This window comes from Arvicanthis niloticus, chromosome 5 (assembly GCF_011762505.2).
Source record: "Arvicanthis niloticus isolate mArvNil1 chromosome 5, mArvNil1.pat.X, whole genome shotgun sequence".
Classification (NCBI taxonomy): Eukaryota; Metazoa; Chordata; class Mammalia; order Rodentia; family Muridae; genus Arvicanthis; species Arvicanthis niloticus.
In genome coordinates, this window is record NC_047662.1 from 86,865,299 (window position 1) to 87,153,656 (window position 288,358).

The 288,358-nt window shown below is 42.2% G+C and overlaps 4 protein-coding genes, 1 long non-coding RNA gene and 1 other non-coding gene across 8 annotated transcripts in view; 4 read left to right on the forward strand and 2 right to left on the reverse strand.

Annotated features, from left to right (window-relative positions):
• Positions 1-6,933: 6,933 nt before the first annotated feature.
• On the forward strand, positions 6,934-184,116 carry Svep1 (sushi, von Willebrand factor type A, EGF and pentraxin domain containing 1). The gene is given in 49 exon segments (XM_034502072.2): positions 6,934-7,902; positions 32,818-33,073; positions 36,448-36,624; positions 67,002-67,160; positions 68,268-68,305; positions 68,307-68,448; positions 74,235-74,414; positions 77,952-78,146; positions 80,114-80,232; positions 85,036-85,165; positions 89,793-89,900; positions 90,601-90,732; positions 91,851-92,045; positions 93,913-94,034; positions 96,235-96,343; positions 97,843-98,007; positions 98,598-98,831; positions 100,970-101,131; positions 103,081-103,242; positions 106,522-106,683; positions 107,305-107,396; positions 108,530-108,626; positions 110,362-110,475; positions 117,741-117,854; positions 118,446-118,647; positions 122,121-122,278; positions 124,603-124,804; positions 126,733-126,908; positions 129,526-129,650; positions 130,768-130,891; positions 131,973-132,143; positions 133,117-133,290; positions 133,712-133,831; positions 136,258-136,434; positions 136,651-136,735; positions 138,036-138,227; positions 139,368-139,535; positions 148,863-149,535; positions 151,047-153,832; positions 155,559-155,784; positions 157,891-158,046; positions 164,578-164,641; positions 168,767-168,940; positions 170,070-170,246; positions 176,334-176,504; positions 177,614-177,709; positions 179,068-179,163; positions 181,712-181,805; positions 183,747-184,116. Coding segments are annotated over 49 exon segments (10,707 nt in total). The 5' UTR covers positions 6,934-7,368; the 3' UTR covers positions 183,769-184,116.
• On the reverse strand, positions 68,443-74,924 carry LOC143442441 (uncharacterized). 2 transcript variants are annotated; one of them, XR_013110663.1, is made up of 5 exons: positions 74,832-74,924; positions 73,606-74,325; positions 71,915-72,032; positions 70,323-70,440; positions 68,443-69,692 (listed from the first exon to the last, which is right to left on the reverse strand). It is a non-coding gene; the product is annotated as an uncharacterized LOC143442441 (long non-coding RNA). The 2 variants fall into 2 exon arrangements; XR_013110662.1 differs by having other exon boundaries at positions 71,753-72,032.
• Positions 116,960-117,066, reverse strand: LOC117709768 (U6 spliceosomal RNA). The gene has a single exon (XR_004606987.1). It is a non-coding gene; the product is annotated as a U6 spliceosomal RNA (small nuclear RNA).
• A 20,017-nt stretch (positions 184,117-204,133) lies between the features above and the next one.
• LOC117709525 (thioredoxin domain-containing protein 8-like) lies at positions 204,134-231,417 on the forward strand. The gene is made up of 6 exons (XM_076935188.1): positions 204,134-204,295; positions 211,402-211,506; positions 215,941-216,000; positions 216,523-216,588; positions 229,822-229,887; positions 231,245-231,417. Exons 1-6 carry the CDS (start codon positions 204,134-204,136, stop codon positions 231,305-231,307), a joined length of 522 nt encoding a protein of 173 aa, XP_076791303.1. The 3' UTR covers positions 231,308-231,417.
• Positions 231,418-252,798: 21,381 nt separating this feature from the next.
• Txn (thioredoxin) lies at positions 252,799-264,739 on the forward strand. Of its 2 annotated transcripts, XM_034501563.2 has the most exons (5): positions 252,807-252,996; positions 256,220-256,324; positions 257,205-257,264; positions 263,194-263,259; positions 264,528-264,739. In XM_034501563.2, the coding sequence occupies exons 1-5, from the start codon at positions 252,973-252,975 to the stop codon at positions 264,588-264,590; spliced, it is 318 nt and encodes a 105-aa protein (XP_034357454.1). In that variant the 5' UTR covers positions 252,807-252,972; the 3' UTR covers positions 264,591-264,739. The 2 variants fall into 2 exon arrangements, with proteins under 2 accessions (XP_076791030.1, XP_034357454.1); XM_076934915.1 differs by lacking the exon at positions 257,205-257,264 and having other exon boundaries at positions 252,799-252,996.
• Positions 264,740-287,348: 22,609 nt separating this feature from the next.
• Positions 287,349-288,358, forward strand: part of C5H9orf152 (chromosome 5 C9orf152 homolog) — a 7,471-nt gene continuing 6,461 nt past the window's right edge. Inside the window, exon 1 of the mRNA XM_034501834.2 lies at positions 287,349-288,358. This exon is cut by the window's right edge and continues 69 nt beyond it. Coding sequence (XP_034357725.1) covers positions 288,229-288,358 — 130 coding nt within the window. The 5' untranslated portion in view covers positions 287,349-288,228.

Here is a 288,358-nt window from a genome sequence, read left to right on the forward strand (position 1 = left end):
AAAATGAAAACAAACTAACACTTCAATAATTTTTGGATCAAAGAGAAAAATAAAACTCTAATTATAGATTGTTTAGAGAATAATAATGATGCCACAGGCAATATACAGCTAATGTTATCCTCTGTGCTCAGCTTGATCTGGAAGAGTCCAACTTAAGGAAAGTGGTAGGAGACAGAGGAGAGGGATCAGCGGTTAAAAGCACACACTGCTTTTTCCGAGGACCTGAGTTAGGTTCCCAGCACCCACATCGGGCAGCACAAGTGCCTGTAACTCCAGCTGTACAGGATCTAGTGTCCTCTTCTGCCCACAGAGAGCACTGCCTTCACAAACCCACAGATAAATGCATGAATAGAACTTCAAAATATATTACTTAAAAATGAAGTTTGTAGAATGTCTGTCTAACATGCTAGAAGCCCTGGGTTGATCCCTAGCATCGCGTTACTCAAATATGATGGTATATATTTGTGGTGAATCGAACAGGTACAGCCTCATAGACTAATGTGTTTGAAAGGTTGGCTATAAGGAGTGGCATTATTAGGAGGTGTGGCCTCATTGGAGGAAGTGTGTCACTGTGGAGGTCTTGAGGTCATACATGCTCAAGCAACAGCCATTGTGGCACATAGTCTCCTGCTATCTGCGGAATCAAGATGTAGAACTCTCAGCCTCGTCTCCAGCACCGTGTCTGCCTGCATCCTCCATGCTTCTAGCCATGATGATAATGGACTGAACCTGTGAAACTGCTTATGTTTTCTCTTATAAGAGTTTCAATGGTCATAGTGTCTCTTTACAGCAAAGGAAACCCTAAGGTAACACCTGTAATCCAAGACTATGAAAGAAAGGAAAGTGGAGGCAGGAGCATCAGAGGTTTACTGTTATCCTCAGTTAGTAGTAAGTTTAAGTCCAACCTGGAATACATGACAAACCTGTGTCAGAAACAAAATTAAAAAAACAACATGCACACACACACACACACACACACTCACCCACACACACACATTCACAAACACACTCAGTACAATTAACAAAAAATACATGAGAAAAAAATTTCAAGTCAAGGAACTATAGAATAAATTGTTTAGGACAAAGACATAAATAAATGTATTAAAGAAGCACCCAGGTGTTAGGTCTCTTAAAAACATAATAAAATAGTCAGCTTTTCACAAATGTAACTAAGAGAGAGAAAAAAAAAAACTAGTGTAGGATATACTGGTTTTTTATAGGTTAAAAGCTGATGAAACATGGAGCTTCTTCTGAGACCTGTCAGAGAATCTAGAGAGACCTTTCAATACACAACATTCTGGAAGAGATGCTGTTTCCCACATTACCTTTGGGAAATCCAAGGAGACGGGTAATGTTTTTCCGTGGTTTGTTTCTGAGAAGGTGAATGAGAAGGTCATTGTGAACCTGAAGCCAGCTCAAAGCACTGTGCGGAGATTCTGAAGGTAGTCACCCTTCACCTGTCCCAGATGCAAGTTTTTCGATGTTTGGCTTAAGATAACCTCTACTGTTGTTTCAAAATCTCACCGGGGGCTCAAATCTTCTGGATATTAGGACACCTGGTTTCCTGCTGATAGGGTTTAAAAACACAACTTGCTTTTTACCTAAAAAGGAAACAGATAAATAGTCCCAGGAACACTGGGTCAATAGACCACCAATTGGAGGCATCAGCCACTCATTTGCAAGGCCAAAGGATGATGGATGGATGTGTCATACAGAAAATGTAACTTTTTTTTTTTAATAGTGTGTCTCATTTTGATTACATGTATTTTTCCATACAAGGAGTCCAATTAATGCCTATGTATTACAGGCTATGAGAAAGACTTCCCGAGTGGTCCCAAGAGCTAGCACTACACCTGCTGAGCTAGCACAATGAGGCAAAGACTAGGTGATGCTTTTCCAAAGTGGGGTTGGCTGGTGTGCCTGTGTGGTGATGGCTGCGTGCTGCTCAGGTGGGAAGTCTCTTGATTCCTTTCTGTGCAGTTTGTCAAGGCTCGGTTTAGTTCAGTGCTAGCAGAGAGCTCGTTATCTGAAGTAGTGGAGTTATCTGAGGTGGCGAAGCAAAGTTACAAACACAGGGAGTGACAAAGAATGTTGTGATAGCGCTAATCCTTCCCTGACAGCTCACAGAGCTGGCAAAAAGCAGCGTAATAAGATGCAGCTCAGGACTATAACCCAGTATTTAGAAGGTTGGAGCAGAAGGGTGTCTGTGAGTTCCAGGCCAGCCTCAGATGCACAGTGATCTCCAGGTAATCCTAAGTTGTTGAGTGACATTTTGTCTCAAAAAAAAAAATAGAAGCAACGCCTTGCCACTGGTCATGTATTGAAATGACACATGAAAATCCATTTATGTTCTCACACATGTGTATTGCCTTATATAGCCTTATTTCTTTCCCTTCAAAGCAGAGATAACTAGAATATAAAAAGAGGTAAATGTTAAATTCATTTTATTTGGTAAGATAAAATAAAATAAAGTGATAGTCATTCTCAAATGTTTCCTCTACACCAAATCTTTCTCTCTTTCTTTCTTTCTCTCTCTCTCTCTCTCTCTTTCTCTCTTTCTCTCTTTCTTTCTTTCTCTCTTTCTTTCTTTCATTGTTCCCAACATCTCTCTACGGTAAACTCCATCTTGAGGTAATTACATAAAGCATAGTGTGGTGTGTTTTCCTATCCTCTGTATGACAAGAGATGTCTGTTAAACTCACAACACTGAGATATTTTTATCAGATGTAGTCACAAGGGGGCATGTTCCTCCAGTCAGCTCTGCCTGCTGCTACCATTCACTAGTAATGCTGCAGATTTCAGCATTTCCAGCAGGAATGGGGACTGAATTTTGTCCCACCTTTGCTCCCATGTCTAGACTCAATTGTTGATGTCCCAGGAGGGTCTTTCCCAGAACCACCCTCGGCTGTCTCCAACCTCACTTCTGCCATTCCCCATACACACACATATCTTGCTTTGATTTAACACTGACAGTGACAGATGGCAAAGGTATTGTCCTCACCTCAGGAACTGGTCCCAGTGTGTACACAACTGATACTCTCTGCTGACTTTGAATCAGGATACAGGAGTGGTGAGCACGCACCCTTTGTCTCCTTCCCACTAACACAATTGGTTTCTCTTCCTAAGGTATTTATTTCACACGATGAAGCCACAGAAGTTTCCCTCAGGTCAGGTCCACATTGCCAATTCCTTTAGGTTCTTCTCCTTCGTAATGGCAGTATTTTATCATTTCCTGTGCCTATTGGTAGACTATTGTTCAGGTCAGGGGTTCTTTCTGCCTTGGCACTATACATGTGGTGGGATTCATTGTGAAGGCTATTCATGACACTCAATTGTTTAGGTGCATCCCAGTTTTATATGCTATACGTCAGTAGCACACCCCTCCAAAACACACACACACACACACACACACATGCATGCACTCACTCACGCATGCGCAGAGGCATGCACTACATGTCTCTGGATACCATCCCATGCTTTCAAGGTAAAGTGTAGTATCAGACCACTACCTTGTTCTGAATCACTGCTTTAGAGCAGAGTGCTGCATCGACCTCTGTTGTCATCTTTGTGCCCAATGCTTTACAGAAACAGCTTAAGAGAGTTTAGTCTGGGGTGGCTTAGCCCCCAGAACCCCACAGATGTGGGAGCGTATGGAATACAAGGTAGTTAGTTCACTTCTTAGGACCAGACGCAGAGCGGGCAGATCCAGTCCCTTCAGAACACTCCCCATGGCATGCTCCTTTGGCTCTGTATGTTCTACACAGAAAACTGTGGCAAATTTTGAAGGAGAGAGTCAACAAATAAGGTATCTGCTGCCGCCGGGCAGGCAGTGGTGGTGCACACCTTTAATCCCAGCACTTGGGAGGCAGGGGCAGGTGGTTCTCCTTGAGTTCAAGGCCAGCTGGGTCTACAGAGTGAGTTCTAGGACAGCCAGGGCTTCACAGAGGAACTCTGTCTTGGGAAGAAGAGAAAAAGAGAGAGGGAGGAAGGGAGGGAGGGAGAGAGGGAGAGAGAGAGAGAGAGACAGAGAGAGACAGAGAGAGACAGAGAGAGACAGAGAGAGACAGAGAGAGAGAGAAGGAGAGAGAAAAAGATAGCTGTTATCTTTTAAAAAGAGTATTTCTGGAAGTTGCCACATGAAACCAACTTAGAACCTAGTTGTGACGTCATATCCGGCGGCAGCAGATATGGGAAAATGCAGCTTTTACTCTTGATGTCTTTATGCTCATCTAAAACTCAGGGACTCCATTGCTTTTAAAGGGGAAGGCCTAGATGCATGAGACTAGACCAACTGTTAGCTAGAGTGAGTGCATGAGCTAAGTGGGGATGACTGTGCCAGTCCTTGCTCTCAGAAAGCTGCATTAAAATAATTCCATTCTGTTCTTTTTTTTTTTCTTTTTTCTTTTTTTAGGTGGTGGTGGTGGTAGGGTTTTGCTAAACTGGAGCTCATAGGCAAGAATCTCATCTGGGAAACAAAAAAACCTAAATGTAGCATGCAAATAGAGAGGCATGAGTGATTGTGAGTGTCTCTCTCTCTCTCTCTCTCTCTCTCTCTCTCTCTCTCTCTGTGTGTGTGTGTGTGTGTGTGTGTGTGTGTGTGTGTGCACGCACACGCGCATGTGTGTCTGAGTATGGAGGCCAGAGTCTGATGTCCGGTGTCTTAATTGCTCACCACCATATTCTGCAAGAGAGGGTCTCTACTGAACCTTGAGCTCATCAATTCAGCTGGACTGCCTGGCCAAGGAGATCTGAGGAGCTGCCTGCCTCTGATGGAGAATACACATCACTGGGCTCCACTATTTACATAGATGCTGCAACTCTGAACTCAGTGTCTCCTGCTCACCTGGCAGGAACTTTACATACTGAGCCATTTCCCTCCAGCCCTCTGCCACACACACACACACACACACACACCCACACACACACACACACACACCCCCACACACACAAACACACACACACTTTTCTCTTTTTGAGACAGGATCTTACGATGGTCTGGAACTCTCAACCCTCCTGCCTCAGCCTCTCAAACCTGGGACTATAGATTCAGGCAGGCTCCACTCTCCCTTCAATTTCCAAGCCTGACTTCACCACCCAGGCCTTTCCCCAGTTTATTTGCTTGAGCCAATAAATCCTTTCTTTGTTTAAACAAGGAGAAGCTGGATACTCATTGCTTACAGCTAGAAGGTCTCAAAGCAACTATCTACTTCTCTGGGGTTTTGTAGTGGGGACAGGGGAGGGACACACAAGATAGTGTATACAGCAGTTGCCACGGTCTTTGAATGCTAGCTCTTAATGATGTGTTTAAAATAACATAGGGTAGATGACATTTGTAAACTCTTCCTAAAAGAGTTTCAAGTAGAATGAGAGCTCCTTCTCAGAAGATCCAGATCTTTCTTCTCCCTGCTCCTTGTCCCTCTTCCACATAGACAACAACTCTGGAACCCTGTTCAAATCTACATTTCCTTCAGATGTAGCCTGACCTGGAGGATGGGGATGGGGTTCTACCTCACTTTTCAGTTTTTAGTATTTTGCATTGGACTAAGTACATTCTTGGTGATCGGTAAGAGCTGCTGGAAACGGGAGTTGGATAGCATTCATGGATAAAGGAAGTGATACGAATGGCCAGCGTTTATTGAGCACATGCTGTGTTCTGAACACATTCCTAAGAGTTTTACTATTCTATGATTTAATCCTTAATATGTTATTATTACTCCATTATCCAAATGAGCAAACTGACACAACCAATAAATAACACAGCCAGGGTTTCATGTCAGGGAAATTGATCCAAGAGCCTTACCACTTCAGCCTACACGCTTTGACACCTCTCATGTTGAAAGTAGTTCACGAAATAGAGTTGGTGTTAAACCACTCACTGCTGGAGACCAGGGAAACTCTGGGGTCACTTGATTGCAAAGCAAAATAAAAGTAGACACTGGACCAAAGCCCAGAGGTGATGGGGGCTTATATAACTACACAGGGTTCCTGGTTCCTAGCTGGAATCTTTTAGCCAACGGCCCTACCTTTCATGTAACAAGTATGTGCTTTGTACATGTACAGTTTAGAGGTCTTACTTGGAAAAACCACCCCAAGTAGCAGCTGGTATTCCAAAGGGTATATATGCCAGGGAGATCTAATCTGTTGAATCAAATAAAACAAACAAACAAACAAACAAACAAAATCGAGGGTGTTAAGACCACAGGGTCTCTACTCATAGTTCAAAATTTAATATAAACTTCGACCCTCATAGAAGGCTTGCCCGGCCTTGACTAAAAGGTCAAGTTTGCCTTCGAAAGCTCTTCTGTTTAACCAAGGTCAGTTGTAATTATGTGCATATACTTATAAATCTATGTGTGCACACATAAACATACATAATCATACATATACGTTTCGTGTGTGAATGTCAAATTGATGGTGGCATCACTTTTACCAGCTATACATTCCTAGGGGACAGATCCACATCAGCTTTTCCTTGCTCATCCTCTTGTTACCTATAGAGCATCACAAGCTGCTACGTGGAGGAAAGAATGAACAAATTCAGGAATAAGTAACGCAGGAAGGGAGTAATTCTGCATATGTGATGCGCAGGGGTGGGCCCCACTTCAATAGTCTGATTTGAACAGGTTCTCAGCAGTCCGCACCACTAATCAGACAGGCCCTTCAGGAAAGTTATGCAAATATCCACTTTGGGAGCCTTAGACACGCACCCCCACTCCGCCCCCCAAGAGTGGAATGAACCCCAAAAGGTGAGCAAGCAATTTTCAAAGCGTGCTTTCAACTCTGCCAGCCCCGCGTGTGTTTTCCTCTACAGTGTTTCCAATTACTGTGGCACTCTCGGTATCCAGATCCATCTCCAGCAAATTCCTCCGCAGCTCCTTGCCAGACATATGGGATCAATCAGTGCGCTTGTGAGGGAATGTTGACAGCATGACAGGCGAAGGGTTCTGGTGTCATGGAATCTCCAAGAGTCTTTAGCTGGATCCCAGGCAAGAGAGAGGGGGAGGAGAGAGATAGAAGAGAGATAGGGAGAGGAGAGGGAAAAGGAAGGAGAGGACAGACAGAGGAGGGAAGCGACTCTGGCTTCACTGCCCCCTTCCTTCAAACATTTTATAGGCTTCGGGAGAGAGAAGGAGGAGGAGAGAAACCAAATAGCAGAGAGCCAGAGGAGCAGATCCCTCCAGTCCCTCCCGAGTCCCCAAGCTGCCAGAGGAGTCTGGATCCTGTCCCCAGTGTCACATGCAAGGGCGTTGAGGTTCGCGGTTGCTACCCCGGGTACCCTCTGCTCAGTCCGAGAACCTTGGCGCCTCTCTGTGCGCTCCGGGACTGTCGTCTTGCACTCTCCGGGGCCACCTCTCGGTCCCCAGCGGGATGTGGTCGCGACTTGCCTTTTGTTGCTGGGCTCTGGCACTGGTGTCGGGCTGGACCAACTTCCAGCCCATGGCCCCGTCGCGCAACTTCAGCTTCCGCCTGTTCCCCGAGGCCTCGCCGGGGGCTCTGGGCAGACTGGCGGAGTCTCCCGCGTCCGGTGAAGAGGAGGCGGCGGGAAGCAAAGTGGAGCGTCTGGGCCGCGCGTTCCGGAGCCGCGTGCGGCGCCTGCGGGAGCTCAGCGGCCGCCTGGAGCTCGTCTTCCTGGTGGACGAGTCGTCCAGCGTGGGCCAAACCAACTTCCTCAACGAGCTCAAGTTCGTGCGCAAGCTGCTGTCCGACTTCCCCGTGGTGCCCACGGCCACGCGTGTAGCCATCGTCACCTTCTCGTCCAAGAACAACGTGGTGGCGCGCGTGGATTACATCTCCACCAGCCGCGCGCACCAGCACAAGTGCGCGCTGCTCAGCCGCGAGATCCCGGCCATCACCTACCGCGGTGGTGGCACCTACACCAAGGGCGCCTTCCAGCAAGCCGCGGTAAGACCCCCCTTACCCCCAGGCCAGAGCCCCGGGCCTCCCGCCCACCACTGCTAGCCCCTTTTCTAACCCAGTTCAGCTCCAGCAAGGCTTAAGGTGCCTAAAGGAGCATCCTCAGACGCACAAACACAAAGATTCTCCTGCTGTCCTAGAGAAGGTCCAGACCGAAAAGGGTTTTAAATGCTTAGTGAGGTGTCACGTTTCTTAAAGGGTCCCTGTGAGAGACCCTAGTAGGAAGTGACCTTAAGCTCGCTTACGCTTGTGAGGAAACTGTATACAAGCTGGAACAGGTATGGTTCACAAACATTTGTGAAGATGGGCCATGCAGTGAGCTGAGGACAGTCCTGATTCTTTTCCAAGTCATAGACTTCGTAACTTTGCTTCCAGACTTTAATTGTTTACTTGTTTGTGATAGGCTTTCTCGTTTTTTTCCCAGACTGGTCTCCAACTTACAACGTAGCAAAGGGTGTCCCTGAGTTATGATCCTCCTGCCTCCACCTCCCAAGCGCTGGGATGACAGCCATTGACCACCAAAGGACTTTATGCTCCAGGTCTTCCTAAATAAGTGCTTAGCATCTGACAGAAGTCACATAGTAGACTTTTATAAAAAATGTGCATTTTCCTAACTGCAAAGTAATACATAGTTGATCATAGTTTGGGGCACTGAGAAATATTTAAGGCAATCCATCAAGTCAATGTTTGCAGAATAAAGGAAACAAAAGAGAGTGGGGAACCCGAATAATCTCTTTATCCTTAAAATTCCAGCGGATAGACAGTTGAATGTTGTCCAGTATGTTACTCATATATTATTTCAACAAACTTGCTAACCTACGGTTTTGCAGCCTGCATTCTTCAGCTGTTGTATATGATTCAAATGTACATTAATTCATAGTATCCTGTGGTGTGACAGCATTGGATCCCTGGAACTGCAGTTACAAGCAGTTGTGAGCTGCCATGTGGGGGTTGGCAGTGGAATTCAGGCACTCTGCCTGAGAAGCCAGTGTTCTTAACCACTGAGCCATATCTCCAGTCTTACAACAACTGAGTGTTGTGAACTGCTGTGTGGGGAGCACACAGTCAGATCTTTAAATAAGGAATTTAGAAAGCCCTCCTAAAGAAGCAATCAAAGAGAGTTTCTAAACTTCTTGGTCCACATTGCCACCTCCTCCACTGGAGAGTTGTATAAATTTACATTCTCCTGTGATGTGCATGTGAACATATGATTTTTTTTTTTAAAAAAGCATTATTGCTAACTTGATAGCTAACTAGAAAAATTGTTCTAGCAAGTTCAATTTTTATAAGCTTATATATAATATTAGCTGTTTTATTAACTGGGTATTTGCCTCTTTTTCTTTCCAACCTGATCATGGTTTTTGCCTTTTTGCCATTATGAGCATATGTGTTTATTCCTAGTGATTTGCATGTGCTTTTTATGTAGCAAGGCCAGTGACCCTTTTTGCACATGCAGCAAATATATTTTCCAGGTTTTTGTGTTTTAATTGTTTGTTACAGTGTCGTTGAATGACTAGTTTAAACTTTCATTTGCTCAAGTCTGGCAAATTTTGCTCTTAAGATCAGATTTGGATGGCTGTGGAGAGACGGCTCAGCAGGAAGGACTTGCTGCTCTAGCAGAGGACCTAGTTTCCTGGCTCAGCACCCACTTGGTGGCTCCCAGCCATTCTAACTCGGGTTTCAGAGGATCCAACACCCTCTTCTGACCTCCCTGGGCATCAAGCACATGATGCCTATATAGACATGCAGACAAAGCACTCACACACATAAAATAAATCTTTAAGAAAAAAATTAAAGTTTTTATATTTGCTTATTTTGTTAGAATGGCTGTCTTGCTGCCCAAATGTTTTTCACTTAATGGCTGCTTAATCTGGAACTTGCTTAGGCTCTCATACAAAGATGTCTCCGTTTTTAAAATGATAGTTGTCCCAGCTCAGCAATTTGCTCAATGGTCATTAATTCTTTCTCAATATAGTTGAATGTTTCTTTAACCATGTGAATATGAATGGGTACTTGGCCCCCTCTGGTCTTCTATTTTATCCTATCTTAATTTTAAAGTTCACAAAGATGGCTTAGTTATTGTAACTTTACAACATATTTAAGTGTGAGATAGTGAACAAGAATCTCCTCCTTTTTTGTTTGTCTTGTCTTTCCTAGGCATTATGTAATGTGACTTTTTAAATTTACTTTCATACAGTTCCAATAAAACTAATAGGGGTTTTGATTTCAATATAGAAAACATTGAAGTAATTGGGAGCTATTACATTTTTATAATAGTGCTCTGCTCATTTATACTTCTTATATTAATCAATAGTCATAGTTTTTCAAATGTTCTGTAAATTCTTTTTAAAATTTAGACCTAATTATTTACCACATTTTTATCTATGAATCTATCTTTTGTGGCACTAAGGATTAAACCAAGGCTCACAGAAGCTGGGTAAGTGCTTTATCACTGAGCTGGAGCCCCAGGTCTCTCTCTCTTTTAACCTTTTTATTGTTCCTTTGAACTTTTCACTATTATGAGGCAAGGTCTCATTAGGTTACCCAGGCTAATCCTGCCTTATGATCCTCTCACCTCAGCTTCCTGAGTAGCTGGTGCTGCAGGCCTGAACCAAGAGGTCCAATTAATCTTTTAAATTTTATTTTAAACATTTCTTCTTGAAGTATCAAAGCATTATTTTCTTAATCTGTATTTCTTCTTCATGTATGTAGATGATGTATCTTGGTTCCGTCTTCCCTCATCTCTTCCTCAGCCCTAACCCTGAACCTCCATCAATCTCCCATCCCCCACCTCACCTCGTGTCTTTATTCTTTATAATCCACAAAGTTCCATTAGTGCTGCCACCTGGACATGTGTGTAGGACAGAATCTTACAATGCTGACCAGGTCATCCTTGAACCCCTGGGAACTGATGTTCCCATCCCACCTTCCCATGTAGCTGGGACTATAGGCAAGTGCCCCCACACTTAGTAATCAGATTCTTATTGGATCTTATGAGTCTCTTAGACTCATTTTTTTCCTCTTCATAAATTTTGCTTTCCTAATAATGTATAGGAAATGAAACAATTATAAAAGTTCCATGTAAACATACTGTGGTATGTGGATACATAATATATGCATATACATGTCTACGTATAATGCATAAATAGTGTGTACCTAAAAGTGAAGGAACTGTTTCACTCTATATAGGTTTCTGTATCACTTATGTTTTTCATCCCACTATTTATAATGGGAAATTCACTTATACCTTATCAAGTTTTTTTTTTTTTTTTACAGTCACATAATTTCCCATTATAGATTGTACCCTTATTTCATCTTGTGATTAATGCTTATTGTATATGGCAGGCTGTTACAAATGGCATATTACATGTGTGTTCCTATCTCTGACCATTTAAGTGTAAACTTTTGAAGGACATCATTGCATTTGAGTATGTGTGTGCCAATTTACTGTGCAGAAAACAGCACCAGATTACACTCCCATTATGGTGTCCACGTAGGTACGAAGATACAGACTGGACAAGCCACACCAGTAATTAGATACTACCTGAATTTGTGTGTGAGGGAATGTATTCCTTTAGCAAGGCTGAACATGTCCCCATGCACACTGTCCAGTTCTATAGCTGTTCCTTTTTGAATACACATTTGAACATTTGGGGACTATTCTCTATTCTTTGGGTTTTTTTGTTTGTTTGTTTGTTTGTTTTTTAATTGGGGTATGGTTCTTTTTCTTCCTGGATGGCAACATTCTTTCAATCTTAATCCAACCTCTCAGCTGCCAATTAGATGGCACCTATCATTTTATCAATCTATCGAATCTAATTTTCTTTTCCTTTTATTGTGAATTGTATGAAACTTTAAAGGCTTGCCCCCTCTTAAGGGATGAAGTAGAGATAGAAGGATGCCCTCTGCTTATTGAAATAGTTGTACCAGGCAGAATTCACTTTTGAGCATGCTCTGGCCTGGCTTCCATGCTCAGTACTCATCAGACCATCAGAACTGGGCTTCTTCTTAATGTCACTCGTTGCCCTCTTTGCCAAAGGAGAAACCAGCTGCACTGGGAAATCATGCCTGATCCAGCTCTTACGTTTGGCTTGGCCAGGCTTGCCCTGAGTTTCTGAGAATGCTGATCCCTAGATGTGAAGTGGGGGATGAGTCAAGGGCACAGTGCTCTCCTCAAGACCTGCTCTGTCGTCAGCTTCCCCCTTCCAAATACTGTGTGTTGTCTTGGAAAGCAGAGTTGCCAAAGGAAGGCTCCTGGTGTATTTATTCTTTTGGGAGCCATCTGTGACTAGCAAGCAGAGGTTGCTCAAATGTTTCTTTTAACTGAACTTTGCCTTGACTTTATTTTTCTTTCCTCATTTTGGTTGAGTTATGAGAAGGGACAGAGGTCAGCTGGACCCAGTCCTTGTCCAGACAGAAACCAACATGTTTTTCTTATAGCTATCTCAAGGCTCTGATGGGCATAGTTAGGTATAAAATATAATATTCAGTTAAAAGTGATGGAAGAGAACTGACACTCGGATGTGGTGCTACTGAGGCTCTGACCCTGTTTTTGCATATAGATCAGACACGGGCATTTCACTGCCAACTTTGTGTGCAAACGCTAAGCCATGGAGTTTGGATTCAGATATGAAGCTAATACTATTAGTTGGAAATGAAATAATTCATCAGCTTCTCATGTGTTTGCAGAATGATGGTGCTAGAACTGTTTGTGGCTTGGCCTTCATATGAAATACACAGATATACAAATAAACACAGATAAACACTTGTACCTCTTTCACATTAGATACTTTGTTTCTCCTTCTAAAATATTTCTTTTCAATCATCTGTATGTGTTTATATGGGTATGTGTATATGGTGGCAGTCCAGAAGAGGGTGTTGGATCCATTAGTACTGGAATTCTAAGTGTTTGTGAGCTGCCAACACGGGTGCTGGAAACTGAACTCAGGTCCTCTGTGAAAGCATGTGCTTCCTTAACCATTGGGCCATCTCTCCAGCCCCACCTGATACAAAGCCTTACTATGAAGAAATTCCATTACTAACATAAACATTTCTGTCACCACTCAGTACATTTTTTTTTATAGCTTAGTCAAGAAGGATCATAGCTGCATGCTTACACGATTTAGAACTGTTCAGCCTTCTTGGGAACACGTGTGAGGATACCTGTGATCACCACACTTGATTGGAAAGGATGGACTTCAATGTAGGCACACTCTTCAGCTACCACCCCTGGCATGCACTAAAAAGTGTAGGGCTGGAGTAATGAACCCTGAAGGCAACAGGAGCCCTGAGGTGTGGACACCCTCCTGACTAGCCATCACTTGTACACATTTCTATCCATATGTCTTTAATATATTGCACTTTGTAGATATCCCCCCTTCCCCTCCCTCCTCCGCCTTCCCCCTTCTTCCCATCTCCCCCCTTTGTCCTCTCCTTTTCCTTCTTCTCCTTTGCATGTTTCTACTATCAGGAAGTCACTCCAAGACCTCAGTCAGAAGAAAAAGGTGAAGACAGTCACACTCCATTTAAGAGGACTCTCGTCAGAGTGCACATATTCTTTTCCTGTATGTGTCATTGAGAGAGACTTAAGCTTATGCCCGCCCTTAGTTTCAGGGAGCTTTGTTAATGAGAAGGAAGAGCAAACTAGGTGCTAATATATCTGATGTCTATCAGAGTCAGGAAAATCATACATTAAAAACTGTCAGGGCACTGCCCTAAATTGAGTAAAACTCTGAGTATGTGTGTGGTATCAAAAACTCCCTATCTTATAACCACAATTTCATTGGCAGTTATGTTTGTAATTATCTGGGTGTCATGGCATATATCTCTAATACTAGCAGTTGGGAAGTGAAGCCAGGAAGATGAGGAGTTCAAGTTCAGCCTTGGCTTAGGAGCAAGTTTGAGACCAGCCTGGGCTACATGAGAGACTCTGCCTCAAGCAGTGTATGTATGTATGTACGTGTATATATATATATATATATATATATATATATATATATATATATATATTTATACGTATGCAGATATATGCTGAAAACACGCAGAATATGAATGGAGGGGACTTACACACATATATACATATACATACATATATATATACATACATATTACATATATATATATATTCTAGTATGACTGCTCTCAATCATAAAATACTTTTAATTTTGTTAGGATTTATTTGGTTTTTTTTTTGTGTAAATGTTTTTGCCTGCATGTGTGTATATGCCTATGTGTATATGTGGGTATAGGGAAGAAAACCCAGGGGCCCCTCAAGAGCAACAAGTGTTCCAAACTGCTGAGCCATCTCTCCAGCCACTAAAACTCTTTTTAAATATCACCTTCCCCCTCCCTAATCTTCATAAGAACATACCCCACAATACAAATATACTTCAAAATCAAGAGGACATCGAAGTTTATTGACTGGAAGTTGAAATGATAGAATTTCAATTTTGTTTTGTCATGTGCCTGGGGCTCTAGCATTGAGTTTTTCAGTGTTTGCAGGAACCCTGTGCTGGAGGCAGGAGTCACCCTCAGTACCCTCCTGCTTGGTCCAGCTGTTTTATACTCCCTCCAAATTCACACCAGATCTTGAGACCACAGGCACACATAAGAACCTGAAGATCAGTGGCAGTGGCTCTTTTGGTGCCAGGACAGCTCCCGTAACAGTAGAGCCAATAACCAAAATGTGACACCAAGCAAGAGTTCAGGCTGTAGACGGTAGACATAATCAACTCCGTTCCCTTGCCGAGAGGCTGGGAGACAGTGGTCTTCTGTGGTTTGTCATACATGGACAGGGCAGCGACTGATGTTCTGTCTTGTTTTCTCATTCTTGCTAATAATGAGCATCGGAGAACATTTGCAGAGATGGGAGATGACGTCTAACGTTTAATGCTGTCCCATGTAGAAAGCAGTTGCGTCAAAGGATCCGTTGTCTTGGTTGATTCGCCTTCCCTAGTTCCCAAGCTTAACTTCTCTTCTGGTCAACAAAAGGCAGGCTCTTGGCTTCTTGCTGTCAGCCGAGATGCATGTTGCTTTCTTGGCGCGTCTCTGTTCCTCTTGGCTCACTTATTTTGGCTTATTCCAGTGCCATCCTATTTGCAGAAGAAAAGTGTCCGCATTCGTCCTATTGTGTGGCCTCACCTTTCTGGTGGAACTTGAAATAAACCTTGAGAAAAAACAAAACATTTAATTTTCTTATTTCTACTCCCCCCCCCCCCCCCCCCCCCCCAGCACCATTTCTAGCCAGGCTCTGTCTTTTTAGCCACATTTCCCCTCAAAATATGCACACTTGGCTTTTGAGTGTTACTTCAAAAGTGATAGTTTCGGGAAGTTGCTGTTGGAATTTTCTGGCCTTGAAGATACCGAGTTAAGGCTGTTTGTACACAGCCCAATCTAATTAGTCAAACCTCACATTGCAAGTAAGCTGCAAAGGACATTACATGAGTTTTTTTTTTTTTTTTTTTTTTTTTTTTTTTTTTTTGCCGCCCTAGATTCTGTGCCAAGACCCATGGCTCGAAGTAAGGAGCATTGTGCATTCCACATGTTAATGAGAAGCACTAACAGTTGAGAAGAATATGTTCCTCAGAGTTCATGAGTCCTGTGCAGACCCACCCCTACAAAGTCAATCACACCCCTCCCTCTCCAGAGGCACCATCCTCTGGCCAAGATTAAAGCAGGAGAAACAGAGCTCGAATAGAGGTCTTAGATTTGGGTGAAAAGTAGTGTTCTTATAGAATAACAGACCTCTCCTCTCTTGTGTGTTTTGTGTTCCCCTTGTTCCAACTGGGCAGAGGAAGGACTCATTCTATGCGCCAGTTGCTAAATCAGTTGGACAGAGGCATTGAATTGACTCTTAGCCTATGCACTGAAGAAGTGACTAGAAATACAGCCAGTGTCTTGGCTTAGATTTGGACAGAAGTATAAGCCAGGAAGAGCATCTGAATGTAAGAGGTAGCTGATCTGGGAGGAGATCCAAGCAACTATGGGAGGGAGAGGAAGGAACGGAGACAAGGAGAGGATGGATGCCAAAGACAACATGAGTGGTAGTTGGTGTTTAATTCCAGTGGAACACTGAGAGCTAGTGTCCATTCAAGCCTCAACTTGTCCAGTATTACAACTGGACAGTAGGGGATCTCAGGTCTTTTAAAACCTTCTCATGTCAGGCATAGTTAAGGGTTGCTACCATGGTCTGTCACCCACACATCCTCTGTATGCAAGCAAAGTGGTCTCCAGGCAATCAAGAAAGCCTCAAGCAAAGAGATGGTGGTATGAGAAGTCTGAGAGGGGGCAAGAGGTACAGAGAGGAAGGCGACTAGGTGGAAGTAGGCTAGGGATATCTCTCAGTTCTACAGCAGATGCCTTACAGATATGAGGCCTGAGGTTTAGTCCACAGCACTACAAAGCAAAGATGTGTGGCTTTGTATGGGAGAAGAGCCTTGGAAAACAGCTGTATCCAAGTGATGCTCTGCATCTAAGCAAAACAACCCCAGTGCCTAACATTATATGTGTTACTGATGTGGAAGGTGAGAAAAGGATGGAAAGCAATTCAGAGAGCTCACCATGGGCTAGCCTCTGACACCATACAAGCACAGAAAGAGTCACTGTCCACCCTCCCCCCCCCCGGTCTCCTTTCACTTTTTCTATTTAAAACTCCCCTTTCTCTTACAGCTTGGAAGTCAATGACCCCAAGTCAGTATTCATCCAACAAAAGTGGCCTTCATACCAGCAATATATTTCTTTTCAGGAATTTTTAAAAGTACTTCATTTGACATTCTCCCCAAATGTGGGAGAAATAATGTGTCAGCTACTTTTCCTGTTGCTGTGATAAAATAGCCTGACAAAAACTGCTTAGAACAAGTTTTAAGCTGGCTCACAGCCAAAGGGCATAGGCCGTTGAGATGGGGGAGGTAGCAGATGTAGGAACATGAGGCAGCTGTCACACTGCATTTGCAGTCAGGAAGCAGGGGGCTAACGGTGTTGGTACTTAGCTATCTTTACCCTTCACACTCAGTCTAAGACCCAAGCTTGGGCAATGGTACTGCTCACATTTTCATAGGTCCTCCCATGTCAGCTAACCTGATCGAGATAATCTTTCACAAGTGTCTTACTTTTCTATTGCTGTGATAAAGCACAATGACCAGAGCAACTTATTAAGAAAGTGCCTAATTTGGCTTCCAGTGTCAGAGGGTCAGAGTTCATGATGACAGAGCTGAGAGCTCACATCTTAATCCACAACCACAAGGAAGAGGGAGAGAAGAATTCCGTAATTCTTTTGAAACCTTAAAGCCTGCACCCAATGACACATCTCCAACAAGACCACACCTCCTAAATCCTACCTAAACCATTCTACCAACTGGGGACCAAGTATTCAAATAGGAGTCATTCTTATTCAGACCATCACAGTAGGCTTGTCTCCTGGATGACTCTAGAGCTTGTCAAGTTGATAATCACTGTCAATAATCGCAAATGACACAGGGAACCCAAGGACTCAAGAATCTAGAGTAGTTAATTCATGACTCATCCGTAGCACTCACTGGCTGACTTTATATCTCCACAGGACCTGGAGATAGTACTCACTATAGTCTCAGAGACCTCAAGCAGTCACAATTTCAATGCAAGTAATGTCAGTGCAGTAAAAGGTAGCTTGGTGCTCTCCACAGTTGGGATTCTCAGGGAATGGTCAGTGAATGCTCCTCTATTTAAATGATCAACGAATTAGATCCAGTTCACCCTTCAGACTATTTTCCTCTTCCTGAAGCAAGAGGAAGCATTGAGAATAATGGCACACAGACATGGATCCCTGTAACTTTCCTCCTGAAATCTGGTTAGGGAATCCTATCTCAGCTCCTCCAGAGAGAAGGTAGTGTGGTGAGTTCAGAGGGAATCTGCATGTTCTAGGCTTTGGGTCACATGTCACCATCAATACCACTTTTATGCACCTCTAGAGCCCTCATCAGTATAGGGTCCAGGAGCTTTTTATTTTATTTTTTTTTCATTCCATGACAAGAGCAATATCAAATCCTGTGTGGAAATGGGCAGCTATTTGTCAGAATCACACTTTTTCAGAATCTCTGGAGCTACCCTGTCAGCTTCCAGAAGCATTCATAGTTCCGTAACAAAAATGTTGGTTTTATAGTAACTGACTTATGTAGTTGACATGACTGTTCTAGCAACATAGTAGAATTAAATCATTGCAAACAATGCTAAGTGACAGGTAGTTACCAGGCAACCCTGACAGCACTTTTCCTATATGAAGTCATGAAAGTCCACAAGAGCAAACCTCAGTTAGGTTATATTATTGCCATCATCCCCAAAGCCCAGGGAACACAGATGAAGTGGGTAAGAGCAAGGTCATCTCGTGGGTGCATGGCAAACTGAGAATTAGATCCAGGTAGTGGGAGCCAAAGTCTTAACTTTCAGCACTGTGCAAAGCTACCACTGTTGTCTACACCGTATGGTCAGGTCTAGGACATACAAGATGTACCCATGTGTACTTGATGGTAATGTTGGTTGTAAAGTCTTTCTGGAGAGGGCAGCTGGGAGAGAAACCTGGGAAGAAGGATGATACTGGTACAATAGAATAAACACACTACCAAGGCCAGTGAACACTTGGGGGCTACCATTTTAATTAATGCCATCTAAGGGTCCTGATAAGCCCCGTCAGTCCTCATTGTCCTTACTGATTTCCCCCCCTTCGGTCCAGACAACAGTTTCTTATATGCATTTTCATGTGCTGTAGCTATGCCAGCACCCATCTCCCACATCCCAGGCCAATCACTGCAGAGGCCATGCCCTGAAGATGTGGGATCATATCAAGTAACAACATATGTGCTCATGTCACCCTTATTTGTCTAGATTTATGAATTCTTAGGTATATCTAATGCAAGATCAGCCTCAAGTCATATTCTTTATTAAAATAAAAATGTGATTCAAGCAAAAGAAGTCAACATTTTTAGTACTAGACAGCATAAGTGTAACTGTCAATCATACAGTTCAACCTTAAGTGTAACTGTCAGTCAATCATGCAGCTCAAAATTCAGCCTATGAATTTTATTGGTCTTTCAACTAAATTCCATTTATCCTGATTTGAGATCTTCAAAGTTTACCTTCACCCCTACCACCCAAATATTTTTTTAAAGTACTATATGTATCAGACTAGGGCTGTTTATAAATCTTACTCGTTAAAAAAAAAAAGGTATGTGTGTGTGTGCATGTGTATTCGCATGTGTGTGTTTGCACTAGTATGTGTGTGCATGCTGGTTTGTCTGTGTATGTTTGCAGTAGTATGTGTACACATGCTTGTATGTGTGTTTGCAGTAGTATGTATGTGCATGCTGAAGTGTGTGTGCACGTGCATTTGCATGTGTGTGTATATTTGCACTAATATGTGTGTACATGCTGGTTTGTGTGTGTGTGTGTTTGCAGTGGTATGTATGTTCGTGCTGGTGTGTGTATTTGCACTAGTGCATATGTGCATGCTAGTGTGGGGGGGGTATGTGTATACACACTAGTTTGTGTGTGTGTGTGTTTGCAGTAGTATGTATGTTCATGCTGGTGTGTCTGTATTTGCACTAGTGCGTATATGCATGCTAGTGTGTGTGTGGGGGGAGTATGTGTGTACATGCCTGTGTCCACGCATGAGCTACAGTATGCTTGCAGAGGTCAGAGGACAACTTTAGACGTTGGTTCTTCCCTTCCCTTCCCTTCCCTTCCACTTTGTTTGAAATGGAGTCTCATCTCCATCCAGCTTCAGGAGAGTGTCATGTCTCTACCTCCTGTCCCACAGGAGCTCTGGGATTCCAGGCAGATGGGCTACTGAGCCCAATATGTTTGGGGCTCTGAATTCTGGCTCTGATTCATACCCACTAAGCGATCTTCCCAAGCCTATAAAGCATTTTTTTAAAGAGCACTCAGTTTTCTAAAGGCATGCACACAAGTAAACTGTACAGATGATTTAATCCCCTAGAGATAACACTAAACTCGAAGTAATTTAAAAGTCCACACCTCGGAATGATGATGGGTATAAATATCACTGCAGTCCCTGACTGGCAATTTAAATACAGGCACCATTTGAGTAGGACCAGAAGTATTTGGGACTTCAGAATTTATTCTTAATTTTGGAACATTTGCATATTTATAATGCAACGTCTTGGATATGGGACTTAATTCTAAGCATGAAACTTATCAACATTTCATAAACACATAACCTATAGGTCATTTTGTAGGATAGTGTTATAATTTTTCTTGTGGGCAGAAATTTCATTGCTGGAATATTGCACTCATGCCATCAGAATGGAGCTAAAACGTCCCTACTTTGTAGCATTTGGGATGTCAGATTCTCAGATTAAGGTTCTGCACTTGTGATACAGCATCTAATCTGTGAATAAAATTCAACTCTAAATCATTTGGGGCTTAGCTTGTGCTTTTAATGATATAAACAGTGTACTTTCTTCCTTGTTTAATTAATGTGATTGTTTGTACAAACAAGAATGAAAAGAAAAATACAGCAAACTTCCAAATATTGGAATGCTAATAAATGTCACAAATTAAATGTGTTTTTAAAAATAAATTTACACAACTATAACAAATACATCATAAGTTCATGAACTTAAAAGTCTCCTTTCAGCCCTCACCCCATGAGTCTTCCATTTCTTAATAGATTTGACGTGAAATGTCTCTAGCTTTCTGAAGTGTTGCAGATCAATGCTGTGGAAACCCAGATATTTTCAATTGACAATTAGATTTCTTGCATCTTTTTCATACCCTAAACGCATGCTGATGGTTTTTTCCTGGTTGTTAAAATATATCATAAAAATGCATCATTTTTTCCTAATGACTTTGGAAAGCATCAAAATAAATAATATTTTAATACTTTCTAAAAAAAAATATTTTTACACTTGAGTTTGCCCAACTTTCCCACCACGTTGCCCAGTCTCTGGCATTCGTTTGGAAAGACAGTTGACCTGATTAAATTTCTGTATCATTTTCTGTACTGGAAACGTCTAAATACGCCATTAAGTTATTTCTTCTCTTTGTGGACTTCTATTCTCAGCATATGTCAGTCAACAACACCTTTCGCTGAGAATCACTCGCCCACCTCCTGTCTTGACCACCCACAGAGGTTGCCTTTCTCTGGCTTTGACAGTCTCTCAGAGGTTGAGATGGCTCCTTATGGTTTTCTTCCTAGCAATTTGGGCTGAGGTATAAAGAGCCCAGAGAGAATAAATTTGTGTTTGCTTTAGTTTGGTTTTTACCAGTAATTAGGTAACAGAGTAGGTACACAGGACATAGGAATTCCACCAATGTAAGGAAAGTGACCATGGATGCCAGGAGAGCTAGAGACCACATGCTGTGTTGTCCTAGAAGTAGAAAATGGGTGAAAGATTGAAGGGAGGGAGTAGCCACTTCAGTTCCTAGAGACCTCATGTTTCTTCTCCCAGTCTTTGTTGGGGTCCGGCTTTTCTCCCTGGCCTTGGGTTGGGAAAGCTGTACAGGCTCCCAGTAAACCTCCAGCTTTGTTTAAAGCAACTAAGGAGATATCCAACCTTTATGGACCACCAAGTATTATTAAGGCATCCTTTGAAACTGTTTAATCTTAGAAGTGAGGATGATCAGATTGTACTATACTCACGAATGACACTGCCAGGAAGTAAGTGTAATAATAAAAAAGAAAATGACCTAAGAAGATTTTTAAGTGAAAATACCTTTAATTCACTGATAACCACAAAGTTTTAATTAACTCCCACTTCTGTCTAACTTTCTTATGAAAATAATATAGCCATTAGTACTTTTAGATGAAGCAAGAAAATACAACTGTCATACTTTTTGACTCTTATTTTATATGTGTGAATTCATCAACATGTACACGTAATACACAGGAAAATACTCCCTACTTTTTATTCCTGAGGTTGAATAACGAACATTTCCCTTCTACAAGATGATCCTCTCCTAAATACCATGTTTCTAGTATATATTATCATGTAGACATAACCATGACTGAACTTTTTAAAGAGTGTCTTTTGTGTGTCTGTGGTGCCAGGGGTGGAACCCGGGAGCAGGTACATGGTCAAGCAGTGTTGTACTGTTGAGCTATAGGTCAGCAGTGAGCTGCATCCCCAGCCCTGAGCTGCATCCCCAGCCCTGAGTGCATCCCAGCCCTGAGCTGCATCCTAGCCCTGAGCTGCATCCCCAGCCCTGAGTTGCATCCCAGCCCTGAACTGCATCCCCAGCCCTGAGCTGCATCTCCAGCCCTGAGCTGCATCCCCAGCCCTGAGTTGCATCCCAGCCCTGAACTGCATCCCCAGCCCTGAGCTGCATCTCCAGCCCTGAGCTGCATCCCCAGCCCTGAGCTGCATCCCCAGCCCTGAGCTGCATCCCAGCCCTGAGCTGTATCCTAGCCCTGAGCTGCATCCCCAGCCCTGAGTTGCATTCCAGCCCTGAACTGCATCCCCAGCCCTGAGCTGCATCCCCAGCCCTGAGCTGTATCCCCAGCCCTGAACTGCATCCCCAGCCCTGAGCTGCATCCCAGCCCTGAACTGCATCCCCAGCCCTGAGCTGCATCCCCAGCCCTGAGCTGCATCTCCAGCCCTGAGCTGCATCTCCAGCCCTGAGCTGCATCCCCAGCCCTGAGCTGCATCCCCAGCCCTGAGCTGCATCCCCAGCCCTGAGCTGCATCCCCAGCCCTGAGCTGCATCCCCAGCCCTGAGCTGCATCCCCAGCCCTGAGCTGCATCCCCAGCCCTGAGCTGCATCCCCAGCCCTGAGCTGCATCCCCAGCCCTGAGCTGCATCTCCAGCCTTGAGCTGCATCCCCAGCCCTGAGCTGCGTCTCCAGCCCACAATGGAATTTCTACATTTACTCATTGTCATTTGTTACTATGACATTTTATAATTAAAATACTTATGTATACATTTTCTCAACTTCTCTCACTATTTCTTTATCATCTTGATTTCCTTTCTTCTGAAATATAATTTTTTATTGCTAGACTTACCACCGCATTCTATTAGCTATCATTCTCATTATTGGAAAATAATGGGGACTTTTTGTCTCATTCTTGAACACAATGAGGGTGCTTCAAGTATTATTTCTGCCGTTAGTTTTATGATAATTCTGTTTGTCACATTAAGTAATTCTTCTCCTCTTTGCTTAATTCACTTGCAAAATTATGAATGGATTGCCAGTTGCCAATGATATTTGTAACTTGAGATTGTCTTTGTCCTTTGAGCTTTTGGTGTAAAGCACACGAATGAATTCTTTATATATGGTTTTGAGCACTAAATGCTACTTGGTAATATTATGTAGACATTTAGTATATCAATTATAATTACTTTTATGTTTTATTGAGTGTGTATTCAGGTGTGTGTGTCATCTGGAAGTCAAAAGACAACTTTTGGGAATAAGTTCTTTCCTTCCACCATGTGAAGCCTGTTGGACTCAGGTTGTCCGGCTTGTTAGTAAGAACCTTTAGTCACTGAGCCATCTTGCCAGCTGGGCTGTAATTGTTTTATAAAAATTTCCACAGCATTAATGGAGTTTAATTTGATACTTATCTACAGTTAACGGAGCATTTCTGCTCGCATGTGGTAGCATGGTTGGCATTCTAGTGAGCCCATTTTTACCGTTCAGATTTTCCAGACCTCTGTGTGGAAAGAATGGATGCTGGAGTAGGAAATTGCTTGGTCCTTGCAGATCCATTCTGTTTTTTTATAGTCTGGACTATGTCTGCTACTCATCAACTCCTGTGCCCACCATTTTCTAATGTGTTGTACTGTCCCCATGGGTCCATTTCAAACTAGTCTGTGTCCTTGTTTAATAACTAAGGCATGTGTGTGGGTGGATAAACTCTGGACCCATAAATCTGAAATTGAGTTTGCCTCCGACCCTCTGGTTCCTCTGTGATTTGGCTAGACATTACAAACAGCCTAAAGACTCCCTGAGCCAACATTTTTTTCCCTTTCTAGAATTTCAGTCTATGAAGGTTGAGTAAATACTTCAAATACATGAGACATGCTAAATATGATTCATTTGAAATCCCAACATTAACACGAAAGCTCTGTTCATGAAAACTACTCTGCTTGTGCTTCTGACATTTTTGTCAGTTGGTTGGTGTTACCCCTCTCTCACCAGATAGCACAGTTAGGAAAATCTCAACCTGTGTATTGTAGAGGCTCAAGATGGATCTGTTGTATTTGTCAGTCTCAGTTCAGAGGGGCACAAGACTCACTCTGAAAGGTTTTGGTCTCAGATTTATTATTTTGTCCTACACATTGGAATATAGCAAGAAAAAACTATAGCACATATTTATTTGTTCATTTGCAGCTTTTCATGTTAGTCTGGAGACAGGGTTTCATTCAACCCAGGCTGGTTTTGAACTCTTGGTAGTTCTGCCTCCACTCTGGATTACAGGCATGTGTCACCACGCCTGGCTCCTACTCACCAACAGAATAAGAATATAAGATTAACTTTTCACATAAAACCTTGCAGTTATAGCCAGACATGCAAGCATTAGCTTTACTTTAATGGAGTTAGAATCATGAAAGAGGAACAAGGGTCACCAAGATGAACTTATTTTATGGCAGGAGAAGTGGTAGAAGTTTCTATGAGATGAACTTGGACCTAAACTCAGGAAGAACAGTAAAATATGGGGGGCTAGTTGGAAAAATGAAAATGAGTTATGAAGAATTTTCAGGCCCTACAAACAATAAGAAAGTATTGTTCATTCCAAAAGCCCCAGCTTGGGTGGAATAGCTAAACAAGAGGAGTGGCATGGTGAACTAAAGAGGAGACAGGGAAGTGGCTGGAACGATTGATTAGGACTAGATAGAAAAAGAACCTGGAAAAAAGGTTAAGTTTCACTTTATAGACAGATTGGCAATATTTAAAGTTCAGAGAAATGATTGCATTGGAATTTCAGAAAAATAACTTTAATGGCAGGCCAGAAAATAGATGTAAAAGAATCTTCTCCTCAAGAGATGCCTAAACGAGCACCTGGAGCAAGGCTGGGAGGATGGGACTAAGGACAGGGTGAAATGCCTCGGGTTGGGTGGCCACTGATAGTGATAGACATTCTAGGACAAAGGCATTCTAGATAATTCCAGGATGTTAATCTTGGAAAGTAGGCATATGGAAGTATTGTTGGAGGTATTGAAAACAGGTGGTGAAAGCCTTACTTGTGCATGAACTGAAGATAGAGGGTTGGGAAGATGGTGTAGTACATATATGTGTGTGCGTGCGTGTGTGTGTGTGTGTGTGTGTGTGTGTGTGTGTGCATGTGTGTATGTGTGTGTGTATATGTGTGTGTATTTGTGTGTGTGTATATATGTGTGTGTATATATGTGTATGTGTGTGTATGTATGTGTGTGTCTGTGAGTATGTGTGAGTGTGTGTATTAGTGTGTGTGTATGTTGGGGAGGAGGAGAGGTAAAGCAAAGCAGCACATTTCAATGATGTGTCTTAGTATGTTGACTAGACTTTTCAAAAGAATCTTAAATAATGGTGAAAACTTGAACCACTGATTCATTCCTTATTACCTGGGATCTTCTGAGTTTCTACAGTCAGCCATTGTTTCCACTTTTGTCTCAAGGTAAAGAACGTAGGGCTGGTGAGAAGGCTCAGTGAGTAAAGGCGCTTGCTGCCACACCGGGTGACGTGAGTCCAAGCTCCAAGTTCCACGTGTAGGCTCCAAAACAGATTATAGAGGAGAAAAATGGATGACAACAGACTAAAATTAAGACAAAACTGGCTGGAAACTGAAAGAAATAAACAGAGAACTGAGTAAAATAAAGAAATACTATAACTAGAAAGTTAAATACAAGGTTAATCTCAATTCTTTTATGATTTTTAAAAACTTATTCTTTTAAACATTTCATATGTATATGCAATATATGAGTATATACATTTGTATGTATCTTTTTGTTGTTATTTGTTTAATGGTACCATTTTCTTTCTTTCAACCTCTATTTAAGAGTTTTGTGTGTTTGTATGTGTGTGTATGCAAAACTCTTAATAGATATATATGTATATATCATATAATATATATTAAATAAAGGTAGAAGGGAAGAAAACAATACCATTAAACAAACAACAGAAAAGATATGCAAGAAAAGGCTCCTGCTTGATCCAGTAGGCATTAGAATGAGATCAACCTAGTGAGGTAGGGAGACTGGAATGAGTGACATCCAGGGGAAGGTGAACCAACAGAGAAACTTCTTTTCCTATCAATTGCAAGATATACATAAAGAAAAACTTCCCTGAGCCAAAGAATATCAGAGAGCATAAAATGAAAATAGTAACTAAATAACAGCTGAAACTTGGAGAAAGTTGGGGTGTGAACGTGAGGAATGTCTACCCTGTAGCTTCCAGTGCTTCATTTGTGCAATGTTTCCCAACAAGAAATTCCCAACAAATCACCTCATGTCATTCTAAACAGATGAATGGGCTTTTCCTCAGAAATAGTACTGAATAATATGTGCTCGTATAGGTGTTTCAGCCCATTCCAATTATTGTTTGTGCTTGTAACCTCCCCCCTTTATTGTATATATACTTCAGTTTCTCACTGTGTAGAAATCAAGTTGAAACTGACTTATTTTACTAATTTTCTGCTCCATGACAAAGCAGTACTCGGACACAGTCACAGGGTAGATTTGTCCACTGTATGAAATTCATTAAAGGGTGACTAATGGCCTTTGCTAGTTGGCATGCTCAGGGTGGGCTGGTTGTACTGGGTAGTTGTGGTTTGGTCCTTGCAGTGGTTCGTATTATGTTCTCCTGTGGCTTAGAGTTCAGGGTTCAGGAGAGAGTGTTGGCCCCTCGGCTTCAACTGTCACTTCCGTTGTCTCCAGTGCTTTTGCAACAGCTCTTTGAAGGAAAAAAAAAGATGCTTTGGGTCAGGGTGGGAGTTGGGGGGTGCAGTCTTGTGTAATGGTGATGGATCTCCCTTGTTAAATTTGAGTTGCACAATCCTGCATTTTTATCATTCTGATGACTATTGCTGGACTCAAAGCCTATTTTCCTTCCAGCTATTTATACAATCAAATCAGAGGCTTGATACAATGCAGATGGAGATAACCTTTTGCCATACAGAGTCCATCTCCAGTTTTTCTTTGGCAGCAAATCCTTTGTCTCATTCAGTATTCTGGAGAAAAATATCTGTAGCAGATGATGTAAACTATTTCAGAAAGACAGGAGGAAAACGCCAGCCTTCTACCACATTCCATGACTATCAAGTCCTGGCACGAAACAATGTTTCAGTGAATTGTGACTTTACTCAAACATGATGAGGCACAAAGATGGGAAGAGCTGTAGATTGTTCTCAGCCGTGCGTCCTCCCTGATCCATCTTTAAGCACATTCCAAACCCAGATCTTGTGTAACTCTTTGCCTGGATTGCTAGGGCTGTCATTATTCTCGATATCTTCAGCTTCATGCACTGATGTGCCAACAGAGCTCATGGAAAACTCATCAGTGTCTCTACACAAAGAGAACAAACAGAACCACGGCTTAGAGTTTCTTTTATTTATTTATTTATTTACTTTTCTTTGTGTGTACAAGTGTTTGACCTGCATGTGTGCCTGGTGCCCATGGAGGTAAGAAGTGGGCATCAGATTCCCTGGTATGGATGGTTTTGAGCCACCGTATGCGTGCTGAGAACTAAACCTGGATCCTATGCAATAGTAACAGGTGCACTGAGCTGTGCCTTTGCCTCCCACACAGCATAAACCTCATTGTGTGAGATGATCACTAACTGGAGGAAGGAGATGCTGAGTCCGTGCCAAGGTGGAGGAAAGGCACTGGACTGAACTCCAGGAAATGATTTCTTTATTCTAGAAAGCACACAAATAAAACTAAATGTTATTTCATATTAAAGAGTGTTTTTTATTCTTTGAAAGATTCATCCATTTGTATACATTTATTGATCCCATCTTCCCTCTATACCTCTCTCCAACTCCTCCTAGAATATTTTTGTATAAATAGTACACGTTTACACACACATTCCTACCACTTACTCAAGACCAACTCACTCCAGTATCCTAGAGTTTACCTACGCCATTCATTGAACAAACATTTATGAGCATATATTTTACCCCATGTGCTAGCAAGAGTACCATAGTGAAAAAGAAAATTTCCTTTTCTCTCTTTCCTTTTCCATCATTATTCTTATGTTCTCAATGCCTTGCTTACAGTTAGCTGCCATGACCTTGTCAATTAGCCATTCAAAATGGCCTTGAGCATAATGGAATGTCTGAAGATTCGATTTCTGAGTGGAACTAGACTCACTCACTCACAGTGAAGAGGAAGGATTGTGCAGACACAACCCATTGCATCCTGGAGGGCTGGAATGAAGGCTGTTCTTCTGAACATGGATAAATAGAATTTGACAAATTATCTCATCCTATTCTAAACAAAGAATTCAGCTCTTCGCATACTGAGTAATACATGTGTTCATATGGTGTTACAGATCACTCCAATTTCTGTTTATGCTTTTAGAACTCCCCCTCCCTTTAGTGTATCTATACCACAAATGTAAACACACACACACATATACACACAGACACAAGCTAAACTTGAAACACTTAAATGCACTCAGTTTCTCATCTTTGTCATTACACACACCTCCAGGTTTTTGGCCTGCCGAAGGGGCTTTCCAGCTGCTCTTGCTTTCCTCAGCTTGTCTTTGCTAGTCCTGAAGCCTTCTAGATTTCTGTCATGAGATGCCCAGGCCTGCATTGTACATTTCCTGACCTTGGACTGAAATTTAACATTTTCCTCACAAATTTCTGGCTTCTTCTAGTGGGTAACAGTATTTAGAGATTGCACCCAGTTTGTTTCTACTTGGGCTGATCGTTAATAGTGTGTGTGTGTCTGTCTGTCTCAGTGGGTGTGTCTGTGTGTCCTTGGGATGGATTTCTAGAAGTGAATTTACTGGGTCAAAAAGAAATAATCTACAGAAGAATTTCATGAGGTGACCCTCAAGCTTAGTTGGCAAAGGAAACATTTAGGTCTAACCACAAATACTTTTAAAAAGAGAGGAAAAGACTGCTAAAATTTCCTTACAATTATAAAAAAAGAAGAAGAACATGAAGCAACAGCACCCCAAACTGTAGGGAAAATACTGAAGGGCCCGCACAGGCAAGTGAGTTCTGTGTTGCATTGAGTTGTGTTGTTCCTGTGTGTCTGCCACTGCTCAGTCGGCTGGAACTGCAGCTCAGCATGGCAGAAAACACGCCAGGTCTTTGACTAGTCCCCTTCCACGCAGCACCAGGCAGGCACTGGGCTATGAGAAGCCACTGGGGTGCCCGAGAGTGGAGAGTGAACTCAGCCTGAGGCTCCACAGGGGGCAGGGTTCTCAAGTGGGCCCGGAGGCCAGTGGCTGCCATTGGGGGGGGCTCTCAGATGTCGCTGGAAGGCCACCTCGATGAGGGGAGTGCGAGGTGTGCATGCCAAAAGAAACGAGGGGAGAGGGGGGGAAGCCCCAACCACCCTGTAGGAAGAGACTCAATTACTGTACTCGATTAGTGGCCTGCGGCTACAGCTGCTCATTAAAGGCCTTCTCCGCAGATCCTCACGGTGCAGCCCCAATGACACAAGAAAGCCTGGGTTCCAAGAGCTTTATTGACATGGCAGATGATAGATGGTCTGGATGTGCACCCCCTCCCTTAAGCCAGGGAGGGCCTGACTTAAATTGGGAGGGAGATGGGGAGGAGGGTCACTTAATTAGCTACGCCCTCTGGCCTTTAGGTAACTCATTAATATGGAAATCTCTTGAGGCTGAAGCCTGTAGTCACGCCCTTTACCTGTGGAGGGTGAAGTAAATCTCTCTGGGAGGGGCTGCAATGTCCTATGTGACTGGAAGGCATGGGTTAAAATGTGGGGGAGGCCTTGTGTCAGGAGCCTAGAGTCTGGGGGTGTGGCCGAACACCTGCTTTGCCCCATTGGGGTTGAGGTTTGAGACCTGTGCCCAGCCAGGAACCAAGCTATCCTTACAAGGCCCCTCACCAAAACATGTGGTATTAACCAAGAGCAAAGAGACAGGAGAGTACTACAGAAGAAAGAGGACAAATTAGCAAATGAAACGCGGGAAACGTTTATCCAGTTGAATAAAAATGAAGGTGTTCTAATACTGTGCACCAAAGTAAAGACAAAATCCAACGTGGAATTTGGAATTTTAAAAATAAAAATATTGGTGTAACACACAGGAGAATATTTGAGTGGGTTTGGGGTGGAGAAGAGGCAGAAGTGTCTGCAGCTGTCTGCTGAGCAAAAGAAGAGCTGTTCTGTACTGGCAGGTATGGACTGAGTATGTTCTCTAGACTCAGAATATTGAGGAATTCAAATAGCTCAACTTCAGTGACTCACACTGGAAGAAGACCACTCTTCTGATTGGAACCCTCCTGTCCTTTGAAATGCAGGGCCTGTCACTCTGAATACCTTTGAGCTGCATTGCTAAGTCATCTTTTTCTCTCATCCTACACTTCATCTCTTGTCTCTTGGGCAGACAGACAGGCACAGGCACAGGCACAGGCACAGGCACAGGCACAGGCACAGGCACAGGCACAGGCACAGGCACAGGCACAGGCACATACACATATCCAAATGATATTCTCTACTTAGCACCTACTTAGAACCTATCCTGAGGTTCTGTTGGAATGAGATACTGTGTGCTAAGACAGAACATCATCTTACAGCCTGGTGATGGATTTTAAAACTCTATCTCACTAATGCTCAGTGGAGTGAGTATTCTGTGGGCATTTCTTCAGTATTGTATTGGGGATGGAGCTTAGGTGTGGGTCATGCTAAGCATGTGTTTTATCCCCAGCCCAGAACATTTTCTTTGAGACGCCTTTTCTCCGTATGAGGACACAAGGCCAGCCATCTATGTGCAGCCAGCAAAACTCAACGCTAGAAGTTTCTAATACTTCCATTTCAAACTCTGAGTCATGCTTAGAATTCTTCCTCTTCTCTCCTTCTGCAAAGCTGCATGGGGAACGCTCACCCCTTGGCGCTCTGCACTTCTATTTTCTGAGTTACACAATGGCCTCATTCATGATCATGCCACCATCCTGAACATCCAAATGCAGAAGAACCTATGACCTTCAGGACTCGGGAGATGTCTGTCTGTCATCTCCTCTGTGACTCAATTGGGTATGTAGAGACTTCAGAGTCTCACACAAGCTAATAACATCTCCTGTTCTCCTGTCTTTTCCCTCCCCTTATTCCCAGGGGCTCTTGCTTGGGGGGTTAGAAAAGTCTCACACTTGTCACGCATTCATCCCAGACCCCTTGTCCTTCATCAAGTGGACAGCCTTTTAAATTGTGAGAACGAAAACCTTGAAGACTGACTGAGGCCATGCTGTGTATTTGAGGAATGACTCTGTTATTGTGCATGGTATTCTGTCACTCACACACAGACACTGAAACACACACAGCACACACAGAGATACACATAGACACATGTATACACACATAAACACTCACACAGACACACATATACACACAGACACACACACATAGACACACACACAAATGCATATAGATACACACACACACACACACACACACACACACACACACACACACACACCCTCTGTACCTGATTTTCTAGGCTCCCATTGGATCTAGCTTGCTTCATTGCATTTGATTCTTGAGGACTGCTGTGACACTCTTAAACACCTCTTCTCAAACTGCTGGCCCTCTAGATGGTTTCTGGAGTCCTTTTCAGTTTGATTTTCTTTAAGTTCATGTTCGGCAGCTTTAGAGGTAACTCACAATAGCCAAGTTTAGGTAAGAATAATTTGATTATAAGCAGCATCTGTAAGAAGACAGTGACAGACTTTCTTTTATACAGATACCGATCTTAGTATCTGAAATAAATAGGCCTGTGAATCTAGTCCCTAAAGTAAATGGAACTGAACGCATCTTTCAAATCATATCTTATTTTAATTTTAACAAAATGTAGGGTATAATTCTTGCTATCCTGGTCTGCCTCCTGAAAACATGTTATTATTATTACTTGTTTAATCTCTCATTATTGCTTAATAACCATGCTACCTTCAAAGAACTTGTAGAAAATGTATCCAGGCTCTTCCTTGCCTTCTTAAGCAATTCTAATGAAAAGTCCCAATAAAAATCAGCTGGCAATGCCAGATCACACCTGGAATTCCTGTGCCTTTGGGTCTGATATTGTAAAGCATCCCTGGCAATGAGGTGTTAAAAGCCTTGTCTGCTTCTGTCCACTGGGTGAGAGAATTACACACATTGTAAAACAGACCCCTGTCCTAAAACAACAAAGCTCAAATAAAGCTCAAATGTCAGACTTAGTGAACCCGTGTTTTCTCATGCAGATAGGATGCTGCCAAAACCTGCTGATTTTATGTGAATCCTGGGTGGTCCAAAAAGATGGAGCATTGGATCAATTCTACATTTTTGAAGGAGTCGTGGGAAAACAAATATAGGAAGGAGGTCAGCCACCATAAGACCTGGAAAAGACATATTCTGAAAAAAAATGTATTCTGGGGGTCTAATGGTGGTTTAGATAGAAAGACAGAGAGAGGTGAAATATAGATTTCTAAAACTCAAGATTGGTTCGTGTTTCCAGGTCTGGAGAATGGATAGATTAGCTTCACAGTAAGTGGCAATTAGTGTCTCAAAGTCATTCTGTAAACATTTGTTCTTCATTGCCAAGCTCAGTGGAGACAAGGATGACAGTGACTTGGTTGCAAGGATGATGATGACACATTTTAAATGGCTTTGAGACTCATTGTGCATCTATCAAGCCATTGCAGATCCCGATCTGTGCCTGTTTCTGCTTTCCTCTCGCTGACTGGTGTTTCTCGGGTACTACCTTAGCCAGGAAAGGAAGCAGAGAGAATGACGCCACTCATCCTCGGATCTTCTCTGTGTCTTTACAGCAAATCCTTCGTCACTCTAGAGAAAACTCCACCAAAGTCATATTTCTCATCACCGATGGCTATTCCAACGGCGGAGATCCCAGACCTATTGCAGCATCGCTGCGGGACTTCGGAGTGGAGATCTTCACGTTCGGGATTTGGCAGGGGAATATCAGGGAACTGAATGACATGGCTTCCACCCCAAAGGAAGAACACTGCTACCTGCTCCACAGTTTTGAAGAATTTGAGGCTTTAGCTCGCAGGGCATTGCATGAAGGTAATAGAAACTAATAGAGATACAGGTACCTTGAAATCTCTCTCTCTCTCTCTCTCTCTCTCTCTCTCGCTCTCGCTCTCGCTCTCGCTCTCGCTCTCGCTCTCTCGCTCTCTCGCTCTCTCGCTCTCTGTCTCTGTCTGTCTCTATCTGTCTCTCTCCTTGCATGAAGCTCATTGAAGAGTGACTTCAAAGCCTTACGCTGCTCTTGGAGGAGCAGGAGGCTGTGCGTGCTTTGGGTGTCATGAGCTACTCTGAACTGCCCAGTGCTGGCATGCTGATCTGGCAGCAACCTTGTTTTGTTTCCGTTCTTAACAGCTGCGATACATTCCCTAGAACATCCATATGTTCCCACCTAGATCCGTGGATGAATTGAGGTGTGTTTGGAGGCCACACACAGAGCAGGAAGCCGTGACTGAGATCACATTCACAGCTATCTGGACAGATGAAGTAAACATTCTGAGACAGGAGCACTGAATCTCCCCAGAATGTTTCCAGAAATACACAGGAAGATAGGATGCTGAATACTTAACACGCGCACTTCTTGCCCTGGCAACTTGGAGATAAATGGCTTTTGTCCTAAGAGTGTCAGCCCTAACGGGAGAAAAATTAGCAAATGAATTCATCGGTGGTCTTGACGAACCGCTTATAAGGATGTTTAACTGTACCGTTCTCAGTTAGATGAACTTGCCTGCTGTAATATGAACCCAGACAAAAGAATCCAGGCAGATTGTGAGGCGTCGACAGGAGATTTAGCCATGTGCCAAATTGAGCCTTGATCTTGGCAGGTACTCAAGTAAAAAAAAAAAAAAAATTCAACGTAAGGCAGGAATCATAACTATATATTCAAAGAACCTGTGAGGCTCAAAAAAGCCAGGTTATCCCTGATGGAATTCCAAGAGAAGAGTTTCAAGTGGGTTACTGCTATGGCTCTGCTGAAAAGAATTGGCCTCTCTGCGGGTGGGGTTACTTGCTAACCTTAGAAAAGGCACGTAGAAAAATGGGGCAGATGGAGGAGTGGGTTTGGAAAGGAAATCAGGCTTAGATTTGAATCCTAGATTCAACTGGTTTAATTTCTAAAAGATAGAAATTTAAAAATTAAATTTAAAAATTAAAAATTCTTAATTTTCATCAAAGTTCAGAATTCTTGGATTTGGATCCTGGTTTCACCGTCTATTAAGTGAATGATCTGGAGGCAAATTATCTCTCTTTTAATGCTTCTTAGGATTCTAGCCAATGGGACAGAGAACGAGAGTAGTACTCATTTCGCAGGCTTGTTTTGGGAGTCAAGTAGGCTAAGGCGTAAAAATCAATTATGGGACCTGAAAAATAACTGGGTAAAAAGTGCTTGCTGCAAGGACCTACAGCCTGAACTGGATCCCCAGGACTTCTATGATGAAAAGTGAGCTTCAGTGTATGTGCCCACATGCACTGACTAAATAAATACGACAAAAAGTAAATCACTGATGGCATTTATAAAGGCCCAATGACTATTTTTGTTGCACTTAATTACTTATTGAATATAAACGGTAACGGGTTGTTATTAATTGCTTCAGGCAATCAAGTAGGGGTTGCGATCTTTTCTCCTCATTCAAAGTAGGATTTACATAATAATGTGTACCACAGATTTCTGAAGAGGAAGAGACCTTCACATCTCACCGAGGCTTCATTTTTCCAGCACAGGGTTGGAAGTGACCAGCACCTCCTGTGTTTTGTCTTCTTTCTTAAAGGGAACTGAATGCTATCTGGGGGAGTGGGAGACTACAGCTGGGGGTAGTGGTGTTACTCGTTGCGAGTATGAAGTTATGGGTGTTGTGGCTTATAGATGCACTGTATCAAATGAATTACTAGTCCAATTGTTCCCCTGTCTTTTGGGACAATTGCCTCTGCCCTAAACTGAGTTGGTGCAGAAATAAGAGCAGGCAGAGCTTTCGAGGGAAAGTTGTTTTGCTAGCATGCACTGGGGCTTAATGGAAGGTGCCACCTTTATTACACTAAACTCGCATCTAGAACATGCCCGACTTCGGTTGACTCTCCAGGGTTGGTAACAAGAAGCCCCACTTTTAGTAAAAAGATAAAACCACATGAGGGGTGAGCCCGATGGCCTCTCCCCCATGCTCTTCTACTTGGATGGACCCACTCTGGGCCTCCAGATGTTCATGTTTCTGATACTCTCAGTAGCCCCAGGCTGCAGAACAGATTGCCACTAACTTATCCCTCCACTTACTCCTCTCCTGGGCCCAAACCCTACTGTATCAGCGTTGGTAGCCAGGCATTGCTTGCTTTCTAGGGTCCTCTGCTGCCAACAAACCTCTGGTCCAGTTTTTCAGAACTAATTCCCAGGCACCCCTGTGCAAACTTTTCACCCCAGCACTGTCGCTGGGCTGGAGGCGCCAGGTTTGCTGATCTCTCCTTGAGGCTCAGTCTCCCCTGACTTCAGTCCTTAGCTGCTGAGCAGACGTTCCCCGTCTGAGGCCACCTCTCATCTCCTTCCCAGATCTTCCTCTGCAGACTGTTTGCTCCACCAACAGTCACCCACTTGCATTCTTACTAGGGGCCCATCCCTGTATCTGGACATTAGCAGCCTGACCCGAGCACTGGAATTCAGTCTAAGATTTTCTAACTCCTTCAGCTGGAGATAGAGACTAATCACTTGCTCCATTCCAGGTCATCCATCCAGGCTCAGCCTTAACCCAGCCTTAAGCCAGGGTCTGAATGGCTGAACGCAAGGATTCCTGGCATGCTTTCTTCCAGCTGCTGCTTCAAACACTCAGAATGGTCTCTTTCTACATAACATGTGTTTCCGAACTTAAAACTAAGAAGCAGACTGGATTATGGTTTGTGTTCTTAAATGTATGTGTTGATATTCTTGTATCAAACAACTACAGGCGTGATGCTATTTATTCTAGTCAGTAGCCCACAGTCAGCACTCTTCTCTACACAGTGGTCAGGACTGTGGTTTTATTTCTAACTCGAACAGGATTTGGAAAGTCTGGCTACTGCTGCCTGACCTCACACGGAGGTCAGGGAATGCTGCTGTTGGAAGCTAGAGGAGTGATCTGAAGCACCAAGTGTGTTAATTACCTGCTGCATCTGGAGATTCCAGTCTACATTGCTTCATTTTTGCCTGACCCCGAGTGGCCTGAAGCACTTAGGATGAAGTCCCAGACTGAAATAACTGAATTGGCCAAAACTAACCCCCAGAGTATGTTCCTGCAAACAGTACACATTCGGATGTGGGTGGAGGTAGGGAACAGTGGGAAACAGATTAGAAGAGCTGTTTTCCTCTGTCTTTCTCTTGATTTTTAATGACTAGAAAAACGCAACAATCAACTGTTCATTTTTTAAAATTGCCTTATGTCTTTGGTTCTCGGTAGATCTACCTTCTGGGAGTTTTATCCAAGAGGACATGACCCACTGCTCTTATCTCTGTGAGGCTGGAAAAGATTGCTGTGACAGAATGGCCAGCTGCAAATGTGGGACACACACAGGTCAATTTGAATGCATCTGTGAGAAGGGCTATTACGGGAAAGGTCTGCAGCATGAGTGCACAGGTGAGTCTCTGGTGCAAGCACACTCTATCAGTGATCCGTTGCTGTGAAACAAATGAGCCTGGAGCTTTGTGGCTTCAAAAGTGTTTATGACTGTTCAGGAGTCTTCCAAGCAACTCCTTTGGTCTGAACGATCCTGACATTCTTAGGATCTTAAGTGGGTTCTCAGATGTTTCGGACTTAGCTGAAAGTAGACTTGTCTAAAATGATGTCTTATGAAAGAAGGGAGTCTGTCTGATATGGGGCTTCTCATAATCTGTCAGGCCAGCCTACACTTGTTGAGGGAGTGGTGGTGGAGGCACACTGACAGGATAAAAAACAAACAAAAAAAGAAAGAAAGAGAGAGAGAGAGAGAGAGAGAGAGAGAGAGAGAGAGAGGGAGGGAGGGAGGGAGGGAGGGAGGAAGGAAGGAAGGAAGGAAGGAAGGAAGGAAGGAAGGAAGGAAGGAAGAAAAACCAAAGAGCTTTCAAGGCCTCAAAACTTGGAGGAGAAGATATGAAGTGTTTTAATTTGTAGTTACCTTGACTTCTTGGTGCCTAAAACTAAAATATGCTTCAGTCTCCATGACATTAAAGCCAATGGATGCTGATCCCTGGTCTACAAATACTTGTCAGATGATCACAAAACCAGCAACATAATCCAGGTGACCATTTATCTTGTCACAAAGCTCTGCAAAAGGAGATGGAAAGGTTCTAAAAATGGCGCCACTGAAAAATAGAACTCACTCCCATTTCCCCACGACTTCTATGTCCTTGCTTATACTGAGTTTTAACCTAAAACAGTAGCTTCCAGGTTTCTATGACACACTCTTTGGAAAACTGTACCCACAGAACTTGTTTCCCACTGAGACCACACAGGAACAAGGGTCTGATTTCCTCTGGACTACAAGGGCACTCCCTTTCATTATTTCATGGAATATGATTTTGCTCTGGCATTTTGTTGGGACACATGGGTCTCCCCTGTAGCTGCGATTTGTCTTTGGTCATTCCTTCTTCTCTCCTCTATGTCATTGTGTAACTCTCTCTTGTTTGTATTGTTCTTCCTCTTACCTCCTTTCATATCTCCTGCCTCCCCAGGCTCCAATAGCAGATGGCAGACACACCCTTGCCAGGTCTGACCATCCCTGTTCACCTAGCAGAACTGCTACTCTCTTGGCCCCATTCCCACCCCACCCAGCAGGCTTCTCCACTTAAGCAGAAAGGGAAGAAAGATCATCGGCCTCCTGGCTGGCACAGAGCCTCCTCTTGATTTTCCCTTCTCTCAAATCTTCCCACACTCTCATCAACAGCCCAGCTTGGCACTCTTCACAACACCCCCTCCCTTAGCCCTCCCATCCTAACCTACCAAACACAGGCAGAAAATCTCATTTTCGTTGCTTGATGCTGTGTGGTCAGCGTGTCTGCCTTTCGTGTGGTCCTGGACTGAACTATTCCCTGCCACCAAACTGCTGTCATCACCGTGGCTGCCTGGTAGCATCAGTCACTATGGGCCACAGTCCCCATTTGCTTCAAGGCACTAGAATCTTGCATCCCACAGGATAAGCTGCAAGTGGAAAGAGGTGGCAGTTCACAACCCTGTGTCCCCACTGGCAACTAAAGGCTGAAAGGAACAGCAGTCTACAACATGTAGTTGTCATTGCAGCATCAACAAAAGGGACTGGAGGCCTTCTGCTGTTCTTTCCCTCCAAGGACATTCACAGAAGTATCAGTTTTTAATTCATTCTCCTGAGTTAGTAAGCCTCTGTTTGATGCCTTCTGACAATCAAGACCAAAATCAGATATAGCTAAATATGCATTTTTTTCATCTTCAGCTACTAATTTTAAGTGATAAAGGCAAGTGAGATTCGAACTCTGCAATACACACTGTGACTTTGCATAGTTGGCTAGGAACACTGGTGGGTGGCTGCTCTGGCCCAAGAGAAAATGAGCTGAGGGAAAATTAACAGCGTAGGACAGACCTACCTTTTCAAAAGGCAAAGAGAAGTATTAGGTCTGTAGTAACAAGTACTGAAAACTTGAGAGGATGGAGGGCCTTTTAGAATCTGTTATGAAGCAGCCTGTTAAACAGGAACCCCAAAAGCATGCTCATTGCGTTGGGCGTACACCCTAACCACAGGGATCAAATTGTAATTACAAACTGTAATCGATACCATCAAATACAAATGCCTATGGTATGAAGCTCAGGCACTGAGGAAAGCTACGAGTGCGCCTCTAAGGTTTGAAGACTGCCTAGGCTAGCACTCTGCTCAATGGAGAGGATGCCAGCATCCATTCTAGCCACCAGAATGTGTGCTGAGTACGTGCCTCACAGGAATGTTACCTTTCAGAAGCCAGCCATTCCTTTTTAAAGCCAGAGGCAACCTTAGAGATGATCTGTTTTAAACCTCTCATTCTTGCAAGAGGAAATTGAGGCCTTGGAGAGGTGAGCATTGCTCAGGGCAACATGTCTAGCCATTAGCAGGACACAAAGCAAGCCAAGGCACTGTTCTTCAGGTACTGTGTCACTTCTAAGCTATCGTGATGTGCATTTTTCCAGTTTTTGAAAATAACTAGTTGCTTATATGTATTGCTTCTCCAAGACCAGAGATATGGGACTATGCTCAAAATACTTAAAAAACATTGAAATATAGACTTAAATTTCTGCTAAGTGCTATCAGGCCCTGAGAGAACTCCATTTCTCCAAATTCCAGTGATTAAACAACAGTCAGAGTTCCTCAGAAACGTGTAAAGTCAGTTCCCCTCTACCAAAGGATGTGACATTGGAAGTCAATCTCTTTTGACTCTTAGTTTCTATTGTAAAATGGACTTAATTATGGGCACACACATGTTTATGTTTAGGTATACAGATTTATATTGATATAATATATAGATATGTGTGTGGACACACTTGTAGATGTGCATGTAGACAAATGTGAATAGACTGTGGCTTTAGTTGAGAAAATAAAAAAGCACATTGCTTCTATTTCTAACTCAATTACTAGTCTCACGGTCTTTGTCCCTAGCCCTCCATAGACACTTGGATTGTAATGATGATGATGGCAATGTTGATATTGAGGTGGCAACTTAATAACTCATAGCAACATTAAGTAACAGGCACTAGATGTGAAATACCTTTTTGAACATTAGAATATATCAACTCATTTAACTCCCAAGTATTGGTTCATTTCAGAGAAGAAGAACTGAAAACTTGAGAGGTCAAATAATTTTGCCACAGAAACATAGCTAATAGAAATGAGATGTGTGAACCCGAGTGTCTGGCTCTAGCATCTCTTGTCCTAATAATAGACATTTAACAAATACATTTAAATTGAAAACATAGAGTCAAGGTGACATAATGTCACATGCTTTCATCAAAGCCAGACTAGACTATATAGCAAGATTGCTGCCATATATTGTTTTACTATTAAATTTTAAGTTAATTTATTCCCAATGGGATTATCATTATTTGATGATTTTCAGCTTACAAAATAGCAGCATCCTATGGTTCAACCATGTTTGAGAAAGAAGAGGATGAGTTATATAAGATCCAAGCCTGGTCACCACACATCCCTGCCAAGCAGTAGTAAACTATGGTCCCTTCATTGGATAAGCTAAAATCCCACAGCATAATTTAAAGGATTTGCATGATCTGATGCTTTCTTTATCTTTGATCTTAAAGTCAGAGCTCTTACACTCTCCTCTGAATTCCATGCTATCTCATTCCCAGCCCTAGCCTCAGGCTTCTGGCTTCTTTTCCGAGCACAAGAGCACAAATAACTATTGTCATTTTGTCTACGTCATCACACTGACGCGCAGTAACTCCCTGCCCTGTGTGTCCAACTGCTTCCCTTCAGGCCCCATAATAAATAGACAATGACACAGAGTGCTCAGACCCCATAATAAATGTTCAAGAGACAGCGACATGGAGTGCTCACATAGTGCAGTTGTTACTTCACACTATTCCGTGATAAAACAGATAGACATAGCATGACACAAAACCAACCAAACAGAAGGATGGGTTAGCTCACCTTCCTGTTTCAGTAGATTCATTCCCTCAGGACACGGAAGGCACGACAGCAGAAACTTAAGGTCACAGAATGTCAAAGTCAGGAAGCAGAGAGTGACAGATGCTGGTGTCCAGCTCATTGTCACCTGTTTGTTCAGCCCAAGACTCAGCCCAAGAAATGGTGCACTCTGCACTTAGGGTGGGTCTCTCACCCTCAATTTACCTAGCCCAGAAACTTCATCACAAGACATGCCCAGAGGTTTGCTTCCATGGCAATTATAAAATCCATCAAATCAAACCTCAAGACCAACCATCACATCTAATGTGTACAAAGCCTCACTAGGTTCAATCTCTGGCTTTATAAAAGTCTCAAAAAAGAGAAATTAGTAAAAACAAACAAACAAAAAAAAACCCAGAAAACTTACTTTGATATCAGATTCTGGACAAAACTCACAACTGAGACCTCAGACATCTGTATTTTTTTTTCTGTGCCTGCCTCACCACCACCAAATCCCCTGGCCAAAAACATGCGAGCATGCAGCATGACACATTTATTTTTTACAATGTGGTTGGTATATTTGAAACAAAAACATTTATATTTGGTTGGCCCTTGTCAACAATAAATTAAATGCAACATACAACAGATTTGCTAGAAGAGCCATGTTAAGATGGATAGATCATCAAATCAGTTTCCAACAGCCAGGGAACGCTTGTAAATCCAAGTGGTTGCAGCTGTTCTGGATTCCCCAGGAGAGGATGAGAAGCCTGAGTACAGGCCAATAGGCATCTTGAGGACACTGCTTCTTTCCAGAGACTGACTGTTTCAGTGAATGTGGAGTGAACCAACTGACATTGTACATCCATTTGGGCCAAGGACAAGGCCCCTATGTAACTTGAACTAAGTTTTAGCTATATTATATTTCCTCAAAGAGGGATGCATATAACTCCCCACTCCCACCCTGCACACACACACACACACACACACACACACACACACACACACACACTTTCCTTCTGTATAAATATTATGCCATTCCTTTGGAAAGAAGGGACAAAGAATTCTAGAAATTCTTGTGTAAAAACAAAAACATTTGGAAATCTTGTCCTCTGAACAGAGCTTAGCTGTTCCCTCCTCCTACCCCCCAAAAGGATCCCCAGTGGTACTTAGTGATGGATTTATAAGGTGTAAGGAATGAGTGCTACGAATTCCTCTCTGCTTTTTATGAGGGAACACAGCTAGTGTGTAGGCACAGCTTTCTGTCAGCTCAAGTAGAACATTTGTACCTGCTGCCTGGAGCAGGCTGGTTTGCTCTGGTTTCCACTCAGTGGGCTGGGTGATCAGCCCTGAGGGTCTTTCCAGGCAATCACAATGATGAAGTGATACAGCACATATAATCAGACCATGAATATATATTGGTATGTATTAGTTCACTTTCTGTTGTTGTGATAAAATACCATGACCAAAACCATCTTACAGAGAAATAATTTACTTTGGCTTAGGATTCCAGAGAGACTGAGTCCACAGTGTGGGCTTGGAGCTGGAGGTGGGGGAAATGACAGTCAGTGCAGAAGTGGGAGATCCCATCTTTATTCATATACAGGAAATAGGGGTGGGAGTCTGGCAGGAAATGGGACAAGGTGAGGCCATAAAATCTCAAAGTCTGCCCCTCAATGGCAAACTTCTATTAGACTAATAGACTGTACCTTCCAGAAGAATCTATAGCTGCTGCAGACAGCACCACTGACTGGCATCTAAGTGTAACACGTGAGTCTATGAAGATACTCTTCATTCAAACCACCACACATGGGACAATCATAAAAAACGCTAATGACAGTGTACTTTACTCTGTAGAAATATGCATAGCAACTTACCCAGCAGCCTAAAGCTTTCAAGAAAAGAATCACAACCAGTAATTCTGCTTTCCATTGTAAAACAAAACTTCTCCCCAGCCCCATTGCAAGTGGTTCTTACCATTTACAACACAAGGAGACAAAGGAAAGCATTTAAAATCTGCTAAGCCATGCTGTCAAGCATTTTGGATCACATGCCAAAATATTGAAAAATCTGTGTATCCCTGATTGATTTTCAAGTAGTTGGCTAAAATTTCTCAACAGGACTAAAGGAGCAGAATTAAAAATGGGAAGCAGAAACAGGAAGAGGGACAAGGACGTCCGGCAAATCCTACAAGGCACTCCTGCTGATGTGAGGTCAAAGTTTAAACAAGGATGTGCACATTCAAGCAGCCATAGCCAAGGCATGGTCCTGCCTACTCTTGACCCATCACTGCCCCCACCATTACCAGGGCTTCATGCTGTAAGGTGGTCTAACAAGTTGTTAAAATTATGTGTCTTTTGTGAGGAGACAAGTTTCCCTCTGGCTGACATCTTCTCTTCCAGCATGACTCCTAGGCAAATTCCCATTTCTCTGGCATCTATTAATTTAATAGTCTGATAATGCAATTGAGATCCAAGCGTCTCTGTAGAATATCTTCATTTCTGCCAGGCCTGTTGCAAGCTGTGTTATGCTGCTGGGTTTGAATTCTTGGAGTTCCTTCTAACTTACATGCCAAAGATGACATCAGTTATCTGTCATCAAAAAAATGCTATTAATGGCTTATCAGCTAATAATTCCTTTGGGCCCCTTCTCAACTTCATTGAAATGGAGGAACTGGAAAACATTTAAGTTACGAAATGAGCTGGTACTGTGTGAATATTGGCATTGCGCTCTCAGTTTTTGAGAAGGCTCCAATGGGGTTTTTCTCAATGTACTAACAGGCTGCCTCTTTGGGTCACTCTTGCCAGGTTAAGTCCTGGAGTTCTGCTGTGCAGCATAGTTCCTGATGTGAGGTGGGGCTTCCAGGGCCTTGTTTATTGAGTTAAAAAGGGGATTGCACACAGTGGCCATTCACTGTAATAACAAGGAAGGGAATGGCAAACAGTGAGTCAATTCTCCCTCTAGGTCAGTTTTGTAAAGGTGATTTAATGAATCTATTTTGAGAGAGCAATGAACAAGACATCCAAACACACTATAGTCTGAAGGGGTGGGACCACAAGAGGTCTCCATTGGAGAGAAACGTCTTGATGATTAGGGTCCGTTTCTTATGAGCATTTCACGGATAACTTCAGTTGTCAACTTGATGTACCCGGAGAGAGGGAATTTCAAGTCAGGAATTGCTTGCAGCTGATTGGCCTGTAATCATGTCTGTGGAAGTCTTTTCCTCATTGCTTATCGATGTAGGAGAGATGAGCCCACTGTGGGCAGTGCCATCCCCTAGGCAGGTGAGCCTGGGCTATACAAAGGAAGGTAGATGAATGGGAGCCTAGAAACAAGCCAGTAAGCAGCGTTTCTCCCAGGTAGTCTCTGCTTCAGTTCCTGACTCCGGGTTCCTGCCTTGAGCTCAAACTCTTAACTCAAGCTTCTGAATATGATGAACTGTAACCTGTAAGCTAAAACAAACCCTTGTATCCCTCAGGTTGGTTTTAGTCAGTGTTTTATCAGATTAGCAAAAAGCAAACTGGATCACACAGTTTACTCACATGGAATGAATGCTTTGAGGATAGCCCAGATTGGCTTGCTGTGCTGCTGTAGGTTAGTGTGAGCCACTGAGTGATGGTCACTTAGTATTAAGGTGGTGCAGTGTAGGCTATGCAAGCAAGGGCAGTCCTCCATGAACAATGTTCTGTCTTGGTCCAAAAGTGGAGTCAATAGGCTCTGGGCTGCAGCTCTGTCATGTTATGTTACAAAATTCCATGGTGAATAGTTGGTGATTCCTGGACCATGCTTGCGAAGATTCCTGGAAACTAGCTCCGTTTCCTGGCATCTTATTAATGGTCCTACCTCCACAGGAAGGATGAGTTTCTTTTGAAAAAATGGAAGACAGACTGAAAGGTCTTAGATGGGGGTTCAACTGGAAACCGGGATAGATTATTGGGGCCATGGGGCTTATTAGAAGAAGTATTAGTGCCATAGACAGAGAGACAACAGTATGGTGGGGACTTTAAAGACAGTGCAGACCCCAACACCAGTGTCAAGAAGGAGGGGACTTGGAAGAGAAGAAATTGGAGCCCATTGGCAGAACCAGGGGAAGTTTTATAGCACATGACTATCTCTAGGCTCTGATTCCCAGGCAGGAGTCAGGGGGTCCAAATCCACCAGGACCCATTTGATGTAAGTCAGCATCTAGAGAGTCTGTTAGCTAAAGATTGAGAAGTAATGTCTTAGTAGGTTGCCTGTGGGTATCTATGAGTTGGAAAGGGCAGGTGCTGTGGTACTGTGGCCTCAGCAGCTGCTGGATTCTAACGCTAAGTTCTTACATTTCAGTCTTTGTTTATATTTAGAAAGAAATAGAGGAATGATATTACAGGCTAATGATGGGGAAGGGGAGACACAAATGATAGTGGGTGTTGATTCCGTCTGACTTCTAAACTGGACGGAGATGAATATGAGGGTGGGCATCCTCTTCTCCACAGGTAGTCTGGTCTCACTCAGCCTCTTGGACAAAGGCACTTTTGGCATCAAAAGAATGTTGAGTCCAAGTAGTCTGCTAAGGATGACTGGTTATTTTTAGAATTTTGAAAACAACTTTTGTGAGTAAAATTACATTAAGACAAAAAACTCAGGAAGACAGTTCTGAAACACCACATGTACAGTCTTAGATTAAACACGAATATTTATGACCTTAGGAGTAACCATAGGTTTTACTACGCAAGTTAAACTTTTAAAATATGTTAATTTACATATTTTAATACAAAAAGATGTTGGATGTTTTATGACAGTGCTGGCCAGCACACACAGAACAAAAGACAAGTTATTTATATGGTAGCAACCTCATCAATAACATGTAGTTATTTTGAATCCTTGACACAAACATTTTTTGAGGGGCAGGGACTTAGTTGAAAGCTGTTAAATTGAGAAAAAGCAGTGTACAGGTCAGAAGATAAAGACTTGGAAGGCAGAGTTTTACCAGTGAGTTTCAGTCCCTGGAAAAAGCTAAAGTTATATTTAACCATTGAGAGGTCAAAGCCTTGGTATACTCCAGGTGGCTAGCTTAAATCCCTCCTCCCCTTATTTAAAAAGTGACTCAAGGGGACAGGAAATGGCTCCTTGGAATGTGACTATGGTGCTGATGGCATTCCATCCTTGACTTTTGTATCAGTTACTTTCCTGCTGTGAGAAAATACTAAGACCAAAAGCAAGGTTGGGGATAGTTAAGTTCAGATGGGAGGATAGAGTTCATAATGCAGAGGAGATTTTGACATGATGGCAGGAGCGGGAGGCTGGGTCATCACCTCATCATGCACACTTAGGAATGAGAGAGAGAGAGAGAGAGAGAGAGAGAGAGAGAGACACAGAGAGACCCACCGAGACAGAGAGAGACAACCCTTTGTTCTATAACCTTCCCAAACAGCACATCAACTGGTGACTGAGTATACATGAACCCATGGAGAATGTCTCTCACTTAAACCGCCACACCACTGATAATTCTGATAAACTCCACACCACCAACAGCCGGCCTCAGCGTCCTTTTGAGAGGTCTTCAGACAGCTGTGGGAAGCTGCTTGCAAGTAGTTTCTCAGGGCAAGTGAATGTTGATACTCTAGAAGTGTCTGTGCCTCAACAACATGACGCTCGCCATGACTTTGCCTACTCATTTTCCTTATTTGTCAATAAACTATCGACATTCCACTGCAGGAGGTGTGGATCACACTCAGTGCACAGGGACCAGCAAGAAGGAAGACGCTCTCACAGAGAAGGCAGTGGGCAGAGAAATCTTTGTGTGGGAAAACATTCTCCACGGTGAGAATGGAACTTGTGTAGAAAGGCCACTGCAGAGGAAAATACTTTCATGAAATAGGAATGGACAGTAGACAGAGCAACTTTTGTGCTGACCTACATGTTTAGACAGGCTTATCAATATTTCCTAAAGTTTCTGGAACAGACAACTTCCCTGGGAAGGTGTTTTCCTATGCAGACGATTGATTGACAGGCCTATTCTGATTAATTCTTTGTTCATTACCAGAAAGCCTCCTGCTGCCTAAAGCACTGAGAATCTTTTAGCAGTAAAGATAATTTCTGCACCAAGGGCCAGAGATATGACTCAGATCCCATTCATCTGACCAAAAATTATGTAATAGAGTAGATTAGATAGAATTAAAGAAAAACAAATAGATCTATAAAACAAAATAATGCATGCTTTACCAGAAGTACACAGAATTCCTTTAAAGATCCCCAACAAAGCTTCTACCTCCCTGCCTCTGTGATCTGTCACTATCCTTTCCTGTAATGCTTCACATTCTAAGGAGAATCAATTTTACCTTCTTCTTTTCATACATTAATGGTATTCCAAATACTAAGGAGATTAAATTGTAATATAGTTCCTCTTCGTTAAATTACTATGTTGCCAGGTATATTAGAGTTGGAGTCCTAAGCTGCTTGTGAGAGGGGCTCCATCCTTGACTTCGTGCTCGCTGATTTCTACCTAGCTACCTAACACCGTTTGTCTTCCATCCACGCATAGTTTGTATGATCACTGACCGTCAAAAAAGATCATCACTGTGTGCTTAGGTCTATAAACTTTCTGCCTTGGTTTCTTTGCATGCCAAAGAACAAAGGAAACAGAAATTGGTAAAGGAAAATGGGTTTATTCACAGTTTGTCCAAAACAGGGGAAGAAGAAAACTAATTTTCTCTCTTGATGCCTATGGCCATCTTACAATTTGTAGGAAGCTTTTAGACAAGGCCTAGAGATGTGTAAAATTAATGGTGCCATGTTAGTCAGTCCTTTCCTCAGAGCAAACAACCTGGGCCCCAGGTTGCCTCTGTTGTTTCTGCTTTTGCTTGCTATGTGGTTTTATAATTCAGGTCAGAGTGAAGGAAAACGAGGTCTTAAAGATCCTCCATTCTTGAAAGTGAAGTGTCTCAAGGGTCTTGCGGAATGTAAGATCTCCTCAGTCCAGGTCTGACAGAGCTCTTTGGCTCTAAGTTCATCCTTTTGATAAGTGCATAATAAACATAATTGGGAAATTTCTATTGGATGTTGGCTCGAGCCCCTATTGCATACCTGTTAAATACACTGGAGTTGGTAGTGTTGAATGACAACTTTACAGAATTCAAAATCATTTAGGGGTAGACATCTGAGCATGCTTACAGGGAATTATCTTGACTATTAATTAAAGTGAAAAGACCTGCCTACTGTGAGTACCATCCATTAGTTGGGATCCTGAACTGCATAGTTGAGAAAGGGAGCTGAGTGACATTCATTTGTTGCTCCATGCTTCTTGATGATGGATACAGTGTGACCAGCCCCCTTAAACTCCTGTGGCTGTGGCTTCCCGGTGACGGTGGACTGAAATCTAGAATGGTGAACCAAAATGGACTCTTTCTCACTTAAGTTATTTTAGCCCAGCAAGATGAAAAGAAACTAAGTTACACTCTCACAAGATACTGTCAAAAGCATAGATGAACGCATCTGTCTTTTCATGAACACGTTGTGTCTTTTCTCAGTCAGGATTCATGAAGGTCAAATTTGCAAGGCTCAATTGTCTTATTGGTGGCAATTTTGTCAGATATTCCCACTTAATTGATATCCTTTGCCAAGGCAAATGCAAGTTAGCTTATTCCAGTTTTTTTTTTTTTTTGTTTGTTTGTTTGTTTTGTTTTTCAAGACTGGGTTTCTCTGTGTAGCCCTGACTGTCCTGGAACTCACTCTGTAGACCAGGCTGGCCTAGAACTCAGAAATCCACCTGCCTCTGTCTCCCAAGTGCTAGGATTAAAGGCATGTGACACCACCGCCCGGCAGCTTATTCCAGTTTTAATTACCAATATTAACTGCCAGTTCACATACTTTATTTCACATAGTAAATCTCTCTCCTTCCCCATCCCCATTGTCCCTCCCTGTGTCCAGGGGAGAATTACAGAATAAAGATTTAGAGACAAAAAAATTCCAGAGGCCCAAAAAGCCAAATCTGGGTAACTGATATAAATGAAAAGCAACCTGTAAAGGTGACACAAAGAACCTGGGGGTCTCTGGAAAAGTACAGCTACTATTTTAGAGTCAAATGCAGAGTCAGAGTTGAGCTGTAGTGTTGAATCCAGCTACAAAGGAGACAAGGAATGACCAGGACCAGATGAAAGAATGGGTAGATGGACAGACAGGAGGACCAGATGGGGCAACAGGATAGGCATATATCCATAATGGGGTTCATTTAGATCCAACATAACTCAAACACCAAATCAATGCAGATGACAAAAATTTATTGTAATCAAGCCACTACTGATCGATCAGGGCACAGAATGGATCGGGAGCTGAACTGCAACACTGAAGGGAAGTTGTACAGCATATTTAAAAAATGAAACTATAAAGTGAGGGGGAATGGGGTGGGGTGCCGCGTTGTCCGATTATATTTTTGACATAAGGGGTTGAGCAAGCGAGTTTCCACCAATTAGGATAGGAGCTGGTTCCTGGGCCTCCGAACATGAACTTAGTTTGACCCTGCCAACAAGATAGACAAGTTGTCCTTGAGATAGCTGGACTCAGACAACTGTCTCCTTACAACAGAAGATGTTCAGCTATTGGGAAGTTCCCAGGTTCCCTTAGGGTCTGGAACCTTGGACTTAGTTTTCTCCCTATAGTAATTATGATTATGACTCTAGTCTGAGAATAAAACATCAGTACACATCAAATGAGTATGCCAGGTCGACAGCAGGGACTGAATTGAGCTGAAGCCCCTAGGACAGTCAGAAGTCCTCTGCTTGTTGGTCCTGTGACACAGGTCAGAGGAAACTGGTATCATCTTAGAGTCAGATGTCCAACTCTCTGTGGGGTCCAAGTGGAGGAGTTCTACTGTTTACTCAGTCTGGTGTGTCCAGTAAGTTCTTGGTTGTGGTTTTCCTGACATTTTAATATGTTCATGTGTCCCTATTCACTCCCAGTAAATTTTACAGTGCTTACAGTACTTTTATTTTCACTCCTGGAACTGGGCCATGTATTATCTGTGCCACAAAGGAGGTGCCAGACAGATGCCTTGCATGTGTCTACCCAGGTGCAGAGTCATCTTCTGTCCTCCAAAGGGAATGAAAAACGGTTTATCAATGCAGTGTTAGCAACCTGAAAACAATAGTTCAAATTAGAAAAAAACAGGCTATGTTTGTTCACAGTTCCTTTTCCTAAACTCAATGAAATCAAGATATGTTTTGTAGTAGCTCATCTTTTTTCCTGAGCAAAATATTCTTTTATCTTTATGGATCTTGGTTTAACAGTGTTTTAAGATGTGGCCAATGATAACAGATTGCCCTAAAAATGAGATACAGTCCTTATAAACATAGCCTCCAGAGAAGCTAGGTAAGCTCAGGAAGTAAACTACTCTAAGGCTTCAGGAAGTCCCTGAAGCTGATTAGATACAATCTATCCCTTTCTGCCAAAACTCCCTTAGGCAGTAAAGACTTCTGAGAGACTCACAGACTAACCAAGCCACCTAAAAGCAGGACCATCTGAGATGCCTAGAAGAGGCTCAAACTTGTTGAGCTTTTGAAGAGGCTCAGACCAACTGAGCTGCCTTAAAAAGAAACTTTCCATCCTTTTGAACTGCCTTAAAGTCATGCAGTGAGCTTCAGGGTTCCATCCTTTGTTAGTAACCATTTCTGCTCCTAAAAGTAACCCCAAGAATACTTATTGGCTCACCAAATTGGACTTTGGTGGTGTCCTTACTTTGATCTGTTGTTGGTTCCCCATCTGGGATAAGTTGGCATTTCTTCACATCTTCCCAGGAATAGTGTCACACAACACAAACCTACTAGGATCTACTCAATAACAGGGTGGTGGCCAGGGAAGTTACATGGCATCTATAAAACCCAACTTTCAGTACCAGTAGTACAGACAGAAAACAAACAAACAAATAAACAAAACCACTACAATATTGACCAATTAAATGTATGCATTAAAGTGAGATTTGCAAATACTGCTATGTCTACTTTCAAAGAGTTTAAGAAGACGTACCCCAGACATGTGGTTACAGGAAGGTTGGATGCTTGCTTGAGTCACAGTGCAGCCATTTGCACGGGAGTTTTCACAGATTTATAATTGTGCTTATGACTGTGAGGTTCCTACTTGTGCCTTTTGGCGTCCTGTGCCTAAAATTTTCGATGTCTTGTTTGACCTTGTCATCTAATCTTACATGTCTGTTCAGCTCCTCCAAAGCTCACAGCAAATACTTCTCCAACACAATACTGACTTTGAACTCTTTCTCCAAAAGCTCATGGCTGACACAGGTCTAGGTATTTGGGGAAGCATTATTAGGCATGTCTTCCTTCTTCTGTATTTTTTGAGTCACTTCAGGGTGTGGTTATACTATTTTTAACTCATTATTGTTACCATGTTTCATGGCACGTGAACTTGGAGTAGACGTCAGGTTTTTCATGAATGAATAAACGAGTAAATAAAAAGATGAGTTGGATGTTTAGATACTAGAGCTCGGCATATGGGAACTCTGCTTGCTTCTCAGTTTCCTGGGAAATTTCCATTCCTCTTATGGAGAATTGGAGGTGAACAAATCTACTGACCCTGAGCAGGCCTGGCTCAGACTCAAAGGGAACCATCTGGAAGGCTGAGTTCAACAATAGGAAGTGGCTAATCACACATTTATCTCTTTCAAGTTATCTGGGTGCTGAGATTGCTTCTAAATTTGTTACTAATTCTCTCTTTCTCTCTCAGTCTCTCTCTCTCTCTCTCTCTCTCTCTCTCTCTCTCTCTCTGTGTGTGTGTGTGTGTGTGTGTGTGTGTGTGTGCATTACTTGCCTACTTTGAAAGCCTGCAATAATGTTTTAATTCAATTAAATGAGGCATAGAATTTTAAAATATCATACACTTTCATCATTTAAGCAATTATTTAACAAATGCACAACTCGAAAAATGATTACTGTATGCAGCATGATGTTAACAGTTGGTAGTTTCTTCTTTAGATGAAGTTTACAAATCTTGTCAAAATACAGGGAAGCTATATGAAAATAAATCGTGAGTGTAGAACAAATTTTGAGGGGAAAAATGTGTGCTTTATGTGAAATATTTATGGCAAAAGGATAAAATTTTATAAAATAAAAAGAACCATCTTATTATTTGCATGTTTTGCTGTTTCCCCCTGGACAATCCAAAGGAATCAACTGGAAACCCTTCGTGGTACCAGGATAGGTTTCTAAGGCAGTCAGAGAAATAGTTTGAAATCAGTAATTTTCTCAGGAAGGAATAGTAAGCTTAAAAGTGATAAGATTCCATTAGTAATAATAAGAAATGTATATGCCTCTAAAAAAGAATCCGAAAGAGCTTTGCACGCCCATCCCAAGCTGTTGTGGACTGAGCCGATGTGAGCATGAATATCATCTGCAATCTGCCCTGTCTAGTCAGAAAGGCTTTGCTGTTGTTGTTGTTTCAAATTCTGGTCCATATCTGGAGATGTCTATAAAGCAGAGAGAGAGCTAACCAGGGATGTCCAGTCTTTTGCAATCTCAAAGCTTGCCCCCAGTTACACACCTCCTCCAACAAGATCTATCCTTCCCAAACAGTTTCACCAACTGGCAACTAAGTGTTCAAGCAGGGAGCCCATGGGGGTCATTGGTTCTCAAATCTTGTCAGATAGTGACTTTGATGCCACCATTTGGCTGCCACAATGATCACCCAGTTGCTCTAATAAAGTACTAACAACTTCCCCTAACTCCTAGCACCCCTGTAGCCCCCTTACCTCTATTGTTTAAGTATATGTTATTTCAAGAATGTTATACAAATGGAATCATGTAGCATTTTGAGACTGGTGCTGTTCATCCAGCATAGCTCTCTGGAGGATCTCCCTGGTTTTTACATGTTTAACAGTTTGTACCTTTGTGAGGGTAAGTAACAGTAACGGAAATATTCCACAGTCTAACCACCTGTCTTTTGAAAAACATCTGAATAATTTTCAGTTTAAAGATATTTTAGTTTCATCTTTGTTGCTATCATAAAACACCGGACTAAAAAGTAACTTGGGGCTAAGGGTTTGTCTGGCTTACATTTCCAGGTCAGTCCAGCATTTCGATGGAAGTTAGGGCAGGAACTCAAGGCAAGAAGCTTGAGGAAATGCTGCTTGCCGCTTTACTGTCTAGCTGGTCTCTGGCACATGCTTAGCTAGCTTTCTCACACAGTCCAAGACTTCCTGCCTAGGGATGATATAACACACACTGGCTGGACTCCTTCTGCATCAGTTAAAAATCAAAATAGCCCCCAACAGGCATGCCACAGGCCAGTCTGATCTGGAAAATTCCTCAATTGAGGCCTTCCTCTCAGATGGCTGTAGACTGTGTCAGGCTGACAACTGATGCTCTTAACAAGGATGGATGGGAGTGGAGGGTTGGAAAGGAAATAGGGTGATGGGAGTGGGTGGTCATGGGGTGTGTTATGGCTAAGGCTGCTATAAACATCTGTGTACACATTTTTGTGTGAATATAGGTATTTATGGACCAGTGGTTACTTGGCATGGTAACATAGTAGCTATGTGCTTACTTTAAGAAGCAAGCAGACAAACAAACAAAAATCCAACACACTGCTTTGCATTCCAGCCAGATACATATACGTGGACTCAACATGATAGCATCTACGTATATTTCTAGCATTCAGAAGACTGACACAGGAAGATTGTATGCTTGAGGCCAGCCTGGGCTACATAGCATGTCAATCTTTAAAATGAGAAAAAAGCAAGAGAGAGGAGGGAGGAGAGGGGAGGGGAGAAAGAGGGACTTGTGATCCATCTTCTCTATCATCTTTGGCATTTCTTGTTATTGATTCTAGTCATTCTGATGAGAATGCTTGGCATCTCATTTCCATTCACATGCTCCGGTGAAGTTGGACATGCTTCTACATGCTTATTTGCTATGGACCCCTTCTTCCACAAACGGTCACTGCCTGCTGTTTGTCCTTATTCTAATTGGTTTCTTTGACTTATTTTCACAGGGTGAGAAATCTTTGTATTTTATACATACTAGGTCTGTACCAGCTGTGTAATTTACAAATAGCATGCCCTATTCTGTGGCACTTATTTTTCATTTTCTCCATTGTCCCTGGGCATAATTGTTAAATTTTAATTTTTATTAATCAACCTTGGGGAGATGTGCAACGTGACGGCTCTGTTGTATTTGCACGCATTTATACCGTTATGTTTACCTCACCCCTGGCTGTCCTCCCACGTCCTCCTTCTGCCCTCTGGCTGCTCCTCCTCTCATCCTAAACATTCCTCCTGCCTTCCTGTCACCTATGCTCCTTTACCCTCTCATTTCCCTCCTTTAGACCTCTCTCTCCCTCCCTCCCTCTCTCCCTCTCTCCCTCTCCCTCTCTCTCTCTCTCACACACACACACACACACATTATATTTAAGTCGACTCTTCCTGGGTCTGACTTATTTCAGTTACCACAATGATCTTCAGTTCCATTCACTTTCCTGTGATGCCATAATCTCAGTCTTCTTCATAACTAACTAGGAATCCGCTAGACATATTTATTAAATTTTCCTTATCTGATTATACCTTGGCGTTTGGGAATAGAGGAATGATCAGTATGGAGCTGCAAATATCTCTGTGGTTTGCTGACATGGCAATAGTCAGTAATGGCACAGCTGGGTGGTGGCTCTATCTTTAGCTTTTTGAGAACCCTCCCTATTGATTATACCAGTTTAAATTCCCACCAGCAGTGTGTAAGAGTTCCTTTTCCCTCACACCCATGACAGCATTCGCTGTTGTCTTGATGATAGCTGTTCTGTGGATTTAATTAACATTTTCCTGGTTGCTAAGGAAGTTGAACTATTTTTCAATTATTTATGGTCCATTTGTATTCTTCTTTCTATTCAACTAATTAGTCCTTTTGTTGGTTGGATGGTATTGAGGTGTTTAATTTGGGAGGTTGCTTATGGAACCTAGATATTAATTACCCCACCTCTGTACATCTGTCAGTGATCCTTCTCCTGCTCTGTTGGCTCTCTGTTCATGCTATTGATTTCTCCTTTGCTGTGAAGAAGCTTTGAAATCTATGCATTTGTCAGCCCTGGGAGATGCTGCTGCTGCTGCTGCTCCTCCAGTCCTTCTTCTGAAGCCCTTGCTTATAATTGTCTCTGAAAGAGTTTTCCCCTGGCTGTTTCAGAGTCTCATGTCTTACATGAATGCGCCTGATCTGTTTTAAATTGGTTTTGTGTAGGGTGAGAGATACGGCTCTAGTGTCACTCTCTCAGGTGGGGACTCTATTTGCCTTGGCACTGTTGCTAATGCTGGGGAACTCCAAGGAGTCCATTCAGCAACATTTCCATCTGTACTTCATGCTTTTGCCTTCTATGGCCTGTACCTTAGCCTTGCATTTATACTGACACACGTGCCACACTTTATACTTATGGTGTGAGATTTACGGCTGATTGATTAGTTCACCTGGGTATATCCAGTTCCTCCACACTATTTCCTGTAAAGGTGAGGCTTCCCTCATTGAACTCATTCTATACTTGCTGGATGCCTTGGTGTCTCTTTCTCCAATGCTTTCTGTGCCACCAGATACACTGTGTCAGTCCCTTAGCTGTGCGAGAATTCTGGCTGAGCTCATTCTGCTTTATCAAAACCAAATCAAAGCCTAGCTTCTTCTTTCCACGTAAAATTTAGAATATTATCCTCACAGGCAAAGAACCCTGCTCTAATTTTCATAGGCCCTGCACTATATCTGCGTATCACTTGGTGAAAATTTGACGCTTTTGATATGTTACAATTTCACATTTATAAACACAAAGTTTGCTCAGATCTTTTGTTCAGCACTAATATTTCATATGTAAGTTCTGAGTCTCTTTTGTATGATTGACACCTATATGTTTTGCTTTTGAACCTCAGTAAGTAATTATTAGTGCATTTTCTATTTCATCTATGTGATCACTGCTAATCTATGAAAATGCAATGGAGTTTTGTTTGATCTCCTTGTATGCTACCTTTAAGCCAACTCAGTTCCAAGAGGGATTCTGGTTTTGATAGATACTTAGAACCTCCTACAAAAAGAATCAGGATATTAACAAACAGAATGTCTTCTTTAGCCTGTAATGGTTTCCAATATTAAGTCAACTTCACATCCCTGAAATAAGTATTACTGGTTCATGGTATAAAATTTATCTTATGTATTACTAATATTTTATTGAGATGTTAATGTGTGCATTTCTGAGATATAGTCATGTATAGAGATTTTTACTCTTTATTTGTATTTTATTGGGTTCCCCCCCCCTTTTCATTGTTTGGGGGGTGGAAGTGTTTAAAAGTATGAATTCAGTTCTGCTAACAATAGAGCTGTATAAATTACTTACCACTGTGTGCATCGTGGTGGTTTGTAGTTTGTGAGGAACTTACCTGCTTCTTCTGAGTTGCTAAACGTATAGAGACCCACTCTGAGTAGCATGATCTTACCCATGTCTACAGGGTCTGTTTCATTCCTGAGAGGAACAATTTGTATCATATCTTCTTTGTTGCAGTTGGTTAAAGCTTTGCCACTTTTATTTGATTTTTCAAAACTCTTCTATGATACTCACTGAAGCATCTCAGCAGAGCCTGACATGAGAATTAATCAGTTTTCCATCACTGACAAAATAGCTGAAAAAAATCAGCTTCCAGCAGAGCAGGTTTATTTTGACCACTGGTCCCACAGGTTCTTATTCACATTACCTGACTCTTGTTCGAAGCCTGTGGTACTAACAGAGCATGTTGTGAATCAAAGCCTTGGGGTACGTGGAGGCAAAGACAGAGCAAAGACTGCTGTTTATCCTCCTAGGACACACCTCCAGAAAACCTACTTTCTCCAGCCAGGTTCCTTCCAGCAAACTTCGTCACATGAGGCTTTGGGGAAACATCTCCCATCTAAAAGCATAACAACCCCAACTTGGCTTCTGCTGATGTGACAAGGTTGAAACACAGGGCTATGTCTGTTTTTTGTTTGTTTGTTTGTTTATTTATTTAAGCATTTGGTAGAAAAAGTAGAGTACTGTTATCTAAAACCTCCTAGCCTGCTGGGCCACCCCCTTCCCTATTCGAACACTTTTCATTGTCTGTTTTGTTTGCGTGTTTGTAGAATATGAGTTAAGACTTCTGTCTGGGCATGAGCCCCCTTCACCTTTGACATCGTGCTGATCACGGCCTCAACCACGCCCCTGCTTTTGAGTTCTGGACCATGTTCTCTTTTGTTGTCATCTTTTCATTTATTTCTTTTAAATAATTTTTAAAAATAAGTTCACTTTCATTAATGCACAAATGTCACACAGCTGGTATGAGGAAGCCACTCAAACACTTGCCCAGTCTCAAACTCCGTACATCTCACAGAGCTTGTATGCAGTTGGAGTGGACACTCTGAAGCTGTCAGGTTTTACACTTCCACCACATATTTATATTCTCTTACCTACTCTAAAGAAGAACTATGATCAAATTTAAATCAGAAAAGCAAAATAGACGTATAACTTCTGTCATGCCTTTAGTGTCCTGCATGGGTTCTGCCCTTCATCAGCACTAACGTCACCCTCTCTTGCTCTCCTTTCTAAACGTGATGCCCTCCTTTACAGCTGTTTGCACATATACATTACAGATATGATGTGCACATGAAAGAAAATACACGGTGTTTTTTTGTCTTTAACCTACTTAATAAACTTTCTAAATCTGGCCACTTTCCTACAAATTTTACTATTCTTTGCCAGTGAATACTATTCTTTTTTAAGTATATACCACATTTTTGTTGTCCATTCATCTGTTCACAGGCATCTAGGGTGGTTCTATATTTTTGCCATAGTAGATATAACAGTAATAATTACATATGTGAAAATATCTCTGTAGTAGGATACAGACTTCCTTTGTGCACATGCCCAGATGTGGAATAGTTGCATCATATGGAGCTTCCAAACTCTTTTTCATACAGTGTGTTAATTTGCTTTGCAACCTGCAGTAAATAAGTGTTTCTCTTTGCTCACGTTCTTTCCAACATTTGTGATCAGATTTCTTGATGCTGACCATTCTGAAAAGGGTGAGGTGGTATCTCTAAGTATTTTAATTTGCTTTACCCTCATGTCTAGGCTTGTTGAGCACGTTAAAGAGTAGTCACTGGCCATTTCTCTTTCTTCCTTTGACATTTTCTGCCTATTTCCTTAGCCACTGGGATAGTTTTATTTCTTTGGTGTTTAATTTCTTCACTCTGTAAATTCTGGACATTAGTACTCTGTCTGAAGCATAGCTGGTAAAGATTTTCTATTCCAGATGCACAGAAGCACAGATGGAGTGCAAGCTTATTCTTTGCTTTATTCCTGATATCCTTTTCACCCCTTTTGAGGGGCTCAGAACTTTAGTTTACAACTTTGCTTGCCCATGCAGGAGTGATGGGGGAAAAACCAGCTTTCTAATTAGTTACATAACTTAGGACCAGTTGCAAAGCCATTAGTAATTTGGGGAATTCTTTCTTCCACACCCTATCTTAATGGGTGAAATGGAAGAAAGATGACAATATAGAGAAATCTCATGTGTTGAAAGTATTGCAGTTTTATCTACATGAATACCATTCAGAAGTCACTTCAGATGTTTTAGTATGAGAGTTTAAAGGAAAAAAAAAAACATTACATGATACTTACTTCAAAAGTGGCAGACCAGACCACACAGGCAGGTCCATTCATTTCAAAACAGTTCTTATGGAAACCACAGAAGAAAATCATTTAAAATTCCTTCAACAGTTTGATTGACTATTTTTAGGTACTCCAGAAGATAAGATTGTTGCATAGTACTTGCCTTAAAATAGCTTACTATGAAATGAATATGTAATTACTAGAAACAAGTCAGAAGAGGTGTCACGACCAAGAATTATGAGTCACACATTTCTATGTGCACATCTGCATGCACACTATGTTCACACATGTACAAGTTCACCTGAGTGAGTGTGGACATACATGTGTTCCAGTGCACATGAGGAGATCAGTAAACAATCACAGGTCTTGTTCCTTCCCTTCCACCTCGCTTACAAGGATGTTTGTTGTCCAACCCTGGTCTAAGTTTATCCACAAGGTCTTCTTTCTCTGCCTCCCATCTCACAGTCACAATGAACTACTGATAATTTTAAAACTGTTGCCACCTAGGGAAATGGTTCAGCCAGTAATGAGCTGGCCTTGCAGGTATAAGGCCCTGGATTCAATCCCCAGAACTGAATCCCCCCAGCCCCCAAAATGGCAGGCATGTTGGTACACACTTATAAACCAACACTGGGGAAGAAGAGACAGGAAGATCCCTGGGGCTCACTGGAAAACTGTTCTGGCTTCACTAGTGAACTCTATGCTAGTGAGAAACCCTATTGCCACCTTGGCTTGAAGAGGGGTTCCTGAAAGAAGGGGTGTTTGAGTGGCAAAAATCATGGGTACAAGCAACTCATTGAGATAGTTCAGCTCTTGTAGACCAAAGCCCAGTCTTTTATTTGCATGTCAATTCAGTCATTTACTTCAGGTTCCCTTTTGATTTTCCAATGAATCATTGTTCTATGATCCTAACCCCTTGAGTCTTAAAAAGAGACATCAAGCATATTTTTTTAAAACATTGCAAATGAATTCAGAGATCTGTCTGCCTTTGTAAGAACAGACAATAAGTTTAGCTAGGTGGGATCCTGTCCTGAAATTGCCATTCCCACCACGCCTGGGCCTGAGCCTAACCTACCTCTGTCCCAGGCTGACCTTGAACTCAGGAATCTGCATGCCTTTGTATATTTCTGACAAGCTGGCTCATGCTGCTTATACAATTCATTTTGCATCCTTACACGTTACATAGTTGAGAAATTATATGTTTTTGAACTCTTGTTTTCAGAGTTTGTTCCCACAGCCTTAAGAGCTGTCCTGAAGGTCACAGCAGTCTACCATTTTGCTGAGATATTAGCCATACCCTTTCCTTCCAGGACTTGTGCTGTCTCTGATTAGCATGGAGTCATTAACCTTGGCAGAGACGACATTCCCCAATAACCTTGGTAGGAAGAATATTTCCCAAAGTAGGAACATGAAGTAAAAATATACATATTTTTATACAAACAAGCATCACACCAGCAACTGTCAACACTCATGGAGGTCAATGCTCTGCTGGTTCTGTTCCAGGGGCAGGAAGCTATATCATGTCGACTCTCCCACATGGCCATGTAGGACTCAGCAGCCTATCTCAAATGAGATTGATGGAAATTTTCAAGATGACACCTAAAGTTGTTCACACACACACACACACACACACACACACACACAATTAAAAAAACACTATTGCTAGGTGTGGTGGTGCATCCTTTAATCCCAACATTTAGGAAGCAGAGGCTGGCAGGTCTCTGTGAATTTGAGTCTAGCCTGCCCTATGTAGTTAGTTGCAGGCCACCCAAGGCTATATTATAAGACCCCAATCTGAAAAAAATCAAGTAATAAAAACCTGCTAATATCCAGCGAATGGGGGTATAGGAAGCCATGTACTTGTAACCTTGATGATGGGGTATATAATAGTTTAACTTTAATGGCTCATAAGTTTTAAAAAATTCTGCAAGGATGGCTCAGCTGTTAAGAGTGCTTGTTCCTGCAGAAGACCTGGATTTGAGTCTAAGTACTCACATGGTGGTTTACGACCATCCATAATTCCAGTAACAGGAGATGCAACACCCTCTTCTGGTCTCCACAGGGTCTGTACATACATGGTGCACAGATATACGTGAAAGCAAACCACTCATACACATAAAAGAAACAAGTTAATATTTTGCTGGAGAAATTTTATAGTAAATCAGAGACTAGGAAAAGTATGATACTTTATATAAGGGTTATATAAAATTACAAAATCGGTTAGCATCAATGGAAATTTTCAAGATGACACCTAAAGTTCACACACACACACAATTTAAAAAACACTATTGCTAGGTATGGTGGTGCATCCTTTAATCCCAACATTTGGGAGTGTCTCATGTTAAAAGGAGCTAATAGATTATTCGTTTTCTTCTCTTTTTATGTGAATCTGAGTCACCAGCTGTTCTAGAAAGGAAAAATGAAGTTAAAGATAGCTCCAAAACTCTCCAAAGAGCTTCTCCTAAAAGTGTATGCCCACAAAAGCTTAATTATAAAAATAAAGGTGAGCTCCTGTCTTCAGACCATGAGCATTGTAACACAATTAAGAGAGTTGTTTCCAACAAAAGGGGTAATCTCTTAACATTTCATAGTCAGGTTATACACTCCACCTTCCATGTGTGTGTTTAAATTCTTAATACATGACAATTTCTTCACCAAGGCATCCTTTGAGGGCTTGAAGATTTTGGTTTTTTGACAGTTTAGGTAATACATCACTCTCCTGAGAAGTCTGAACAGGCGCTTTCTATCACAAGCTGGGTATCCTGCGGTTAAGGTGCCATGTGCTAGCAAGGCACCCCACAGGGTTCAAATTCACAATTTTGTTTAAATAGTCTGCACTCTAGCCAAATGAGCTGACCAATTCCAGAGAGAGTGGCAGGGTGCTTATACATTCCACACAAGCACTGATGTGTAAGACTTCAGGGTCACCTCATTCACTGACAAAATCATAATGGATCAGAGTTGCCTAATGAAAGTAAAGTCCCTTATATGTACAACTACATCTCGTTTTTTTGTGAAAATGTTGGCTCAACATTGGAGAAGACAGCAAGGAAGTTTTGTACTCAAAATCCTAGCACAACTACCTGAGTACAGAACAGATTCTGTACTCAGATCAAATGTATAAAGCTAGAAAGAAATGTGATGTTGGAATATCGTGTTCTGTGCCCTACCTAGGTAGGGCAGAAATGAAGGCTTCAGGATGGTTCAACTCCACAGGCTGCCATTACACTCTACATGAATGAGCACCCTGGCACCCTGTATACCACCAGATGCATCTTATGCAATCTTTCTGAAACCACACTCCTTAAAATTATTCACTGACTTAAAAGATGAGTAGTGCAAGAACTAAGGCTTTTGATTTCCAATATGATTTCAAAAGTTAATCTTAGAGCATGTGTAAGGAAGAGTTTGATAAAATGCTATTCCCTGTATGTTGTATGTTACACAGACACATAATACACACTGTATAGTGTATGTTGATATTTAATGACCCAGACAGATTAGAGAGTGTAGTGGCCTCTCTTTTTACAGATTCCAAAATGGTTGATGTTCATTGTCAGTTGAAGGAAGACCTGGTGTTTTTACATGACAAATTTAAGATTCATATTTCCAAGAATAGTAGCTAATAACGACCAACATGTTTCTGAAAAAGGAAAGTGTTTATTTTAACAACAACAAAGAAAGAAGTTAAATATTTGATTTACTAATTTTAAACAGAAAAACAAAAACCAGCCAAACAACAGCCCCCTACACATCTAACAAACCTTGAGGAACTTGTTCAAACCACAGATTTATTTCATCTCTTCAACTTCTGCTGCGTTTGGAATGAGAACATGGTTCACCCTTGAAAGTCCAGGAAATTGATTATACCTCTCCCCTAGGATTGTGTAATGCCTCTAAACTGTTCTCCTGGAGTCTGTTTCCCATCATCACTGTGAATTTCACAATGTGTTTCCAAATGTGCTTTCAGATATTTTTATCCCAAACAGTATTCTCCAATGTTGTAAGCCCTTGACTATTCAAGGGGGCTTGGAAAATATATTGTAGGGCTCGTTTGTTCTCTGGTTCTACTATTTTTCAACATAAATCACCAAATCTACATCTACAGCCTGACTGCCCTTGGGGAACTCTCCCCAGGTTGCATATTTCTATTCTTTTTACGGAATTTTCACGTGTTACCTTTGGAAACACCTTAGACATCATTAGCTGCAACTTCCTAATGTGATAGATATAGAAAAGAAAAGTCATGTTCCAGCACCCTGAGCTCATGAATGGAAGAGCTGAGGCCATCATTCAATTGTCTTGACTTCCCTGACCAACATCTCTTTTCATCCCATTATTACTTCTTCACGATATTAGTATGACCTCCACCTAGGCTGGTCCTCCACCCTCCAGCAAGTGCTGTTTCCCCTTGCCCTCCTCTGATTGGATGACTGCTGACCCCAGTGAGACAGACAGCTGTGGAATCCAATGAATTGGAAAATTCTATGAATTTACCACAGTGTGTTGCCTACTTGGAGAAAGACAGAGACAGTGAATTATTACACACACTGGAACAACAGCACAGGGGTGGGGGATGTTGTAGGATTCAGAAAAGAAGGCAGCACAATTATCAAAAGAGGTTAGGGAAACTTTGAAGAGTAAATGGATGCTGGAAATTCTCCTAGAAGAAGGGAAACATAAGCAAAGGCAGAATTTAAGTGGAAGACAGGAAAGGAAAAGAAATGAAGGACAGCATTTACCAAGTGCCAGAACATTCATTACAACAGACCTACCAGAGGAATACTCCTCCTCTGCATGGTTGGGAAATGATGGGCCGGGGCATTATTCAAAAGTTACTGAAGGGGGGATAGAGAGATGCCTCAGCAGTAAAGAGTCCTGGCTGCTCTTCCAGAGGACTCAGGTTTAATCCCCAGAACCTAAATGTCAGCTCACAGCTATCTGTAACTCCAATTTCAGGGTATCCAATGCTCTCTTTTGGACTCCAAGAGCATCAGACATATGCAAACAAAACACTACCATATGAAAATAATAAAATAATTTTTAAGAAGTTTGAAAACCATTACTGAATATTAGACTCCTTTATTTGAAAGGGGGCAGGAACAGTATGTGAGGACATAGTCTGTGTATGTGAGTGTTTATGTAGTGCCAATGGAGACCAGAGGTTACTCTCTGCTCCTTCCTCTATTGCTTGCCCTGGACCTGTTTTGTTTTGTTTTGTTTTGTTTTGTTTTGTTTTGTTTTGTTTTGTTTTGTTTTGTTTTGTTTGAGATAGAGTCTCTTTGAACTTGTACCTCACTGATTTACCTAGCCTGGCTGACCCCAAACTCCAGTGACCTGCCTGTTTCCATTCACCTTGGCACAGGGATTACGGGTGTGTACTATATGTTTTTGTTTGTTTCTTTGTTTTTTGTTTTTTACATGATGCTTGGTGCCTTGAACTGTGGTCTTCATGCTCACACAGGAAACACTTAACTAACTGAGCCAGCTTCCCAGCTCAGGGATTATATTTCTATAGCCACTGTCTAATTGGTTGGATGTGTCTTAGGAACTTAAGAAAGCCTTTCTCTGTGAACCTTTGCGCCACCACCAATGCTGTACAATAATAAATAATTTCTAGTGAACATTCTTGGTTATATTTGGTTGGGACACCTTTAGAACCAAAACTCACTAACAAGGACGTGCTCTGTGAGACTCTTGGTGAATTCCCTCAGGTTACCCTATAGAAATATCACATGCCCTTCTCAGCTCGGGTGTTAATATCCTTTAAGATGCTGCCAAATTGAAAGGCAGCCGTTCATTTTCACTTCCTTCTGAGCAGTAAACTGTCTGCCCTGGGATTGTCCGCCATGAACATTTATTTCTTCCTTAAGAAAATTTTTTTCTCTGTCACTTTGTCTCTTAGCCTCTTGTATGTGTCTTGTGTTATTAGAAGTCCCACCCCATTCTTCCTCTCTTCTCCTCCCTTCTGCCCCTCTCCACAGGGACTTGTTATGTAGCACAGGGTAGCCTCAAACTCACAGTTGTTCTATTTCAGTGTCCTGAGTGTTAGAAATTTGTCACCATACCGGACTGTCCTTTACATATTTTTTTTTTAAATTTCTCCTTAAGATGGTAATCTGTTTCAGTCACCAGGATATTCTGAAGGTTTTTACTTATCTTTTAACAGTGTTCTGTTTTCACACTGTAAGTCTGACACATTTCAGGTTTCTATCTTATCAGCAGATCAAATAGATTGGTGGTAAGTTAGACATGTGGCTTTTCCCTGCCACCTTAATTTATGTCCTTGTGCATCTATATTGTTCAGATTTTCTTTGTATTTTTCTCTCTGCTTGCTTGGAAGTCACAGGTTCTTTCTCTTGTTCTTGGTTACACTGTATTTATGTACACATTAGAACCCGCCTCTTCTCTCCACTTTCGTCACATGGCTACATATGAAATGGATGCCTCTTATTTCCACTTACCTGCCTGTTTCTCTCACATCTTAAATCTTTCTTCTTTATATTATGTAAACATTGTTTCCTCTGATCATCTACTTTCTTGAGAAGAGGAAGCATTACTTGATATTTCAGTTTTCACAATTATTTTAGTATAATATTAGAGAGTCACTACATGTTCCCTAAGTTTCTCAGACTCTGGAAGTTTATTAAACACTATTTCTCTCATTTTTGTGTTATTAAATTTGATTTCCTTCTTATCCAATGAACTATGACTTATTTACTAAAGTTGTGCACATCAACCAGTGTCTTCCTTCATTGAGACTCTTGCCCAGAGCTCTGACTATTTAGACTCACAATGTCCTTTTACACGGCTGTCTACCTTGATCCATGCTTTCCCCCTGCCATTTGTTCTTGCTCTGGAAAAATGGAGTATCTGAGTGTCGTGAGTCTCTTACTTATTTTTCTCGTAAATATGTGGTGTGTTGCCTTAATGTAATGCACAGGAAGCATAGTGGTGATTGCTGCCATGCTTACTCAGCTCAGTCATCCTGCAGTTCTATTGCTCCTGTAACGTATGCCCATTGGCAAAGTTCACTTTGCAGTGGTACTTTCTTCTTATATATGACTGTCTTTATCTTAATCACTTTCTCCTGCAAACGCTCACTTCTGTTTAAAGGAGACCTTGCTTTGCACTTGACTGGGGAACCTGTTGCTCGGTGTTGGGATGAAGAAGTGTCTGATATAAGGTGTAATTCAACAGCACCTCCCCGTTCACTAACAAAAGGCTCTGAAGTAACAGTCCCTTCCCTTATGCCCTTAGGAACAGTTCCATAATGAACTGTTTTCATGGACCAGCAGCACTATTGGTATTTTTAAATGTCTCTCTCATTTTGAAAGTTTTACATGGATTCAGACTTAGAATTTTTTTTAGCATGTGCCATGGGAGTTTGATATATTTTGTAGCGCAATGAAAAATTTTAGACCCATGGTCATTTCCCTGATAAATACATTAGATTATGAATCTTCTGATCTGATTGCTTCATGCTTCTGGATGAACATACACTACACACTCGTTAGTTGTGGCTTCTCTGCTCCATAATCAAACCCACCTTATGGCTGTGCTTCGTTTAATTGGTTAGCTGCGTGTTGCCAAGTCCCCTTTATTACTAAATACCTTACTTTTGAGCTTACTTTTTACAGTGGGCAACCCCAAAGGGCTGAAGCTACAAATTCAATGTCAGACTGTGTCAGTGCAGGAGGATGATGGAAACAAGATCAATGAGAGTCTGCTTTTAATCTGTTCTTGCTATGAGCCTGGGAGAAGCAGGATCTTTTCTTCCTTTTTCTTCAAAAGACCTTCTCCCATCAACTAAGTTTTTCCCTCTAGCCCTCCAGCTTCTCTTTGTCTCCTGTTAAAAGCTTCCAACAAAAATGATGGAGAACTGACTTCTGGATTTGGAGGGAGCAAAGGCATTCCAGGGCAGAGACAGTGGCTGCACAGAATGAGAGTACTGACGTATGGAAGATTTCTGATCTGCTATGATTTGCTTAGTCTATGGAGGGTCATTGACTACTTTGAGCCCTGTGACATACACTGACTGCTATGTTGAGTTTTCTCATACATCAGCCCAGACATGTTATATTTTATGACAGAAACTAACTGTGGGCCAAAGAGACTTTTACACTCAGCACATAACAAACTATATCAGTCTTTGGTCAGGGTTAGCTGCTTTGTGAGCTGGAGAGACGGTTCAGTGGTTCAGAGCATTGGCTGCTCTTCCAGGGGACCTGTGTTTGATTCTCAGCACCCACATGGCAACAAACAACTCTCTGTAACTCCAGTTTCAGAGTATCTGATGCCCTCTTCTGGCCTCTGTGGATACTGTATGCACATGGTATACACATGTGTATGCCAGCAAAACACATACATACAATAATTCTTTTTTATTATTATTTTATTTTTTACGGTCTAGTCATTATCCCCTCTTAGTCTGCCCTCCTACAGTTCCACATCCTATTCCTCCTCCTGTGCCCCCACCCACACCACTGTCTCCAAGAGGATGTTCCCACCCATCCACCCACCAACAACCAACACTCCCTCACCCACACACCAGGCCTTCCCACTCCCTGGTGCCTCAAGTCTCTTGAGGGTTAGGCAAGTCTTCTCTCACTGAGTTCAAATAATTCTATTTTTAAAGTTGCTTATTTGCTTGAATTATATAAAGATTATCTCTATGTAGAATGAATATCTCCCACGGCATTATTTTAAACATTTTTCTAACTTTCTATGAACATATCATGTAAATGGATTTCTCTGGCCAATTGTCTGCCCACAGCTTGCCCATCAGGGACATATAAGCCTGAAGCTTCTCCAGGAGGAATTAGCACATGCATCCCATGTCCTGATGAAAACCACACCTCTCCACCTGGAAGCACATCCCCTGAAGACTGCGTGTGCCGAGAGGGATACCAGAGATCTGGCCAGACCTGTGAGGGTAAGCTCCCTGCTGCTAACCAATGGGAACTGGAAAGCCAATCTTGATCTCTATGGTGCAGAGTGATGGTAGTATCAGTTCACTGGGTTTATTTTTAACATCCCTAACTTCTCAGGAGTGGAGATCGTTTGCTTCTATTACATAGCATTTGTTAGCACTAAACACATAAGCATCATGGTTCAGAGACAGGATCTGAGGCCATAGGAGTAATGTGGTTGCAGAAAGCATAAGTGTACTTAGAAATGAGGAATGTTACAACTTCAGCAATGAATTTGAATAACAAGAAGGCATGACTTGACTCTGGTGGTGCTTAAATTCATTTAATTTTTTTCATAGATATTTTCCATCATGTTGAAAGTAGAAAATATTTACATAGTATACATACAGCACATGGTAGAAACTGTATTTTATGGTCTCTATCAATTAGACTGTTTTTTCTACTTTATTTTGTTTTGTTGTGTTTTTTGTTGTTTTGGGGGTTCCCCCCCCCCCAATTTTGGGAAATGTTTTATCTGCATAGCCTTGGCTGTCCTGGAACTCACTCTGTATGTAGGCCAGGCTGACCTCAAATGAAAAAAATCTTCCTACTTCTGCCTCCAGAGTGCTAGAATTAAAGTTGTGTGTCCCCACTCCAGGCTGCATGTTTCTTCATTATTTCATTATACCTTAATAAGAGAGAAAATATTTAATGATCTAGGAAAGTCAAGAACTAAGGACTAGGGTTATAGCTTGGTGGTAGAGCATGTGCTTAGCATACATGAGGTCCTGGAGTCCAGCATCAAGGCTGGGGGCAGGGAAGCCTAGGAAATCTTACATTTATCTATGCCAGTATCAAAATAAAGCTCTTTGAAGCTTAAAAAGTAGTGTTCAGCCTATATTACATTTTAATTGTTAGTAAATATCTACCAGGAGCCATATGTAAGGGTTCTTCCTCCCAACACTCTTAGAAAATCAAATCGAAAAGCTATGGGGAATTAAGATATATAAATATAGATGTATATACGTAGACAGACAGACAGACAGCATGCTTTGCTAAATAAACTGAAGCATTGCACTTCCATAGACAAACATCTGACTTTGCTTTTTGATTTTATCTCTGAATAATAGTTGTCCACTGTCCTGCACTGAAGCCTCCTGAAAATGGTTTTTTTTATACAAAACACTTGCAAAAACCACTTCAATGCCGCCTGTGGGGTCCGATGTCGCCCTGGATTTGACCTCGTGGGAAGCAGCATCCATTTGTGTCAACCCAATGGTTTGTGGTCTGGGACAGAAAGCTTCTGCAGAGGTATGGAGTCTGGCTTGTTTATGTTGTTTCTTGGTAGTCTTGCTTCACATTCACAATTTAAAGTTTAATAGGCTAGTCACTCATTTGTTGGTTTTTCCAATCTCAGAGATCATACTCCTAAGAAAGTGAAAACTGTAGAAGGTTGAGAACTGCTAAGTTTTACTGACTTCAGCATTACAAACTATGTCGTTCATATTCTTTTGATGATGTCTGTCTAGAGCATCAATTCTAATCCTCAGCCTATGGGTTATGACTGCTTTAGGGATCAAATATCTGATATCCTGGGTATCAGACATTTACACTACGAGTCATAACGGTAGCAAAATTGCAGTTATGAAGTAGCAACAGAAATAATTTTATACTTGGAGTCACCACAATATGAGTAACTGTATTAAAGGGTCAAAGCATTAGGAAGGTTGAGAGGTAAATGGACAGGTTACTCAAATTACAATACAGATAACAGCAACGTTAGAAGAGGTGACAAGTTCTAGGATAGTCAGATTCCTACCATGAGACAGGGCTTGAGTCATGCCAGAGTTCTGTGATGTAAGCACTTCAACTCAGATGCCCCCAGCTGTAGAAAGTGGAGAATTTATTATGGTGAGAACCCAAGAAGCCAAGACAAGCCAGCAAGAGAAAGGGTGGGAACAGCAGTTGAAGTTGTGGCTTCCACATCATGTCTTAGATCACTCCTACTTAGCCATCTCCATTATCTGAGTTCCTAGTACTTACAACTACACAGCCCAACCTCCAAAGGCTTCACAAGGCAGGAAGGAAAAGGCTTTCCAAGGGAAGGTAAGAGCAAGCCAAGGACTTGAGGACCTCCCTCCAGCAGGTCAGCCCCTAAGGCTGCTCTGTAGAATGTACTAGATTTGTGACATTGGTATATGTAAAAATTAATAATTGATGTCTTTAAAGTTCAAATTTAGTTGAACATCTTGGTGAATTGATTTGTTGTTCATTACTAAACATGGAAGACATACTCTGTCCGTGGTCGACAGTCTTTGCTGAGGAGTCACATTCTCGAAAACTCCACAATTCACCCAGATCTCTAGGTAAAGGATGCTGTCTCCTGGGAACTTCTGTGCTTCTCTATCCATAGGGGAAGCTCACTGACTCTCCATTTCACATTTGAAAAAGCATTCCAAAGTTCCACAGACACACATTGTCTGTGTTTATTGGCCACTGAAATTGAAGCCAGTAATAAACAGGAAACTGTGCAAGTCAGATCTCTGATGTGTATCCTGCAAAAAGTCAAGGGGAAACCATAGTTAGCGGGTTGAACAAAATGGCTGGCAGGGAAGCTCGGAATGAGCTTTGAGGATGAGCCTCAAAGGCAAATGCATTGATAAAGTAAGAGTGGCATTCCAAAGGCTTGAGGGGAGTCTAGGAGTCATGAGATTCCTTAGGTGGTGCAGGGTGGGGGGTCCAAATTATTCACACAATGAAAACACAGTTGAAAGCCAAATTAATAAACTGAAAAAATGTAACCTGAGAAATTCTCCTGAAAGTAGAGGATAATTTCAAAGATAAATTCTGAAGAAGAGAGAGAGAGAGAGAGGAAAAGAGAGAGAGAGAATGGTGTGACAGAGAAATAGCCATTAGAAATATTCCTCTCTTATTAGAAATTCAGAGAGTGAGCAGAGCCGAGGACTAGCAGTGACAGAAGATCAAAGACTATCACCCCAAGGTGAAATCTTGAAAATAAATATGCACAACCAAAACCTTTAGATCCGCTTTAAAATCAGTTAGCGGGTGCCAGAAAAAAAAATATTAAAAACAGACCTATGTCTGGAAATAATCTTAGCGACATATCTGAATGCTCCCAGAAAAACACAAAATAGCATTGACTTCCTAGTAACAAATAACATTACCTCCAAGAGGCTCCGGTTAGCCCGAGGCTGTTTACTGGACATACGAAATGTCTGAAGGATATATTTCTAGGATTCCGAGAGAAAAGACTTGGAATATTGATTTGTAGTCTCACAGTCACTGTGGAAGGGTGAGGTTAAAGGAAGGTCATTTTCTATCAAGCGGTAAAAGCCACACATCCTTCCTGAAGCAATTGTTTGGACCACATCTGAACGTTTTCCTTGGAGTCACCAGTTACTGGCAGCTGCCAGCACCATGTAAAGTGTTTACCCCTTCCTACAAATAATGGACAGGGAAGAAGATGACATTTTTAACTTTATACCTATAACTTTACAAAACAGAAAAGTGGAGTGGTCAGTCCACTGTCCCTTCAGAGATGATGCCTCCCTGCTTTCTATAATCTAAACCCAAGCCTTCTGCTCTCCATTAACAGCCATAAAAGGCCATAGTATCTCTCTGAAAGCTGTTTGTTTGTGAGTCTTGTCTCAGGCCTTTGATCTTCATCAGCATAAGCCCTCATCTCTTGCCAGCCTCTTCAGTCTGAGAGGTGTGGCCCGGAGTGTTCACTACCATCCTCCATCATTCTAGCCCTGGGCTGTGTCAGGCTCACTCAGGGAAGCAAGTGAGAGGTCAAACCTCATACAATTTAAGAAGCAAATTGAACTAGAAAGCCCAGAGAGAAGTTGGAGCATCAGAATCCCTCAAGACTCCATCTGAGATCCCAGGTCTGTCAAGCTGTAGAGGTGAAAGCCACCAGACAAACTCAAAACACTCCAGGGAGTCTAAGAAAGCCCTGTCCTGTGTGTAGCCATGCCCCCGTGGCTCTGTAGCCAGAAGTGGACATGGGCCGCCATTAGTCACCAGGATTATCTGTGAGGATGAAGGCAAGTAGAGACAAGTTGGAAGGCACTGGGCCTCCATATATTTGTCTGTCACTGAATCTAACTATAGAGACTACCGGAACACTTCTGTCTCCTAAAGCAAGTGTAGGCTTCTCTTCTGAGTAAACCTGACTTGGGACCACAATAAGAGTTCTGACCAACATATTTCTAGCTTGACCATCCTCTTACAATAGCAGCTACCACAGCCATCTGCACTGTTGATTAACTGTTAGATATACCACTGTTAATAGAGACCTAATATAGAATGTATTTTTCCCTCCCCTCTATCCCAAGTTATAACTCCAGCAAATGACAATTTCAACTTGTCAAAGATGCATACTGATAAACATACATTGTACAACAATAAGCATATATTCAGAGGCCTGAATGAATCACTTATTAAAATAAAAAGCATGTTTGCTCTCTTTGCTGTAACTTCAATCGCTATTCTAATATAGACATTTTAATCTCAATAGGGAGGATTTGACAAGACTATGGATTTTAGGACTAAATTTCTGGCAGCTTCACTCCCAAGCCGCTACTGAGCTCACCTTTAAGTAGACTTGTCCTGATGAAGACTTGGGTCCTTCCTTTACCATATGACCAATGCCTTCTGGATTGACTTGACATCTAGTACAACAAAACCTATGCTATATTTCACTAAACCCAAAATGTATATTTCTTATTTTTGTGTCTGTAGAGTTGGAATGCACCTTGAAATCAGCAGCAGTGAGGAGGTTCACGGACACAACTGTGGCCTTAGCCATGGCTCGTAAACAATGGTGTGTCTGGGCCTCAGATGTTTCGGTTGGGCAAGGCTGGCTTCTGTTTCTGAGGGGAGATATGGCAAAATAGTATTTTATAGGTATGATACAAGGGACAGAGAGTAATTTTAATAAAAATCTAAGACAGGGTCAGGAAAGAGTCATTAGGGAAGATTGGATCCTAGCTCCTTGTCCTTCATACTACACTGTCAGTATTGTGTAATGGAGGGTGATGATTGACAGTCTTCGTTCTTGCTCCTCTGAGTGGAGCACTTATCCCTCTTCATAAAGCACTCACACTCATTTTTAATTTTCTTTGAATTATGTGTCTCATTCTAAACCACGAAGGGAGTCTTTGGTGATGCCTCAATAACAACTAGCTAAAAACCCAACGGCAGGGTAAATTAAATCCTGGGATACTAGGTGTTTGCTGAGGAGAAGTTTCAACAGTGAGATGCCTGCACTTAATACCAGAAGTTCTCTGTTTCCAGAAATAAACAAAATTCACAATTTGGAGAGTCACAGGAAACGTATATCTGGGGAAAAAATGAATTTACCTTTAAGATGAAGCCAACAGTATATCTGTAGGTTGGTTGTTGTCTATATTATATAATAGAGTGTTCTCTTACAGTACAAAACTGGGTTCCTGTGTCTATCTTCCAGTTTTAGTCATTCAAAATTATTAATTGTTGTATAACCTGTTCGTAATAACTGTGTCTTACAAGTAGGGGGAGTCAACACATGTATAAAATGATCGTTAATTAGGGTAGGCTGCGGTTGTCTGAATTAACCACAGGAATTTCTTTGAAAAAATGTGAATTGAGAAACAAAAAAACTGTGAGCTGAATCTAGTAATTAAATGTGTACCTACGAAAAAGAATTGCAATAAATACTCACTCTTGAATGAAGAGTATGAAAACGTTTAAGAAATAAATAGAAATGACCGTGACTGTGTCTGACTTGTTTTCCCTAATGAGCAATAGAAGCTTATTAAAAACCGATATTTGAGAAGTAATATATCTTGTATCTGTGACACCAACTCTAATTTGCCCCGAGTACCCATGAGAGATGTTACCAATCCAATTCATCTTAGCTTTGGAAAGCTGTGGTTTGGTTTTTTTTTTTTTTTAACTGAAGCTAAAAGCAGTTGCCTGGTGTGATTTTCCATTTTATACATCTCAATCATAGAAATTTATCTTGTTCGTTTTGTAAACCAACCCAGCACTAAACACGCCACTCTGCGAGATGGTCACATTCAGTAACAGTCCTGTGTGGCAGGAGAGTACTTTGATAAGTATCTTATTACTAATTGCCTTCAGCACAAATTGTCCCAGAGATAGCACAGGACAGGGTTTCATATTTATCCTCTTACTTAATTCTTAATTTCCTCGATGGAGTAATAAATCTGAAACTTAGATTTAATTCATTTAATATCTATGCTCTGCCAGTTGATGTGATTTGGACGAGTTCCCATGAAATAAATTCTGCCTGTAACCAGTCAATAAATGTACGCGCTCGAATATTTTTCGTGAGCTTTCTTTTCTATTCTTTTAAAGGTTTCAAAATAAACGAATACAAATTCTTGCTATTCAAATAAAAATAAACAAATACACATTCATGCTATTCAGATATGTGCTCACGCATAAAAGCACAGCGAGAGTCCTCCTGAGATGCTTGATTTCCAAATGCCATGTTGAGGATCCTTTGCGGTCTGCTCTTCAGTCTTCTGCCTTGTGGTGCAGAAGAACAGTACTGTCTGCAGTCCAGCTGAACTTAGCTCCTTTGTCGGACCTTTTGTTTGTCCTTTGTTCAGTATCTTTCCCTAAAGAACTGATGAGGGAAATGAATGGGTGCTGCATCGAAAGAATTCAACTTGTGAGCAGTTCCTGGTATCAATGTTCCAAATACCAATACCTCAAGACTCCAGGGTTTTCTCTCATCTAAAAGGAAGATGGCGTAAATAACCCAAAGCTGAGGGAAGAAGCCTATCGTCACCAGAGACGAAGGTTTCTTTAGTGCTTCTATACCGTCATCTTAACGCATGGTACTTTTCCTACAGTGCTGGTTTACACCATTTAAATTCCCCACCATTGCTCTGGAATCTGCATATCATAGTAAGTAAGATGCAGGTTGGTAAGAACCCCACAACTTTAACAATGAGGGCGTGTTATGTATCTCTTGACACTTAAGAACAGAAAATTGTCTTGTTTATAACAGTTTCCACTTCTGTCCGTATTTAGTAAAATGTAATTGTTGACATTCTCTGCAGTGAGAACATGCCCGCGTCTCCGACAGCCCAAACACGGCCACATCAGCTGCTCTACTGCGGAAATGTCCTACAACACCCTGTGTTTGGTTACCTGCAATGAAGGATACAGATTAGAAGGAAACACTAAGCTTACCTGTCAAGGAAATGCCCAGTGGGATGGCACAGAGCCGCGGTGTGTGGGTAAGTGGCCAGAAGGTGTGAAGTCTGAACAGTTCATTTGTCCTTTGCTGAGGGAGATATTTAAATCGGCTGCACCCGATCTGTCTTGTACAGAGCCGCCATGTTCCGGACTAGCCCAGGCCAGAGGCCACGAGCTGCAGCAGCATGTTCTTGCTGCCGCCCCAGGGCAGGTTGCCCACTCAGGCGGCCAGTTTCACCCGCCCTGCCACCCACAAGACACCAGCATGGGAGATGGCTCTAGCTATCTCCTACGCAATCTCCACAAGGTTGGGCTGAGCCCAGACCATCCTGCCATCCATGTGGTACCCGGCATAAAATGAGACTCTAATGCTTAATGATTAACCAAAGGCTTTACATGTTTGGTAATGCTCAATAACAAGATGCCCACACAATTGGAAGTGTTAACCAATTAACTACCTAGATATAAGTTGTTACCCAGGACTGCTCTCGGTCCAAGCGTGGTTCTCCATCCTCCTTCATCTCTGCCTCTCCCTCGATCCTCCTCTTCTTCCTTCTCCTCTTCCTCTCCTTACTCCTCCTCTTCCTCTTCTTACTCCTCCCACCTTAGCTCCTCCCAACTTTCCGGGGAAAATTTCCCACTACAGTCCTTGATTCTGCAAAGACCTGAATCTGAACACACGTTCTTGATATACATGGGTAAACACTTGCATATGCACACACATGGTTCTGGAGATGAATAGGTGTGGATAATCATGTACACACACATAGGCATGGTGCTGTAGATGCATTGGCAAATACACTTGATACATGTAGATAAACTTACATATGCACACACTCAGTGTTATAGATGGATACATATGGATAAATATGTTCATATGCACACGCAGTGCTGTAGATGAATACATGTGGATAAACGTGTTATGTATGCACACACACACACATAGTGCTGTAGATGCATGAGGAAATACACTGTAGCCACTCTAAGCCTTGGAGCCTTTTTTCTCCTTTCTTCCCACATGACACTGCAAAACTTCAAATGCCCTCACTGTAGCCGCTCTTTGAGGCATAGCTCTGCACAATGTGCCCAGCTGAAAGCCTCAGCTCCACTACACTCCACACGGAGAGAATACTTTCTCCGTTGTTAAGAAGACTCCGACCTTGAATTCCATTTTCTAGCTCACTGAACTTTACAGCTCCAACAGGCAAGATACACGCGCATGTAGTCACGCGCGCGCGCGCGCGCGCGCACACACACACACACACACACACACACACACACACACACACACACGACAGCTTGAATGGATTTTCTAGAAAAGAAAACACTTAACAATCCCTTTATTTGTTGGATATGATTTCTCCTTGCCTTTTTGAAACGACATAACTGTGAATCAGCAAAATGTAAAGTCTTTTTAGGGAAAATAAAATAAAATCCTGAGTGTTTAATTCCAAAGTAAAGAAAAGTTGCATATAAAATTTACAATGACATAATTGTTGAAATAAGAGAACATGAACTATAAAAGGAGGGGGGATGTGGTAGAAGGGTAATGAGAAAAAGATTTTAAATGAAGTAATAAAATAGAATTTAAAGTGTAAGAAGACTACAAGACAGTAGAATGAGCCTAAGAAGTCAGAACAAAGAACACGGGAGGGGGAGAAGCCATAAGTGAGGTACCGTATGAGCCTCTGCATAGAAATAGAAAACTGCTCACATGGCCCGTGGTTTTTAGGGAAATGCAAATCCTGGAGTGATTTAAAAAGAAATCAGAAATGCAGGCAAAAACTACTGATAAAAATTGGGGAAATAATTTCATAGTATTAATCACCTCTCTAAAACTGCCTGAAGGATCAATGAAGAGAGACTTTTTCAAACTAGGAAAGAATTAAACTTTAGAATGTATGTGAGCACACACACACATACACACACACACACACACACACACACACACACATGCTTGTGCTCATTCACAGCCATGCCATGGCACACATATGGAAGTTAGAGGATATATTTCAAGTGTTAGTTCTCTCCTTCCCCTTGTGGGTCCCGGGAACTGAACTCATGTTATCAGGCTTGGTGGCAAGTACCTTTATCTGATGAGCCATCTCACTGACATCCTTCAAACTTTGGGGAAAAAAAACCCAGTAATTCTCATGCCATGCAATTTGGTATAGAAAACTATCTAATTCATATTATCAATTTATTATTATTTTGCTCCCCACCTGGTAACTACTAACAATAACAACAAAACCCTGGAACTATAAACTAACTTTATATATAACTAATAACCATAAACCTGCAACTACTATGAAGATACTAATAGACAGTGTTATAGAAACTGGGGAAAAAGAGAATATGAGGTCATCCAGTTTTGCTTAGTATCGACCCTAATAATTAGCTACAAGATTGGAGGCACTGATATCCAATCTCTTCATGATTGGTGGGTTACTAAAAAGTAAAATTAATCTACCCAAAATACCGAGAGTCCATGGGAGTCATAAGAGTAGCCATTACGCAGCTTGTACTTACAATATGAGAACTAAGACAAATGGTGAAAGTCACATTCACAAGAGTGGTTTAAATGAACTGGGGTGCAGTTCAGTTGACGTGCTTACCTAGCAGGAACGGCGGAGTTCAGGGTTCATCTCCCTGCACCTCGTAAAAATGGATATTGTGGCACACGTCTATAACTTTAAGAACTTGGGAAGTAGAGGCAGGAGAATCAGAAGTTTAAAGTCATCTGTGGTTAAATACAGCAAATTCAAGAGCCACCTGGATTGTTTGAGTCATACACACAGTCTTGATTTACCACTTCTGTCTTCAGTCTCCTTAACCCACCTGCTACTCTTTGTGCCAAGGATAATATGAAGGGTCAAGGCCCCAGTTATAACACAGTTGTCTGTGGGAGGAGGTCAAGACTTTTCTCAAATACACTCATTTAAAGAGAGAACCCAAAAGCTGATAAAAGTAAAATCAGTTGCTGAACACATCACTGAATCCGTGAAAGATGGAGTCAAGTTTATCCTTCATAAGCATAAATTATATCATCAACAGCAAATGAAGTTTCCTGAAGCTGATGAGAAATGTCACAATCAGTGGAATTCTAGAGACTTTCAAGGTTTTGATACAGTAGTGACATGGCAAAAGATGGTCCGGGGATATAGCTCACTTGGTAGAGTGCTTGTCCACTCTGTAGGAAACCTGAGGTCCGATGCCACATCAAACCAGATGTTGCCATTCATGCCTTCAATTCTACCACTCAGGAGGTTGGAAGCAGGAAGAAGAGAAGAAGCTCAGGGTCATTCTTGGCTGCAATGGCAGTTGATATCAGCCTAGGCTACATGAGGCCCTGTCTCATAAAGAAAACAAAACACAAACAAATTAAAAAAGAGATAACCAAAGATATAGTTTCACACTTGTATAATATATTGTACATGTAGCATCACACAGAATCATTTAGAGGTGAGTTATGTCAATCTAAGGTCGCATGGTTACATTTGGGTACAAGGTAAAGAGAATCTGTGTCATTTCTAATTTGGGGAAATCTAAGTAATGTGTCTGTCATTTCTCCGAAACAGAACGCCATTGTGCCACCTTCCAGAAGCCCAAGGGCGTCATCATTTCTCCACCCAGCTGCGGCAAGCAGCCGGCCAAGCCTGGGATGATCTGTCAGCTAAGCTGCCGCCAAGGATACATTTTATCTGGGGTCAGAGAAGTGAGATGTGCCACATCTGGGAAGTGGAGTGCCAAAGCTCAGGCAGCTGTGTGCAAAGGTAGGTACCTGCGTGAGGCAGGAGAAAAACTGATAATGGTGTGTGAGTGTTGAGTAGGGCTGCCTCTCTGTGGGTCATGCTGCAAACCCTTAGGCAAATGGGAGGTAAAAGCCATATATGAACTAGAAAACATTCTGGTTCAAGCAAATGAACTTATAACAATCCAGTTGGAAAAGAATGACAGAAAAAAAAATTGATAACTGAAGATGATGCTAGTGATGGAATCTACTGAGAGCTCCCATTGGGAGATAAAGGCCTTTGAAGAACATATGATCCATATAATGCAGATGAGCCCGAAGGGGCTTAAAATAATAAGAGCATGCACATGCGCTTCGAAGCCGGTTACAGTATCATTTACCCAAAAGCAAGAGCAAACCATGGCAAAGACAGTGTTAAAAACAAGAAAGTCCTAAGAAATAGAAAGTAGTGTAAAAATAGTCCTCAGAAGTAAATGTGCATTGCACGTGTGCATGTGTATGTGATTGCGTGTGTGTGTGTGTTCCAGAAGATGAGGAAAAATATAAACATAAGAATTGGGATGGATATTGTTAAAATATCACTAATTTGGAGAATCAAACCGAGGATCCCTTTGGAATAAACAAGTAATAAATAAGAAACTTGAGTATGTCAGTTAATTGATCTACCCAACGAGGTTGTGGTTAAGAAATGTGAATGAAATCAAGAGCACACATATAATGCACAGACCCAGAAGCCAAGAGGAATGGGGGTAAGGAACTTTCTTTCTTTTCTTCCCACTATAGAAAAGTTTTCCCTGGAGATCTGGATCTTTAGCCCCCCAAAAGCCCCTGAACGCTGGGTTAACAGGCTTCGTCTTCTCTCAGGGAAATTTCTAAGCTGTAGAGTTAATGAGGAGAACTTACGTTTCTGGAGAAAAAGAAACTACCAAAGAACACGAGTCAGATTCACAAGCGACCATGCCTCAGGAGATGGGGAGAAAACAAATATTAAAAAAATCAAATCCAGCTAAGTCGTTAGTTAACAATAATGAAAACTGCAATAGCTTTTTAAAAAAAGATTAGCAGCTGTGCATCTTCCTAGGGGAAACTATAAATTGAATACAATTCTAGAGATGAGACACAGTATATGCGATTCAGATGCAACCATCTGGGAACTTCTATAGACCTCATTTAACATCATTTAGGAGTAAAAGATGTATTCTAACCCGTAACAAGAACTTGACTTTACCGTGTGGCTCTGTACAGTGTTAGCAAGCTTAACTCAGCATTTGTAGTGTGTGAAGCCTTTCCACTGTAGCAAGCATCATTAGTTTTAATTTGGTGCTTGTTTGATAGTACATTCTGAGACTGCTAATTAATTCTGATTGATAGCCCCATTTTCAAGGGTAGTTTCTGTCCTTGTCAGCCTTTATTTCCTTCCATTTATTCATTTGTTTCATTGAAAAACACACATACACGCATACAAAATATTTGTTCCTTCTGTCTGCCAGGTACTAAATAAAACAACAGGGTGAGAAATATGCTTTTTCTTCAACTAACTGGGGGAGAAACGTCTGTTTCACAATGGCATGCTGTGTTTCATGGTTGGGAAGTACAGAGACTATGGAGACCCTGGGAGTGAGCATGCCAAGTGTTTTGGGAGAACCAGGGCAGCTTTTGAGCTTGGGATGGAAGGGCCTGCAGCTGCTCTAGAGTATGGGGGAAGAAGGCATTAAGGCAGGCAAAGAAAAGAATCCAGGCAAAGGTCCAACTTCAGGGCAGACTGAAGAACTTCATGGGCTGCAGGGCAGGGCCAGTCCAGGAAGGGACTCTTAAGTCACGCAAGGTAACCATACAAAATAGTCATGTGGTCCTAATTAAATGGTAATCAGCACATTAAAATTATAAAGTATTAATATAAACAGATTTTTTTTTACCACCTTTTAAAAATAACTTGAATGTACCTGTCAGGCTGTTTCACTGAGTTGCGTTTTTTTTTTTCTGGGTCAGATGTGGAGGCTCCAGAAATCAGCTGTCCAAATGACATTGAGGCAAAGACTGGGGAACAGCAGGACTCTGCTAATGTCACCTGGCAAGTCCCAACGGCCAAAGACAACTCTGGTGAAAAGGTAAGGCTGGTGTGAACATCCATATCCACGGACAGATTCTAAATGAACCGCACACGCGCGACGTGGAAATTCTACTATACCCTAATGATGTGTGGTACTGTCTCTCTGATTTACTCATAAATGCTGGTGCCCCATCTGAGAGAGCAACAACATTTTTAAAATAGAAATATCAGGTAAAAATCTGACAGAAACATCTCATTTCATGAGTTTGTCATATTTCTTTCCACTAAGATCTCATCATTGATGAATTTTCACTCCTTGGGTAGTTCTGAAGAAAACTAAAAAAAAGAAAGATGTGGAACCAGCCTTGATTCCTAGTTCTGAAGATGTCTTTTAAATGATAGACCCCAAAGGATTGCATTTTGACCAAGTCTGAAAGATGGGCTATCAATCCTTCTCACTTAGTTTTCCTGAATCCAGCCTTACTCAGTATTTTAACATTGTATGAACTTTCCTGGTTACAGATGGCCAACCATCAGCTGGTAGGGAAAAGGTTCATTTAGGAATTAGGAATGTAGTTTGCTGTTACTACTGCACTGTGTCCAGATGTATGAAGATGTCGTTAAGCAGTATTTGTTTTCACAGCTGAGTATAAATATGTGTGAGCCAGGCAGGACATACTGGGGGTAGGAAGCAAAACAATAACAATTGTTCTGATAATTGTGCTGAATAGATTTACATGCAAAGTAGCTTTTAAAATTCTGACCTCCCGGACTAAATGTGACTAAATGTAAGGAGGTGTCCTCAGGCACGCTATGACTACTTTCTATTCAGCACACAAACATGTGCAACCTCACCAATGTTGAGCATAAGGAAGTGCAGACAGGGGTGCATTTTAGGATCTGATGAGGCATTGCAGTAAGTGTAGCATCTTTGTGTACACAGATACAGAAATTGTATGTCAATTAGTCTCTGAGGTGACACAGCCCAGCAGCATCAGTAGGAAGCAAAAAGCATGTCTTCATTTCCCCTACCAGCTCTTAGGCAGGGTCTCAAAGGCCAGACCAATACAGCTTTGTCTGTTATTCTCTGTTGCCTGGGAAATCAATGACGGGGGGTTTTAAGTGTTTCATCTGTTTTTCTCAATCACTTCTCATGTTCTTATACTCAATTCATGAAGTCAAGTCCAAATCACTTCCATTGCCCGACTCTTGACTCCCAACCCAGTCACCATCACTCTGTCAGTTAAACTTCTGCAACAAAAGCTATCTGGAAGAATATGAGGAGTTTCTGTGATAGCACACACCTGGGAATGTGTAGTCATTTTAGAAAAGCTCTGTAAGTAGGAGAAGAATGGATCCAGGGAAGCAGGATACTCCATGAAAGCAATGCCTAACCTGGCTCACAGGATCCCACTCCGTGCGTAGGCACAGAAGACCAAATGCATGCCTAGGAACCTGTGGCTCACTGGCTCAATGCCTCGAAGTCTCAGTTAGGTTTTCCATTACTGTGAAGAGACACCATAACCAAGGCAACTCTCATAAAGGACAACATTTTATTGGGGCTGACTTACAGGTCCAGAGGTTCATTCCATTATCATCAAGAAGCATGGCAGCTTCTAGGCAGGCATGGCACAAGAGTAGCTGAGTTCTGCATCTTGTTGTGAAGGCCAACAGGAAAAGACTGGCATCCTCAGGCAGTTAGAAGGAAGCTCTCTCAAAGCCCACCCCCACAGTGACATACTTCCTTCAACAAGACCATGCCTACTCCAACCAGGCTACACTTCCTATGAGTGCCACTCCCTGAACCAAACACACTGAAACTACCACATTGTACTCCCTGGGTCAAGCATATTCAAACCACCATACTTGTACTCAGGAATCCAGACACTATGTCAAAGAAAGACCTCCTGCCATTAAAGGAGGTTCAATGGTAGTAAAATGGCACTGTGAACATGGTGTCTCAGCATTGCCGTCATTCAGACTGTGTCTGATAACAGCAGAGTGAGGTCACTACATTTAACCCATCTGGATGGATCAGGATAATGTTTTCATTTTGTAATTCTTAATTCAGTCATATCTCCTAGATGCCTTTTGCCATATAAGGTAATATTCACACGTTCCAGAGAAGACATGGATGTCTTTTGGGCTACCACAAAGGAAAAGAACACAAATTTGCCTAAAAGAAGGGAAATAGAAATGGAAGGACCCGTTTGTGGACCAAGAGATTGGATATACAAGGAAAAGCTATGTGTGTGGCTCATGGTCAAACTGAACGCACGATTGGAGAGGTCTGCCAGAGAGAGAGAGAGAGAGAGAGAGAGAGAGAGAGAGAGAGAGAGAGAGAGATATATTCTGGAAGTTTGAAGAAAAAGAGGAGGAGAGGGCCAACCAGAGAAATAGAGCAGGATTATTGAACAATGTTGAGAACTTGTTTGAGATTGATGATCATTCATTTTAGCAAGATTGATCTACACAGTTATGTTAATATCTTCAAAACCAGTAGAATTTTTTGGGACAGACATAATGAAACAGGTGAGGTAGCTTTTCTGTAAAATAAAATAGTTAAAAAAAAAAAAAGAGCAAAGCAAGGCAATTTCAGAACTTACTGTAAGAATGTCCAACAAAGCGTGAACTCAAGATGAGTAAAAAAAGGAACAACCAGGGCTTCTTTCTGGGAGGACCCTTCTCTAGACCATTGCCTTTCCTCTGACCATCCCTTAGGACAGTTCTAAAAGGGAGGTTTATTAATGGGAACGTAGGATGCTAAATTATAGGTGCAATGTAATAAAAAAACTATAATTGTATAACTGAACTTGAACAAACTCAACTGGGAAAAAAAAAACAATAGTAAATAACTGGTTTTTTCCCCAGTCTTAGGCTTGGTTACTTTGGGATATAAAAACCAACTTCTTTCTGTAATTAAAATCCACTTGCAAGAATTAAAAAGAAGACTCTTGCTATCTGAATAAAAATTTGAATTTAATATGCACTTCAAAGTTCTATCCTGCTGTATAGCCCAGAGCTGGTCCAGGGGATTGGAAATCAGCACTGTGGATGCTCTTTTATTTATTCTGTACCCACACCCAACTCCTCCTTGGACTTCCCTAGAGTCAGAGTTGGTAATGTCAGCAGCACCACAACAGTGTCTTTGTCCTCCAATACCAGTGAATGTTTCATTCTAAAACAAAAGAATTCTACAGATGTTATTAAAGACTAGATTCTGAGGTAGCAATACTATCATTTGTTATCTGAGTGAGCCCTGCTCAAAAACCACAGCCCTTAGGAAGGGAGCCCCAGCTCTGGCTGCAGAGATCTGATGGAAACAGAGCTAGAGATGTGGAGGGAGAAGGGCTCTGTGGGCATCGCTGGCTTAAGAAGCTGGAGGAAGAACCCGTTCTGGAAACTTCTACGCTAAGGCCTTTATGCAAGAAAAGCAAAGAACCAGATTCACTTCCACTGACACCTACTAGGTTTAACCGGTTCCCCTCAACCACCCACTCGGGGTCTGGGTGTTGGAGGAGCTGCTAGAACATGGGCAAGTCACAAGTGACTGTAGCACTGAAAACAATGATTGCCTGTTTCCCAGAAACCCTCAACTGCCATTCACTCCCAAGGAGAAGCCCCTCCTATAATCCCCTCCCAGACCTAGGACTGAATGCTGAGTTTCTGAGTCTCTTAATTGTTTTTTTTTTTTTTAAGATACCATCAAATACATACAAATGCTTATCAAATCACTTCACAAAGGGCTCTCTAAGCTTATTTGAAATACTTTTAAAATCTAATGGAAAATAAATATATTTTACTATATAACATTTTTACTCATCTGTCATTTAACTTCTTATTTGAAGATTTTTAAGATGTTTTATTTATATGAGTACACTGCAGCTGTCTTCAGAAAAGGGCATCGGATCCCATTACAGATGGTAGTGAGCCACCGTGTGGTTGCTGGGAATTGAACTGAGGACCTCTGGAAGAGGAGGCTCTTAACCACTCTTAACTTCTTAATGAAACAAACTCAAAAAAAAAAAAAAAAACCTTTAGACAGGTTATGATGCTTATTACATAACATGTTAATATAGTTTTTATTACATCACAATTTTCAAGCTAATGGGGAAGAAAGAATATATTATAATATTATGGAAACACAAGAATGTAATCTTTGCTGAAAACTGAAAAACGTGGGTTGGGATGTAGCGCAGTGTCAGAGGGCGTTGCCTAGCATGTATGAGACCCAAGTTTTGATCCACAGACCACACAAATATCCCGAAATAAAAGACATGACTAAATCTGGAGCCTACACCAATTTTCACTTAGCACAGTTGGAGATATATAATGTAGAGCTGAGAACTCTGACATCATGGTCCCAGACAATGGGAATGCAGAGTGTTAGCATGCTTTAGGAAAGAGCATTTTATTACCTATCAGTAAAATATTGATAGTCTGAGGTCAAGTCTATTCGTGATGAGATATTGTAAGGAAAAGGTAAAAATATGTTTTAAATGCTATATTAAAATGTTTGTAAGAGTGACATTTGGAACCAAATTGAAAGTTCTTCAACGTATTTTTTGAAAGAAATTTTATTTTGTGCAGAACATGATAGAAGCATTTAAAAGTCATTCTATGCTCTGAAGATGGCACAACAGTATGAAAGTGTTCTACTGTATTATGCTTAATCTAAGAAACAATATGTAAGCCACCTCTATAAACTGTGAAAGAGGAGTCTCAAAAATTCATCACAAGGATTTGCTTCATCCCCTTTTCCCTTTATGAAACCCTGCATTGTCTTAATCATTTAGTGATCATATATAAATCAGAAGATAAAAGTACTATGACACTATTAAATATTATTTACCTCCATAAGGTGTCAGTCCACGTCCATCCAGCCTTCACCCCACCTTACCTTTTCCCAATTGGAGAAGTGGCCATCACCTACACCGCGACGGACTCATCCAGTAACCAAGCTAGCTGCACTTTCTACATTAAGGTCATTGGTAAGTCTCCAAATGATGCAGGTGGTTGACAAAGACAATCCTTTGTATTCATCGGTGTCTGCTGCCCAGGTTCTTCCTCCTGGCATTGAAACCCTCAGAGCTGTCCCTCACTGCAGCCCTCCATATCCTGTAACTGTCACTGTGTCTATTTCTGCTCAGGTGAGCTTTTTGAAAAGTTCCAGATGGCTGATACTTCTTTCTGTTTACCTGCCATTTATTCTCAAAGTCATTCAAGCCTAGACTCTGTCTCTTCTGCGCTTATGATTGTGTTACTGTCAAGATCACCAACAATTTGTTGTGACTCTCCACTGCCATTCCTAGGATCTCCTCCTAGATTTATGACTGACTGTTGACCATCTGAGTCTCTTAATTGTTTACTTAAGGTACCACCAAATACATACAACTGCTTATCAAATCACTTCATAAAGAATTCTCCAGGCTTATTTAAACTTTTTTTTAAAAAATTGAATGGAAAACAAATAGATTTTACTATTTAAGTATTTTCACTCATGTGTAATTTAACTTCTTAACACAAATATCCCACTTGAAAAAAATACTTCATACCTGTAGAAGTTTATAATGTTTATTATATAACATGCTGTTATACAGCACATTTTTATAGCTATTTTAATTTATTTTATTGGATATTTTCTTTATTTACATTTCAAATGTTATCTCCTTTCCTGGATCCCCCCCCCAAAACCCCTAGCCCTCCCCTGCTTCTATGAGGGTGTTTACCCACCCATCCACCCACTCCCAACTCCCTGCCCTCAAATTCCCCTACAATGGGGCATCGAGCCTTCACAGGGGCCTCTCCTCCCATTGGTGCCCGACAAGGCCATCCTCTGCTACATATGCAGCTGGAGCCATGGGTTCCTCCATATGTACTCCTTGGTTGGTGGTTTAGTCCCTGGGAGCTCTGGGGAGTCTGGTTGGTTGGTATTGTTGTTCTTCCTATGGGATTGCAAACCCCCTTCAGCTCCTTCAGTCCTTTCTCTAATTCCTTCATTGGGGACCCCATTGGGGACCCTGTGCTCAGTCCAATGGTTGGCTGCAAGCATCTGCCTCTGTATTTGTCAGGCTCTGGTACAGCCTCTCAGGAGACAGCTATATCAGGCTCCTGTAAGCAAGCACTTCTTAGCATCCACAATAGTGTCTGGGTTTGGTGGCTGTATATGGGATGGATCCCCAGGTGGGGCAGTCTTTGGATGGCCTTTCCTTCACTTTCTGCTCCATACTTTGTCTATGTATTTGATCCTGTGAGTATTATTTTCTGAAGGAATTATACTTCATACAGAACACGATGGGGTGCCGTTTAAAAGTTATCCTAAGTTCTAAAGATCAAGTCTGCTCTTGGCATACATTTTTCCGTTCTTCTCTTACTTGATCTTTCCTCTGGGCTTATTTTCTTAACCACCTCTTTCTTACCTGCATTTTCTTCTCCTCTGGCTTCTCTGCCACCTGAGTCTTGTCTGAGTTGGGTACTAACCTCCACACCATTTATCTTACCTGTTCTTCCTTTTCTCTTTCCTAGACGTTTGTTTCTTCATTAGCTCTCAAATGTTGTTGAACACCCAAGCTTCCAGCTTTAGACTTCTAATCTTTATCTGTAATTTTCCTGTGTGGTTTTGTTGACTGACAACCCCCACCTGTCTGTCTCCATCTTGGATCTCTTTTCTGAAATTCAAACCTAAAGTATTAAACATCATCTAGGATGTGGCACGGTGGTTCATGCTTGTAATCCCAGCACTTAGAAGGATAAGACATAAAGATCATATAGCCTGGGATACATAGCGAGTTCCAGGCCAGCCCGAGCTACAGGAGGAGCTTTGTCTAAAAAGGACAACAGGGAAAAATAAAAGGCTTTCCCACATGGGTATACCACAGCCATCTCAGATGCAAGTAATAGATTTCTATTCCAGAAAATGATGCTGTCAACTGCAGAGCTACAGTTATTGTGGAGTTTTTAATTAAGATATATAAATCACTTAAATCAAAGCCTGATACACATTATCTTTGTAAAAGCTAGATAATTCAAATTTTAGAGAGAGAGAGTTTGGGCTGTATATATTTATATGAACCGTGTGTCCCAGGAGATTATGAAAGCACATCATACTTCCTAGAATTTAAGCTAAAGACAATTATAAACTACCATATGGGTGCTGGGGGAAAAACTGAGGGCTTCTGTAAGAGCATTAAGAGATGGGCCAGCAATTAAGTATTCTTAAATGCTGACCCATCTCTTCAGCCCCTACATTTCACTCTGGTTATTATGGATCTATTTTCATGGCTTTTAAATTGAATACATCTAATTCATTTTATTCTATGAAATTTATACAGCTGCTTAAAATAAAGAATTTATCCAAACTGGCCTGATGGCCTGAGTTATAAGTTTAGATTAAAAGTAAACACAGGATTCAAGTAAAATCTAATGTACCTAACTCTTCTAGTATTTAGATTTCTAGATGCTTTTGCCATGTTGTGTTAAATGCAGGCTTTACCAGCATGAAAAACAGATCTTTTTATCTGGCTTTATGACTTCAAACATTAAAATGTGGCTTAGGAGTTTGCCAAGTGTGAGTCTTTCATAAGAAGAGTTGGGATAGTGAAATAGAAAATATGTACTTGGGTGTCTAGCTAGACATAAGCTGAATCAAAACTCTTAAAGAGAAAGGAGAGAAGGACATGGGATACAGACAACAGGGAAATCCAAAGCCTATATGTTTCTTCTTGTCTTCATGGTATAGATAGGTATAGAGAGGTATAGAGAGAGGCTGCAAGGCTGATTCTGCCGTTCAGGACTGCTGCCTTCTTGCAACAAACAGAGATTAAGTCCTAGTTGTCTCCTGTACCCACAATCCAATTTTCAAATGTTCAACTAAACCAGATAAGCTTAGATGATGTTTGAATACTGGTTTGTGATTCTGTCAGGGGTAAATGATGACTGCTTTCAGGCTGGCATGGTTAAAGGTGAGTTGACTTGACTCAGTGTTCTCAAAGAGCAGTGACCTGCCCGGAGCAAGTCTCCTTTCTTTGCTTTATTTAAGCTCCTTGTTTTGAGCAACTCCTGAGGGCCGGGAGCTTTGCTATTCAGTGGAGACTTAAATGTGACCAGAAGGGACTCTATTTTACAGAGATAACAATCTAGAATAGCATTAAGCCCAAGTTATTATACTCATGAAATGTTGAGTGAGTGCGAAAGACAGAAACTGGACATTTCCTCATAAAACATAGGTTAAAACAGAAAGACGTGCATTCTCAGGGGGTATAGCTCATTCAGTTTCAGGATGTTTTCATGAACAGACCAAATGTCTTGGCCTTGGTGAAATGACTGCAAGTTATTAACTTAATGACTTCAAACAAGCTCCTTAAGTCTGTCTGGTCTATGTCCTCACATAAAAAAAAATTAAAATAGTAATTTCTACTTCAGACTTCAAAGGTGTATAATTAAGAATACTTTGAATATCTAAAAGCTATAATGTGATTGAAATCCCTTCCTGTGTAATTTCTTTACTGTATACATATTTATATAACACACACATATGTATTATGTAACATATGTAACATAATATATATATATAATATATGTATTATATATATATCAGTATTTTTATGACATTCAAAATAGTACTTTAAACCATGGCTTTTCCATCCCATCTCAAAGCCAACTATTTCAGGCACACTTCTGTTGTAATGATAAAATACCCTGATCAAAAGCAACTTGGAAAGGATTTATCTGGAGTACAATTCCAAATTACGGTTGATCACTGAGGAGACGTTGAGGCAGGAACTCAAAGCAGCTAGTCACATCACATCTACAGTCCAGAGCAAAAAGAAACAAATGCATCCATGCTCCATGATTGCTTGCCTATGCTCGGCTAGCTTTCTTACCTATTGCACAGTTCAGGATCCCTGTCTAGGGAATGATATCTTCTACAGTTATGATGAGTCTTCCCACCCCAATCAGTAATGGACACAGTCCCCCAAAGTCTTGCCCACAGGTCAACATGATCCTTTAATTGAGACTCCTTTGTCAGATGATTCTAGGTTGTGTCAAGGTGACAGTTAAAATTCACCATCATGCCACCCTTCAATCTGAATTCTAATGCTCAACAAATTCATCAAAGTTGAAGGTCACAACCTACGACCCAACCCAAGGCTTGGCCACCCATCCTCAATAACTGGAGAGTCAGATAAATAGCGCAAAACTTAAAAACTAGATTTATTCATTGGGAAGATGGATGAAGGGATTCAGCAAACCCCCAAGTCTGTCTTCAGGGTTCTGAAGTGAGATTAAAATTTAAGTACAAACCAAGGATCTGACCATCTCAACAGTTCACCTCAATGGGTAGCCCCACTCGCCACTGACCCATCATTGTCAGGGCTTCAGTCTCATCCTGTAAGGTGAGCTAACAGTGTTTCTTAAGGACAAGCTCCACCCTGGCTGGTGCCTTTTCCTTATGCAGGATGAGATTGCCCAGGATCATTTGGGGTCCTTTGTTTCAGTAGTCTGAGAGTCAGAGTGGGAGTCACAATGCCTCCTTGGAATAGCTTCATTTCTGCCAGGCCAATTACTGATGTTTTAAAGAGCAGGCGTGTCTTCTTTGTCTGATTCCATGTTCTGCAGATGTGGAACCGCCTGTCATCGACTGGTGCCGATCTCCACCTCCAATCCAGGTCGTAGAGAAAGAACATCCTGCCAGCTGGGATGAGCCTCAGTTCTCAGACAACTCTGGTGAGAACAAATAAATCTTATCATAGCTGGGTGACCACTGTCCAGGTTTTGCTCTTAAAAGCTTCTTCAAATGGCAAAAGAAGTGAAGGAAATAATGGCTGAGAAGAATGAGAACTGGTACTCAGCAGTGAGATTTAATGCTAGTGTAATGCAACATTAGCATCTTGTTCAGCCATTGGGACTTCACTTCATTCAATACTCACTGCGCATTTATTAAACCTTTGCTAGGTTTTGAACGTGTAGGTTGTGATGAGTTTTCTAAATTGAGACTATGATGCCCTGAAAATGTTAGAGTTTCTATTAGCATCCCAGTCCAATTCTGTGTATTAGCACTCGTTCCCAAACATTAGCCGAATGGATTACAAAAGGTCATAGGAAGGTCGGGGTGGGGGGGAACCCGAGCCAATGTAACTGAAGTTCATGTTAAAACATTCCCTAAAACAACAGGGAAATCATACTGATTTCTTAAACCACCAATGTCCCAACAGACTTAGTCAAAGAAAGATAATTTGTTTAACCCAATTCCCTAATTGAATAGGAATTTTGAGTCTATTATTTCTGTGGCACAGCCTAAAGATTGAATCTTCTGTTCTCTGGTAGTAGACAAATCACGCAGAGTGGATTGCTCAGCCAGTTTACATAGAAAATGGAAGCACAGCAGATGGAAAGTTAATGATCACATCCCTTCTTCCCTCCGTAGGGGCTGAATTGGTCATTACCAGCAGTCACACACAAGGTGACATGTTTCCTCATGGGGAAACGGTGGTGTGGTATACAGCCACTGACCCCTCAGGCAACAACAGAACCTGTGACATCCACATTGTCATAAAAGGTACTCTCTTCCAGTATCCTCCCCCAGTGTAGCTAACATCTGATACATGTGATCACTATATTCCTCTATTTTGTGGGGGAAGATAGTCTGTAAGTGCTGAATTTTCAAGCTGAAATACTGACAGGTTGTAAGTTTCCAGTTGTCATGCCTGACCTGTGACAGATTGTCCGTGAGGGTAGCCATTAATTCCTGTGTTAACAAGAGTACCCCAGAGGAAAAGAGCCAGTTATAAAGGGATTTACTGAGTTGCCTTAGATGATATTGGCTAGAGAGCCCAGCCATGGGTTCTGCACACAGGAGATGCAGAGAACCCAGTTGTTGCTCATTCCAGGAAGCTGGAAGTCTTGGTGGTGCATTCTTCATCCTTATGATGCAGTCCCAGGCCAATGATGAAGGCCTGGAAGCTCCTTGGAGGGATACTGGGAGACTAAAAGCTGAAAGAACCTGGAGTCTCACATCCAGGAGTGAAGGCAACAACAAGAGATTGTTCATCACTTCATCAGGAATAGTGGACACATCTGATGGCTTTTTCTTCCTCTCTCCCACTCCATCTCTTATGCTATTGGATGGAACTGCCCACATTCAGGGCAGGTTCTTCCCTGCTGATGACTGTCCCCACTTGCCAATCATCTCTGGAAACACCTTCAGTGACTCCCTGAGGGGCAGTGGTTTACTAATCTTGTAGACATCATTCAACCTGTCAAGCTCATAGTGAAGATTCACCCTCACATCCGTCTTGTGTCTGCCCTTTCATTGACCATTTTGTCTGAGATTGCAAAGTGTTGCTTTAAAAACCTTCAAAAGGTTTTTGCTACATAATGTTATCCATGTTTTATTCAAGCGATTATCCCAGAAGCAATAGTACAAGGTCAAATAGACTTTTACCTTCCTATAAAATGTGCATAACTCCTCATTACATATTGGTGCAACTTTTTATCATCTGCCCACAATACAGGAACCCAAAAGTAGTTAGTGCTGCTCTCCCATCCTGGGAACCCTTGGTAAAATGTTCCCCAAGGGAATAGTAGGCGGGAGTCCTCTTCTTGACTCAGCTTTAATTCCTGGACTATACTCCTCCTACAACTATTATTGAATAATACAGTGTTATTTTGACACAGGTTCTCCCTGTGAGGTTCCCTTCACCCCTGTAAACGGGGACTTTATCTGTGCCCAGGACAGTGCTGGTGTTAACTGTAGTCTGAGCTGCAAGGAGGGCTATGACTTCACAGAAGGGTCAACAGAGAAGTACTACTGTGCTTTTGAAGATGGGATCTGGAGACCACCATACTCTACAGAATGGCCAGACTGTGCTAGTAAGTCCCAATTCTGTACCTTTTAAAGTGTACCACCATGTGCTTTTCTACATGGCACACAGAAAATGTGCCTTACAATGAGAATTAATGGGAAGGGTGTCGTGATTCAGAACATGTATAGTTTAAAATATTAGCCAACAGAGTCTTGCTAGAGATAGGGTTACTGCAGAAAGGCAGAACTATCTTGATCTGCTCATGATTTACCAAAAGTGTTTGAAGAAGTTTGTGAGCATGAAATTCATTGCCTGAAGTTTCTTAGTGAAAGAACTTATGGAACTTAAATATCCTATGTAGGTGACAGAAAACGGTAGATTGTATGGTGTCTTTAGATTTGACTTAGATTCAGAGCTGCTGAATCTGTGGAGGGTGGGATGGAGTGTGTTGTGTGGGGACTGGAGGATGCTGAGGATCGAATCCCTGGGCAAACTACATTCTAAACTCTAGCAACCCATAATGTAAGTGTTCACTGCAATCGCAAAGTAGCCTTTGTGGAAATTATACTTTCAAGGATTACAACTACACATAACAGTTAAAACTTGTAAGTGTCTGCTAGTTGAAAATATAAGCACATAGTAAAAACTTATAGACATTTAAACAACTTGGATGTAGTCAAGAGCAAAGGCTCTCTTGTGCACCGCACTGCAACTTTCCTCATAGGCCTGGAGGTTACAGAATACTAGATCAAAGCAAACTCATGTCAGTAGCAGGGTGCAGTGCCTCTCAGCGGTGGTTTATTGTGGCCAGTGGACACCTGGAAACTGTCTCTCACTGTCACCGCTCACTACAAAAACAATCTTATAAATCATGTCAGAATCCAAAACGAAAAAAGTTCAATTTTAAGAATATTCTTTAAGTCAGCATATAAAACATTAGCCATCACTGTGGAATTATCATACATGTGTCCTAATCCTTGTAGAATTAGTCCTCTTCTAGGATTCAGGTTTTGAATTTCAAGGGTTTTATTTATTTATTTATTTATTTATTTATTTATTTAAAACTGCAAATTTTACTCCCCTCCTGGTCCACCCTCCTACTGTTCTACATCCCATACCTCCTCTCCGCCCCCTGTCTTCATGAGGCTGTCCCCACTACCTCAATCCCCACCCCACCCGACCTCTAAACTCCCTGGGGCCTCCAGTCTCGTGAGGGTTAGGTGCATCTTCTTTGACTAAACCCAAACCAGGAAGTCCTCTGCTGTAAATGTCTTGGGGGACTCTATCAGCTGGTGTATGCTGCCTGGTTGGTGGTCCAGTGTTTGAGAGGTCCAGAGGTCCTCAGAGGTCCAGGTTAATAGAGACTGCTGGACCTCCTACAGGGTCGCCCTCCTCCTCAGCTTCTTCCAGCTTTTCCCTAATTCAACCACAGGTGTCAGCAGCTTCTTCTGTTCATTGGTTGGGTACAAATATCTGCATCTGAGTCTTTCACCTGCTTGTTGAGTCTCTTGGTAGTCATGATAGGTCCCTTTTTTTGTGAGCATGCCACAGCCTCAGTAATAGTGTCAGGCCTTGGGACCTCCTCTTGAGCTGGATCCCACTTTGGGCCTGTCATTGAACCTTCTTTTCCTCAGGCTCCTCTCCATTTCCATCCCTGCAGTTCTTTCAGACAGGAACAATTATGGGTCAAAGTTTTGACTGTGGGATGGCAACCCAAAGCCCTGGCGTGGGGATATAGTTCAGTGATAGAGCACTTACCTAGCACAAGAGCAACAAAGGGAAGGAAGTCAGGAAGTAAAGGAGGAGAAGGGGGAGGGGAGAGGAGCGAGAAGAGAGGAGGGGAAAGGGGAGGGGAAGAAAAGAAAGGAAGGAGAGGGGGTAAAAATTAAATTTGTGTTGAAGTTCTACCCAACTGAAGCTGTTTTGCCTTCTAGTAAAACGTTTTGCAAACCATGGGTTCAAGTCCTTTGAGATGCTGTACAAAACTACTCGATGTGATGACATGGATCTGTTTAAGAAGTTTTCTGCAGCATTTGAGACTACCCTGGGGAACATGGTATGTCATCAGAAGTCTTTGGCTGTGTGTCATGTTTTGAAGGATACTACTAAAGCTGTCTTAACTTCTCTGGGTCTCCCGCAACTGAAATTTCCATTCCTGAATGTTTCCTTCTTTAGGATCCAAATTTGTATTTGTAATTATTTATTCAATTTAGATTTCTGATATAAGTTTTAATTCAGTTTATAAACTTTCTGAATCAGAAAGTTTAAAAAGTTTAGTGTCTTTATGGTTTAAAAATACTTGCTTTATTATTTAAAGTCTCTCTCTCTGTGTTTTTCACACACACACATAAACACACACACACAAACTTTTAAGTTATATTATTTTAAGAACATTTTCTCTTTGCTGCTGTATTTTGGGTTTGATTTTGGACTTTGAGAGAGGGCCTCACATAGCCCAAAGTGACCTCAAACTCACTATGTAGCCAAGGATGGCCTTGAACAGCTGGTCCTGCTGTCTCCACCTCCTGATTATACTGCAGTAGTTCTCAATCTGTAGGTTTCAACCCTAAGACCATCTGCACTTCAGATATTTACATCATGATTCATAACAGAACCAAAATTACAGTTATGAAGTAGCAATGAAAATAATTTTGTGGTTGGGGGTCACCACAACATGAGGAACCGTGTTAAAGGGCCCCGGCATTGGGAAGGCTGAGAACCACTGGCTTACAGACTTGTGCCACCACACTCAGTATGTGTTACAGGGGATTGTATCCAGGGCTTCATGCATGAGAAGCAAGCACTCGACCACTTGAGCTGCGTCCTCATACACAACGAGTTTCTATTGTATGCGTTTTTTGTCTAGGTCTCTAGACTGCAATGCAATGACCTTAACTGAATTGAATGCCTAGAAGGCAAGAGCCATGCTTTTATCTGACAGAGTGGGTGGAGATCTGTTGATTGGCTAATAGACATAATAAAGGGCTGCTTGCTAAATGCCATGTTGTTATAAAAATGTGCAGTGTATAAACTGGCATATACTTAATAAGTCCTTGGTTTAAAATGTTTTACTTAAGCAAACTTGGTAGAGCCAAATTCCTAATAGGAAAATCAATGTCATCCTTGCCAGAGAATGGAGGAACACCTGTGTTCAGCTGGTCACTGTGAGTTTCAGGTCTGGACTGTAAAGGGCTATGACACCCTCATAGTACCACACCGTAGTGAAAACTAGTGAGCTATTCCTCAAACAACAATTAGGGCTCACATTGGAAACTGAGTGAAGTAACTTCCATTCATTTGTCTAAAACAAACTGCAATCAGTTAAAGATGGTAAAATTGGATCAGAATGTGACATTAAATGTTCATTCATTTAATTTGTATTTAGACAGCATCTATGTTCCGTGAGATAACTTTAGCAAGCCTTAGGTACTTGTAGACTTCACATCCTAGTGAATGATATGAACAATAAACTAATTGCGAAGGAATTAGACAACATGCCAGGCAGAGAGTACTACAGAATAAGGCAGAACAGAGTACAGGAAACTGGTGGTGTCCTGTTGGAAAAGAGGAATGAAGAGACGAGAAGGAAGCATTGTTCAGGACACAGCTTCTACAAAGGACAATGAGGGTGGAGCTGACACCTTGTTAGGCTTCAAGAAGGCAGAGGGAACATGAGGGTCTGGAAATGAAAGGAGAGCTTCCAGTGGGAGTTCCACTTCCAGAGCTGCCCAGAAGACCTAGATTTATAATGTTTCCAGAATCATTTTCTAGAAAATAGCCCAGAACTCTGGAAAGTTGACTTTTATTTAGAGCAAAGATGAAGAGAATATAGAGAAAATATGACCTTAACAATTGTTCTTTTACTGACTGAGTTTCAGAGAACATGGGAGAGCTAGGGGACTAGAGAGGGGATACGGCATAACATCAGAGAAGGGGTTAAGGAATCTAGGGTAGTCTCAAGTCAGAGATAGCCCAGGAGTCCCGGGCTTCCTCTGGTGGGGACAGAAATGGAGATTAAAAAGTATGAATTTAATACTGGTGGTCTGAGACAGTGAGAGGCTGAAAGGTGAAGGGAGGAAGGGAGGGAAAGAAGGAAGGATGGGTAGAGGGAGGGAGGGGCCCTTCATAACATGTAGATTTCTGCAAATATAAAGAGCCCTCCCTCATCCCATTGGTGAAGATGAGAGGGCCAGGGGAGCCAAGGGTTCTCCAGAAGTGGACAGGGGTGTGATTTCTGACTTCATCTTCACTTGCAGGTCCCGTCCTTTTGTAGTGACGCCGATGACATTGACTGCAGACTGGAGGACCTGACCAAAAAATATTGCATCGAATATAATTACAACTATGAAAATGGCTTTGCAATTGGTAATTATATTATTTTACAGTGCTGATTTGCAAGATGGATAAGCAAAACAAAATTGCCCCACGGGAGTGGTGAAAAACAGAAGAAAAACCAACCATTTTTATCAATAATTTAGGATGGCTACATAGTCTGATCCTGTGATAATTCATTATGCATATCTTAAATTTTGGTATGAAATAAGTCACTTTAAAATATTAATGAAAGCACTTCAGGATAAAAGTCACATTGTGATGAAAAAACTTTAAAAAGTGACCTAATAATAAATGTGATCATAAGAGTTACAAAGTAGTTAAAGAATATTTTTATTTTTTTAAATATAAAACTCTATGCAGTAGAAACTCCCAGTATTCTACGAAGGCACTGCTAGGGAGGACTCCTAGCAATAATTTTTATATGGCATTCAATTGGCCTTGCAATTAAGCCATTTATTCAAAATAGTCCTACATGGGAAATATTCACAGTTCTCACCCAGGTTATAAAACCCAGTTATTGAAAAATCTAAATGTCTAAGTCTAACCAAAATTTTGAATGTTTTTTTCTAAGTAGAACAAAATTTTTTATCAAAGATTTTCTAAGTACGGTAAATCAACTTTGCATAGTTGCTACATGGTATTTCTGGGAGACTATGTAAACTGAAATCACAAAAATTCTGATTTTTGCTTTTGAAGTATACACAGAAAGCCAACAATTCTCTGAAGAAATTCACCTAAGAAATTCACCTAAGTGGACAAACAGGCTCTCGAACACAACTTGTTTAAAGATCATAATTAGGTGTCAGTGTGACTAGAGCAGCATGAATATCACATAATTAGCTGACTTGATTAGCTGAGTCAGATATTAAAGCAGGCAGGGCATACAAATTGTCCCCTTATTACAGACAAAGCTATTGTTGCCCTCTATTAATGAAAGAATTGGAGTTCAGGAAGATGAAAGCAATTTGCCTGGGGTTATACAATCATATGTCACACCTCATGAACTGAAAACCTGGTGTCTGCCTGTCAATCACAGTGGCATCAAGGACACTTTAGAAGTCACACATATCCAGGTCTTCTCCGGAGATGCAAGCCTTTACTTCTAGTCTGCCTTTGCCAGCTTCCCTACATTTAATATGTGAAGCAGATATTCTGAATAATATTTATTTTTAAAAGTCTGATTGTGTTCATTAAGCTTATAAAGCCATTGGAGGAGGGGATAGAAGAGAACTAGGAACTGATTAGAATTCTGTATCGCAACCCAATTACCTGTAAATTGAGGATAATTACCTGTTAACTTAAAGAAGTGACAAATTCCATATACTTTCATAGGTAAAGGGGTAATATATTAGTCTCTAAATTAAATACAAAATGACTCAAAAATGACAGTGTAAGGCTTGGGCCAAAGCACCTATACACCGGGGCATTGAGTAAATGGTTGGGGTCAGTTTGACTTGTGATGTTAGAACCTAAACATGGAGGAAAAGGCACCTGTCTGACCACTTGTTTCTCTGCCCAATTCTCATCAGGACCAGGGGGCTGGGGTGCAGGTAACAGGCTGGATTACTCCTATGATCACTTCCTGGATGTTGTACAGGAAACACCCGCTGATGTGGGCAAAGGCAGATCGGCACGGACTAAAAGAACTGTCCCATTGTCTGACCCCAAAATTCAGTTAATTTTTAACATCACAGGTAAGAATAAACTTTCTGTTTGACAAAGCAATATGAGGCGAGATTTGGAGCTGGAAAGCTATTTCTGATGTGTATCATGCATTATGCTTGTAAGAAAGTAACCCTGGAGATAAGAACTAGAGAGAGCGGCCAGCTAAGCGTGGTCATTGCTTTGCTGTTGATTGTCACAGAGCTCTTTTCTGGCCCCTAAAGACACAAGCACCTGCTTTGCTTGCATGGTGACAGGATGAGCTAAGATGCTCATTTTTAAAAGCAAGAATATAGACTAATAATTTATCCCGTGAGGATGAATTCCCTCAACAGGTAATATTAACCCAGCACCTAAGAAAAGGATTCAAACAAACATATTTTGCTCTGAAAACTACCCATGTGTGACTTATTCAGCGAGAACCAGTTGACTTTATTTTAAATTAATTTTTTATGAAGTACTTTAATATATGATTTCACTGGGGATAAAAATTATTATTATAGTTAGTACCTAACACATGTTTGTGTGTGTGTGTGTGTGTGTGTGTGTGTGTGTGTGTGTGTGTGTGTGAGTGTGGGTGGGTGAGAACATGCATGTTTAACTTTGTTGTGTTTTATCTCAGCTAGCGTGCCACTCCCAGAGGAAAGAAACGATACCCTTGAATTGGAGAATCAGCAGCGGCTCATTAAGACATTGGAAACAATCACAAATCGCCTGAGAAGCACCTTGAATAAAGAGCCCATGTATTCTTTCCAGCTTGCCTCGGAAACCGTGGTGGCTGACAGCAATTCCCTAGAAACAGAAAAGGCTTTTCTCTTCTGCAGGCCAGGCTCTGTGCTGAGGGGGCGCATGTGTGGTAAGACTCCCCTTGGACCCAGCTCTTCACTGTGCACTGGGTCAAATGAGCTGGGCACAGACGTTTTCCAAGTGTGTTTAAAGAACATTGATATGGAACAGGCATTTTGCATCGTTGTGTCGTTGTTACTATACTGTGTTGTCTCAAGAACCTGAGTACACACCATGGTTGAGGACAAGCCAAGTATTTTTATGTGAAGGAAACATCTTATTTTCATTTATAGTTCTTTAAGCCTCATAGTGATGCTGGAGACAGGCTCAATGGTTAGAGCACTTGCTGCTGTTGTCGGAGACCAGAGCTTAGTGTCCACATCTACACGGGGCAGCTCACAGCCACTGGTAACTCCAGCTCCAGGGGTTCTGATTTCCTCTTCTGGCCTCCATGGGCACATGTGTCCATGTACACACACACACACACACACACAAATACATACACACTAAAATAAAATAAACCTTAAAAACAAAACCAGCCTCATAATTTCTTATAAATTGCCCCAACAACAGTAAACCACATATTTGACCCCTTCTGTCTGTCAGGTGCACACCTCCCCCATATAATCTCAGTCAGCATCTCTATGATGTACTGTCAATGTCAACACACAGTACAGAAAGCTAAAGCCATGGAGGTACAGGGCATACCCAAAGACAGAATGTGTCATGGCGGAAATTTCTAACCACACAGCCAATTACAGTGTTCTATTTTTTTTTTCAATTAGGGTAAAATTCACATGAAGAAGTTCTTTTAAATGTACAATTCAATAGCAACAAGTTTATTCCGCAGGATGCAACCATCACTTGTCTATTTTCAGAACATCTACAAAGTCTCCTGTACACACAAGTCACCCACCATTCTTCCTTTGTTTCTCCCTTACCACTTCTTCTCTACACTGCTACAATCTGTATAAATTTCAAGCTATTTCTCCCTCTGTGTCTCTCTCTGTGTTTCTCTCTGTCTCTGTCTCTGTCTCTGTCTCTGTCTCTGTCTCTCTCTCTCTCTCTCTCTCTCTCTCTTTCTCTCTCTCTCTCACACACACACACACACACACACACACACACACACGAAACAGTGAATGATGTGAATCTCAGATTAGTCTCCCTTGAGTTCTGGCCCTTGTGTCATGCTCATGAAGCTTCCTCCTTCTGTTCTAGCCATCATGCCTATAGCTTGTTTTTGCTATCCCTAGTGTGACAAAGATCAACTCATTCAAAGCTGGTATTAGGAGCCTACTCTGGTTTCTTTTTCACTCTCTGAGAACAATCGGGAATTGACCTGACCAACATTTCTCTCATCTCAGTGGGGCCTTCAGACCTGTGCCAATGTAAAATGTTTGTGATGCATCATGGCTGAGCTTAGGGCCCACCCAAGAACTAAAGCATCTGCCAGCATAAACAATAGAGAATTAGGAATTCATTTTCAATAAGCACCCAGGTAATAGTTAAAATCATTAGCATCTCCAGATCACCTGGTATGAGGTTCAGGCATCTCTCTAGCATGCTTTGACAACCACCTGCTCAGTGAGTATAACACACTATTTGACCTCAGAAGTTCCATGACACTATGCATTCTAAAGTGTGCCCATTGCCTTAGAGCCCTTTGATCAGAGAATACCTGAAACACTCCCTCCAAAAATTCCCTCGCCTGTGTTCAGTCTTTCTGTCTTGACCTGAATTCTGTGTCTAGAAATGACACTGCAATGGATAAGTAGTTTCCTTTTCTATCAGGGGGAGGGGGTATATGTGCAGAAAGATAATTTAGAAGACATTTTCAATATCACAAAGCCATCACAAGTTTATCTAAATATTCATTCTTTTATCCTTGCCTTCAGTTTTTTCTTTGTTAACTACACATTTTCTGTAATGGTTTCTATAATGGTTTGCCATAGCTTTCCTCCACTTTTTAAAGCCCTATTATATTAATCCTAAGATTTGTCAATAAGATGTATACATCTTCTCAAAAAAATAATCTACTACTATTGGTCTTTAGAAAAATATCTGGAAGGTCTACCCGCTCTGGGTGTAAAACTCTTACAGAGAAATTTAACCTGTGAACAATAGTACCTAGAAACATGCTTCCTGGGAAAAAGAACCAAAGGGCACAGTGGCTGTGGGACCTGAATTTCCTGCCTGTTTTGTCCACAGTCAACTGCCCCCTGGGAACCTCTTACTCTCTGGAGCATTCCACCTGTGAAAGCTGCCTCATGGGATCCTACCAAGATGAAGAAGGGCAGCTGGAGTGCAAGCTCTGTCCCCCAAGGACTCACACAGAATATCTCCATTCAAGAAGCATCTCTGAATGCAAAGGTAGAGGCTTAAGGTTTGAGAGACAGATGGATTTTTTTTGCCCAATTGCAATGGGAGGGAGGTTTCTTTGCCCATCACTTGATCTTGGTCAAGGCTTCTGTATCAAAACATAAATTAACAAGAGACAATCATACCCATTTTTTTAAATGAAAATTTTGCATGGCACAGGAGCCTTTAGAAATGAAGACAGGAAGAAACTAGGGTGTGTGTGTGTGTGTGTGTGTGTGTGTGTGTGTGTGATGTTGAACTTGATGCTGAGGTGAGTGGCTAAGTAGAATTACAAAGGGACAAAGAAAGTAAGGGGTGTTGCCTGTTTATCTGTGTTCTCCCTGGGCTCTAGTGTCTTCAGAGCCAAGGGTGCTTCTTTCCTCTGAGTAGCAGAATGAACAGGTCTCTTATGGTCTCAAGATCTACTGTGAAAGTAAAGGAGATAGGGAGGTTCAGAGAGACCTGCCTGCTTCTACAATGCTCTCAAGTTCCTGGAGCTTAAAATATTCAGTATGTTGCCAGGTGTAGTAGTGCAAGACTTCAATCCCAGCATTTGGGAGGTAGAGACAGGCAGATCTATGAGTTCAATGTCAACCTGGTCTATAGAGGGAGTTCCAGAACAAACAGGGTTATGCAGAGAAATCTTGTCTCAAAAGCAAACAGCAAAATATAATATATTCAGTATGCTGACGTGCCATGCTTTGTGGTAGAGCAGTGGTTCTCAACCTGTGGGTCCAAACCCCCTTAGGGATCAGAGAACCCTTCAATAGGGGTCACACATCAGATATCCTATATATCAGACATTTACATTATGATCCATAACATTACAATCCATAACAGTAACAACATTGCAGTTGTAAGGTAGCAACAAAAATTATTTTATGCTTGTGGGTCACCATAACACGAGGCACTGTACTAAAGGGACAAAGCATTAGGAAGGTTGAGGACCACTGGGGTGGAGGGTTCTTGGCCCTGTCTCAATTCATCAGTCTAAAAACAGATAAAATAAGAGCAGTGCTAAAGGCAATTTTTCACATTCTTTCTTGTAGTTATAAAGCACTAAGTGAATGTGTTCTTGGTCCAGAAAGATAATTTCTCTCTTCTTGGAACTATGCCTTGGTACATGCCTGCTCCTTTCTCAGGCAAACCTCAATCCACATTCATTAATTAGCCTGAAATTTTCTCTTGAATCTCACACTAATTGGTAGTAGGAAGAACGTTTGTGGCACTTTGCAATTGGGTGTAGATAGTATCTAACAAAAACTGTTAGAATAGTGTTTGATATGTTGACGTGGAAACAAATTCCAGTGGGCACAGATGAATGGATTCTTGCCTCTAGAAAATTCAGCATTTTCTGGATTTTTCCTGTTCTTCACTACACAAGTCTCTGGTGGAAACATTTTCTTTCATAATGAAGGTTAACAGGAGACACACCTCACCAGACTGACTGTTCAAAATTGTCCGTCTGTGCTAGGATGTGAAGGCAGTTGGTGTTTAACAATAAATATAAATTCTAGGAGGTGCTGGATGATTGGAAATGCCCCCAAACTGTTAGCAATGCTGACAATGAGAGTCTATTGGAGAAACTGAAGCAAAGGACAGTGGGTCAATGAAGCTGTTGGAGGAGGCAGCCGAATCCATCCTCCCTAGAGATGTGCACTGCTGGATTTCTATGAATGTCCCTCTTCACACAGCTCTCCCAGTGCACAACTTGCTTTGAAGATGATGCCTCACTGTGGTGTGATTAGAACACTGATTGGCAGCGATGGAAGGAACTGGGCATATGTCTAAAACTTAGCGATATACAAAGCACGGTGGCTCCACCTTGTGTCACTGGCTGTAGAGGAAATATTCAGGTTTCCTTTTCCATCGTACCTTAGATTGGGGAAGCCCTACCCTGCACCCAACTAATGTTAAGCAACGTCATCCCATTGCTCATTGTGTGGTATGTTTCTTCTCAGCTCAGTGTAAGCAAGGCACCTACTCTTCCAGCGGGCTGGAGACCTGTGAATCATGTCCACTGGGAACTTATCAACCAGAATTTGGATCCCGGAGCTGCCTCCTATGCCCAGAAACCACCACAACTGTGAAAAGGGGAGCTGTGGACATCTCTGCTTGTGGAGGTTATCGTTCATACTTTAGATGTTTATATTTATTTACATATGCTAAGTTCTCTGCATGGAGGAGTGGGATGCTTTTAACAAAACTGAATGACCACAGTATGCAAAGAATGTAACTGTCTCTTCATGGGGAGTGTCTTGTTTCCAGCAGGTCAGCACATCAGTATAAACAATGGGCTCTCTGTATATAGTACAAGACTTCTACATCGGGCCTCAGTAGTAAGCATAAGGTTTTATGGCACCATAGGCATGCAGGTTCACGGGTTCTGTCCCCAGAATGTTGATTCACTGGGTGCAATGTGCATTTCTACCTAGTATTCGGGTGATGCCTACCTTTGCTAGTCCAGGGATTGCACTGTGGCAGCTACTGGTTTAAACAGAAATGAAAAGGTCTGTGTTCCACTTTGAATATCTCGGCCATCCTAGCTGACTATAGTTACCCAACCAGAAAGTTCTGAAGATGTAAGCAAACAAGAAGATTAAAAACTTCATACTATCTCAAAACCAGAACTGACAGTCAAAATTGATCTCTTATGGGCTGTGGAGATGGCTCAGTTACTGCAGGCTTGCTGTACAAGCATGGGACCTAAGTTCAGATCAGCAGCACTCATGGAAGATGCCAGACACAGCAGCACATGTGTGATCCCAGCGGTGGGCAGGGAGTGGTGAGGTCAGGAACAGGAGGATCTCTGAGGCTTGTTGACCAACCAATCTTGCCTATCCATGAGCTCCCAGTTCAGTGAGAGACCATGTTTTAAATAACACGAAAAGTGATAGAGGAAGACACCCAAAGTTGACCTTTTGCCTCATACACAAATGCATACACACACAAGTGTATACACACATATGAACATATACATACATACATACATACATACATACATACACACAAACACACACACAAAGGTCTACACACACATGAACACATACACAAATGTATAACAACTGTGTACACATACATGAACATACACACACACACTTATGAACACACACACAAATACACACACATTCAACCTGTCGTTAGAAACTCCAAAAGTTTGTTTCTCTGTAAAGCCAGTGGAGCTGTATTTAGAATAAACGGTTGGTTAACTACCCCTGAAGTAACAGAGGCTCGCTAGAATGAGCAGGTGTGCATGGTGACTTTTAAAAGGGTGAGTCCTCTTGTTCTGGATACTCTTACTTTAGAGCTTAAGGTTTATAGCAAGAGAGTAAAAAGATGTTTTCTTATTGGAAGAGTGATGTTCCTAAGAGCCAGCCTCCTTCTGTCCCCACTCTCCAGGCTACACAGCCAGGCATGCACACACTTCCACACTGAGCTCCAGCCATACATAGCTATAGGCAAAAGGAGACTGAGATTCCTGAGAAGCGGTCAAGTGAGGAGTTTGCCTGTGACAGAGGGAGGGTGTGTTTAGAGCTGCATCTAAAGTAATACCGTCCTTGGAAGTTCAGAGCCACAGGACATAGTGTGTTGGATGATGTTTTATAAGTCTTCCCATCACTTTAAACTGGCTCAGTGTACCAGGGTCACGGTAGATAAATGCTTTAGACTTAGCAGATTCCTTGAGTAGTGTTCATCAACCTACTGTTTGAGCAAAGCTTTGAGAAGAGAATTTTTCTAAATGGTGGTTAAAGCGTATAAACCATGCCTGTTGAGTCAAAGCGATCTCCAGGTTTGTTTTGTTTTATTTTTTATTTCAGCGTCAAATAAAGCCTCACTATGCTTGAAATGGATCTGCTAGACACTCCTTGATTTTGCTAATATGTGAGCTAATTTTGAAAGGAAGTCTGCAGTAAAATAATTCAGACTGTGCGCCAACTTCCTCTGACCACAAAGCAGCTGGAATTTTATAGGGAAGCGAATTCATATTTGACTTTTCTTCCAGTCTTCTAAACAAGCCTTGGGGTTTGTCTAACACCAGATTTGCAATTAAACAGTTCTAATTCCCAGAATGTGGCAGAATTCTGGTAAATGCCCCCACACCTCCTCGTATTTCCACCATAGTTAGTCACACTTCGCGCGACATGGTAAAAACTGGGAATAACTCAGCATCTTTTGTAGGTTTTGACCATCACTATTGTACTTTAAATTGAAGTATATATGACTTATAAAATGAACCTTCAAGTATTTTTCTTACTTTTCAACTTCCTTCTTCTTTTCTTCCCTTCCTTCAATCTTTCTTTCTTTATTGATTTCCTGTCTTTCCATATTGTTTATAGATGTGTTGTTCTGGGTTGGGGTTTGTTTTTTTTTTTTTGTTTTTTTTTTCTGAGTTTATCTTACATTTCTTAAAAAGAGAACACCTTTTATGTTTTAGCATGCTCAGAATTAATTGTTATAATCACTATAGCAGTTCCATGTCATGCATTACTCCCATGCTTATGCAATACAACCGCTTGCATCTCCTCTCTTCTCACATACAAGCCCTTGGACTTGTGTCTACAAATCTGAAAGATTTCAGTCCTATAAATGGCACCTTATCATCATTGTTAACATATCCACCCCAAAGGACAAAGGTCAATATTTTGAGAGTTCCAGAATTATACTATCTCTCACTCTGACCCTTCAAGATGAAGTTGAAATAGGAATTGAAGGGGAACTACTGACCTCTGCCACTAGCTTTGGAAACATAGTAACTTGTTTGTCTGTCCGAACATGTTTTAGAGGGTGTGGCGTGTGTTGATCCCATACTTACATGCTCACTGAAGTCAAACAAGCTCACACATCCCACCATTTCATAGTTATGCTTTTTTCTGTGGGAAAGGTTCCTGAAATCTATGCCATTGGCTTATGACACAGTGTGATCAACTAGCCAGTAAACTTATTTAAAGGCCAAATTTATTGAGATCCGTGACTACATTTGTTCTCATTAATACCATCAGTAAACAATACTTGCAAGGTAATAATTTCCTCTGGCTATCTCAGTATACTATTTCAAATTTGACCTTACTATTAATATTTAGTGAGATTTCTACATTCTTTCCTCATGATCAGAGCATTAAGACATGTTTATTCTGTGTGTGTTTAGCTTTATATTATGTACTAAATAGTACTGGTATAAAAACATTAGAAGCCTCTGTTTCCTGCATACATAAATACAGATGCAACATTTCTCATCATATACATTGGTTGACTGATTTAATTGGGTGTCTGGGACTTCCTTTTCCAAACCTAAAGAGCTGACACAAGTATTTCAGTAGCTTTCTCACAACCGAAGTCTAGGAAGCTCGTTTTAAATGTAATGTTTAAGTCCATACACACAAATGATGTGTTTTTCTTTGTAGTGCCCTGCCCAGTAGGAGAATTCTCCCGTTCTGGGCTAATGCCCTGCTACCCTTGCCCTCGAGACTATTACCAGCCCAATGCAGGGAAGTCCTTCTGCCTCGCTTGTCCCTTTTATGGAACTACAACCATCACTGGTGCCACGTCCATCACAGACTGCTCTAGTAAGTTCTCAGCCTTCATCTACAAACCTCATGTGAGTCTTACCCATATTTGCCTCTCTGGTTTCTTTTGTTCTCGACATCACCATTTGGGGTAGGTTCCAATATCTGGGCTTGTTGATTCATTCTTCTGTGGTCTTTTAAAAAACAATTTTATTACATTTATTAATGTATGTAGTACATGCGTGTGTGCACTCATGCATGCACGCACCCATGCACACATGCATATGCCACAGCATTCATATGGCAGGAAAACAATGTGGAGAATTCATACTTTACAGTCTCCACCATGTGTGTCCTAGGATTGAACTCAGATGATCACGCTTGTTGGCAAGTGCTTTTGCTCGTTAAGCCGTCTTACCTGACCTTTACAAGGTCCTCTTGATGACAAGACTAGAAGAATTATTTCGGAAACATTGCACATGGTAACTAACATATGTCTCCCTCAGAGTCTAGGATGGAATGACATGCTGCCCATGACTGTGTTTTCCTGTGTAGTATTACTGAAACAAAATACATGTGGCTTGACTCAGTCTGCAACCAGATCTTACCCAGAGTATCTCGAGAGAGTTATTATGGGCCATACCCACTACACACTGACATTCTGCCCGTTTGTCTTGTTAGGTTTTAGTTCCACTTTCTCAGCAGCAGAAGAAAGCATAGTGCCCCTCGCGGCCCCTGGACATACCCAAAACAAGTATGAAGTCAGCAGTCAGGCAAGTCTGCTTTCTACACAGAACATTTCTTTGATGGGATGCTGGAAAAATAATTTGCCATTCTATATATCACAGAATACTGGAGTTGATACCCTAATCAGATTATGGATACTATAAAGGCATATTTAGTTGTGATTCTTAATAAGAATTTTCAAAAAAATACAGCATTAGATGTTCTTAGTATCAGAAATTGAAATTATTTCTCAGGAAATGCCTGCTCAGCAGTATGTCGATGTGGGAGGCTTTGATCACTAATTGACCCATCATTGGGAAAGGGTGGTTGGTTTACCAAAGGCTTTTTTTTATAGGGGGTGAAAGATGATCTAGCTTTTATTTCAAAATTATTTACATATTTTTATGACCAAAAAAGTTGTTTCTTGGAACAGTATATGAAGAATTAAGCACTATCACTCAGGAACAGATCTAAACCATTTGTTCTCTATGTGTGCGTGCGTGCGTGCGTGCGTGTGTGCATGCGTGCGTGTGTGGTCCTGGAAACTGAACTGACAGGCTCACAATGCTGGGTGGGTGTCCTGCCAATGAGTATACTCCCAAGCCTGCTTTCCAGTTTTGTTTTGTTCTGTTTTAAGATGATCTGCTATGTCAGATATCTTGGGTAGATTCTGTCACTACCCTTCATTCATCCTACCCACAAGTCATAAGTCCTTTGCCACTTTGATGCTTTTAAAGCCAATGATACTGTATTTCTTTTGTCATCTTCCCACAGTCTACCATAGTGAGCTGCTTAAGAGTGAGTTGGCTGGATACAGAGACTAGTCAGGCCCTCAGAAGCATGGCCTGATGGCATCCACTGGCCACTTTACAATAATAATGTATGGACTTCACACTGAGGCTCTGTCATAACTGGCCTTGGTTGATCCCTGTACTTCATATATTTCAAAAACATCTCTAAGGAATTCTAACCAACACATAGGAACACTGCATATGTTTACCTTGCTGTAGAATCACCATTTGTGTCCATACATAGCAGGCTGCTATGATACTGCAGTGACCCAGCTAGCTTGAATGAACTCACCCAGAAGCATCATGGCAACCATCTAGCCCCTAGGTAGGAATGCTCTGAAATGACCTGAGTGCTTCCCTGTAACACATGTCTTCTCTACCCCTGGTAGGTCTTCCACGAATGCTTCTTAAACCCTTGTCACCACAGTGGAACATGCCAACAGCTTGGGCGTGGTTATGTCTGTCTCTGTCTACCTGGATACACAGGTACCATAAAGGAGTACTAATTTTATCACGTTTTATGTGAAATGGGCATGTCTACTGAATCAGACTTTGGGATGCCAAACATAGACCATGTAAGACATTAGACAATGTTAAAGAGAGGAAGTATTGGGTTGAACAAGATAAAAGGCATGTATATCTCAGTTTTCTTTGTACAGTCTGGAGGAAAAGTGGGGGGTGGGGGGAGGCTTCATTGTGAAGTTAACACTATAACTAAGGGATTAATTTGAACACAATCTGGGAGTCCTCTCTAAGGTTTTGTTCTAACACAAATTAAATGCATGAGGTTCAACTTTGTCCAATACAAACATTTTAAAACAAATTCCTAGCTTCTCTCATTGTTACTTAACTATGGAAGTTCTTCACTCATGAGATCTGTTACTTTGTTTCTAGCTTTAGGAGAACACCAGCGCTTTGGACTAGCAGCTGTAAGAATTATGTTTACTTGTAGTTTGGTTCACATTGCAGTTTTAGGAGAAAATAAACTACATCTTAAAATTGCAATTAATTCAAAATAATCTTTTACTTTCTTTAAAATATGTCTTTTGCTTCAAAAGAAAAGAGTATGTGACAAACTCTGAAAGTTTTTCATGGAAAATTATATTTAAGTAGAATTCACAAAAAAAAAAAAAAAAAAAAAGCAAAAGAAAATTTGGAAACAAAAGACATCTAATGCTAGCAAACACATTGGCATTCCAGCTACTATAGTTAGCTCTTGTGTGTGCTCTCTTTAAAAATCATGCTGACATTTCATAGGAAATATAGGACTTGCCAGGCTCATGGTACACACCTTTAATTCCACCATTTGGGAGGCAGAGACAGGGGGATGTCTCTGAGTTCAAAACCAGCTTAGTCTACAAAGTGAGTCCCAGGCCAGCCAGGGATACATGGAGAGATCCTGTTTAAAGAAGAAAGAGGAAGGGAAGGAGGGAAAGAAAGAAGGGCGAGAAGGGGTTGGGAGGGGAGGGGAGAGGATGGATGGATGGATGGATGGACGGACGGATGGATGGATAATTTCTGAAAACTCTACACTCGAGTGGCCATTTAAAGAAGGCATACAAATACTGCTTCTCATGTATTAGTGTGCCATAACTATTTAGAAGGCTTGAAACTATTTAGAAGGCATTTCTCATGTATTAGTGTGCCGTAACTATTTAGAAGGCTGTAACTATTTAGAAGGCATTTCTCTTTTGTCCTGAGGTGATGCTGATGTTGATGCTGATGCTGATGCTGATGCTGATGCTGATGCTGATGCTGATGCTGGTCATCTGAGTCCACCTGGCAGAGAGGAATTTTAACAGAACTAGCCCAGCAAACTTGTGTGCACCTTATGGAAAGATGATGTTCCCCTGCAGGGTGTCTACTTTATGAGCTCAGATTTAGCAAAGCTTGATCCCATCCCACCCTTTGAGCCATGTAGCCTTAGTAGAGATTCTATATATTTTTGTGGGTTTTTTTTTTTTTTTGCTTTATGATTAATTATAATTTGTGGCTCCAATTTATAATTGCAAGCTTCCCTCTTCATTCCTTAAGGATCTAAGGCGTTTTGTTGTTTCACATGTAGTGTCCTAAGGTATATTAAGTTTATATGAGAACCTGTAGTTCCCTCATTAAATACAGCTGGATACTAGCAATCTCTTACAAGCCTAGCTTATGGAGATCATTACTTTCAAATGATCACGAGTGTTTCTCACTCCCTTCCTTTGATTTTACATTTTAGGCTTAAAGTGTGAAACAGATATTGATGAATGCAGCTCACTGCCTTGCCTCAATGGTGGAATTTGTAGAGACCAAGTTGGGGGATTCACTTGCGAATGTTCATTGGGTTATACAGGTAAGGGGCACAGCTCATGTCTTTGCAATATAAACCTAGCCTTGCTTTGCCTTATTTATGTACATTTGAAAAATGTTTACTATAGTGTTATGTGAGGAGAACATTTGTCAGTTTGAAATTGCTTATGGTTTATAAAATAGACGAACCTGGTTCCCTCTTCATGTACAAGATGTGAGCCTCCAAATGTCAGATGCAGAAAATGAAGACCAGGAAGTGAGAAGAAACATTTTCTTTTCTCATGGTAAACAGGTTCTTCCATAGCTCTTTACTGGTACCTTACTAATACTTTGAACTCTGTGTGTGTGTGTGTGTGTGTGTGTGTGTGTGTGTGTGTGTGTGTGTGTGTTATTATGGACCAGTCACTTTTGTCATTATGGGCCCTACTTTTCTCTTTAATTTGAGATAATTTGATTTAATACGTACGTGTGTGTGTGTATGTGTATTGTATTTTAAGTCAAAGAATTGCAGCCTTCAAGTATCCTTTCTCCAAAATAGTCCAAAAACATCGACCTTGCTATCAGTTCTCTGGTTAAAATCCATTGATTTTAAAATCCAATGATTCTAGTACTGATTAGAGTCTCATGAAATAGAATGAACGTTATTTATGACCTTAGCAGTAGAATCAACCCCATAATAGTGTTATGACAGCAATGGAGGTCATATTAACAAGTTATCTCTATACCTAACTCATGAAATGCTATACTAAATTATACTTAAGTAACTATTTTAATTTATGCATGTTTAGTATATTCTGTATCTAATAAGTCCTCTATAATCCTTATAAAACATTTTGTAGGACTATATTATAAACACTTTATCACCAAGAACAATTTTCATAATGAAATAAAAATCTTAACATGGTGACAATCCTTTGGGGTTTTGTTGTTGTTGTTGTTGTTGTTTTTTAAGAGGGCTGACATTTTATTAAAGACGTTGGTTCTAACAGCTTTTCTTCCCCCTCCCCTTTTTTTGAATATAATATTTACATTTAGAATTTTATCCCCTTACCCCATTCCCCCACCACCCAGGAACCCCTTATCCCATCCCCCCTCCTTCTGCTTCTATGAGGGTGTGCCCCACCTACTCCCCACTCCCACCTCCCCACCCTCAGATTCCCCCCCACTCAGTGTTCAGCCTTCATGGGACCCAAGATCTCCTCTCCCACCTATGCCCAACAAGGCCAACCTCCCCTACATATACAGCTGGAGTCATAGGTCCCTCCCTATGTGCTCCTAGGCTGGTGGTTTAGACCCTGGGGGGCTCTGGTTGGTTAGTATTGTTTCTCTCCTCGTGGGGGCATCAACCCTTTCGGCTCCTTCAGTCTTCTCTCTAACTTCTCCATTGGGAACCCTTGATCTGATTAATAGTTAGCTGTGGGTATCTGCCTCTGGATATGTCGGACTCTGGGGGATCTCCAAGGAGACAGCCTTATCAGGCTGCTGGTGACAATCCTTTGAACCACTTCTATGTTGTTCATTTGAGATTATAACAAGATGTTAGCCTTTTGTCTTATGCAGAGGTGCATTGAGGGCATACATTAGAATTACAGATTTTCTGGAAGTCTAACTCAAAGTTTTTTTTTAATGTATAAACTTTTCATTCAAAAAACTTGCAAATTGAAAAAAAAACACACTAAATTAACCAGACCCAAAGCCTATAAATCTCAATGAACTTTTGTGCAATTTTAATAGTGATTCTAAAGCCATAATGTGTCACATTGAATTTTACACTGTTACTATCAAATACATTTTTATGCACTTATCAAAAATCCATAACAGAATTAGAACAGAAAAACAATTAGGTTTCTGTCCTCTTTCATAACGCATGTTCCTGGCTGGACTGCATTTAGGACTTCATTATACCCTAATATTTAGCCTTTCTTGTTTACTTTTCTACATATAATACTGTACCCTCGTGCACATGTGTTTATATACATTCAAAGATTTGTATAAGAAGAAGTCCTAAAGACTGGAAATCGCTCCAAAGTTCCCCAGTCGGCTACCAGGCAGATGCAGAAGGTATGCCTATTTATCTCTTACAAGAAAAGAGGTAACCTTTTGTTTGGTGCGCACAAATTAAAGTGTGTGGCTTATTTTAGGGGCCGTGCCCCACGTAACTGCCCAGAGGTAGACGTACTCAGGTTCTGACTGAGGGGTTGCAGGTCTGCACACTTGCTGCCTGCGCTGAGGACGTGTGCCACTTCTATTTTATTTCCCATGCTCCCTCTCCTCGCTCTTTGCCTTACGCATATGGCTGCATTTCCATATGCAGTGGAAACATGATGCAACTCTGCATACATTTCTCTACTTAAACCTTTGGAGCTATCTTCAGTCTTTAGGACTTACACAAATCTTTGAATGTAGATAAACAAATGTGCATGAGGGTACAGTATAATATATAGAAAAGAGAACTCAGGTGTGTAGACAGAGTGACAGACATATACTAGGAGAAAATGAGACCCAAGCTTCTGAATAGTATATATTTATCAGATGCACAGTGTACTATGCTGCTCACTAAACATTAAAATTTGTAAATAGTTACTGAAAAAAATACTCATTATAGTTTGATTTTCCTTGCTTTGATATAAACATAATGACAAAAAGCAACCTGAGGAGGAAGGGTTTATTTGAATTAACGCCAGATCACAATCCATCATTGAAGGAAGTCAGAGTAGGAACTCAAAGCAGAAACTTAGAGACAGAAGCGAACTCTGCTTGCTGGCTTACACTCTGGCTCATGTTCAGATGGCTTTCCTATGTAGCCCAAACCCACTTGCCTAGGGATGGTGCTGCCCATGGTGGGCTGGGCACTTACACATCAATCTTCAGGAATGACAAGCTCTCACAGACCTGGCCATAGGCCAGTATAATTGAGGCAACTCTTCAATCAAGGTCCCACCTTTCCAGGTTATCAAGTTGACAATGAAAAGTAATAGAACAATATTTATTAAGTCTGTATGAATGTGCAGGTTTGTTAGAATCACCATCCTCAAAATCTTTTACTGATAAAATTTCTCTTCAGAATAGAATGTGGTAGGATATATATGCTATTATGTGTGTGTTGCACAATACTATTTGTGCCTTGGATTTAAGCACACTGTCCTCTTCAAACTGAGGAATCTTTGTATTTGAAACTTCTACCACTCTGGCTTATTTCTGACCTGTGCTTGGTAATAGCACAGACCTGGTCTCTGTTCCTAAGTAACAGAGTAGAGGATATGAATGACATCAGTCGTCCTCAAGTTATTTATTTACAGAACACAGGAGCAGCTGCACAGAAGTGTGGCTATTGTTTTCATTTTTTCTTTCGTTTTTTTAATTTTGATGAACTATGTTTTATAAGGAATTATTCAGAGGGTACTATAACATGAAATTTTGTTCACTAGTGTCTACAAACACCTTCATTATAACAGTCCACAATATACATAGGGACATTATCACAAACAGAAATCCCATCACCCCCTAAATTATATCATTAATATCAGAAGTTTTATAGTTCTCTCCTTTCTTTTTTTCATAATTACCTATGATTTTATTGGATATTTTATTTATTAACAATACAGATGTCATCCCCTTTTCCCCTTTCCCCTCCCTAGAACCCCTTATCCTATACCCCCTCTTCCTTTATACTTTTATACCATTTTGATTACATGCCTGTATTAAGATCAGTTCTAGGTTGAGGGTCTAGCAATACAATAGATGCAAATAGTCAAGGAACAAGCAAGACAATAAACACAAATAGTCAAAGAAAAAGCAAAGCATTAAACCCAATTATGTGAACACTCCCGTGATCAGTGTTTCTAAAAGCTTATCAGGATGACAAAAGTGTCTGAGCCTACTTCCCTGTCCTAGCCTAAGGTCATTTTCATGTCTGAAGCCTACTTCCTTGTTCTAGCCTAATATTTAGATTCCTACCTGAGATTATTTCTTTGTTGTAGCCTAAGATTTAGATTCCTACCTGAAATTATTTCTTTGTTCTAGCCTAAAATTTAGATTCCTGCCTGAGATTATTTCTTTGTTCTAGCCTAAGGTTTAGATTCCTACCTGAAATTACTTCTTTGTTCTAGCCTAATGTCAGATTCCTGCTTGGAGCCTACTTTCTTGTCCTTGGCCAATGTCATATTCCTGCCAAGCAGCCCCTTTCCTTGTCCTTGGCCCATGTCAGCTTCTTGCCAAGCAGCCCCAAAGGCTCTCCACCTCTCCCACTTTTTTATTTCATTAACAAGACTGAGCCTGTCTTAGGTAATTCTGACAAGAATGCCTTCCTTACCCATCATGGAATATGCATTATCAAAAGCAATGCACTTATGTCTTAGGTTAGTAAGGCTCTATGCAGAATCTTACCCGTCCTTGGCTTGCCAGCCAGAGTTAAATTAATAACTCTGTCTGGGGGTCCATTATCAGTTTCAAGTCATGTACTTTTGCTGCCAGCCTGTTGATATAGTTAGAGACAAGCTTTAACATAATGGGCAGGAATAAAAGTATTCCCAGGACAAGAAGGGCTAGCCTGATCAAGCTATATATGCCATTCCTGAGGTTTGACCAAAATGGAAATACTGACCTCATGCCATGGATAATTTTATCAGCATTATCTGCATCATCAAAGCTCAACAAAGCAGCATTATTTAAATTCATAATCTCATTATGCAAAGTTAACACACCCAGAGAGGTGTTAGGATTATGCCAAATATCCTACAAGTGTCTTTAAACTTTTTTCTAATTATAGTGACAATCATTGTGAATTTCAAAAGTAACACTATTCCAATAATATTTGTCATGACACTTGGGATGGCTCCTAACTCTTGAACCCTGAACCTCCTTCAAATAATTTGAATAGGTTATAGAGCATCATCCGTTGTTCCAGATACCTATATAAATCCTTTTGTATACTCAATACATTAGTAACTTTTTTGCTAGATGGTTAACAAAAATAGTTGTATTAACTTCTTATGTCAATGCTATTGCAGAAGCAGTGGTGCTAGAAATTAATGAAATTAAAGCTGTTATACCAGCAATAATCAGAGTTCTTGCTTTTGTTTAAAGCCTAACTCACTTCTTCCAGAACTTTCAAGCTTTTTTCAGGGAATCAAGGTTTTCTGATAATCAGGGCAGTAAGACAAAAGCTGGTTGATAGACCCCCCATAACAGACATGCCAGGTTTCAACACAGTAACATAATTGGAAATTATACAGCCAATACAACTTACAACAAATACTGTAGAAAAGACAAAACCAATTTTAGCTTGACTATTAAAAGAGCCTTAAAACATGCACTAACCCTTGTTTGAAATCCAGATCCTGTCCCAACATTATCTCTTGCTATCGTAACATCATAGTGAGCTACAGCTAACTTCCAAATATGTCTCTGGCAATGTCCAGATCCAGTCTTCCAAAAGTAGACTGTTATTTCCAATATTGAATTGATTTCTAGACCAGTACATGATTGAGTCCTAGTAGCTGGTCATTTTTAAGAAGAATACAAGAGACATTATAATTTCTTTTTTTGATTCTCTATCCCACAAGGTCTAAAAACTTGAGGCAAGGCAGCTTGTCCCATCTGGGATATAGTCAAGCAAAGGTGGGTCAGGAACATATGTCCAATACAGTTCCCCAGTCACCCTTGTCAGGGCACTCAGCAAGCTCACAGGTCAGCATCATTCTTTGTCTCAGCAACAGTATGTCTCACCAATCTTTTTAAAGTTCCATGGGCCTCTTTCATAATACCTTGTCCTTGAGGATTATACAAAATCCCTATAATAATTGTTGGCAAAAAGTCGCAACTGCTTGACTACAATTGCCAAACCCATTATCTGTTTTGTTTTGGGTTTTTTGGGGGGGAGGATATTTTATTTATTTACTTTCAATGTTATCCTCTCTCCCATCCCCCCCAAACCTCTTATCTCATCCTCCCTCCTCCTATTTCTATGAGGGTCTGCCCCCACCATCTACCCATTCCTGCTTCCCTGCTCTCTAATTCCTCAACACTAGGGAATCCAAACTTACAGGGACCAAGGCCCTCCTCTTCTACTGATGCCTGACAAGTCCATCCTCAACTACCTATACAGGTGGAGCCATGAGTCCCTCCCTTTATGTTCCCAGGCTGGAGGTTTAGACCCTGGGAGCTCTGGTTGTGTATTTTGATACTCTTTCTAAGAAGAACCAATGTACCCACACTTTGGTCTTCCTTCTTCTTCTTGAGCTTCATGTGGTCTATGCGTTGTATCTTAGGTATTGTGAACTTTTGGGCTAATATCCACTTATCAGTGAGTGCATATCATGTGTGCTCTTTTGTGTGTTACCTCACTCAGGATGATATTTTCCAGTTCCATCCATTTGCCTAAGAATTTCATTAACTCATTGTTTTTAATAGCTGAGTAGTACTCCATTGTGTAAAAGTACCACACTTTCTGTATCCATTCCTCTGTGTGAAAGACATCTGGGTTCTTTCCAGCTTCTGGCTATTATAAATAAGGCTGCTATGAACATAAAAATATGGAATGATTCATGGATTTGCGTGTCATCCTTGCTCAGGGGCCATGCTAATCTTCTCTGTATCATTCCAATTTTAGTATATGTACTGCGGAAGCCAGCACTACTGTTTTCTGGATTTGCAGAACAAAATAAGTTATTTTCTTTATTCAGTATTTTCTCCAGTACTTGTCAACTTTGTACCATTTGCAGCTTAACTTCAGAAGGAATGCATAACATAGAATAACTATTGAACAGACAATGTGAGAAAATGAATTTAAGCATGATCACAAACCTTTTTAAAAATATGGTCAGAGGGGCTGGAGAGATGGGTCAGCAGTTAATAGCACTGATGCTCATCCAGAGGACCTGGGTTCAACTCCCATCGCCCACATGGCAGCTCACAACTGTCTGTAACTCCAAGATCTGACACCCTTACACAGACATCCATGCAGGCAAAACACCAATGCACAGAAATAAAACCAAAGTTTAAGGGGGGGATGGAGGGAGGGAAAGAGAGAGAGAGAGAGTCAGGAGTTCATGGGTGTCATTTCTTACTGTATGCCAAATATGCCATACATCTCTGGGTAAACTTTTTCTCTTTTGAAAGTCAAAGATTAAAGAGAAATATTTGTGTCAATGTATTTGACAAAGACCAAAATCTTTGTGAGCTCATTGGCCATGATTTCCAATTCCTGTTTTCACTTTGAACAACTTGTTTTTAAAAAAAAAAAAAAAAAAAAAAAAACCCAAACAACTTATGTTTTCCCCAGCTCGAAGACTCTATAATTCTTTTCAGGTCACATATGTGAAGAAAATATAAATGAGTGTAGCTCCAGCCCTTGTTTAAATAAAGGAACCTGCACTGACGGCTTGGCGAGCTACCGCTGTACCTGTGTGAAAGGATATATCGGTAAGACGTTTGCATTTCCTTTCTTTCTCTTAAAATTCTTCAAATAAAGATTACTACATTGACTAACATATTATCTATATATTATGTTACATAATATATCTAAATAAACATAATTTCTAAATATTATATTTGGATTTTAGGAATATACTGTTGAAGACAAGGCTTGTAAATGATGTTCATAAAATGAATGTAAATGATGCAGAATAATATATTTTACAAACTAAAGAGAGAAATATGGTTAAAGAAATATGTACTTAATTGTTAGGGAAGAAGTCTGAGAGGGAAAGAACGCTAGGGAAGGAAACACATGAGGACAAAGGAAAAAACAGAACTAAATTTATCATCCTTTTGAACATTATTTTACCTCGATGTCCATTACCAAGCATAGTGTCAGAAGGAGATAAAATGAGCTAAGGATTGAAACTGCGGAATCCAGAAACGACTCAGCAAAGCCAGAGTCATTACAAGCTGCATCTTGAGCGGGTTTGGTGGCGATGGCTCTCCCTTAGGTGCAGCCAAGAAGTCACATGTGGCTTGCTTTTCCTCTGAAAGTAGCCATCCCAGTTCTTTCTCGTCCTCTCCCATCCTCAGGTGTGCACTGTGAGACAGACATCAATGAATGCCAGTCAAGCCCCTGCTTAAACAACGCAGTTTGTAAAGACCAAGTTGGGGGGTTCTCGTGCAAATGCCCACCTGGATTTTTGGGTACTCGGTGTGAAAAAAATGTGGATGAGTGTCTCAGCCAGCCATGCCAAAATGGAGCCACTTGTAACGATGGCACCAACAGTTACAGGTAAAAGACCATGTCTAGAGTTTCACTTTGTGTTTCCTTGACTGAGCAGTCACTGTGGAGTCTGAATGGGGTATTAAATGCAAAGCCCCAAGTCAGCTATCCTCATGTGCTGACTTAAAAAGGCACCATAGAGTCTCACCATCACTTGCAGTAAGGCAGGGCTAAGCCTAAATGTGAGCCTGTAGAGTTTTTGTTGTTGTATGTTTGTGTGTGTGTGTGTGTGTGTGTGTGTGTGTGTGTGTGTGTGTGTTGTTTTTTGATAGAGTCTCCTAAATGTAGGACAGTGTGGCCTGGAACTTACCTATGTAGTTGAGGATGACTTTAAACCTCTGATCCTCCTGCCTCTACCTCCAGAGTGCTGGAATCACATCCACATACCATCATGCCTGGTGATTGGCAGTTCTGGGGGTATAGCCTATAGCTTCCTGCATGTTAGGCAAACACCAACTGAACTACATACTTCCAATCCTGAACCTGTAGTTTTAAAATAGGCAACTAAGGTGTTTGCAGTCTATGAGTGTAATACATGCCAGGTAATACGTTGGCTCCTGGGAAATTACAAAAGATGAAAGGAGAGCCTGGAGAGATGGCCTGATTGTCATGTGCTCGTTAAGAAAGGATGAAAACTCTAGTTAAGATCTCTAGTACCTGTGTAAACCAAACCTCAGGGCAGCAGTACCAATCTGTAATCCCAAGGATGGGACAGCAGAGACAGGTGGATGCTGGAGCTCACTGGTCAGTCACATTAGCCAAGGTGAACTCTGAGTTCAGTAAGAGATCCTGTCTTGGAAAATACGGTAGAGAATGATAGAGGATATACATATGACAACAACCTCTGGCCACACACATATGCACGCGCGCGCACACACACACACACAGGAACACCATGCACACATGCATATGGGGACACACACATACACATGCATAAACAAGCACATGTACACATGAATATACATAAGCATGCATAAATGCATACATGTACAAACACAAGCATGGGACCACAGACATACATACACATATGCACACACACATGTATGAACAAGCTCACACATAGGAACACACACATGAACACATGTATGCATGAATGAGCACACAGGAACATACATGTACACACACATGTATGCATGAATGAATACATACACACAGGAACACACACATGCTCAAAATAATAATGAAAAAAAAGAAGTACAGTCCTAGGGTACAGAAGTTCATATATTAGCACTAGACAAAAAACCCAATATTTTCAAACATTTTACATTTTAGCTGACAATTCTTGCACTAAATAAAATAAAAATGAGCTATATGACCATACTGCCTGAGAGCCCATCTACATTGGAATTCTGTGATGCTATAGCACCTACTGTAGAAATCTTTCATCAAAAGAAACCTAATGTGAGCACACGTACAATAATAAAAGCTGAACCTTTGTGAGTGAAATACAAGTTCTTGGGAGACAGACTTAGCCTTGCTGAGGGAGCACTTAGGGTGTCAGTAGAATGCAATTTACAAAACAGGCCCTCTGGTCATCTTCTGGAGCCACCTGTGCATCCCCTAGCCTGCAGGGAGACATGGGAGACTGCATTTCTGCAGTACAAAATGTAGGCTGCTCTTGCTGGTGAACCTTATCAATTACCATGGTCCTAACACTGGATCTATTAGCTCACAAAGTTAAAAGAAAAATAATGAGAGTTAACCCCTTACAACATGGCACAGTCCCCTTCCAGCTTTGCCCCTGCCTATTCCCACCTTCCTACCAACTGCCAAAGCTGTATACATATAAATATGTACATGAAAGTGGGTTAGGCCAATCTATATTGAAATCTATATTGTCTGTGTGGAAGTGAAGTGTTATCAATATAACTTCATTTTCTTACGGAAGCTTCACATTTTCTAACATAGAACATCTCACCATAAGCAATAAGAAATTTTCAGTTCTGACTTTATCCCAGGGTTCAAAATAATAGAAGAATATGTAATTTAGTTAGAGTCAGAGGAAAGGAGAAAACAATCTGTCCCCAGGTTATTGTACTGTTGATTAAGTGAGCATCATAGACCAAGCTATGTCAGTGTCGTAATGTCAGATAAAGATGAGCGAGCTGCTAGCCAAAACAGATTTACCATAAAATGCAGAGATCCAGTCAAGATGGCCCTGCACTCTAAGATTTCCTTCTAAACTCCTAGGGCGTGCACACACCCTAGTCATGTTCAGATCAATGTCAAAAGAAAAGCTCCAGGTGAATGTTCTAGTGTTGACATTATGACCTCCAGTCATGCAGAAAATTGAGAAGAAGAATAAAAACATGCATTCATCTCTATGATTAGCAAACCTTAATATATGTCATAATTGATCCATACTTTTTGTTTTAAAAGAATAAACTCTAAAGGTGGAGTTGGATTCCTTCCAGTTTGCAAACACATCACACACACACACACACACACACACACACACACACACACACACACACACACACTTTCCTAGTAGTAATCAATATCCTGAAGTTCTATATAGAACTCATTTAGGGTTTATATTGTATGTCTACATATATATTTTATATAGAACTCATTTAGAGCATATATTTTATATATTACTACCTAAATCACAATATGCACCATGGTTTTAGGTACATTCCCTCAATCATCTGTCACTCAACATCGTTTTCAAGTATTGTCAGTAGATGCATTTGCTCTTGTTCGTGTGCACAGTGGCTGCTTAGCATCTACTACACGAGTGCACCAGAGACTGCGTCCTCATCCACCTCACAAGAACACTGCTGTCATAAACACCGGGCACAGGATGTGTAGCTGTTGTGCAGTGATTTTCTAGAGTAAACGATATGAAGTAGATACACAGGACTCTGGAGAACAGGCTCTCAACTGCCCTTGACACTGTGGGATTGTAATTCTAACCCCCATCTCAGATTTCCTGTTTCACAGCAGGATGGTCAGCATTTGTCATTATTGGAGGCATTTTTTTTGTCATGGTGAGTAAATAGTTGTGACCACAATGAGTAATGAGTAAGACGGAGCTTGAGAATCCCTCCCCACCATTCAGTGACAGCAGGATGGCTACAAATGACTTAAGAGCTGTAGCAAACTTTAACTCATCAGTAAAGAGGAAGGACACCACATTCTGTCATTGCTGTAACCTTGGCTTAATAAATAAAAAGGCTTTAGAATAGAAACTGACTATCCACATTTTTCTGGGAATTTCTGTGGGGAAAGAATTGAGCATTCATGAACTCTCCAATTAGCCATAGGAACTCTTAGACCAGAATTACTTTTTGCTTTGTTTTGTTCTGCTTGTAATTTATAGTGTCTTAAAGGGGTTCTATCACAATCAGATGAATGGGAAAGTAAATAAGTTAGGTGCTGTTCCCCTAAGTCTTCTGAGACAAGGTTGTTGTAAGTTGGGGACATGGCTTCTCTAATGAATCTTCTCATGGCTCCTGTTGCTGCATTCCATTTTCTTCCAGGTGTCAATGTCCAGCAGGCTTCACAGGGCCACACTGTGAACTGAACATCAATGAGTGTCAGTCCAACCCATGCAGGAACCAGGCCACCTGCATGGATGAACTAAACTCATACAGTTGTAAATGTCAGCCAGGATTTTCAGGCCCCAGGTGTGAGACAGGTATGTATGAACTCAGGTGTGAAAGGGTATATATGAACACAGGTGTGGGACCAGTGTGTATAAATAAAGGTGTGAGATAGGTGTACATGAGTGTAGGTGTAAGACAGGTATGCATCAACTCAGGTGTGAGACAGGTGTACATGAACCCAGGTGTGAACAGCTGTATATGAACTCAGGTGTGTATGAACTCAGGTGTGAGACAGGTGTTTATGAACTCAGGTGTGAGACAGGTGTGTATTAACTCAGAATGACTATTAGCAATACTTAGAATAGTAATTGATCAGTGCTGGTTTTTACCCATGTCATGTACTTCCCACACTCCAGAGGCTCTGCTAAACACTTGGTACTTATTTCATTTTCACAGCCACCAATAAGCTAAGTAATGCTGTCATTGTCCCCAACAGCATGCATTAGGAAACCAAAGCTTAGAGATCTAAAAGGGAAATGGAGAAACCAACTTGACAAAGGGGTTCCACATTTCCCTGTCTAACCTTTGGGGGATTGCTGCGTGCACCCAGGCTCTGCCACACACCAGACGATCAACTATCATTCCTCCTCCTTCCTCTTCCTTTTCTCCCTCCTTTGTGGTCTTGTTAGTGCACACGCATCCACATACATGTAAGAGTAGGGGTCAGAGATCAGTGTCAACTGCTCTGCCTTATTTGTTTTTGAGGAAGAGACTCTCTTTGAACCAAGAGCTCGCTGTCTAGTCTGGAAGACCAGCAAGCCCTAGGTATCCTCCTAGGATTACAGACACGTCTCCATGTCTGACTTTTCATGCCAGTGCTAATTATTGGGAAATCACGTCCTCGTGCCTGCATAAGCTGACACTTTACCCACTAAGCCATCACCCCAATGCTAATTTTGTTCATTTTAATGGTATTTTCACAAGTGAAAGTTGAAACGTAATAATGATATACATCTATGGAATATAAAGAACATGTTATGATCTATAAATACAATGTAGAATATTTAAAGCAATCTAATTAACATATCTCTCAGCCCAACTGCTTCACATGGTTTTTGGTGAGAATACTAAAACATACTCCCTTAGCAACTGTGTTCACTGAGCTGTTGTTAACCATGATGGCCGTATTATGAAGCTGAACTCAAACGAATGAACAAACCACGGTACTCTCCTCTACGACTGTGGAACCGTTAATGATCATCTCTCTATTTCTTCCATTTGTCTACAAAGAGCACTTTAAAAAGTCACTTGGGCCAGGCGGTGGTGGCGCACGCCTTTAATCCCAGCACTTGAGAGGCAGAGGCAGGTGGATTTCTGAGTTCGAGGCCAGCCTGGTCTACAGAGTGAGTTCCAGGACAGCCAGGGCTACACAGAGAAACCCTGTCTCGAAAAACCAAAAAAAAAAAAAAAAAAAAAAAAAAAAGTCACTTGGCTTGAGTGGTGACGGTTGATGGACAGGTAGGTCAGAGAGTCAATAGAACAATTCTAGTCTGCTTTCTCAGGAGACGTATGTCTTTTAGTGATAAAGTAGGCTTTACAGAGCTGAATTGTTTGTCAGCTATGGAAAAGATCCTGAGTGAGGAAGGATTTGGCCCCTGAATTAGTCTCTTCCCTCCTCTATATCAACCTGTCTCCCTCCCCCTCTCCCTCTCCTTCCCCCTCCCCCTCCCCTCCCCTCTCCTCTTCTCTCTCCCTCTCTCTCTCCCTCTCCCTCCCCTCCCCCTCTCCCTCTCCTTCCCCCTCCCCTTCCCCTTCCCCTTCCCCTCCCCCTCTCCTCTCCTCTCCTCTCTCCCTCTTTCTCTCCCTCTCCCTCCCCCTCTCCTCTCCTCTCTCCCTCTTTCTCTCCCTCTCCCTCCCCCTCCCCCTCTCCCTCTCCTTCCCCCTCCCCCTCCCCTCTCCTCTCCTTTCCTCTCCCTCCCCCCCTCTCCTCTCCTCTCCCTCCCCCTCTCCCTCCCCCTCTCCCTCTCCCTCTCCCTCTCCCTCTCCCTCTCCCTCTCCCTTCCTCCTTTTTCCTACCTTCCTCCCCCTCTCTCCCCCCTCTTCCTTCCCCTTTTCTCTCCCTCCCCTCCCCCCTCACACACACACTCACACACACACACACTCTTCCCCATCATCACATGCCCCACTGTATCAGCTCTCAACCTTTCCACCTCTCCGACCCTTTTTATCTGCTCCCTTTCACAGCTCACATACATACCATAAGTATTCGCTGTTTAACTTTCAAGTCACTTCCCAAATTTTCTTGTTTGCTGAAGTTATCATCTTTGGAATTGGTGCCTCTTGCCCCCTGCTCTGCCTGGACAACTAAAAGTGTGTATAAACACCACATTCTGCACACTCTCCTTATTTGTTTCAGAACAGCCTTCAGGTTTTAACCTGGATTTTGAAGTTTCTGGCATCTACGGATACGTCCTGCTAGATGGAGTGCTTCCATCCCTCCATGCCATAACCTGTGCATTCTGGATGAAATCCTCTGATGTCATCAACTATGGGACGCCCATCTCCTACGCACTTGAGGGTGACAAAGACAACACCTTCCTCCTGACTGATTACAATGGGTAAGCAGGAGTTAGAACGGATACGGCAGGGGGGCTTCTCTTGACACCAAGTTAGAGCTGAGTCCTACTCAGGGCTCACCTTCTGACATTAGGGTTGGGAATGAGGGACATGAAGGCATGGATGACAACAGTCAACTGGAACATCTGGATGAGCTCTATGGGAAAGCCAGATGTTGGTGATAACCGTTCACATGTGAGTTGAGTGTTGCTTCGTGGGTATTGTTTTATTTGATTTTATCAATGTCCTGAAGAATATTGTCCCTTCTACAGACAGCAAAACAAATTTTCAAAAAGATTAAATGATGTGCCACCTATGAGCCATATCGTGGGGAGGTCAGTTCTAACTCTCAAGAGACTGATGCCCTCTCTCTAGACAAAGAACATCCAAAGATTAAGGGTCATCAGCAACACTTGTCTGTGGGTGACAGGTGGATCGAGGACCAGCACACAGTTTCAGGGTACCAGGGGCATTCTTAGTTCCCTCAAAAAAAATTAAATCTAACTCCAGGGTCCTTCCCTCTGCACTGTTTATAAAGTCATTCCATTTGTACCTAGAGTCTGTTGAAGAGCCACAGACTTGGACAGACCCAAACAACGGTCATCTGTCCACCTGAGTTATTGCTGAGCTGTCCACCAGCTTGACCTCTGGGGTCCTTTGAAGACCTCAACTCTTTTCTACATTTGCATTCCTTGGCGAGACTGCAAGTCCACCCTGGCTAGGCTGTATGGTGTCCCATGGGGCTCTTTCTTCTCAGATTCACCCATAGCACTGGCCTAGTGAGCAGGTTGCAGGTCCCAGAGACCTACTGGGATCTTTCTTCTTCTCAAGCTGGGCAGTTTCACTATTTTGGTAAAAATCTCATCAAACACAATTCTTCTTAGTCAACTCAAACTTTCAGAAGGGCGGAAATTTAAGGCATTTGCAAACACGTGAGGTAAACTGTACATAAAGAGACAAACTGCTGCCTGCTTGGCTAGAGAAAAGGGGGACACATCTAGAAAGAAAACAGCTGGTGCTGCGAGAATATGCTCCTCATGAATATTGTTGCTAAAGTCTGAGAAGACTTTTATCCTCCTTCATTCTTCATGGTCATTTCTTTGTCTCTGTTTGGCTTTAGACACTTTGCACTTTAAACTGTTCACTGTCTTTATACCACTTCCATGAGTGGTAGGGTTTCTGGAAAGTTCTTGTGGTTCTTTTTATTTTGAAGTATGTATTTTGGCTACCATATGACCAATGGCAAGTGTATCACTCTGTTCGGGCTACTATAAAAAGTCCAGGATCAAAGCAGTGGCAGCATCAGCCTTTAGGAAGTGTGCCTTCCTGGTCCACACAGATCCTATTCAGGTGTCTTCTTCTGTGTCCTCAAAGACTGAGCAGCAAGATGTCCCTGCTGACTTCTTTTTTAATTACGATAGTCCTTCCTGTTCGGAGGCCCCTGTCCTCTTGACCTAGTCACCCTCAAAGGCCTCTCTTCTTATACGGTCCAATTTCTAGGACTTTGAACACACAGACTTTGAGGGAACACGAATACCCAGTCAATAGTATAAGCCCTGGAGCAGACTTAACTCCTATGGACATCTGAAGCGTGTTTCTGGTCTTAGAAAACACATATTCTAGAGGAAGGGTAGCACTCAGACATTGCAGCAACTCTCGATAATTCCTGATCCTGGCTCTTCCCAAGACGTTTCCTTGCTCATTAGTGTTTACATTGACCTAGAATTTAGTGTAATTAGTAACATAGATCTGCTTCTAAAATATTATCAGATGGACAGAAAAAATGACTAATGGATTACATGAGTACTTCACACACACACACACACACACACACACACACACTAAAGAATGATGTGCCCCAGAGAACAAATCATATATTATGATATATTGTGAGCATTGACTGTATTCCCTGGAATCTTTCTCTCCACAGCTGGGTTCTTTATGTGAATGGAAAGGAAAAGATCACCAACTGCCCCTCTGTAAATGATGGCATTTGGCATCATATCACAATCACATGGACAAGTACTGGTGGAGCCTGGAGGGTCTACATAGACGGGAAATTATCTGACAGTGGTACCGGCCTCTCTATTGGCAAAGCCATACCTGGTATGTTTTGCAAAATGAGTACAACGTATATGAGACTCTGGAGGTGGCTGTGCTTACACGGACATGGCGTTGGTCAACTTAGTTGTCACTGCTTCCAGACAAAGGCCCACAATGATGTCCTTCCCTTACTATCACTCAGTTATCTAGACTGTAAGATACCAAATTCTTTTCCCTGGCCGAGCTGCATGACTGTAAAAGAGAAGCCTTTGTGGACCTTGGTTTGACCAAGAAGCAAGCTGGGCTAGGAGCATTTGCCAAGCTGTGTTGTAAGCAAGCCATTAGCTACTGGAATCCTGTGCTTGCTTGCTTGCTTGCTTACTTGCTTGTTACCTTTGAGGAGGCTTTCAGTTTTGTTTTGGAACAAAAAATATCAGCTGATCCACTGGGTCCATTTTCCGGCTTTTGTGTCCTTTGTCAAATGGAACTCAATCTTTCCTCTAAAATCACTCTAAATATCCAGGGAGGTTTAGTAATGGAAGAACTGTGTGTATGTCATTATTCTTCACTTTCTTCATGTTTCCAATACATTAAAATAGTAATTAAAATTACTATTAAAATATTAAAAATTAAAAATATTAAAATTAAAATTAAAATAGTAAAGTAAAATAAAATTCAACAAAAATATCTTAAATTATTAAAAATGAACTAGTATCTTCTAGAAGCAAGTTATACTGAACCAAGGTAGGTCAATATAATTCTATAACAGAAGTTAAATCCTCGTGAAAACGTGATGAGATTACCGTTACACAAAGTCTTGTATGGCAGATTAACAATTGAGCTTTTCATCCTAAAGTCAGTTAAATGTCACTGGTGGCCTTAAGATGAGGATAACAATCCCAGGTGTGATCAGAATGGAACGATAGAGTGTGTGTGTGGGAAAAAACTAAATAACAAAAAGGTTTCTAACCAGAGAGGACAAAGGGTCCCCAAGCAAAGGTAGATGATTAATATCAGGAGAATCTGGAGCCCTTGGTTCCTCTCTGCTGAGAGGGAAAAGCGTGTTTCAAGTGACAAACGGGAGACCGCCACTGTTTCCTCAGCAATATTGATGTGACAGAGAGATGACTCATGCCCACACACTGTGACATGAATCCTCACATATTGTTAAGGACCAACTCAGTCAGGAGGGCAGCCCAAGTACTAAGCAGACACGACAGCCTCAGTGGGCAGCTAGCTATAGAAACAGCGACAAGTGGTGTTGTGAGGGGAGAGGAGAATAGGAAGTTCTCAGGGTTTCCTGAATCCAGGCACCGAAGACAATGTGTATGGGTATGAATTAGGGAGATTAACCCAGAGGTCGTCAACCAGAAACAGTGGAGAAGTTGTTTATGATGATATTATCTGGAGCCTGATATAGAAGCTGCTTTTGAAAACCATGTGGTTGGACACAGTTTAGGATGGAGCATTTGCCTATCATATGAGAGGCCCTAGGTTCAGTTCCCGGTACTGATCTTTTAATTGTGTGATTATTTTTACAAGATCAGGACAATATTCGGCAAGGTTTTGGTGAAACCACTCTCAATACATTTAAAATATTTTGTTCTGAGCCAGGGCATGGTGGGAAATCCCTGTAATAGTAGCTCTTGGGAATCAGGGGCAGGAGGATCAGAAGTTCAAGGCCACCTATGGTTACATAGTAAGTTTGAAACCAACCTGGGATGTGTGAGACACTATCTTAAAGTAAACAAAATTAAACTTTAAAAAAAATAACTCATCCTAACAATATATACCTCCTTGTGAAATATATTTGAACAGAAAGCCAGCCTAGAACCCACAACTTCCCTGTAGTGCTATTCCTGCCTAATTACCCTTTTTGGATGAGAGGAAGGGGAGAGACTCCCAGAATCGGACTGGTCTGCTTACATCCGAGTCCTCACTCACAACTATGCTCCTTCTGTTCTCTCACTGCCTGTCCTACTTATAGAGAAAGCACACAGATGCAGTGGGTGTGACCCAGCATAAACTCTAGCACACAGACCACTGGAGAGACCAATGGCAGTGTAGAGAGTCACCTCAGTCCCATCGTACACCTCTGCCCAGAAACTGTGTCTTCTATCTGCATAAACTCTGAGTCAAGCATGTCTTCATCATCCTCTGTCCATTCCCACCCCCACCCTCCCTCTTTTTCTCCCGTAAGTGCTGTTCTGTATACTTCTATTTTTGTACTCACCATCCTATACTCTAATGTATTTTCTGTGCATTTCTTCTCTGAGAATCACAACCCTACCCTATGTGGAAGAGCTCGCTGCTCTGCCGGGACAGTTCCTACCATGATAGTGTAGGCAGCACTTCTTGAAGGCTGCAGCAGAGTTGGCTGGCCAAGAGAGAGGAGAAGGGCATCCACGGTGGAATGGCATCCAGAAGACCAGAGGCAGGGATCCATGGGGACTTTGCACTGGAGCCTGGTGGGCTCACCCTCCATCTGTCCTTGACTATCGGAATAAACTTAATTTCACTCTGACCTTGTCGTTAAGTGATGCAATAAAGTTACTTCATTCAGCTTTCAATGACGCTTTCGTATTAGCTGCACTTTTATTAGGTTAGCATTTGGGGGATAAGAAACCATTGGGGCAGCTTTCCACCTCTTTGTTCTCATCCCCCCTCTCTTTCTTTCTAGGTGGTGGTGCATTAGTTCTTGGGCAAGAGCAAGACAAAAAAGGAGAGGGATTCAACCCGGCTGAGTCTTTTGTGGGCTCCATAAGCCAGCTCAACCTCTGGGACTATGTCCTGTCTCCACAGCAGGTCAATTCCATTTTCAGTGTATGACAGTAATGAGATGCAAAGGTACAAACCAAGTAAAACCATGAACAGCCTAATGATGACGTGTCTGCTTGTAAACTCCTAATTAGGATTTATCCTCGGCATCGGATGGCGTGGTCTGTTAGTCGGGCATTATCCATGGTGATTTCCACTGATGACCCCTTTAGGTTCTCGGTGATATTCTGACATAAATGGGAATGAGTATTTTATTTAAAATATAATTTCTAAGTTAAAAAGAATCATAAAGAGTCATACTTCAAATTTTCCTGACTAGACTCAAAGTGGGCGTGAGAACATCCACAGACATAAACAGATAGACTTGTATTTCAAGCCAGGCTCAAGTCCGACAGACTGAGATCTAACCCCAACTTAACCACAGTCTTCCTGGGATGTTTTTAATCATGTTGTGCCACCTCTTTAAACTTCATTTCTCTCAATTATAAAGAAGAGAGGAAGACACCTACACAACAGAGTTCTGGCAGAAGTCACAAAAGGCTACCTGCACATCTGTGGGATTGTCACCCCATGTGGACAGCTTGATAAATACTGACTCTCAGAATCACACTGATAGACGTGACTGGAGAGATGGCCCAGTGGTTTAGAACACTTGCTGCTCTTATGAAGGACCCACGTTCCATTCCCAGAATCCATATTAGGTGACCCACGACTGTCCGTAACTCCAGCTCCAGAGGATATGATGTACTCTTCTGGACACTTGGAGCACCTCCACTCAGGTGGTGCACACACACACACACACACACACACACACACACACACACACACAGCTTAAGTAATACCTTCTTGGGGGAAAAAATATACCATAACAAACTTTAACATGTAGACAAGAAACTCTATGCAAATAATTTCAAATTTTCAGGCAATTGCAACTCTTTCAAGTGAGAGAAATATTAGGGAGACTATATGACAGAGGTTGAAAAAAGGAAGAAATTTCCCTGTTTCCCTTGCGACTGAAGCATATAAAAATATGCTTCTCTTCACCTCCGCCACAAAAATCTGTGGCTGACCCAGAAGGCTAAGTGTGATGTGCATACCCCATCTTAGCAGAAGGTTTTTCTAAAAGCATGCTTTAAACTCACAGGTGAAGTCGCTGGCCACCTCCTGCCCAGAGGAACTCAGTCGGGGAAACGTGTTAGCATGGCCTGATTTTCTGTCAGGAATCACGGGGAAGGTGAAGGTTGACTCCAGCAGCATATTCTGCTCTGGTGAGGATTTCTCTCTTTCACTTTTGTCATATCTTGATTCTTCTGGAATGTTCTGTCAAAAGCACATGACTCAGTATTCTCTTGTGGTCTCACATGGCACGTGTCAATCTTCCCCCTTAAATAGCCTTCACGCTCACACCTGCCTCATGGCCATCCAAAGGTGTTTTCAATAGTGACATTCTTTCTGTACAACAGGTACCAAATAGTTGGGCAGGATATTTAGATAAAGATAATTTAAATTAAAAAGATGGGTAGGAGGTTCTGGGTTTGTGCTCTTCTTAGTTTTTCTAGATTTTTAAATTTTATTTTTATATGTATGTTGTGCCTGCATGTATGTCTATGTACCACATCAGTACCTGGTGCCCATGAAGGGCAGATGCACTCCTGGATCCCCAGGAACTGGACTTAAGGGTGGTTGTGATCTTCAGCATGGGTCCTGGGAACTGACCCTGGGTTCTCTACAGGATAACCACCAGGCTGCCTCTTCAGTCCCTGTTTTTACTCCTTTTTGAGGTGAAGTTAATTTTGTAGAGCAGATAAAAACCAATAACTGTCCCCACCCACATACTGAACATTCAGTCTGGATAATAGAAATGACTTCCTAAAGTCAACACATGTAGATGAAATTTTAAAGTGCTGTGGAATTCATGGTTTTAGATAAGTTACAAGAATGGTACCCTACTACCCCCAAATGCCATTCGTTCCTTTAAAATACCCACAAGGCAGTGGTGGCGCAAGCCTTTAGTCCTAGCGCTTGGGAGGCAGATCTCTAAGTTCAAGGCCAGCCTGGTCTACAATGAGTCCAGGACAGCGAGGGCTACAGGAAGAAACCCTGCCTTGAAAAAAAATTCTTTTCAAAATACCAAAGAGATTTCTTTTGAAAACAGAAAAATTGCTTGATGACTCAAATAAGACATTTTCCCCCTTATGATTTTGTTTGTCAGTGACTGGGGTATGTGGTAACTTGTTTTAATGCAATAAAGCTGGTTCCCAGCCGGTACAAAAGAGTTTGAGCCCCTTGACTCCAGGGCCGTGCTGCTGCGTGGCTGACCAGCACTGTGTCTGTGCTCTTGGTCCTCAGATTGCCCATCGTTAGAGGGATCCGTGCCTCACCTGAGACCTGTATCAGGGGATCGAAAGCCAGGCTCCAAAGTCAGTCTGTTCTGTGATCCAGGCTTCCAGATGGTGGGAAATCCTGTGCAGTATTGTCTGAACCAAGGGCAGTGGACGCAACCACTCCCTCACTGTGAACGTGAGCAGCCTTTGTTCAACCCTCTCGGTGGCTCTGGAAAGCTATTTGCCCCATATGAGAACTTGGGGGATGCTAGACAGATGCTTGTCACACACTGCCATAAACACAGCAGACGTCCAGTCTGTGCCCGACTCTAAGACACTGAGCCAGGCACCATGCGGGAGGTGGGTGATGAGGATGCAAAGACTCCTAACACATACATCTGAGGTGTTGGCAAGGAACTTGAGACAAGTGAAATAACGACCCTGTAGGTGGAGAGCCACCCTGAGGTGCACCATTGCTGGATGAGGAAAGAGAGAGAGGTGTCTTGAACTGGATGTCCCCACTCATTCATTAACTCAACAAGTTTTAGCTGCATGTTGATACATGTTCTAAAGATGCTGGCCCTGTTCTCATCTTTACATTCTGAAGGAAGAGACAGGGGGAAAGGTGCATCTAATAACACTTATTTATAATGAATAATAATGATGAAGGCCATAAAGTCCCTAAGCAAGCAGCAGGGGCAGGGGCATGAAGTGAGGAGATTTGTAGAGGCAAGACTATTGTCATAAATAGACAATAGCAGCTATCACCTGACCCAGCATCCATTCATCTTCTTGTCTGTCCACCTCAGTGGACAGGAAGCACCACAAAGCAGGAGTCCCATCTGGTCAGTTCACTGCTCTAAGCCCAGCACCTAGAACAGTGCTTAATGGGTAGTAATAGTCCCATAGATGTTTTTGAATGAATGAATGAATGAATGAATGACATACCTACTATGGACCAGACAATGTGCCACATGCTGAGAGTACATGTGTGGCAAGCAGTGTAGAACACTCTGGTTGCTAATGTTTGTGGACAGTAGGAAAAGGACAGCTACCTAAGGTAACTACTATGGAACTAGGTCCATGCAAGCAAGACACTCTTTGAGCACTCTGCTCCAACTGCAACTGTGTCCTTCTTGCCCTGTAACTGTGTCCTTGCCCTGTCCCAGGCATTCGCTGTGGGCTGCCTCCCACCTTGGAGAATGGCTTCTATTCAGCTGAGGACTTCCATGCTGGCAGCACGGTGACCTATCAGTGCACCAATGGCTACTACCTGTTGGGTGACTCCAGAATGTTCTGTACAGACAACGGGAGCTGGAATGGCATTTCACCATCCTGTCTCGGTGAGAGAAATGTTGGCAACTGCTGTGTGAAGTCACATTCATGTTCTTTGGGAAACATTTACCACAAATGTTAAGGCTCTCTTGACATCACTTTGCTAAATCCACCTCTCCTCAGTAAGCGCTGGGCAAGGGGTAACGGCAAAGCTGAAGTCTTCCCAGGGGAGCCAAAAATGCTCCTCAATTTTAATCAAGTTCAATATTAAAGTGGTAGCGCCATCTGTTTTTCTACCTATCAGTTAAGGCGGTCGTAGATTTTATTGTTCATCTGCAGAGTAATCACAATGGTTGCCCTTGAACTTCATAAAATCTACATATAGTTCTATGTGTTAAGTAATATGTAGCGACCTAAAAGCAAAATAAACATTTGACACACAAGGAAAAATGCATTAGCTGGACTATGTGTGAGCTGTCTCTGTTTCAGATGTTGATGAGTGTGCAGTCGGCTCAGACTGTAATGAGCACGCCTCCTGCCTGAACACCAACGGATCCTACATATGCTCCTGTAACCCACCATACACGGGAGATGGGAAAAACTGTGCAGGTACTGCAGTTCTTATCTCAGTTGCTTGATCCAAGCATGTATTTCAAGGATGCGTTATTTTAAAAGTAAGATAGGAGTGTGATGTTCAGAGAGCAAATGGAGAGGAGAGGAAGGTAACATTCTTATGAAGGACACATAGTAACCATTAGAGAAACTCTTAATCAGCACTGAACCTCCCCTGGCTTCCCACTCTCTGGAGCACAAAACTGAGTCAACTGTATCGTCAGATGTTTAAGGATGCTGCAAGAATAACGGTAGATTTAGAAATATCATTTAGCCTCAAGCAGAGCAAGGAAGACGCTTTTCAAGGCTTTCCCATCAATCTCTTTCCTCTGCCTCAGTCACCCACAATAGTATCTCTGAAGGAAATTGACATCTTGCCTTGCCACGTCGCCCTCCCCTGTGCTCGCTTTGACAATGCTGGCTGACCTTCAACTCCATAATGTCCTCCCAAATCTGTTATGAGTGTAACTGCCAGAAGACTGTGAGAAAGAAAGTAAAGAGAATTTTTTAGGGGGGGCCCAAAACACCAAGTTGTGGAGCCCCCAAAGTAAAGTGATGCCATTTGAAACGGCAGGTGATGTGGGGATTCTGTTTCAGGGGTGGGAGGGAAAGAGAAGAAGAAGAGAAACAATGACAATATCAAGAAACAGGAAACAGTAGCAGCCCCGAAAGCAGAGTGGGGAAGACTCACACAACAGAAACAGAAACTTAAACTAGGTTATCCACAAAGATCTTCTTGGTTACAGAGAATGTCGGATGCCTTCATCTCTGTCATATTACCCTCCAGCGGACAGGATGGAAGTGCTATCTCTGTACTGTGTGAGGGCCAGACGCAAAAGTGTCCCGGGACAACATCATATTTAGATGCATTTCCTCTCTTTAAAAAAGATGAGTTTTAAATGGTATAAAACATAAGAGCATTGTTAAAAAAAAAAAAAAAATCTCCCCACTCAAAGAGAGGGAAAATAATCCCAAAAATGCAGACTGTGGCCAGAGCGTGAGATAACACGGGAACAGGAAACAGTATCAAGAGGCGTCTTACGCCTGATAGGAAACAAAGACTTCACACGAGTCTGAGAATATAACTTTCATTTCTGTTTTATAGTTCACTTCACACGTTTACCATAAGTAACTTTTCCTTGTGTTTAACATCAGATAATATCTGTTGTGGAAAATAATAAGCATTTGGATAGCATTTTTTCTGCTCATTATGGATTTTTTTTCAAAATCCAATCCTATAATTACATTTATTTATTGTTCCTTTAAAATCCTTAAAGGGCCGAGGACATAGCTAAATATAGAGCAATTGTTGAGCATGCTCTGTGTTGGGTATCTAATAGTATTAAGTAAATAATTAAACAAAATACTGGATATTCATAGCCCAGGTGACCTTGAATGAGATTAAATCAACGCAGCCTTTTCCCCCTTCCTGTGTTACTTGTGAGAGAGAGGTCAGAGGACAATTTGCAAGAGTCTCTCTCTCCTACCATGTGGGTCACAGGAATGGGACTCAGGTCATCAGGCTTGGCAGGAATCAGGATTGTGTAATTGTTACGTTAGCTTGAGACCAAGTTGGTTGCTGTGTGTAACTGTCTGAGGTTGAGATGAGCTATGGAGGGAGGCCTTCTGACACACGTGCTCATAGCGTCTCTACTACACCATTGGACAGCTATCTTCAGGGCCACATAAAATTTCTGTATTTTTAGTACTTGTTTCGATTTCAAAATATTATTATTTAGAAGCTAATGAGAAAGTTCAGCAGTTAGGTAAAAGTATGCACTTCTTTATCGTAAGACCTAAGTTCAGATCCCAGCACCCACGGTGGGCAGCTCACAAATGCCTGGATACCCACGTCCCTCTTCTGGCTCCCATGGGCATCTGCATACAGGCACAGACAGACAGACAGACAGACAGACAGACACACACACACACACACACACACACACACACACACACATCTTGGGCTGGGTAGATAAATGGCCGAGTTAAGAGCACATACTGGTCTTGCAGTAGACCTGAGTTGGATTCCCAGCAGCCACACTGGCCGCTCACAACGATCTGTAAATACAACTCCAAGGGGATCAGACAACCCTGGTTTCCATGGTCACCAGCACTCAGGTGTGCATACCAACATGTAGACATGTACACATTAAGTTAGAACAATAAAACTGTTTGAAAACAATAAAATTAACTCTTTTTAAAATATTAATTTAAAAATTAAAATATTAATTTTTGCGTTAGTACTTAATAAATGTATCATCTGGCTAATGTCCGGCAAGTTCCTGGCTTTCGTGCCTCTCCTTTCAAAAGCCTTTGTCCCATCTTTAGAGTTGCCTTAACTGCTGTAGACTTCTTTGGCTTTGAGACTTTGTACGGTTGTGTGAGCACCACTTATTATTATTCCACAAAAACTTTCCTTTAAGAACCTGTAAAATGTAAGGCTCCAGAAAATCCAGAAAATGGCCACTCTTCGGGCGAGATTTACACCGTGGGTGCTGAAGTCACATTTTCCTGTGAAGAAGGGCACCAGCTGGTGGGAGTGAGCAAAATCACGTGTTTGGAGACTGGCGAGTGGGATCACCTCAGGCCGTCCTGTGAAGGTACACTGAGAAAATGGCCATGATCACTGTATTAGGTTGTTCTAGAAAGATAAAATGTTTGGCGTGGTAAGCTCCAGGTCATATCAGTCTTTGTTCTGAAAGCCAGAAATTGAGCTCTCGTTTAGACATGACAAAGGGAGAAAATCTGGAAGCCATACGCTTTCAGAGAGCTTTACACAGTTTCAGAAAACCACACTTTTTGTTCCCTTCCTCCAGCTGTTTCCTGTGGTGCCCCACCTATTCCTGAAAATGGTGGTGTTGATGGGTCAACATTCACATATGGCAGTAAGGTGGTGTACAGGTGAGTGTCAACTTTAAAAATGTAGTGCCATAGTTAATGGCATGTCGGCAGTAGTAGAACACCAAGGAAAGGGGAAACAATCCAAGAGGGTTTTTTTTATAACTTTTTTTTTTAATGTTTTGTGTCTGAGTGTCTGGGTGAGTGTATGCTCCATGTGTGCAGTTGCCCATGGAGGCCAGAAGAGGGCATCAGATCTCCTGAAGCTATAGTTACAGGGGGTTATGGGCTGCCAATACAGATGCTGAGACACAAACTCTGGTCTTCTATAGGAGCAGTGTGCTCTCTTAACAGCTCAGCTATTTCTCCAGCCTCCCCAGGGGGTATATCATCATCATCATCAAAATAATTGGATTCAGCATAGTGTAAAGAAATCAATTCTGGTAACTTCTTTGTAGTAATATCCTTAAATCTCCTGATGATTAGCCTGTTGTTGCCACTGGCATCCCCCTGAGGCATCATGGTGGAAGGTACTCCTAACTAAGGGATAACCTTGATTATTAACCAGCAGTGAGTCCAAGCCTTATAGCCTAGGGACTTAGTCCACATCACTCTCAAACCCAGAATTTTCTGCTTTCAGCTATTAATCCATGGCACACATTGGAGACAAGCCAAATTCTCACATCTGACCTTTGCATATTGTGCAAGGTTACTGTGGGAAGATGTACAACATTCAGCCTTGTAGAAAATGCAATTTTGAATCATTATTCCAATGTAAAAAAATTCCCAAAATATGTAAATTTCTTACTGTTTTTAAGGGTTTTAGCACCCATAATATAATGAAAAATAGGGCTAAGGAGATGGAGGACCTGAGTTTGAATCCCCAGAGCTCAAGTGATTGTATGCTCCATGTGTGCAGTTGCCCATGGAGGCCAGAAGAGGGCATCAGATCTCCTGGAGGTATAGTTACAGGAGATTATGAACTGCTGATGTAGATGCTGAGAACCAGGCTCTGGTCCTCAGATTCAGGTGGAGCTGGATGCAGTGGCATGCATCTCTAATCCTCATGGCCCTACAGGGAGATGGGGGCAGACAGGACAAAGACAGGGGCCTCCCCATAACTCTTAGTCCTGCTCACTAAAGACAGCAACAAACAACAGAGACACTGCCTCAAACAAGATGGAAGGTCAAGGACCACCACCTGAGGTTATCCTTCAGCCTCTCCATGCATGACATGGCATGTGCATGGCTGCACTCATACATATGAACCAATGCTCATACACACAACATCATAACTCACACAAATTTAAAGTGTGCAGCATAAAGCCATCCATATTCAGTCATTTTCCTCTGTCATCTCCAGGTGTGATAAAGGATATGCTTTGGCTGGGGATGAGGAGTCAGCATGCCTTGCTAGTGGTTCATGGAGTCATTCTTTTCCTGTGTGTGAGCTGGTGACGTGTTCCCAGCCGGAGAACATAAATAACGGGAAATACATCCTAAGTGGGCTCACCTACCTTTCTATTGCATCGTATTCCTGTGAGGATGGATACAGGTAAGGGGGGATGGGACACCTGCCTGCTTCCTACAGTCTTCCTGCTGTTCCTAAGCTTGAGTGAATGAACTAACTGACTTTCCAAACAAGTCTGTAAAAGTGGGGATATCCTAAAATATGTATGCTTCTTGGAGCCTGGCTTACAGCGAATGTCAGGGAGAGAGTGTCCATCTGTGACTCCAGGAGTTCTCACAGTTCAATTGCTGGAGCGTTCAGACTTTAAAGAGGAAAGCCACGTTGGTTTGTGGAGCACAGCATCATACCTGAGGAGATGCCATGCCATGGATATTCTTTGTATACACAGTTTATCAAGATGATATTTGTTAGTACATGACATAAGTCCAAGGAAGCATGGAAGGGTCTTAATTCTGTAAGAAGTTTACTTGTGTGTGTACACGCGCACACATACACATGCGTGTGCCTTTGCAAATGTGTGTGTGCATGTGTGTCAGACTGTGCCCAGAAAGGTATTCATCTGGTTCTAAAGTGAAACAGATCATGTGGATAGGAGTAAAGAATCAAGGGCCAGTGGAATGGCTCAGAGGATAAAGGTGTTTGGGTCTCATCCTGAGGGGAAAGAACTGACTCCTTCAAGTTGTCCTCTGACCTCCACACATTTCCCAGCAACAACAACAAAGATAATCTTTAAAAAGAACTAATCAAGACTGTCAGAATCATGCTAGAAACATGGGTGGGTAAGCTATCCCATGGTATAGGGTTTGTAAAGTCAAAGGACAACCAGAGGTCAGAGTCAAGAGCAACACAGCCCAAGTCCCAGGTCCTGGAAGGACAATGCCTTTGACCTTGGTGCCTCTCGTCACCTGTCCACGTGTTCCAGTTGGATAATAATTAAGCCATTAACCCTTCTCATCCCAGTAACCTGACAGTCAGAAGCTCTGGAGTTCCCCCTTTACCAATAAACATTAGACTTGAATTTTGCACCAAGTGGTTGTTAAATGGTCTGGCCAGTGTAAATTTTCTTTTACATTCATACAGAGCAATACAACGTGAAGAACTGCTATGTTTTGCAATAAAACTCAACATTCAGCCTGTATTTTCTTCCAAATTCTATTTCTCCGTGGAGTAAACAGTCACCTAGTGAGAGGAATGAATGACCTAAGCCCTCTCTCATATCTGTAGCTTACAGGGCCCGTCCCTCCTTGAATGCACAGCTTCCGGCAGCTGGGACAGAGCGCCACCTAGCTGTCAACTTGTCTCCTGCGGAGAGCCTCCAATCGTCAAAGATGCTGTCATCACTGGGAGCAACTTCACTTTTGGGAACACGGTCTCTTACACATGCAAAGAGGGGTAAGTAAAGTCTGTAAGGAGGGGAGCATGGAGCATCAAGGACAGAAAATGAAACTCCCCGACAGCCAAGCTAGAGAGCTTCCTGCTCTTATTTTCTGAGAGCAGAGAGGAGGCACACTTCCCAGTGGAAACAGTATCTCCCTGGAATGTACTAATTATTAAGTTAAGATTCAGATAATAGACAAAGAGCAATGCAATACAAAGTATCTTTATACTTTAACCAGATGTACATCTGTCTATCACTCACAAAAGTCACAATATAAGGATGGTAAGTCAGCAAGGGAATAAAAAAAAAATGGGGCTTGGGTTTCTCATTTTTATAATCCTACTTTGAAAACTGATATTTGGCAAAGCAGGAAATGCATTGCAAAGGGCTTTAACTTGTGACCCTCTTGATGGTCAGGAGAGCCCTGTGAGGCAAAGGGAAGGGAGGAATACATGCCTGCAATGGCCTGTTTAAGATTTCAGGCCGCCAAGGTATTGACTGTGATCCAACTCACCCTCCATTGTGGACACTGTGTTTCTTCTCTGTCTACACTTTCTTGTTAATATTTTCATCAACCCTGGCATTTGCACACTCGAGTGCTCCCTGGATTTCTGCCTCAGCTGTGTGCCCCCAGAGAAGCAGCGCATCCTCTCTGTGTCTCAAATGTCCTCCTGTGGTAGTGGTTCTCAACTGTCCTAATGCTGTGACCCTTTAATACGGTTCCTGAGATTATGGTGACCCCCAACCATAAAATTATTTACATTGCTACTTCATAACTGTAATGTTTGCTACTGCTATGAATCATAACATAAATATCTGTGTTTTCTAGTTGTCTTAGATGACCCCTGTGAAAGGGTTGTTTGACACTTCCCGCCCCCCATAGGAGGCGTGACCCACTGGTTGAGAACCACTTTCTTGGTCAAGCTAGTTCACCCGAGGCTGATATTTGTGAGAGATCAAAGACTATAATGAATGGCTTAGTCGAGGGGAGGGGGCATCAATAAAACCAACAGTGAAGCTGTTAACTGGTGCTGGAGGGAAGGCTTGCAGGAGCTGAGCTGTCAGAGAGAACTTATTTCATGTCACCAGTCCAGACTCTGTCACCAGCACGTAGTGACATGTTCTTGAGGAGACCTTGAGCCTCAAACACTCACATAAGAACTTTCTGAAATCCTAAGTTAAAACAACAGCAGCGATAACTTTAGCATTGTAATATGACTATCATATGAAGTGATGAGCCCCTGCTGACTGCCCATAGTACAGCAGGGAACTGTCTGTGACGGCTGAACAAATGAATGTCTTTTCACCCACAAGTCACCAATCACTACCCATTTGTAATTTTTTATGAAAGACAAAAATCAACTACTAAAAGACAGTTTTCTTTTTCTGGAGTCAAATTCTTGATGATAGAACAGTAAACCCTGTGAGGAAACCATCCTCTCCTCTGGGGGCTGTGGGAGCAGCCTCACTGGCATGAGTTTCTGTCCTGTTCCCTTACCTTCTGGCCACGTTTTTAGCAGAGCCTTTGAACTATACAGAAGTAAAAATAACACAATGCTCTGTTTAAGATCACCTGTGTTTCCATTATGGAGGTAGAAGTACGTGTTAAGTCTTCGCTATGATTAATCAGTATGACAGATTCTCCTGGAAGCCAGCCTCAATGCCTGTCTACTCTCCTTATGTTAACAAATGCCTATTTTGTCATTATTACATACACATTTTCATAGGCAAATATACTTTTAATTTACATGTTAATGTATATTTGAACATATTAACTCATTTAAGAAGTATCATTTAAATCACTTCTCTCTTTTTAAATATTTATTTTATTTTTAATTATGTGTATGTATATGTGTGAATAATCTCTCAGATACATGCTAGTCAGCTGAACTACTTTTTCACTGTTGTAAAATATGTCTGCATAAGAACGAGTCATCTCTGGGCTGGGGAGATGACTCTGCAAGTAAGGTTCCTCATGAGGACTAAGTTCAGATCTCCAGCACCCAGGTAAAAAGCCCAGCAGTGTGGCACTTATCTTAACCCCAGTGCTGGTGAAGGCAGAGACAGGCAGTTGCTGGTGGCTCCCTGGGTGGCCAGTCTAACCAAAAGAGCAAGTTCCAGGTTTAGTAGAGAACTTGTCTCAAAACACAAACTGCAGAACAATAGAGAAAGATGCCTGATGTCTACCTCTGCCCTATACATACACACACACACATACACACACATACATACATGTACACACACATACACACATACACACACATGCATACACACACATACATACACATACACACACGTAAACACACACATACACATACACATACACGCACACATACACACACACGCATACACACACATACATACATGTACACACACATACACACACATGCATACACACATATACACACACATACACACACGTAAACACACACATACACACACATACACACACACATACATACACATACACGCACACATACACACACACACACACATACACACACATACACACTTACACACACACAGGCTCCACAGAGGTGGTGACATGTTCTTCAGGAGACCAGGAGCCTCAAACACTGACGTAAGAACTTTCTGGAATCATAAACAACAGCAATAACTTTTATCATTGTAATTATCATATGAAGTGATGAGCACCTACTGGCCACTCATGATATAGAAGGGAATTGTCTACAATGGTTGAACAAATGAAGTCATTTCACCACAAATCACAAATCTCTAAATTACTCATTTCTCGTTTTCACTTTATTTGCTTATAAAATCAGAGCTACACCAAGTACTCCTGCATGTTTCCTGGCATATATATAAAATAGGATATTGCTGGTCTAGATATTGTAAGCTGTAGCTTGGGTCATGGAATATTCTTTTAGTTTTGCAAGATAGTAATAAGTTACGAAAATTAAAAGTGACCTTGCCAGCCCTGTCAAGGTGTACCTTACATGTGATTGCCAGCAGGTGGCGACAACACTTTCAGTCAAGAAGACCTTGAGCGTCCAATCATAAACAGCTGTCTGGAATTCCAAATCTATTTGTTTAAAACACACAAATGAAGAGAGGGTGGGAAGACTGTAAGAGACAACAGACTAGGAAGCTGACTGTGATAGTGAGTCTCCTAGAGATGGCAGGAAGCTGCACCCAAAATACCTCAACAATGTGGCTGTCAGAACAAAAGCAATACCATTACTCATGTTAAAGCAGAAGTGGAAATTCTCACAGGGCTCACTCCCAGAAAAAGAACTAGGGGCAATTAAGGAGTTCTAAATGAGGGAGAATTAGTCTTACCAAGGGATGAGCCCCCTCATTGGTTATCCAACACCAAGAGATCCACCCTGAAATCTTACTTACAATCAACACTTAATGGGCTCAGCAGATTATATATATATATATATATATATATATACATATACGTGTGTGTGTGTGTGTGTGTGTGTGTGTGTGTGTGTTACAGAAGGCCACCAATCTGAGATGAAACGAGGCAGGGAGACATGGAAAAGACCAGAAGGAGGAAAGAGAAGGGAGTAAATGATGTAACTGTATTTTAATTTTTAAAATGATACTTTAAAAGTTGACACATGAAAGTCTAAAAACTATATTCATAATGAGGTATCACCTAATACGTTCGTACATGTGTACACAGTGCCATTCTCCCACCAGGTTAAATGTACCTACCTACTCAGATATTTGTCATTTCTTCCAAAATCATTTCTTGTAGCTTATTGAAATGTGCACAGCTGTTGCCTGCAGCCTCAACTTCTACTCCTGTGTACCTTTAACCCGGTGCCTTCTGATCAGTCTTCCCTATCCACTCCAAGCTTCAACAATAGCTGCTTGTTAGAACCAGTCTGCTGACAGTTTCCTTCTAGTACCTCATTTATAAGAGCTCTACTCTTGCGGCGCCTTGTATGTGCTGAACCTTTCATGATGGGAACCGTGCCTGTTGTCCTGGCTAGTTTTATGTCAATTTGACACAAGTTACAGTCAGCAGAGAGGAGGGAGCCTCAACTGGGAAAATGACTCTACAAGATCAGGCTATGGGCCAGCCTGTGAGGTGTTTTCTTCATTAGTGACTGATGGGGGAGGGCCCAGCTCAACGTGGGTGGTGCCACCCCTGGGCTGGTAGGCCTGGGTTCTTCTGTAGGAAATCAGACTGAACAAGTCCTGAGGAACAAGCCAGTGAGCAGCGCTCCTCCATAACCTCTGCATCAGCTCCTGTCTGCAGGTCCCTGCCCTGCTGAGTTCCTGTCCTGACTTCCCTGGAATGATGAACAGTGATATGAGAAGTGCAAGCCCAATAAACCCTTTCTTCCACAACTAGCTTCTGGTCATGGTGTTTCATCATAGTGATAGTAATCTAAGACACCTGTGTATGCCTTCCCATTTCAGAGTCTCTCCTTACAGGAAAAAAAAAAAAAAAAAAAAAAAAAAAAAAAAAAAAAAAAAAGACTTACTGAGTCCACAACAACCCCCCTCATAATCTGGCTCTCTGGACTCCTTCTACCAGCTACCCCAGGGCCCTCAGCTTTGCATTAATTTAACAGTTTGAAAGGCTTTTGCATACAAAGCGAGTAGTATGGATTCTAACATTGAAATTGTATCTGTAGTTAGCCAGTGCCTTATCTTTCTACCCAGCATCTGTGTAAACACAGAGATGGACCAAATTTTGCAAGCTTACCATGTTAGCAAACCTCCTTCCAGGATGTGGATTCCTGCCAGACGCCCGGTTACTAATTCAGTCTGAGGCTGTGCTTCTTTTCCTCTCTGGTTCCTTCCTTTGTCTAATTCAAAGGCAACCACAGCATTCATTGGCAAGCTTGCTCTGCTGGTTTCAGTTTCTGCCTCCTGTTGAAAACATGAACATTTCCTTTCTGGTTGGTCCAGCTATGCACTTAAATTCATTTCTGTTATATACTATCAAGTATTACAGTGGGGATTTGCAGATTGTGTGATAGCCAGAACCAGGAATCTTTTCTTGTCCTCTTTCTGTCTTTTCCATTTCTATTTTCCTCCTGGAGGCTTGTGTAGCACAGCCCTGGCATCTTGTTACATTGTATAATAACATCATTGTATCCAAGCCATGACTTCTAGGTAATGTGACCTGCCTTGCTGTCTCCTTCTTCATCCTCAGCTGTTCTCAGACATCTCCTTTTGAGTCTCAAGTCTGCCTCCCCTCTGCTCTCCATATTGTAGAAGCCACCCAGACCTCCATACAACATGAACTTGGAAACAGTCTTAGTGTTGTCTCACTATTGTTATTTTGATATGATATAGTGTGATATTTTATTAGTTCTTTGAGAATTTCACACATGCATATGATGTAATTTGATCATATCCATTTCTCCCACAAGTCCTCTAGGATCTATCCCTACTCCCTAAGCCCTCCTCCCAACTTCATGGCCTCTGCTTTGATTTGATTTTTCCTACCCACTGAGTCCAATTTTTGCTGCCCGTGCATGCATGAATATGGAACTGTTCCCTAGAGCGTGGACCACCTACAAGGGACCACACCCTTAAGAAAAACTGTCTCTCCTTCACCTAAGACTGTCAACTGTCAATAGGGATGGATGCTGGACGTTGTTGCTGGGCTGTTTGATGGACTTTAACTTTTATACTGCTCCCTGAATCACAGGAGCAAGATACATTCTCAAGTTTACAGGGAGGAGGCAAGGACTTCAAGAGACCAGAGTAGAATGACCAATGCTACCATAGGGAAGAAGCAAGCACTGCAACCAACTTACCAACACAAATTTACCTTTCACCCACACATTTAGCTTTTCTAGATTTTTATCAACACCCCAAATTCCAGAAGCAGGAGCTTCAGGCCAAATGGATGGGTGGCCATTTGTTTCTCATTTTTTTTTCACATCCTTAGCTGACATTTGTTGGTATGAAACTCAGAGGTGTGGAAGGGTTAATGACATCATAAAACGTCAGCGAATTTCCCTCTTTTGATTCTTCTTACATAGAAGCTTCTAAAGGGAATTACTGGATCTATTAAGACAAGAGCTTTGATCTTCAATCGTTGTTATGAATTGAAATAAGATTAATCACCGCTGCTTCTTCATGCTTTCTATTATTCTCACTAACCCATAGCTGTTTAATGAGCGGCTTCTGCCTTTTAGAAGGGGACCCAATGCTGCTTCCAAGGAGCTCACTCATAAAGCGCCCAGGGCCCGTGCTGGTTAGTAAGTGTCCTCTAAGTATGGGAATCCAACTACTGAAAACTCGCATCGGAAAGGATTACTGTCCATTTCCGAAGGATTTTTGTAGATTGCTGGAGTCCTAAGGCATCCTTGCGATGCTGATGGACTCCTTCCCCAGGGACATAAGGTGTGTGGCTGACTTTTAATAAAAATATAAAAAAAAAAAAATTGTCCCTGAGACCTCTTGAATGAGAGTACAAAGGTTACAAAGAGTTGAAGTGAGTAAGCCTTCATCTTAGGTCGATACTGAATCAGGTTTGTCTCACAGCTTAGACTTAGCCCTGTTTCACATTCTCTCCCTTTGGTAGCCAGCAGTTACAGAAATATGCTATCAACTATACAATGTTTCTTCTCTGAATGATCCCTCAACAAAGTAATTAAGTAAAATATGTCCCCTATAATTCCAAATACATTTCTAAACTTCCGACAGAATTAAATAGTACAAGCAATTTGATGTTTTAGTGATTAAGCAATGGCTTATGGTTAATTCCCCCTAGATGCCATTTTGAATATATATTCTTTTTATCATCTTAAAATTCTAACCCTTTAAAAAACTATTCATCTTTGTTTATCATCCAGCCTGTCTTCACTGAGCACATTCTCTAGTGATGCAAAGTCCTGACCTGCTGGCACTTGGGAAATTACAAAGCGTTCAGGAACTCCATGTTAGGCACAGGGCAGAGACCAAATATGTATCTTACAGTATTGCACGGTTGCGCTCTGTCTGCCACATTGTGTCATTGGCCACTGCAAACAAGCACTTCGATAATACAGCATCAGTGCCCTGAGGAGGGTCATGTATGAGGAGGAAGTGACATCCTGTATGAAGAAATACATATTAACTGAAATGCATAAAGTAAAACAAAAACCTTAATCCAGACTGGGGGATACCAAAGATTCTAAAAATTAATTCTTCACATTCATATCTCTTTAAAGTGTGTATTCAGTGGTGGTTGCCCATTTAATTAGAGAGCTAGTTTGCTGTTAGCTTTTCATCAGGAAAGAGTAGTATCAGAGACCCCAAGTGCTTCCAAATTATATAACATAGTTTTCACGTCCTCAAAATGCTCTGTGGAATAAGGAAGATTCTAGAGACAGATGCTTCTGCCTCTGAGCACCTGGAGTCAGGGAATAAAGGAAAAACCTTATGTACAATAGATTCCTATAAATCAGGGCTGTCTAGGTATGTGCATATGAACTTCAGCCAGTGAACAATGCCAGGCACATCAAGGGGTCGGGGACCAGGATGATGCATGTTTCAAAGTGTGTGAATGATTCAAGTTGAGCTGTAAAACATCAGGAGCCTCAGTAAGATATTCTACCAAACCAGTAAGAAGATGTTCTTCTACCCAGGACATGTCCTATATAGGGGCACTCAAAGCAGCAGGCCCAGCCTGGTGGTTTTTTTTTTTTTTTTTTTTTTTTTTTTTTTTTTTAATAAATTTGTTCTCTAAACATTCTGCCTATGGATGCCTTCCTGTAACTGTTAAGAGAGAAGTCATCTAAACACCTACTAAATCCATATCCACTTACAAAGACTGAGGTTTCCCCAAACCATGAGCTGAAGAGGCCCTAAGCGGAGACCTCACTCAGCTATTGGGAGTATCTAAAAGTATTCATGTAGACACTGCTTCTGTGCACTGCATGATACATGGCCATAGGTGGGGTGGATGTACAGTGATCTACTGACACCTGTTATTTTTGTTGAATTGTCTATAGTCTCCTGTACATATTATGGATCTGTCTGCTGAGGACAATGGAATCCCAATTTTCCTCTAATGGATGATTTCTTTTAGGCCTAAAAGGGACCTCAGTAAAAATTTTGGTTACTAATGCCCTAAGAATCTTTGCTGACAAGTGGGTTAAATACTTTGTACTATGACACCTTCATGTAGTTCCCACAGCATCCCCGAAAACAGTAGTCTTATCTAACTCGTCTGAAAAGGAGAGGGCCGGTGCACTGTGGGAAAGATGTAAGTGTTGGAATCTAGGACCAAAATTTGGATCTCACATCTTCTGCTAACAGCTGAGTGATGCAGTGAACGTGTGGCAAGTGACTCGTGTCTAACAAGGACCGACTAGGAACAAACCACACAGTTTGCTCTGTTCTGTTGATATAGCCCTGGGGATCATATTAATAATCTCTCATCAGATATAGGCAAAGAAAGGCTGAGAGCTATTGAGCAAAATGTATCCACATACTCATTGCATGGCATAGCCATATGCAGACCAAAGATTTTTAACTCTAACCACATGGGGGTTTTGGAAACACTGGATCCTAGAATTACAATCACTGTTTTAAAGTTCACTGAATGTAAGTGAGCAACTATAAGCTATATCTAGGCTAAATGTGGTTCACCAAAGCTTTTTTTTTTTTAACTATGGCTACTAAAATCAACAGACTAAGGCTATCAAAGCTAGGGAGGCCTAATATTAAATTGAGTCAAATAAGACCAAAGCGTATTTTCTCATTTTTATTTTAAAAAATGTGAAGTGGTCAGGGAGTGGGGTCAGGCTCAGTTGGTGAAATGAGGACCTGGATGTGATACTCAGTACCCATTTAAGAAACTTGGCGTAAATGTGGGGCGTGGCCTGCTTATGTGGGGGCGTGGCCTGTGTATGATTCTAGTACTGGGAAGGTGGAGACAAGCAGATCTCTGAGGCTCACCAGCAAGCCAGCCTGCCTAAGCAGCAATATTCAAGTCCCAGAAAGAAAGAAAAACAAAACAAAACAAAACAAAAAAAAAAAAAAAAAAAACCTTTGTCTCTCAAAAAAGTTAGATGGCTCCTGATGAATGATTGTGACCTCTGACGTCTCCAAGCATGTACACATGGACAAGCGCAAGCGTAAGCACACACACACACACACACACAAATGTGTAACTATTACTAGAGTTCTTTAAATAACAAAAGTCTTAAATCTATTTTCTTATTGACCAACCATTAGAATCGTTTTAACAATAAGCCTAATATTCGGTTGCCAAATATTATTTAAAAAAAAAAAAAAAAAAAAAAAACAAACAAAGAATAAAAGCAAAGTTAGTGTTGGAAAGACTAAAAATGAGAAGAGAATGCCTTTTGTCGATACTACATTGAATTGTTTCTTTCTCCTCGTTCCCATAGCTACACCCTTGCTGGCCCTGACACCATCGTATGCCAGGCCAACGGCAAGTGGAATTCAAGTAACCACCAGTGTCTGGCCGTCTCCTGTGACGAGCCCCCCAATGTGGACCACGCCTCTCCAGAGACTGCTCACAGACTCTTCGGAGACACCGCGTTCTACTACTGTGCAGATGGTTACAGCCTGGCTGACAATTCCCAGCTCATCTGCAATGCCCAGGGGAACTGGGTTCCCCCTGAGGGCCAGGCTATGCCGCGCTGCATAGCTCACTTCTGTGAAAAACCCCCGTCTGTTTCCTACAGCATCTTGGAATCTGTGAGCAAAGCCAAGTTTGCAGCTGGCTCAGTAGTAAGCTTCAAGTGCATGGAGGGTTTTGTGCTGAACACCTCAGCAAAGATTGAATGCCTAAGAGGTGGACAGTGGAGCCCTTCTCCCATGTCTGTCCAGTGCATCCCCGTGCGGTGCGGAGAGCCTCCAAGCATCACAAATGGCTACCCGAGTGGAACAAACTACAGTTTTGGGGCCATGGTGGCGTACAGCTGCCACAAGGGATTCTATATCAAAGGGGAGAAGAAGAGCACATGTGAGGCCACGGGACAATGGAGTAGACCCATGCCCACCTGCCACCCTGTATCCTGTAATGAACCACCTAAGGTTGAGAACGGCTTCCTGGAGGTAAGAGACTACCTAGCAAATGATCCGGAACTTTCATCCCTCATAGGGCCACCTACTGTGATTAATTCAGTATTTCCAAGTAGAGGCAGTGAGCAGATTGATTGTTGAAACATGAATGGCTCAAGTCTACACACAGTGTGTATGGATTAAAAATGACTCAAGATAATTAAGAAACCTTACAATATATATCTTTTCAAATTCTTATTTTATGCATACAGGTATTTGCCTGCACATATAGCTGTGCACCCTGTGTGTGCAAGGAGGCCAGAAAAGGCATCAGATCCCATAGGACTAGAGTTGCAGACAGTTGTGAGGCACCATATGGGTACTGAGAATTCAACCTTAGTTCTCTGGAGGAACAGTCAGTGCTCTTACCCACTGAGCCACCTCTCCAGCCCCCTCAATTTGCATCTTTCTGCATTATAGTAACCTATAGACATTCCAAGGCCTTTGTAGCCATATCTTAGCCATAAATATGGAGTTAGAATAAGCCAATTTTAATGAAATTCCATTTTGCTTTTATAAAATTCATCACCTAAATGGAACTCAGAAATATTTATTGTTACTCTGATGTTTAAGGGAAATATGAGGTGTAGCTTTTTGCATTGATCTTTCGAGGTATCTGAAGGTAATCTCACCATGATGAGCAAACTGTCAAGGGTGCTACAAATGTGATCCACTCCCACCCTAAAGTGTCTGCTCACTAAGTGTGTCAGGAAGACAAGTGTGAGGGCTGTAGTGACAGCTCCAGAGGTCAAGCGCTTTCTGTGCAAGAGCAAGCTGTCAACTTGATCCCCAGACCCCAGGGTAAGAAAAACCAGGCATGGTGCCACACACCAATAACCCCAGTGTTGGCCAGGCAGGGACAGCTGGATCCCCAGAGCTCACTGGCTTGCCAGCCTAGCCTGCATGACAATCGATAGTTAAAGACTGTCTCAAGAAACAAATCAAAATAAGCTGGATGTCACCTGAGTATTGACACCTGAGATTGACTTCTGGACTCCACAGGAATGCACCCACATATACCAGAAGAGAAGAGGATGGTAGGAGAAGGAAGGAAAAGGAAGGAGGAGGGAAGTAGTCTAGCCTTCCAAGTCAAAGGCCATAGTGCTATTTTAAGTAGGCAACATTTTAACTAAAATAGTTGTTAAAGCATTATGAATACCTTTTTTTTTAACATACTAAGTTCTCTGTGTATACTGTTGGTACTGCTCTTCAGCCCACTAAGATCTGTGTAGACCCCTGATCTTATCTCTGCTGGGTTCCATTAGAATTACTACAGAGAAAATGACCTCATTGGTTCTTCCACATTTTACTTCGGCATTTTCCCTTCTTACAAAAATTAGGGCAGACTGGTTTCAAACAGCATACATCTTTACCTTGTTGAAGTCCTAACTGATTCATTGTAAATGTAGGTCTTTGGGTTCTATTCTGTTTGACTGACAATGTACTCTATCTGTGGGCTTGCCTGTTCTGTAGGCTGTACTGACTTTTCTTTCCCTGTCGTTCAGCACATCACTGGCAGGACCTTTGAGAGTGAAGCGAGATTCCAGTGCAACCCAGGGTATAAGGCAGCCGGAAGTCCTGTGTTTGTCTGCCAAGCCAATCGCCACTGGCACAGTGAGGCCCCTCTGTCCTGCACCCCTCTCAACTGTGGGAAGCCCCCTGCCATTCAGAATGGCTTCTTGAAAGGAGAAAGCTTTGAAGTAGGGTCCAAGATTCAGTTTGTCTGTAATGAGGGGTATGAGCTAGTTGGTGATAATTCTTGGACTTGCCAGAAATCTGGCAAATGGAGTAAAAGGCCAAGCCCGAAGTGTGTCCCCACCAAGTGTGCAGAGCCTCCTCTCTTAGAAAACCAGCTCGTGTTAAAGGAATTAGCCCACGAGGTGGGCGTGGTGACCATTTCCTGTAAAGAGGGACATGCCTTGCAAGGCCCCTCTGTCCTGAAGTGCTTACCATCCGGACAATGGAACGGTTCCTTTCCTGTTTGTAAGATGGTCCTCTGTCACTCACCTCCCTTGATTCCTTTCGGTGTCCCGGCGTCTTCCGGTGCTCTTCATTTTGGAAGCACTGTCAAGTATTTGTGTGTTGATGGGTTCTTCTTAAGAGGCAACCCAACCATCCTCTGCCAGGCTGATGGCACCTGGAGTTCTCCATTGCCCGAGTGTGTTCCAGTAGAATGTCCCCAACCCGAGGAGATCGTCAACGGTATCATCCACGTGCAAGGACTCGCCTATCTCAGCACCACGCTCTACACCTGCAAGCCAGGCTTCGAGTTAGTGGGCAACACTACCACCCTCTGTGGGGAACATGGCCAGTGGCTGGGAGGAAAACCGATGTGCAAACCCATTGAGTGTCCAGAGCCCAGGGAGATTTTAAATGGCCAATTCTCTTCCGTGAGCTTTCAGTACGGACAAACCATCACATACTTTTGTGACCGGGGCTTCCGGCTTGAAGGTCACAAATCCCTGACCTGTTTAGAGACAGGTGAATGGGATATGGATGCCCCCTCTTGCGATGCCATCCACTGCAGTGCCCCACAGCCCATTGAAAATGGTTTTGTAGAAGGTGCGGATTACAGATACGGTGCCATGATTATCTACAGCTGCTTCCCTGGGTTTCAGGTGGTTGGTCATGCCATGCAGACCTGTGAAGAGTCGGGATGGTCAAGCTCCAGCCCGACATGTGTACCCATAGACTGTGGTCTCCCTCCTCACATAGACTTTGGAGACTGTACTAGAGTCAGAGATGGCCAGGGATATTTTGATCAAGAAGAAGACATGATGGAAGTCCCATATCTGACTCCTCACCCTCAACATTTGGAAGCGACAGCTAAAACCTTGGAAAATACAAAGGAGTCCCCTGCCTCACATGCATCACACTTTCTGTATGGCACGATGGTTTCCTACAGCTGCGAGCCTGGCTATGAACTGCTGGGAATCCCTGTGCTGATCTGTCAGGAAGATGGGACATGGAATGGGACCGCACCCTCTTGCATTTCCATTGAATGTGATTTGCCTGTTGCTCCCGAAAATGGCTTTCTACATTTTACACAGACTACTATGGGCAGTGCTGCACAATATAGTTGCAAGCCAGGGCATGTTCTAGAAGGCTCTCACTTAAGACTTTGCCTGCAGAATAAGCAGTGGAGTGGCACTGTTCCACGTTGTGAAGCCATCTCATGCAGTAAGCCAAACCCACTCCAGAATGGGTCCATCAAAGGAAACGACTACTCATACCTGGGCGTGTTACACTATGAGTGTGACTCTGGCTATGTGCTCAATGGCACTAAGAAGAGGACATGCCAAGAAAATAAAGATTGGGATGGGCATGAGCCCATGTGTATTCCTGTGGACTGTGGCTCACCCCCAGTCCCCACCAATGGCCGGGTGAAGGGAGAAGAATACACATTCCAAAAGGAGATTGCATACACTTGCAGTGAAGGGTTCATACTTGAAGGAGCCAGGAGTCGTGTCTGTCTTACCAATGGAAGTTGGAGTGGTACCACCCCCAGCTGCGTGCCTGTCAGATGTCCTGCCCCACCACAGGTGGCAAATGGGGTGGCAGATGGCCTAGACTATGGGTTTAAGAAGGAAGTAGTGTTCCACTGTCTAGAGGGCTATGTGTTGCAGGGGGCTTCAAAACTCACCTGTCAGTTCAATGGGACTTGGGATGCAGAAGTTCCCATCTGTAAACCAGCTACCTGTGGTCCCCCTGCAGATCTTCCCCAGGGCTTCCCTAATGGTTTTTCCTTTTATCATGGGGGCCACATACAGTATCAGTGTTTTACTGGTTATAAACTCCATGGAAACCCATCAAGAAGATGCCTTCCTGACGGTTCCTGGAGCGGCAGCTCGCCTTCCTGCCTACCTTGCAGGTGTCCCACACCCACCATTCAACAGGGAACCGTCAATGCAACTGATTGGGGCTGTGGAAAGACTGTCCAGATTGAGTGCTTCAAAGGCTTCAAGCTGCTTGGACTTTCTGAGATCACCTGTGATGCCAATGGCCAATGGCCTGACTTCCCACTCTGTGAGCATGCTGACTGTGGTCCCCTCCCAACCATACCCAATGCAATCATCATCGAGGGTAGCCCTTCAGAGGACAACGTGGTAACTTACAGCTGCAGACCTGGCTACATCATACAAGGTAGTTCAGATCTGATTTGTACAGAGAAAGGGATATGGAGCCAGCCTTACCCAATGTGTGAACCCCTGTCCTGTGGACCCCCACCGACTGTTGCCAATGCCGTGGCAACAGGAGAGGCACATACCTATGAAAGCAAAGTGAAACTCAGGTAAGACCACAGATGGCTGTGGAGTCTGCAAGGAGGGTAAGCGTGAAGTTTATAAAATGAAGTCAGAGGTGAAAATGTAGCTAATTAGAAAGAGAACCACCATCCCTGGGCTTCCCTTCAAACCCCAAAGCTTTTAACACTTTATTTACTCAGGACTATGTAGAAATCCACTTACTATGAAAATAAATGTATATCCTTTGCAGAATGTGGTTCTAACCCAATCCTCATGGTGCTCACAAAACCGCAGGTCCTCTAACCAGCCTCAATTACGTTTGAATCACTAACAATATAAGTAAGGATGCTAGCCAGCCTGTGCTACTTAAGCAAAGAATATGGTGTTCACATAATGGAAACTCCCCTGTCTGAAGGGAATTATTACATTAAGTATTAAAATGAAAGACGTAAAAAATTGGAATGAACTTAGGAATTAAAATTTTTATTGAAATAAATAACCATCCTGTTTAAAAGCATCTCAATTGTCTCAAGATTTCGTTTACATTCCTGGGACAGCTATGGCCATTAATACCTCATACCTGATTGCTAGCTTAGTGCCTCTTCTGGGGTGAGCCATTCTGAACGTCTTAGCCCCACCTTCATGTTGCCCTAACTGTAATAAAAAGCAAAGTCTATGGAAGGATGAAATATTAGGTAGCTGAACCAGCAGTACCAGAGACCTGAGCTCAAAACAAAAGAATGAATGACCAGTCCGTGCCTTTGAAGTATATTTTAAAACTTCCGTACGGATGTTGATGTGTCAGACATTTTGAAAGCCACGGTGTCACCTGTGCATCAGGATTCACCTGGGGCTTTGTCCTTGGCATGTGATGATGACCAATCTTTGCTTAGTTTCCACTAATCAGGTTGGTGTGATTGTACGAGACTCCTGTCTCCCACTTAGCCTGGGTAATATGTGGAATTTAAAAGGTGTCTTCCAACAATCACTATGAATTAGTTAAACGGTTTGATTTGAAAGGCAGCATACAGGAGCGGTAGGAACATGGGTGCCAGAGGACTCCCTCCAGAGAACACCATTTCGCCACATCTCACACTACCCATGCAGCGTCATGTGGCTTCAAGAAGGGTGCCAACCTCATCGATGCCAAATGGCAATGAGGGTCCTACTGGCACCTGCTCATGAGGTGGACATGAGAATTTGATGAGCTGGTATTTGTAAATCACACAGAGGGGTCACCAGAAAATAATCATTGTATGGAACCATTTGCTGCATAAGTATCTAAATTGTCTAATCACGTGGGGACTTAAGAGCCAATTTGACTTAAGCTTTAACTACACTATAGCTATGACAATGCTTAACGATCAAGTTGAAAAGGAATACCTTGTACAAGCACCTTAGACGGTACTTGTTGTACACTAGGCAAATCATAAACACTATGCCCTTTCCCTACCAGTATCTGAGTTCATTTTTGAATTTCTATAATTTCTTGAACTAGTGGCTATTTCAGAATGAACAAACAATAAAGGAAAGTAACTTCAGCAACACCTAAGACAACTTCAGCCTTGGTTAGTCTTGACTGTGAATCACTAAAAATTTATCTGGATGTTGCTTTAATTAATGGTTTGTGCATGTTATCCATCTGACCTTTGAGACGGTTTTCAGGTTTCTCATAAAATGTCTCCTGAGCCTTGTGGCAGTTCTGTTCATCTGAGCATAAGTTGGACCACATGGTATTTTCTTGTAGGTGTTCATTTTCTCGTTTGCACACAGGTGTCTGGAAGGGTATGTGATGGATGCAAGCACAGATACATTCACCTGCCAGCAGGACGGTCACTGGCTCCCTGAAAGAATCACCTGTAGTCCTAAAAAATGTCTTGTGCCAGCCAACACAACACGCATACGTGTTCACGGAGACGACTTCCAGGTGAATAGACAAGTTTCTGTGTCATGTGCAGAAGGGTTTACCTACGAAGGAGTGGACTGGTCAACTTGCCAGGTAAGATACTGTGTCTGACCTGGAATGTGTGTTTAAGCCTAACTCTGGCATCTGTTACTGAGAACAAAACTCTCATCTTGCTGGCCTGGAAAGAACAAATTCTTCAAGTTTTCATTTACATCCAGAGATTAGAGATTTCCTAGAAATAGAAGATGGGGTTGGGGAGATGAACTGGTGATTAGGAACCTTTACTGCCTCTCCAGAGGACCCTGGTTTAGTTCCCAGAACCCACATGGTAGTTTACAGCTGTAGCTACAGGTCAGGGGATCGAATGCTCACATGCACAGAGAAATGTGCAGGCAAAATACTCACATGTATAAAATAAAATTGTTTAACAAGGAGGAAAAAAGAAATAGAATTTGGGTGTTTTCCCAATATTTCCAGTTTTAGATGAAGAGTCAACCTTAAGGCAAATGTTTAAAAAAGCAAAAGCAGAAACACAGGGCTGGAGAGATGGCTCAGCAGTTAAGAGCACTGACTGCTCTTCCAGAGGTCCTGAGTTCAATTCCCAGCAACCACGTGGTGGCTCACAACCATCTGCAATGGGATCCAATGCCCTCTTCTGGTGAGTCTAAGGACAGGTACAGTTAAATAAATAAATATATTTAAAAAAAAAAAAAAAAAAACTATAGTGAGGTTTTCATAGCAAAGCATCCATGCCCGAGTGAGTATCTAGGAGGAGAAGCCTGCCATGGACCGTGATGGTTTAGGTGTGGAAGGCCCAAAAGCTGCACAAGCAGACAGACAAGAGCAGTCAAGTTGTCTTCACTATTTGTTATTTGTTTACTTTAGAAAAATCATTTAAACCAGGTGTTATGGCCCAATCTATAAATATAGAACTCAGGAGGCTGAGATATGTCTGGATCTGTAGCAAGACTATGGGGCAACAGGGTTGGAGAAGGGATGGGACACTGCTGATAGAATGCTTGCCCAGTGTGCCTGAGGCCCTAGGTTTGATATCCATCTCACATAAATGTGTGTGCGGTGATGTGCACCTGCGATGCCACACTTAAGAGGTGGAAATGGGAGAAGCAAGTGTCACATAAGGAATTTGAGGACAGCCTGGGCTACAAGATGGGGGAAGAGGGGTCTGTACTTCAAGGTTTCCTTATTGGGAAAACAAGTGTGCAAAATAGCATGCATCTCATATAGCTGTCGTGAAAGCCTACGTCAGCAATGTGAGGAAGTGCCTACTACTTCTGCAAGCTTTGATCTTTCAACAGGCACCAGCTGGTCTGTACACATAGACACTCTTGGGCATAAAATTTGTGGTTAGCTTACCATGAATAGCTTTCTGTGTGTAGTCCAACAGTTGCTAACTTGATACCTTGTTAAAGACGTGAATTACCACTCGGATAGCAGGCCTTCCTAGTAGAGCCCCTTCTCCTAGCTTCCACACCAGAGATGAAGAGATGCATTGGAAAAGTCTGGCAGGTGGCAGCTTCTTCCTGGTCCCTGCAGAGTTCAGGTGTGCCCTCCACCTTCCTATGTCACTCTGTTTCCTGCTAGGTTCATGCCAGCACCCCTTCTGAAACTGAAAACCTTGCAATCTATTACTGCCAAAAGGTGTGCCAGAGAATGTGGCAGCATTTAATGGACCACTCCAAGACAGTCAGGGAAAGATCCGAGCTTATGGCCTGCCTTGGAGAAAAGGTTATGAGCAGGAACGGTGGATAACAACAAAAATTTTAGAAAATGCATGTTGAGACAGATCACCTAATGCTGCTCTTTCTCGGAAATTTGAAATCAAGACATGGAATAGCATTAAACACCATGTTCACTGGGATCAAAGGTGGAGTGTCTGCACTGGCCCTCTCTCAGTCTATCCTCTAGTTAGCATGCTGTACTAAAGACTTCCTTGTGGGAAGGCTCTGTTTGAGAGAAAGTGCTTATTTTGTGTTTCTGAGATGTCAGTAAGTGTTCAGTGCTGACTGTGAAAATTTTTCTGACAATTAGTGTGTTTTTAAGACCTACAGATAGATTAAAAAGCAACTCAATTAGGGAAACCCTGGGTCCTTTCGACTCTCACTTTGGAGATGAGTCTGCCATATAAACAAAACACTGCCGTATTAAGTCCTAACTATGACTTTGTGGTCTGTTCTTCAGCCCGATGGTACGTGGGAGCCACCATTTTCTGATGAATCCTGCATCCCGGTTGTTTGTGGGCAGCCTGAAAGTCCAGAGCATGGATTTGTGGTCGGCAGCAAATACAGCTTTGGAAGCACCGTTGTTTATCAGTGTGACCCTGGCTATGAGTTAGAGGTACTCTAACCAATTAACAGAAATTAATGTGCTGTTCTGATATGCTTGGGATTCTTTTTAAAATTAGAATAAAGTAACTTTACCAACACTGCTCCTAAAAACATACTATTATATTTAGTTACTTTAGTTTCTTAACACTTTCTAGAAAATAGTTAAAAGATGACTTAGAATTTTTAAGCACACAAAAATTAGCAGCCAGGTGTGGTGTCCCATCACCTGTGATCTCAGCTACTCAGAAGGCAGAGACAGAGGGTGACAAGTTCAAGGCCTGCCTGGGCAACTGTCAAGGTTCTGTCACTGAATAGACATATTTTTTTAAAAAGGGTCAGGGGATGTAGCTCTGGGGTAGAATGTTTATCTAGCGTGTTCAAGGTCCTGACTCAAATCCCAGTTCAAAAAACAAATTAAGGCTGGAGAGATGTCTCCGAAGTTTGAAGCACTTTCTGCTCTTGCAGAAAACCTGAGTTAGGTTCCCAACACCCATGTCAGGCAGCTCCAGACTGGTCCCACTGTGCATCACTATAGCACAACTTTCAACAAGGAAGTACCAGAGTAAAGCCAAGCACTTCACCAGCAGTGAGTACACAGACCCTGGCCAGCTTCTACTTGAGATGCCAGGTTCCCTTGGGCCTTAGTTTGGGTCATATTGCTTTGAAGAGATGCCTTAACCACAGCGACTCTTATAAAGGAAACCATATAATTGGGGCTGGCTTACAGTTTCAGAGATTTAGTCCATTATCATTGTGGAGAGAAAAATGGTAGCACACAGGCAGACATGGTGTTGGAGGAGCTAAGAGTTCTATATCTTCAACAGAAGCAGAAGTGAAGACTCAGACACACTGGCCTTTCTTGAGCTTCTTAGACCTCAAAGCCTATTCCCACCTCCCACCTATTTCTTCCAACAAGGCCACACCCACCCCAACAAGGCCACACCCACTCCAATAAGGCCACACCTACTCCAACAAGGCCACACCTACTCCAGCAAGGCCACTACTCCATAGTGTCATTCCCTATGGGCCAAGCATTCAAACACATGAGTCTATGGGAACCATTCCTAGTCAAACCACCACACCCTCTGATATATCTAGCCTGAACCTCCTCAGAACTATACTAAGAAAACCTCAACTTTATCTTTAAGATGACTCCTAATTGCAGTATTATAGCTCCACCAGCAGCACCCAAGTCTTCCTATGAACTTTAATGGGAGATCTGTAGTTACTTCCTCTGAAAGCCTTATCTCAACATCTAACTGTCTAAGAGAGCTGCTGTGAATCACAGGAGATCACATCATCTGCTTTCAGGAATCTCTTGTGTTTACTTACAGTGGTGTATAAGAACAGGTCAGCTGTTAAATGTTTGCGTTGTTGCTGCCCTCATTTTGTGACTGTGAAATCAAAGAATTGCTGTAAGAGGGAGAGGGCCATGAGAACTGGAACTAGGTTTCTATGATTCTTATTTTATTTCCTCAAAGGATAAGAAAATAAACATGGAAAGGAGAATGGTAATCTAAGATATGGGTTATGATTGGAAGATTTCCTGGCTTTGAAACTGGGGCATTCCTTACATGAGATCCTTACAAGATTCCTTACATGATCTTGAAATTTCTTAAGAAAACATATGTACATTTTTTGAAACAATATATAACAAAAACTCACAAAATTTGAAGAAGCTGGCAATTTAACTTAAAATGTCGGGGTAGCAGCCTAGTGTTAACTATAAAGCTGAATGAAATTTATTAATAGCTGTTCTCATTTCAACACATTAAGATCACCCAAGAGTCTTTCCAAAGCATTTATGTCCAACTACTTGGAGAAATAATGAGTACCAGTCTAGAGTGAGAGATGTAAAAGACTGCCTGGAAACCCCCATCACCCAAGATAGTGGAAACATGGAGGGGGCTGGAGACATGGCTCAGCAGTTAAAAGCACCCTCTGCTCTTTCAGAGGACCTGAATTTGATTCCTAGCACACTGTGGTAGCTCACAACACTCTGTAGCTCCAGTTTCAGGGACTCTAATGCCCTTTTCTGGTCTCTATGAGCAACACACACATGTGTTCAGACATATATGCAAGCAAAACACCCACACACATAAAATAAAAAATAAGTAATCTTTAAAGAAAACATGAAGCCAACTGGAGGAAGTTTCAAAAGTCATTTGAGCAACAATCCAGGAGATGCTCCCACCAGAGTGACAGCATGAGCAGAGAGAAGACTCACAATTGTCCTAAAGAGCAACGACCTGGAACTATTAGCAGACGCTCCTGTGCAAACTTACGTTGAGAACCTGTAACTGAAGAGGAAGGATTGGCTCCTTAATGCAGACTGCATGTACAGGGAACCAAATGCTAGCGAAGACTTCAAAAACATGCCAGTGGATGAACGAAGACAAGAATTTGGGATCCGTATGAACTTTGATCAGCTGTGCCTGTTGATGTCACACCCAAAAAGAGAGATAGCAGACATTTTGTGTTTCTGGATGGAAGCAGCTCATGTGTGAAAATGACTTGCTCCCTTCCAGAGAAGGAGAAGAAGGAAGAAGAGGAGAAGGAGGGTGAGGAAGAGGAGGAGGAGGAGGAGGAGGAGGAAGAGGAGGAAGAAGAGGAGAAGGAGGATGAGGAAGAGGAAGAGGAGAAGGAGGAGGAAGAGGAGGAAGAAGAAGAGGAGGAGGCAGTGGAGGAGGAAGAAGAGGAGGAGGAGGAGGAACTTGATTTTATCAAGCTTCTAAGTCTGATAAATAGTATCAGTAACATCAGTAACATCATGAAAAACAACTAGCAAAAATGTGTCTGGGGACATCAGCAGACAAATGACAAGTTTTCTAGAATTTAAAACCAGCAAATTGACGGGGAAGAGCAGAGGAAAAAGAGAAGGAATCTAAAGATTTAGGAAGGCATAGGTGTTTTTAAAAAAAAAAAAACAAAAAATACATGAGATTATTTATTTACTGCCATCATCGTATTCTGTAGGGCCATGCTGGTTAGTGTTTTGTTTTGTTCTTTTGTTTTGCCAGTTTGACACATGATAGGGTCATCTGGAAAGAGGCATTTCAACTGAGAAAATGCCTCCATTGGCTTAGCCTATAGACGTGCCTGGCATGTTCATCACCAGTGATTGACGGGAAGAACCCCAGCCCACTGTGGTAGTCCTGGGTTGTCTAAGAAAGCAAGCTAAACAAGCCATGGGAGCAAGCCAGCAAGCAGCATTCTTCCATGGTTACTGCATCAGCTTCTGCTTTTAGGTTCCTGCCTTGAATTCCTGCCCTGACTTCTCATCATGATGAACTAACTGTAAGCTGTATCCTGAAATAGTGTCTTTCACCCACAAGTTGCTTTTGGTCTTAGTGTTTTTCACCACACTAGAAAACAAACTAGGTCAAAGGTTTGCATTTTAAGCAAGCATTCAGCACCAAATGTTGATGGATGGGAAGGTAGCTTGAGATCAGCTAGCTCTTAGACCCAACAGACTTCTATGACAGGCTGTCTCCTCTCCTGACAAATCCGAAGGACACTGAAGCACTGACTTGCTCACCTCCAGTCTGTGGATACATACAGTACAGTAATTACAGGGCTGTGGTTGCTGCAGGCAATAGCTGTGGCAATCGCCATCCTCTCTGCATTACCCCAAGTCTGTGCAGGATAAATGACATCATGTACTCCCAGGATTTGAACTGCTACCAAAACTAAGCAAAGCAAGTAAGACGCCCAATATAAATTATGTTACATTCTTCCACTATGTAAATATGCCCTCATTCATGTGTGAGGCAAATACCTTTTTATGAGCTATCTAAATCTCAAAAATAAAAATTTACCATCCCTGAAAAAAAATGTAGAAAAAAGAATATCTAAAGTCAACTAAGAGGGATAAATCAAAATAAACAACTAAAGATTGGGTGGTTATTAAAAAAAAAAAAAATTCAGAGGGCTGGGGAGGTGGCTCAGGGATTAGGAGCACTGACTGCTCTTCCAGAGGTTCTGAGTTCAGTTCCCAACAACCACATGGTGGCTCACAACCATCTGTAATGGGATCCAATTCCCTTTTCTGGTGTGTCCTAAGACAGCCACAGTGTGCTCATGTACATAAAAGATTGTGCCAGTCAATAATCAAATGGCTGTTAAGGCTCTAAAAATCTAAGGCTCTAAGGATCTGTGCAAGTTGGTTGGAAGCTTAAATAAGACAGGGGGAAGGTGCTAAGAGATCTAAAACTCAGACTTAATAAAAGGCAAGGCAAGCAAAGGGCAGAGGAAGAAAAGCAAAGAAATGCATGACAAACATTGCCAGTTGCAAAAGAGGAAGTGAGGGGATGCAGTTTGCTTTTAAAAGCGAATAGCTACTGATTTATATTTGTATTAGAATAAACATTGAAACAGTCAAACAGAATATTCACAATTCAAAGCACCGGAGGAAGAGCGCAAAGTCCAGGAACACTGGGAAAATGCAAACCGTTGACTAAACCACCTGATTCAGTGAGCGCCTCGTTAGTGAGCTGAGTAGGTAGGCGGTTGTCCGATTCTTTCCAACTGTTAAAACGTGACATATAAGTTAGAAAAGTATTTTTCTGTCTAAGAAAAAAAGCACAAGGGTTAAAATTTGTCTTTAGATGGAGAATTGTGGAGGCTTTCTTTTTCTTTCATATTTTTCAAGTTTTCTACAATGAACAAATATTACTATTTGATTAAGAAAAAGATTAAAAATGTGTTTAAAAAAACACTGAAATTTATGAAATCTAAGTTTGTTGTTGTTTCGTTTTGGAAAGTCAGGACAGGACTGTCCCATTAGAGTCAAAAAGAACTTTACAAGAGAAGATTTATCAATAATTAAATGCATGGCCCAAGTTAGAAATGCCTCCATGGAGAACAACAAGGAAATCAGTCAACAGAGATGAGAGCAAGTGTAAAGGATTAGCAGCTGCCTAGTTGTTGCTGATTCAGAACACAGCTAAAATACATATATACATATGTACATACATACATACACACACACATACATACACACACACATACATACATATATACATACATACGTACATGCATACATACATATACACATACATATGTACATACATACATACACACATACATACATACATACATACATACATACACACACACACACACACACATACACACATGCATAAATGCATAATCGTGATAGGGGCTGGAAAGAAGGCTCAGCTGCTTTTCCATAGGACCCAAGCGCAGTTCAGAGCACCCACGTCAGCTGGCTCCCAACCACCTGCAACTCCAGCTCCAGGGAAACTAACACTCTTTTCTGGCCACTGTAAGCTTCCATATACATGCTGCATGTACTGAAACACACATGAGCATAAATAAAATTTTAAAACAAATAGGCCACAAACCCCATGTGCTGACGTTCACACTTATAGCGAAGCTTCTAGAGACATACTAAGGAGGCTGGAGAGATGGTTCTGGAAAGAGTGCTCACAGCACAACCATGAGGATCAGAATCTGAAAAACTAATACTATCTCATTAAAAAGCCAGGGGGTCTGCACACATGGCTGTAACACCAGTGATGTGGGGGATGCAGACAAGAAGATCCGTGAGGATTGCTGGATGCCAGGCAAACTCCAGGTTCAGTGAGAGACTCTGTCTCTGAGGACTAAGGTCCTTAGGTAGGTAGGTAAAGAGATGGATACATAGATGATAGATAGATAGATAGATAGATAGATAGATAGATAGATAGATGGCAGACAGGTAGGGAGCAGGATACATTTCTGGCCTCTCTGACTGACATTTGTGCACTATATCTACCACACACAAGTGGCAGGGGTGGGTGGAGCCTAAAACTGGGTCTTTTTAATACAAAATGTTATAAACCTTTAATTAGTTATTGTTTCATAGTTCATTAGAAGCATAATACAAATTGGGAATGCAGATGGTTCCGGTAAGAGGTAAAAGAAAAATATGAAGCAGAGATTTACAAAAATTAAACTCGGGCATCAAAGAATAGTGCCTTAGATATCACTGAGGTAAGCAGCCTACATAGCCATGAAGAACTATCGGATATTGAAAAATATATTCAGATAATTACAAATTGTTTTTCAAGAGAGTTATATTTCAGGAGGCTGAAAAGTAAGTTTTAGACTTTACCAGATTTTAAAATGTTAAACAGATAGGCCCTTAATAAATAAGTCCATGGTTGAAACTTTCAGTCCTCAAATCAATATAGTATCTCATATGCTTTGTTTTATGTCTGAAGTATTGAAAGATAAATGCATTCAAAATATTTTTAAATATATTAAACAAGTTGAACTCTGATGTTGCTGACCTGTTCTTCCCATAACTAGCTGTCATCTAAAACAGAAGATAAAGCCAAGTCTTCCATCATCACATGACTCTGCCAGGAAGAAAATTTGGTGAAATTATATTTTAGATTCTAAACCTTACACGATATTCATTTAGCATTCCAACCCTAAGCCACCCAAGTCCATGGCTAAGACATTCACAATCCCTTCTTGTCTGTCTATTAGAAAATTAGGACCCTGTTCATGACTCCTCTCTGTCTGTTCACAGGGGAGCAGGGAACGAGTCTGCCAGGACAACAGACAGTGGAGTGGAGAGGTGGCAGTGTGCAGAGGTGAGTTAAGAAGCATCCAAGAGCCGGGCAGTGGTGGCACATGCCTTTAATCCCAGCACTTGGGAGGCAGAGGCAGGCAGATTTCTGAGTTTGAGGCCAGCCTGGTCTACAGAGTGAGTTCCAGGACAGCCAGATCTATATAGAGAAACCCTGTCTTGAAAAACAAAAAACAAAAAAACAAAACAAAACAAAAAAACAAAACAAAACAAAAAAAATCACCCAAGGATCCCAGAAATGCTACCAAGGACACAAGATAACAACGCGTCTCCATTTTCTTCATATATCCATTTTGTACAGTAGACTCATAAACCACAAGAGAACACTTAGTAGCTTTTGTTCAAAGGCTCCAAGCCATTAAGGGTCAAAACCTGTGGTGGGGATCAGAGATGAACTGGGATAGAACATAAGATGGCAGGCTCAGCAACAACCCACAACTGTTTAGAAACTTGTGTTTCTTTGCTCTTTTGTGGTATTTTCTTAAAAGTAAGTATAAATTAGAAAGTTTAGAAAGGTTGCTTGTGAGTGAAATAACTGGCCCTTAATGACATCAGTCAAATAGAAACCCACAGTGGAGCAAAATGTTGCAGGAACTCAATTCTTGCTAAGTTTCTTTGGCAACGTGTGGAATAGTCCATGTACCCGCTCCTTCTCTTTGTTTTGGCCATGTGTTCAGAGGTAGACATGTGAAGTAACTCTGTGTCTTTAGGAACCTTACATCTGTAAAGGAATAGTATGTTTGTGATCCAATGAAGAAAAAATTTTAGTTTTCAAAAACTTGAGTAAACATTATATTGAAAATATTTTTAAATATTTAGTAACACCTCAAGTCATAATAACATATTTGTTTAGGACTTTGGGCAGTCCATAATAACATTTGGGTTTTTTTTTTAAATGATCTCTAGTATGTTTCTTTTGATTTCAAGTATATTTTATTTAATATCTGAATCAAGCCCCATATGTCAAAATATAGTGTCACTTAATCATTTAATATTCTCTATTTACTTATTGATCTTAAATTTTTTATTTCATATGTTTCTTATGCATGGCATCATTAGATAAGGGCATTTTACACAAGTTCATATTGCATGTTGAACTTGTGTGTCTCAACCCCAGCAGTATGCTATCTAAACTGCTCATGTTCAGAAAATGTCTATGCAGGGGACGGGGGAAAGGAAAAAAAGAGGAATGCCATCTGTCCAGAACTAAACATCTTCAAGGTGTTGATGAGTGGCCATTTTAAAGTTATTGGTCATACAAATTAATTTCAAGATATCAGACAATACAAATCAGGTCACCACTCAGAGTAAAAACTATTAATACTTGCTATGTTATGATACACTTTTTAGGTATACTTAAAGCCACAAATGTTTCTGGAGATAGAAGTAAGTATAGACAGTGAGAACATGTTCTGAAAATCCTTACATATATTTTTTAATTTCTTCATATATGTTATCAGATTCCAAGGAAGCCTATGCTCATCAGTACGATACCCTTGACCAGCATTTCTCAAAAGCACAAACCCAGAGCAGGCTCAGAGGCACCGTCAATCTGGTTCGAACTTGTACAGTGGAGAAAATAGCAAGAACATAGAAACAGGGAGTTTGAAGGATGTCGGAGGGGAGAATGTTTTTTACATGTCTTGTTTGAGTCCATCCCAAACCTACTGAAGCACCCTGTCTCACCAGATTCCTAAGCTGGCATCCTTGCACTGTACAGTTGGAAAAGCTCGGTGCTCCACTTTGCAAAACATAATGCAGAAATCCCGATGCACTTAACCTGAATCTTGACCCCAGACACAGGAGCTTTCAGGCCAAACATGAAGCTATAATAGAAGATCATTGGCCTAAACCACCTTCTCTGTCTCCATAAAATTCTAAAATGAGGCTTCAACCCCAGGTTTTTTTAGGATTCATTTATTTATGTATGAGTGCTCCATTTGCACGTATGCCTGCATGACAGAAAAAGACCTCAGATCTCATTGTAAATGGTTGTGAGCCACCATGTGGCTGCTGGGAATTGAACTCAGGACTTCTGGAAGAACAGCCAGTGCTCTTAAGCGCTACGCCATCTCTTCAGCCCCTTCAAGCCCAGTTTTTCAGGCTCTAGATCCTGCTTTCTTCAGCCCATTCCCAGCAGTAAATTTCTCAAGAGTTTCATGCCATTTTTTTTTACTCTATAGCTGTAATACAACCTAACCATATCCTTAAAGTTCAGATGCCCCTGAAAAGCACATAAAAGAGACTTCTCTGTAACTCCCCCACGCTTGTGTCTTCCTCTTCCCGATCCTTCGCCTTCATAGTTTATGTCATAGCAAGTTTATCTTTTTGATCTCCTTTTAAAGCAATTATTTGTTTGTTTTGTGAGTATGGGAAAATGGAGATGCATGAGCCACAGTGTGCATCTGGTGGTCAAAGGGCAACTTTAGGGAGTTGATTCCTCCTTCCACCACGTGGGTCCCGAGGATTGAACTCAGGTCCCAGGGCCTGGCTTCAACACTTTACCACCTGAGTCATCTCACCACACACCCTTTGATCTCCTTAGAAACAGAGTGGCCTTGACGCACGTAGTTCTGTAGCTTTTCTGAAACTCTTTCTTTTAATAGTTCTTTTAACTATTATTGAGCTCATTTCAGAATTGCTGCTGGACTTGGGAGAGAGAAATGTACAACACTCAGTTAAGTTTAAATGTCAGATGAAAAAATAGTTTGAATATAGTTATGTGCCACACAATATTTAAGAAGTATTTATTCTAAAGTGGGTGTTATTTATAGGACATTCATTTTTATTTGAGAATCCTGTGTTTTTATCTGGTCTTACAAACCAAGTGTTGTAAGAATAATAGTAAGATTGGCAAGTTAAGGAAAATTCACAGCCATGGATTCCTTTATTTGAGGCACATGTTCATCTAAACCCCCACCACATCCATCACTATTAGCAAAATACAGAAAGACAGATGAAACACACAGGACTAAATATCAACCTTCACTGTGAGCATGAGGTAATTCAACAGATATATACAGTATGCTTTTTCTGTATCAGTGAATGTTATTTTGTTTCATTCATAAGTAGGCATGTATTTGGTGAATATATGTTGGGTTGTAATGTGTGCTGGTCCAGGACTAGTTGTTGGGTTAATGTGTGAGTCCCACCTGTCTTGCCACCGGGCTAGGGCCACTCATGGAGACAGAGGCTCGGGAAGTTTGACTATGCTCACTCCATGCTGGCACCAGTCAATCAGGCTATGTGAAGCCACAGGACCCCAATCAGGGGTTGGGGAGAGCAGTCTGAGAGGCCAGGGAAGGGCCGAGAACCAAGTGGGGGCATACTGGCTGAATTGGCTCGTAGCTGAAGGGGGAGAAAGGGAGAGAGACTCTGGCTGTGTCCCGAGGGGATGAGAGTTCTTGGTTATGGTGGCTTGCTTGGCTTGATCACTGCTGGCTCAGCTTGCTTGCTTGGGTTGGTGGTCTCCGTGGCTAGGAACGCAGAGAAGTTTTCTAAAGAAGATTAGACAGCGGCTGTGTAGACAAAGGCCTGTTCCACTGTTCCCCACGGCGGATCCCAAAGAAAGAGAAACAGTCCATGGTCTTAAGATGTTTATTGTCATGGCAGAAAGTAAATGAGAAACTGTACCCCAGTTTCCTCAAAGCAGGCCTGTGGTTAAATATCTTTTGCAAGGAGGAAGGTCTGAGAAGGAATGTTTAATTGGCTATGCCCCTCTGGCCTTTAGGTACCTCATTACTATGGAGATCAGTCTTGAGGCTCTGTGGCCTGTAGTCATACCCTCTACCTGTGGAGGAGCTAGAGGGCATTGTCCTACCTGACTGAAAGGCACAGATCTATAGAGGGCTGTGACCTTGTGTCAGGAACCCAGAGTCTGGGAGCATGGTGAAATGCCTGCTGTCCCTTGCAGGGGACCCTGTGGGGTCTCTGGCGGTTTCTAGCCAGTGTCAACCAGAAATCAGGCTGCCTTTCATGGCCCTACAAATATATACACTTATACATATGAGTATTACACACACACACAAACACACACACACACACTACATAGTACTTTCAAGCAACTATAGCGAGAGAAGCAAAAGGAATTTGGGGAAGTATTTAATACAAACTTTATTCTTCCTTTTAGAGAATAGATGTGAGGCTCCAGCTGAGTTTCCCAATGGGAAGGCTGTCTTGGAAAACACCACATCTGGACCCAGCCTTCTGTTTTCCTGTCACAGAGGCTACACCCTGGAAGGGTCCCCTGAGGCACACTGCACTGCAAATGGAACCTGGAGTCACCCGGCTCCCCTCTGCAAACGTGTGTGTTGACTTTAGGGACTGTTTTAATCACATTCCACTTCACAGCTAGCTTCATGCATATCTTTACTTGAATGGGAAATACTGATAAATGAGTTTGGTCCAGGAAAGGCCAGCTGTGGCCATCAGACCCAACATTGTGAGGCATTTTAGAACTCTACTTATGGTATGTTATAACAGCCTAAGAGTCAGCTTTTATCCTATTTCTCCGGTGATTAAATTCAAGCATTAAGAGAAAATACAAATTAATGAAAACATTTAAAATGAAGACGTTGTGAATTCTATTGATGTGAAGAAAGGGGGGTAAAAAGATACGGTTGAAGCCTAATGTTAATATGAATCATGTAAGTGTGGTAAATAAAGATAATTTGACCACTTGAATGAATACCATACAAATGGAATCTAACTTGAGAAGGCTTCTGGCTAGTGTTTAAAGTATTGTAGCACATGAATAGAGCCTTTAGAATTCAGAAGGGCCCTACCTCAGCAAGACGTAGTTTATACCCACTTAAAATCAGAAAAACTGAAGTAGCTTGAAGCCTGTGTCAGTATGTGTGACCTATTCTTGCTCTGAGCAAAACCGAGCCCTAGCAACACTTCCTGTGTTTCCTTCTAAGCTGTGGAAACATCCTGTCTTTACCATCAGGCCCACCAACGCAACATGAGGTCCTATCATTCTGTTCGTCATGGTGTGGGTCTAAAGTCAGGCTGGCCCTACAAGGCAGTTTCTGATGCTTCTCTACTCCCATTCTCTCTAAAGTATATTGAATAAAAGGATAGAGTTCACCAGAATATACCGTGGTGTTGACACTCATCAAATATTGAGAAATCACTAGAAATCAATGTGGGTCCTGATTTCTTATATACCTGATATTTAATCTTCACAAATAATTTAATACATATTCAAAGAAAATCTGTGCTTTTGCTTAAAGTTCTAAATTGTCAAACCCTTTGCTTGGCTTGGTGGGATTGAGTCAGTAGGGTCAGGTAGACTGTTCTTTTTTCGTTTTAAGATTCATACTATTATTGTCGTTGGGGATTCGTGTTCTGCAGGCCTCTACTTTGTCTTTAAAAAGTTAAATTAGGGGAAGAGAAGACAGCTCAGTAAGCATCTGCCTCACCTTTTACAGCAAATCCATGCCCTGTCCCTTTTGTGATTCCTGAGAATGCCCTGCTTTCTGAAAAAGAGTTCTATGTCGACCAGAAGGTAACTATCAAGTGCAGGGAAGGTTTCCTGCTCAAAGGCAGTGATGTCATCACCTGCAACCCCGACGAGACATGGACACGGACAAACGCAAGATGTGAAAGTAAGTCAATGGGAAAAACCCAGTGGGGCCCGTTAGTGTGGAAGGTTTTCCTGTCTCTCTGAGTTTTCCCTTTTTTTGTTAAAAAAAAAAAAAAAAAAGAATGTATATTTTATTTACTATTAGTGTGTGAGAGAGAAGGGGGAAAGGGAAGATGGAGGGAGGAGAGAAAGAGGGAGAGAGTGAGAGAGAGTAGGTGTAACGTAAAGCTCAGATTCTCGTGTTTCATAAGTACTTTTACTTACTGAGCCATCTTTTTGGCCATGTGAAGTTTTAGGGATTTTGTTTTTGTTTTGTGTGAATTAATGCTTGATTCTGTTGACAACATTTTTTCTTAAATATCTGTGGTTTTATCAGGAGTATGAGTGGTTTTGCCTGCATATATTATTGTGTACCGTGGGCATGTTTGGTGCCTATAGAGGTCAGAAAAGGGCATATCAGAACCCCGAGAATTGGAATTATAGGGAATTGTGAGTCACACCACGTAGGTGTTGGGAACTGAACCTGGGCTTGCAAAAGCAGTAGATGCTCATAACTTCTGAGTCACCTCTCCCATCCCGGGAAGTTATTTCCTATCAATAACTTAATTGTGCATAGTTGGATCTCTGTACTATTTTGGTCATCGTCTGCACTGGTGTTTAATACAAGAAAAACTTATGTTTGAAGACTGAACATTTTTTAAATGAATTTTTCCAGACCAAGCTAAAACCTCTCTGACCAGGAGATTAGGACTCTCTGGGTAGATTGGTCAAAATGTACTCTTCTAAGAGCAAGACACCAAGCTTAAAATACATGTTTTTCTCCACACCGTCAGAGTCTTCACAGTATCCTTTAATAGGGTTACAGGTACTTCCTGCAAACAAAAATTACCCTGAGACGCTTCTCAGTCTTGAGCATGGATCAGTAGAAGTTCAAGAGCGTGCCAGAACACAGATAACTGAGCTCCACCCCAGAGTTTCTGAGTCTGTGTTTTCTGGATAAGGCCAGAAGACATCTATTTCTAATAGTTCCTGGGTGTTGCTTACGGATATTGTTATGGTCTGACTATGAAATGTTCCTCGTCGACTTGTGTTCTTCGTGCCTGGTCCCCTGCTAGTGGCAGTCTTCTGAGAAGTGCTGGAAACTTTAGGAGGTGAGACTGAGCTAGAGGAAGGTCACTGGGGTCAGAATCTTGAAGGTTCCTTGGCCCTAAATCTCCACCACCCCCTTCTTGTCTGCTCTATGACGTAAAGAATCACCTCTGCCACATGGTTTCATGCCCACAGTGCTCTGTCAAAGCATGAGCCCAGCAACCATGGACTGAACATATGGAACCGTGAGCCAAGATAAGCCTTAGGTCACTGCCAAAATGTTTTTTGTTCACAGTGATGAATAAGCAGAGGAATACTGCTGGTCCAGGAGCCTTGACTTGAGAACTGCTGGCCCAACATCATGTTAATCCACCCATGCTACAACACTGCCTCCCACAATCTGTGTGTGTGTGTGTGTGTGTGTGTGTGTACAGGAGTATATCTCCCTCTTTTTTATTTTATGAAGATATTGTTTTAAAGTTCTATGGGCCCATTCCACAGTCTCTTATTTTTGACAATTATAAAGAATCCCTGTAATATGGGTAATGTTAAATTGTTACTATAGAGTCTTAAATGTTCAACTGCCATAGCCAGTTTCATTATTTGTTTGTTTGGTTGGTTGGTTTTCTTTTTTTTAAATTATTGGGTACTTTATTTATCTACATTTCAGATGTTATCCCCTTTCCCTTTTTCCCACCCCCAGAAACCGCTTAACCCATCCTCCTTCCTCCTCTCTCCCACCTCCCCTCCCTCGAATTTCCCCTCACTGAGGCATCCCACCTTCAAAAGACCAAGGCCCTCCTCTCCCACTGATGCCCAACAAGTCTGTCCTCCTCTATAAACACATCTAGAGACATGGGTCCCTCCATGTGTGTTCCCAGGTTAACTGTTTAGACCCAGGGAGCTCTGGTTGGTTGGTATTGTTGCTCGTCCCATGGGGCCTCAAGCCTCTTCAACTCCTTCAGTCTTCTCTCTAACTCCTCCACTAGGAAACCTGTGGTCAGTCTGATGGTTAGCTGTGAGCATCCATCTCTGTATATGTCAGGCTCTGGCAGTGCCTTTCAGGAGACAGCTATGTCAGGCTCCTGTCAGCATGCACTTTTGGACACCCACAGCAGTGTTTGCATACGGTGACTGTATCTGGGAGGGATCTCCAGGTGGGGCGGTCTCTGGATGGCCTCTCCTCCAGTTTCTGCTTCACACATTTTTGCTCATGTTTGCTCCTGTGAGTATTTTGTTACTCCTTCTATGAAGGACTGACGCCCCCACACTCTGGTCTTTCTTTTCCTTGGGCTTCATGTGGTCTGTGAATTATGTCTTGGGTACTGTGAGATTTTGATCTAATATCCACTTATCAATGAGTGCATACCATGTGTGTTGTTTTGTGATTGGGTTACCTCACTCAGGATGATATTTTCTAGTTTCATCCATTTGCCTAAGAATTTCTTGAATTCATTGTTTGTAATAGCTGAGTAATACTCCATTGTGTAAATGTAGCACATTTTCTGTATTCATTCCTCTGTTGAAGGACATCTAGCTTCTTTCCAGCTTCTGGCTATTATAAATAAGGCTACTATGAACATAATTGAGTATGTGTCCTTGTTTTATGTTGAAGCATCTTTTGGGTATATGCCTAGGAGTGGTATAGCTGGATCCACAGGTAATATTAGTCCAACTTTCTGAGGAACCAACAGACTAATTTCCAGAGTGGTTGTACAAGCTTACAATCCCACCAATAATGGAAGAGTGTTCCTCTTTCTCCACATCCTTGCCAGCATCTGCTGTCATCTGAGTTTTTAATCTTAGCCATTCTGACTGGTGTGAGGTGGAATCTCAGGGTTGTTTTGATTTGCATTTCCCTGATGACTAAAGATGTTGAACATTTCTTTAGGTGCTTCATGGCCAGTCGATATTCCTCAGTTGAGAATTTCTTGTTGAGCTCTGTACCCCATTTTTAAAATATTTTTATTGAATATTTATTTACATTTCAGATGTAATCCCCTTTCCCCATTTCCCCCCACACCCAGGAACCCCCTATCCCATCCCTCCCCTCCAGCTTCTATGAGAATATGCCCCCACCCACCTTCCACCTCCCTACCCACAATTTCCTCCACACTGGGGTGTCCAGCCCTCTCTGGACAAAGGACTTCCTACCCACCTATGCCTGACACTGTCATCCTCCCCACATATACAGCTGGAGCCATGGGTCCCTCCCTATGTGCTCCCAGGCTGGTGGTTTAGACCCTGGGAGCTCTGGTTGGTTGGTATTGTTGCTCTCCTCAAGGGGCCACAAACCCTTTCAGCTCTTTCAGTCTTCTCTCTCACTCCTCCATTGGAAACCCCATGATCAGTTCAATGGTTAGCTGTGAGCCTCTACCTCTGTATATGTCAGGCTCTGACAGACTTCTAATGCCTCCCACAATCTTAAGAGACTTAACCTGCTATGATTATCTCCTGACATCTGTTACCACTTTCTACTTCCACTTTAAACATCTCTCCAGCCAATATCGAAACACTTGTCTTCCTTGGTGCCTGAGCTGCTCTGTCAACAGCAGTCAATAACGATGTTCATTGGGTTTAACCACATGCAGAGCTCTAGACTGCATAATAAGAATATTTTGCTCAAGGTATGTTCCATCTTCATAACACTCGTACTTCAAATAATGAAACAAAGCATATGCACATGAAGACACTACTTGGTTTGAATTCTAGCCTCCAGAATTTTAACTCCGAATTTTATAAATGCCTTAGCATTCTTTTAGTTTTAGGGTCTCATTTGTTAATAGTAATAATTATACTTGTCTTGTGAGTTTGTTTTCTAGAATAAATCAGTTGATGTATACCACATCAGTAGCTTCTCTAGATAAAAAGACATGCCCAGTAGCACACACACACACACACACACAGAGGCACGTACACATACACATACACGTACACACGTGTGTGCGCACACACACAGTCACACACACACGCACATGTACACATACGTGTACACACAGTCACACACGCGCACACATACACATATGCGTACACACACACCTTTTTTTTAGCTAACAGTATACTGCAGCATTCAAAAGTATTAAAAAATATATTTTTTAGAAAACTCCATACTATATTTTTAGGATTTGGCTCCTAGACTCTTCTACCATTAACGAAGGGAAAGGAGTGGGAGTCCTTTAGATTTCCCTCTGGCCTTCTAGTCTAGTTTAAAGCCACCTGCCTGAAGGGCATCAGGCCAAGTGGCCTCATTCTGCTCACACATCTGCACCTTGGTTCTTGGCTCCCTGGAGCTTACCATTCAGGCCGTTGGAAATCAGAGCAGGGAGAGACGTGTGCTTCTTACAAATGCTCCCTCCATGCATGCCTGATGGTGGTCAGTATTCTAGCGTGATCACAGGTTGCCTTGGAGAGGAGTTGTTTCCATGATTGTTAATCCTCCAGCTCTTTTACGTTGTCTATCAGACAGGAAGTCTTCGGATTAAAGCTGCATACAACTTCCTTTGCCTAGGCAGCAGCCTTTCACATCCTGCCTACCTGCTTCTCATATTAATTCCTGCAAACTGGTGATTTAAAATGTAAAGCCCAGTGCAGGCTCTCAGGTCAGAAACCCCAGAAATGTGTGTTTTAAACACCAGATGATTCCCATGTAAGTGACCTGAAATCCGTGTTTTGATTATCAAAGTGCTATAAGCCAACCTTGAGTTTCCTTGATCTTTCTATAAGCGGAAGCCCCGATTTTAGAACCCTTCTCTGTTCCATCAGCACTCTCTAGCCTACTAAGAATGCTGCTCTCATTGTGGTTCATACTTTGACAGCTCTTAGCAGTTACGTTTACCTCGATGTTTTTATGGCGTCTCATTACACAGCTCACAGAAGCTTATAATATCATGTGTCTGACATTCCCTGTTTAACATCTATTTCTTTTCAGTCTCTGACATACAGGCATTTCCTCTGCCCTGTTGAGCTACCTTGTCTAACCTCAATATGGTGGCTTTTGTTTTATAGTATTACATTTTTATTTTGTCATGTCTGGTTGTTGTCTTTTAGAGTTCTTTTCAAATGAAAGACTGAAAGGGGAGAGATCTGGAGAGGAGAGGAGATTGGGAGGAACTGGGAGGAGTAGAGGGAGGGGAAACTGTAATCAGAATATAGTGTATGAGAAAAGAATCTATTCTCAGCAAAAAGAAAGAAAGCAAAGAAAAGGAAAATATAAAATCAGACAACTTATCTTCTCCTCTCCCAAATCTGACTAATACCATGACAGCCATAAGACCTTCAGTAAGGCAGTTCATGAGGTCTGACCACCTGTTATATTTACACAAACCGGATAGCTAGCAGAACGTGGAGTTCAGTACTGTCCTCAGTGCACCCCACAACTACCTTGAGATGTCTTATAAAATTCTTCAAAGCAAAAGCAGGTATAATAATCTTGATTTAACTATAACACAGATCCCCAGAGACACTTTGCGGTATCAAAAAGGGGTCTTGAATTTCATGAAACTTAGCCTCCGGCTAGTATCAGCATCCATTCATAATCTAAACACATATCGAGGACTTGCTGGGTTGAAGGTACTGTTTTAGGCAATAACAGAACATTTCATAATCCATGATCTTTAATTACTCTGAAATGGTAGGCTACCGTGCTTTATCCCACATACTAATTTAATGAACATCTTGTTTACACCTTCTCCGGCAGTCACCTCACTGGGGGAGATCAGAGAGCTCATCCTTGTTCTTGGCCACATGTCCTTGGGTTTCCAGCAGCTCTGTCTGGACACTTGAATCATAGAACAAAGACTCAGTTATCTTGTCATCTAATTTGACTAAAGCTGCGATAGTTCTTTCAGTTCCTAATATTCTAGACATGTTATGCAGGTGAACATAGTGTGTTTTTCTCTATTTTCTCTTGCTCTTTAAGTATTTTCTCTATGCTCTTTAAGCTGATTCAGTCTTCATGGTAAGGCTGTGTTCTGTCTGGGTTAGCTGGAAGGGCTTGATTGTTATCTGTGTCTTCCTGTAGAAATCTCTTGTGGTCCTCCAACTCACGTAGAGAACGCGATTGCTCGAGGTGTGCATTACCAATATGGGGACATGATCACCTACTCCTGTTACAGTGGTTACATGCTAGAAGGTTCCCTCAGGAGTGTTTGCCTAGAAAATGGAACATGGACGTCACCTCCTGTTTGCAGAGGTAAGGGAATGTTTGAACAATCATTCCCCAGAGAGGCTGCAGGGAGATGTGGACAGAGGTCAATATGACCAATGATTAGTATGAACGCTGCTTTGATTTTCCTTGAGTTTAAATTTGACTTAGCAACTGTGTAGTTTTCTATAACTTGCTGATTTACATTTTTGAAAACTTGTACATTTCTTCTAAATTGAAAAAGGTCATGGGTCTCCAAGTACAGTGCTCTAAAGCTTGTACTTTCCTGATGACCTCTGAATGTTTGTTCAAAATCACAGTTGCTTTATTCATTCTAAAAGTAGTTTCTAAACATCAAGAACTATGATACCAAACATACAGCCTAAATTGGCAAATTCAGAGTCGTGAGATGTAGCATTGGTTCAGGGACTGAGGGAAAAGGCACCAGTCAGGGAATATAAAGTTCCAGTCAATAAGATGAACACTGTCTGAGGATCTAATGCATTCTACTGCAGTCAACAATATTTGTAGTTGCCTGCAACTACGGTTACCGGGTTCTCCTGAGACAAAGCCTGGGAATTAACGGGAAGGAGGGCGAGAGAAACATGGGGCCAAGACAAAGTATTCTGATCAAGGCCCAAAGTTTAATAATTTGCTTTCACATATAAAGGGGAAGCCCCACCCCCCCCAGAGTCTCTTCTTGGCTCAGCCTAAGAGCTGGGTAAGGAGATGGCAGTGGGGGAAGGGCACAAATATTGTATTGTAGTTTTGAAATTTGCAGGGACGAATGAAAAAGGGAGAGAAGAAAGGAAGAAAGGAGGAGGGAAGAGGGGAAAAGCAACTGGTAGTTATGTGTGCTAACAAGTGGTAATTAGCTTGACTATGCATGTTTTATAATACATGCATAAAACAATCAAGTTCTAAGTTGTCTATACAGTTTGCATTTGACCAATTCACCTCCATAAAGTTGAGGGTGGGTGGGGCGGTAACAGCCAACAATGTGTGCCTCTCCTCACATGTTGAAATTCCTTCTTAGTGTTCAACTGTATTTCTCTTCTCTAAAGTCTGCATCATTTATGAATTGTGAATGAGTCTGTTCTTCAGTATCAGTTTTCCAGGATTCCCTGGAATTATGAATCATCTTGTTCTCTTTCCAGCCGTCTGTCGGTTCCCATGTCAGAATGGAGGGGTCTGCCAACGTCCAAATGCTTGTTCCTGCCCAGACGGCTGGATGGGGCGTCTCTGTGAAGAGCGTGAGTCTGTCCTTGGATGTTGCTCTGAGTCCCTTTTATTTGCTGAGAAGCTACAGGCTTAGGAGACACAGTTCCTGGAAATTGCCTTCACTGCCCCTAGGATCTAATTGCCTCAAATCCTTGCTGTGGACCAGAGCACACAGGGCTACTCTGACATATCAATAGGCTGCAGAAGATCTATCTACAATATCAATATCTGAGTGTGCAGTTGCCTCATCTAACATCTCATGAGCCTCTTGGCACTCAGCAACTGAGTCTTCTAAGGAAGGGGCTTTGTGAATGTCTCAACCCTCTCTCCCCTATCTCCCCTCAGGTCAGTGCTATCCGGCTGCAGCCTTTGCTACAACTGGAATAACTGCAGCATCACAGACACTGCACCTTTCGGGAATATGGGAGCCATGAGAAAGCCACTCTTAATTAAGAAAATAGGGGTAGTTGCAAGCTCTAATCTATACAATACTTAATAAATGAACAGAATTTTGATCCTTACTTAAACTATGCTTATAATATAAATTATCAAAGATGTACAAATAGCTACTTTGCATTTTTTGTTTTATTATTTGTGCCCATGCATGCACCAGGGCAGAGGACAGCTTCTGGGGAGTTGGTTCTCTCCTTCTGCCAAAGGTCCTGGGGATCAAACTCAGTCATCAGGTTTGCTTAGCAATTCATTTACCTACTGAGCTATCTGGATGGCCCTCAGTGAACCTTTTTAAATGATTTGACTGTCTAAAGTGTGTTATTCCAATGTTATTCCAATGTCTTAATGTGTAAGGATAAACAGTTTTATGTGTGGAGAGGCCATGCTGAGTCCTTAATGTGACAGACAGGAGTCAGGTTACACCTGTCGGGCTTGTTCCCTGCTGAACACTGGGCCAACTCTAAAGCTTATTCAATGTGACTTTTTCGTCTTTTTTTTTTTTCTTAAAGAGAAATGAGTAATGGGTGTGATCAATTCAGAAAATCAAGGGTTTTCACAATGGCTAACTTTTTTTAAAGCTGCCACAGTTTTTCCTTCCCCTCCTCATTCCTTTTCATTCTGTGCTGGCTCCCAGGCTTCAGTGAGATGGATTCTGGGATACCCCAGTCACAGGCCAGGATAAACCAGCTTAACTTGCTGAGAGTTTACCTGCTCTTCTGCATAAAGCAGATCGCTCCTCCACCCTGGTGCGCTTTCCCAGTGATAATTCACTAGTACACAGAACTCATACAGGAAGATCCTCTAGTGAGCCAGTGCAAAGTTTCTCCTCCAGCAAAATAGATTATGACATTTGAGCAGATCTGAACACGAATATTGTGATCAAATCCTTTTCAACACATTGTTAAATGTTTTGTATTGTTTTGTTTTCTTCTTTTAGCAATATGCATACTCCCCTGTTTGAATGGTGGGCGCTGTGTGGCCCCTTATCAGTGTGACTGCCCCACAGGCTGGACTGGGTCTCGCTGTCATACAGGTAGGCTTCCTCCCATGGTTTGTTTTCGTGATGGTTTAGTTTTGTGAATCCATAGGAGATACAGATGGATTGAACTTGGATTGAGTGGTGGTGTCACAACAGAAGGGTGTCAGCCACTCTCGAGAACATCTCACGACAGTCCTGAGGCCACCTCTCAGTGCTAAACTAAAATCACCACCAAAAACCACTTTTCAGGAAAACACACTAAAGAATACCATCTCCATTGGCACCTCTTCTTGATCCTTTTCGAACAATGTCTCTCACACCCTACTGAACCCCACGAACTAGTAAAGTACTTCTTCTCTGGATGCTATCTAGTATCTACTAGTTGAGTTTCAGTTCCATTCTCAGGGCAACCATCATGAATGATCACTGGATGATCATGTCCACTCAAAGGCTTGGAGCATGCAGGCTCATAGTACAAACTATTGTGTTAACTGAATCTCAGCCGCATCTGACTTTGGAAGCCTTGAAGGAAACACAGGGGCGTGGCTATAAAGATGGACAGAATTAAATTAGGGAATGTATGTGGCAAATTCAAGGTGCTGGACTATGCCTTGAGAGCATAGGAGCCCTGGAAGGTTTTAGGCAGTGATGGGTGGGGGCTGGAGAGTTGTCTCAGTGGTTAAGAGCACTGCCTGCTCTTCCAGAAGACCGGGGTTCAATTTCCAACACCACATGGCAACTCATAACTGAGAAACGATAATCAAAAAAAAAAAAAAAATGGTGGCTCTGTGAGACGGTGGAAAAGGAGGATCAATGCTACTTGGTAACAGATCTGACTGGAAGGGAGTTGGGGGAGGGGGAGGTTATGGGGGAGGGGAGGTGACTCTACTCTTTCCAGTCTGACCTCAGGAATTAAAACCAATACCATTTACTGAGCTAGAGGAGCCAGGATAAACAGGCTGGTGTCCAGGCAAGGAGTTGAACCTGAGGAGTCTGGGACACACTAGCCCAGCAGTCTAAAAGGCATGACAGTTTGGGCTCCCAGTAAAAACATATAGATTGAACACAAATTTGTGCATCACCAAGGAAGAGCATGTAAGGGAGAGAAAATGGCACTGTGCAGAAGATACTCGGTATGAGTGGCCCCGTGGACACACTTAGGATGGAGGAAGTGGCTGAAAAGTGAGAATATTGCTAGTGATGACTCCTGTCAGGGATCACCTCACACCGTGCTCCTGAGAGTGAGTCATGTTTTCTTACCCCAGCAAATGGAAACAGTGGGGAGTCAGATTGAGATGCTCAGGGTTTATTTTTTGTTGTGTTTTATCCTGATTGTCTCGTCATCTTTGCTTTTTTCTGATTAAATTGTAAATAAGTATATCCCCGCTGACCCACCTTACTCTTCCTGAGCAAGAGGGCCCTTCAGGGGAAAGCCTGGTGTTTACCTCTCCTTCTTGCTCCTCTTTATCCCTGGTTCTTGTTCCTAGTACCTGCTTAGCAGACAGTTGGCTGTATTTTATGAAGAATAAGCTTTTCATCCAGGAAAGGGCCTGCCTTTGCTGTGTTAAAGTAAAACTCATAGCCATGCTTCCCTCAATGGCTGTCTGATTTTCTCCTGTAAGGACTCACCTGACAGGTTGAGCTTGTGGGTAATGGACTTTCATCAATGTTCAGACTCCGTGCTGTTTTAGCCAACAGGCTTGTGCACATGCAGGGTTTGAAGGCTAATGAAAAAGATGTCTGTATACTAGATCTTCGGGCATTCTTTCAGGGTTTCCTGTGTGATTAATTTTAATCCTAATTATGGTTCTCTAATTATAACTAATGCTGAGATATATACATATATATGTATATATAATTTTTATGTATATATTAATTTAAAAGAGCATGAGAAGCATCTCCTGGCCATACAGGAAGGACCATTGGACACATGCTTTATGTGTAAGAGTGTTTTGCCTGCTTGTATGTCTGTGTGCCATTTGCATGCCTGCTGCTCAGAGGAGGTCAGAAGAGGGCATCGTATCCTCTGGAACTGGAGTTACAGATGGTTGTAAACCACCATTTGGGTGCTGGGGATCAAACCCAGGTACTCTGGATGAGTACCAGCGCTCTTAACCACTGAGCCATCTCTCCAGCCAAATCTGTAGTTGGGCACTCTGTATGACAGACTGACTCTCCTGTAAACTGCTGTTTGACTTAGTCAATCTAGAGTTTATTGCCGGCTCCCTCCAGAGAGCCATAAATTAACCGAGTATATAAAACACTTAGATCAGAACTAAGTGCCAGACTAGTTGCACACATTAGAATAATAATAGTAAAATATTTTAAAAGACAGAACCCAGTGGGCTTGACATGATCAGTAAAGCTGACCTTAGCGTGGTGAAATTTAACAAAGGGACTTGATGTGAAACCTCTCACTCCTCCCCCACCCCACCCACCCCGGGATAGCTCAGCTGTCGGAAGGAGTGATGCCACATATGGATTTAAAGTGCCTGAGGAATGGTCAGTGGTCCTTCAGGGGGAAAAAAGAGCCAGTGCTACCCCATGGGCCTCTTTAGAATGTCTAAGTGTTGAGTAAGTGAATGCATGTCTTTCATCACAGCTACTTGTCAGTCCCCCTGCCTAAATGGCGGGAAATGCATAAGACCAAACCGATGCCATTGTCTCTCAGCCTGGACAGGACACGATTGCTCCAGGTAAGACAACCCAATACAAAGGCTGAACTGTAACTCTAGGACTTTATTTCAGGAGTGGGAGGATGGAATTCAAGAGCCATCTCCAGAGATAGAAGGTATCTCTAGGTGAAGTGTAAACTTTGTTAATCACAGGCTATCTAGATAGGCTCTCTAAACCTTCACTAAACCCAAAGCTAGAAATAATTAAGTCAGAATTGATGAAGAAGACAAGTCTCAAAAATAAACAGTATTGAGCATCCTTCAGCAGCATGTATACTAAAACTTGAAAAATAGCAATGTACACACACATACACACATATACACACATATACACACACATACACACACATACACACACATACACACACATACACACACATACACACACACATACACACACACATATACACACATACATACACACACATACAAATACATACACACACATACACACACACATACACATACATACATACACACATACATACACACACATATACACACATACATATACACATACACACACATACACACATACATACATGCACACATACACACACATATACACACATACATACACACACATATACACACATACACACATACATATACACACACATACACATACATACATACACACATACATACACACACATACACACATACACATATACACACACATACATACATACATGCACACATACATACACACACATACAAATACATACACACACATACACACACACATACACACACATACATACACACATATACACACATACATACACACATACACACACACACATACACACACATACACACATACATACATGCACACATACACACACATATACACACATACATACACACACATACACACATACACACATACATATACACACACATACACATACATACATACACACATACATACACACACATACACACATACACATATACACACACATACATACATACATGCACACATACATACACACACATATACACACATACACACACATACACACACATACATACACACACATACATATACACACACATACACATACATACATACACACATACATACACACACATATACACACATACACACACACATACAGACACATACATACACACACACATACATACACACACATATACACACATACACACACATTAAATAAATACATAAACACTAAAAATCAGTAAACATTTACATAAATGATAAAAGTAATATTCTTGAACATAAAATGCAAAATAAACAAAATAGTTTATTGAAAATGTCCTAGTAAGGTCTGGTATAATGGGCCATACCTTTAATCCCTGCATTCCAGAGGAGAAACAGGAAGGTCTCTGTGAGTTTTAGGCCAGCTAGGACTGTATAGTAAAACCCTGTCTTAAAGAAGAAAAAAATGGAAAGGAAAGGAAGTGAAAGGAAAGGAAGAAAAGGGAAGGGGGAAGGGAAGGGGAGGGAAGGGAAGGGGAGGGAAGGGAAGGGAGGGAAGGGGAGGGAAGGGAGGGGAGGGGGAGAGGAGGGGAGAGGAAGGGAAGGGAAGGGAAGGGAAGGGAAGGGAAGGGAAGCGAAGGGGGAAGGGGAAGGGGAAGAAGGGGAAGAAGGGGAAGGGGAAGAAGGGGAAGGGGAAGAAGGGGAAGGGGAAGAAGGGGAAGGGGAAGAAGGGGAAGGGGAAGGGGAAGGGAAGAAGGGGAAGGGGAAGAAGGGGAAAAGTATCCCCAGCCAATGTTTGAGCTGTATAACCACAGTAAAAACTATTTAAGTTGATAAAAAATGTTTAGTAATATTTTAATATTTCCAAGCCCCTTCCCCTCATCCTTAACAAGTATTGTTACAGACGTGCCTACTAGACTAAGATTTATTGCCCCCTTTTCCCCCTACCTCAATTCATCTTTCCTCTTGAACCTGTTGATTTTCTTATGTTTTCTTTCGTTTTCTGTCTTCAGGAAAAGGAGAACTGGGCTTTAACCCCACACCCCTCCACCTCTCCCAAAGCAGGATCATCTCCTTCCAGTACCTCCTGGAACTCACACCAAGAAAGACCAACATGGTGCTGGGGCTTGTTTTGTTTTATAAGCTTGAGGTTGACTTTTTAATTTTGTGATCTATTTTGTTATTTTTTGTGACATTCTTTCTTACATGTTTGCATTGTTTAAATATGCTTGCATTTTCTATATAAAAATTATATTAAACGGACGCACTCCATCCTCACCAGATGTACATACTCTGCTGTCTGCCTGGAAAGCCCCTGGAATACATTTTTATTCAATTACTTAAAGATGACTTTCCATTAAAATATATTTTGCTACTAAATAATATTTTTGCTGGTTAGTACCATTTTTCCAAGGTGGCTGGGGAACAAAGAAAAGAATTCATGGGCGTCCTTCTAATCCTCTGACATAGCGCATGACTGCATGTAGTACACTGAGCAGTTATGATAAAGGGGGCCCCTCCTTTAGTCCTGTCTTGTTTACAGTGTGTGACTGTAAAGGTTTCCTTTCTTCCCTAAAAGAACTCAAGTTGGACTTAGTGCCCCCTGCAAAGAAGTCTGTCCTGTGTTGAGGGTGACCTGGAGGGTCCTTTTCCACATTTGGAAAGCTGTAGACATCAAATTGGGGGGTGGGTACAGAATGATCATGATTTATAAGTAAATGTACTCTTAAAAATTCTCAGAGGTGGCTCCTGGTTTTCCTGGAAAGGAAGAAAGAGAGGAAAAAAGAAAGGAAGGAAGGAAGAGGAGAGGGAGGGAGAGAGGAAGGAAGGAAGGAAGGAGGGAGGGAGGGAAAGAGGAAGGAAGGAAGGGAAGGAGGGAGGGAGGGAGGGAGGGAGGGAGGAAGGAAGAGAGAGAAAGAGAAAAAGAGAGAAAGAAAGAAAGAAAAGAGGAAAGGAAGGAGAAAGGGAAGAAAGAGAAAAAAGAAAGAAGAGGGGATGAAGGGAAAAAGGAAAGAAAGACAGAGACAGAGAGAGGCAGCTGCACAGAAGACAGTCAAGCTTCCCCAGTTTTATGACTTCATCCACTTTCATCATTGTACCTATTTTACAATAAAGACTTTCCAGACTTCAGAAACTAAAGCCAAACCATAGATTTCATTTTAATATAGGAAATATATGATCACATTGGTTCCATCCTCTGGGGAAACTTCTCCCACAAGGCACACGGTACACTGTAGCACTGCAGAGAGATGCAGGACAGGAGAGGATCTTGCTGTTCCTACGGTCTCAGCCATTGGCTCGTTCTCCTGACATCCTTCCCCCTTCTCATCCATATGCTTATCATTCAGTTTGTCTGCCAGCTTCATCCTGTTTATCTTCATCATTTATCATCATAAAAATATAAAATAAAGTTTAAAATCTATGATTAATAAAAAGAAAAGTGGTATCAGAAAGAAAGCAAGAGAAAGCCACTGATCATAACACTTGGTTCTCAAAGTACCTACTGATGAAATACACCTGCCAAGTACAGCGTGCCTTCCGTTACTTTGAATAGTTTAAAAGGTTTAGAATTCAGATCCTTTTGCTCTGAATGAATTAAAAGGTTTATAATTCCAAAGTAAGACAAATTAGATGTGTTATGCAAGATTTTAAGGAAGCAACACATCATGTAAGTGAGGGGTTTTTTTTTTTTTTCAGTCTTTGGACAGGATGTATGATGGTTTTGTGTGTGTGTGTGTGTGTGTGTGTGTGTGTGTGTGTTATGTCTGTATGTGGGTGCACACACACACACACACACACACACACTTCACTTTCCACCTTGCTTGAGACAAGGTCTCTCATTCACTATCACGCATACCAGGCTTACTGGACTGCAAGCTTCTAGGTAGGAACTCTCTGTTCCTGTGATCTCTCTGTAGGAGTCGTGCAGTTGCAGACATGGGCTCATACTTGTAGCACACAGTCCTCCAAGCAGAACACTGACCATTTGTATCAGGTCAGCTGTACCTGCTTGCAGTGGATCACCAAGAATGAACCTGTGGTCATAACCATCCCCTTGGAGAAGGAGGAAACAAGGTCCCTGGACCCTCACCTCAGATAAAGCTGAGTGAAAACCAAAGCAGGTTTTAGGGGAAGGCAGCTCACCAGGGCACAGTGTTTATCAGTGACTGAACAGAGACTACATCCAACAATAGGAACCCTCAAGCGTGCTATCTTGATGTCTGCAGAGTTATATATGCAGCCCTCAAAAATAATGCAACACCATGGAACTTGTCAGAAGCAGAAAGCTATGGAATGCCAGGGGCTGAAAATCAGGATGCAAAGAGCAGAGTGTAGATTAGTGGAAGAGTCAGTGCTTATGTGCAGGAGACCCTGGGTTTAAACCCAACTATTTCCCCTTCCAAGCTTCCGTGTTCAAGAGACTTAAAAATCTACTTTTTAAAACGTAAGAAGGAAAATGCCCAGTATTACAAATCATCTCTATATACTGTATCTCAAGTTAAAATGTGACATGGTTTAGTAGTTACAGGCACTTCCTGTTCTTGCAGAGAACCTCGTTCATTGCTCAACACCCACATCAGGTGCTTCACAACCACTTCTTATTAGCTCCAAAGGATCGAATACCTTCTAGGCCCTTCAGACAATTACACAAATAGGCATAGACAAACGCACAGTTTAAAAAAATAAACTACCTTTTCAATTTTTTTTTTAAGCAAGGTACCTATGGTCCTAAATAACTATTGGTCAGATAAGGTCAAGCCCCTGTGGCTTCTCCGCACAGAGAAAGTGTGAAACAGGATTAGCCATGATCTGAAGGGGGGAGAAGCGAAATCAGCAGCCCAGCGATGTTTTCTATCTGCTCTTTGCAAGATATAACGGGCTCTGGAGTGTCATCACAGTACAGAGATGAAAGTCCAAGAACATTGTTACTATGACTTAAGACATTTTTTTTTTAAAATGAGACAAATAGTGGGGAATAGCTGGAATATCCCACTGACTCATACGAGCAAGTAACGTCAACCCTCAGATTGCCAAAATCAAGGCAGGTTTTACTGAAATGATTATAAAGCAAATTTTAAGGGACTGCAATCTGGAAAGAGAAACAGAAAAAAAGTTACCGAGTAAGACCACATCCTAAACCGTGGTTTCATGTCTATATAATTAGATTTCATATTACTTCTCTTACAACTCTCATTTCCAAATGCTGTAGATTTCTTACACTAATGACACAGATTGAAACCCATTATTATAAAAAAAAAATAGGATTACATGAAAGTTCATGAAAGAACGTAAGGATGAATAATAATTAGCCTAGCCAGTTAGTAAAATGGGATTAAGCTTTGAGTAATTCAATTTGTACCAACTATAGAGAGACAGCTTGGCATCTGTGGAATAAGGTGAATTACCTAGAGCAAGCCTGACATTAGGTGATAGAAAAGGCTCTCACTGAGTAGCTTGGACCCTCTGAGAAATGGATCAAGGCAGGATTGGACAAGTGAGAAATGTATTAGGGGAGATGCCTGTGAGACAGTAGGTAATGGGAACTAGAAGAAGCAAGGAGTTACTGGGCTGTGTTAGTCACACATCGTTACTGTGACAAAATGTCTGAGGTAATCAGCTTCAATAAAAGAAAAGGTTTGTTATGGCCCATATTTCAGTCCAAAATTGCCTAGTCTTGTTTCTTTGGGCCGGTTACCTCAGGACATCAGGGCAGGAAGAATGTGTTGGAGAAGAAAGCCTGTTTACCTCGAGGGAAACAAAGATACAGACAGGCATGGGACAGGGTCTCAAAAGTTATCTCAAGAGCAATGGCAGTGGTTTATATAATTTAAAAGCCTAGACTTGCCTCTGTGGTTCATGGGTTACTTATGGGTTTAAATATTAAAAGCCATTAAACATTTTATAAATATATTAACAAAGATTGTTAATGTCATGAAAAAAATCAGTGTTATATGATGTGAATTGAAAACAGAATATACAATGTGTTTCTTGTGGTTCTCAGTTGCCTAAAATATATACATACAAAGTACATGGAGATCTGTCAAATTCTGCTAATAATTATTTTCTGTAGAACAGGGAAGTATGGGTCATTTTTACATCTCCATTCAATTTCCCCCTTTAAATCTCACTTATTTTTAATGAAGAGACATCACTTTTAGTACCAGCTGTGGTGAGACAGGCCTGCAAATCCCAGCACTCAGCAGGCTAAGGTAAGAGGATCCCAAGTATGGGGCCATCCTGTGCTATATAGCAAGTGCCAAGCCAGCCTGGGCTATAAATGAGACCCTATCTTAACATCAAAAACCCAAAGCTACGTCATATTTATGTTTGAAAACACACTTTTGTCTTCATAACAAGTGATGATCTCCATAAAAACTAATTGATATAAAATCTTCACGTTAATGCATAAGTATGTTTATGACTGGTTCATTATATACGTAGGCAGATACCATATACATGTAAAACCTGCCTCCATTTCGTTTTATTTAAACACACCTTCAGAAACAACTGGAAAAGCATTAAGATCAAGAAGACTATTAGTTTAATATGATGTATAAGTCTGGCCTGGTACGGCACAGCTGTGTGTGCAAGAAGACACTGCCTGGTAATTAAAATAAAGTATTTATAAATGAAGCATTAAAAACACTCCAGTAGTCTATCCTTGTGCACTATATATTCTCAGATAAAGGGCTCTATGAGAGGCAGATACCTATAATATGATAAATCTTCCAGCCAAGTCCTAGAATCACTAGAATCATCTGGGGCTTCCTTAGCAACCAGTATAGCAATGATCCTTGAATGATGGCTACTGGGGTACTCTCCTCCTGGATGACTTTAAGGACAGCAACCTCCTATTTCTGCTAAACTTAGATGAGCCAATTCAGTCCTGACCATAACCATGAAGTGTAATGAGCCAACTGCAAGGGCCACAGGGCTGCAGGGACACATACATGTTCACATGTTCCCAGCCACAGAACTCAGCAGCCAAAGCTGCTTAAGACACATGCCATTCTGGACACAATATCTCTGAATACTTCAGGTTTTTAAATAGAGTGAAGCCACAGACACAGCTATTCCAAGAAACAGGATGTTGGGTGTTGGACCAATTGGAAGGCTGCTGGCCTTCCTCTTCTGAGGAATTGTGGATCCTGGGCCCTCCTCTCAGAAATGTCAAGTGAGTTTTCTCATAAGCCCTAGGTCCCAAGATTGTTTAATTACACACCCACTCCTCAGTCAGTCGTTAAGATTTCTATTTTTGTCATGTCCGATGGATCATTTTACTCTGTGAGCTAGATCAAGGGAGGTTAATATTTCTCAAATCTAAAGAATATTCTATCATGGAGGGTGGTAGGGAGCCAGGTCAAACCAGAAAAACCTGACAGGAGAGACTAAGGCCAGAATCCAAAAAGGCCATCAGCAAGCATTTTCCCAAGGATACCACATTCTTCAAATTGATTCCTGTGAATATATTACATGGTTAGAGGGGAGAGACTTCCAAAGTCTTGCTTAACATACCTTAAAGTTTGTATTCTTATTTGTTACTTAAAATACATTTTTTTTCCTTACACCATTGCATAAAGCTGTGAGGACTCAAAGCTCTGTGGACGCCCGTCAGTTTATAAGTAACTAAATAAATCTTTGTTGGTGGTTCTTGTTCCTGCCTCCTGCTCAGCCCCTCCCCAGCCTGTCTCAGCACATTCTGCAAAGCTCCTCTTTTCTCTTAAGGATTCAGAAGCACATAGGAGTCATGCCCACGTGACCAAAGCCAAACCCAAGGTCAGGCTCAGCCAGGTCATCAAGCACCCTTTCCAGGTGAACCTTAGCTTGGCTCTGACCTCGGCATTTTCTACCTCATGGAAGATTTATTAGTGTAGTGGTTTGTTATTACAGCCTAGGTGTCTAATGTTTGCAAAAGAAAACATCCTAATCACAAGGCACCTATGGTTTAGGAGAGAGTCCCACCAAATACCCACAGGCTGTGTTTAAAGGACAGCCCAAATGTTCCAGAAGTCATAACTACAAAACAAAGAGGTACTCTTGATGAATGGCTTCTGGCCTCTCATCCAGAGGTCTTTGTGTAAGCTATTTCTCTTACTGGTACCAACTTTCTCGATTCTCTGGTCCCACCTAGCTTCACCATTGTAACCCCACCCTTGAAATACTCTTGCTACACTTGTGCTCTTGTGGATCCGTGTGTGTGTGTGTGTGTGTGTGTGTGTGTGTGTGTGTGTTTGCAAGGAAGAGATTAAACTGACTGAATTAACTCCTTGGAGGCTTCAGTTCCCGAAATCTCAGATACTGTTGCCTTTGCTATACAACAAGGGCAATTGATCTAAGACAGTAAAAAAATGAACTCTGCCCTTGTCTGTCTCAAGGTCCCTTCTAGTCAGTAATCCTAAAAAGTAGAAAAGACAAATGACTATGGGTACCTAAACGCTGAATGAAAACTCTATGTATATGTGTGTGCATGTGTGTGCATGTGCAAGTGTATACGTATGTTATATTGAAACTCAGGAGAATTAATAAGTCTGATATCATTACTCTCACACACAACAAATTTATTATTATTCAAACAAGTTCATGACCCTGGTGTTGACCATGACCAAGACCCCAGAAACAAATGCCTATGATACAACAGTGTTTTACTTCTCTGTTAGGGAGATTCCTGCACGCTGGAAATGTGGACAGGGAAAACAGCTACAGGCAGGACAGATAGCTTCCCTTTGCACAGGCTGCCAAGGTGGTCAAGCTGGCAAGACTACCACGTAAACACGGGCAGAAACAGAAAAGCTCACCCCTTATTTGTATCCTGATCTTGGGCACATCACTAAAGCACTAGACTGTTTTGCTAATCCTGTAGTTCCACTAAAGGCAAAGCAGAGGTTCACAACACAGAGCCATGCTTCTCCCCATCCAAGCAGCAGGGACTCGTCTTCATGGTACCGTACACTGAGTGCCTGTCTGCCTTTCGAACCTGTCTGCCTTTCCAGCGTCTTCCAAGCCACAGGTGATGGATACTCCTGCTGCAGACTGTTTGCTTATGCTTTATTTCAACTGTGTTCATGCACCTCCTAAGATTTCAGGATCCAGAGCCACAACCATAAGTAAAAAGTTCATAGGACACAGGAGAATGGGACAGTTAGCTTTCTCCATTCCTAGTGCTGTTCCACATACCCTGCCTCTTAGACTTGAAAAATTACCAACTACTACAGATAATTCTTTCTGGCTTCCCCCCTATTTTGTTTGGGTACATTTAAACTCATATATTTGCCTCGTTTTATTCTTCCTACCTTCTCCCAGATAATCACCTCCACACTCCTCTCATTTTCAATTGACTAGTAATGGCTGCCCTTCCGCTTCCGTCATTCACCCGACTCCCTCTTTAGAGAGAAGCATGGTGTCTTTTTCATTTGTTTATCCTTGGTAAAACTTGGCATCTAGTAAACACTCAATAGGAAGTCTTGAGGAAGACAAAAAAAAATGAGACTTTAGGGGAAAAATAATTCTGACAATTTAGAGAAAAACATTCAGGGAGGTTCCAGGAATATTACATCATAAAAATTGGAATATTCTAGATGGTTTTGTGTTTATACATATGCAAACACATAGGGGATCCCTACCAACCTTTGAAGCAATGAAACCCATTTTTTAATGGAAGAAAAGTTTATTGTGGGTTACAATTCCAAAAGGAAAGTCCATAGGTGCAGAGAGACATGTGAGCAGAAAGGTGGAGCAGGAAGCTGAGAAGTAACGTCTGCGACCACGAAGCATAGAGCAAACAGGAAGTTGAGGGAGCCTATGAACTCTCAAAGCCTGCCTGCCCCAACAGTGTACTTCTGAAAGACACAATTGATGATAGTTTCAAGGCCTCGGGTCATCAAATGCCCAAAGAAGCTGCGCATAGCCACACATCGCTGTAATGTGAGGTTTTGGAAGGGGTTGATAGTGAAAATTACTCTAACTACTCTATCCAAAGAAAAACTCAGAAGCAGCCTTAGGAGGCTCCCAGTGTCAGTGGCTGCCTCACCCTGTGTATGGCATCCCACCTCCTCGCAGCACTCACCTCCGCAAGGGCACTTCCGGTTCCATCGCTGCTGACTGTTTATTGTTACACTCCGGGCTTTCAACCATATAAATAGTTATGCTGTGTCTACTGCCCATGGAAACTTTTCTTTTATCTCCTAGCCACCTCATTGTTCCTTAGAAAGGTTTTGATTCCATGGATACATGCTCTGAAAGTACTGAGCAATAAAATGTGGCGTTTCTCAAAATGACACTGTGACTGTTTCACTCTCCAGTTACTTATTAGAAAGCTCCCCGGCCTATCTCATCCTTTGGGTTTCATAGCACTTAAACACATCTTCAGTAAAACACATCTCTCTTTGCAGGCTGGCTAGCTAATGTGTCTGGTATCTTTAATAGCAAGGTTTATTTCCTATTTATGGGTGCAGAGCTCTGGCACTCTGCCACCCACATCAATGCTGACCAGGACCTCACCAGCCACATGACTTAAAGTGCCAGTGAAATGGGAGTTGTAGGCCTCACACTACTGGTACTTACCCAACCTGCTTAGTCAGTCAGTTTCTCTCAATAAGAACACTTCTACATGAGTCCATGGTCACAGGAACAGTTCAGGAGACTGGTCTCTGAGCTTTGACACTGGATCCACCTAAGTGAGTTAAACTGAATAAGTCTACACAGCAACCAACACAATGATGCCTGAAGCTGAGACACTCCCTTCTCAGAGGAAAGCACAGCCAGCATATGGATCTGGAGCCTTAATGCTCCCAAATCTCTTCCAGGAAGGAAGGACACGTGGAGATGTGTGCACTACCCTAGGCTCGCCACAGAGTTGAAGAACACTCATTCTTGACCTAATGTGCTCGGAGATCTGTTAACCAAAATATTCTCTTTTCCTAACCTCCCTGCCCGGCGCCTCAATCACATCAACCCTCCTCACTGAGTTTCACAGGCCTGTGCTCAATATTGACGCCTAGATATTATAGATGCTGAAGATTAATGAAACCTAAGCCAGAGGCGCCCCACCATACACTCCCAGATTTAGAGTGTCTGAGTCACACAAAATCTCAGTCATGCCTTTCTACAGAGTTAAGTCAGTGAGTGTGTTTTATTCATCAAAAAATGGAGTATTTTTCACTTTTGACATCTGTGAAATGGGAATACCTCTCAAAACAGAAAGGCATCGCGTGTAAGTTATGAGAATTAATGATGCCTCTTACAAACTTAGATTCAATAAAAAACCGAAAAAACTAAACCCGGAGTGTCTATCATTGTCTCCGTGATGTTTGGCACATGAAAACTCACAATCTCGAGTATAACCATCCAAGACTCCAAGAGTGTTGTCTGCATCCATGAAAGCCTTGTGATACTTTTGTCTGGGACCTTGTTCTTAAAAAAACTGGACTGGCGAGATGGCTCAGAGGTTAAGAACATTAGCTGCTCTACCACAGGTTCCACCTAGGTTCAAGCCCCAGTACCCATGTGATGGCTCACAATCCTCTGTAACTCCCTTCCCAGGGGATCCATCCCCTTCTGGCCTCCACAGGCAGCAGGCACACACTTGGTGCACAAACATATATATGAGCAAATCATTTATTTATACTCATAAAAAATAAAATAAAGAAATGAATATAACTTTGCTACTTCTAAGAAAAGACGGGAGCAAAGGAAACCAGTGTTGCATGAGTTCTCTGTAATTCTGAACGCCCTAAGCACTGGTTTTTGGTTGGTTTGTTGGTTTTCTTGATGAAGCACTTTGCGCTGTGCACCGACATGCTAAATTCTGACAGGATCCTCCTCACCCGTTTTCCTAAGAGTGAGAGTAGAGGCTATGAGAACAAGGAGTCAGTTGAGAGCTTCTCTTTGCCTTTTATAACAGGCTCATCCACTTTCACACATCCAAACTGCCTTCTCCACCCAGGATTGGCCTGCCATCTCTTCTCTGGTGAGTCACAGAAGCACACAGCAAGCCTACCTTTTTGGCAGCCGTTTCTGGACTCCACCCTCCACTGTGGCTTTGCCTTTCTGCCGCTGATATGACCATCCTTCCTTTCTCTCTCATTTGCTCCCACTTCAGATAGTGCAGAGGTGGGGGGGGGGGGAGAGTGTCCTCCTTCCCAGCAACCAGCTCCTGCAGTGGGTGGGGAACTTCATCCCCCTCCGCAATGCAATCCTCAGAAGGGGCCTTAGCTCAGGGCTGTGTATCAGCAAGCACCAGGGCCCGCCTTCATTTTCAGATCCAAAAATTAAGGCTCAGGCTGTGTGAGAGTTTCCAGAGTAACATCATCATCAGTGAGAGAGTGGAAAAACAACCTCGGCCACTGCCCCCAATCCTTCCATCCTCCAGATCCATGGCCCCTTCTTCTTGTTAGAGCCTCTCTGTGATCAAGAAAAGCAGGTAAATTAGAATACCAGAAAAAGCATCATCCACTGCACAGTCCTGGAGTGTATAAAGGGTGTGAACACACACTACGCATCACTCTTCTAACGGTGACTTGGAAGGTACAACAACGTGGTCAAAATGAGCTTAAAGATGTTTGCGTACGTCTTTGGGAGCAAGGACGGGAGATGAGGAAATAGCTAAATCAGTAAAGTGCTTGCACCATAAAAGTATGAGGATCTGTGTTGGACAGCCCCAGATCCACATAAAAAGCCAAGTATCTGCATCTCTAACTCCCAGCACTGGGTGGGGGGGGGGGGGGGGCCAGAAGTAGGTGGCTCCCTGGAGATCACTGGATGGTCAACCTGCTGAGTAAAAACATATTGAATGACTGAGGAAGACACCAAATATCAAACTCTGAGCTCCACACATATGTGCACACTAACGCACACACAGACACACGTGCACACATACGCCACACATCTGCACACATATACAAAGAAAAGACCGACAAAGAGAGCACGGGGTGAAGAATCAGTAATGGTATGGTCCAAGCTTGCCCTTTGGCATTCTTACTCAGTCACACAATAAGTTCCCACTCTGTCACATCTCCTGGACTGCTTTCCTGACTATATTTCCTCATTATCCATTTTTTATAGCAAAAGTATATGGTATTGACTGAGGAATTGTTGTTCTCCTCCCTAGAACTTTGCCATGGTGACTAAATTCTCTCTTGGGCAAAAACATTTGGGAACAAATACACACCACACACGCACGCACGCACACATACACACACACACACACACACACACACACACACACGGGGGGGGGGGCGGGAGGCAGGATGCACACATACCATCTTTCCCCCTCCCTCTGGCACAGGTTCCTAAGTACAGAATATCTCTAGAGTACATATTGAGGAATTACTTCAGCACTTGCCTCTGCCTTTCCCTACCGGATGTTCGTTGCCCCTACAGATGCCCTGCATCAGTCATACCTGCTTATGACATGCTTATCACTACACACCCATTGTGGCAACAATCTAGTGTGAAGGACAGCAGGGAGCATGGCTCACACCCCCAATACCATTCATACATTTTGCGGAAGATCCAGTCATTCTGAAGGTAAAATTCCTCAGAGTGGGATGGAAGTCCATACCCTAAAACTGTTTCCCTAAATCCTGTTCTTTCCTCCCATGCCTTCCACAGAAAGCCTGTTGTTTCAGTTTGAAATTTCAACGTGTGTAGTTTTCAGTTTTTGAAAGTGATTATGTCATTTTCCAGGCCTCTCTGTATTGCTTTGCTCCACGTTTTATCTTTGTTTGTTAAGAGGTAGGATGAAAAAAATAAAAGAAAGGAAGAAAAGCAGGGGAGAAGGGATAGAGAGGAGGAGAGGAACACGAAGAGTTTTGTCTGAACACCAGACTGCCTCCAGGTTATAAGGTGGGTGACTAACGACCAACTCCCATGCCACAGAAGACCCCTATGAGTGTTTTTATTCAACTTTATTCATGTTAACCAAATTTGGAATCATGGACTATGCCTTCTCCATATTCTTCACTCACCCAACAGTCTGATACAGTTCTCATGCTAGAAAATAAGTGTCTTAGTTACTTTTCTATTGCTGTGACAAAACAACATGACCAAGGCAACTTTTTTTTTAAAGAGTTTAATTGTGCTTATGGTTTCAGAAGGTTAGAGTCCATGATGACAGAGCAATGTCAGGGCAGCAGGAACAGCTGAGAGCTCACATCTTAATCCATAAGCAGAAGGTAAAGAGAGTACACTGGGAATGGCCTAAGTCTTTAGAATCCTCAAAGCCTGCCCCCAGTGACACATCTCTAATAAAGCCACACCTCCAAATCCTTCCCAAACAGTTCCACTAACTACAGATCAAGTGTTTAAATATATGGGTCTATTCAACCATCACAATAGCATGTGTCCCAGGCAGAATTATGTTGAAAACTAACAGTGGCAAAAGTCCAGAGGATCACAAGAGACTGTTGGCCATCCAAGAGCTAGAGATCTGGGCATACAGGTCGGTGGTGGAGCACTTGACTAGCTGGTGCTATATTCTATCTCAGCACTGGGAAATGTGGTGGGGAAAGGGTGGGTCATCTTTGTTTCTTTCCCACCTACTGTGATCATCTATCCTGTAACAGCAACTTAAGGAAGAGAAGGTCTATTTTGGATCATAGTTATCAGTAGATACAGTTCATCGTGGTGGGGAAGGTATAGCAGCAGTCAGTAAGGGCATGATGGTGAAAGCAAGAGGCTGGACCATCACATTTCTTAAGAAGGAAAAAAGAAGAAGAAAAGAAGAAGAAGAAGAAGAGGAGGAGGAGGAGGAGGAGGAGGAGGAGGAGGAGGAGGAGGAGGAGGAGGAGGAGGAAAGCTTCAAATAGTGAAATCTACTGCTTTGTTTTCATATTGCATATATGTGCATAAAAGCATGACTTAAAGGGTATAAAAAGCATGACAAAAAAGGGTATAAAGAATTGTTACTAACTTAGCTTAATTAAATTACTCTATACTGTAAATTCTGTGGATTTTTTTCTTCTTTAATGAAATAGTTTTACCAAATTCCCAAAAACATTTTCCCCAACAATTCTTTCTATGGAGAGAAAGTCCATTCTAATAAACTTAAGGCGTAGGTTTTAATACTTTTACTATTCATCACTATTTCCAGTATAAGCACCCAGTGACTGTTAGCTTACTGCTAAGTGAATGGCAGTAATAATCTCCTGCATCCATGGGGTGGTTCATGACTGACAGATGCATTGCCCAGATAATCTCATTTGATCCTCAAAACTCAGTAAAATTGCCACACTCAGTGGATTAACAGCTGCCAAACATGTTTAAGTCTGGAACATACAGAAGTCATGGTGCCTTTTGAGAAACAGAATGGCTGGTGGTATTTAAATTAGATAGCAGTTCTTTATAGATCCTGAGGTTGGCAATATCTGACTACAAAGCAAGCAAAAGCCACATAGGCTATGGGGGAGTGATTAGTCAAGACTCTTCAAAGAAAGAGAACTCTCTGTGTGTGTGTGTGTGTGTGTGTGTGTGTGTGTGTGTGTGTCTTTATTGAATTAGCTCAAGCCCCATGATCTTCAAGCAACAGACTCAGGAAAGCAGGTTGGTTCTTTAGCCTGAGTCTCAGGTTGAGGAACAGGGAAAAGTCAAGAAAAGATAAGGTGAGATATTCAGTAAGGCTGAGAAGGAGATGACATCCTCTTTCCTCCACATATGTAGGCACCATTCATGCCCTAAGCAGATGGATGGTGTCCAGTCATATTCAGAAGTCATCTATTGACGCTGATCTCATCTGCCAGGACACACCCAGAAGGATCCTTGATCTGGGCACATCACAGGAACAGCTCAGCTTTGTTCAGGGAGTGCCAGTGCTTTAAGAGAAAAGAGCTTAAGACAAACACCTGTGAGTGAGAAATACCCACCCAGGAGAGGTCAAAGGGGTTTCTTTCTGCCACAGAGGCATTCAGGAACAGAGTTGGTGTTAAATGCTTTGTCCATGAAACTACGTCACATTACACTTGTGTAACATAAAAATCCTTAAGGCAGATTAATATTTGGGATAATAGAGAAGTGGCAGTACTCTATTAAAGTCAGTGTAGAAGTTTAAAAAAAAAAAAAAAAAAGCCGGGCAGTGGTGGCGCACGCCTTTAATCCCAGCACTTGGGAGGCAGAGGCAGGTGGATTTCTGAGTTCGAGGCCAGCCTGGTCTACAGAGCTAGTGCTACACAGAGAAACCTTGTATCGAAAAACAAAACAAAACAACAACAACAACAACAACAACAACAACAACAACAACAACAACAAAGAATTACCAGCAGGATTACCAGAAAAGGCAGGAGGATATCTATGAGTTCAAGGCCAGCCTTGTCTTCAGAGTGAGTTCTAGTACAGCCAGGGCTATGGGCTATGCAAAGAAACCCTGTCTTGAAGAAGAAGAAGAAGAAGAAGAAGAAGAAGGAGGAGGAGGAGGAGGAGGAGGAGGAGGAGGAGGAGGAGGAGGAGGAGGAGGAGGAGGAGGAGGAGGAGGAGGAGGAGGAGGAGGAGGAGGGGGGGGGGGGGGGGGGGGAGGAGGGGGGAAGAAAAGAAAGAAAGAAAGAAAGAAAGAAAGAAAAGAGAAAGGAAGGGAAGGACAGTGGAGAGGAGGGGAAAGAAGAAGGGAAGGGAAGGGAAGGGAAGGGAAGGGAAGGGAAGAGAAGAGAAGAGAAGAGAAGAGAAGAGAAGAGAAGAGAAGAGAAGAGAAGAGGAGAAAAATGTCCTCCATTCCTTTGCAGTGATATTCATGAGTAACCAACAGGCTCTTCTACTTCACTCATTTCTGTAGCACGTGAGCAACCTGCACCAATCCTTAGTATGCACCCAAGGAACCACACAAATCATGGTACACCATGGTCATTGCTGCAGTGTTCATACTAGCCAAGATAGGGAACCAGCCTAGATACCCATTAACTGATAGAGGGTAAGAAACTTGTGCCATATGTACATGATGTAATTATTTTCAGGTAAAATAAATAAAATGATATTTGCAGAAAAAAAATAAATGTGATGAAACTGAAGATCCTTATGTTAAGTAAATTATAAACCAGACTCAAAAAGACAAATAAAACATGTTTTCTGTCAGACAAAGGTCTAGATTCAATGCTGAACGTTGGGTTGGGGATGGGGGTGGGGTTGTAAAAGCAGGAGGGGACTAGAAGAGAGGAGGAAAAGATCTTAAGGGAAGAGGGGTAAATGAGAAGGTAACAGAATGCATATGCCAAGAATTCAAGAGGACGACGGTCTGGGGAGAGGGAGAGGACTAGCAAGAGACAGAAAAGGGGAAGGGCCAGGGCAGTGGGAGACAGGCATGAGTAAGGACAGTGTGCAGCAACATTCGTATGAAAACACCATAATGAGTTGCATTGGATCATATGCCAACAAAAAAGAAATTGCAACTCAGGTGGCTGTAGAATGACCGAGATACCTGATGCATCCCAATCTTATCCATGGGATCACATAGGATTCATCCCAACCCTGAACATTCCACAGCATCCAGAAGACCCTTTGTGAGTCCTGCTTGATACACAGTGATTCTCCTCTGTATCTTGGGGAAGAGGGGAGGATGTTATTTTTTTTACTACCTGTATCTTATTCTAGGGGACATCAAACTAAAGCCTCTGAGCTAAATTCAGCACATTGTTTTTAGAAGTAAAGTTTTAAAACCCAGCCATGCCTATCTGTGGACTGCCCCTAGTTGCTTCTGTAGGATGGAAAATGGTTGCTAACCACCCTTTTAGAAGGTAGAGTGATTGGAATGATGTAATGCCTACAATCTCAGCACTCCAGAGACAGAGGCAGGAGGATGACCAGAAGTTCAAACAACAAAACAAAACAGAAGATAATGATATAAATAAACAGGCAACTTGTGTTATTGTGAGCCCAATAACAGTAAGACTGCTGTTGGCAGCTAACACATCACCAAGAGTAAGCATCCTGTGCAGTCCTGCCAGTGTCGAGAGGGTAGTGGTCCATGCAATAGGAAGAACCACATGTCCTTTGAATAAATTTCCTAGCTTCACTTGAAAAAAAAAAAAAAAAAAAAACTACTTAAGATGACCAGGGGCTAAGTTTCTTCCCAGTTCAAAAGAAAAAAAAAAAAAAAATGGTTCTGGCCATACCACCCAGAATGTACTTGTCAAGCAAAACAAAACAAAAATCCTTTGAAGACCAGAATGTGTTTGCTGAGAACATTGCTGTTCTGGTTTGACTGAGAAATGTCTCCCACATGCTCAAGTATTTGAAGAATTCATGTTTGGCAGGCTTTTTTTTTTGTTGTTGTTGTTTTAGTTGTGGACTTGGGTGCCTAGCTGGCTAGGTAAGAGTGAGAGTTCTCTCTGTTCTAGCCCTAAGTCTTTTGTTTCCTGGTTCACCAAGCTGTGAGCAACCTGTGCTACAAGCCACTATTGAAGAGCCAAAATAAAGCCTTTCTCCTGTAAGGATGCTTCAGATGGGCATTTGGTCACCATGACAACGGGGGTCCTAGAGGCAGATACAGCTGTTATGCTCAGAAAATGTTTGGGGGGCAAAGAACTCACAGACTCCAGGAAGGGAACTGGGTGCCTCTCTACAGCTCAGTAACAGCACCTGGGACAGGGTGTTAGTCAGGGAAAACACAGGAGTGATTTAAAAGATGTTTTTCTGGTTAAAAAGTATTTCGAAGCACAGCATACTCTTGCTGAGCATTTAGTAAATGTCCTACAACTGCATGATAGAGTGAGGTCAGAGTGACAGTGGTGCTGGCAACCATTTCCCTCAGTTTAGATGATAGATTATTTTTTCATCGCTTTTAATTTTTCTTATTTAAATATATATTTCTAAATATATATGTGTGTGTAATTTTAATTGAAATTATAGAATACATGATATTTTACAAGTTCATTTGTGAGATGCCTGAAGAAAAGCAAGCCCTTTCGCTTTTTGTTTTCATTCTAAGACAATCTGCTTTCCCTGTTATTGAAAGTTTTCTTAGGATGGCATCTCCCAGACTCATGATTGACACGTAAGTCATTACAAGATGAAGAATCTGCTGAGCAAAACTGGAAGTACAACCTGACCTATTCCAGCCTTATTTGTAAACTATCATTTCTTGTTTCCCTCTATTTTCTTCCCTCCCTTAGATAGAGTTTATAGCCAGGTACCATGGTGGTGCAGGTTTTTAATCCTAACACTTGGGAGGCAGAGCTAAAGGAACCTCTGTGAGTTTGTGAGTTCAAGGCCAGCCTAGTTCACAAATTGAGTTCCAGGTCTAGCTAGGACAGCATAGAGAGACCCTGTCTCCAAAAGAAAAGGAAGGAAGGAAGGAAGGAAGGAAGGAAGGAAGGAAGGAAGGAAGGAAGGAAGGAAGGAAGGGGGCTGGAGAAATGGATCAGTGGTTAAGAGTGCCCACTGCTTTTCAAATGAACCAGGGTTGGATTCCCAGCACACACATGGCAGCTCACAACTGTCATTACTTCAGTTCCAGGGATCCAGTTCCCTCTTCTGACTTCCTTGGGCACCAGTGCAAGGTGTAGGCAAAACACTTATACACATAAAATAAAACAAATTGTTTTTAAAAAGAAAGTAATTTGTTTGTACACATACTGACTTACCACTAACTTTATCTCAGTTTCTTCATAAAAAGAATAACTGCCCTCAACATGAACCTCCTTGTTGCAACAATCAATGTCCAATTTTTGTTTGTTTGTTTTGTTTTTCGAGACAGGGTTTCTCTGTATAGCCCTGGCTGTCCTGGAACTCACTCTGTAGACCAGGCTGGCCTCGAACTCAGAAATCTGCCTGCCTCTGCCTCCCAAGGGCTGGGATTAAAGGCGTGCACCACCACTGTTGGGCTCAATGTCCAATTTTTATCTGGCTCAATGTCCAATTTTTAAAGTATGAAGCTAATATTCTGGGTCCACACATGTTTATCCCACAGGAATTTTTTCATTAGTAAAACTTATTTCCTTTGTGTATACATATTGGGGGATGGTGTACACATATGCGTATATGTTGTAAGGTTACACTCACCTGTGTGGGTACGTATGGGGAACTGAGGTTACACCTGGGTGTATTTCTTCATTTACTTCTCCAATTATTTATTTCTTTACTTGAGTTTGGGTCTCTCATTGAACCCAAAATTCTCTCTTTCAGTTATACTCATTAAGGCCAGCAAGCCCTCCAGAGCTGAAGTCACAGGCATGTCCAAACTCAGGTCTTCATGATTTGCCCACTGAGCCATCATCCCAGTCCCGTGTGTTCGTTGTGCATTAATGATTCTTCTATAGTAGCATTATAAATTCTATCTATGAGCAATACACATTTATGGACCCCTCTACTGACTATCTGTTCTTCATGTCCCTCTTCGGCACTGGGCAGCTCCAATCAGGCAGTCTGCCTAAACCTACCACAGTGACTCTCTCTTGCCATACTTTAAAGCTGTGAAGAACTTTTAATGAGAATCTATGTCTTTCACTTTACAAATAAGAAGACCGTGGAACTCTGACCAATTTTGGATTTGGGGGTAACCCCAAAGTTAGGAATCAAAAAGATAAAGTAAGTTTATGTCAGTCATGTACACTCAGATGATCTGGGTTGCACCATCCTTGACAGCTGTGCTCCAAGACCAAAAGGATGTGTTGGAGAAGTTTGACCCCTTTCCTCCACAACAGATGACAGAGACCTTGGGTGTGAATTAGGGATCAGGTTAGATCTCCTCCTTCCTATAACCAGTTGGAGGAGGGGGTCACAATCAGACCACCTATACAGAAAAGCTAATGACCAATAAGTGCCTTTGGACTCCTCCTCCAAAAACAGACAGATCAGAGCCATAGGAGTATATAAATCCTACCTTTGGGAGCTTTGGGGACATGAGAACAAAGGCAGCATTTCTTGGGACTTAATTTTAAAAAGAGGTATGTGACAGTCCATATTCCCATTTTGATCAGTGACTACCTTTGCAAGACTGACAATGGTGAAGATCTCTGGCCCTTTTGTGCTCTTTAAATACATAGAAAGTTGATAAATATTTGCAGTCAATACTGTCATTTCTACCTTAGAGGTGGAGATTCTTTACCATTGCATGTCTGTTCTAAAAAAATTCCTCACGCTACCAAAGTTCTGCAGCTCCCACCAGGCCTCTCTGGATCTGAGAGATCTCCTTTTAGCTTATTCTACATCAACTTATCCTTTGTATTAGGGTTCTCTAGAGCCACAGAACTTATGGAAGGTCTTCCTGTATTGAGGGAATTTATTATGATGACTTACAGTCCAAAGTCCAACTCCCCAAAAATGGTCAGCTGTGAATTGGAAGTCCAAGAATCTAGTTGTTGCTCAGTTCCACAAGACCAGTTGTTTTGGCAGGTCTTCTATAGAAGTAGATTCCAACAGATGTGCTGGCAAGTAAATGCAAGCATCGAAGAAGATCCAATCTTCCTTCTTCCAACGTCCTGATGTAAATCTCTAACAGAAGGTATAGCCCAGATTAAAGGTGTGTACTACCATGCCTGGGTCTGGGACTTGTTTTGTCTCAGACTGACCTTCAACTCAGAGATCTCCTTGCCATAGTCTCCTGTGATTAAAGGCGTGTACTACTTTGCCTGGGCCTAAGCTTTTCATAGCCACTATGCCTCAAGATCTCCATGCCAGGATCCAGGTCAGAAACTTGTGCCTTCCAGCCTCAAGATCTGGATCACAAGTAGGCCCTCCAATTCTGGACTGTAGTCCATTCCAGATATAGTCAAGTTGACAAGCAGGAGTAGCCATTATTACATCCTTTATAAAGCATGGCACAGGGCCTCACTTTCCCTACTTAGGAACACTCAAAGGCCCTTCTTTGTTGCTTACCAACTTTAAAGTTCTCCCTATGAAGTCCTTCTGTAACCTAACCCTGGTCTCTTCATCTCATCCTGGTTTTCTTATACCTTAGCTCAAACCTGCCCTAATAAGGGGGACCTCAGTTTTCAGTCATTTGTCTTACATAGAATTCACATTTCTGTGTGTCACATATTAACACAATTGTCTTTCATAGACAGATTCACTTTCATACACCTTCACCATCAATGATTTTTCATAACTTTGTTTGAAGCTAAGAAAGGTTTACAAAAGAAAGGTAATGGTATTAGCTTTATTTATTTATTTATTTATTTATTTATTTTGGTATTGGTTATTTGGAAATCTCATATCATGTACTCTAATAAAACTCACTTCTCAGTTCTCCCATGTCCACCCCCACCCAACTCCTGTGACCTACCTTCCCCTCAAAGAAAGAAAAAAGGGAGGGAAAAGTTCTTCATACACTCACTGGAGCATGGTCAAATTCCTAGTGGTCAGGCCCCCAAGGGAGGATGAGTCTTTCTCCATCTGCATCTATGCTGCAAGCCATCAACTGAGGAGAGCCATTCAGCTGCCAGGGAGGGTTAGGGCCAGCTCTCCCCAGCCCACAGACTTCGACATGGATTCAGGGGTATCCAAGACCACAAACATCTGCATGGGCTTCAGTGGTAACACTAGTACTGGCATCATGAACCACAGGAGGTCCAATCCAGAAAGTGACCCTTTCTTCATCTCAGGCCTCCATCATTGCCTGAAGCCAGGGGGGTCCAGGGGTCAGAAGGTCAGGGTCTGAGTCTGTATCTGCATAAGCTCCAGGCTATTGCACACCATCCACCGACCCTCCTAGGCAATAACAGTACGTCAACCTCAGCCCTCTCTCACCTGTCACCATCATCACATCCCCAGTTCTGCCTCTGTCCCTAGCTCTCTCTGTTTTTTTTTTTTTTTTTTTTTTCCCAATCCTTTCCACCTCCCCACCACTTCCTTGTTCATCATAGTGGCACCGGGCACCTCACACCTCAAGAAAGGGGCAGCACTAGGTATCCAGCATTTATATTTTAATTAACTATGTAATAAAAAAGTATGGATCTAAGGTAGGAATAGACACATACATCGCTCGGAAATTGTGTTATCACACAGGACTCCTGGTAGTTTCTATGAGAAATAGCATAACATAATGGAGAAAAAAATGGTGATAAATTGGCTGGAGAAAACTATTTTCTTCTCACTTCTTTCTTCACCCACAAAATAAATTGGAAAAGTACTGAAGAGTCTTTCTGGGTAGCTGACCTCAAACTTGGTGTCCTCCTGCCTCAGGTTCTGAAGGGGTACGCCTGTGTAGTATTGTAATTATTGATTGGTGCGGTACATCTTGATTTTTTTATGTACTTTTATCTTAGATTTGTTCTAAAAGATATTTAGATCATTATTCACAAAAGGTCAGTTCTGAAACTAAAGCTATCATTTGATATCAGGAAAAATATAAGAATATGTAAAGACCACAAAATAGTCACATCATTTAAAGCATAACTTTGTCCTTGGCACTGCTTTTCACTCAGGTGAGTAAGGCTTCTCATTTCCCCACATGCACAGAGCAGACACTTAGTGAGGCAGGCAAGTGGTCATTTCCACCTTGGTCTTTCTTTAAGGCCTTGGTTTTTGCTTTTCCTTTTTTCCTCCTGACCCAAAAGGTGTATTTTCAGACAACCCTGCCACCTTGATTCATTTAGCCTGTGCCAGTGAATACAGCTCCTGCCCTGGCTTTGGGTCAGAGGGTGTAATAGAATTTGTGTTCCTGTCAGAAAAGGAATTACTGACAGTAACAAATTCCGTGAAGATACCCATTTCAGTGCTATATTTTCTAGTGTTAAATTTCTTTTATAAAAAAGCATATTTTTATGTATATATGATTTTTTGCCTGCATGTATACATATACATCACATGTGTGCTTGGTACACAATGAGGTGAAAAAGAGCCCATTCCACAGAACTAGAATTACAGAAGGTTATAAGCCACCATGTGGGTGCTGGGAACTGAACCAGGGGCCTCTACCAGAGCACCAAGTGCCCTTAACTGCTGAGCAATCTCTCTGGCCCCACAAACATGTATTTTCTGACAAACAACTAGCTTTTTGAGTATTAATATTGAAACTTGGTGTCAGTCAGGTGCAGTGGTACACACCTTTCATCTCAGCACTTGGGAGGCAGAGGCAGGTGGATGTCTGTGAGTTTGAGGCCAGCCTGGACTACAAAGTGTGTTCCAGGACAGCCAAGACTATTACACAGAGAAACTCTGTCTCAAAAAAAAACAAAAAAACAAAAAAAACAACAACAAAAAAAAAAAAAAACAAAAAAAACAAAGGAAAAAAAGACAAAAAAAAAACAACAAAAAAAGAAAGAAAAGAAATAAAAATGTGGTGTCTAGGGAGGGCAGCTGTTTATTGCAGTCATTATTGGTATCAAAGATATTGGCCTGCAGAGACAACCAAAACTCATTGGAATACATTGTGGAAAACTGGGGAATGGGTAATAGGTCAGTGATAGAGCACTTGTCTAGCAATGTACAAGGCTCTGGCTTTTATCCATAGTTGTGTGTGTGTGTGTGTGTGTGTGTGTGTGTGTGTGTGTGTGTGTGTGTGTGTGTGTGTCTGTGTGTGTGTCTGTGTGTGTGTGTGTGTGTGTCTGTGTGTGTCTGTATGTGTGTGTGTCTGTGTGTGCATGCACACACACACACACACAGACAAGTTCCTGCTTAGGAACACTCTGGATCTCCCCCAAATCCATCTATAGAAAAGTTAATACTTATCAGAAACTGAGCAGGTATGTAGCAGATGGTTTTCATCCTGGTGGATCAGCACCAAGCCACAAAGGGGTTAAGTATACTGCATGTAACCCCACACCTTTGAGATGTCGAAGCTGCTATGCACCTGACCATGCTGAGTCAACCCAGTTGTGTTTTGTTAGGTTCTGTTTAAATCTACAGCAATATTTCTCCAAGTTGAGCAGGCCACAGAATCCCTGGAGGACTTGTTAAAACATGCACCGCTGAGCCTCACCCTCAGGTTCTGAGTCAGGAAGTACGGGGTGGGGTCTGGGAATGTTCGCAGTTCCCAGGCCACGTGGAGGTAGCTAAGGTAGCCTGTTTACTGGTCTATAGAGAGCCTCAGTTGGAAATGGACCTTGATAGCTGGACTTTTTAAACATCAGCATGCACAGGCGTAAGAGAGTCTCAGAAGCAGGTTTCATCAGCGGATCTGATATAAAGCCTGAAGCCCTGCTCGTCTACCAAGCTCCCAGGTGATGCTGATAAGGTCTTCACCTTGGATCAAGGTCTACCTGGGACCTGAATAGCAAAGTCTGGGGCACTAAAGAGAGCTCACTCTTCACTTCTCCACAATTAAAGTCTTGATTCTAGGTCCTTGTTTCTCTCTGTCTACAATGCCCTCCTGGCCCTCCTCCACTGATTATATTTAACTCTATCTTCTTTTGTTCTTTTTTTTTTTTTTCTGCTTCCTTTTCTTCCTTCCTCTCTCTACCTATTTTCTTCCTACTCTCACTCACTGGTTTTCTTGACATCTTTTGAAGTTTTAAAAACCCTGGCCCTCTCTCAGGACTGTGTCTTTATTTAAAATTTTTAAATAGTAAACAAAATTTAAAAAAGAAAGAAAGGAAGGAAGGAAGGAAGAAAGAAAGAAAGAAAGAAACAAACCAGCTCTGACTTCTCATAAGGAATCGCTCCCCACACTGTCTCAGACTTTCGTGGTTCCAATGACGATGTCAGGAAAGAGTGTAGGAAAATGCATGTGAGCACATGTTGGGGAACAATGCAGCCAGTCAGGTAGGTCCAGAGGCAATGCTCAGACTTCTCTTATTGTAGAAAGTTCTCTTATTGTAGAAAAGTGGCTGGGACCACTTTTCTGAGATGAAATTTTCCCTATTTATGAACTAGCATCGCAAACATTTTCTTTAAAAAGGTACTAGTTTTTGTAAACCCCACTGTTTTCTGGCTACTAATGCTGCTGAAATCCTGAGAATAGATAGGCTTCTTCTGTATGCCTTCCTCTACCCCTCCTTCCCCTGAGGCTGGGTGAGCCATTTGGCAGCAAATGCTGTGATAGTCTGCAAGTCATAGCACTGGAGGACAGAAGTGTGGCCCAGCCTCATGACCATCCAGAAACCAGAGCATGAGGCAGATGCTTGTCCTTAATTAACTGTGTCTGAAAGTCAGCTTTGTCTCTCTATGAGACAAGTGGCCCAGACTTCAATTCTAAATCAATTCAAGCAGCACAAAACCTCAGAGCAGAAGATGAACCGTGTGTGAGCAGTGCCTAGAAGCCAGCCTCCCATTGAAGCAGTGGTTAGTTGCTGAATGTGGGCATGAGTTGCTGCCTCCAGAAGTCATTTATGGTTGCCAACACTCAGAGATGCTAGTGACAACTGTAGGTAGAGCCCCCCGCCCCATTCTGCTGAGTATCCTACTATGCCGACAAGGTCCCCCTACCCACCATGATAGCAAAAACTATGATCCAAAATATCAGTAGGGCTTCTGCTGGAAGGCCTTGCTCGGAGGATGCTCACTCTGTGTCACATCTGTCTTCCCTTCTTGAATGAAAACTGAGAGAAATGAAGGTAGAATTCACGAGGATGAGACCTTTGATTGGTAATTGTGAAGTCTGGATTTTGTTGTTGGTTTGGCTTGGTTTGGTTTGGTTTGGGAGGTTTTTGGCTGCCATTTGCCGAACCCCAACTGGGATGATGGAAGGATGAAGCAGAGGGGTACCTGATTCTAATGCCTACAGGGTCTAGATGAGTAGTATAATAAGCAAAGCATTTCAAGAGGCAAAACATGAGGGAAGGGAATATTGGACAGAGACATAGGAAATACTGTCTCTTATTGTTGTAGAAGAAAATAGCAGTGTGTTCACAAGGCAACAGTAGCATCTTGCTGTTTGACCACTTTTGGTTCAGTCTTGCCAGCAAAAGCAGACCAAGGTCCAGTCAGCCATGGGTGTGCATCCCCCCACGCCCAGGCACTTGTCTCTGCATCAACAAGGGACTGCGGGGGGGTTGGGGGGTGACTCAAACAAAGGGTTTTCCTCATTTTTCCTTTATTGTAGAACCAAGCATTTCTCATATTTTTCTTGCCCTTGTTGCTCTGAGGAACAGTAGTCATGGCCAGATTGTTTTCAATTCCAAGAAATAAATCTTTGCGCTCTCTCTCTCTCTCTCTCTCTCTCTCTCTCTCTCTCTCTCTTTCTCTCTCTTTCTCTCTCTGTGTGTGTGTGTGTGTGTGTGTGTGCAGATTGCCCGCAAAGATTTTTTTTTCTTTTACAGATTTTAAAAGTTGTAAACACAAAGATGGTGCTAGGAAAACTGTATGCAGCCTGTGAAGCCTAACATATTCCCTGCCCCTCACAGGAGAGTTTGCCAACCTCTGATTGTGTGAAAGTGAAGTTTCCTTGTTGTCTAAGTAGTCAGAACAAAAAGGCAAAGTTCATGGAATCTGTGAGTCATAAAATGAACTTACAGGAGGCCCATTAGAGGATTGAGGCGTTAGTACTTTTTTTTTTTTTCTACCACACATTTTTTGAACTGCTAATGAAGTTAGCTTTGAGCCACTTAATGTGTGTGGTTTCTGATGAGGTGGAGGGGGGTCAGAGAATAAAGAAATGTGGATATATTGATGGCAAAGGGGTGAGAACAAGATGAGAGAGCCCAGAGCACAGCTTCTGAGAGAGCCCAGAGGTTGGCTTCTGCATCCAAAACCCTTGGTTTTCAGGGACTTGGCTGACCAACTGGTCACCTAGCCACAGCCTAAATGGTTAAACTAGGTTCAGAGTACCAAAGTTCTAGGTTCTGAGATGACCCATCCAATGATGTCATAGAAAAGTTACCTTTATAGTCCATCCAGAATGCCATAATTAATGGGACAGCTACAGTGATTCACCTAAATCAACAGTAGAGAGGGTCAGCAGCAAGTCCCAGATGTTAATCATGGTGCAGAGGATTAACACCAAGGCAAGTATTTGTTGGCTTCATGGAATATTTCAAAAGACACTTCAAAATCAGTATCCAATGAGACCAGATAAACATTCATTATGTCCTCCACCCAGGACTCCTTCACTGCTCTATGTCAAGGGAGACCTTTCAAGTCTTGTGTTGGTTTTATGTCTTTTGCCATAGGGTCTTACTAAAAGAAGAGACCATGTATGTAACTCTGGCTGACTTGAATCTCACGATGTACATGAAGCTCAAACGCACATAAGAAGCCAGGCTTTGGTGTGCAGGCTGGTACCTCCAGCTACTCAAAAGACAGTGGCAGGAAATTTTCAAGTTAAAGGCTAGCCAAGGCTATTTAGTGAATACAAGGTCCAGCCAAGGCAAGTAATAAAACTCTATCTCAAAATAAAAAGTAACAAGAGGACTAAAGATAGACCATCTAGTTTGTCCCTGGGTTTAATCGCTAATATCACAGGAAATAGAGATACAACTGAGAAACAGAGACCTGTCTTGGCTGTGTGAGAACTCAGTCATCCATTCTGCAGAAATACAGGCCTGGGAAGTGGGAGCATCATCATAGAATCATCGCCTACTCAGAACTAAATCAAATGGGAACCTACGAAGTTCCCTTGCTGAAGGGCAGGCTTGTCATCTGTATAGAATTAACCCCACCCTTAATGGAGATAGGCCCTGCTCAACTTAATCCAAATATGAACTAACCTGATTAGCATCTAGTCCGTGGGCACACAGGTTATGCCTTTAATGACAGTGAAAAGAGTGAAGCTAATCACTGAGAGAAATCAGTAATGGTTGAAGAAATATGTTCTGGAGTCAAGCTGCCTAAATGAGCAAGCCACACCATCACCCTTAGCTATGAAATCAGTAGGATGAGGATGTATATCGACCAGAGTGAGCATAAAGATTACAGCTCAGAACATCAGAGTGGAGGAGCTAATCTCAATTCCGGTGAATAATAGGAAGATAAATTATGAAGAACATGCCCTATGGCTGTCATTCTCTCACCCAGCAAGCATTCCATAGGGGCTTCCCATCTGCAAATGAGAAGCTGGGGGAGAAATAGGGGTAAACTAGAATAGATTCCAATAGAGAAAAACCATACCCCAAGTAGATAATATAGGACAGTCACAACCAAAAGCATACATACAGTAATATGAGATCCAGGGATGGAAGACTTTAATTAGGTGACATAAGTAGTTATTGGAAATTTTACTTAGGATGTTTATTGATAGATAGATAGATAGATAGATAGATAGATAGATGGATGGATGGTATTGATTGACACTTTACAAGTGATCACTCCTACAAAGCAAGAAATTCCACCACTGTTGCATTTTCACCCGTCTTGCTTGCACAGTGTATCTGCTTTCACCTTAACACTTCCATTTCTCCCTGGCTGACCTGCTTCTACACAAAAGCAGCCACCACTGCCACCTCATTTAGTAAGCAGACTTCTAAACAACTGAAAAACAAGAACCTGTCTTGGCTGTGTGAGAACTCAAGTCATCCATTCTGCAGAAATACAGGCCCAGGAAATGGGTGCGTCTTCTTAGAATCATCGCCTGCTCAGAACTAAATCAAATGGGAACAAGAGAACAAGTTCTCTTGCTGAAGGGCAAGCATGCCCTCTGTACGGAATTAACTCCACCCTTAATGGAGATAGGATTTCGGGATGTATCACTCACTCATGTGCACTTACAGGGAAAACTATGTCTAACCTCAGACTCCCTTAGAAAAGCTGGAGTGGCTGTAAGACAGTGAGATAAGGTTCCTCTGTTTTTGTACCCTTTGCAAGATTTTCCTTTTATTTCTTGAGAGACTCTGTGAGATTCCATGACTGTGCACACTTCCCACTGTGTTCTGGTTTCAGAAGGAACTGAAGGAATTGTTCAGTGCTGCCGGAAACAGGCTTGTGGTGGTAGAGTTTTCGGCAGAGTGGTGTGATCCCTGCAAAATAGTTGCTCCTGTTTTTCAGGTAAGGATTTCCAGTGTCTACCTCAAAGTCGCCAAAGGAATTTAGGTCCCCAAAAGTTTTCCCAGTCATTCTTAAGTTTTTCTACTTCTGAACTATTAGGAGGATGTAGTCGTTTTGTTCGTTTGCTTTTAAGCATCCCTGTAGCTAATATTCTGGGATGTCATGAGGTGATATCAGAAGATTGGGATTATTTGTCTGTGGGGAGTTCACAAAGGAACGCCAGGGTATGCAGGAAGATTACACATGGAATTGGGAATTCATATCATTACATCTTTCCAAAGTTGGAACCCAGGACTTACAAATACTGAACAAGATCCCAGATAGGCACAATATTTATGTTTAGTCATAAAGTATGTTTGTACATTACTTGCATGCCTAGCACTCAAAGAGGCCACAAGACAGCATCAGATTTTCTGGAACTAGAGTCACAGACAGCTGTGAGTTGCCATGGATGTGCCAGGAATTGAACCCTGGTCCTCTGATAGAGCACTCAATGCTCCTAACCACTGAGAAATCTCTCCAGCCCTCCATTTCAGGGAATTGTAGTTTTCTTTCTCCTGGTTGTACAAAGTTTCCTGGTTATTTGTGATCACCTTTGTGACATGTATAAATATCACAATTTATACAATATACATATATGTGTATATATGTATGACTATAAACAAGTTTTGATCCCGTGGTGATACAACTAAAAACCTTCTACTCTGTTTTCAGTGAGATTTTTAAACACCTTGGATTTTCTCACTTGGCCTCTTGAATCTGCTAAAACTAATTCTAACAACAGTCACAGCCATTAATATTCAGTCGTAAATGAACTTGCAGAAGATGGACGAGCTACATGGCATTTCTCCTTTGGCATTTGTATATGTGTGGCTCATGTGTGTATGTTCACATGTGCAGGTCTAAAGCTGATGTCAGATGTCTTCTTCAGTTGCTCTCCTCACAGACTGAAGCAAGGTCTCCTGAAGAACTCAGAGCTCATCTTTAGGCTAAGCTGGCTGGCCAGATGGCTCCACTGTCTCTGCTTCCCTCATGCTAGGGTTACAGGCAGGCCACCACACACGCAGGCTTTTACATGTCACAAAGATTCTAGAATTCAACCTCAGTCTTTACACTTGCATAGCAAGTGATTTACCCACTGGGCTAACCCACCTCCTTCGTCATGACTCTTCAGGATCCCTACCATGCCTAAGCTTCTCAGACTATTCAGAAGAAACATTTTAGTGTTAGACAAACCATTCTGTGACTCAAAACTAAGGAGGAGGTTTCCCTCACTATGCCACAGAAATAGCCAGTGCTCTGGTGCAAAAGTGTAAATCCACTCAAATGCCACAGAATTAAAGCTGATTGAATTTTGGTAGCCAATAAAAGGCATGTAATATGCCACCTAAGTGTATATATGTGGGGAGGGGGCGGGGGGAAGCATGTGGAAGTCTAAAGCCAGCCACAACTGCTGTCATTTCTCAGACACTATCTATATCTTCTTTGTTAGTGGTGGTGGTTTGGTTCAGTGTGCTGTGGCTTTTTTGAGGCCAGATCTCTAACTGGGCTGGAACTCACTAAGTAAGGTAACCTGGCTCAAGGGTAATGGGCCCCAGAGATCCACTTGTCTCTACCTTCCCACAAGTACATACCATCACATTGCCTATTTTTCTCATGGGTTCATGGAGTCAGACTTAGGTCTTCATGACTGAATGGCAAACACTCTACTGACAGCTAATTCCCCAGCCTTAAAACCCAAGTTTGTTTTTGCTTTGTTGTTACTGTTGTTGTTGTTTTTTGTTAGATTAGTGATGTGAAGAAATGTATTATATCTTTGATGGTAGGATGGTAAAATGATGCAGTTACTCTAAAAATAATTTAGCAACTTCTTACAAGGTACATAAATTATACATATGTATGACAGAATGTTAGAAGAAAAATAAAGACCTATAAATAGCTTACAGCACGTTAAGCGATTAATTAATCTATGGCCCAGAAATTAAGATTGAATTAATCTTTGACCTAACAGTTGTGCTCTTGATCAAAAACAAAAATAATTAACATTCATTGAATATGCCTGTAATAGTTAAAAACTAAAAAAAAAAAAAAAAAAAAAAAAGCTCATTCTTTCAACAGATCAATTATCTTATACTAGAATTAAAAGGAATTATGTAAATATCATTCATTATATATGCAGATAAGACAGAGCAGAAGGACATCTGCCTAACAAGGGATTGTTTTTCTGTGAATAAGTGAGAGTTGAGGGAGATGTAGCTGAAAGAATTTCGTCTTTGCTGTACCTAACTCTTAGCCTTTTGTAAGGGAGCATGTTTATATATTTCATGTGATTTTGTTAAACTCCTTGTCTGTGAGGCAATAGAAGGAAGGTTTTTTTTTCTCCTTTAGTCACTGTATTCTCCAGCAGAGACAAATCAGAAACAAATAAATTCAACAAGAATTTTTAACACCACAAATTAAATGCTTATTAAGTCACTGGAAGGCAAGGTGGGAAGGCTCTAGATGGGACCACACTCTGTGGCACAGGCTATATAAGTAGCACAGGCTATATAACCCAGTTGGGCCTCAGGTTTCTGATTCTCCTCCCTCAGCCTCCCAAGCACTGTCGTTAGAGTCCTGCCACCATACCCAGCTCAGAAGCATCTTATTAATCTGAAAAATATTACCAAATCCCAAAGGTCTTTGTGTTTATTATACAATAATTTTCTCTGATTTCACTATCTCAAAGGACTACTGTAAAAGTGTCTTTTATTCTCCTGAAATACTTGTCTGGGAGGTTTACTGCCTTCATCTGCCAACCTAGGCCTAGTCCTGGAAACTTCTAGCCTCTGTGCAATCTTTTCTAGGCCTAGAATATTTTCAGTCTCTGAAACTTACGGCTGAATAAGCTCACCCATTTCTAGTTCTTTCTGAGTTTAGCTGTTCTGGCTTGAAACTTTCCATGATAACTAATTCAATCTGGTTTCTCTCTTCTGGCCTCTCCTGAATTGCTCTGCTTGGCCTCAGATTAACTCTTTCAATCTGTTCTGACCTTCTGGCTTCTTCTTAGTCTCTGGCTTGTTCTCTCTTCAACCTATCTCTGTTAAAAACTCTCTCAGTAAAACTGTTTCTCTCCTACTCTGCAGTGCTCTCTCTTAAGTAGCTTCCCTTTCCTTTCTTCTATCAAGAGTTGGGACTATCCTATTCTGTCAAATCTTTCTCTGATTCATCACTTTGTCTGCCACTCAATTAGACACCACCTTGAAACACAACTGCTTCCTTCTAAAAAATAACTTTACTTTTATTGTTTGGGATTAAAGGTGTATGCTAAGGGCTGAGCCACACTACAACTAGAAACAGCCTTTTTCAGTAAATAACACAATCTCAGGCTTCACAGTGTAGTCAAATACCCTGCAACAGACTAGAGAAGAAAGACCCCCACAGAAGTCACAGTCCACACACAGAATTACAGGGGGCATTGCCAGCAGCTGTGCTTCTCAGCTAAGCACTCTCATGCCTTGAATCTCCCTGTTTCTCCCTCCCCAGGGACAGCTCTTTCTGATATTGACTCCACTTGGCCAAGCTTTAGCCACCTTGTATGTCACCTTCCAGGAGTAGTCTCATTTGACCAAGGTGACAAGAGATGCTTGTGATGTGAGATTTTTAAACAAATCAAGATACTATAAATTGACCACAGATTTGAACATAAATCTGTGCCAATGTAAGTTATTATTGTCCTTTACCTGTACCCCCTGAGCCAAGACCTTGCAGTCAAAGACATTTCCAGAACAAAATAGAAACAGAAGACAACCTCGTCTTCTACCACCTTTCATTCCTGCACAGCTTCCCATTGGCTAGCTGAAGTCAGCTGACAGGGAAGTCAGGAAAATCTAGCTTTAATATATGATAGATTATAGAGGGTGTGGGTAGGTCTATGGGAGAAAACCAGGCTGATAGTCATCAGAAAACCCTTCTACTGACACCATATTCCCAAACCCTGTCAAAAATGAGGAGGTAAAAAGTACCAAGTATATATCTGGTTCAGAGAACTGCATCTTTTTCTGGGACTCCAGGACTACAGCACAATTTATAACACTTATGTAAGCGCACCCCTATCACCCCAGACAAATTCTGAAAACCATTACAGGTAATCCCTTGACACCATCAGGAACATCCTGTTTTGTCTCCCCACCCACCCCAGACAGGGTAGGTCTGGCCCCCACTGCACACAACCCAATTGCTCTGCTTTCTGTCCTTGAATCTTGAAACACACATCCTCACCTTTGTTCTTAGACCCTGCAGTGGATCTTTGCTTGAGGGGGTTCCATGTTCTAGGCTGTAATGAACCCTCAGAATGATGCTTTAACAACCAAGTTATACATTTCTTCTTTTACAGAATGACACTTTATGGTGCAAATGTTAATGTTTATATTGTTTTATTCTTTTGTCTTGAAGGCAATGTCTTTAGAATACCAAAATGTCATGTTTGCTCAGGTGGATGTGGATTCATCTAAGGTAAAACTACTAAATCCTCTGTGTGGACCATCAAACCCCAAACACAACATCACTGCAGAGCTCTATGAATATGGTGATATCACCTGGCTAAAAAAAAACAAGTGGAATTCCATATCTTTGTTTTCATGATAAATGTAGCAAACTATTTTACACATCTTTCTTTAAATATTAGCAACTATATAGTATCCCCTCCTGCTATAGCAGACATCACTAGTCAATCAAATAGTTTTCACATCTATGCAGACATTGCAATGAAGCCATGGTGAAAACTAGTTTTAGGTTTTGTCAAGTTATTAATCACTTCCTAAAACCTAGCTCAATGATTACAAACATTTTGACACATCTCACGTTGGTACCCTGTGTTTGTTTTGTTTTGTCTTTGAAGGTATGTTAGGGAAATTTGATGAAGTCAGGTGCCCCTAGGCTTTGAGACACAGTTTCTTAGAAGTCACCAAGTAGCACACTTGGTTCAGAGGAAAGTCACCAAAACTCTGACTTCACACCACTTCTTTTGTTTCCCAGGAATTGACTGAACATTATCACATCAAAGTAGTACCCACATTCCAGATGTTCAAGCACACCCAAAAGGTATGTTTTCATGGAAACCATCAAAAAAGCTAAAATAAAAACCTATCCAAGGGTACACACCACACACACACACACACACACACACACACACACACACATATATATATATAATTTTTAGTTTTAAACAAAACTTATAATAAATCTCTCCCCTTCTGAGGCATCCAAATAATAAAAATCCCACTATTCCCTCTGGAATATGGGGGCAGAGCCTGTCATGTAAGGGCATGATAGACTCTCACATACAAGGATATAGTCATTAACAGGATGTGGGGGGAAAGTCACCAAAGATTATACAATGCAATACAGCCTCATAACATTGTGCACAGCCTGGGTTCAATTCCCATGGTCCAAACACTGGTTCTATGGGAACCTCAGTGGCTTGCTTTGTCTCTGTAGATCTTTGTTTCCCTATGTGCAAGATAGACTATTATAAATTTTTCCTCACAAGGTTGTAAAGAATATTAAATATGTCATCATGACTAAAGTATGAAATCCATCCTGGGCTTCATGGTTTAATGTGTTTTACTAGCTGTTCTTTTGAAGATACCAATGGTAGAAAGAAAGAAAGAAAGAAAGAAAGAAAGAAAGAAAGAAAGAGAGAGAAAGAGAGAGAGAGAGAGAGAGAGAGAGAGAGAATAAAAATCAGTTAAAATACTCAGCACATGATGAAGCTGGTGTTTTCAGAATGACTGGGGGCATTGATAGTTATTCACATGTGCTTCATGAAATAGCATTTTGCAACAAAGTTAGGAGGCACAAAATATGCATTGTCTTTCACACCAAAATCCCATCTCTGGGAACATATGTTATAGAAACACCTCAAGGAAAAAAACAGTATCTGGATATAATAATTATAATATTATTTCTAACATTGACAATAGAAGCAATTTTGATGCCTTTTCAGAAAAATGTCTCAATGCATTATGAGTTGTCTATTCTGTGGAATAGAGTACAGCTAAAATATTATGAACCATACTGCAAAGTTTAAAAATCACACTTGGGTTTTATAAAGATCATGTCAAACTGGAAAGCATCTACTTGACCTACCAGCTGTAGAGTTTAATTTTTTGTTTCTATCTGTTGGTAGGTATTTGCTGTGATATAATTTGTGCAATAAATTTAAGATATCTTTTGAATCACTACCTATTCCTTCCCATGGCTTTTAGTTGAAGATGAAACTATTTAACATGTGTCTCCTCAACTTGCCCCACCTACATGTGTAAATATCTGTCTATGTCATCTTTGCTACCATCTCAAAGAAAAGAACATGGTCTTGCAAATCCAGTCCCATCCATACTCCTTGACCACATACATGGCCTCCATTGGGCACCTTCCTTCCTCAGGCTTGGTTGGTTCTGCCCAGCATCCATACTCCACTGTCTATCAGGAGCCCTACTTCCTAGCTTTAGTCTCAAAGCTCCATCTCTGGGTTTTAACCAAGCAACTCTGCCACTATCAAATATGGACCCTTCAGTTTAATCAAACCTCTCAACTCAGAACCGATGCCAAAATTTGGTTTAAGGACCCAAGTCAAAGTATTTTCTCTTGATGCTGTTAGTTCAGAACCAATGTCAAAATTTGATTTAAGGACCCAAGTCAATGTATTTTTTCTTGATGCTGTTAGTTCTGAAAGGCAGAAATACAAGACAGCATCTGCTATAGTAGTTTCTCACCACATGGAACCTGAAAATGAAGCCACTGTGCAGATGAAAGAAGAATCCAGCCAAGAATACTAGTGCCTTTAAACTCTGGGTTTATTGGAGATAGAGGTTTAGAGCACTAGCTGCTGCTCATGCACAGGATGTGGATTGAGTTCTCAGCACACATGATGGCTTATACATATGTGCAACTCCAGTTCTAGGGAGTCTAACACCCTCTTCTGGCCTTCCTGGGCACTAAGCATGCACATGGTACACAAGCATGTGTTCATGCAAACACTCACGGACATACTAAATAAATATATAAACTCTGAATGTATCCACTGCTCTAACTTCAATGATTCCCATAGAGTCTTCATTGTCATAAAGTGGATGTGTTTTTGCAGCAACTCCAAACCCCACCCCACCCCCCAAAAAGAACTAAAAAATTGAGACAGAAGAAGAGAAAGAGATCCTATAATTCCCTTCTAGAATAGGCCCCCAATGACCTGAAGACCTCCTACTAGACCCCCACATCCTAATGGCTTCACCATCTCCCAACAGTGGCCTGGAGAACAAGAGTTGACATATGCACTTCTAGTGGACATGTGACATGTAAGGAAATCACTAAAAGACTCAGATTTAAATTGGCTGATAGGTAACTATCAGAAAATAAAATTAACTGAAATGATATTACCAGTAGCTACTGTAACTCCCTAACTTCTAAATCCAGGGCCATGTGATAAGCCTGATTATAATATACATAGACACACCCCAAGAAGTTTCTGTAAGAATTGATGTTTTCATTGAATATTATTAGCTTGGCATTCTGGTTATGGAGCTTTAAAACTAAACAGTTGGGATGAAGAGATGCACAGTTGTTAAGAGTTCAGTTCCTAGTACTCAGGTTCTGTGGCTCCAACCCCCTTAACCCCCATCTCCAAGGCATCCAATGATGTCTTCTGGCCTCTGAAGACACCTGTATGTTCATGCAAATACACACAGACAATAATAAATTAAAAAAAAATTAAGTCTCTTTTGAAACCTAAACAATTTGAAATCATCTCTACCCCAATGTGTGGATGCATCTATTTCTAATCTTTTAGTATAAATAATCATATAAAAAACAGCCAAGAATGGCAACAAAAACAAAATGAAAAAACCTTCTATGCCAAAGGCAAGAGCCTAGAAAAGGATGCAGAAACCCTATAGGGAATAACACTCTGAATCTTTTACTTCTTTTGACTCAAATCTCAAAATGGTGTCTGAGCAGATCTTTAGGGTTCTATTCGTCCCACTTTTCCCTTTGCATCTAGAGTTAAACCAGGACCCTTCTGAACATTTCTCCCCCAGTTTCTGTCTCACAGTGATCTGTAGAGTCACTGCAAAGGGGGGGATTCCAGGCAAAAAGATGCAATCATTTAAATTTTTCTGTGAGGAGAATCAAGCAGGAAGGAGTTCATTGGCATCAACTGTCTTCTTGAGAGTAAAGAAAAATTAAATTCATGTCCTTAAAACCACATCCAGAATCTGGGACATGTAACTGGAAAATGACTTATTGAAGAAATTAAGTACCATTTATCCATTTTTTTTTTTTTTTTTTAGAGTTAAAGTACAGTTTCTACTAAGGATTGTTTTGAGAAGTGTCTTTATGTTTCCAGTAAGAAAACAGCCACTGTGCACTGTGCCTTTTGAAGGTTCTCGGAAAAAAAAAAAAAAAAAGTCATATAAACTACCCTAATACACAGGAGATTTGCCTCCTTTGAGGACACAATGTATGTCCTTGCATCAGATAGAGCTAGGACTCTCCTTTTGTTCTATAGTTGCAAAAATTTCAGACTGACTTCTGCTGCTCAAATTCTGTGACCCCTGCCTTGCCACTGTCTCCAACATTTCTGAACAGACATTCTCACACTATGTCATTTGTAGGCTTTTACCCTTTCCTTGACCTTCATTCTTGCTCATGTTATTTTTAGCATATAAACATCATAAATAAAATAAAAAATTTTTAAAAGAAATAAAACACATAAAGCCATATATCATGCCCTGGAGGTGTGATACTTAGTAACCCTTCCCTGACTGCTGGAAGTTTTCATATAAGAAGTTGGTTGGCAAAGATTATACAGGGCTGGACCTAGGACTTTCCACACATATGTAGCAGATGTGCAGCTTGGTCTTCATGTGGGTTCCAAACAACTGGAGCGGGAGCTATCCCAAAAGCTGTTGCTTGTCTGTGGAATATGTTCTACTAGCTGGGCTGCCTTGTCTGGCCTCAGTGGGAAAGAATGCACCTAGTCTCGCAGACTTGATGTGCCAGGGTAGGGGGATAGCCAGGGGCCTCCCACTTGCTTGAGGAGAAGGGGAGGAGAGGATGGGGGGGGGGGAGGATTGTGGGAGGTGATGACCCGGAGGGGAACAGTGAATGGGATGTAAAGTGAATAGATAATAATAATGATATTAATAATTGACTGAACATCAGGAGGGATACCATAAGAAGTGGCTATCGTGGAGTGAAGAGATGGCTCAGTCAGAAATTTTTCACACAAGCACGTAGACCTGAATTTGAACCCCAAAACTCACATATGAAAAGCCAGGTGTAACAGTGTGTGTTTAAAACACCAGTGCTGGAGAGACAGAGGCAGGAGGATTCCTGAGGATTGCTGCCAGCAAGAATAGCCTAATTGGTGGGTTTCATACCATGTGAGAGATGCTCTCTCACAAAGGGGGGAAGGGATAGCACATGAGGGGTGACTTCTCACCTCTACATACACCTGTACAAACATGTATACACACCCGTGAGCACACACACACCAAAACACACACACACACGCACATGCACAGGTACAGCAAACACTGGGTAATACGTTGGGTTACTGGTTTTTCTGCTATATTCCTTAGTGTTTGCATCTAAGTCTTAGATTCTAAGGCATCACATCATGTTCCAGGAACATTCGCTTTGGTAAATAAGTTCCCTCCTGTGATATCTTATAGGTAGAGTACCCAAGACCTTTCCTAGTTTCTGTAACCAGAATATCATGATTGTAGTACTAGATTGTACATGCACTAGTCCTCCTTTATTCAAAAGGAATTCATTCCATGACCACCAGTGGATGCTCACAACCACAGGCACTACTGAACTATCCTATTATAACATGGAAGGGTTGCCCTATCCATTCTTACTGCAGATCTTGGAAACGTACATATGTTTTCATTCCTTAGTAAGTAAGAAACTTTTACCTTTTCATGTCAAATGAGTCTTTTATAGCTTTTCTTTGGCCACCAATCATTACTCATTGAGGTTATTATTAAGTAAAAACAGGGTGACTTGAACATAAGCACTTTGGTCTGATGATGAAACAACTAAATGGCTAATGGGCAGGTGGAAGGAACCATTCATTCCTTATGTCATCATGCTTCTCAAAGTGGCATGTAATTTCAGGCTTTTCATTTACTTCAGGAATTTTCTATGTAATGTTTTCAGATCATGGTTACCTAGTAAACTAACTAAGATCATAGAAAGTTAAACTGTACACTATCATATATTTTGAAAAAAAAAAATATATATATATATATATATATATGTGCATGTGTGTATATATAAATCATAAATTTGATTTATGAACCATCCTACAAATCCACTAAAGGTTATAAACCCTCTTTAGAAAAAACAAACATAAATAGTATATACATACATACATACATACACTCATATATGCAGATGATACTAAGGGACTCCATGCCTCTAAGATTGAACAATGGCTCCATTATACTAATAATTTGAGTTTCATGTTAAGCAGATGTCTACAGAGTATAGGAAAGGAGACAAAACAAAGAATTAGCAAGTCTAGGCCAACTGCTTGTCTGAGCCAACTAGCAAAAGTTAATTTCAACTTCCATCTCTTGCCTTAGAATGGTTTCCTAAAGCACTAAGTAGGCCCACTTGTGAGAGCAGTGGAAAATGGGTGTGTATATGCTAATAAACAAATCATTCATGCATAATTAATTCATAACAGAAGAAACCATTTGCTGGACTCTCATATTAAGTAGGAGGAAGCTTTTGCCCAGATGTCTGCAAAGTCTAAGGCTCCTGTTGACATCATGGAAGTCATTTCCAATAAGCGTCTGCCATTAAGATAAATTAGGTATAGAGACAAAAAGCATCCTAGTCATTTGCTAGAAAGAGGACAGGACAGGAACAGGGCTCACTTACAGTGGCCAGGAAGAGATGATGATGCCCAGTGCTTCACGGGAAGCAGGATAAGGAAGGGCATGTGTCTGAAGACTCCTTCCCAAATACTTGTGTTCAACTACTTCAGAAACAAATAATGCTTGGCCTTCTCTCCAGACAATACCAGCAACGGTCTCACTGTCCCAGGAATTAGGCGACTATTGTTTGAGCCTTAGTATTACTGAGAGATCAGGAATGTAATAAGCCATCCTAAGGTTCAATTTTATTGTTATTTTATATGCTTTAGCGTTTTGCCTGCATGCATGCCTGCATAAGGGTGTTGGGTCCCCTGGAACTGGAGTTGCAGACGGTTGTGAGCTGCCACTTGAGTGCTGGGAATTGAACCTAGGTCCTCTGGGAACTGAACCTGGGCCTTCTAGAAGAGCAGCCAATGCTCTTAACTGCTGAACCATCTCTCTGGCCCCCTCATTTTCCTTCTTTGTGAGATGAACACCACCACACTTGTCTTTGAAATTTTGTCTTGGAAGTTTTTAATAAATGTACAGAAAGTGCAAAGCACTGGACTTGATGCATACCTTATGATATGATTATTATAGTTGACTTGAAGGCTATGTGTTACTGCTGAGATATTTAATAATATAGCCGTGTCTCCCTAAGACGTTATAAATAAATAGAATTCTAAAAACAACGTATATGAGAGGTCATTTAAACTCTTGGAATATCTATAACTTGTGCTTACACTAAGTCGCCATCACTTGCTTACACTGTAAATTCCATCCTGCTACCGACAGCAGCAGACAAAGAGGAGTTCTGCCTAATGGGACTGAAAGTCTCTTATGGTCTGTTTCTTTAGCTGTTGGTCAGCCCCAAGCATGGCCGATACACTTGTCAGAGAACTATAGAGTCTAAAAACTAAGCAAGATGGAAGGAAAGTTAGCAGAGAGAGTCAGCTTTCAGGTCTGTTTAGCAATTCCTAGTACCACTGCTAAGGATACTACAGTTGTCTTAACAACTGAGAGGCTGCTACGTTTCTCTTCTGCAAATCAAGGATTAGGCAGATACGAATCACCTTCTGGTGTTGCAAAGCATGCTTTTATTTAATGTTCAACATTTTGATCGTTGAGGAGTTTACACTGGATTTCTTTTACTTTTTTAAAAAGACTCATTTATTTCCGTATTTTGTGCATATTGGGTACTTTGTCTGCTTCTACATCTGCACTGCAGGATAGGGCATCAGACAGCTGTGAGCTGCCATGTGGGTGTTGGGAATTGAACTTAGGGCCTTCAGAAGAGTAGTGAATGCTCTTAACCACTGAGCCATCTTTCCTGCCCTTGTATTGATTTTGAATAGTTAGTTTTCATTTATAGTGAATTCATAAACGTCATTTATCTTGATAACTGAGGGTTTCCTACCCTTTACAGTTTTTACACAGCCCTGTTCATCTCCTCTGAATTTTCAATTGTTGGGCTACAGCAGTGTTTCATTTGGTGATTTATGAGAAACAAGAAGCCTCAGGACCAAGTTGTACTCAGAGTTAAGATTCACTGCATCAAAGGATATAGAATAAAAGCAACTGGGAAACAAAAGCCCCATTTGTGTACTTCAGAAAGACCTTTTGATGGCCTCTCTTGTTAGAGGACACAGATGTGTGTACTTTGTTTCCAACAGAGATCTTCACACGTGTGTAAAGGATTCTGTTTAGTGATACCCTTTTAAGCTCAGGGACTGAGGCAGGCTCAGTAGTAGTGAGAATGCTTATCACACATACACATTTTGCTACACAGCCATTGCTATGTAAACCTAGATGCAAACTCCCTATTTGGGTGTTTAGACAAAGCAACTCAACAAGAAATGTGGCCACATCCATTGCCCAGTCCAAAGCAATCAATCACCGACATCATACTTGGAGATCCACAGTCCTGGAAATTAATGAAGTAATTAAAGGGGTTGTTGATTTGTGATAAATGAGAAGACCCAGGAACAAGTTGTACTCAGAGTCAAAGAAGATGGAATAAAAGCAACCAGGAAACAAAATACTCATTAGTGAACTCTGGAAAGACCTGTTGATGGCCTCTCTTTTTAGGGAACACATATTGCCTCAGAGCCATGCAAGGTTCAGGCAACCAGGTGCTCACTCTTTTCTCACAAGGAGTCGACCAAAATAGGACCCTTATCATGGGTACTTGTGGTGCTAAGTGGCACTCATAAAAGTTTATGTCTGGGACCGACCCGCCGGGGGACAACAAGTCTTGAAATCTAGCCATTGGAATGGCCTGCCTGAGAAAGGATCTCGGCAGGTGAAGTAGACCTGCCCAGATGAGGACAGACTGGTGGTGACTATTCATCTGTCTGAGGAAAGGAAAGTAGGCTCAGTTTCCCAAGATGTCTACAAGGACTGAGGGGAAAGTCTGACTGTGCCTTTGATCAGAGCACCCCAAAAATGAGAGGATAGACAGAAGCTTACTCCTTCATCTAGGCTTAAGAGACACTCACTATGCACTTGGGTGTATAAGAGTGTAAATGGGGATAAGCCAAAGGTTGTAGAAACCCAACACTGGGCATCTGAAACTTGAGGATGGGAGTGTCATTGAAGAAAATAGCCCTGGAAGCTAAGTTTACCACAAAGAGCAAAGACCTATTCCTCATTTCCAGTGATGGGCAGAAGTTCATCTCTGGTAGCCATGGTCCATTTCCTATTCTCCCTTGTTGCAATTATTTCAAGTGTGCAGCAGCAATGCATGAAGAATGATCTAGCTAGGTGAGGTGGCATACCTGTAATTCTATCACTTGGTTGACAGAGGAAGGAGAATTGCAAGTTCAAGGCTAGCCTGGGATACATAGTGAGAACCTATCTCAAATCAGGGGGGAGGGTGTGTGTGTGTGCAGAAAACTTTAAAACAAAGGCAACATTAAGAGAGCTGTAAACTCATTCCTGATGCTTCTGATTGAAGCCTTTGAGACACAACACAGCACCACAGCACCACAGCACCACAGCACCACAGCACCACAGCACCACAGCACCACAGCACCACAGCACCACAGCACCACAGCACCACAGCACCACAGCACCACAGCACCACAGCACCACAGCACCACAGCACCAGATTAAAAAGGAGAAAACAGTTTGGTCAAAATTCATAAGCCATTAATAGCTGAACTGACATACGTGAATTCCAAATTCTTGCATGCAACCAACAACAGACCAGAAATATCTGGAAAAAAAAATCTATACTGAAAACATACTAACTTCCATTTCTTATTATTATTCCTAAAACAATACAGGGTAACAGCTCTTTATACAGAATTTATATTGGACTGGTTGTTATAAAGACTCTAGAGATGACTACAGGTTTATGAGATGGCAGGCATGGGTTCTAGGCAAGCACTGTGGATCACTACTTTGTCGGTCCCCTAATCCCCAGTAATATCCCAGGACAGTTGCACAGCTCTCATTAGCACGGCCACTTGTGGCATAAGCTCTGATCAGTGGCCTTCCCCCATTTATTTAGTCTGCTTACTAAGTTCCCAGATGCAAAGCACACTACACAGGAATACACAAATGCAATGTCTGTCTTTGGTCAGCTAGACAAAGAAAGACAATGGTGAACATGCAGCTTGATGGTAGAGCTCCTGCCTCCCATATGTGAACTCCCATATTCAGTTCTCCAGCATAACAAAGAAAAGTGAAAGGAAAGAAGGAAGGAAGGAAGAAAGGAAGGAAGGAAGGAAGGAAGGAAGAAGAAAGGCAAGAAAGCAGGAAGGAGGATGTCTAGTTTCTTCCCTGATGCTGTGATAAACGACCCTGACAAAATCAATTTAGGAGAGAAATGATTTGCTTCTGCTTACAAGTCAAGGTCTAGTCCATCATGGCAGGGAGACCAAAGCTGCAACAACAGCTGGCCACACTCATCTGCACCCAGAACGAGAGAAGAGTGGGTGAGTGCGTGCTGCTCACGTCTCTTTCTTCACTTATGTAGTCCAGGAGCCCAGAAAATAGAACCATCTCCAGTGAATGGGTCTTCCTACCTCAACTGATGGAATCAAGCCAGTCCTCACAGGCATGTTCACAAGCCCATCTCCAAGTGATTCTAAATTCTGTCAGGTTAACAGTTACCACTAATCATCAGACAGAGGGAGGGAGGGAGAAACAGAAAGAAAGGGGGGGGGACGTAATTCCTGAAATTTAATACCACCTAGAATCTTGAATTATTATTTCAATGACCAAAAATGACCTCTAATAAAAGCTAATTTATGTGAGAGTTCCAAACTGGTCACTAAAAATATGATGAAAAAATATAGTCTCTGTCCTTGAGCTAGTGGGCAGACTGATGACAAAATCAATTACATTGTAGAGGAAAGTTCAGAATACTATAGTTCAGTGAAGAAGATGTCTCAGAAGGCTTCATGAAATGGCCATCATCACAGGAATGGGACTAGATGCGGAGAAGCAGACTTACAGCATAGCATGGGTGTGTATCTGGAATCATTTCTGTGCTTAGACAATAGCAGGAAATTATTATTAGCACATGAGTTCCTAAGGGATTTTGTCTGTTTTGTTTCCAATGGTCTAGTTCACTGTAGATACTCATTAAGTGCAGGTGTTAAAACAAAACCATGTGAATATCCTTAACCCAAACATCCAAAGTCAGTAATGTTCCAATATCTGATACTTTGTACCAGCATGGTGCTGCAAGACTGATGTTTCAATGTACGTAGACTTACTTTTATGAAAAAATTAGAAAGCATTGTACAAAATTCCTACCTTGGTTACCCTTAATTGTCAACTTGACACAGGGTAGAGTCATCTTTTACTCAATTGAGTCAAATTGAGGAACTGTCTAAATCAGGTTGGCCTGTGTGGGCATGCCTGTAAGAGACTATTGTGATTATTAATTAATGTGAGAGTAAGCAGCCCACCATTGGTGGCACCATTCCCCAGTCAGTGGTCCTAGGCTGTTTAAAGCTAGCTAAGTATGAACTAGGGAGTGATCCGGAGACTGGGTCAAGAAGCAACATTCCTTCATGGTTCCTGATTCCAGGTTCTTGCTTTGAGTTCCTGTCTGACTCCTCAGTGACATGTTGTGACCTGGAAGTAGTGAGGTGAAATGAACCCTAACCTCCTTTAAGTTGCCTTTGGTAAGAGTGTTTTAATCATAGCACCCTAAAGGAAACTAGAGCAGACGTCAGACTACAGATATATGATACATGTGAAACACAAACAAATTCCAAGCTAGATTTGAGTCTCATTCCCAAGATATCTCCTTATTTATTTTCAAATATTTCAAGACCTGAAATGCTTGTAGCCAAGTGCTTCAGATAAGAGGTCCTCAATCTGTGTGTCTTAAGTAAGCAAGTGAATTCTTCTGAGTCCCTAGAGTTCAGAGTTCATGTGAGGAATGGTGGTGAGGTGGAGGAGACAAAACTGAGACATGATTAGAAGACTGGATTCTATGGTGAGGAAGAAAACACTGTAGACGCTTGGAAAGGATCTCATGACTACATTTGTGGCTTTGGGATTCATGGGAGCAGGGGAGGCATAAATGACACAAAACTGAATACAGAGAAAGTTATGTGATTATTGCTATAGTCCACATTAAAGGTGACCAATTAGGGAGCAATGGTAATGTCACTTAAAGCCATCAGAATGGCTGACATGCAGACTGGTGATACCAAGTGTTATCAGGATGTGGAGCAACTAGAATGTTCATCCTTTGCAGGGATGGTTAGTTTCTGGGGTTTCGGATGTAGCTGAGTTGGTAGAAAGCTTGCCTAGCTATCCTTGTGTTAATCCCTGGTGTGTCATACACTGAGTGTGGTTGTGCATAGAGCAATTCAGTCACCCTGGGTATAATGTATGATGAAGACCAGCCTGGGTTATATGAGATCCTTTCTGGGGCAGGGGCCAAGGGGGGAGACAAATACAGACAAAGGACTTCTACTAATCACATAATGCCATTCTCTAGGTATGCAACAAGAATGAATTCCTGTTGCCCCCCTCCACAAATACATAGACAAGAATGTTCCCAGCAGCATCATCCCCCATAGCCCAAGTGGATAAATTATGTTATATTCATCCAAAGGAATACTGGAACACTTATAGACTGCTGTTCAACCTACCATGATCATGATACCGAGCGAAGGAAGTCAGACATAAAGTCAGTCGAATTCTATTTGTAAAGTTCAAAAATATGCAAAATCAATTCATTGTGAAGCACTCAGAATTGAAGTTGCTTTTGAGCACAGATGGGGTAACAATGTGAGAGGGTGGGTGTGGTGTCTGGGTGTGGTTATACAGTATGATTCCCTCACAATAATTCTCTAAGCTTTTTACTTAGAAGTTATTTTTGAAATTCTATCTCATGTGATACAGTGGGTGACAGTCCCCTGTGGTAGATTCAATGAATCTCTAGAAAGATGTCAGACTCCACAGTAGCCATGATTCTTCTTGTTCTCGTCTATTCTTGGTAGTTGTAGAGTGGGAATCTCATAACCCCATAATCATGCAAATCACCCCTCTGGAGATCTGGGCCCCATTTTTGCACCCCATGCCTTGAACTATGAGACACAGCTTTCCCCAATAAGAATTCTCTCTAGAGGGGCCCCCCAACCTCTCTTTTTGAGTTCTCCCTGTCCTTTGAAGTAGGAAGTGGGCTGACATAAGCAGACACAATATGATCTACTGAGGATGTCTCCAAAGAGATAAGAGAAATATCTTCTAATGGAGTCCTGGGAATCCAGAGGATCATCTAGAATTGCATGGAAGTGGTCATGAGAGCAGACACCATCTCTTGTTGTGAATGCTTTTTACATCAGATGGTGTCATTCTTACCTCCAATTGTATAGCGCTCCCATGTAGCAAAAGAAAAGATAAAGACTTAGGAGGATCTTGGACATAAAGTCCAAAATAAGGTTAAGTGGGGGCCACTGTTCTTGTATAGTGATGCTCACCCTTCCAGCTCCCATAGGACAAACAGAGACAAAAGTGGAATCCAAAACTCCTGCATTCCTGATTGTGAAACTCCCTTCATGCTGCAGAGCCACCTTCCAGACCACTGGGAAGAACAAGGTCTAGTGTAGCCTGGGCTGACCTCACACTCTCTTATGAAGGTCATGATGGGTTTGAACTTCTGATCCCCCCACCTTCTTTACCTCCTAAATGCTTGGATTACAGGCGCACACCTCCACAGTTGGTTTATGAGGTGCTGGGGATCAAACCTAGAACTTTGTGTATGCTAGGCAAGCATTTTGCAAACTGAAATGCTCCCAGCCTTGAAAAGGAGAACCATTGGCAGTTTCCTTCTGCTACCTTCCTCCCCTGGCTTCTGGCCCGGGGAATTATTTATAGGGAGATGAATAATACATACCGGCAATTCAGATCAATCATGAAATTCTGCACCCACACATAGGTCACTCCATTCTCAAGACTCAAAAGACAACTGTGCTGTTTCAGACGCGGACCGAAAAGCAAGAAGGTGAGTGAAATGGGACCAAGATGGGAGTGATCCACACCCAGGGTTTACATTCAAGGAGTTAACAAAATGGCAGACACAAAGGGGTTGCTGCTGAGTAGGAGAGCAGAAACTCAAAGTGTGGGCATAGTTACTTCTCCACAGCACACTGAGCACAGAGCTTTGTTCTGGAATTTCCCAGCCCCTATTTCAAAGTCCTAACACATCCCTGGCTTCAAAACCTGCTTCCTAGAAGCTCATGTCTGTCTGATCCTGGTCTCAGTTTACTTACATTCTTCCCTTGACCCAAACAATAATACACTTAGGATTAGCACGATAGTGGTTCGAAAGGGTAGGTTGACATCCTTGTTTTATGAAGTGTAATGCGTTTACTTGTGTGTGTCCGTGTGAGTGTATGTGGGTACCCTTGGAAGCCAGAGAACAACCTCAGCATGGTCCCTCAGGAGCCATCCATCTCGGTGGTTTGGGGTCTCCCATTAGCTTGAAGATCACATAGTAATCTAAACTGGATGTCCATCAATACCCAGGGATCCACCCATCTCTACCTCCCAGCTCAAGGATTGCCATCACACAAAGTCCACCATGTTTTGTTTTTTAAGTTGGGCTCTAGGAAATCAAATTTAATAATTTGTTATTGTGTACCAAGCACTTCAGCTGAACTCTCTCTCCAAACCAAATGCAAGAGAGCTATTTAAAAGACATTCCAATGGGGTACGTTTGGCATTTGCCTGTAATCCTAGCACTTCGTGGTTGGAGACAGGGGAATCAGGAATTTACAGTCAGACTTGACTACCTAAAACCTGTCTCAAAAAGAAAGATAGAGTCCATTATTTCATATATTACAAAAAAAAAAAAGCTACCACAATTAAAATATATCCTCCACTATAAAGTGTACCCTGAGTTGGGGTTGTAAAAAATATACAAAACATACACTTGTTAGAATCTGGGCCAAAGTCATAAAAAGATTTTGTTTTGGAAAATTGTATTTATAATTGAATTAGCCCTTGATGCCTAGATAATAGGCTTTAATTTCAAGGACTGGGCTTTTTCCTCTCCAGCACTCTTGTATGTTTTTGGTCATACATTAAATAGAATTATAAAGACCTGGAGAAATATTCATACCACCCATTTGGAAGAGTAGCACACTATCTATGGCCATACCACCTGAGGGCACCTGACAAATAATATCTCATGACAAATAATAAAGGTCATGAATTTACCTTGTCTGGTGTGTATTTATACTTGAAGTGTCTTAAAAATTAAGGAAATGGGAAACAATTTTAGAATCAGACACAAAACTCCTTGACACTTTGATGTTCGAATCAATAAATATTTTTGTGTTTTTGTGTATTTGAAACAGATTTTTGAGTTTCAAGGAACTGATGTTGAAACACTGGAGGAGAAGATTCAAGAGCTAATGTAAACTGCCACCCTAATATACCTGCGACATTTTCTAAAGCAGCAACAAATGCTTTGTGTGTGCTCTTCAGCGTGCCCTGTGGGCTGTTTTCTATCTGTCTCGCTCCTGATGTTCTGTAGGAAGAATGTAGCATTACAATCCTCTCAAGACCTTGCTTGACACCCTGGTGGTAGCAGAATTGTGTTACTTCCGTTCTTTTCAGTCAGCCTTGCTCTGAGCATGTTCCTTTCCTGACTTTTTTTGTGACCTTCACAAGAGAGCCCATTTGAAGCTAAGTAACAGCAGGTCACTAAGATTTTCCAGAGATAGGCAAGAACACAGTTGTTCACATGATCAAAGAACTTGGCTATCCTTAGGTATGCCATTGTTAGGGAGGGGAGTGCTTTGTTTGGTCCTGTTTTGTTTTGTTTTGTTTTGTTTTGTTTTGGGTCTGTCTTAGCTAGGGTTTCCATTGCTGTGATGAGTACACCATCACCAAGGCAACTCTTAAAAGGACAACATTTAATTGGGGCTGGCTTCAGAGGGTCAGTCCATTATCGTTATAGCTGGAAGCATGGTGGTGTGCAGACATGTGTGGTGCTGGAGAAGGAGCTGGGAGTTCTACATCTTTATCCAAAGACAGCAGAAGGAGACTGTCTCACTGGCACCTAGGAAGACTGTCTCAAAGCCACCCCCAACAGTAACACACTTCCTCCAATAAGGCCACACCTTCTAATTGTGCCACTCCCCAGGCCAAACATATTCAAACCATCACAGGTTTCAAGAATCAAGGTCAAGGCCTCTTGCCATTGAACTGTACCCACAGCCTGGGAGGTACTATTTGTCCCAGTTTGCTTTCTACTGTGTGATAAAACACCAAGACAACTTTGGAGCACACAGTCCTAAACAGGATGTTCCCCGGGGATCTATGTGGAAGATGGAGGGCTTCAAACAGACCAGACACAATAGGACTGACTGGTGCACCTATAAACCTACAGACCCTGTGGCAGCACACATAAGACCCATCATGTTTAAGCCAGACGAGGTCCCAGCACTAAGAATGGGAAGTGGACACAGGCTCTGACCCCTGAGAAGCTATCTGTAATTTATACCCACTGGCAAGGGAAAAATCACTTTTCATTAATGGGCCTTTTAACCACTCTTCAGGGCAGGCTCCATGGTCAGGAATAATTAGCCCAATGGTATTTGTGTAGACTTTTTTTGTATCATTTTGCTTGGTTTTGACTTTTATTTTGTTGTTGTTGCTTCATTTTGTTTTGTCTGATTGGTCTTTTGATTGCTATTTTGATTTCCACTCTTTGTGTTTTTGTGTGTGTGGCGGTGGTGCAGGGTGTTATGTGTGTTTCTTGTGGAGTTTTGGGGGGATTTTTTTTGTTTGTGTATTTGTTTGTTTTAAAGAGAGAAAGAAAGAAAATGTAGAGAACAAAAAGGGAATGGGGGGGGGGGGACCTGGGAAGAGCAGGGAAGGGAAGAGGGAGGAACAAGGAGAGGGGAAAAAATAAATACCAAGACCAAATGCAACTTGGGAAAGAAAAAGTTTATTTGGCTTAACAAAACTCAGTCCACTATTGAGGGAAGCCAAGGTAGGACCTCAAGGTCAAGCAGGAACGGGAAGGCAGGAACTAAAGCAGAGTGCTGCTTACTGGCTTGCTCCCCAGGGTCTCCTCACTCAGTTTCCTTATTCTTACAACCCAGAAGTACCTTCCAGAGGGTAACATCTCAGAGCCTTCCCAAGTCAGTCATTAATCAGAAAAGCTCCAAAGACTTGCCTATAAGCCAATCTGATGAAAGTAATCTCTACTTGATGAATTATTCCCCCTTCCAAGTTGATTCTAGCTTGTGTCAAGTTGACAACATAACCTAACCCACACATTACTGTCATCCTTATTTCCTTACTTAAGAGAAGGAGGACAGCAAGTAATTCAGTAACCTTTCCCAGAAGACTCTGGGTTAGGTCCCCAGCTGTGGGATGCCTAAGTTAAAACTAAGAGTTGAAGTGATGCAATATAGTCGAGCATTTGCAATCGAGTCATACTATTTGTAACTATACCAGCCACACTCCCTGCTTAATAAAAATAAGGATCAAAAGTTTTCAGACCTTGTCTGCTGTGCTCATTTTAGTGAGCCAGTCACTTACAGAGCTTCAGGTGTGGTTCAGGGGAGTATTGAAGGATGTACAGAATTACAGCCGTCAAATCAGAGTCAATGTGCTTTTTGCCTCTTTCTGTTTTTAAATACAAATCATATTTTCCACTATGTTTGCACTTTTTAACTGCATGTCCCACCCCTACGGATGCAGACAGCAACCTTTGTAGAGTAAAGAGACTGAACATGGCTTCTGAAGGCTCCAAGTACTTATCTCAAGCCTGGTACTCCCTTCCCACAGTCTAGCCTTACATAGGACAGCCAGGGCTACATAGTGAGACCCTGCCTCCAATAATAACATCAACCCACTAATCGTCTCTTAAACATCCTGCATCTAATACTGGTGCTTGGGTTGCGGGTACGGTATATTTTTCCAACACATTTACACTCATGGAACACAAACTATTAGCCAGTACTGTTTGCAAGGCAGGCAGATCTAAGTCAAGAACTGGTGTTTCAAAGCCAATCTCCAAAAACCACTGGTTCTATGAAAAGAGCAGCCTTGAAAATGTCTTTGAATATGCAGAGCAAGGTGGGAAGTGAGCTGTGTCTGGATATGGTACAGGACACATGAATGTCCCTGGTCTCTTTGGCTTCTCACATTCTCTACATGCATACAGGAGCAGGCAAGGGCCTAGTTTTCTGCCTTGCTTTTCCAGCCTGGCCTTTTAACAGGAGAGCAGAACACATTCCAGAACCCAAAAGCTATTATTACTGCAGACAAAAGGCTGTCCCATCTCACCCTCAACAGCTAAGGTCTCAGTGAGACTTTTTTTGCTTAAAAGCAGGAGTTAGTTGTCCTTTCTACTGCAAACAAGAAAGAGAAAAGAAATGTAACTTGGTTATTGCCTTATTATCCATTGCCAAACTGTGAGTTTACTCTTTTTAGATTAAGTTTTTACTTACCAGCACTATCGTCTTCCAAAAAAATACAATTCAATCTGTGGGCCAGCATTTTCTCACAAAGGAGAGGATCAAGGCCTGTCTACTGTCATGCTGTGAACATTTCAGGAAGCTTGCTTAGTCATTTGTAAACAATACCATCAAATCTAGTTCTTATTGTGAAGTCAAGCCTGATGAGCTGAGTCAAGAAGGCAATGGAAGAGAGCCTCTTCTGGTAATTCCTGAAGGCCAGGCATCAGCGATCTCAGAGTGACGATCTGGAACCGGAAGCCTCAGCATGGCTTGTGAGCTTGTTAGAAAGACACCTCAGATCTATCCAGGTGTCCCAGTTCAGAATCTATGGGTACAAGAAGGGGACCTATGGGACGCCCAGGTGGTTCTGAAGTAAATATCATTCTCCTGAACATGGGGCAGTGAGGGGCTGGAAATTGGGTTTCAGCAGTTAAGAGTACTCAGTGTTCTTGCAGGAGACCTGGGTTTCAATCCCAGAACACACACCAGTTAGCTTATAACCGCCTGAAACTTCAGTTCCTGGGAATCTGATTCTCTCTGGCCTCTTCCTCAAGCAGCTAGCTGTATGCACATGATACACATAAACAGAGAGGGGGGTGAGAGAGAGAGAGAGAGAGAGAGAGAGAGATCCAACATGGAAAGAAGAAGTGACAGACAGGGACTAAAACTGAAGCTGTGCCTTTCCATCTGTGTATGCCCAGTACCCAAGACATTATCTTGTACTTAGTAGAGCCTTGTAAATGTTGGTCATGTGACTATACACATGATTTCCCATAGGATGTCATGGGTGATCAGGAATACATTTCTACTTCCGGGGGGGGGGGGGCGTCCAGTACTGGAGAGTGGAACAATAAAGTGCTCACATGTAATATATTCCATGATCTATACCTGGCCTGTAGGAAGGCTCAGTATTGTCGGCACTGTTCTCTAGCTCAGTGCCTCTCAACCTTCCTAATGCTGCGACCCTTTAATTCAGTTCCTCATGTTGTGCTGATCCCCGACTATAAAATTATTTTTGTTGCTACTGTAATTTTGCAACTGTTATGAATCATAAGGTAAATATCTGATATGAAAGGTCACTCAACCCCCAAAGGGGTCACCACCCATTGGTGGAGAACAACTGTTCTAGTTCATCAGTAATGATAGAGTAACAACGCACACAGTGCACAGTTTCTTGACAGACACTTTACATGCCAGCAAACTGCTCCTACACAGACCACATTGTTAGCGTGGGAATTATACCCAGTACGAAGTCAGACACAATAAACGGCAGCAGCAGTCCCGATGGAATGTGCACCCATGCTGTGACTGATTCTGTCACTATTCATTAAGCTAACAACTAGTCACTGTTTGACTTGAAGCCTTTGCCGTGGAAGCCATGCACAACCATGGAAGAACCGCATGCTCTAAAACTGGACAGACTTCAGTACACAGCAATGACTCCACCACTGCCAAGCTGGGGGCCTCTATGGAGATCAGGAAAGCCAGGCTGTAAGCCAGGCTCCCATGGATACCTCCAAAAAGTATTAAATGAAGTGTTTAGGGTGGCGTTTGCCCAAAACAAGATTCTTGAGCTATGGTGAGAGGAAGGTGAAGACCGTCATACCTTCATCTCTGTCTGTCTAGCCTTATGATAACGACTTGAGGATATTCACTTTTTTTTTCTGGTAGTCTTTCTCCCTCTCTCCCTCCCTGCTTCTTCCCTTCTTCTCTCTGCCCACTCTTTTGTATTCTTCAATAGCCTCCACTACGAAGTATGATTAAAAACCAGTCATCCTATAGACACCCAGAGAAGCTGAAGTTTGAAAAAATGTCCAGTAGTGTGGTGCTCTTCACAAAGTTGACAATGTTTAACTACAGAATGGTAAGGTATGAGGAAGATAATTAAGGTGTATAAATGACAGAATACTGTCTCATGAGTCATTAACCGATTGAATTTAGGCAGATAAGAGAAATGACACAGTTCTAACACTCCTGGGTAAACATCTGAAGGACTCCTAGTCAGGACACCACAGAGACATCCCTAGTTGTATGTTTGTAACACTCTTCACAACAGAAAAGCAATGTAATCAGCCTAGATGGTACAGGTTTGAATGAGAACAGCCCCCGTAGGTTCATGTGTTTGAATACTTGGTTCCCAGGTACTGGAACTGTTTGGGAAAGGTTAGGAGATGTGGTGTTGTTGGAGGAAGTGTGGATTCATTGGAAGAGGTATGTCCCACCCTCCCTCCCTGACTCTCCCTCTGCCTGGTTGTTGTGTCAATGAGTAAGCTCTCAGCTACTGTTCTAGCATCCTGCCTGCATGGCTGTTGTCAGGTTCCCTGCCACCACAGACTCTAACCGTCTAAAATGGTAAGCTCCAAATAAGCTCTTTCCTCTATAAGTTGCCTTGGTCACAGTGGTAGAAAAATAACTAAGATATCTATCAATAAATGAATAAAATGAATAAAGAGAATATTCGTATGTGTGCACAATGGAATTTTATTCAGCCATAAAAAAAAAAACAACAACAACAAAATGATGTCATTTGCAGGAAAATGGATGCAACTGGAGATTATCCTGTTAAATGAAATGAGTCAGACTCAGAATGACAAACAGAACATGTTTTTCCTCATTTGTGGATCCTGGATTTTATGGAGATACGTGATCCATAAATGGGTGGGTATGGAACAAGAAGGTGGGAGAAGGCTTTACGAGGGAATGGATTAGCGCTTCAGGGGAGCAGGAACAGGAAGGCGGGTCCTGGAGGCAAAGTACATGACATATATGAAAGCCATCACCGTGTACTGTGAGTATACACCAATACAAACTGTATAGTTTGAGAGAAATGCCAGAGAAATGAAGTAGTCACTCAGATCGTACAAAATAGTTCAGTGTAAAAACAGCTCTTTACACATTTCTCAGGAAATACTCTGCGGAGTGTGAGTCCGCACCCCTGCCACCGACCTGAGTAGCCCCACAGAGCTGCCCTGGAGAACAGCTCCATGTGCTGGCCACTAACCCGCTATCAGCTGATGTGCAGTCAGTGTGTCAAAGGTCTCACTTGTTCCTAGTCTAACTCAGCAGCAACTGTCATTCAACTCTTCTTCTCATAGTAAATTACAATCACTCAAAACTATCCAAGTCCTCACTGGTGCTTGCTTTTCTAATCACGTTGCCCCTGCTCCAAAGCCTTTCTCCTTGTGTACTCTGTAGCTTTGGACAATACTCTGTGACAGACTCACGCTGAGCCAAGGTCTCCTTAACACCTACTATGACTCTAGGAAGGTGTGCTTGGTCCACTTGTCTCTTTAACCACTTTAGCATTTATTCCAGGTCAGCACAAATGTGGAGTCAAGTTCATCTGGGTAAGGAGAAGACAAAGATTGAGATGTATTTTATTAACCAGCAGGGCCATTCCATTTCCCTTTACAAAGCTTAGCACTGAAAGGGGCCAGACAGGCTTTGGTGATGGTTGGTCATATTCATTGTTATTAGTTCAATGAGGAAAATACATATACTATAATTACCACATCCTGGTCTAGATCATTGGCAGGGCCTGAGAAGGTCGTCCACCTAGGTCTGTCTTTTTGGCAAAACATTCCCAAATAGGGCTGGTGAAATGGCTCAGCAGGTAAAGGCACTCACCACCAAGCCTGACCACCTGAGTTCAACTCAAACTCAACCAGTAGGAGAGAACTGACTCTCACAAGTTGCCCTCTGATACACACACCACTACCACCACTACCACCACCACCAGTAAATAAAGGTGAAGAAGAAAAAGGAGGAGGAGGAGAAGGAGGAGGAAGAGAAGGAGAAAGAGAAGGAGAAGGAAGGGGAAGGGAAAGGGGAAGGGGAGGGGGAAGGGGGGAGGGGAAGAAGAAGGGGAAGGGGAGGAGGAAGAGGAGGAAGAGGAGGAGGAGAAGGAGAAGGAAGGAGAAGGAGAAAAGGAAGGAGAAGGAAGGTCTAAAATCAGAGGATAAAGCATTACCAAGAGTGTTGCATAGGTGGGTCTGTCAGCAGGGTGAGCAAAACTAGACCTTCCCAACAGGTTGCTACTGTTTCCTTATTTGACCATTAGTGCATACAACTTTTATGGGAAGATTATCCATATGACACCATTTGAACAAATGTTTTCAAAAGTTCCAAGGGCATGAGTATCCATTTCCTTATGGCCAGCGCCTGCCTCTCCCAGGAGTCTCTAAAAGGCAAAGTCATGTGCCATAGTACATCTCCAATTTTTCTTTAAAGTTAAATTCCTTGGAGGGGGTGAGAAAAAGTCAGTTGAAATCAGATCAAAGAAGGATGCAGGGGAAGGGAATGGATGCTAAGAGGGCAGATAAGATGCCAGAAATGTCAGGCAGGGGAGAAATTATGGACCTCTGTACCAAGCCAGGAATAGAATCTAGAATTGTGGATTCTTCTAGGAACCAGATCTGCCACATTCCTATCAGAATAGCTCTTTACCCTGGGCAAATGTGGCTTCTCACAGGTTCTTATTACTCTTCATTGGTGGCAGCCTGAGAACACTCACCTCACAAACCACAGGGCATCAGGATCCTCTGAGCTTCACCATAAGCAATGGTCCTATTTCTTCCAAGCAGCTGTATTTTGTGGACACTGTGAACATGAAGCTTAGCATCCGATTCTTCAAAATCTTGCCATGGGATCTCCCCTTTCTACATGTGTTCTTGCCATTGTGAGGCTATCCAACATGAAGCCTTCACCAGAACCCAGCAGAAGCTCTGAACTGTGAGATAAGTAAACCTCTTTTCTTAATAAGGTACCTAGCCTCAGGCATCTCATTATTGTCATAGAAACTGAACATATATATATATATATATATATATATATATATATATATATATATATTAGGCATATACATATACATATATATCTTATATGTACACACACATATATATATATATATATATATATATATATATATATATATATATATACATATATATATATATATATTGGCCTCAGCTTATGAAACTTTGGCTCTTGTTTATTCTGTCACTGAATTACTATATTCAAAACACTACCAGCTCTAAAGTTGTCCACACGTATCAACAAGAAAGATGATACCAAAGGAAGGCTGCCAGGCCTTTCCATAGTGAAATCCTATTTTAGGAGAGTAAGATGTAAGGAAATGAACATCTTTGAACTTACTAAATCTGAGATGTAAATACAAAGACTATCTTGCTACTTTGCATGCATCAAGAAAAATCGTGAGTTTGCAACCAGCTCAACTGCGTAATGTGCTTCGGGAAGTAGGCTTGATCCAGATATGTCTTTGTGCATGATAATTTACAAACATGAGACTCAGGTCTAAACTGAGTTTTAAAGGTATCTATCTAACCCGTAGGTAAATTTTCTCATATTTCAAGACAGACATGGTAACAATATGGGGAACCAACTGTAGCTTATAATTAGATGCCTATCAGGGTCTTTCCACAAAATGATTGCTGACCATAGAGTGTGAATTAACCTTTGGAAATAGTTTCAGACAGGCCAACAGAAAGGGTAATTAAATTTCAGGGACACATCGTTCATCAGGATGAAGGCAACAGTTTTTATCGTGACCACAGTGTTGTATGTGATTATACTCCTAGCTACTACCTCCTCTCTCTCTCTCTCTCTCTCTCTCTCTCTCTCTCTCTCTCATGCCACTGGCACTTCATTCTGAAAAATGATCTTAGCAGCAGATGTCAACAGACAAGAACCAGGAAAACAGCACAATCAACAAACAGCCCAGCAATGCAGTGCCAACGGTGTTTATAATTCAACTGAAATATGAGCAGGAAGGCAGCTGAGTGGTGCAGCACCTGCCTAACATATGTGAGGTCCCAGGGTTTCTCCAGCACTGGGAGCAAGGGATGGATATACACAAACAGCTGTGATCAAATGCAGTATCATCGGGCAGCTACGCTAGCACCAACACTTCCTGGCTCACAGCAATTATGAAAGAACAAGTTTATAAGACACATCTCAACTTCAGAGAGGATAGGATTAGAAAAATTGGTCATCATCAACTTTCTGAAATATGGTATATCATATTTTATTGTGAGAATAAGTACCTTAGTGTATATAGAATCAATAGATCAGTCCTCTGAAATCTGGGACATGTAATAACAGATCTTCATAACAGATCTTCGTTGTCTCCAAGAAGATAGTGTCACCTTGGGCCAACAGTGTTTGACCACAGTGTCCTTCTCTTTGGGGAGTGTCTATAGACATCAGGCCAACTAACATCTTCCCCAGAGAGTCAGCTCAGGCCTCAGAAAAAAAACCCATTCTCTTCAGTGATGGAGGGAATCAGGAATCAGTAGAGTTCCAGGCTTTGCCAACTGTGCAGTGGTGACAGAAGCTGTGATTACCTCCTTCAAGTCACCACATCTAAAGAGGGAAGAGATAAAATACACTCAGGAACCGTGCCTTTCATGAGTAAGCCTTGGCCATTTCTGGCTGTGGGATTTGGGGCAAGTTATGTCATACTGCTGTGCCTCCATTTTCTTACCTATACAATGCCATATCTGTATTTCATGAAACCGATGATTTTCTTGGTTATAACACATATTGTATAGCATAAGATATCAATCACCTGATCAAACTGAGTAAGGCACAAGTGTCCTACACTAGTGCACTACAATATCAGTATCATGAAGGCAATGGGTTTTTATCTCTCCAGTCACTATCATGTCCCCAGAGCCCAGAACACTGCTCACACCAACTAGGAGCTCTCGGCACCTGGTGCTGAATGACCGAGTGCCTAATAACAACTGAATTTAATAGAGTTGATAATAATGGGTTGAGAGAATTCACACTGAGAAAGATCTGATTCACAGAAGACTTGACTATAAAGGCTATAATTACCTGCTCGTCCATTTTCCCTCTCAGCCTTTTAAATACCCCCAGCATGATGAGGCATTTTTAAATGGAAATAAATTCTAGAAGCCGAAATTATATAATTAATTATGCTCAGCATAAATTTCAATAGCTTATTGGTCTAAGGATGCTCGCAGATCACTTAGCAACAGGGAAAGATCACTTAGCACAGGTGTTTGGGCTCAGTTCACACTTGTTAACTAAAAAGATGAACATTTTCCCCTCAGAAGTTCTAAATAGTTTTCATTGGACTCAAAAAAAAAAAAAATAGCTGGAAACCAGGGGATGGCTTTAGCCACCCTTGTCCAGTGTCCTTGCTCCTGGCACTCAGTTCTGCTTGCACCTGTATCATTTTATTCAGAGAATAACAATCTGTGTCAAGGCTCTGTCGTTTACTGAGAATGGGAGAGGTGGCTCAGGGGTTAAGAGCACTTCTTGCAGAAGACCCACATGGCAGATCCCAACTATCCATAACCAGTTCCAAGGAGTCTGCCTCCTCTTCTGATCTCCAACTGGCACCAGATACACACATATACATATATGTATGTACATGCTTATTCATACCTGCAGACGAAATGTATGCACAAAAAAAAATAATAAATGTAAAACAAAAACCAGAGGAAGGACACAGCGGTGGATGACAATGAGGGGTAATCAAGCAACGCCCTGTAAGCAATAAATGTTATATATGTGCTAAACATTTTAGCACACTACACTTTCATTCCCAATAAACTTTCTCTAATTGATCATATGATAGCTTAGGGCCATCAACTAATTTATATCATGCTTATACTTACATGTGTCTCCTCCTAACACTACACAGAGAACCAAGATTTCATCCCTAAAGCCATAATAGCTGAAACACTGCACTACCCTAAGCAAAACTGGAGAGCCCCTCTATCCAAGCTTCAGAAAGACAATCTCTGAGTCCCTCAACTGACCTATGGAGGGTCCCTTTAAGAATGACTCCAAGAAGAGCATCTCTCTTGCATCATTCCCTGAGTTCTTGTGAGAGCTGGAGTGGCTTCAAGACACATTCGCACCTTGGGGGCTTAGTGTCAGCCATGGGATCAGGTGCAGCTGGTTCTCATGGGATTACAGAGCACAGGGTAGGGGAGAGTAACAGAGAAAACAGGAGGCTAGCTCCACACCCCACCTCTGCCAAAAAGAAAAACAAAAGGGCTCCCAAGCAGGCTAATGCCACAGCTGTCCACCACATGAAGGAAGAAAGCAATGTTTTCTAAAATATTGTTTATGCTTGCCCTGCGAGCCTGCCCAGAAATTTAAATATCCTTCTCTCCTCAGAGAATACTTACATCCTCAATGACTGTTTCATCTTCCTGGCAACCACGCAAAAAGAGCAAGACTCTGGCAGTAATTATAAACCATCTCTTCTTCTGGCCTAATGAAACAGCTCTCTGGTTGTTTGTGTTGCATTAATTTAAATGGTAATCTTCACCTCATAATTTTATAATCGCAATAATTTTTAATTCAACTGGAACATTTTATGCTAAACTTCCTGATTTCAATAAATGATGAGTTTATAAAGGTGTTTAACATATTCATGAGCCCTTTTCGCAGTTGGGTTGGTTTGGGCTGTAACTATCGGAACACCCAACTTGAACCTGTAGAAGCTAAACACAAATCTGAGTCCAGGCATAAGGCAGGCTTCTAAGAACGTCCTCAGTGGTCCAGCTCCATCTTCAGTTATGTTCAAGATGTCTTCTGCCCTTGTTTTCTGTGTTCATCGGAGGCTGGAAGCAAGATGTCTGAAGGATCTCCTGGATTCACCAGTATACACAAAGCAATCTGGAGGAGGATGAAGATGAGAGAGTTTATTTCTCCTCTTCTGGGGTGTGTGTGTGTGTGTGTGTGTGTGTGCGCGCACATATGTGTGTGTGTGCTAGGTATCAAACACAGAACCTTGAGAATGCTAAACAAGTAGCCTAGCACCAAGCTACACTCCAACCCAAAGACCAAACTTTTTAATTAATTTATATTTTAGATTTATTTTTATTTATGTATGCATGTCTGTATCTGTGCATGCCATATGTACAAAGATGCCTATGAAAGCCTGAAAAGGGCCTTCTCTGAAGCTGGGGTTACAGACAATTGTGAGCCACATAATGTGGGTGCTGGGAACCCAACTTGGATTCTCTGGAAGAGCAGGAAGTGCTCTTAACTGCTGAGACATCTAACCTACTATTTATCTGGTTGTTGTTGTTGTTGTTGGTGGTGGTGGTGGTGGGGTGTGTGTGTGTGTGTGTGTGTGTGTGTGTGTGTGTGTGTGTACAGTCATGTTGTGGTGCAAGTGTAGAAGTCAAAAGACCATTTGCAGGAATTGGTTCTCTCCGCCATGTGGTCATGTGGTTTCCCAGGGATCCAGTTCAGTAATCACTGTGCCCTTACCTGCTGAGCCATCTTACCTCTTCCTGTTGCTTCCCAAGGTTGCTGCTTTATATGTAGGTCTCAGGAATAGAGTAAACTTTTTCAGATCCTTGAAGCAAACGTTCCTCTTATTGGTCCAGATGGAGTCACATTCTTAATCCTGAACTAACCTCACTCAAATCTGGGTTTGTATAATTACCTGCAAGGAGATTATATAACCCACACCTGATCCCCAACTCAACCAGCCTCCACACAACAGCAAAGATGAGGGACAGATGCTGAGGAGACAGTGGGATAAACCCTGGTTCCCTGCTGCTGCCACAGGTACCTGAACCTCATAATTCTGTGCTTGAGAACCTTAAGCTCTTGATGGAAGACAGAAGCCATTATCCTCCAGCTATGCTGAAGATACTACCAGGAACTTTCTTGTCTCCATCATACCTGGGGCAAGGGCTTTTGACAGAGGCATCTCTCATCTCATGCCCCTGTGTTAATTGTCAGTAGTTTGGTATCTATTTATCTAGAGAACCAGGAAACACTTGAGTGGTAAGTCCTGGCTAGTCTCCAGGAACAATAGTGCCAGTAGCAACAGGACACCCAAGCGTAGAGCTCACAGGTATGATGTCAAAGTACAGGAAGTTTGGGTTGTTTTAAATTTCAGATAAGAAGTAAATAATTTCAGTATAATTGCCCTTTGCCCCCAAACTAGGACAGTTTCCAAGCCTGCTTCTAAGGAATTCTGTGAGAACACACCATGCAGTGTAAGCTGCTGTCCTTCACGATTATGACCTATGATCATGCAGAGCTCGGCACCCACTACAAGGACCTGAGCGTGTCCTCCAGCAATGAGACTGTCATGGGACAAGCATGGGAAAGCAGGTGGTGCCACCTCCTAAAGTCTAGGTCTGAGAATAGGGTTTCTGAAAGTTTCTGTCTGGTCCCTGGTGGAAGGAAAATCATGTGGTCTTTCTTGCCTCAACTGAGCTCCATTTAAAATGAAGGCAACTCTGGAATATGACTTCAGTTTTAAGAATTACAGAGCTGACAAGAGGACTAAGAAGGTAAAAATGCTACACAAGTCAGAGGACCTGAATCCAGGTCACAAACCAATGATGGAAGGACAGAACCATCTCCCAAACGTCGTCCTCTGACCTCCATGTGCATTCTCACACACACACACACACACACAAAACACACACAACACACACACACGTACGCAAACGCACGCACACACAATGATAGTAACAAATAAAATAATAACATTAACTATTACACAATTCTGGCATAGACAAAGCCCACTGCTGGTAGGAATTATCCTGTCCTTTGATCTGTTCTGATAAATAAAACCAAATTCCTCTCCTATGAAATAACCTTACTATTGTTAAATGTAAGAACACTGAAGTAGCATGCCATTATTCATATTATTAATATTGTTCACTTCTACATTAGACTGTATTGTTATTAACTGTCTTATTTCCCAAGAATAATATATCTTCGTGTTGAATGGAAGGCCAGTGCTAATCCACCAGTTGCCATGGCAGTGTGCTGAAGCAATTTAGCCGTCTACACTGTCCCTTCTGCTCTTCTTAGATAATGAAGGAGGCAGATTACATCAAGAAATCTCTACCTTGGTGTGGATGCCAGAGGTTGGTGGGGATTTGGGGCTGTCACCTTTTTTGGCTTTTTGAATCGGGAGTTCTTACCATAATAGAGTCAAGTATGACTTTGCACTCACAATCCTCCTGCCTCAGCTTCAAAATATTAGAAGTGCAGGCATATAACTATGCCTAGTATCTGGAAGCTTCTTGACCAATGTTATAGGTGTCTTGCTGAGGTTGGAGGTGGTGCTTATAAAGGGGACACAGCCTCTGCAGATTCTCCAGCTCTCCCCTTATAGCCAGAGCTTGGCCCATTGCTCTGGATTTAATGTGAATCAATGATTCCTATAGCAATTAAGAATTCCAAACATGAGAGCTCAGGAGGTTCCTACATTGGTAAAGTGCTTGCCATCCAAGCATGAGGACTGAACTGGATCTCCAGGCCCTACGTGGAAAAGCCAACCATGGTGCTATGTGCTTGTAATCCTAGGGCCAGGGGAGGCAGAGACAGGCAGATCCCTGAGGCTTACTGTCCAGCTAGTGTAACCACCACCAAGGTCTTGGCCAGTGAGAGATCCTGTCTCAACCAATGTGGTACACAGTTTCTGAGGGATATCTGAGGTTGACCTCTGGCCTTTACATGCACACAGGTACACACATGCACACACACACTTACACCCTGCAAAATACTTTTAAACAAGCAAAAGAATTCTTATAGTTCTTAGTGTAAAGCTAATCTTTTTCAATCAAAATTAAAAACAAATAAATCAGCTCTGAACCTGGATAGAAAGTTGTTGGCAATTTTATCTTAAATACTTTGTTTTTAAAGTGTTACCTATTGTTTGACTGCAGACATTTTTATTATAATCTTTTTTATTTTTGAGATTATGATTACATCAATGTTCTCTTCCCTTTTCTCTCTCCAATTTCTCCCTTGCGTCCCCCTGCCCTCTTTTAAATTGATGGCCTCTTTTTCTTTAATTGGGGTGTGTGTGTGTGTGTATGTTCCTAAACACATAAGCACAAACTGCTCAGTCTATATAATGTTACTTGTACGTTTATGTTTTCAGAGCTGACCATTTGGTGTTGGATAACCAACTAGGGGCTCTCTTCTGGGGAAGACTTTCTCCCACTCTCAGCACGACTTCTGTAGTTGTCTAGGACTGAGGCATCATGGGCTTTTCCCTTCCACGTGAGCATGTCTGTTGGTGTCTTTATATTCAGTTTGGTCAGCATAGAAAGGTAGCCATGATGAAAAACAAATTGATGGGTGATTTAAACATAATTTAATTCAAGTTTTACTATATTTCCTATTGCTAGTTGAGTCAGAAGACTTTCATTCAACTAAAGCTTCTTTTTCTTTTCTGTTTTTAACCATAGTTTTGCTTTGTTTTGGGACATAAAGGATGAACTCTGACTCCCGTGCTGGCCAAGTGCTCTACTACTGAGCCAGTTCCCTGATCCACGGCCTGTTCCTGTTGTTGTCGTTGTTGTTGTTGCTTTTGTTTGCTTCTTTACAACAGGTCTTATGGAGGCAAGGTTAGCCTTTAACTCAGTAGGTCCTGGAGGATAACCTTGAACCTCTGATCTTGCTTCAGCCTCCCAAGTGGTAGAAGTTTAATAAGAGTTTGCTACTACACATGGCTCTGTGTGTGTGTGTGTGTGTGTGTGTGTGTGTGTGTGTGTCTTTTCCAAGTTAGCAATTATGAACTCAGACGTATTTCTCTTAACTTGGCAAACTTAAAAAATTCAGTGACCAGCCTCTCTGAGTGCTGTATAGAATAGAGTTTGTCTTCAGCAAAATCATGATGGTCTCTTTCCAATGATAGTTACTTAGAATTCATTTTTAAACTGTTTCGTCCCTTTATTTCCCTCTTATTGATAAGGATTCAACTAGAAGTACTTCACACAGCGAACTGCCGGTGGCTCGGCCCTTAAGGCGCCCGCCCGCAGAGGGTGCGCGCGTTCGAATCTTGTGGGGAAGAAAAAAAAAAAAAAAAAAAAAAAAAAAAAGAAGTACCTCACACGTGAGTATTTCTTTAGGGGCTCATATACTTTGGATCTCACAGCTCTTCCAGATAGCCCCCATCCTGTGGCCCTGGTAGGGGGCAGTGGAACCTTCAGATGACTCTCTCTCTCCCTCTCCGATCTGTGGTGGCGGTGGCAAGAGCACAGAGCTGCTGATAACAACTGGACAGGACACATCAGGAAGCAGAAAATGGGGAGATTCTTGTATTCCTTGGGCTCATTTTTGTCTGAGTCCCTGGCCTGGGGGATGGTACCACCCACACTCAAGTTATTTCTCTAAGGAAATGTCCTCACAAACACACTGAGGTATTCCTCACCGATGCCCTATGTGTGTACTAAGCCAGTCAAGTTGACATTCAAAATTAACTGTTACACCAGGTGTGAAGGAAGTTAGGTGGGGGTGCGCATGCTCCCTCCTCTCCCGCTTTCTGCTTCCAGTGTTCCACCAAGTGAGTGGCTTTGCTCTTCCACGTGCTCCCGACTATGGTGGTCTTGACAATGCGCATAAAATCCAGAGTCAGCCAGGGGACTAAATCTTCTAAAAACCAGGAGGCAAACACAACTTTCTTTTCTGTGTCATTTCTTTTTATTTGTCTCAGAGCTAGAGGTAACTAACACATTGTGATCCACTAGCAACTCTGTGACCCTGGATTTAGGTCACAATGACAGAGCATTTACTTAGATTGTATCCCTGAAACATCCTTATCTTGCTTCAAACTTAGTCATAGCTATTCAAAGATTATCTGCTCTACAATCTTTCTCCCAGTTAGCCAAGTTTGCCTAGTGTGGCCTACATGTTTAAATTCATCTCATCTTCGTTACATTTCAATGGATTTTCCTGGCCTTGAAGGTGGTTTCTGTGCCTTAAAGGGATTAACCAATGACTGTATTTTTATGGAATTAATTATTGATGGTATAAGTTGTGCCTGTAATAAAATATATCCACTTTAATGCATTTTTCCATGAGCTGTAGAAAATACATAGACCTGTGTTAGCAGCCGTTTCTCTGTTCCTCTCTGTGATTCCAACCTGAGCAGCAGAGATTTTGCGTTGTAACTATAGACTGACCTATTTTACAACTTCCTATAGATAGCCCTTAAAAGCTTCAGTGTCTGGCATCTTCCACTCAACGTATATGAATGTTCGTCTCTGATTGCGTATGTAATAAGCAGCTCACTCCTTTTTGTTGTTATGTATTCAACCCTGTGGATATATCACCTTTATTATTGTTTCATCTAATGACGGACGTTTCAGTCGTTTGGGACTCTGATGAGCAAGGTATTAGGAATCTTCATAGGCAGTTCTTTGTGTGAAGACATTCCAAGTTCTTTTAGGTAAAACCTAGAATTAGGATTACCACGTCACATGGCAAATGTGTGTTTCATTTGAAAACAAAAACAAATGTATGTGGAAAACTGTTTCCCAAAGTGGTTATGAAATTTTGCATTCCTATCAGTAATGTGTGATTTCCAGCTAGTCCACAATTAGTGGGGTTTTTTTTTCTCTCTAAAATTTAACCTAGCCTACTGAATGCATATGAAATCTCAATGTGGCTTTAATTTGAAAATCGCTTGATGGCTAGTGGTGAGCAGCTTTCTGATCATATGTATATTAGTTACACACTCTCTCTCTCTCTCTCTCTCTCTCTCTCTCTCACACACACACACACACACACACACACACACAAGATGTGTGTCAAGCTTTTACTTGCTGCTTGTCTTACTGAGTTATAACAGGCTGCCATATATTCTAGATTAAAGTCTTGTTAGATGCATGTATTAAGCAGTCTTTCCTTCTCTGTGATTTGCCTTGTGACTTGTCTTTAGACAAGTACCAATAGTTATTAGCTTAAATAATCCATGTTAGTTTCATTTCCTTAATATACCAATTTCCCACTAATCATAAATCCTTTCACAGCTCTCTGTTAGACAGAAATTGCCCTCTCTCTGTCTCTATCTCACCCCCTCCACCCAGCCGTGTGTGTGTGTGTGTGTGTGTGTGTGTGTGTGTATGTGTGTGTGTGTGTGTGTGTCTGTGTATGTACACATTTCTGTGCAGGTGCATATACATGTAATTTTCACCTTAAAATAGTTTAAATTACTGGGAATAGTAGCACCCACCTTTAAAACCAGCACTGAGGAGGCAGGAGTAGGCAGATCTTTGCAAATTTGAGGTCTGCCAGGTCTACATAGCTAACCAGGGCTGCATATAGTAAGACTATGCCAAAAGAGAGAGAGAGAGAAAGAGAGAGAGAGAGAGAGAGAGAGAGAGAGAAGAAAGAAAATACTTAGCCCTGAAAGTATGCTATCTTAAGTGTAAATTAGTTTTAACATCTAAAGAGTTAACATTTAAAGTACCATAAATGGAGTTTATAACCTGGCATATTAGGTATTTTTTTTTTACTGGTGATCCAAGAAGTGCTAAACAGTCTATGAATGGGCTTGACAATGGTGCTAGTGTCCTCTTCTAGAACAGAGCCTATGAATCATCTCCTTGAACCTTAACCCCCACCCCACCCTGTTAAACGGGAGGATAATATCTGCAGCCTCAGGGTCACTGAATGGAACAGCAAGACACACCCAGATCCTTCTGGCAGCAATGATTGTCTTCACGTGTTTGTTTTCTCCTTTTCCTTCTACCTCATTCTGTGTTACTTTCTGATTCAGTTTATGCCACTTCACATTTACCTTCAACCCAACCGTCCTGCTGGACAAGTTTTTAAATTTAACTTACGCTGGACTCTTCCTGAAAACCTCAAGGCCAAGGCTCATCCAACTGTAATGGACCCGATGGGCTGTTTTGTCAAATCCAGATTCCAAGGCTCTGTCTTAAAAGGCCATGCTTCTCTGAGTCTATCTCATAGTGGCTGAGAACTATACAGTGTCACCTAGCTCCCCTGCTATGCCATGAAACCTGAATATCAGGAGAAAGAGACCAGCTCCATAATTTTTGAGCCAAATCTGAAGCAAGCTTTAATTAAATACTGGCCAGGATGACAGACTCTGGCCAGGATCATTCCAAGGTTCCCAGAATATGGCAAGGAGTCACATTTGCAGAGGCATCTAAAAGTAAACCCATAAGGCCACCATATTTCCCAACAGGTTCAATCTGGAGCAAGCATATTTCCTGAAGAGAAACTGGGCTAGAGGAATCTAAGCCTGTGCTGCCTTTCAGTGAGAGCGACATCCCGCTGGACATGGACAAGAATTGAGATGGCGCTCCTGTAACTGACAGCCTTAGGACCCAGCAATGTGTGCCTACTTCTCTTGGATTTAAGTCAGTTTGAGCTAGATCTCCTTGCAGATGGAAATACTGATCAGTACGTGGAGTCAATTCCTCAAAGGAAAGTCTTTACCTCCTCCTTTCTTCTTGCCCCATACAGCTCTGCATAAATGAACCCTCCATTTCTGGACTCACGAAAATTCCTCTGCACACCGCTGTTCAAACAGAATTATCACTTCCTTACACTGAAATTCTAAGAACCATTCTCCATGCCCCTGTACACAGGGATCTTGCTGAAGGATAGGTCCATTTCACTTTTTTCCCACCCTTTAGAAGAAAAAATAGCTCTCTGTTCCTCTGAGATTCATGTTACAGCATCTGTGGTTTTTAGGTTGCTTCTCTCTCTCTCCCTCTCTCTTTTACAAACTTCCTGATTACTCAAGACTAACATCTGTTTTATAGTCTCTCTATCTACCCCAGCATTCTGCCCTCATCTCAGACAGATGTCATTCAGTAAAACAGCCTACTGGTGTTCACTGGGCGGCAGACACATTTCTCAGCTCTCTAAACATACAGTAATGTAGCTCAAACCTTCAGCGTAAAGGGGTTTAATTTCCATTTCACAGGGGAAACTTGGGAACAGAAAAGCTAAATAAACTGCCCTAGAGTGGCACAGCTACTTAAGTGGGGATGCAGACAGGAGAGATGGCAGAACGGTGAATCTTCACATAAACTCTGACCTCCCAGTTCCTTATTCTTGTATTTGCAATATCCTTCACATTTACCCCATGTGTGTTGGTACTGTACAGGTGCCAGGGACTCAGGACTTCCCTAAACAGAATCAGTGGACATCTGAGGGTCTGTGGAGAGGAGTCAGCTAAGGGAAGAACCCTTCCAAGTCCTACAGACCAGTGGTGTCCTTGCTAGACAGATTTACCAACTACCAAAAAGCCAGGAACCTGGAATGCAGCTGGACTGAGAAGCTGCAAAGCAAGTTAATAGCCTCTGCTCATCTGCCTGGGGCTCCTCTCTGCCTCAGTTGTCCTCTTAGGGAAGGCTACTGCCTTCAGGGCAGCATCCACCCTCAGTCAGAACACTCCCTCTTGTCTACATCCTCACTACTCGAATTCCTCTGCCCTTTAAAAACGTAGCACAACTGGTTCAAAAGTTCTGGTTTTCTTCTGGTTTTGAACGGTGGAAGCCAGTGGGAAGGGGTCTGGTGGCTGGGAAAGTTCCCTCCAGTCTTCACCTCTGGATGCAGATTTATCTAGATGCTGGCTCTGTCCAATCTCCACCTCTGCTTCTTCACCAGAACAAACAGCTGCACTCTAGCCTTGGGGCTACCTTAACAAATGTCTTAGCTTCCACCACGTTCCCCACCCCCCACCCCGTCCTTCCGCACATCACCCCAGTTGTCATTGACAAACTCTCTTCCTGGCGTCTCCCAAGGCAGAAAAATCTCAATGTTTATATAATGTCATTGTAAATACAAGGCACCCAAACCCAGCAAGGGCCCACATGGCACCACGCAAGCTTAATTAGAGCTCACGATGACTATAATTAGAATAATTTATTGAGTGCTTCCTTATGGACCAAGCGCTGTCCTCGTCAGTTTTCAAGCCCTTAAATCCTTCAAGACAAAGCTGGGAGCTGGACCATCCGATCTCTATCATGCCTGCATGTGCATGGGGCACAAAACAAGGGCTCTAAACGGCTCTGTGCTTTTCCAGTAGCAGATCCAACTGTTAAAGTTAAGGAATGGGAAGGAGAGAAGAAAGAAGTGGCAAAGAACTACCCAGAAAGTTGGCGAGGGCGCGCACTGAGACACTTCCTGGTCATCGTTACTCAGCACTTTGAGGCGAACCGCAGCATGGCTGCCCGCCCTAGTCGAAGGATACACCTCTGCCTGGGCAGTCCTGGGGCTGCCCCAGCCCCAGTCTGGAAGTATCTGACTTAGGTCTGTTTGGGGCATGGCCAATGTGATTTCTGAAAGACTCTACGGTGTAACAGGGGACCGCGATCTACCCTGGCGCAGTGCACAGTGATAGTGCCCTTGGGGAAGCTGGACACACGCTCTGCAAGGGGTGAGCGCCGGGCGGGGTCTGGAGACTGAAGAGCCTGAAGCTGCTCCAGGCGCCTGCGCTAGCTCCGCCCCTTATAAACCAAGGTTCTGGTTCTGCAGCTTAGAGGAGGGCGGGGAAGCCAGGAGCGAGGCCAGCGCAAGGACAGTCTCAGAGCTGTTCTGGCTCCGCCCCTGGAAACCGCCCTAACTCTTGGGGGCGTGGTCTAGGCGCGGCCTGCCGGGGCGCCTTGGCGGGCGCGGGAGGCGAGAAAGCGCGTCCCCGTCGCGCGTGCCCGTCCGCCCCGCCCCATCGCGCTCCGCCCTGTCTCTATAAAGAGAAGGCGGGCGCCGCACTCCGCTGCAAGCTCTGTTGGGTACCTTGGATCCATTTCCATCGGTTTTGCTGAAACTCTTGTGGTTCCCTCCCCGCAACAGCCAAAATGGTGAAGGTGATCGAGAGCAAGGTACGCATGCCCCGGCGCCGCGCTCACTCCGCGGTGCTGAGAAGACACCCTCGGTAGCCCTGCTGCCTGAGCGGCCCAGGGCCTGTGTGCGCCCTGGGCTTTGGAGCATGCCCTGGGGGAGGGGACGGAGAGACCCAGGAACGCCGGGTACCGGAGCTGCACGCGTGGGCAGCACCTGAGTTCCCGTAGCTGCACTCCCTACCGCCAGCCCAAATCTGGCGGAGGTGATGGACAGGGGTCCTCCAGTGACACTCCTCGTGCCCCGACTGAATCAGGATTTAGGGTCTCTGAGAGAAGATGGAGAGCCGCCACTCCTCGCATATACGCTGTGCCGTACACCGCGCGGGTGTGCTGTACCGCAAGGATCGGTCATAGTTTCCCTCCATCAGTGGCCCGCCACTTAGAGGAGGCAGACCGGGTCTGTCCATGGGTTTGGGGTCCTGGGTCCCAGTTAAGGATCCTCAGATCGGTACCCCAGGTGACTGCTAGGAAGAAAGGTCCAGGCCGCGCCCGAGAGACTCCTCCTCCTGCGGCGCAAGGCGTGTTTCCGGCAGCTCTGGCTTTGGAATGACTCAGTCCCCAATGTCTGGGCCCAGGGGCCTCTCAGTCTTAAGGTTTCAGTGATTGACCCACCGTAAGTGGGCTTTGCTGGAAACAGGGCTCTCTCCCTAGGAGTAGCCCAGTACAAAGTCCTGGTGGTTCTGCCCTTTGGGAAAAGAAAAAGAAAAAAAAAAAAAACCCAAGGGAAAAACTGTTACCATATTCGAAAGTTACTGAGAACCAAAATATCCTCCAGATTGGGAAACCCAGAGCCTGTTACACTGTAACTACTCGGGGAATATTTATTAAATGGAAAGTGAAAGGAGGTTGGGGGTGGGAATTGATGTGTGGAAGACAAGTTCAACCTTAAACTAGGAAGTCCGCGGAAGACTGGTCAGCGCCCTCCAGTCATGAGTACTTGGTTGGGTCTCAGTACAGAAGTTTGTTCAGAATCCACCCACTACCGGTCATATTAGTCCCAGCACCCAGTTGGGTCCTTATCTGTTTAAACTGTCCTACTTATGGAACCTTTGCCATTCCAGTAAGAGAGGTGTACATTGGTGACAGGAAACCAGTTCTTCATAAAAAGCTTGGGTCCCAAAAGCCTAGTACCAAGGCTCTGATCAGAGTCGCCCAGAGTCAGAAGTTAACTGAATACACATAAGTTTCATTGATGGGCTTAAGTTGATTTTTTTTTTAGCCATGCAGAATAGCCATGTTTCTGAGGACTGTGGGTAGTTGGAGGCCCCTGGGGTGTGTCTCCACACAGGAGTGGAATAACAGGCCATGATAGAATAAAGCAGAAGTCAACAGTTGTTTTGCCTTGTTTATTTATTTTTAGGAATGAAACTATTGAACTACACACAAGGCTCTTTGCTCGGTGCTTCACAGACCACGTGTTAGACCAGGGTGTTGCCTCATGCCTCTAATCACTAGCACTTAGGAGGAGACTAGGCTGTCTCAAAAAAGAAAAGAATACTTTGTATTAACCTTTGTGAACCTTTGTTCACACCCAGACATGGATTGACTAGACATCTCTGGAAGTTGTTGTACCATTCTCAGAAATGACATGTGATTATTGTCCCTGAGAAATGTGAGATAGAAATTAAAAGCCTAAAAACTGTACCCAGGGCTCAGCAGATAAGGACTGAGTGTTCTTCCATAGGATGAGGGTGGGGTTCAATTTCCAGCATCCATATGGTGGCTTATAACCATCTGTAACTCCAGTTTCAGAACATCTTGATGCCCTCTTCTGACCTCTGAGGGCACCAGGCACACAAGTGATGTACATAAATACATGCAGACAAAAACATTGATACTTATAAATAAATATAAACTTAAATAAAATTAGAATAAGTATACTCCATGAAAACACATTAGATTTTAGTTAGGGGTGTGTGTATATGTTGTAACATTGTATATATTTATATGTATATAGGGTTGTAAATATTTACTTTCCTTTGTTGGACCAGATCTAATATGATTCTTTGTCTTAGTTTTTGCTAACTAATTTGACCAGCATTTTTCCCAGAAGAAAATGTTGCTTCAGATACAACTGTGTGTGTTGCTTTTCTTCATCTCTGTTGCCCCATTTGGGTTTTGGTTCTTACCATGTGACTCATGGGTGGTTTGAATGAGTCCCTGGTGACTAGATTGTTAGGTTCCTGGGTTACAGGATCGCTAAAGAACAGTGAGTTTTGATCCATAGGGCAAAAGCCAAAGGTGGGTAAACCAGTATGAGGCCAACTTCAGAGGCCCTGTTTAAAGCATACAGAAGGGGCTAGAGTGCTGGCATAGTGTTTGAGAGTGAGTACTTCCTACTCTGCCAGAGGACCCTCCCTCAGTACCCACTACCTACCCAGAGTTCCAGCTCTAGGAGATCTCATGCCCTTTGTCCATCAGCAGATGCACACACACATTAAATCTTAAAACAACACACATAATGCTAATGGTGACCTCCTGAGTAGGAGGTCGGCTCTCCTGGACTCTGCCATGGGGTCAGAGATTTTCCCATGTTTTACTCTAGACAAATTCATTCAAGTGCCTTCATTTGCCCCTTGGTTAAGTAACTCGTGACTTCCCCATTGCTTAACTATGTCTTGTGAAGCTTCTTCAATTTTTGAGGCTCCTTTCACCAACCCCTAAGAACCCACTGTCTATCACAGAACTGACTTTGAAGTGAAAGCATCTTTACTAAATGCCTAGTACCCTTTCTTTTACTTAGTGTAAATATTAGTTATGTGCTAAGGATGTAACCCGGAGGCATGTGCCAGGCCCTGGGTCCATGCACCACCTGAGATTAGACAGTTAACAATATTTTATATAGTATTCCTGAAGACCAATAGACTCTCCTTGAATCTCATTTCATCTGATCAAGTATAATAATGCCAACTGTGTGTGAGATACATTTCAAGCCACTTTATTTGGTCGCTTTGGATTAAAAAATAGGCCCTAAGAGCTGACCCTCATATTTTGTACTTAGTATCTCTTGGTTGCTCATTTGCATGTTTGCTTGGGTCTTTTTGGAGGGTGAGGGTATCACTGACTGGCCAGTGGTAGAGGTCTGTTTACCTCTGCTTCCGGAGTGAGTGCTGAGTTTAAAGGCATGGGGGCACCTGGCCACGTCTCGTGGAAAGTGAAAGTATGTGATAAGTAACACAAGTGTTTCTTTCTCTCTCCTCAGGAAGCTTTTCAGGAGGCCCTGGCTGCTGCGGGAGACAAGCTTGTCGTAGTGGACTTCTCTGCTATGTGGTGTGGACCTTGCAAAATGATCAAGCCCTTCTTTCATGTGAGTGTAGGAGCAGTGAGCTTTGTGGTTGGCTAGCAGACACAAACCAGGAGAAAGGGCTTGAAGTTAATGTGTGCGAGGGGTTTGCTTTATTCTCCTGTGTCATGGGCCTAAAAGTAGTATTGTGACAACTTACGTAATATAATTCATTGAGTCATTGAGGAAAACTTTCAGAAGTTTCTTCGTTGTCTTAAGTAATTCCCCACCCCCATTTGATATCTGGGCCCAGTGTGAAATTCGGGCTTCAAAGTTACAATGCCAAATTATTTTACTCTTGGGAAAACTTGACTAAAGGACAGCTGTGTCTCTGCTGCTTACCTAGTCTCTAGGCTGAACTTTTAGACCTGGCAGGTGAGATTGTTCAGTGAAAATAAAAAGACACTTATGGCTTGCCCTGCAAGCCTGAAGACCTGAGTTTGATCCTTGAGATCCACACTGGAAAGAGAACCAGTTCCGAGGTTGCACTCTGATGTCCACACATGCACCTGTACGAATTTACATTAATAATAGTGCAATAGCCAAAAAATAAGGCCTTTTAAAACAAATAAATCTTTAATTAATATATGGAGCTGGAGAGATGACTCAGGTTAAAAGCACTGGTCACTCTTCCAGGGGACCTTGGTTTGGTTCCCAGCACCCAAACAGGAGAGTCACACCTTCTATAATTCTTCTTGGGCATTCACCACCCTCTTCTGGCCTTTGCAGGCACCAGGCACACACGTGGTGTACAGACGTACATGTAATCAAAACACCTATGTGCATAAACTAAGATTAAATAAATCTTCATTTAATCTCTAATATGTTTTCTTTAAAGAAGCTTAACTATGTTGAATGCTATTATCCAGTTGTAAGGCTTTTTGGTTTATTTTAATATTTCCAGGCCCTCTCTGACAAGTATTCCAATGTGGTGTTCCTTGAAGTAGACGTGGATGACTGCCAGGTACGTAGTACGAAATTGGATGCTGCCAAGCATCTCACAATGGCCTGCCTTCTAGAGTCTACCCTGTTCTTTAAAGTAAAAACATCCAGTAATACTAGAAGTGGGACTCTAAGAAGTTCTATTTCAGAAGAACGGGCCATGTGCCAGTTATGGGTGTGATCCTAGATACTTGGAGCTGTGTTTGGCACATCCTTAAGTAAGCATCTGACCACTCTCGGGCTATGGAGGCCTTTGTGTTTCATAGGCTCATATTCTACCCTGTACTCTGAGGTGATCATCAAAAATAAGTTAACTTTGACTCTACCAGATACTAGATTGGGTGGCATCGTGGAATTATGAGGCCATTGTTGAGGTGCTCTGAACTTCTCATGTGTGGGAACTGTATTTACAGGCTTATTCTTATAAGAATGTTCTTATTCATGTGCTTAGTTTGGATCAGTGAGAAAGCCAGTACATTACATTACATTACAACAAGCATGAGAGAGCCCTGGTGCTGTAGAGGCTGGGATAACTTAAGGGGAAATTCACAGCCTGGTTTTATTTAGCAAGCTCATGCCTGTTGTGCTCTCAGCTTTGTTCTGTGTACTTTCCACATATTGATACCTTCCGCCCCCCTACCCCCATACTGCCATTGGCCCTGTTTTAAAGTTGGGAAAGCTGAACCAAAGAAGAGCAAAGGTATTGATTGGACTCATGGGGTTCTGCTTTAAGCTAATCTCCCATCTTCTTCAACCCTGGTTCTCAGTCTATGATCAGATCTCTATACCTAGCCATCAGCTTGGCAAAGGTTCGGGAGGGTCACATGAGGTCTTCAGCAGTCCTCTCCAAACACCCAGCTCCCAGCATCTCCAGAGTGGTTTTCCTCAGCACACTTTCTGGCCTGTCTTCTTGTGCTGTCTCCTATCCTCAGCCTGTCCTTTCCTACCTGACTGACCCGTACTGACAAGCTTCTCTTTCCTGAGCCTGTCTTCATTTACCCCTTTTATGCTACACTCTCGGTCTGCTTTCCTTCCGAGCCTACAGTGTTGTGAAGAAGAGATGGACCCTGTGCCTGTGCGGCTGGTTGCTTGGCCCTTTATTAACAATGGGGACTTGCTCAGGTTGCTTTTCTGTGCCTTACTTACATCCTCTAAATGGCAGTGTTGTTAAGCATCACAAATAAGGTGGTTATTCAGATGGAGCAAGACCATTATTATGAAGCCTTTAGAGTGCCTGGCTCCTAAATTCTTGGTGAAACGGGACTGCTTTCACAGGTAGTGAACATCCAACTTCCAGAGTGGTCTGAGATCCAAACACTTTTGAATGTTAGACATCATAGTCCAAACAGTAAAGTGTGTGCAAATATAATAAAACCTAGAAACCCTGCAACATACCTGGTCCTAGGCATTTTGACTAAGGGATACTCTGTTGTAATATCTGTCACTAGTCACAGTAAAATGGCTAAGGAAGCTAGTTACTCTTCTAATAGAGTTAGGGAGGAAATTGAGAGTATCACCTGCTTGTCGGAGGAAGAAAGTTCTTATTCTCTGTTTTCACAAACATAGTCTGTCCATGGCACCCCATCCTCAAGCCTCTTCATGTATGGCAGCGGATCTGTGAGTCACAGACTGCCTAAGACTATCAGAAAACAGGCGAGTCTGTACAGTAGCAAAGTTAGTTATGAAGTAGTAGTTTTATGGTTGGGGTCACCTCAACATGAGGAACTGGATTAAAAGTCTCAGCGTCGGGAGGGTATAACCACTGCTCTATGGTTACTTAGCCAGGAGAAATTTACCCTTGGTTTAGATCAGTTGACCCTGTCAGACAATTCCAGTTACTGAAGTCTCCTGGGCCCTCTGCATGTGTTTTATCTTGAACTGCCCACAGTAACTATGAGAGTGTTTTAGCACCCACCCTAGGGATGGAGAAGGCACTGCAGCACAGGCGGTGATAGGGCCAGAGGAAGTCCTATGGAACTGAGTGCTCCTGCCTCAGTCCTGGCCCCTACCAAGATATGAAAAGCATCTGGAAGCATGGAATGACAGCTCCTTCAAGACCTGTTTGGGTGTCTTCCAAAGCTTGAAGTGACCCTGTGACCAAATGGAAGGCTTTATCTTTGGTTCCATAGTCTACAGACTGCAGCATAGAAAACCTTACCATAAAAGTTCCTTAAACACGAGTGGAGAGATTTCCTGTAACCAGTTCAGATACTGGGCCTGCGCCCATAGTGTGTAGGAAAACAAGGAAATGACTACGATCGCAGAAAGTGACAGTGACCCCCACCAATCATATTGCAGTGGTGGCCAAGGGGGTGCGATATGTGTTTTGTAAATTAAACTAAACCAAAAAGAAAAAAAACAAGTCTAAGCTTTTCAAACAGTTTTGGCTTTGCTCAGAATGCTAGGCACGGTTAGTAGAAGTGACATGAGTAATCGTGGTCAGTGTTACTGTAAAAGACTGTCCTAGCACTGAGGTCATTGTAGCCCTGTGACACAGACTCAGAAAAATCTGAGATTGGTTATTAAGAAGGGAAAATGGGAGAAGTTACCAGGGTGTGTGTGCAGTGGGTGGTGACTGATTGCACCGGGGCAGCTGGGAAATGAGAGGCTGTTTTACACCCTCCTGAACTTGTGGACAGGCTTTCTGTATATGTTTTTGATTATTTTTAAAAAGCAGGAAGTGGGGATATGAGCCCCGGTAAAATGAGGGGATGGTGGAAGAAACTCAGGATGGAGAATGGTGTGTGTGTGAGAGGAGGAGGCTCGCACCTGCAATCAAAGCGCACTGGAGGATTCCCCAAGAGTTTGAAGCGCAGGCTACAGAGTGAGGTTCTAAAATCGAAAAGAAGTGGGTCTTTCTAATCAGTGTAGGCATTGCAGCCCTTGGAGCATTTGCTGGGCAGAGTAAAGACCTAGAATGCTGACGGAACTGTCATCAGGCATAACTGAAGTCCATAAAAACTTGAATACATGGCAGTGCTGTGGTGCTCATGGGTACTTGCTTGGCATAGTTACACAGCAGTACTCCCAAATTTAAATTTAACCCAGTCTGACGCTGGTGTATTTGGGGGATTTATGGTGATGCTTTGAAATAGTACAGGCAGGAAAATCTTGACAATGATTTTTAAAACAAAGGAGGGGAGGAAAGAAACACTAATAAAGTTATACAAATATATATTAGCTACATTGGTTAAAACATTGTTTTAAGCCAAGACTATTTAACCATATGTTAATAGTTAACTGTTTAAGAGTTAAGCTCTTTCTGGTCTATCTTGTTCTCTAATTCTACATAAATCTAGAAGATAGAACTTATAGGACATACATGGGTGCTGTAAAACAGCTTTCTCTTTCGATGCTGAGCAAAGAGACTGGAGCGCTGAGTGAGGCCTTGTTTGGGGTATATGAAGTCTGCGCTGAGTGGGTGGGGCTGGTGGTCTTGATGGCATAAAAGTCCTGAGACTGAAGCACAGTCTGCTTATAGGGTTGTTGAGTGGGAGGAGCAGATGAGTGTGTGGGGATATTCATACATGAGGACTGAAAGTGCATTGGGAAGTACCACCATTTCTAGGTTAAATTGAATTGCTTGAAGTATGGTTCACTTGGGGCTGGAGAGATGGCTCTGTGGTTAAGAGCTCTTACACCGAGGACCCAGGTTTTATTCTAGCACCCATATCAGGTAGCTCACTGAAACTCCAGCTCTAGGGAATCTGATACCCCATAGGTATATATGCATTGCCTTACTTTGGGTTTCTTGATCTGTGATGAAACACATGATCAAAAACAACTTGAAGGAAGGGTTTGTTTGGGTTAGACTTTCAGGTCACATTCCATCACAGGGAAGTAGGGACAGGAAGCTGGCGGTGATGCTGAGGCCATGGAGGAACACTGCTTCCTGCTTTGCTTAGGGCACCCTGGGTGTCTAGGCACAGTGTGGTCTAGCCCTCCCTCATCAATCACTAGTAACTAAAGTATTATTATTCATACAGTGGCTACTGTGAAGTGGTACAAAGGTCAGTACAAAGTCCATATCCGAGGATGTACATAGATGTCCATGGTGGGGTGTGGGGGGGCTACAGTGCCTGTAGCACACACTTTGTAAAGAAAGGTGTGTGTTTTTAGGTCAGGAGTGATGTGATTAGTAAAGAATGGGCAGCTTCCAGGTTTTGTGGGGGGGGGGGGTAGATTGTAGAATTTTCTGCAACCCAGCAGTTCCATTTTATATTTTAAAACCCCAGAGTATGTATTTATTCACAAGTATACATACGTAAGTTGGAAATGATCTGAAAGTGAGAGGAATTAAATTGTGAAATAAGATACCATGTCACCTTTAAAAAGTTGCTTTGACACAGCAAACTGAGGGGGAAACATTTTTAAGATACATTCCTGTTGTAAGTGTTTTGTTTACAAGCATCCTTGTGCACTGACGTGAGTGCTTGGTGCCTGTGGGGGACAGAAGAGGGCAGTAGACCCCCTGGAACTAGAACTACAGATGGTTAGGAACCACCATGTGTGTCAAGCCCAGGTCCTCTGCAAGAGCAGCCAGTACTTTGAACTGCTGAGCCTTCTCTCCAGATTCCATAAGAACACTGTTAGTGCTTTAACTTAAAATGTACTGTATGAAGCTGCAGTCCTGTTATAAAAATAAAATGTATGAATATAGACTCTTACAGAGTCTGTCATTGAGATCCCTTTTCCAGTGTCTGTCATTTATTATTGTTTGTTTGGAAGACGGGGGTCTTAGAGCCCAGTCTGGCCTTGAAGTGGCTATGTAGCTGAGGATGGCCTTGAACTTCTCATGCCCCTGCCTCCACCACAAGTGCTGAGATTATAGGTGTGTGCCATTATGCTTGGCCAAGGGTAACTTTGGGGTTATAATTGAATGTGTGTCCCTGAGCCCAGCATCATAGTGTGCACCTGCAGTCCCAGCACTCAGGAAGCTGAGGCAGGGGGATCTTGAATTGAGGCAGTTAGGTCTCAAACCTAACTAACAGGGCAACTGGCTAACTCTGATGCCTATTTAACATATCAAAGAGACCCAGCTGACAGATTCTCCCAGCATCCCTCAGTCCTGTCTGTTAGAGGGGAAAGCTGGCTTGCCCACCCCTACCCTAAACTTCTCCAGTCCACAGACTGGCTGCTCTTCCCCCAGCTGCCCTTCCCTATATAATCCAGCCATCTTAGTTACCTGGTCCTTTTTTTTTTTTTTTTTTTTTTTTTTTTGTTAACCCTTTACCCTCTTGGCTCTCCCAGATGTCTCTGGCTGTTTGCCTTTTATCTACAATAAACCTTCTCTACCATACCTAGGAGCAGTCAAGTTCTCCTTGTTTATTTCATTCACGGGCCAGCCTTGGCAATGTGACAAGATCCTATCCAGGTGGTTAGAAATGTTGCTTAGGGATAGAGTGTTTGCCTAGCATGTGCAAAGCACTAGCTTCCGGCCCCAGAAACAACACATACTGATCATCCAGCTCTTAAGTCATCATTTGTATATACCCTGCCCCTTAATAAAATTGGAAAAACTTAGCAAAAAAAAAAAAAAAAAACAGGGCCTGCTGATTTAATACTAAAATGTTCAAGAATTAAAATGTTCACATTAAACAGCACAGTGATGGCTGCTGCACTAGTGTTCATTTTGTTTTGTTTTGTTTTGTTTTTCGAGACAGGGTTTCTCTGTGTAGCCCTGGCTGTCCTGGAACTCACTCTGTAGACCAGGCTGGCCTCGAACTAGTGTTCTTTTTATTAATGTCTGTTAATGGAGTTAGAACGCAACCCAGTAGGCTTTTATCTGCTGTTGTGTTGGTATGCTTGAGAGGTTCTGAGGCTGCAATTTGGGGTATATAATGGAAAAGAGGATTTTTTTTTTTTTTTTTTTTTTTTTTGGATTTTTCCATCTATGTTTAATGTTCACATTCTTCTTTTCATCCTCTCTCTGACCTTCCCCTGCATCCCAGGACGTTGCTGCAGAATGTGAGGTCAAGTGCATGCCGACCTTCCAGTTTTATAAAAAGGGTCAAAAGGTATGTAGATCTGGCTTTAAGAACACCAAGTGGAGCTGGGCATAGTGATGCACACCTTTAATCCCAGCACTAGAGAGGCAAAGACAGATATAGATCTTGAAGTCCCAGAACACCGGGGCTACACAGAGAAGCCATGTCTTTTTAAAACAATCAAACAAAAAAAAAAAATCTGGGGCTGGGTGTTGAGGCACAGTTGTAATCCCAGCACTTTGGAAGTAGCTTGGAAGATTGCTGAAAGTTCGGGTCAGAATGGGCTACAGAATAGTAAGCCCCCTTTCAAAAGAAAGGAGGGGGATGGGGGCAAAGCAGCAGCCTGGGCATGATGGCTCATGCCTTTGATCTTAGCACTTAGGAGGCAGAATCGGGTGGATCTCTATGAGTTTCAGGACAGCTAGGGCTGTTACACAGAAAAACTGCCTCAACAACAACCAAAAAGAGGAAGGAAGGAAGGAATAGTCAAGTGGCCAAAAGAATGTTTATGTAAACAGAAATGACCAAAGTGAGTTACTGTGGAGGTGGGTGCTGCCATCTTATAATTCATGTCTGTATACAGCCTAGTGTGCTGTGGCATGCTTGTGTTTCAGAGCTTAGGAGGCCAAGGCAGGAGGATTGCTACAAGTTTGAGGTTAGTCTAGGATATATAGTAACTTACAAACTAACATTGGTTTCAAAGGAAGACCACATCTAAAACAAAACCAGAAATAACACTTCAGCCAAATCACATATAGTGTACATGCAGAAAGCACTGAGGTGACGTCCATACAAGAAATGTCTCCACTGCTTTCAGGATAATAGAGTTGGGTGTGATGCTGTAATCTTAGCACTTGGGAGGCTGAGGCCAGCCTGAGTACCAGAAAAGACCTTGTTTCAAAAAGGAAAAGACAATGTCTTCCTGAACCTAAATACATAATATGCAGTGCCTAATTGAAAATTGGTCTCTGTTAAAGAACAATAGCAAACTCTCCCAGCTAGTTCGCATGCATACCACACAGCATACTTTCTTAGACATCTCTTTCAAGTCATCTCTTCTTATTAAGAGGTCTTTATGTTTGGAGGGGGGGAGAGGGAAATTGCACTGGAACCCTTTGGCTTTTCTCCAGATTTCTTTATTTTTGCTATTAGTTTTGTCTTTTAGTTTGACTTTGGGGTTGTTTTTTAAAACTGTTACTTAAGTAAAACCTCCCCCATTGTGTGTTCTCTCTGCGATTGCAGCCTCTTAACAGAATGGTGGCACTGCTCTAGCTAATAGCCCTTTCCTCTCTCAACAGGTGGGTGAGTTCTCCGGTGCTAACAAGGAAAAGCTTGAAGCCTCTATTACTGAATACGCCTAATCATGCTCTGAGAAGTGTAGCCAGCCACCAGCTGTTTAAAACCTGTACCTTTTTTAATTTGCAAAAAAACTATGAAGTATGGAGAATCTATACCCAACTGCCATCTGATTATAAATGACAATAAAATATTAATTCTACCCTTTTTAAAACTGTCTGATGTCTTTTAATATAAATGAGAAGTGGCCTGAATTAGTCCTCTTCTTGATTTTTAGTAACATTTAGCCACTGCTTTAAGACTAAAAGGACAGGAGCTAGAGTGATGGCTCAGGAGTTGCCTGATCTTGCAGAGGACCTGAGTTCTGTTCCCAGAGCCCATGTAGCAGCTCCCTGTTCCTCCAGTCCCAGGGGATCTGATGTCCTCTACTGGCCAACATGGGCACCAAGCATGTCTGAAGTACATGTACATTACATGTGGCTAAAACTACACATAGACTTTTGAAAACTTTTTTTTTTTAACCTAATATTTAGTTGTAGAAAACCTCTTGTTTATTCAGTTATGTTAAAAGTCTTTAGGGAGTTTTGATACTTTAATAAATAGATATACTACATGGTCCAGACCATGAGTGTGACTGATGGTTCACTTGTGATGAAACTTGCTCTGATAGGAGATTCCTGTGCCAAAGCTTCCAGTTAGATGCTAATACCCTAATGGTGAGAAGTAGAAGTTCTCCATCATCCTGGCAGTGGTGGTGCATGCTGAGAATCCCAGCAGGGCCAGGCAGATCTCTGACTTCGAGGCCAACCTGGTCTACAGAATTAGCTTAGGTTGTTCTAGGACAACCTAAGCTAAAACAGAAACCCTGTCTCCAAATACACATTCTCCATGGTCCACTCCAGGGCTGCAAACATTACTGTGAAGACTGATTTTAAAAGCCTGGTTTTAGGTGGGTGTGGTGGTACATGACTGTAATTCAAGCACTTGGGAAGGTGGAGTCAGAAAGGTCAGGAGTCAAGGTCCATAAGGGCATCCTGAAACTAAACAGCAAGGAAATGGGAACCTCGAGGAAAAAGAGTTTTCAGGTTGATAATGAGAGCCATAGAATTCTCAGTCACATGCCAGGCATCCCGTTAATCTTTGCCATAACTGTTTCTGATATAGATGCTGTAGTCCCCAATCACCAAATGAAGACAGGCATACAATGAAGGATTAGATAATGCTCCCAACATCCCAGCTACTCAGTGGGTCAGTTGGGATTTGAACCAGAAACGTGTGGCCCGAGAATGTAGTTAGTAGCAACCCAAGTGTTGTGTGGTAATGCTTGGGTATGAGTTTCTTGCCTCTTACAAAATTGGGAATTTGGAGTCAATGATTGGAGGGACATGTCATGCCCAAGGCACTACAGGCTTGTCATGTAGCTGCCAATAAGACCTTGAGCATACTTCTTACACAGCAAAGAAGGCAAGCTATTGAGGCAAAAAGAACCAGGAGACTGGCCACAGTACTAGAACAGTGAAACCTGCTCCCAACCAGGTGGTTGGGAAGGGTTCTGTGAGATGACTGAGCTGAAACTTGATAGATGAAAAGGACTCCAACTGGCAAATGCCAGGGAGTCAGCTTTCCAGAGGAGAACACCAGGCACAAAGGGTCCAAGGTGAAGAGGTGCAGAGTCCATCTAAGCATAAAAGAAAGAGTAGCACGGCCTAGTCTTCCCAGGCTTTGCCTGCTTGCGTGGATGATGGGAAGCCATTGGAGGATAAAAGGTGATGGTAAAGGGGTTCATTTCAGCATGAGAAATGGAGATTAAAAATGAAAGCCAGGTGGATCCCTGCAGATATGGGCAGATACAAAGACTGTGATAAGAGATGAAGATACAAAGACGGTGCTGAGAGATACAGGGAGACAAGATACAAAGACAGTGCTGAGAGATACAGGGAGACTGTAGGGATGGAACAAACATCCTGAGGAGAACAGGACCCAAAAGTTCAGGTATCCTGACCTGAACTAAATACCAGGGGTACTGCATCTCGGGAGGAGGGTCAGAGCAAGCAGGTGAAGGGATGAAGTCTCTCTAGGAATGTCGGATGCCTTCAGGATGTACATTCAAATGAAAAGGCTGTGAGGGTAGCTGGATGCTGTTCTGTAGCTACTCTGCCATGCAGCACTAGGTGCAGAGCTAAATCCCTACACACACACACACACACACACACACACACACACACACACACACACAAATCAATAATGAAAGAACAAGCAAAGTGGAAGTGGGTAATGAACGCAACAGAAATTCCTATAGCGTGATGGGGTTGGAAGCCAGATTGGTGGGGACAGAAATCCTCAAACTACAAGAAGTCAACCCCGTTTGTGAAGAAACATGTTTAGAGCAGCACACATGATAAACATGAACAAAGGCATGCATTCATTAATCCACTGTACTGTGCTCTTTCTCAACTGGTTGTGATGTGACTAGTTCCTTCAAGCTCTTGTCATCTTGACCCCAGCAGTGATGGATAGTGATGTCACAGTGACACCACCCACAGTTTCAAGATAATCTCCTACAGACATGCCCAAAGGCCAGCTTGATCTCGTAACTGTCTTCCCAGGTGATTCTAGGTTGTGTGAAAAAGACAAATAAAACTCACCACCCATGCATTATCCATAAATTTTAAATATGTAAAGATAAATAGAAAGGAAAGACGTGTTGGCAGGTCATAGAATTTTGCTAGAACACAGAGCTGACTGGAGGAGGTCAGAGGCATTTTGTGTGTAGGATTATTTGGTGGGTTTGCCACCATTATAGGAGTTGAAGGTATGTGAGCCGGGCAGTGGTGGTGCACGCCTGCCTTTAATCCCAGCACTTGGGAGGCAGAGGCAGGTGGATTTCTGAGTTCAAGGCCAGCCTGGTCTATAGAGTGAGTTCCAGGACAGCCAGAGCTACACAGAGAAACCCTGTCTCGAAAAACCAAGAAAAAAAGAAAGAAAGAAAGTATGTGAAGTGAATATTGACTAAGTCAGCAAGGATTCCTGTAAAAGGAAATTTCTATTATGGTCAAGAAAGAACGGAAGGACATTACGCCTAACGTAGAAAGGCAAACACTATCTGATGTCATCTGTGGAATCACAAATGGTTAGACTCAGAGCAGAGTGTGACGGGTGTCCTAGGGAAGTTGGGAGAAACAGGGAGATGTTTGTAAAACCAAAAATTCCTGCACTTACAAAACGGGGTCAGGTCTCCATCCTGGTTAACTTTTAGGCTTTGTCCATTCTGGATCCCAGTCCTTCAGTGATTGTTGTAGTTGGAGCATTTCCCCCTTGCATGCAGGCACACACATAGGCTAGGGCAATGCTGCAACAGTTACACAGAGAGCCGGGGAGCATTTTCTAGTATCACAGGATTCACCTTACTCTTGAATGTGCGTGTAAATTCACAGGCTGCGATGTAACATGGGAACCGTGGCACTGGTTATAGTCCTTTACCCTGGCAAGTAGCTAGATGTCGACGCTGGAACTGAGTAGGCTTAGTTCCAATAAAAATATGTAGCAAGAAGCAGTTATGAGCACTGGCTGCTTTTCCAGAGGACCTGGGTTGAATTCCCTGCAGCCACACTAAGCCGCTCACAGCTGTCTGTTACTCCAATTCCAGGGGACCTGATACCTGCTTCTCACCTGTACTGGCACCAGGCACATGGATGAAGCACAGACAAACACACAGGCAAAAACTCATATATTAAAATAATAATAATAATAATAATAATAATAATAATAATAATTGTTTTGTTTTGTTTCGAGGAAGAATTTGTTTTCACACTCCTGTGAGCAGAAAATACAAGGAAGAAAACTCACCAAGCAAGCTGTTCCCCCATCCAAAACTCTCCAGATGCCAATATGACTGAGTATTAATGGTGCTTTTTTTTTTGTGGTCAAATAAAGCTACAAATCTGCACAACCAACCTTTGGTTAAGGGGGATAGGTAGGGACTCTTGTTAGGATTGGGCACTTTCAGTAGATTCTCCTGGAGTTTAGTGCACACATGTAGATCTATGCACACGTTCACATGCCTACAGCGCAAAAGGACAACAAAGCAGAGGCTTGAGACTTGGAAGGCAAAAGATCGCAGTGTGAATAACAAGACACAGCACAAACTTACAGGTCGGAGGGGGGAGTAAAGGTCAAGCTGAAAGTCTGTGCGGTTGAGTGACCCTTGCTTCCCTGAGCCTGTGTGAGAGCTCAGAGTTCAGGGATTCGTGCACACAGACTGGGTCCTACGAGAAGATGGAGCCAAAGACCCTGGGCAGAGAATTGAGGAAGATGCAGACCCAAAGGGATCCCTTCTCTTTCTCTTTCCCCTATCCCTACCCTCACTCCCAGAAATACCTGTACCAAACAGCCAGGAATGTAAACAGACAAAATGTCACTCTAAAAAAAAAAAAAAAAAGCAAGCAAAATGTCACTCAAAAAAAAAAAAAAAAAAAAGCCATTTCAATACTTCAGCAGCTCTTGGTTTTGACTGCACCTTGGCAAGTTTCAAAAATACAACTGGGCCATTCTGCCCTCTCCTGTGATGGGAAGTGAGGTGATGTCACAGGAACCCAGCATACACAATTTTTAGAGACACTCAGATGATTCTTCTTAGTAGTATTTTATTTTTGTTTTTGAGACAGGGTCTGTTGTGGTTTGAATGGAAATGTTCCCCCATGTGTTTGAACACATCGTTCCCAGCCGTTGGTGATGTTTCAGAAGGTTATGAAACCTTCTGGCACGAGGAACCTTGATGGAGGAAGTACATCAGTGACAACCAGCTTCCTGTGATCCCTCTCTGCTACTGCAGTATGACAGATTGGCCTTGTGCTTCTGTCACCCTGCCCTCCCAACCAAGACAGATGTATGCCTTATAACCACTCCCACCCACCATCTCTTTGCTTTTTTGAGACAGGGTTTCTCTATGTAGCCCTGACTGTCCTAGAATTCACTCTGTAAATCAGGCTGGTCTTGAACTCTTAGAGCTCCGCCTGCCTCTGCCTCCTGAGGGCTGGTATTAAAGGCTTGAACCACCACTGCCTAGCTGAGCATTTCTCTCTTAAGTTGCTTTTGTTAGGTTATTTTGTCACCACAGCAGAAAAGTAGCTAAGGCAGATCTCTCCAGTCTAGAATATGCTACTTAGGTTGGCTTTAAACTCACAGCAATTCTCCTGACTCAGCCTCCCTAGCACTGGACATGATAACTCTTTTGGTTATTGGTTGGTTGGTTGGTTCTGTTTTGTTTTTTAAGTCAACAGTAGAAATTTCCCTTGTAGCTCTGGGTGTTCCGTATGACATCTTCTCAAGGGCTTCCATATTTGTTTGTTGTTGGTTGGTTTGTATTTTGTTTTGATTTTGAGACAAAGTCTCACACAGTGTAGGTTTGCCTCAAATTCATTTTGTGGCTGAGGTTGACTTTTCAACTCCTGATCTTCCTGCTTCCACAGGTCAAGTGCGGGGATTACAGGTATGAGCCACCAGGCCCAGCTCAAGTGGTTCTTAACCTTCAGTCCAGATTGAGAATCCAGCACTAATGTAAGATCCTTACAACTAAAACCGTGGTTGTCTGACTGTAGCTGAGACAGAAAATAGAACACCAGAATGTGGGCCTGAGCTTCCAGGAAAGACTCCTAATGATCAGATTCAGAATGAGTTGACTGGAAGAAGGGAAACTGGATTCTGTAGGACTCAAATTGTCCCCATATGGGAAAGATTAAGATGTGTGGCCTTGAGAGAGGAGGTGCATCACTGGGGATGGGTTGTGAGTTTTCCACAGCCCACGATATTCCTAGTTAGCTCCCTCATGGTTGTGGATCCATATGTGGGCTCTCAGCTACTGCGTCAGTGCTGCCTGCTTGCCTGCACGCTGCCGTGCTCCCCACCACAACCGTCACGAACTCACCTTCTGAACCAGTTAGCTCTAAATCCACATTTCTACAAACTGCCTTGCTCATGTCTTACCACAGGGACAGAAAAGTCACTAAGACAACTTCCCTGAAGTGCCTGCCAACTCACTAGGATGGAAGGCAGCCCTGGCCACTTCCACATCAGACATCTTTTGCTCTGATTTTCACACTACTCATGGTTGAGGCCACAGAAGTCCCTGTACTCACAAAGAAGCACTAAGAGAACTGGGAATGTAAATCATGCAGGGTGTCTCCTCAATGGAAGAGAAGAAATCAAATGCCCGCATTCCATCCAGAAAGCTGAGAGTGGGTTTTGTTAATGACCTGGTAACCTTTTTTGATATCTGTGAAGGCAGACTTCACTCACCTTTTGCTATAGAGGCAGACCTCACCTACATTCCCCAGAATGATTATCCCAGAGTCCTGGAAATACCATGTAGACTCCGTGGATTGAACACAGGTCATTAGGCTTGGTAGCAAATGTACTTACCAGCTGATCCATCTTGCCATAACTGCCTATCAATTAGTTAAAGAGGGTTTTACTCACCCTAAACCATTACCCGTCCTTACGGGAGATGTTGGGGGAACTTTATGGCCCAATAACCTCTATGCTACTTGCCAGAGACTACAGCATACTGGTCAGAGGCCTTTTAGCTAGAGAAACCACCCTTGTGTTCTATTGTGGTTAAATATGCCTACAATAAACCACCTGGTATTAGACCCCCTGAAGTCTGATGCAAGTTGATGTCAATCTGAAACTGGTTTTTCATTCTTATCTCTTCCTGACATTTGCTTCTCTGCCTGGATACCTGCAGGGACACCCCCCCCCCCCCAACACACACAACACACACACACACACAACACACACACACACACTCCTAATGGTTCAAATTCTTCTCTTGCCTTTTTCTCAGCTGTGGATGAAGCAGCTTTCTCTTGCTTCAGTTTGAAAATCTTAATATCTGAGCCTCCTGTCTTCCTATATGAGGGCTCTTAGCTGGTAATGTTCCAGGTTAGGTCATTTGGCAGGCTGATGACGATCGATCCATCCATAGCAGCTCGAGAAGTGTGAAGCCACATGATGTCAGCACCACTGGGCTTCCCAGAAGGGGCTCCTACAACAAGTAGGTGTCTCCATGCCTCAGAGGTACCACAGTAGGACTCCTAACCGTCAGGAGCCTTATCTGTTCAAACACTGTTAATCCTCTCAGCTCTTTGTGTGACCATGACTTAAAGCCTCCACTAGAGGGCAGGAAACTTACATTTAACTGGTACTTTTCCTTTCACGGGCCAAAGTCCTGGATGCAGTACCATCACCTGAATAATAAATAGTAATTATGGCGACTCACAGCCATTTGTAACTCCAGTTTCAGGGGATCCAACACCCCCTCAGCCTGTGTGGGTATCAAGCACACAAGAGGTGCACAAACATACGTGCAAAATACCCACACATATAATTTTTTTAATTTATAAAATGAACCACACATACATATAAACACACACACACACACACACACACACACACACACACACTAGCATAGCATGGTATTCACAGTAGCTAAATGGATACAAGAAGCATGTTGGATGATGCGAGGAGCTTGATCATCACAACCTTGAGAGGCTGAGGCAGAAAGATCACAGGTTCTGAATCCAGTTGTGGCTACAGAGTAGAACCCTGAACCAAAAATAAAGGAAGGAGAAAGGAAGGAAGGAAGGAAGGAAGGAAGGAAGGAAGGAAGGAAGAAAGAAAGAAAGAAAGAAAGAAAGGAAGGGCAGGCATGAGATGTCTGTTTCATGAAAGGCTGCTCTACAGTAGGAAGCAGGGGGGTAGGGCGTGCAGCAACCCATGTGAGCATCAGGAAGGCTGTACTATGTGAGAGAACTGGACACAAAAGACCCCAGATCGTGGAGCTGAATCTACATGGTTCATCCAGAATAGATCGACCCACAAAGGCTGAAAACAGATTGGTCACTGACAGGGGCAGAGAAAGGGGGGCAGCGACTTCTTTAATGAGGTTCTGTTTGGAATGATAAAGGTTTTCAAACAGAGGCAGTATGCAGTTGACCACCACCAGGAGCACGCTAACAACTGGTTTTAAAAGGATACATAGTTGTGTCTGTACAGAGAGGCAGGAGATAAAATACATTTAAAAATAAAATTCACCTTCATTTTAAGACTTAAAACTTCTATTTTCATAAATGATGAATCCAGCTCACAAAGACTTCTTCACCATTTGGCTAAGCTATAACCAGTCATCAAAGTGTTATCCTTTGCTCTTTGTATCTGCTGGAAAGATAACAAAGATCAAAAGCTCTCTGGTAGGATACAGATATTCATCTAGACACCGACAAGATTTCTTTGAACATTATAGTAATTTCCTGTGATAAAATGTGCCGCTAAAGACCTCATTGTGCAATGAGAAAAACTCATTTTGTTGCAGTTATGTACCATAGTATCTTTTTGTTTGTTTGTTTTCAAGACAGGGTTTCTCTATGTAGCCCGCCTGCCCTGGAACTCACTCTGTAGACCAGGCTAGCCTTGAACTCACAGAGATCCATCTGCCTCTGCTTTCCAAGTGTTGGACTAAAGGCATGCACCACTACTACTCAGTTTGTACCATGATACCTTAAAACATTCTCTTACTTTTCTTTTTCTTTTATTTGAGTCAGGGACTTGTGTAGGGTAGGCTGGTCTTGAACTTGGCACTCGGGGAAGGAAGTCCTTAAACTCCAGATCCTCTTCCCTTCACCTCCCAAGTGCTGAGATGAGAGGTTTAGAGGGCTGCATGGTCACTAGCCACCCATGCCTGTTCTCTTTGTTTTCTTGAGTCAAGCAGGGTGGGTGGCTCAAGGGATGTATTTATTTCCTCATTATTTATTTCAGTCCTCCTTTATCTTCTAAAAGCCATGATTCTGGAGCTCGAGTGAAGGCTCAACTGGTTGCTCTGGCAGAGTTGGGTTCCCAGCACCCATGTAGGGTGGCTCACAACTGCCTATAACTCTAGCTCCAGGGGATCTGATGCCCTGTTTACCTGTACCTGTGCATATGTGCCCACACGCAGAGATGCATGATTTAAAATAAAATACATGTTTTAAAATCTGTGGGGGTTTGGTTTTGTTTTTTTTGAGATGAAGTGTCACTGTATAGCTCCAGCTATCCTAGAACTCACTATATAGACCAGGCTGCCCTCAAACTCACAGAAATCCACCTGCCTCTGCCTCCCTCCCGAGCACTGTGATTAAAGTCAGGTGCCACCACACCAGCTTCTGTGAAACTTTTGAAAAATACATTTCTCAGACTTCCTTGCAACAAAGATATTGGATACTTCATTTGACAAATAAAATATACTTTGATAAAATTTTGTGGACACAGAGACAGGATACAGGCAACCTACTTTGTGGGTGTGGCTCGTGATCATGTATGGTTGATGGACCAGGAGTTGCCCTAAAGTTTCTTAACAATGGTTCCTCTGTTCAGCAATGACAGTATATTCATTGGAATGTTCTAGTTATCCTAGAACCTCAATGAGAGCTATCCTACTTGCTTGGTCAACTCAAGCTGCTACCCTCTTCTTTGGGACCGCTTTTCCCTCAGGCACAAAGAAGTGAAGCAGTTCACTCAGAGTGCCTTGTTAAGGGTAGGAAAGATCAACCACAAGCCACCTTGTCTTGTTTAACCCACAGTCTTTTTTTTTGTTGTTGTTTGTTTGTTTGTTTTTTGAGACAGGGTTTCTCTGTGTAGTCCTGGCTGTCCTGGAACTCACTGTAGACCAGGCTGGCCTCGAACTCAGAAATCCGCCTGCCTCTGCCTCCCAAGTGCTGGGATTAAAGGCGTGCGCCACCACCGCCCAGCTTAACCCACAGTCTTAACCCTGACATTATATCTTATCTAGAAGCCAAGAAGTGAAGCTAGCAAGAAGAGACTCTCTCTCTGTGTCTCTGTCTCTGTCTCTGTCTCTGTCTCTGTCTCTCTCTGTCTCTCTCTCTCTCTCTCTCTCTCTCTCTCTCTCTGTGTGTGTGTGTGTGTGTGTGTTGTAGACTCAGAGGTAAGGAATGTTCTGGAATATAGAGAATAGCACATACCAATGTTCGAAGGATAAGGCATCAGTCAGGGCCATTCAGGAAAATGAGCAAAGGCAGAAGTAGTAAGAGAATGTTTTCCTTTGTTCTCCCCCATGCACTTAAAACACAAAACACATTTGTGTGGGTGGCCACATCAAGTGAATGAGCTATTTTGGGGCTAGAGACACCTCCTGACCCAAGGTCTGTGACTCTTAATCTTGAGCAGATTTGTAACCCATTTAGGAAATTTTTAGAACTTGGAGCAGGTTGCTATGGAGTCTAGCAAGTGAGACAAACCCACAGAAAGCACCACCTCACTGGCCAGAGAAGGACTTGGATGCCAGTTTGAGTGTATTGGGAGGCTGCAGGGGGTTTCTAAAGCAGGGAGAGCTACAAGTTTTGTTTGCTTTGTGCCTACCAGGAATACCAACCTGTTTGAGGAGAGCAGTTGAGAAAAAACAGGAGAGGAAACTAAGAACCTAGCCAAGGGGCTGTTTTAGGGGGGTCTTAGATACAAATGCTGCCAAGGGGCGAGCGGAGAAACACTAGGTTGGTGGAAGTATATGAGCTTAATGTCATCTAGAGAGGCTGGGGCGGCAGCACGGTTGGTAGCTTGTCCAGCATGCACAAATCCCTGGACTATAACTCCAGCACGACATAAAGCTGGCATGATGACACATATTGCAAATCTGGCATTTAGGCCTAGACAGAAAATCAGAGAAGTTCAAAGGCACTCTTGTCTACATAGATATTCAAGGGCAGCCTGGGATACATGAGACCTATCTTTTTTTAGAAGAGAGAATCTCATGTGCAGAAGATGCCATGGAAAACATTGACACAACTTTCAAAGAAAATGCAAAATGCAAAAAGCTTCTAACCCAAAACATCCAGGAAATCCAGGACACAATGAGAAGACCAAACCTAAGGATGATAAGAATAGATGGGGGTGAAGATTCCCAACTTAAAGGGCCAGTAAAATCTTCAACAAAATTATAGAGGAAAACTTCCCTAACCTAAAGAAAGAGATGTCCATGAACATACAAGAAGCCTACAGAACCCCAAATACACTAGACCAGAAAAGAAACTCTTCCCATCACATAATAATCAAAACATCAAATGCACAAAACAAAGAAAAAATACTAAAAGCAGTAAGGGAAAAAGGTAAAGTAACATATAAAGGTATACCTATAAGAATTTCACCAGACTTATTACCAGAGACTATAAAAGCCTGAAGATCCTGGACAGATATCATACAGACCCTAAGAGAACACAAATGGCAGCCCAAAGGACTATACCCAGCAAAACTCTCAATTACCATAGATGGAGAAACCAAGATATTTCGTGACAAAAGTAAATTTACACAATATCTTCCCACAAATCCAGCACTTCAAAGGATAATTGATGGAAAACTCCAACACAAGGAAAACTATAACCTAGAAAATGGAAGAAAGTAATCTTCCAACAACCCCAAAAGAAGATAGCTACACAAACATAATTCCACCTCTAATAACAAAAATAACAAGAAGCAACAATCATTTTTCCTTAATATCTCTTAACATCAATGGACTCAATTCTCCAATAAAAAGACATAGACTATCAGACTGGATACATAAACAGGACCCAGAATTTTGCTGCATACAGGAAATGCACCTCAGTGACAAAGACAGACACTACCTCAGAGTAAAAGGATGGAAAACAATTTTCCAAGCAAATGGTCCCAAGAAACAAGCTGGAGTAGCCATTCTAATATCATATAAAATTGACTTTCAACCAAAAGTAATCAAAAAAAGATAAGGAAGGACACTTCATACTTATCAAAGGAAAACTCTATCAAGACGAACTCTCAATTCTGAACATCTGTGCTCCAAATGCAAGGACACCCACATACATAAAAGAAACTTTACTAAAGCTCAAAGCACATATTACATGTCACACAATAATAGTGGGGGATTTCAACACCCCACTCTCAGCAATGGACAGATCATGGAAACAGAAACTAAACAGACACAATGAAATTAACAGAAGTTATGAACCAAATGGATTTAACAGATATCTATAGAACATTTCATCCTAAAACAAAAGAATATACCTTTTTCCAGCACCTCATGGTACCTTCTCCAAAATAGACCATATAATTGGTCACAAAACAGGCCTCAACAGATACAAAAGGATTGAAATAATCCCTTGCATCCTATCAGATCACCAGGGACTAAGGCTGGTCTTCAATAATGACAAAAACAATGGAAAGCCCACATACACATAAAAACTGAACAACACTCTACTCGATGATGACTTGGTCAAAGAAGAAATAAAGAAAGAAATTAAAGACTTTTTAGAATTTAATGAAATTAAGGACACATCATACCAAAACTTGTAGGACTCCATGAAAGCAGTACTAAGAGGAAAACTCATAGCTCTACGTGCCTACAGAAAGAAACTGGAGAGAGCATACTTGAACAACATGACAGCACACCTGAAAGCTATAGAACAAAAAGAGGCAAAACACCCAAGATAGCAGGAAATAATCAAACTTAGGGCTGAAATCAACCAAGTAGAAACAGAAAGAAATATACAAAATATCAACAAAATCAGGAGCTGGTTCTTTGAAAAAATCAACAAGATAGATAAACCCTTAGCCAGACTAACCAGAGGGCACAGAGACAGTATCCAAATTAATAAAATCAGAACTGAAAAGGGAAACATAACAACAGAAACTGAGGAAATTCAAAAAAATCATCAGATCCTATTACAAAAGCCTATACTCAACAAAATTGGAAAATCTTGGATGAAATGGACAACTTTCTAGACAGATACTGGGTACCAAAGTTAAATCAGGAGCAAATAAACTATCTAAACAGTCCCATAACCCCTAAAGAAATAGCAGCAGTCATTAAAAGTCTCCCCAGCAAAAAAAAAAAAAAAAAAAAAAAAAAAAAAACCCCACAGGACCAGATGGTTTTAGTGTAGAATTCTATCAGACCTTCCAAGAAGACCTAATATCAATTTTCTTCAAACTATTCCACAAAATAGAAACAGAAGGAACACTACCCAATTCATTCCATGAAGCCACAATTACGATCATACCTAAACCACACAAAGATCCAACAAAGAAAGAGAACTTCAGATCAATCTCCCTAATGAATATCGATGCAAAAATGCTCAATAAAATTCTTGCAAACAGAATCCAAGAACACATTAGAACAATCATCCATCATGATCAAGTAGGCTTTATCCCAGGAATGCAGGGATGGTTCAATATTCAGAAATCCATCAATGTAATCCACTATATAAACAAACTCAAAGAAAAAAATCTGCATGATCATCTCACTAGATGCTGAGAAAGCATTTGACAAAATTCAACATCCCTTCATGTTAAAAGTCTTGGAAAGATGAGGAATTCAAGGCCCATACCTAAATATAGTAAAAGCAATATACAGCAAGCCAGTAGCCAACATCAAACTAAATGGAGAGAAACTTAAAACAATCCCACTAAGATCAGGGACTAGACAAGGCTGCCCACTCTCACCCTACCTATTCAATATAGTACTGGAAGTCCTAGCCAGAGCAATTAGACAACAAAAGGAAGTCAAAGGGATACAGATAGGAAAGTAAGAAGTCAAAATTTCACTATTTGCAGTTGATATGATAGTATACTTAAGTGACCCTAAAACTTCCACCAGAGAATTCCTAAACCTGATAACTTCAGCAAAGTGGCTGGATATAAAATCAACTCAAACAAATCAGTAGCCTTCCTATACTCGAAGGATAAACAGGCTGAGAAAGAAATTAGGGAAATGACACCCTTCAGAATAGTCACAAATAATATAAAATACCTTGGTGTGAATCTAACCAAGCAATTGAAAGATCTCTATGACAAGAACTTTAAGTCTCTGAAGAAAGAAAGCAAAGAAGATCTCAGAATGTTCATGGAAAGATCTACCATGCTCATAGATTGACAGGATTAATATAGTAAAAATGGCCATCATAGGCAGATTTCTGAGTTCGAGGCCAGCCTGGTCTACAGAGTGAATTCCAGGACAGCCAGGGCTACACAGAGAAACCCTGTCTCGAAAAAAAAAAAAAAAAAATGGCCATCTTGCCAAAAGCAATCTACAGATTCATTGCAATTCCCATCAGAATTCCAAATCAATTCTTCATAGAGATAGAAAGAACAATTTGCAAATTCATTTGGAATAACAAAAAACCCAGGATAGCAAGAACTATTCTCAACAATAAAAGAACTTCTGGGGAAATCACCATCCCTGACCTCAAGCTGTACTACAGAGCAATAGTGATAAAAACTGCTTGGCATTGCCGGGCGGTGGTGGTGCACGCCTTTAATCGCAGCACTTGGGAAGCCGAGGCAGGCGGATTTCTGGATTCAAGGCCAGCCTGGTCTACAGAGTGAGTTCCAGGACACCCAGAAAAACCCTGTCTCAAAAAACCAAAACAAACAAACGAACAAAAAAACTTGCATGGCATTGGTACAGAGACAGGCAGGAAAATCAGTGGAATAGAATTGAAGACCCAGAAATGAACCCACACACCTATGGTCACTTGATCTTTGACAAAGGAGCTAAAACCGTCCAGTGGAAAAAGGACAGCATTTTCAACAAATGGTGCTGGTTCAACTGGAGGTCAGCATGTAGAAGAATGCAAATCGTTCCTTTTTTGTTTGTTTGTTTGTTTGTTTTTGGTTTTTGGTTTTTGGTTTTTGGTTTTTGGTTTTTGGTTTTTCGAGACAGGGTTTCTCTGTATAGCCCTGGCTGTCCTGGAACTCACTCTGTAGACCAGGCTGGCCTCGAACTCAGAAATCCGCCTGCCTCTGCCTCCCAAGTGCTAGGATTAAAGGCGTGCGCCACCACCGCCCGGCTAAATCGATCCATTTTTATCTCCTTGAACAAAGCTCAAGTTCAAGTGGATAAAGGACCTTCACATAAAACCAGATACAGTGAAACTAATAGAAGAGAAGGTGGGGAAGACCCTCAAATACCTAGGCACAGGGGAAAAGTTCCTGAACAGAACACCAATGGCTTATGCTCTAAGATCAAGAATTGACAAATGGGACCTCATAAAATTGCAAAGCTTCTGTAAGGAAAAGGACACTGTCGATAGGACAAAACAGCAACCACCAGATTGGGAAAAGATCTTTACCAATCCTACATCTGATAGAGGGCTAATATCCAATATATACAAAGAACTCAAGAAATTAGACTCTAGACAACCAAATAACCCTATTAAAAATGGGGTAGAGAGCTAAACAAGGAATTCTCAACTGAGGAAACTCAAATGGCCGAGAAGCACCTAAAGAAATGTTCAATATTCTTAGTCATCAGGGAAATGCAAATCAAAACAACCTTGAGATTCCACCTCACACCAGTCAGAATGGCCAAGATCAAAAACTCAGGTGACAGCAGATGCTGGTGAGGATGTGGAGAAAGAGGAACACTCCTCCATTGTTGGTGGGATTGCAAGCTGGTACAACCACTCTGGAAATCAGTCTGGCGGTTCCTCAGAAAATTGGAATAGCATTAGCTGAGGACCCAGCTATACCACTCCTAGGCATATACCCAGAAGATGTCCCAACATATAACAAGGACACATGCTCCACTATGTTCATAGCAGCCTTATTTATAATAGCCAGAAGCTGGAAAGAACCCAGATGCCCTTCAACAGAGGAATGGATACAGAAAATGTGCTACATTTACACAATGGAGTACAACTCAGCTATTGAAAACAATGAATTCAAGAAATTCTTAGGTAAATGGATGGAACTAGAAAATATCATCCTGAGTGAGTTAACCCAATCACAAAAGAACACACATGGTATGCACTCGCTGATAATTGGATATTAGCCCAAAAGCTCGAAATATCCAAGATACAACTCACAGACCACATGAAGTTCATGAACAAGGAAGACCAAAGTGTGGGTGCTTTGGCCCTTCTTGGAAGGGGTAACAAAATACTCATGGGAGCAAATATGGAAACAAAACTTGGACAGAGACTGAAGGAGGGGCCTTCCAGAGACTGCTCCACCTGGGTATTCATCCCTTGTGCAGTCACCAAAGGTAGACACTGATGTAGATGCCAGGAAGTGCATACTGACAGGAGCCTAATATAGCTGTCTCCTTAGAGGTCTGCCAGAGCTGAAATATACAGAGGCGGATGCTCACAGCTCACCATTGAGCTGATCAAGAGGTTCCCAATGGAGCAAAGAAGACTTTAGAGAGAAGACTGAAGAAGCTGAAGGGTTTGAGGCTCCATGGGGAGAGCAACAATACCAACCAACCAGAGCTTTCAGGGTCTAAACCACCAGCCTGGGAGCACATAGGGAGGGACCCATGGTTCCAGCTGTATATGTAGGGGAGGATGACATTGTCAGGCATAAGTAGGTAAGGAAGTCTTTGGTCCAGTGAAGGCTGGATGCCCCATTGTGGGGGAAATCATGGGTGGGGAGGTGGGAGTGGAAGGGTGAGTGGAGGCCTATCCTCATAGAAGCAGGAGGAGGGGAAATGGAATAGGGGGTTCCTGGGTAGGGGGGAAATGGGGAAAGGGGATTACATCTGAAATGTAAATAAAATATTCAATAAAAAATTTTAAAAAAGAAATATTTTAGTATTCAACATTCACCCTAAGATTAAATTTTGTCAAGATGTCATCTTGTCACATATTTATTTCAGCATTTAAATTACAAACACAATTTCAACAAGAATTATTTTATACAAATTGATTGTGTATTTATATAATTTATATGTAAGACAACTAAAAACTGAAAAATAAAAAAAAATTAAAAAATTAAATTAAGGGGCTGGAGAGATGGCTCAGTGGTTAAGAGCACTGACTGCTCTTCCAGAGGTCCTGAGTTCAATTCCCGGCAACCACATGGTGGCTCACAACCATCTGTCATGAGAACTGATGCATTCTTCTGGTGTGTCTGAAGACAGCTACAGTGTACTCATATAAGTAAAATAAATAAATCTTTTTAAAAAATTAAATTAATTTTAAAAGGTTTGTTTTGTTGTTGTTTTGTTTGGTTGGTTTGGTTTGGTTTGGTTTGGTTGGTTGGATTGGTTTGGTTTGGTTTGGTTTGGTTTGGTTTTGGTTCATTGCCCAGAAATTGAACCCAAGTAAACTGCTTGGATCTCATAGTGTTCTTATTTAAAATTAAATTTAATTTGTATATTTTCATCAAAAAGTTAGATGTAGAGTTACCACAAACATAGAATTCTGATCCAGAATTTTCAAAAGAATTGAATGCAAAGATTCAAATGGATGCCCATGTGTTAATGTTCATAGCTCATCACTCATAATACCCCAAAGATGTCAACAAGGTGATATCTGTCAGTTCAGGACTGGATAAATGAAATATGTTAGACCCACACAATTGACTATTACTCTGTGTTTAAAAGGTGTGATGCTGTGAATATATTTAACACCTTTGAAATATACATGTTCTGGATAGATTTATGTCGACTTGACACAAGCTAAAGTCATCTGAGAAGAGGGAGCCTCAATTAAAAAAAAAAATGCTTCCATAAGATTGAGTTGTAGGCAAGCCTGTAAGGCATTTTCTTAATTAGTGACTGGTGAGGGAGGACCCAAACCACTGTGGGTGGTTGTGCTGGTTCTATCTCTGGGACGATGGTCCTGGCTTTTATAAAAAAGCAGGCTGTGCGTGCCATAATGAGTAATGCAGCAAGCAGCATCTTTCCTGCCTCCAGCTTTCTGCTCTGCTTGAGCTTCTGTGCCCTCAGTGACGGACAATGTGAAGTATAAGCCAAATAAGCCCTTTCCTCCCCGACTTGGTTTTGGTCTTGGTGTTTTATCACAGCAATCAATATTCTAAGACAACACACTATAAAACAATTAACATTGTTTGTACATCGCAGGTTCAATAGAGTTTAAACACACACAGGGAAAGAAGATGTTGACTCCGCAGATGAAAGCACTAACCCTGCAAGCCTGAGTTCTGTCCCACGGAGTCCATGCAAAAAGCCCGATTCATCTGTAATTCTAGCATTCCTGATTGTGTCGATAAGAGGCAGAGACAGGAGAATCACAGGAAACTGGAAGAGCTAGCCTGGAGTACACAATGTGGTGACAGAAACAGCCAAAGGGACCCTGCCTCAGGAAAAAAAAAAAAAAAAAAAAAAAAAAAAAAAAGGCAGAAAAGAATCCACTCTGGAAAACCATCATCTGGCTTCCAAGTCTGGTGTGTACCATCCCCTCCCTCTCTTACACATATGCACACTAGTGTGCACACAGGCACTCATGCACACGCAGACACATGCACACACTTAAGTCCTTTGTTTAAAAAAAATAGTTAAAACAGTAAAACTTACGCACATTTTCCAACAACAACAACAACAACAACAACAACTGTCTGTGAACACCAAGTGAGGAATGCATATTTGCGCTCTGTGCACAAGGCCATTGTCTTCCCGTGTGTGGTCAGCCGTATCCTCATTGCAGAGGCCTTATTCCAGAAGGCTGAGAACTTGTTGTTTAGGAGGTTGTCAGCTCTGGTGTACCTCTTGACAGCTGAGTCTTTCCATATCATAGCTGGCGTTCCTGTAGACACTGCCTTTTACCACAGAGACCTACAAAGCAGTCTACCAGAGGATGAGAACCCCCTTCTGCACTGGAACCAGGGCTAAGCGAGGGAGGTTTCCCTTGCCTCTTGGGGTTCTTTAAGGCTACCTCACTGTACTTCGAGGATGGGATTATACCAGATAAAGTTGCTATAGGGAGAGGAAAAGCTAAGATCAGAGTAGTGAGTGTTTGTGATGTCTCCAGTGAAACATCAAAGCTGAAGGTCCTCTGCAGGGCAGGGTTTACCACCAAGCCCACAGAACACCTGGCTGTCCATCACACCAGCTCCCCTAAGGGCTTCCTCTTCAAGCTTGTGACCCTCCTCTACCCTCTGAGGCTGACCTTTCCATGACAGCCATGACAATCATTCTCTCCGGACGGGGGTCCCCAGTGGTGAGGGATATCAGTTGCTACCCACACTTGACTGAATAGTTGAATCCATTTACAAAGAGTGGCCCTGGGGCCTAGGGGAACGGGAAGGTTGTGCCTAATTTTCTTTACTATAAACGCCAGTACTAGCTATGGGAATGGGGGGGGGTGTCCTCTTAGGAACACCCTGCTACCTAACTTTGTTTTCATCCATCATAATTGGTAAGTTGTATACTTCTAAAGACTCCCAAGATGGCATATGGTTGGCCCCCCGCTTCTTTTATACACAAACCATGGGGGGAGGGGGAGAAAGTTCATTCAATAAGTGATAGTGTGACAATTAGAAAATTATACAGGGAAAACTTAGCTACACTCTTGCCTTATACCTAATACTTCAATTCTATAATAAGCTGCAAACAAGTTAAGGATTTGGACAGTAAAAGAGACAGGAACAAGGCTGGGTCTGTGGTAAATGACGGCTATCCCAGCCCTTGGAAGGTGGACTGTTGTGGATTGGTTCTAAATGCTATTGTGTTCATTTGGCTCCCCCAAATCACACATGAGACACTGCCGGTCCCTGCTCCTGGCTGGTTCTAATTAGTAAATAAAGTTGCCAGTGGTTAATGGTTGGGCAGGAAGGCAGAGGCGGGACTTTAGATTTCGGGGTGGGGGGGAGGAAGTTGTAGAATTGCTATGCCAGGAAGGGCATAGGATGCAAGTGTGAGAGCTGTGGAAGACAGAGGACCAGCCTTGTGAGTGCAGCCCCAGGGGCCACTCCCCGATTGGGTCTGAGGTAGCAAAGATGAAATACAGATTTTAGAAAGTAATAACTTGGATTTTAAAAAGGAATATCAGAGGGGAGAGTGTGTTAGCCGCAGGGAAGTGTGAGAGTGGCCCACCGTTGAGTCATAAGCACGGCATATTAAAAATAAGGCTGGTGTGTATGTGTGTGTGTGTGTGCCTTTTGTTAGTGAATCCAAAACATTTGGGTGGGTGTAGAGGAGGCACACACACCAGCCAGGGAGTTCAGAGTGGATTAACATTCAACCTCTTCAGCTGATGCAAAAGGATTGGGAGTTCAAGCCAGCCTTGACTGCCTACCTTGAGGCTAACCTGGGCTACTAGAAACCATATTGGAAAAAAAAATGGAAATGACGAAGCTTTGGTGCTCTCTCTACTACTTGTCCTCTAGGGTCTCAGGAAGCCAGGAAACAGGGTTAATGCTTCTCCAGAGCAGCAAGACCGAAGGCCAAGACAGTGCAGAGGCTCCTCCATCTTGGATTCTCGATGAGGGCATTTCAGGTCTCACTAGACCCTTATCTCCTTGATAGAGAACCCCATGGAAAGTTACCCAACTCCATTCTAGGAACTAAAGGGTCAGGGTGTCCTAGCTAACTTATCTTGGCTCCTTTAAACTGCTTACTTTTGCTAAGCTCCCCGAAGCTATCATCTGAGCAAGATATCAGGACACAGTTTCTGCTTAAAGAGAGAGAGAGAGAGAGAGAGAGAGAGAGAGAGAGAGAGAGAGAGAGAGAGAGAGATGGTTTGGCTAAACTCAGGTCCTAGAACATTTGGGTGTGGTCCCAGCTGGTTGGAATAAAGCCCTTCTGCTGGCTATACACTGAGTCTGAGTGTTCATCTCTGGTGAGCTCCCTATAACACTGAGAATTTTAGAAGTAGCCACATGTCCAGATACTACCCCAGACTAACTGAATCAGGATGCTCAGGGGAGGCACTCAGCAGTGTAGCTTTTACTGTGTCACTAGGAAGATAGCCAGTCTGCTATATAGAAGGCTCAGGTGCTATTCCATAGGGGAGATAAGGAGGTCTGCCCTCCCTGTCTTGTCCATCAGACATGATTTGAATCTGAAATGTCTCCTGAAGGCTCATGCTGTAATGCATAGTCTCCAGCTGATGATACTGTTTTAAGGGGTTATGGAGTTTTCTGGGGAGTGGTTGTGTGTGCCTTTAATCCCAGCACTCAGGAGGCAGAGGCTGTGAGTCCAGCCTGGTCTACAGAGTGAGTTCTTGACAACCAGGGCTGTGTAATGAGGCCCTGTCTCAAAACAAACAAACAAACAAACAAACAACAAAACAGATTTTTAAAAGAAGAAGTTATGTTATGGAGTCTTTGGGGGACTGGTCATTAGTTGGGGAGGGGATGGTTATTGGAGACTATACCCACCCTTGGTTTCCATTCCTCTCTGCTTTCTGGTGTGCCCTGATGTGAACAAAGTCTGCCACATGCTCCTCCATCAGAGAAGAGAAGGAAGCCCTGAGATAGGAGAGGAGGAGGCAGCAGATAGGAGAGTATAAAGGAGGGTGTCTCAATGTGAACACGGTGTGCTAATGGGAAACTAACAAGAAGGAAAGCCAGGCACGGCAGTGTGGCGGTAATCCTAGCACTCACGGTGGGGATGGGAGTCTGAAACAGGAGGATGGATAGCCATGAGTTCCAGACTTATTTAAGAAAACAAGACAAATTAAAAGAAGGAAGAAAGGAGCTAAGGGAAAGAGAGAAGGAGGGGCAAGGGAGGGAGGGGAGGAGGGGAGATACCTCAGTTGGTTAAGTACTTGTGTGCAAGCATGAGGAGTGGAATGCAGCCCCCTGGATTAGCATAAAGGCAAGGCCAGGTGACATGAGTCTATAAGCCTAACACTGGGAGCATAAAAACCTGTAGGTCCTTGGAGTGCACTGGCCAGCCAGCCTAGCCAAATTGGTGCATTTCGAGATCAGCAGGAGACTGTCTCAGAAACAATGTGGACAGTGGTTGAAGACCTCTGCCATCAACCTTTGACTTCCATGCACACATGCATGCACACACACATGTGCATCCATACAAATATGTACATATAACTCCTAAAAGGAGCCAGGCAGTGGTGGCACACACCTTTAATCCCAGCACGTGGGAGGCAGAGGTAGGTGGATTTCTGAGTTAGAAGCCAGCCTGGTCTATAAAGTGAGTTCTGGTACAGCCAGGGCTACACAGAGAAACCCTGTCTAGAAAAAAACCTAAAAAGAAACTTCTAAAAGGAAGGGAGGGGAAGAGATCAACCTAGGATCACCTCTTGATTCTATATATCCCTAACAATAACATTTTTCCAATAATAAATCATCATTTTCACAAACCAATGGCATTTTCAAGTGAAATTTTTCCACCAAGCACCTGGCTCCCTCCTAGGACCAGAAAGGTCAAAGACACCCCAACAATAACATCTAAAACTAATCCCCCTGTTGCCCTCCCCCTGGTCATCTCTTCTCTCCTTCCTGTTTCCCTGAATGGAACTGTCATGGTCTACCCAACAGGAACTAAATCATGCCACCCCAACTCCAGTTCACCTGCTGCCATCTTAAATCTGGAGCCTACAATGTGCCCTACTTGGGAGTCCGTTTATTAGTTACATTAAGATTGGGTTATCAGGTTAAGCAATATTCCAGTGACTGGCATCCTTATAAAAGGGGAAGATTTCAACAGAGACATACATGAGAACATCACCGAGGAGACAAACGTGAAGTGATTCCTTTATAAAAGAAAGGCCACCAGGTAGCAAAAGCAAGCCAGCAGAAGCTAGTCAAGGTTTATGGAACAGACTCGTCCACCCAGATCCCGGGAGTGCCGACTCTGCTCACACTTGATCTTGGATTTATAGTCTCTTAAACAAACAGAACAACGTCTGTTGTTGAAACCACCCAGTTTGTGGGACTTTGTTATAGCGGCCCCAGTGAACAACCCTCACTACTCATTGAAGATTTACCCTCCCCCATCTCCCCACCCATTGCTCTGCAAGAGCACTGGGCAGGTGGCCAGCTGTATTGCCTTAGGAAAAAGAATCGGACTCTCTTGAGCAAGCAGAGCAAGGAGAGGACAAGGCTAGTGTAAGGAGAAGCAGTGTGCCATTCGCACAAATGGTAAGGCTGGCAAAAAGAGGGTGAGGGTGCAAGTAGCTGTGGGCAAAATAAACACCCACTTGTTGCTTAGCTGGAAAAAGCCAAGACCACAAAGGCTGTTCAAATGTCAAAGAGGTGGGGCTGGAGGGAAGCCAGGGCTCCCCTGGACTCTGTATCTATGTCAGACTGAGAGGTGTGCTGGAGAGCTGTATGGAGACCTTAGGGTGATCCTGTACACACCAGCTTTTGAAGCTGCAGAAGCTGTTTCTTTTTGCGGTAGCGGCTCATTAAACCAGCAGGTTTTGAAGACCTGCTAAGTCAAGTTCAAAGTCTGTGGACTGAGCAGGCACCTGGCACTCCTGAGACCAGCTCGGCTCTGCCAGGAAACTGGAATCTTACTGTAGCTCTTGGAACTGCATTCTAAACTTGACCATCACTCAAGGAAGCTGTCTGGAATAAAAGCTCCCTGGACTGAAAAAGAGCTCTGCAGTAGAGCTCGCTCGCTCCGCTCGCTCAACTCGCTCCTACCTGCGGCTCTTCAACTCACTCCCTTCCCACCTCTTCCTACCCACCCCACTTCCCCACTCTCTGCTCTTGACCGCTCCTCCTCACTTCATTCTCTCCTTCACTTTCTGCTCCCCCCTTTTTCGGCCCCTCCCCTCTTTAGTTAAGAACTAACCTTTCCAGCTCCTCACGTTTCCTCTCCCCACCTCCCCAATCTGGTCCCTTCAGCTTCTCTCTCCCCTTATCTTGCCAGCTTCTCTCCTTGCTCCCTGTTCCCCCTTTTTCTTTCACTCTACCACCTACCCTTCTTTTCTCCTCCCCTCTCCCTGCCTCAACCCTCAGTGTTTGCTTTTCTCCCGGATGCGGATGAAAGGGTTGGCCTGTCCGTGCCCTGCCCTACCTAAGTTCTTGGAACTGGGGACCTGCTTAATGGCTGAGGGTTCCCGGACTCAGGCGCCAGGTCAAGGGCCTCCTATAAACATCCAGTTTC

Excerpts from the sequence above, each read along its gene's own strand:
- LOC117709525 (XM_076935188.1), top strand. The coding sequence starts at position 204,134 with ATGGATTCAGGGGTATCCAAGACCACAAACATCTGCATGGGCTTCAGT. Across the intron at positions 211,507-215,940 it reads TAGTTGCTCCTGTTTTTCAG|GCAATGTCTTTAGAATACCA; the intron begins GTAAGGATTTCC and ends TTTGTCTTGAAG. Across the intron at positions 216,001-216,522 it reads TGGATGTGGATTCATCTAAG|GAATTGACTGAACATTATCA; the intron begins GTAAAACTACTA and ends TTTGTTTCCCAG.
- Txn (XM_034501563.2), top strand. The coding sequence starts at position 252,973 with ATGGTGAAGGTGATCGAGAGCAAG. Across the intron at positions 252,997-256,219 it reads TGAAGGTGATCGAGAGCAAG|GAAGCTTTTCAGGAGGCCCT; the intron begins GTACGCATGCCC and ends CTCTCTCCTCAG. Across the intron at positions 257,265-263,193 it reads TAGACGTGGATGACTGCCAG|GACGTTGCTGCAGAATGTGA; the intron begins GTACGTAGTACG and ends CCTGCATCCCAG.